General features: G+C 37.1%; 50 protein-coding genes and 1 long non-coding RNA gene across 99 annotated transcripts; 26 read left to right on the top strand and 25 right to left on the bottom strand.

Annotated features, from left to right (window-relative positions):
* Positions 1 to 3,536: 3,536 nt before the first annotated feature.
* Positions 3,537 to 5,726, top strand: LOC127254907 (protein TIFY 10A). Of its 2 annotated transcripts, none has more exons than XM_051280255.1 (5): positions 3,537 to 3,818; positions 4,298 to 4,490; positions 4,620 to 5,080; positions 5,155 to 5,212; positions 5,443 to 5,726. In XM_051280255.1, exons 1-5 carry the CDS (start codon positions 3,638 to 3,640, stop codon positions 5,531 to 5,533), a joined length of 984 nt encoding a protein of 327 aa, XP_051136212.1. In that variant the 5' UTR covers positions 3,537 to 3,637; the 3' UTR covers positions 5,534 to 5,726. The 2 variants fall into 2 exon arrangements, with proteins under 2 accessions (XP_051136212.1, XP_051136213.1); XM_051280256.1 differs by having other exon boundaries at positions 3,542 to 3,818; positions 4,298 to 4,487.
* A 2,614-nt stretch (positions 5,727 to 8,340) lies between these two features.
* Positions 8,341 to 13,964, top strand: LOC127254524 (oligouridylate-binding protein 1B-like). Of its 2 annotated transcripts, XM_051279663.1 has the most exons (13): positions 8,341 to 8,584; positions 9,970 to 10,031; positions 10,385 to 10,487; positions 10,607 to 10,683; positions 10,858 to 10,919; positions 11,021 to 11,108; positions 11,349 to 11,424; positions 11,512 to 11,542; positions 11,616 to 11,738; positions 12,008 to 12,093; positions 12,406 to 12,582; positions 12,688 to 13,001; positions 13,841 to 13,964. In XM_051279663.1, exons 1-13 carry the CDS (start codon positions 8,480 to 8,482, stop codon positions 13,845 to 13,847), a joined length of 1,311 nt encoding a protein of 436 aa, XP_051135620.1. In that variant the 5' UTR covers positions 8,341 to 8,479; the 3' UTR covers positions 13,848 to 13,964. The 2 variants fall into 2 exon arrangements, with proteins under 2 accessions (XP_051135620.1, XP_051135621.1); XM_051279664.1 differs by lacking the exon at positions 13,841 to 13,964 and having other exon boundaries at positions 12,688 to 13,383.
* A 40-nt stretch (positions 13,965 to 14,004) lies between these two features.
* Positions 14,005 to 20,702, top strand: LOC127254522 (protein PHYTOCHROME-DEPENDENT LATE-FLOWERING). Its single transcript, XM_051279662.1, has 12 exons — positions 14,005 to 14,185; positions 14,573 to 14,612; positions 14,753 to 14,817; positions 14,935 to 15,015; positions 15,747 to 15,827; positions 16,193 to 16,351; positions 16,431 to 16,529; positions 16,610 to 17,970; positions 18,161 to 18,390; positions 18,473 to 18,621; positions 18,839 to 18,877; positions 18,966 to 20,702. Exons 1-12 carry the CDS (start codon positions 14,033 to 14,035, stop codon positions 20,448 to 20,450), a joined length of 3,942 nt encoding a protein of 1,313 aa, XP_051135619.1. The 5' UTR covers positions 14,005 to 14,032; the 3' UTR covers positions 20,451 to 20,702.
* On the bottom strand, positions 20,580 to 24,463 carry LOC127254525 (zinc finger CCCH domain-containing protein 62). Of its 2 annotated transcripts, none has more exons than XM_051279667.1 (9): positions 23,809 to 24,463; positions 23,413 to 23,540; positions 23,177 to 23,291; positions 23,031 to 23,092; positions 22,394 to 22,445; positions 22,068 to 22,155; positions 21,640 to 21,738; positions 21,434 to 21,561; positions 20,580 to 21,335 (listed from the first exon to the last, which is right to left on the bottom strand). In XM_051279667.1, the coding sequence occupies exons 1-9, from the start codon at positions 23,904 to 23,906 to the stop codon at positions 20,897 to 20,899; spliced, it is 1,209 nt and encodes a 402-aa protein (XP_051135624.1). In that variant the 5' UTR covers positions 23,907 to 24,463; the 3' UTR covers positions 20,580 to 20,896. The 2 variants fall into 2 exon arrangements, with proteins under 2 accessions (XP_051135624.1, XP_051135622.1); XM_051279665.1 differs by having other exon boundaries at positions 20,580 to 21,350.
* A 124-nt stretch (positions 24,464 to 24,587) lies between these two features.
* On the bottom strand, positions 24,588 to 28,391 carry LOC127254526 (25.3 kDa vesicle transport protein-like). 3 transcript variants are annotated; one of them, XM_051279669.1, is made up of 7 exons: positions 28,360 to 28,391; positions 28,177 to 28,270; positions 26,516 to 26,724; positions 25,897 to 26,057; positions 25,646 to 25,792; positions 25,316 to 25,392; positions 24,588 to 24,892 (listed from the first exon to the last, which is right to left on the bottom strand). In XM_051279669.1, the coding sequence occupies exons 3-7, from the start codon at positions 26,701 to 26,703 to the stop codon at positions 24,809 to 24,811; spliced, it is 657 nt and encodes a 218-aa protein (XP_051135626.1). In that variant the 5' UTR covers positions 26,704 to 26,724; positions 28,177 to 28,270; positions 28,360 to 28,391; the 3' UTR covers positions 24,588 to 24,808. The 3 variants fall into 3 exon arrangements, with proteins under 3 accessions (XP_051135626.1, XP_051135625.1, XP_051135627.1); XM_051279668.1 differs by lacking the exon at positions 28,360 to 28,391 and having other exon boundaries at positions 28,177 to 28,352; XM_051279670.1 differs by lacking the exon at positions 28,360 to 28,391 and having other exon boundaries at positions 26,516 to 26,737; positions 28,177 to 28,352.
* A 131-nt stretch (positions 28,392 to 28,522) lies between these two features.
* On the bottom strand, positions 28,523 to 33,942 carry LOC127254735 (ABC transporter B family member 19-like). Its single transcript, XM_051279991.1, has 8 exons — positions 32,679 to 33,942; positions 32,544 to 32,598; positions 32,129 to 32,469; positions 31,758 to 32,053; positions 31,362 to 31,678; positions 31,042 to 31,265; positions 29,057 to 30,967; positions 28,523 to 28,973 (listed from the first exon to the last, which is right to left on the bottom strand). The coding sequence occupies exons 1-8, from the start codon at positions 33,627 to 33,629 to the stop codon at positions 28,626 to 28,628; spliced, it is 4,443 nt and encodes a 1,480-aa protein (XP_051135948.1). The 5' UTR covers positions 33,630 to 33,942; the 3' UTR covers positions 28,523 to 28,625.
* A 3,278-nt stretch (positions 33,943 to 37,220) lies between these two features.
* On the top strand, positions 37,221 to 44,876 carry LOC127254686 (uncharacterized). Of its 6 annotated transcripts, none has more exons than XM_051279926.1 (13): positions 37,221 to 37,325; positions 37,507 to 37,653; positions 37,763 to 37,813; positions 38,093 to 38,291; positions 38,379 to 38,561; positions 38,645 to 38,744; positions 38,833 to 38,854; positions 39,434 to 39,476; positions 39,927 to 40,079; positions 40,504 to 42,586; positions 42,717 to 44,091; positions 44,259 to 44,342; positions 44,549 to 44,876. In XM_051279926.1, the coding sequence occupies exons 4-13, from the start codon at positions 38,224 to 38,226 to the stop codon at positions 44,611 to 44,613; spliced, it is 4,176 nt and encodes a 1,391-aa protein (XP_051135883.1). In that variant the 5' UTR covers positions 37,221 to 37,325; positions 37,507 to 37,653; positions 37,763 to 37,813; positions 38,093 to 38,223; the 3' UTR covers positions 44,614 to 44,876. The 6 variants fall into 6 exon arrangements, with proteins under 6 accessions (XP_051135883.1, XP_051135885.1, XP_051135881.1 ...); XM_051279928.1 differs by having other exon boundaries at positions 37,238 to 37,325; positions 37,494 to 37,653; XM_051279924.1 differs by lacking the exon at positions 37,221 to 37,325 and having other exon boundaries at positions 37,333 to 37,653.
* A 170-nt stretch (positions 44,877 to 45,046) lies between these two features.
* On the bottom strand, positions 45,047 to 45,710 carry LOC127254691 (dormancy-associated protein homolog 4-like). Its single transcript, XM_051279934.1, has 2 exons — positions 45,391 to 45,710; positions 45,047 to 45,300 (listed from the first exon to the last, which is right to left on the bottom strand). The coding sequence occupies exons 1-2, from the start codon at positions 45,614 to 45,616 to the stop codon at positions 45,191 to 45,193; spliced, it is 336 nt and encodes a 111-aa protein (XP_051135891.1). The 5' UTR covers positions 45,617 to 45,710; the 3' UTR covers positions 45,047 to 45,190.
* A 132-nt stretch (positions 45,711 to 45,842) lies between these two features.
* LOC127254690 (uncharacterized) lies at positions 45,843 to 47,889 on the bottom strand. Its single transcript, XM_051279933.1, has 5 exons — positions 47,292 to 47,889; positions 47,063 to 47,156; positions 46,809 to 46,882; positions 46,558 to 46,614; positions 45,843 to 46,358 (listed from the first exon to the last, which is right to left on the bottom strand). Exons 1-5 carry the CDS (start codon positions 47,385 to 47,387, stop codon positions 46,071 to 46,073), a joined length of 609 nt encoding a protein of 202 aa, XP_051135890.1. The 5' UTR covers positions 47,388 to 47,889; the 3' UTR covers positions 45,843 to 46,070.
* Positions 47,890 to 50,187: 2,298 nt separating this feature from the next.
* Positions 50,188 to 53,430, bottom strand: LOC127254689 (probable complex I intermediate-associated protein 30). The gene is made up of 8 exons (XM_051279932.1): positions 53,311 to 53,430; positions 53,154 to 53,230; positions 52,314 to 52,427; positions 51,969 to 52,025; positions 51,525 to 51,616; positions 51,290 to 51,370; positions 51,027 to 51,125; positions 50,188 to 50,646 (listed from the first exon to the last, which is right to left on the bottom strand). Exons 2-8 carry the CDS (start codon positions 53,203 to 53,205, stop codon positions 50,455 to 50,457), a joined length of 687 nt encoding a protein of 228 aa, XP_051135889.1. The 5' UTR covers positions 53,206 to 53,230; positions 53,311 to 53,430; the 3' UTR covers positions 50,188 to 50,454.
* A 392-nt stretch (positions 53,431 to 53,822) lies between these two features.
* LOC127254688 (protein SLOW WALKER 2) lies at positions 53,823 to 61,319 on the bottom strand. The gene is made up of 16 exons (XM_051279931.1): positions 60,490 to 61,319; positions 60,284 to 60,356; positions 59,946 to 60,065; positions 59,695 to 59,770; positions 59,361 to 59,429; positions 59,197 to 59,277; positions 58,907 to 58,978; positions 58,358 to 58,450; positions 58,036 to 58,179; positions 57,572 to 57,655; positions 57,330 to 57,473; positions 56,274 to 56,363; positions 55,793 to 55,875; positions 55,362 to 55,709; positions 54,958 to 55,180; positions 53,823 to 54,677 (listed from the first exon to the last, which is right to left on the bottom strand). Exons 1-16 carry the CDS (start codon positions 61,130 to 61,132, stop codon positions 54,000 to 54,002), a joined length of 3,021 nt encoding a protein of 1,006 aa, XP_051135888.1. The 5' UTR covers positions 61,133 to 61,319; the 3' UTR covers positions 53,823 to 53,999.
* Positions 61,320 to 61,981: 662 nt separating this feature from the next.
* Positions 61,982 to 70,145, bottom strand: LOC127254476 (phosphoinositide phosphatase SAC2-like). 4 transcript variants are annotated; one of them, XM_051279582.1, is made up of 17 exons: positions 70,058 to 70,145; positions 69,718 to 69,908; positions 67,758 to 67,980; positions 67,488 to 67,653; positions 66,658 to 66,880; positions 66,202 to 66,278; positions 65,793 to 65,980; positions 65,616 to 65,713; positions 65,393 to 65,526; positions 65,207 to 65,302; positions 64,421 to 64,778; positions 64,006 to 64,127; positions 63,767 to 63,874; positions 63,030 to 63,221; positions 62,740 to 62,916; positions 62,549 to 62,642; positions 61,982 to 62,462 (listed from the first exon to the last, which is right to left on the bottom strand). In XM_051279582.1, exons 2-17 carry the CDS (start codon positions 69,832 to 69,834, stop codon positions 62,361 to 62,363), a joined length of 2,475 nt encoding a protein of 824 aa, XP_051135539.1. In that variant the 5' UTR covers positions 69,835 to 69,908; positions 70,058 to 70,145; the 3' UTR covers positions 61,982 to 62,360. The 4 variants fall into 4 exon arrangements, with proteins under 4 accessions (XP_051135539.1, XP_051135540.1, XP_051135538.1 ...); XM_051279583.1 differs by having other exon boundaries at positions 61,982 to 62,459; positions 69,718 to 70,126; XM_051279581.1 differs by having other exon boundaries at positions 69,718 to 70,126.
* Positions 70,146 to 77,207: 7,062 nt separating this feature from the next.
* On the top strand, positions 77,208 to 79,463 carry LOC127254917 (pentatricopeptide repeat-containing protein At4g32450, mitochondrial-like). Its single transcript, XM_051280265.1, has one exon. It carries the CDS (start codon positions 77,597 to 77,599, stop codon positions 79,295 to 79,297), a length of 1,701 nt encoding a protein of 566 aa, XP_051136222.1. The 5' UTR covers positions 77,208 to 77,596; the 3' UTR covers positions 79,298 to 79,463.
* A 3,042-nt stretch (positions 79,464 to 82,505) lies between these two features.
* LOC127254824 (protein SCARECROW) lies at positions 82,506 to 85,583 on the top strand. The gene is made up of 2 exons (XM_051280126.1): positions 82,506 to 84,666; positions 84,744 to 85,583. Exons 1-2 carry the CDS (start codon positions 82,670 to 82,672, stop codon positions 85,195 to 85,197), a joined length of 2,451 nt encoding a protein of 816 aa, XP_051136083.1. The 5' UTR covers positions 82,506 to 82,669; the 3' UTR covers positions 85,198 to 85,583.
* Positions 85,584 to 86,101: 518 nt separating this feature from the next.
* Positions 86,102 to 88,744, bottom strand: LOC127254488 (ethylene-responsive transcription factor RAP2-12-like). Its single transcript, XM_051279604.1, has 3 exons — positions 88,237 to 88,744; positions 86,494 to 87,386; positions 86,102 to 86,379 (listed from the first exon to the last, which is right to left on the bottom strand). Exons 1-2 carry the CDS (start codon positions 88,499 to 88,501, stop codon positions 86,494 to 86,496), a joined length of 1,158 nt encoding a protein of 385 aa, XP_051135561.1. The 5' UTR covers positions 88,502 to 88,744; the 3' UTR covers positions 86,102 to 86,379.
* Positions 88,745 to 91,425: 2,681 nt separating this feature from the next.
* LOC127254474 (subtilisin-like protease SBT1.5) lies at positions 91,426 to 94,612 on the bottom strand. Its single transcript, XM_051279580.1, has one exon. It carries the CDS (start codon positions 94,395 to 94,397, stop codon positions 92,025 to 92,027), a length of 2,373 nt encoding a protein of 790 aa, XP_051135537.1. The 5' UTR covers positions 94,398 to 94,612; the 3' UTR covers positions 91,426 to 92,024.
* A 1,074-nt stretch (positions 94,613 to 95,686) lies between these two features.
* On the bottom strand, positions 95,687 to 102,058 carry LOC127254598 (AT-rich interactive domain-containing protein 4). Its single transcript, XM_051279793.1, has 15 exons — positions 101,117 to 102,058; positions 100,819 to 101,001; positions 100,268 to 100,321; positions 100,048 to 100,136; positions 99,325 to 99,601; positions 99,174 to 99,230; positions 98,979 to 99,010; positions 98,460 to 98,595; positions 98,204 to 98,377; positions 97,111 to 97,743; positions 96,729 to 96,866; positions 96,543 to 96,641; positions 96,353 to 96,453; positions 96,166 to 96,256; positions 95,687 to 96,046 (listed from the first exon to the last, which is right to left on the bottom strand). The coding sequence occupies exons 1-15, from the start codon at positions 101,264 to 101,266 to the stop codon at positions 95,900 to 95,902; spliced, it is 2,361 nt and encodes a 786-aa protein (XP_051135750.1). The 5' UTR covers positions 101,267 to 102,058; the 3' UTR covers positions 95,687 to 95,899.
* Positions 102,059 to 105,173: 3,115 nt separating this feature from the next.
* On the top strand, positions 105,174 to 105,651 carry LOC127254149 (uncharacterized). Its single transcript, XM_051279063.1, has 2 exons — positions 105,174 to 105,316; positions 105,393 to 105,651. Exons 1-2 carry the CDS (start codon positions 105,246 to 105,248, stop codon positions 105,649 to 105,651), a joined length of 330 nt encoding a protein of 109 aa, XP_051135020.1. The 5' UTR covers positions 105,174 to 105,245.
* A 181-nt stretch (positions 105,652 to 105,832) lies between these two features.
* Positions 105,833 to 108,822, bottom strand: LOC127254145 (uncharacterized). The gene is made up of 5 exons (XM_051279060.1): positions 108,076 to 108,822; positions 107,291 to 107,443; positions 107,046 to 107,187; positions 106,328 to 106,569; positions 105,833 to 106,195 (listed from the first exon to the last, which is right to left on the bottom strand). Exons 1-5 carry the CDS (start codon positions 108,496 to 108,498, stop codon positions 105,989 to 105,991), a joined length of 1,167 nt encoding a protein of 388 aa, XP_051135017.1. The 5' UTR covers positions 108,499 to 108,822; the 3' UTR covers positions 105,833 to 105,988.
* A 140-nt stretch (positions 108,823 to 108,962) lies between these two features.
* Positions 108,963 to 120,308, top strand: LOC127254142 (1-phosphatidylinositol-3-phosphate 5-kinase FAB1B-like). Of its 5 annotated transcripts, none has more exons than XM_051279052.1 (13): positions 108,963 to 109,459; positions 109,612 to 110,506; positions 111,098 to 111,838; positions 112,392 to 112,545; positions 112,651 to 112,995; positions 113,323 to 114,138; positions 114,246 to 114,577; positions 114,954 to 115,077; positions 115,157 to 115,327; positions 115,739 to 117,247; positions 117,478 to 117,744; positions 117,833 to 118,154; positions 119,996 to 120,308. In XM_051279052.1, exons 2-13 carry the CDS (start codon positions 109,908 to 109,910, stop codon positions 120,178 to 120,180), a joined length of 5,565 nt encoding a protein of 1,854 aa, XP_051135009.1. In that variant the 5' UTR covers positions 108,963 to 109,459; positions 109,612 to 109,907; the 3' UTR covers positions 120,181 to 120,308. The 5 variants fall into 5 exon arrangements, 4 of the variants coding, with proteins under 4 accessions (XP_051135009.1, XP_051135010.1, XP_051135011.1 ...); XR_007839418.1 differs by adding an exon at positions 118,852 to 118,937 and having other exon boundaries at positions 109,101 to 110,506; positions 119,996 to 120,105; XM_051279056.1 differs by lacking the exon at positions 119,996 to 120,308 and adding exons at positions 118,566 to 118,619; positions 118,855 to 119,235 and having other exon boundaries at positions 109,102 to 110,506.
* On the top strand, positions 120,183 to 121,446 carry LOC127254421 (uncharacterized). Its single transcript, XM_051279512.1, has 5 exons — positions 120,183 to 120,316; positions 120,400 to 120,584; positions 120,718 to 121,231; positions 121,307 to 121,388; positions 121,432 to 121,446. Exons 1-5 carry the CDS (start codon positions 120,183 to 120,185, stop codon positions 121,444 to 121,446), a joined length of 930 nt encoding a protein of 309 aa, XP_051135469.1.
* A 2,188-nt stretch (positions 121,447 to 123,634) lies between these two features.
* LOC127254143 (pentatricopeptide repeat-containing protein At4g20090) lies at positions 123,635 to 126,160 on the top strand. Its single transcript, XM_051279057.1, has one exon. The coding sequence runs from the start codon at positions 124,039 to 124,041 to the stop codon at positions 126,007 to 126,009; it is 1,971 nt and encodes a 656-aa protein (XP_051135014.1). The 5' UTR covers positions 123,635 to 124,038; the 3' UTR covers positions 126,010 to 126,160.
* An 804-nt stretch (positions 126,161 to 126,964) lies between these two features.
* Positions 126,965 to 128,491, bottom strand: LOC127254146 (RING-H2 finger protein ATL3-like). The gene has a single exon (XM_051279061.1). The coding sequence runs from the start codon at positions 128,089 to 128,091 to the stop codon at positions 127,222 to 127,224; it is 870 nt and encodes a 289-aa protein (XP_051135018.1). The 5' UTR covers positions 128,092 to 128,491; the 3' UTR covers positions 126,965 to 127,221.
* Positions 128,492 to 128,839: 348 nt separating this feature from the next.
* Positions 128,840 to 129,680, bottom strand: LOC127254147 (uncharacterized). The gene is made up of 2 exons (XM_051279062.1): positions 129,539 to 129,680; positions 128,840 to 129,456 (listed from the first exon to the last, which is right to left on the bottom strand). Exons 1-2 carry the CDS (start codon positions 129,671 to 129,673, stop codon positions 129,253 to 129,255), a joined length of 339 nt encoding a protein of 112 aa, XP_051135019.1. The 5' UTR covers positions 129,674 to 129,680; the 3' UTR covers positions 128,840 to 129,252.
* A 95-nt stretch (positions 129,681 to 129,775) lies between these two features.
* Positions 129,776 to 132,355, top strand: LOC127254144 (O-fucosyltransferase 36-like). 2 transcript variants are annotated; one of them, XM_051279059.1, is made up of 4 exons: positions 129,776 to 130,094; positions 130,234 to 131,545; positions 131,643 to 131,892; positions 131,980 to 132,355. In XM_051279059.1, exons 2-4 carry the CDS (start codon positions 130,269 to 130,271, stop codon positions 132,154 to 132,156), a joined length of 1,704 nt encoding a protein of 567 aa, XP_051135016.1. In that variant the 5' UTR covers positions 129,776 to 130,094; positions 130,234 to 130,268; the 3' UTR covers positions 132,157 to 132,355. The 2 variants fall into 2 exon arrangements, with proteins under 2 accessions (XP_051135016.1, XP_051135015.1); XM_051279058.1 differs by having other exon boundaries at positions 129,776 to 131,545.
* Positions 132,356 to 132,680: 325 nt separating this feature from the next.
* Positions 132,681 to 136,285, top strand: LOC127254051 (uncharacterized). The gene is made up of 8 exons (XM_051278921.1): positions 132,681 to 133,051; positions 133,606 to 133,670; positions 133,835 to 133,933; positions 134,734 to 134,781; positions 135,197 to 135,266; positions 135,403 to 135,474; positions 135,640 to 135,768; positions 135,876 to 136,285. The coding sequence occupies exons 1-8, from the start codon at positions 132,848 to 132,850 to the stop codon at positions 136,020 to 136,022; spliced, it is 834 nt and encodes a 277-aa protein (XP_051134878.1). The 5' UTR covers positions 132,681 to 132,847; the 3' UTR covers positions 136,023 to 136,285.
* Positions 136,223 to 141,624, bottom strand: LOC127254049 (protein STRUBBELIG-RECEPTOR FAMILY 6-like). 4 transcript variants are annotated; one of them, XM_051278918.1, is made up of 17 exons: positions 141,452 to 141,624; positions 140,742 to 140,847; positions 139,864 to 139,996; positions 139,705 to 139,776; positions 139,540 to 139,605; positions 139,384 to 139,455; positions 139,192 to 139,263; positions 138,984 to 139,055; positions 138,844 to 138,909; positions 138,694 to 138,756; positions 138,290 to 138,591; positions 137,900 to 138,192; positions 137,460 to 137,725; positions 137,166 to 137,298; positions 136,897 to 137,015; positions 136,660 to 136,816; positions 136,223 to 136,576 (listed from the first exon to the last, which is right to left on the bottom strand). In XM_051278918.1, the coding sequence occupies exons 2-17, from the start codon at positions 140,830 to 140,832 to the stop codon at positions 136,427 to 136,429; spliced, it is 2,127 nt and encodes a 708-aa protein (XP_051134875.1). In that variant the 5' UTR covers positions 140,833 to 140,847; positions 141,452 to 141,624; the 3' UTR covers positions 136,223 to 136,426. The 4 variants fall into 4 exon arrangements, with proteins under 4 accessions (XP_051134875.1, XP_051134874.1, XP_051134873.1 ...); XM_051278917.1 differs by lacking the exon at positions 141,452 to 141,624 and adding an exon at positions 140,988 to 141,357; XM_051278916.1 differs by lacking the exon at positions 141,452 to 141,624 and adding an exon at positions 140,988 to 141,357 and having other exon boundaries at positions 140,742 to 140,861.
* A 1,866-nt stretch (positions 141,625 to 143,490) lies between these two features.
* Positions 143,491 to 146,084, bottom strand: LOC127254052 (uncharacterized). 7 transcript variants are annotated; one of them, XR_007839402.1, is made up of 4 exons: positions 145,665 to 146,084; positions 145,406 to 145,538; positions 145,251 to 145,278; positions 143,491 to 144,028 (listed from the first exon to the last, which is right to left on the bottom strand). XR_007839402.1 is itself a non-coding variant. In XM_051278922.1 (3 exons), exons 1-3 carry the CDS (start codon positions 145,603 to 145,605, stop codon positions 143,977 to 143,979), a joined length of 318 nt encoding a protein of 105 aa, XP_051134879.1. In that variant the 5' UTR covers positions 145,606 to 145,658; the 3' UTR covers positions 143,491 to 143,976. The 7 variants fall into 7 exon arrangements, 1 of the variants encoding a protein (XP_051134879.1); XR_007839398.1 differs by having other exon boundaries at positions 144,194 to 145,278; positions 145,665 to 146,075; XR_007839399.1 differs by having other exon boundaries at positions 144,531 to 145,278; positions 145,665 to 146,074.
* A 311-nt stretch (positions 146,085 to 146,395) lies between these two features.
* On the top strand, positions 146,396 to 149,300 carry LOC127254050 (D-3-phosphoglycerate dehydrogenase 2, chloroplastic-like). Its single transcript, XM_051278920.1, has 5 exons — positions 146,396 to 147,103; positions 147,426 to 147,802; positions 147,904 to 148,014; positions 148,289 to 148,384; positions 148,467 to 149,300. Exons 1-5 carry the CDS (start codon positions 146,458 to 146,460, stop codon positions 149,136 to 149,138), a joined length of 1,902 nt encoding a protein of 633 aa, XP_051134877.1. The 5' UTR covers positions 146,396 to 146,457; the 3' UTR covers positions 149,139 to 149,300.
* On the bottom strand, positions 149,216 to 151,249 carry LOC127254053 (uncharacterized). Its single transcript, XR_007839403.1, has 2 exons — positions 151,127 to 151,249; positions 149,216 to 150,982 (listed from the first exon to the last, which is right to left on the bottom strand). It is a non-coding gene; the product is annotated as an uncharacterized LOC127254053 (long non-coding RNA).
* On the top strand, positions 149,866 to 153,608 carry LOC127254048 (receptor-like protein kinase). The gene is made up of 2 exons (XM_051278915.1): positions 149,866 to 152,848; positions 152,937 to 153,608. The coding sequence occupies exons 1-2, from the start codon at positions 149,866 to 149,868 to the stop codon at positions 153,296 to 153,298; spliced, it is 3,345 nt and encodes a 1,114-aa protein (XP_051134872.1). The 3' UTR covers positions 153,299 to 153,608.
* A 524-nt stretch (positions 153,609 to 154,132) lies between these two features.
* On the top strand, positions 154,133 to 158,383 carry LOC127254055 (uncharacterized). 3 transcript variants are annotated; one of them, XM_051278925.1, is made up of 9 exons: positions 154,133 to 154,745; positions 155,430 to 155,696; positions 155,815 to 155,917; positions 156,068 to 156,147; positions 156,243 to 156,320; positions 156,892 to 156,983; positions 157,291 to 157,402; positions 157,496 to 157,621; positions 157,697 to 158,383. In XM_051278925.1, exons 1-9 carry the CDS (start codon positions 154,479 to 154,481, stop codon positions 157,814 to 157,816), a joined length of 1,245 nt encoding a protein of 414 aa, XP_051134882.1. In that variant the 5' UTR covers positions 154,133 to 154,478; the 3' UTR covers positions 157,817 to 158,383. The 3 variants fall into 3 exon arrangements, with proteins under 3 accessions (XP_051134882.1, XP_051134883.1, XP_051134884.1); XM_051278926.1 differs by having other exon boundaries at positions 154,134 to 154,745; positions 155,463 to 155,696; XM_051278927.1 differs by having other exon boundaries at positions 154,141 to 154,745; positions 155,496 to 155,696; positions 157,697 to 158,023.
* Positions 158,205 to 161,907, bottom strand: LOC127254054 (kelch repeat-containing protein At3g27220-like). The gene is made up of 7 exons (XM_051278924.1): positions 161,636 to 161,907; positions 161,275 to 161,451; positions 160,639 to 160,868; positions 160,296 to 160,466; positions 159,465 to 159,570; positions 158,985 to 159,191; positions 158,205 to 158,449 (listed from the first exon to the last, which is right to left on the bottom strand). Exons 1-7 carry the CDS (start codon positions 161,837 to 161,839, stop codon positions 158,282 to 158,284), a joined length of 1,263 nt encoding a protein of 420 aa, XP_051134881.1. The 5' UTR covers positions 161,840 to 161,907; the 3' UTR covers positions 158,205 to 158,281.
* On the top strand, positions 161,902 to 163,127 carry LOC127254056 (uncharacterized). Its single transcript, XM_051278928.1, has one exon. The coding sequence runs from the start codon at positions 162,185 to 162,187 to the stop codon at positions 163,049 to 163,051; it is 867 nt and encodes a 288-aa protein (XP_051134885.1). The 5' UTR covers positions 161,902 to 162,184; the 3' UTR covers positions 163,052 to 163,127.
* Positions 163,128 to 163,907: 780 nt separating this feature from the next.
* LOC127254312 (uncharacterized) lies at positions 163,908 to 167,364 on the top strand. 3 transcript variants are annotated; one of them, XM_051279360.1, is made up of 5 exons: positions 163,908 to 164,175; positions 164,679 to 164,965; positions 165,361 to 165,512; positions 166,022 to 166,158; positions 166,453 to 167,364. In XM_051279360.1, the coding sequence occupies exons 2-5, from the start codon at positions 164,709 to 164,711 to the stop codon at positions 166,795 to 166,797; spliced, it is 891 nt and encodes a 296-aa protein (XP_051135317.1). In that variant the 5' UTR covers positions 163,908 to 164,175; positions 164,679 to 164,708; the 3' UTR covers positions 166,798 to 167,364. The 3 variants fall into 3 exon arrangements, with proteins under 3 accessions (XP_051135317.1, XP_051135319.1, XP_051135318.1); XM_051279362.1 differs by having other exon boundaries at positions 163,915 to 164,175; positions 166,464 to 166,783; XM_051279361.1 differs by lacking the exon at positions 163,908 to 164,175 and adding an exon at positions 164,227 to 164,388.
* On the bottom strand, positions 166,991 to 174,483 carry LOC127254311 (uncharacterized). The gene is made up of 14 exons (XM_051279359.1): positions 174,226 to 174,483; positions 174,094 to 174,140; positions 173,904 to 173,997; positions 173,564 to 173,666; positions 173,414 to 173,484; positions 172,163 to 172,232; positions 171,885 to 171,947; positions 171,305 to 171,376; positions 171,096 to 171,197; positions 170,258 to 170,332; positions 169,978 to 170,070; positions 169,304 to 169,420; positions 168,079 to 168,135; positions 166,991 to 167,360 (listed from the first exon to the last, which is right to left on the bottom strand). The coding sequence occupies exons 1-14, from the start codon at positions 174,399 to 174,401 to the stop codon at positions 167,304 to 167,306; spliced, it is 1,197 nt and encodes a 398-aa protein (XP_051135316.1). The 5' UTR covers positions 174,402 to 174,483; the 3' UTR covers positions 166,991 to 167,303.
* Positions 174,484 to 175,080: 597 nt separating this feature from the next.
* Positions 175,081 to 182,791, top strand: LOC127254714 (uncharacterized). 3 transcript variants are annotated; one of them, XM_051279965.1, is made up of 4 exons: positions 175,081 to 175,574; positions 176,626 to 177,046; positions 179,982 to 181,835; positions 182,134 to 182,791. In XM_051279965.1, the coding sequence occupies exons 2-4, from the start codon at positions 176,697 to 176,699 to the stop codon at positions 182,210 to 182,212; spliced, it is 2,283 nt and encodes a 760-aa protein (XP_051135922.1). In that variant the 5' UTR covers positions 175,081 to 175,574; positions 176,626 to 176,696; the 3' UTR covers positions 182,213 to 182,791. The 3 variants fall into 3 exon arrangements, with proteins under 3 accessions (XP_051135922.1, XP_051135920.1, XP_051135923.1); XM_051279963.1 differs by having other exon boundaries at positions 176,664 to 177,046; XM_051279966.1 differs by lacking the exon at positions 182,134 to 182,791 and having other exon boundaries at positions 176,664 to 177,046; positions 179,982 to 181,839.
* A 1,285-nt stretch (positions 182,792 to 184,076) lies between these two features.
* Positions 184,077 to 186,488, top strand: LOC127254716 (uncharacterized). Its single transcript, XM_051279968.1, has 8 exons — positions 184,077 to 184,269; positions 184,429 to 184,578; positions 184,911 to 185,087; positions 185,319 to 185,407; positions 185,496 to 185,560; positions 185,743 to 185,845; positions 185,924 to 186,037; positions 186,156 to 186,488. The coding sequence occupies exons 1-8, from the start codon at positions 184,158 to 184,160 to the stop codon at positions 186,279 to 186,281; spliced, it is 936 nt and encodes a 311-aa protein (XP_051135925.1). The 5' UTR covers positions 184,077 to 184,157; the 3' UTR covers positions 186,282 to 186,488.
* Positions 186,489 to 186,988: 500 nt separating this feature from the next.
* On the top strand, positions 186,989 to 188,360 carry LOC127254715 (peroxidase 7). Its single transcript, XM_051279967.1, has 2 exons — positions 186,989 to 187,239; positions 187,338 to 188,360. The coding sequence occupies exons 1-2, from the start codon at positions 187,015 to 187,017 to the stop codon at positions 188,088 to 188,090; spliced, it is 978 nt and encodes a 325-aa protein (XP_051135924.1). The 5' UTR covers positions 186,989 to 187,014; the 3' UTR covers positions 188,091 to 188,360.
* Positions 188,361 to 188,695: 335 nt separating this feature from the next.
* Positions 188,696 to 190,311, bottom strand: LOC127254717 (plasma membrane-associated cation-binding protein 1-like). Its single transcript, XM_051279969.1, has 4 exons — positions 189,937 to 190,311; positions 189,712 to 189,801; positions 189,457 to 189,541; positions 188,696 to 189,345 (listed from the first exon to the last, which is right to left on the bottom strand). Exons 1-4 carry the CDS (start codon positions 190,042 to 190,044, stop codon positions 188,987 to 188,989), a joined length of 642 nt encoding a protein of 213 aa, XP_051135926.1. The 5' UTR covers positions 190,045 to 190,311; the 3' UTR covers positions 188,696 to 188,986.
* On the bottom strand, positions 189,936 to 193,306 carry LOC127254718 (14 kDa zinc-binding protein-like). Its single transcript, XM_051279970.1, has 7 exons — positions 193,183 to 193,306; positions 192,955 to 193,068; positions 192,575 to 192,661; positions 191,925 to 192,072; positions 191,468 to 191,585; positions 190,426 to 191,240; positions 189,936 to 190,310 (listed from the first exon to the last, which is right to left on the bottom strand). Exons 1-6 carry the CDS (start codon positions 193,203 to 193,205, stop codon positions 191,173 to 191,175), a joined length of 558 nt encoding a protein of 185 aa, XP_051135927.1. The 5' UTR covers positions 193,206 to 193,306; the 3' UTR covers positions 189,936 to 190,310; positions 190,426 to 191,172.
* A 761-nt stretch (positions 193,307 to 194,067) lies between these two features.
* Positions 194,068 to 199,318, bottom strand: LOC127254022 (CBBY-like protein). 2 transcript variants are annotated; one of them, XR_007839387.1, is made up of 11 exons: positions 198,908 to 199,318; positions 198,616 to 198,665; positions 198,435 to 198,498; positions 197,902 to 197,950; positions 197,732 to 197,800; positions 197,167 to 197,228; positions 196,432 to 196,512; positions 195,276 to 195,430; positions 195,104 to 195,181; positions 194,750 to 194,893; positions 194,068 to 194,360 (listed from the first exon to the last, which is right to left on the bottom strand). XR_007839387.1 is itself a non-coding variant. In XM_051278874.1 (11 exons), exons 1-11 carry the CDS (start codon positions 199,183 to 199,185, stop codon positions 194,252 to 194,254), a joined length of 1,146 nt encoding a protein of 381 aa, XP_051134831.1. In that variant the 5' UTR covers positions 199,186 to 199,314; the 3' UTR covers positions 194,068 to 194,251. The 2 variants fall into 2 exon arrangements, 1 of the variants encoding a protein (XP_051134831.1); XM_051278874.1 differs by having other exon boundaries at positions 195,097 to 195,181; positions 198,908 to 199,314.
* Positions 199,319 to 199,663: 345 nt separating this feature from the next.
* Positions 199,664 to 215,044, bottom strand: LOC127254021 (vacuolar protein sorting-associated protein 54, chloroplastic). 2 transcript variants are annotated; one of them, XM_051278873.1, is made up of 18 exons: positions 213,915 to 215,043; positions 213,530 to 213,592; positions 212,932 to 213,011; positions 210,689 to 210,788; positions 209,072 to 209,146; positions 208,117 to 208,252; positions 207,800 to 207,888; positions 206,837 to 207,087; positions 206,014 to 206,185; positions 205,833 to 205,916; positions 205,332 to 205,747; positions 204,839 to 204,992; positions 204,398 to 204,479; positions 203,509 to 203,588; positions 203,079 to 203,240; positions 201,376 to 201,443; positions 200,457 to 200,537; positions 199,664 to 200,299 (listed from the first exon to the last, which is right to left on the bottom strand). In XM_051278873.1, the coding sequence occupies exons 1-18, from the start codon at positions 214,713 to 214,715 to the stop codon at positions 200,164 to 200,166; spliced, it is 3,030 nt and encodes a 1,009-aa protein (XP_051134830.1). In that variant the 5' UTR covers positions 214,716 to 215,043; the 3' UTR covers positions 199,664 to 200,163. The 2 variants fall into 2 exon arrangements, 1 of the variants encoding a protein (XP_051134830.1); XR_007839386.1 differs by lacking the exons at positions 199,664 to 200,299; positions 200,457 to 200,537 and having other exon boundaries at positions 203,509 to 203,581; positions 213,915 to 215,044.
* Positions 215,045 to 217,365: 2,321 nt separating this feature from the next.
* On the top strand, positions 217,366 to 220,659 carry LOC127254835 (protein LSD1-like). Of its 4 annotated transcripts, none has more exons than XM_051280140.1 (7): positions 217,366 to 217,523; positions 217,962 to 218,075; positions 218,694 to 218,804; positions 219,001 to 219,122; positions 219,809 to 219,892; positions 219,985 to 220,056; positions 220,208 to 220,659. In XM_051280140.1, the coding sequence occupies exons 2-7, from the start codon at positions 217,964 to 217,966 to the stop codon at positions 220,238 to 220,240; spliced, it is 534 nt and encodes a 177-aa protein (XP_051136097.1). In that variant the 5' UTR covers positions 217,366 to 217,523; positions 217,962 to 217,963; the 3' UTR covers positions 220,241 to 220,659. The 4 variants fall into 4 exon arrangements, with proteins under 4 accessions (XP_051136097.1, XP_051136100.1, XP_051136099.1 ...); XM_051280143.1 differs by having other exon boundaries at positions 219,004 to 219,122; XM_051280142.1 differs by having other exon boundaries at positions 217,414 to 217,523; positions 217,932 to 218,075.
* Positions 220,660 to 222,338: 1,679 nt separating this feature from the next.
* Positions 222,339 to 230,036, top strand: LOC127253974 (lysine-specific demethylase JMJ18-like). Of its 5 annotated transcripts, XM_051278806.1 has the most exons (12): positions 222,339 to 222,538; positions 223,645 to 223,822; positions 224,985 to 225,062; positions 225,141 to 225,641; positions 225,727 to 225,951; positions 226,352 to 226,513; positions 227,040 to 227,408; positions 227,682 to 228,162; positions 228,256 to 228,372; positions 228,475 to 228,578; positions 228,862 to 229,053; positions 229,388 to 230,036. In XM_051278806.1, exons 2-12 carry the CDS (start codon positions 223,817 to 223,819, stop codon positions 229,799 to 229,801), a joined length of 2,649 nt encoding a protein of 882 aa, XP_051134763.1. In that variant the 5' UTR covers positions 222,339 to 222,538; positions 223,645 to 223,816; the 3' UTR covers positions 229,802 to 230,036. The 5 variants fall into 5 exon arrangements, with proteins under 5 accessions (XP_051134763.1, XP_051134759.1, XP_051134762.1 ...); XM_051278802.1 differs by having other exon boundaries at positions 222,340 to 222,538; positions 227,682 to 228,372; XM_051278805.1 differs by having other exon boundaries at positions 222,340 to 222,538; positions 223,682 to 223,822; positions 227,682 to 228,372.
* A 1,311-nt stretch (positions 230,037 to 231,347) lies between these two features.
* Positions 231,348 to 232,979, top strand: LOC127254422 (berberine bridge enzyme-like 21). Its single transcript, XM_051279513.1, has one exon. The coding sequence runs from the start codon at positions 231,348 to 231,350 to the stop codon at positions 232,977 to 232,979; it is 1,632 nt and encodes a 543-aa protein (XP_051135470.1).
* Positions 232,980 to 235,446: 2,467 nt separating this feature from the next.
* Positions 235,447 to 237,660, top strand: LOC127254873 (berberine bridge enzyme-like 15). The gene is made up of 2 exons (XM_051280200.1): positions 235,447 to 237,133; positions 237,578 to 237,660. Exons 1-2 carry the CDS (start codon positions 235,511 to 235,513, stop codon positions 237,584 to 237,586), a joined length of 1,632 nt encoding a protein of 543 aa, XP_051136157.1. The 5' UTR covers positions 235,447 to 235,510; the 3' UTR covers positions 237,587 to 237,660.
* LOC127254875 (dihydroceramide fatty acyl 2-hydroxylase FAH2-like) lies at positions 237,498 to 239,376 on the bottom strand. Of its 5 annotated transcripts, none has more exons than XM_051280205.1 (8): positions 239,264 to 239,376; positions 238,963 to 239,177; positions 238,815 to 238,879; positions 238,624 to 238,716; positions 238,334 to 238,536; positions 238,157 to 238,262; positions 237,914 to 238,060; positions 237,498 to 237,843 (listed from the first exon to the last, which is right to left on the bottom strand). In XM_051280205.1, exons 3-8 carry the CDS (start codon positions 238,863 to 238,865, stop codon positions 237,724 to 237,726), a joined length of 720 nt encoding a protein of 239 aa, XP_051136162.1. In that variant the 5' UTR covers positions 238,866 to 238,879; positions 238,963 to 239,177; positions 239,264 to 239,376; the 3' UTR covers positions 237,498 to 237,723. The 5 variants fall into 5 exon arrangements, with proteins under 5 accessions (XP_051136162.1, XP_051136159.1, XP_051136161.1 ...); XM_051280202.1 differs by having other exon boundaries at positions 238,963 to 239,187; positions 239,260 to 239,376; XM_051280204.1 differs by having other exon boundaries at positions 238,963 to 239,187; positions 239,264 to 239,375.
* Positions 239,377 to 239,383: 7 nt separating this feature from the next.
* LOC127254874 (tubulin beta chain) lies at positions 239,384 to 241,528 on the top strand. The gene is made up of 3 exons (XM_051280201.1): positions 239,384 to 239,905; positions 240,223 to 240,492; positions 240,570 to 241,528. Exons 1-3 carry the CDS (start codon positions 239,512 to 239,514, stop codon positions 241,250 to 241,252), a joined length of 1,347 nt encoding a protein of 448 aa, XP_051136158.1. The 5' UTR covers positions 239,384 to 239,511; the 3' UTR covers positions 241,253 to 241,528.
* Positions 241,529 to 241,620: 92 nt separating this feature from the next.
* Positions 241,621 to 246,639, top strand: LOC127254872 (beta-glucosidase 13-like). Its single transcript, XM_051280198.1, has 14 exons — positions 241,621 to 241,957; positions 243,281 to 243,370; positions 244,018 to 244,103; positions 244,207 to 244,276; positions 244,356 to 244,414; positions 244,512 to 244,587; positions 244,697 to 244,774; positions 244,879 to 244,966; positions 245,069 to 245,324; positions 245,402 to 245,517; positions 245,603 to 245,817; positions 245,887 to 246,027; positions 246,124 to 246,232; positions 246,315 to 246,639. The coding sequence occupies exons 1-14, from the start codon at positions 241,630 to 241,632 to the stop codon at positions 246,505 to 246,507; spliced, it is 1,905 nt and encodes a 634-aa protein (XP_051136155.1). The 5' UTR covers positions 241,621 to 241,629; the 3' UTR covers positions 246,508 to 246,639.
* Positions 246,614 to 252,623, bottom strand: LOC127254871 (small RNA 2'-O-methyltransferase). Of its 3 annotated transcripts, none has more exons than XM_051280196.1 (10): positions 252,481 to 252,623; positions 251,546 to 251,920; positions 251,081 to 251,170; positions 250,189 to 250,643; positions 249,470 to 249,712; positions 248,419 to 249,329; positions 248,092 to 248,243; positions 247,891 to 248,007; positions 247,300 to 247,437; positions 246,614 to 247,190 (listed from the first exon to the last, which is right to left on the bottom strand). In XM_051280196.1, exons 2-10 carry the CDS (start codon positions 251,819 to 251,821, stop codon positions 246,714 to 246,716), a joined length of 2,859 nt encoding a protein of 952 aa, XP_051136153.1. In that variant the 5' UTR covers positions 251,822 to 251,920; positions 252,481 to 252,623; the 3' UTR covers positions 246,614 to 246,713. The 3 variants fall into 3 exon arrangements, with proteins under 3 accessions (XP_051136153.1, XP_051136152.1, XP_051136154.1); XM_051280195.1 differs by having other exon boundaries at positions 252,459 to 252,623; XM_051280197.1 differs by lacking the exon at positions 252,481 to 252,623 and having other exon boundaries at positions 251,081 to 251,166; positions 251,546 to 251,652.
* Positions 252,624 to 253,698: the final 1,075 nt, after the last annotated feature.

Here is a 253,698-nt window from a genome sequence, read left to right on the forward strand (position 1 = left end):
TGATTAAAAAGAAAATTGAAAATAAATTTAACATAATTAAAAAAAAAAAAAAAAAAAACTTCTCAATATTTACAATCATTTTCAATTTTTCGAATCAACAATAAAAATCCGATTATTTCTGCTCCCAATCTTTATTATACTTATTACTCCCTCCGTCTTAAACACCCTACAACATTTTCTTTTTGTTATGTCTCAAATGTATTATAACATTTTCAAAATAAGAAATAATTAATTATACTTTATCTCTGACCTACAATCCCCTTACATCGTTCAAATAAAAAAATAAAAAATATATTTCTCTCTCCATCACATCACCTAATTTCTAAATTATCATACTTAATACTACTCACTTAAAAACTTGTGCCAAAAGTAAATATTGCACCTTGTTGTTTGGGACGGAGAGAGTACTTTTTTAAGATATTTATATATATAATACTATTTAACATTTATTTTTATCTAAAATATTGTATTTAGAAGTAAAATTTTATTCATAATATAAATTAAAATACTTTCTGAAATTCTTCACAATCTATTTAAAAAATGTAAATAATTTTTCTAAGTAGTTTAAATTAAATGTGAACTCGGAATTATTGATTGATATTATTGTTGAAAACACACAATGAACTTAATGCAACCGTACTTAAATTGGGACCAATAATAATGTCGTAAAGACTAACGCACAAACCTTAAGTATTATTATTATTATTAGTTTGATTTTAATAACATAATAGATACATTTTCTAGATGAAATTTTAGTCGAACATAATAGCTTGTATTATTATACAAGTAGTTGTTTAATAATAATAAAAAACAAACATATTTCTTGATTAAAATTATAAAAAAATAAATATTTTATCTGTTCCTTAACAAATTATCAAAGTCAAGTCACAGTAGAAGAAAGTGACAATAATAGTATTTTATTATTAGAAATGTTTAGAATGATATTGATATTTTTTCTTGCAAATACAAAAAAAAAGAAAAAATAGTAAAATATTTTTATAGAAGTTAATAAGAATATTTTAATGTTTATACTATAATAAAAAATTGATATTTTAAATAATAAAATAGATATATTAAATTGATACAAAAATATATATATATTATTTGTTTATATTACAGTTATATCTAACCTAAAAAACTCCAAACTATAAACATTAAAATAAAAAATAAAAATAAAATAAAATAAAATAAAAAAAACGACAACAAAAAATGAATGAAGAATCAAGGAAGGTGATATTCACGTAAGAATAATAAAAATACACACTTCTATTTTAATAATTTCAAATTAAGAAAAGGTTTGCTCACTTTGTCTTATTTGGTGTATATATTTTGTACCGTTAAATATGAAAAATTAAAAAATACTCCATCCGTCTCAATACAATAGTCTTGTTTACCATTTTTGTTCGTTCTAAAACAATCTCATTTTCATAAAAACTCATATCACCATAAAATTATTCTTACTTTTTAATTATTATTACACAAATGTCACTATTTTTTATACTAATACACCTACGAGGCCAAAAAAATCTTTTATTTAGACTTTTTATTAACTATCAATATAATATCAATATTCCTTAAATCTCGCATCCAACTCAAATAAGACAATAGTTTTGGAACGGGAGTAGTATTTTATATTAAATTGTTAACTTTTTATTAATGAATAAAAAATGTACATTATATATATTAAAATTAATATGTATATATTCATTTCGTTTCCATAATATTTTTATATATAAATTGATTTTTTACGTATAGTAGGGAGAATTGTGTTAAAAATATAAAATATAGTATTATTTTAAATTAATATTTATTTATTAACTTTTACAATGAGTATTTGATTTTTTTTTTTTACTTTATGACTTTTATAAGTATGTTATATTGTTTATTGTTATTTTCGAAAAATCATAGTTAAAAAATAATATTAATAGAACAGAGACTATATATATTTAAAAATAATATTTATAAGAATCATACCATTTAAAAATACTAAAAGTGTGTTTGTTTGGGGGATTGGATTGGATTTACACTATTTATCCAATTTTTTTTCCCCAAAAGCATTAAATCAAACACCTATTTTTTATTTTTTATATTATACTAAAAATCAATTTTACATTCAAAACTTCACATCAACACTTATTTATATCACATCATACAACTATTCAAATTCAAAATTTTTACTATTCAAATCCCAACTCAAAATCCAAACTTCCAAGCAAACACACCCTAAGCTAACAAAATTCAAATCCACCCCCAAACATTGATAGCCAATGTATATCTATTGTAACCATTAAAATTGGATTGAGATAAATTAACATAGTATGAATTTGCCTTAATAAACACATGTAAAATATGCAAACAATATAGTATATATATATATATATATATTTAATTTAATGCAATATATATTGTATAAAATTATATCATATCATATGAGGTTAATATAAGCGTTTATTTATATTATATTAATATAAAAAAATATATTATCTATAAATATATCATATGTTGTCATGCTGAATTTTAGAGTTTGTCGTTTGAGAATAAAGATTGTATTTCAAATCAAATATCGTTTCTAAAAAAATTGAAGTAAAACTACTATGATTTTATTCCGACTATAGCTTTAAGCTTCCTCTTTTGTGTTGTAATGTTATTATCTTTAAAAGACATATTTTAATATAAACATAAAAAATGAGATAAATATTATTCTCAACTCCTCAATTTTCTACCATTATTTATTATAAAAATATTTCATTTATTTATATATTTAATCATTTCTTTTTTAAAATTTTAAAAATCATTACGATAAAAAAATAAAATAAATAAAAATATATACTCCCTCCGTCCCATAAAAAGTATCAATTTTTTCATTTTAGTCCGTCTCATAACAAAGTATTCATTTCATTTTTTAATAACCGTATTATCTACCTAACATTACAAATACCTTTACAACTTACAATATATTACACAAATGTCATTACCTTTATATCACACATACTAAGGTTATTTTAGTCATTTCTATTTTATTCATACTATATCCCAATATAATATTAATATTTTTAAGTGCAAAAAGCAAATGAATATTTATTTTTAAGACAAAGGGAGTATAAAGTTTTTTTATGACATAGATATCCGCACTCCCAACTTATGAAACCCACGAAGTTTTGGATCAAATTTATTGAATTCATAAACTCACTGTCACCTGTTTACTTTGTACTAATAGGCCATCCTTAGGGAATAAAAAATATAGTTATTATTTAAGAATTAAATGGATAAAGAAAGGCCACAATTTGAGCCTCGTGTTTCTTCCATCACACTTTTCTTCCTTCCCCACCATTTCCTGGTGTTGTCTTTAGATTCATCTAACCAAGTCTTGGGATTTTTACTCCTGAACTGATTCACGGCTCAACTTCAGTGGCAGGTGCAGAAGTCCTGGATCTCTTACAAATGGACTATCCCTATCTTCGCAGGCAATTAACACGTGCCCAATACACCCTCGTTGAAAATCTGATAAAGCCTCTCCCCTAATTTGCTTCTCAATCTATTAATAATATATTTTTTTTATTATTATTGTTCGTACTATTTTTCAGTGCATCAACTATTTTCTGCATAGGGAGGATCTTGCGCGGATTCTTCCGCGAAGATGTCGAATTCTAGGCTTGTTTCCGATGCCCTGAGACCGGCGGCGGCGGCGGGGAAGGCGCCGGAGAAATCGAATTTCCTGCAGACTTGTAACCTATTGAGTCGGTATATTAAGGAGAAAGGTAGTCTTAGGGATTTGAATCTTGAAATTGGGGGAAAAGTGGAGAGCCTCGATGCTATTGGTATGATTTCCGCTCGCTTCTTTTGCTTTAATTTGCTTCTCTGTGGATATATTCTTCTTCTGGATTGATTTTCAATGCTTAGGAGAGCTAGCTTTTGTGCAATTCTTCTCTGTTGAATCCGCTGTTGCCTTAGCTTAGCTGCTATGTCGTTGTCAAAATTGCTTGAGGTTGAGAATTTTTGCTGATAGGTTTCCATATTTTCCTGTTAATTCATAGATCTGAAGGACTTTAGAAACAGATTGATGAAACATTTGGAAGCTAGTGATTCTATGGCGGTGTATATGAATGAATTTGCTCGCGAACATGATATTTGATTCTTCACCACTTCTTCACTGATGAATTAGTTACTGATTTTTCTGGTTAATTAATTTCACTGAAGCAGCGTATATGAATGAATATGCTCACAAGATGATATTTGATTCTTCACCACATCTTCGCTGATGAATTAGTTACTGATCTTTCTGGTTAATTAATTTCAGTGAAGCCTGGATCATCTCTTTCTGCAACTATAAACTCCAACACCTCACCAAGGAATCCTGGAAAATTAGCTAAACAAACCTCTCCTGACGAACAGCCTCCATCCTTGGATCCATCTCAGCCAGTCTCCAGACCTAATTCAACTCCTATTATTCTAGTAGATGATGATTCCTCAACAGAAACCAGCACAAGGTTGTTCCATTTTGCCCCTTAATTTTGCAAAAAATCATTACAGCAGCAAATCTGCAGCTATTTTAGGCATCTTTCATTTCTATCTTCGAATATAGTTTGAGATTACTTTGTGTGTTTGATGACTAATTTCAGCAAGGAGGCGACAACAATTGAGCTCAAACATCCACAACTGACAATATTCTACTCGGGAAGCGTTTTGGTTTTTGATGATTATCCTGCGGACAAGGCCAGAGAACTCGTCTCCATCGCCAAAAAGAACAGCTCACAAATGTCCTATGGCATTCTCGCCAATACCCCTCATTTAGAAAAGCCCAATCCACCCAAACCCGCCCCCCGGGAAGGGCTGCCGCCGCGTCCCCATTCTGGCAGCTCCAAGCTACCTCATGTAGCCATTTTGTCTCACCCTTGTAAGGAGAAATTAAATCCTACCAGCGCAAGGGAAGGGCTTCCACCACGGCCTCAACCTCCTGGTGGTAAGCAGCCTACAGAGAAAGCCAAGACCACCGCCGTTTGGGCTCCGGCGGCGGCGGCGTCGAGCTCCAAAGCAGTGGAGGAACAGGCTTCATCTGCACAGTCTGAGGCTAGTGGATCAGGTAACTGGTTCATAATTTTTTGTTCGACAGATTTTATTTTCATTTGTGATTATAATAACTTGGGGATTTTCCAGATTTACCTATTGCACGAAGGTCATCTCTGCACAGGTTTCTTGAGAAGAGGAAGGATAGGTACGCTGCTTCTCAACCATTTTTTTTTTCTTCAAACGTAAACATGATGAATTCTGGTACATAAAGGTTGAATCTTTTTATCCAATTCTTGAAATATCTTCGTTAAAATAATTGCTCACATGTTTGGAACGTGCAATTATAGAAATTCCACTAGGAATTAACTACATATCACCACCACCACCACATTTTTTTTTTCTTATTCTTCTTCTTTAATTATATATATAATATAGGGCTGCTGCAAGGGGGCCTTACCATAATCCAGAACAGGGTGTTGCTGGTTCTTCATCGAAAGGGGATGAACACCTTGACCTCACTTTATAGCCATTATTATGCTTAAATGAAATTAGGGTTTCAGTAATTCCTATCTCTTACTAATGTGATACTATTTTCTTGTATTATATTGTAACCTTCATTTTATAATACTATGATTTAGTAGTCTATATTTGGACTTGTATTTTGCGCGAGTGTGTAATCAATTTGGTTAGTTCAATTCAAGTTGAATTTCAAAATTAAATATTTCTGCAGTCGTTCTTCTTTCTTCTTATTATTTTTTTGGGCTAAATGTTGATGGTATTTTGATTTCATATATATATATATTTTTTTCTATATGCATTTTCAAAAAAGGGTTCAACACAAGAGAGCACTGTTTTGAAAAGTGGAGTGTAATGGACATATACTAATTAACGGTGGAAAATTCGGGTCTATTTGTTTCGGTCCAAACTGGTCTTTCCCTGTTTATTATTCTTTCTCCAAAATAGTTAAAATTTTATAAAAAAAATTATCACATGGACATCACTTAAAATAGGAAAATAAAATCTTTACTATTCTCAATTTAAAAACTTATATATATATATATATATAACAAGCCCACTAGGGCACCCACTTGTATTTATTTTTATTTGAAAAAATAAAAACAAAATTAGAAGTGGAGAGGCCTTTCAAGTCATGTGGAAAATGAGCTTGATACTTTGTGTGATTACCGACACACTGCACATTTAAATATCCGTTTACATTCCACTCCCTCCTTTAAATTTAATTCTACTTTTTTATTTTAAATACAAAAAGAATGAGCTAAATTTTCCAGACAGAGAAAGTACTATTTATTTAGATATGTTTGTATTTCAAACACGACCACATAAATTATTACTATTATTATTATTATATATTTTGTATATTTCTAAAAAAAAATTATTAATTTTTTAATAAAATATTAGATCAAAATTTATTTAAAAATTTAATATTATTTGAATTATTAATTAAGAACTCATTTTTATTTATTTTTTACTATTTAAAAAAAAAAAGTTATCTAAGACTCCAAAAATTAATTGCAGCCTAAATATATGACAAGAGTAAATCCAACATTTTTTTAAGAATAATGCAATGAAATAGTGAAGTAAATAAACATCAAAATCATGTAAGAATATTAAAACTAACAAAATCTATGAGGTAGAAAAGAGATAACTTCAAATCACAAACAGAAAAAAATAGTGCATAATGACAAATATCATCATTAAAATAGTACTCTTTCCGAACACCCACCATGTTCATATTGTCATTTATGTCCGTCTCATATTTCATATTATTTTTATTTTTTTAAAAAATCATTACACACTTTAATCTCATTTTAAATTTTCTAAATTATTATTTTTAATTAAACTAATTAGTTATTTTAATCTTAATCTATAATAATTTATATTATAAAAAAATTATTTTTACAAATACATTTTTATTATCTACTAATTATACTTCTCATAAATTCTCATGTTTAACATACAATATGGAATGAAGGGAGTATTAAAATATGAAAAATTTGGACTGTGTTTATATTTGAATATTAATTAAATATAATATTATGTTGACGTACTTTTATAAAAATTATAAATAGTACATAAAAACTAGTAATAGCAAATGAATTACTACTCCCTTCCTTCGATCATATAGTGCATATAAATTTAATGTACGAAAAAAGTAATATCTTATAATAAAATGAACAATAAATACATCTATTTATCTCATTTTTTCTCTCCAAAAATATCAAATCAAACACTTATTTTTTATTTTTTATATTATACTAAAAATTAATTTTACATTCAAAGCACCACATCAACACCTATTTATGTTACATCATACAACTATTCAAATTCAAAACTTTTACTATTCAAATCACAACTCAAAATACAATTCCAAAACAAACACACCCTAAAAGTTAAATTTATTTTAAAAAGGAAATCAATTAAAAACTTTAAATAAACAATTTAAGTGACCAAAGACTGTCTACCTTTATTTTTTAAAAATTTTGATACTATTTATAAGCAATATTTTTTTTAAAAGATACTATTAAATGAAGTACTCCATCCGTCCCATAAATATAGTCTTAATTGAGTTGGACACGATATTTAGTTGGTAAAAAATATGAGTAAAAGACTTTTTTGTCCTTATGAGTGTATTAGTGTAAAAAGTAGTGACAATTGTGTAATAAAAATGAAAAAATAAGGGTAGTTTTATAGTGATATGATTATTTATGAAAATAAGACCATTGTTTTAAGACAAACAAAAATAGTAAACAAGACTATTGTATTGAGACGAATAGAATATTTTTTATTGTAAAAAATCACATTAAATATTTACATTTTTTATTATTTTAAAAATTGTTCAAAACTCTTATTTATTATGATTAAATCTAATATACTTACACAATGAGCGAGCCACTCCAACAATACCTTCGACTCGTTTATTAAGACAGAAAGAATAAAAAAAGTTTTAAGTATGGAAAGTCCGACTCTTCTAATTAACTTTAACATAGAAAATTGGTGACTGTGCTTGCTTTTATCATTTTATTGGGCCAGGCCCAAAAATGGGCCTTACAAAAAAGCCCAATATACATAATGAAAAACTATTAATATGAAAAGTTAATACTCTTCGAATTAAATTTACATACAAAATTAGGTGGCTGTGCTGCTTATATGACAGTAGTATATCATTATTATTGGGCCAGGCCCACAATTTTAGGCCATACAACTTAGCCCATTACATTATACCGGGGAATGGTGCGTACGACCGGTAAAGTTCGACTATAAATAGTCCTTAGTCTCTTGTAATATGTCTCATCTTCTTTCTTTTTTTTTTTCTTTTCTTTTTTTTCTTTTTTTTTTCTTCGTTTTTTTAGTCCTTTGTAGATTTTCCCCATTTCTTCTTCGAAACCCTAAGACTCGAGAATCTTCTCCGATCGTTCGTACGTTCCGATTGTCGGTTTAGATTCATTTGAATATGCAGAACCAGAGGATGAAGCAGCAGCAGCATCAGGCGTTGTTGCAGCAAGCTCTCCTTCAGCAGCAGTCGATTTATCACCCTGGTCTTCTCGCTGCTCCGCAGGTTCGTTCTATAGGTTTGATTGAATTATTTTTATTTTCCTGTTTCGAGTAGACTGATGGCTAGTTATATGCTTTTTGCTAGTGATTTTTTTTTTCCTCTCTCGCTGTATGATCTTTAGATGTTACGGTGCATGTTGGTTGTGACTGAGAGCTTTGTTTCCTTGTCTGCTTATTTATGTAGCGATTTCATGTTTCCGAGCACCCCTCTTTGGTGCAATTCCTTAATGGCTTTGGGTGTAAGGGCTTGGTTGGCTCATTGGAGATGTTTGTTCAGAGACTAGATAATCACCGTTAGTAAATTGGAAACCATCCAGGGTGTGCGCCTGATTTTGTGTAAAACTTTTTTGCACATCCTTATGCTCTATGTTTATAATTGTTTGCTTAAGCAATGAGGGCCATTGATTAAAAGATCTCATGTTTTAAAGTCATTTTTTTTGTTTGTTCACATGGAATTTTTCAAGAAGGCCAGTTTTTTTACTTTAGATTCCAGGAAATTTAGTGCATTCTAGTGTTCGCTAAGATGTTGTCTTTAGATACAATGGTAAAATAGAAGTTGGTGACCTGAGTGGTGTATGCCAGGTTACTTTTTGAATCTTATGTGAGGGAGTGCTCATTGCAGTGATAATACTTTTGTAGAACATGATTGTTTGCATTATTTTTATGCTTGTTGAAATGAGAAAATTGGATGTTTGCTTCAACTTTTCTTCTATGTTTGGTTGATCTGGCTGTACATCATGTACGCATAATAAGAACAGTAGCTGGATGAGTATATTGATGTCTGCCCGTTGGTTATCAGTATCCAGTTTTTCAAAGAAAGAAGCATACCTTGTAAACTGGAAAGAAATAGGCCTGTGATTATAGGGTACAAGTTGAACTACATAGTTGTGCTGTAACCGCTACGATAGATTCAGGATTTACTCTAGCTTTATGTAGATGAACATACTTAAACCATGCAAGGTTTCCTGTACATAGAACCCATTATATCAGTTATCTTGAAAATTTTTAGTTACTATGTAAAATTGTTATTTTGAAAAATTCAAGTTTAGCATGGAGTTTGACAGGCTTAAATTTAATTAATGCTTTGGTGTTTGCTATGTTTTAAAAGGCAAAACCTTCTTGGGTCTTTAACTGTCATTATTCAAATGACATACTAGTTTTCCCATAAGTTCTATTCTATAAATGCACTTTGCTTTTTAGTTTTTACATGCATTATTTTGGGGTTGTCTGGTTAGATTGATTGTATACCAACTCCTGTAGCTTGTGGGTTAGATCTCCCCCTTCTTTCATCCAGTATTTTAGGTTTTTTAGCATTGATCTAGGAAAACATGAAGTAGGATTTTTTATTTTATTTTTCTTTATTTTTATTTTTAGCCTTCCATTTTGCAGATTGAACCATTTCCAAGTGGAAATCTACCTCCTGGGTTTGATGCAAGTACATGCCGCAGTGTGTGAGTTTTATTTGGACAATTTTGTGTTTCTTTTTTCTCTCTTCATACTCTTTGGTCTTTTTCTAGAATAAAAGGATCATTATTCCTTGTGTTGCCTAGTCATGTCTTTAAAATCTTCAGTAGACACCTGTTGTCTGGGTAGTTGTCAATGCACTATATTATCTGTGTAAATCAATTCTACTTAACATTTTCTATAAGTTACATACTTTAAAACCTATCTATATGTGATGTGCTGGTGTTTGGTCCTCATCAATTCTCTTCCATTTGCTCTTATATGAAACTGGTTATGTCCTAAATCCATCCATTGCTTATCTTTTTAACCTTCTGGTCCTTCTATGTTTTTGAAAATGAAGGTACGTCGGGAACGTTCATACACAGGTCACTGAGCCACTCATTCAGGAAGTTTTTTCTAGTACTGGTCCTGTGGAGTCCTGCAAACTTATTAGGAAAGAAAAGGTCTGGTTCTTCTAAAATTTCTTTGTACACAAATATTTATCCACAATTGTATCTTTCTTTGAATATAGCTCTTGATGGTAGTTTATCTGTGTTCATGTTTCTGCTTTTGTTCTGTGCAGTCATCATATGGATTTGTCCATTACTTTGACCGTAGATCAGCTACGGTTGCAATGATGACCCTCAATGGAAGACATCTGTGAGTAGGAACAACTTAATTTTGATTATACACTATTCACTAATTCTTTTTTAAGTGATTATCATGCCTAAAAACTTGAACTTGCCATCATCAATAGATCATATATATTTATCAATGCCTCCAACAGTTCAGTCTGAACTTATAATATATATGTAAATATGTTTTTGTATTCAGGTTTGGCCAGCCTATTAAAGTTAATTGGGCATATACAACTGGTCAGAGGGAGGATACATCTGGTAAGTTGTTCTCATACTTGCATTCATGTAAGATACGTTGCTATACTTATAGCATCCTATACTGGTGTTCTGTCTCATGGTTTCTTCATTCTCTTTATTAGGTCACTATAACATTTTTGTTGGTGATCTCAGCCCAGAGGTTACTGATGCCATGCTGTATGCATGCTTTTCTGTTTACCCTAGTTGCTCGTAAGTTCCTCACTCTCTCCCTCCTGTCCCAACCCAGCTTCCCCTTCCCCCCTCCCCGTCTTCTATGTGTGTGTGTGTGCACATTTACCTGGATTACCAATTTCTTGGATCTTGGCTCAAGGAACAAAAGAAATTAGTGACCTTGATGTTCATGCTGAGTAATTAATTGTTTCTGTTGTTGCGTCTCAGAAATGTTGGGTTTTTGTAGATTTTAGTTAAATTATTCTCCATGGATTGCAGTGATGCAAGGGTTATGTGGGATCAAAAGACTGGCCGTTCCAGGGGTTTTGGGTTTGTTGCCTTCCGGAACCAGCAGGTATATCCTTGTGAATGTTGACTTGAATTGAATTCAGAGCTTTCATTTTTCTTTACTTAAATTGGATTCACTTGATTGATTTTTCAGGATGCTCAAAGTGCAATAAATGATTTAACTGGTGGGTGCAGTTTTCTTAATTCTGTTTGAAATATGTTTTATTGTGTCGTGACTTTATTATGACTATTTCCCAGGTAAATGGCTGGGCAGTAGGCAGATTCGTTGCAACTGGGCAACAAAAGGTGCGGGAACCGGTGATGAAAAGCCAAATTCGGAGACCAGAAGTGTTGTTGAGCTTACAAATGGTTCCTCATCAGGTTAGTATTTTATTACTCTTCAAAATATTGCTGAAGTCTTGAATCTTGTCCTTAGACTGTTGAATTATATATATTTGATCGATCTTTAAGAGTACTGATGATCTTAGCCCAGAGAAAGATTTAAGCTGCATAGATAAATATAGTTTTGATTCTTATGAGAAGAGGATTTCAATTTCTATACCTTAGCACCAAGTTGATGTCTTATAGAAAAAAGACATTTATTATCTGTAGGATGTGCCTATTGTGATAACTGAAAATCATTTTTACAGAAGAAGTTAAAGAGGCTGCAAGTAGTGATGCTCCTGAGAACAACCCTCAATACACCACTGTTTATGTCGGCAATCTTGCCCCAGAGGTAAGTTCAATTTCTATTCTGCATTGCATTCTTTTGCTTCCTGAAGTTATGTTCTCTGGAGTACTCTATTACAGTTTTGTATTAATTTGTTTTTTGTTTTTGACCTTTTTTTTTATTACCGAACAGTGTAAATTGCACTAGTGTATTAATGTTTGACTGATTTCTGTACGGTGCCTCCCAGCACATGGTTTTCCCCAATCTATAAATGAGCAGAAATTGAAGCCCCCTTCTACTGGTTTTGTCCATATATGTTGTTTGAATAATGCGCAGATCCTGATCTAAATCGTTTGTCTTGGGTTGGTGTCCGTCCAGGTAACCCAGGTTCACCTCCACCGCCACTTCCATTCATTTGGCATTGGATCAATCGAAGAAGTGAGAGTTCAGCGCGACAAAGGGTTTGGTTTCGTTAGATACAGCACCCATGCTGACGCCGCCATGGCTATTTCAATGGGAAATGCACAGCCATTCCTGTGTGGCAAACCAATTAAGGTTTGTGTTGATGGATAATAATTATTACTATCTACATACAACATATCATTCATTCTGTCTCAACTCAAATCAACTTTACTTGCTCTGCTCACCACCTGCCCACAGTGCTCATGGGGAAGCAAGCCAACACCACCCGGAACAGCCTCAAACCCTCTCCCGCCCCCGGCACCAGCACCAGCACCAGCACCTGTACCTGCCTCCCTGACAGGTTTTTCTTCAGCAGAATTTTTGGCATACGAGCGACAACTTGCAATGAGCAAAATGGCCGGCATGCATTCCCTGATGCACCACCCACCAGGGCAGCATAGTGCCGCCGCTCTCAAGGCATCTATGGGGATGGGCGGTGCTGGCGCTGCCCCGGCCATGTACGATGGTAGCTTCCAGAATATGGCTGCTGCACAGCAGCTCATGTACTATCCGTAAGACCTCCGTCGATCTCCCTCCCTCCGTCCCTACTTATATTTGTTCTTTTTGCTACTTATTAGTAATAGAAATAGTATTATGATTATTATTGTAACATTATGGTTTTTCCGGGAAGGCTCGCCCTTCACTGCTGAATATATATATATCTATCTATCTATCTATCTATCTATTTGTGCTGGAGAGTGAGAGAGATGGAGAGAGAGAGAGAGAGGTGTATTGTGTTGGTCTAGTAGTAGTATTATGATGATGTATGTGAGTGTTGTTTTCTTGTTGGAATGAAGAAGTGAGTGGCTTCCTTCTAGTTTATTGTTACCTTTTGGTATTCACGATCAGATTTATGTATCAATATCATGAATGGATTGGATTGGTTTGGTTTTACACTCTTTTGGGGTGTTCTTAAATTTCAATTTTGTCCTTGTGTATGCATTAAAAAATGTGACTGCCTATGGTTTTTTCTATTTAACACAATTGCACAATCCATATGCTATTGTCATACTTTTAGAATATTTAAATATCACCAATTAATAATTATATGCATTTATACAAACATATGATTATTAACACTTGTTTATTTTTATCGTCACATGTAAATTTTTTGTTATGATGCTAAGCACAAATGTAAAACTTTCTGGACACAAAATGTAACTATTTACACATATTGTTCATAGTCATCATACATCAAAATTAATTATTAAAAAACAACTAATATTCTTTATTAACTTTTATTAATATTGCACAGTAATATTTGTAACAATTATATTAATTTATAAAAAATATTATTGTTCCATGAAAATTTTATTAATTTACAGATATTTGACCGCAATATTACTTGCAGTATTTAACTAAAGAAAACAGAGAAAATAGAGAGAGAATAATGAAACGAACAACTTGACCCAAGTCACTCTCCCTCTCCTCCATCCCCTCCCCGACGGGTTTTACCCTATCGGCATGTACTCTCTGCATTGCTTCTGATTTTGGGAATCGATTCAAGAATCAGAATTGGTGATCGCTAGAGATCCTCCAAGCTATGGGGGTTTCCTTTAGGGTTTCCAAGATTGGTAGGAAATTTCATCCCAAACCGCCACCACCCGCCGTAGAGGAACAGCCCGCCGGCGATGTAATTGCGGCTTCCAGCAAGTCCAGTGATGCGAATCGGGATCGCCGCATTAAGGATACACTGGTAATTTTTTATTTTGGAAATTTGCAGTACATGAATTATAAAGCTTGATTCTTTATTAACATTATTTTACTTTGTTTTCATGTGAATCGAAAGATTGTGACGCATGGTTTGATAAAAAAATTTATCTTCAATGATTTGGATGTGGTGTTTTTACGTGCTTTGGATGAACGGCTTTTCTTTGCACTCAATTTTTTTTCTTTGAGCGCTTGAGTGTTCATTCGATTACGCAAATACCTAATATTGAAAAATTGCGTTGTAGGAATGCAGTTGAGTTGTTTTTATTGCTCTTTGATTTTAGTGATTATTGCTTTATCTTGTTAAATCGAAGTCATTTTTTTTTCCCTTCAATTTTAATTTTTCTTATACGGGTAATCGCTCATTGTTCAGGACAAGCTTCTTCAAGATAAAGGAGTTGAAAAGATCCCTGGTAAATAGACTTTCCATTGACTATGTGGACAAGAATTAATTTGCACATAATTCTCTTTAAGTATTTTGATGGGTAAGGAAGGTACTGTTAGCACTTCCTTTTTGTTTGAAGTAATTTGTGCCTCCTCTTTATCTTTGCAGCTAATGAAGTTTCGTTCACTCTAAGCCTTTATCCGGATGGATATTCAATTGCAAAGCCTGCGGAGGTTTGTTTCGCATCAACTTTCAAGTCGATGGAAAGATAGTAAAAATCTGTTACTGTTTCTTGGGAAGGTTTTAAATTTAGGAGTTTCCTCTAACTTTGTGTTATATGGATTTTCCAGAATGAACCAGGCCACCAGGCTTCCATTGACGTTCCAAAACTTTTGCATCCATATGACAGAGCATCTGAGCCTCTATTCTCTGTAGGTGTTACAGTTTGTATAATTTCAGTGTGAATTTTGTGCACTTCATACTTTATGCTTTATTTTCCCCTTCTTGTGGTCGAACTTGTGTTGAAACAATGATGTTTGTATTTGTGTCACAATACCATGTTTAAAAATTTAACTCGCAAGTTGATTGGTCTCCATTCTGATTTTTTGTCTTAACCCGTTTGCTAACCTGTTCTTTTATCCTCATTACTGGATTCGGTAATTTATGTTAGAGGACTTTCTATTTACTCCTCAATACTTTTGCGCAGTTATTTGTATGTTCGTCTCTATTGTATAATTAACCTCTTCTTTTTTTTTTTCTTTTTTTTTTTTAATTACAGTTAATTAGTTTTTTCTTTATGTTGCTCTCTATAGTTAATTGCATGTCATAGTTTTTCTTGGTAAATAATCTGCAACAATGAATCGAGTGTGTCACATAGCAAGCTGCTCTTAGACTATTGGCGGTGAATGATGAGAATTATATTTTGGTAAAAAGGGACTTTACAGAGTAGTGTAGCTGTAGTTGGAATGATGGCTGATGTTTGTATTTAGTAGCAATTTTTTTTTTTTTGTGCGCAACCAACAGCCTTTTATTCATCTTCTAGGTTCATGTTGGTGCTTGTGATATCCTTTGACTTTCCATATAAATTTCAGTGTTGATTAGATTATCTTATAAATTTCAGTGTTGATTAGATTATCTTATAAATTTCTTTATTCATTGGAAGGCAATTGAGTTGCGAAGACTGCCCGGAGATATTTTGAATGATTTGCCCTGCAAATTTGCTGATGGAACAGTTCTTTGTGAGGTGAGATTCTGATGTTTAGCCTGGAATACTTGAGTTTATGTCTTGTCAAAATTTCTTGGAAAACCACTGAGCAAAGCGTAAAAAAGCACGAGCAATTGACCTATAAATTTAATGACGAATCGACACTCTGCCGGCATTCATTGAATCTGTATCTTAATTGAATCTTGAAGTTTCTTCTTTTCTTTATTATTAATACATTTCCATATATATCTGCTCGAGGTTTTGGAAATCAGTATCCTGATGTCAAGAGTTATATTGACAATTTCTGATTATACAATGCCTTCTCTTCTTTATTGTACATCTTGGCAGTTGAAATGAAAAGATAAACCTTATGATGTCTGGTTTTTACAAAATTCACATTACAGGTTCGGGATTATCGGAAGTGCTTTTCTGAGGGACCTAATGCTGTTTCTGGGGACACTTCACCCATTATTAACAAAGTAACTCTTAGAATGTCCTTGGAAAACATAGTGAAAGATATTCCAGCTATTTCAGAAAGTGGTTGGACATATGGTGATTTAATGGTAAGTGGTCCTCTTGCATGAATCTAGCCGTTAAAAAAAATATTCTTTCTTACCCGAGATTATATATCTCTGTATGAAGGAAGTGGAGTCCAGCATTTTGAAGGCCTTAAAACCAGATCTTTCCCTTGATCCAACCCCACATCTGGACAAACTCTGCGACACTCCTAGCTCCACTAAGGTTTGTTTAAGAAACTTCGTTGTTTTCGCTATTGGTATGGTATTTCTTCATGTGACGTTTATTTTGTTTCTATTGCCTAGCTAAATTTATCTCTGAGTACCATGCGGAGAAAAAGGTTGAGGGCAATTCCAGATGTTGCTGCTTCTTCACATAATATCAACGGGAAAAAGGTTTTTCTTGATAGGGTTCCAGAAACCTCAAGGTTGGGAGATTCGGTATCATTGGGGCAACAACCGGCCTTCGAGAATTTTAACCTTCAAAATAATGTTTCAAACAATATGCATCAAATGAGGAGCAACAGCATTGGATCGGATGGCTCTCTTTTGCAGCCATCTCTGGTTTCTCACCAATCTAGATATCAACTTGGGGTTGGAAGCCCAAAGATGATGAAGGAACAGCGATCGGGAGCTCTTGCAAATGCATCTGTTGCATCTCCTGGTGGACAGGATATGATGATTCCATTTACTGATAATGGTGCTTCTTCTATTCATGGCAAGAGAGAGAGTCAAGACGGGCAGTCGTCTCCTCTTACCAACAAGAAGGCTAGGCTCACACATGCTAGTACAGATGGGAATCTTCAACATTTCGGACAACAAATGGACAACTTACATGGATCTGATATGAACTGGAAGAACACATTAATGCAGCAGCAGCAGCAGCAGCAGCAATCAATGGGAAGAGGGATTCCATACGGTAATAACACCGTACAAAAATTTTCACAGCAGATGTTTGAAGGAGGTTTAAACCAGGACGGGGCACAGATGCCATTCTCTGTTGGACAACAAGGGATAAGATACAACTTAAAGGAAGAACCAGTCGAGACAGAGAGATTGGACAAACCAGAGTTTAATCGTATGACAATGGGAGAAGCGGAACTAGCCAATATGGATCCTCAGTCCCGATTGCAGCAAAGAATGCAGCAACAATTGATGAGATCGAGTTTCCCCCAATCACCTTGGAATAATCTTGGCCAACCTCTTGATAATAATGCTAGAAAGGAGGATTCATTCCAGAAGAGAAAACTAGCTCAAAGCCCTCGAATATCTGCCGGAGGTTTGCCTCAGTCTCCCCTGTCATCAAAATCTGGAGAGTTTTCTAGTGGTTCTGTGGGACCTCAGTTTGGAGCTGTTAGTGGACTTGTATCGTCTCAAAAGGAGAAATCTACAACTGTAACATCTGTTGCTTCTGCTGGCATTGGCGGCAATCCCTCTTTCCCTTCAAATGCGAATGATTCCATGCAGCGTCAAAATCAGGCACAGGCGGCTGCAAAGCGCAGAATGAGCTCTCTTCCTAAAACACCATCGATTAGTGGAGTTGGTTCCCCAAGTGGTAGCAATATAAGCCTACCAATAAATGCAAGCAGCCCTCCTGTCGGTACTCAATCATCGGGTGACCAATCCATTCTTGAGCGATTCTCAAAAATTGAAATTGTGGCTATGAGGTATTTCCATCAATCCATGCAACTTCAGTATTTTAATTTTCAAATTCCATCCTCAAAAACATTTAATCACTCCCATTCATTAGTATTAAGTGATGAAAAAGATTCTTTCATCGAGTTACCCGAAACGGCTTCTTGTTTGAACATACATAATTCACCTCTTTATTCATCAGTTTTACATTATCTGTTTCAGGTGTCAACTCAACAACCGAAAGAATAAAGTAGAGGAGTATCCCATCAGGAAGCAGCCAAACTCATTTTCTACTCAAGCTGTAGCTGCTCTTCTCTCTGTTGATTCAAACAATGACGAGTTGAAAGAGGAACCATGTAAGATGCCTCTGTCGAAATCCCTGATAGGTGGCAATGTGAATGCAAACCGGACGAGAATCATGAACTTCGTTCAGTCTGAGCATATTATTCAAGGTGTGTTGACATCATATGCTTTGGATGACATCACCTGATGTAAATTTTGTCTATCCTCATTACTTGTAATCTTATCTGCCAGGTAATAGCCTTCAGTATGTAACCAAGGCAAGAACAAGGATGATCATGTCGGAGAAGCCAAACGACGGTTCTGTTGCATTTCATATTGGAGAAATAGAGAATGCTGAATATTTGGCCGTAGAGGATTACCTTCCGACATTGCCAAATACTGTGAGTTTTCTTGCTCGCTTGCTTCTCTTTACTGATCTATGAAATAATTGAGGTAGATTCTTCTTGTTCTCGTCCTTCAATAATTAAGAAACAATTCTTTTTGCTTAATTTCACCATCATCATTATATGCACGACCTCTTTTCCCTTCTATTATATATACATCTATGTTGTCTGCTCTTGTCAACGTTGCTTACTTTGTGACTCTCGACTCCTGCAGCACACAGCCGACCTACTTGCAGCACAGTTCCGCACACTGGTATGTTCTCATTTTCATGTTAAATCATTGAAAACACTTAATTCTGTTGGCGACGACATTTATTTAATAGTAAGATACACCACTTCAGATGGAACGTGAAGGATACAGCGTGGAAGATCATGTCCAACCAAAACCAGTTCGGATGAATACTACCACTGTTGGCCAAGTTAATGTTCAAGGAATCCCCTCAGGTCCTGAAATGCATCAATATTCTGAAGGATCTTCTAATCAACAGTCCAGCGAAATGGCTAAGCCGGGTGTCAATGGCAATGCGCCTATGAACACGGCACAGAACATTCAAGGCCAACGGATGCTACCTCCGGGAAGTATTCAGGCAATGCAGATGTCTCAAGGGCACTTGCCCGGGATTTCAATGCAGGCTAGACCTCAGCAGCCCGAAGCACTCTCGTCTCTACATCATCAGCAGCAGCAGTTTCAGAGATCTTCTATGGGGCTACCGGCGAATTCAATGCAACACCTGAGCAGTATGACACAGAGTGCAAATATGCCGTTGGGACCTCACATGGCAAACAAACTTAGTCCTCTCCAGATCCAGATGATGCAACAACAGCAGCAGTCGCAATCATTCCAGCAACAACAGCAGACGCAGCAGCAGCAACCAGCGGCGATTCAGAGAAAAATGATGACCGGGCTCGGATCTGTCGGCATGGGCAATATGAGCAATAATATGGTAGGGCTCGATGGCTTGGGAAGTGTCATGGGAATGGGGGGTGCTAGAGGTGTTGCTGGAGCCGGTATTTCTGCGCCGATGGGGCCTATCACAAGCATGGGGAACCTGAATCAAAATCCCATGTTGAACACGGCTTCAAATCTCGGCAATTCCATTCGGCCCCCGGGACTCACACCAGCACAAGCTGCTTTCATGAAGATGAAGATGGCAAGCAGATCAAATATCCTGGGGAACTCTCAATCTGGGATTGGAGGCATGCCGGGAGCTCGACAGATGCACCCGGGATCTCCTAATCTTTCGATGCTCAACCCTGCTCTTAACCGAGCCAATCTCAACCAGATGCAGCGAACGGCAATGGGCCAGATGGGTCCTCCCAAAATGATGCCTGGAATGAATCTTTACATGAACCAGCAGCAGCAGCAACAACTTCAGACACAGCAGCAGCAACAACTTCAGCCGCAGCAGCAGCAACAACAGCAACAAATGCAGCTGCAACAGCAGCAGCAGCAGCAACTACAGCAACAGCAGCTACAACAGCAGCAAGAAACGACATCACCATTACAAGCTGTAGTTTCACCTCAACAAGTCAGTTCTCCGGCAAGCATGGGAATGCCCCATCAAATGAATCAACCTCAGCAGCAGCAGCAGTCTCAGCAACTGTCACAACAACAGCAAGCAAGTCCACAGCAGATGAGCCAGAGAACTCCGATGAGCCCCCAACTAAGTTCCGGTGCTATTCATCCAATGGCTGCTGCTAATCCAGAAGCCTGTCCGGCAAGCCCCCAGCTCAGTTCGCAGACAATGGGATCAGTCAGTAGCATCACTAATTCTCCTATGGAGCTGCAAGGAGCAAATAAAAGTAACTCTGTTAATAATGCTTAGTATCTGAACTTTCTTTCCGATAGTCATTTGATTTGATCATCATCCTTGGAGTTGTTCTTCTTTAAACATTTTCTACACGAGGAAAGAAAGCCCTGCTTGCTCGGGAGCGAACATTTAATCTGTTGTCGACTACTACTAGTTTGCTTGCATAGGTCTGTCCTTAGTATTTACCTGAAGAGTGTTCCTTATATGTATACAACTGTTGAAGCCAGTGCTATTTATTCAGGAAGACAATATGAGAAATGAGAAACACTTCTGAGTTTACAAACTCCATTTCCGTTATACGAATTTCATTCAAAATGATCCGTTTCATAACACTGCCATGGATTAAAATATGTAAGCTATTATAGTGTCTATGCATGACACTATTGCTCCAGTAAATGGAGGACTTAGACTAGACAACACAGTTTAATTCTTCTCGTCGTTCCTTTACATGAATGAGAGGGTTATTTATGCACATACTTACACCGGTCTCCGTAGTAGCATCTCCCTTGCTTGTAGTACCGGCATATTGCTGGGTCAGGATAAGCAGCATGATTTGGCGGTGGCAGCGACTGTACGTAGATTGGATGACTAATTTCTTGCATTGCTGTCCTCATTGAATAACTCGTGTTTTCTTTGCAAGTACTCGGCTGGTATGCAATAGTGCTTGATGAAGAATGGTAGTTCAGATGTGGCTGTCCTTCGTGATTTCTTCCATGATGATCCCTTCGGAAGTTGCAATCTGTGTCGGCTAGAGGTTGCCGCCTGTGGTAAGGTGGTGGTACTGTGGGCGGCGGTACAATTCTTGGCTCATTTGCTTCACGCGTTCTCGGTTGTTGATTTGTTCTCTGCATGTAGTCTTGCTCTGGCCGAGTATTTGTTGGGTGTTCGTTCCTTGATTCCCTGATATGCATATTTCTACGTAGAATAATAAGTTTAAGGTTGAACCAACTCATGTCATTTTTGGAGGTAGGAAATGTTAATTTTGTAGATTTTATTACCTAGTTTGCCGGCAGATGTTTCTCATTTCTTTCTGTCTTATGCGGATGTCTCTTTTCATTCGAGCAGCATTACCTCGAGCATGCTTTTCGGACAAGATCTTCAGTCTTTCTCCTTCGTCATCCCATTTCTGAATCACAGGCACAGGAAGAGGATCATTATGTGATAAATAGAGATTTAGGTGACAAAAACATGTGTGGATGCACACCTGTCTCATTGTTTTCAATTTGTACAGATTTCGACCTTTGATAAGTAATGGGTGAAGCGGAGGCAATGGTTTCTTCCCCTTGCTCCACAGTACTTCAATCTGCTCCGATCATGTAAAAAATGTTAATGTCATTCCAAACTCAATCTAAGTTCATAATAACTCAGATCTGAAAAAACGGAGACTAGTGGATAAAGTGGAGGAAGAATGATGTGAAATTGCTTTAATTGACCCTGAATATCTAGTTTTTCGGATTCTCCTAATGTAGAGATAACCTGTTGTGATCATTTTATCTTGAGCCATAAAAGAACAAGTCATTTGGTGCTCCATATATATTATCTTGATTAATTAACCGAGCCTACTTGAAACATGAGAAACATATAAGAATAATAATCCATCTCGTGCAACCAAACTAAGTGTTTTTTGCTCACCGTAAACGTATGCTGCTGCTTCGCAGCTCCATAGCTCTCCTTCACAATCCGCCCTACAATAAGCCTCACTTCACCAGGGCATTTGCCACTACATGATGCAACAATAAACCAGGTGAGATGTCAAAAGTTTAGAAATGCCAATTTGTTTTCATCAGTTTGTAGTTTCATTTACCAGTCAGAATCAACACCAAACTGAGACTTAAAGCAGTACTGAATATTTTCATTTACTAGGGATCCAGGGTCAAATCCCCTCCAATAGTGTTTAATCATAAAACATTTATATTCAAGTTCATTAGCTAATGTTATTCCAAGGAGCTTAGACTTACACTTCATTAACTTTCTGGACGAACATGACCGTATCTCCTACGCAAGCATCACCTGCATTATTTAATAGTTCAAATGAAACATGGACGATGGAAAAGTAATAAGAACAAATTATTATCAAATCAAGATCAGGCACCCTTTTGACATATTCTGTATAGGATCAAACCTAAACGAGAGAGATTTTGAGATCTACTGCAATTAGTGGCATGTTAAGTGTTCATAAACTTGAGATAGATTTTTACATTACTTAGAAATTCTCACGGTCCAGTCAGTACATTGAAATAATTCCAGGTCATTTCAGACTCATTCCTATCCTCGACATCTCTAGATTTTATGTTTGCAGATCAATTACAACTTTTGTCAACTTTCCCAATTTTAGTTTGGTAATTTTTTCCTGTGGTCTAGATCATAAGAAGAGTACTTCCCAATTACTCACAGTCCCTGAGTAAATCAACACTAGAGACTCATTAGATATACTAGGAATAAAAAATTGCACTTTCCTAGAGGATTGCAGGAGTAGAGAATTGAGATCGCAGTCACAAAACATAAATCAAGTTTACCGACGACCAACAATACCTCTTGAAGTATTTAGAGATGGAACCATCACTTCAAAAATGCATAAAAGTATACAGAAACTACCTTTACAGTTCAGCACAAAACTAGAAAGAGGGTAGCGTTGTTGCCCGCCTTCATCCATTATGCTGTAATACAAAGTGTCGTGAAGAAATTAATTCAAATAGACTATGTGCATTGTAACCAGAACAAACAAGTGAATGGAGTATTACCTTATGTGTTCCTTTATCCTCTGAATCAGTACATCTTTCTTACCGGTCAATCTCAATCCATGTTTCCTTAGATATATCTTGCATTCGTCTAGTTTTAAGTTCTCCACCTTACCAGCTACCCGCAAAAAATTTAAATAAATAACATAACATAGTAAGTACATGAAAAATTGCAAACATAACCACCACAAACACACAAACCAAAAGAAAGTCATTGCACAATAAAATAGTAAATTAACCATCAATGATGCTCTTGATAGATTCATATTTTTTTTTGCCCTCCTCGTCAAGCTCTGGTATAGCAGGCACTTCAACCACGTCAGAAATGTCGTCTTCATCTTCAGAAGTGGAATCGACATTGATGATGCTGAAAAGGAAAAAAAGTTAGAGACAGCAATTAAATTCCGCATAAGAATGATAATTAAACCTTCCTGTTTACGAATGTCTCATAATTAAATAGAACTGAAGAAATCGATTCTTTTATGCGTATTAAACATCGTCGAACTTAGAGGCGCTGTCTGCCGCATACTCTTTATACCTCACAAATCAAATCAAAAGAAACACACTAATCTTGGAGATACAGAAAATCGGCACACAAACAGGTCGTATAGATTGAAAAGTAAATTACCACTCACCTTGACATTATTTTCGGGTTTGAAGGAAGGCGGAAGGTAGGATCTTCTTGTGAATCATCGGAGTCTACATCCACGATTTCTGATTCGGATGAACTCATCGTTGCATTCGAGAGAGAGAAAGATCTCGACTGATATCTTTGTTTGAAGCGTTTTTTTACAACTTACCGTTGAATTCGATTCATGTATTATATATACAGGTAGTGTTTTGAGCCAATACAAAATTTGAAAATAATGTGGATATTTTTTTATTAGGGTTTAGGCAAGTGACCGTTGCACAGTCTACTTCCAAATTTAACACTTAAATAATATATGTACTCAAAGAACTCTCTAGGACAAAGAAAATAATGATATTATTATAATAATACAATTGTAAATAGATAGTATTTTATTATAAATAGAATGTAAATAAATTCAAGGACGAAAAAAATATATAATTCAAAATATATAATCACTATTAATATAGCAAGTCTTAAGATTGGTTTTCACCCCAAATTGATTGGCCCCTCTAAAATCCAACTGCTGGTAATTTGTTATCAAATTGGCAAAAGAGGGATGGATAAATCACTTACAACATTTCATCACAAGTTTGCAAACAAAATAATTAGATGATTTTACAAGTAGTAGCTTCGAAATTGCATTTTCTACATTTTAGTTTGCTTATATTCAGCATTGGCAAGCAGAGTTGAATTTTCAGGCTATATATACAGTCCCCAAAATAATAATAGATAAACAATTCAAGGGTAGATCGATCATTGTTCTTAAACACGTTCAACACAATGTGTTTTTATAGTATCAACTATATTAAAGAGTATATAAGAAAGTAAACATGTGTATAATAAGATCATGGAGATACCAATAGTCTCTTAAATCCAATAACCTCCTCACTTTCCAACATCTTTGCATTGTCAAAAATACACTAGTCATTGTGATAGTTATACTCATAAATCGAAGGTGAATGCAATTGAGAACCGGGAAACTGCTGAGTCGAGCTGAAGCAGCATCACCAAAACTTCCTTCTAAGCCAGAAAACAAGAAATACAACTCCCAGAACCACAGCTACAGGGGCCCATTTGCGAATCAAAGCCTACAATGGACCAGTTACCTTTGTCAGAGTATTTGTGTTTGTCAATCTTCTTCAGAAAATACATCAAACTGAAGTAGTGGAAGGAGCTATTGTAGAAATAATTAGTTTGCAGCAGATAGAATCAGCTATCTATCGTCTAGGTTTTTTCAAAAACAGATACTCAAAGACGTGAAGTTCGAAAACACAATAGAATCTCAAATGGGTAATATGAGGTTTTGAGTACCAGAGAGGAAAGAATCAAAATAGAATTTTGTTGTTCCATTTGAAGAATATTATTAGTGTAGGTTTGAAACAGAACTATGGTAAAAGAACTTCTATGTGCCAGCTAAATGCAAGGATGTTCTGCCAAGTTCTCGCCTTAAAAGAGCCCTTACAAAGTCAATCAGTAAACTGAATACTGGAAACAAAAACAATTTTACTAACCTGGCGGTTCAAATCTTTTGCCTTCTCTGCATATATGCGAGATTCTGACGTCAGTCGACTGGACATCTGGCTGACCTCTGCAAATGGTTGATTTAGAATTATGTAGTGATCACATAAGCAAAAAGACCAAGAAATTATTTTTTTTTAATAAAAAATATAATAATAACAGTCGCCAAATGCAAAAATGACACAGAATATTCAGCATTGAATTGGGACTCCAAGGAGAATGAACTTCATCAAGTAAAAGCAACTGGAAACGACAGGTGTAATTTACCTATAAATATCATGTTGCATAAAGCTGCAAGAAAAATTTGAAGATAAACAACTTACGGTCCAATTTTTCACCAACACCAAGAACTTCTTGCACGTTGCGAGTCATTATTTGATGAACTTCATACAACTCATCATTTAACTTGTTAATATTCCGTTGAGTTCTTGTATCCTGGTACAACTTCTTTGTCTTTTGTATGAACGTATCTGAACAATGCAAATAAAACAGGTAGTCAGATAAACGGGTAGCACAAACATTTAAGAAGACAAAACAAAAATTCTGTTAAGGTCATAAAAGTAAATGAACTTGCCAAATTTGATGAAAGCGTAAGGTCTTGCAGCAGTTTCGATCTGATTTCCATATGCACGCTCGAATTCATTTTTCAGGTCTTCTAGATATTGATATGCAAGCTTCTTCGGATAAGCCCGATCACACATTGTCAAGTAGCAAACACTCCCTTCAATAATATAACTACACAGCCAAGTTAAGGTTGCAGCCAACAGTGAGGAGTAAGGAAAATAACAGTAGTACAAAGTTCAGTTGAATTTTGAAGGCATGCAGATTGCTGATGACCGAAGGCTTGCTCAGTGTCTCTCAAACCTTACTATGAAGCAAAAGAGCTTTGAGATGTGATTAATAACCACAATATGGGACAGAAGAGTGCTTTAAATGATAGAATATCATGCGAAAATTAGCCAGAAGCCAAAAAGTGCATTATCTTTCCAACCATTGAAAGAAGCGACAAAATTCATGGAGCTCTGGAAACTACAGAATTATTTTCTTATTTCTATTTACAAAGAAGAATATAAAGACATCTAGGAGTCACTTGTACAAAATTCATTGCAGGTAATCAGTGCCTTGGTGTAAATTTCCATTTTCCATACATGTAGAAAATCAAGAAAAAAACTTAGAAACACGAAAAAGGATACTGGAATACATAGGGCCCTGTTTCTACAGACATTCTTGAAGGTGCATTCTGGCCCCTTGAAAGGTTTTTGAATAACGACTTTACTTGCTGTTTGTAAAAGTCAGAATCTTGGACATCACGACCATCATCCAATCCCTCTGCTAGAGGAAGGCCATCAATGACCCTAGCTAACATGGTCAATTTTACCATCTTTATTTCACGAGCTCACACCTGCATATATTCACTAAGAATTATTAGTCATAAAGAAACATCTGAACTTTTTATCTAATGCAAATTTATAGCCTCCATTTACACATTTAATAATATTGCAGAGAGAACTAAAACTGATCCTTATATCAAGGCAACATCCTCATATACACCCCAAAAAAGCTAACATTGATCTGAAAGTTAACAAGCCCTAAAACAAATAGTGTAATCATAATGAGGAAAAATGGAAATGATTACTTTAGGGTTGACTCAGTATTCAGTATCCTAGCTTATTATTAGTATAACTCAGCTTTTAATTTGCCTAGTTGTAATCATATATACATTCTACGTTGTTGCCAATCTTTAGCATCAATGTAAACCTTCTAGGGGTTTATGAGAACATATAAATAATACAGGTTAGAAGAGAACAGAAAAACTTGAAGCTCAAGATGTAAGTGTAAATATGTAATCACTTCTAATTAGAAGATAACAAATAGTTCGTTGCTGTCAGATGTCAAGCTGCATGGAACAGATAATCTCTTCTAATTACATTTATTAACCTAGCACGAGGAGAGAACATATACAGAATTAGTAATAACCAGAAGAGATGATTTGTTTCCTGTTTGATGATCAAGAGCACAAACATCTTGCAATGATGGAATGGAAAAGAAACATGTAGTATACCTATTTAACAGCACAGAATTATTAAGCATGCATAATTCAATCGCCAATGAAACAATTAATCAATAGTTTCACCACATCATCTGAAAACATTATCCCTATTGACAAAGTAAGAGTTGTGTGTTTAGGAAAATCTCCCTTGATTTATCTCAGAAAACATGTGAATCAAGACAGAAGGGCAACACATCCGGCTTGAATACGAGCAACACCAAAAGGCCCCTAAGATTCAAAATAGATCAGGTACTACAATGGCAATAACTGAGTAGAAGTTAGAAGATCAAGCAATCATTTTCTGATTCTGTTGTTCATCTTTGAGTGGAAGCAAATGGCTCAGCGTTAATTAGAATCCTGTGTACAAACTTGAATCTTCATGAGAGTACGCAATTCAGAGTCCCAGAAATGGCAAAATGCCAGAACATGATTACTTGTCGTCAAAATAAGAGTTCCAAGGGAAATGCTCGTGCAGGTGCATCGATGTTCATTTAATTATCCTTTCTCTCCTAGTTCCATAACCTAGATTCTGGGAGGAGATCGATAATAACAGGAAATACCCAATCACAGAGACTAGTTAGCTATTTAAAAAAAATGAAAATGAAAATGAAAATGAAAACTACTCTCGTATAGGATACATCAATTCAGCTCGAATCCACCAAAAAATCACACAAACCAAACTGACAACCAGTTTCAACCATCTAGGAAGCTGATCCCGCACAAAAGCAAAACAAAGCACCAAAATTTCCCCTCGAATCAGAAATGGAGAAACACAAACGAACAAACACGCCGTAAACCAGATACCTAGGGCATTCGTATGTGAGCCCCGCTTCTCGTACTGCCTGAATTTCCCGATCCTCGATTAGGCGGCGAATTCCAAGCCTGAAACTCAAACGATCTGAACAAGAATCAAGATAAGAATCGGAAATCACGACGCTTTAGATTTGGGGCAAACGAAAATGGAGAGAGTTTTGACTGAAACCATACATAGATAGGCAGCTGCCGAACGCATTTATTGGCTGTATTGCGTCACTCCTATTTATTTATTTATTTCTATTCCTTCTCAAAAAAACGTAAATATTAAATTAATTAAATAAATATCAGAATAACAACTCTGTTCTCATTTCCAACCTTTGTGCCATACAAAATGAACTCTTATATCTTTCCTCCTCTGTAAATCAATGTTCAAATTTGCAGATTACAAACAACACAGAACTGCACCATGAATGTTATACTACAATAACATTTGATCATCAAGCAAAGGCCATTGCTTCTGTCTCTGCACGAACCAAGTTGGAGTAAATGCCACCAAGGTGTGCATCCATGAGCGTGTCGTGGTCGCCGTACTCCGCCAAGCCGCCGTCCTTCATGACGGCGATGAAGTCGGCCTCTCTAATGGTGGACAGGCGGTGAGCCACAACTATGGAGGTGGCCTGTCTCGAGGCCTTTCTGAGTGCATTCTGGATATGCTTTTCCGACTCCAAGTCCAACGCACTGCTAGCTTCGTCAAGGAGAAGCACTTTCGACTTCTTCAGAATCGCTCGAGCTATGGCGATCCTCTGCTTCTGACCTCCTGAAAGCTGCACACCACTCTCCCCAACCTACATTTAAGCTTTTAGATTAGATGATTATTTAACAGTTTGATATATATATATATATAGAAGTAAGATTACAGAGTTGTTACCTCAGTTTCATATCCTTGAGGGAGGCTGCAGATGAACTTATGAATATATGCATCTTTTGCAGCTGCCTCGACCTCGGCCCATGTGGCGCGAGGATCGCCAAATGCAATGTTTTCTCTGATGCTGCCGGCGAAGAGGGACGGCTCTTGGCCGACTAAAGCTATCTGTCGTCGCAACCATTTCAAGTCGAGGTCTCTCAAATCAACCCCTTCCATTAGTACATTTCCTCTTGTAGGATCATAGAACCTTTGGATTAGCCATATGACTGTCGATTTTCCTGATCCACTGCCTCCTACTAAGGCCAACATCGTCCCGGATTCAATCCTGAGGCTGAAGTTATTCAAAACAAACACATTTGACCTGGATGGATATGCGAATGTTACATTCTTGAACTCAACATCTGCTGGATTCGCAGTGTCGAGCTTCCTGCCTTGCTCATCATCACTCCCTATTAATGGCTGCCGGTGTAGAATGTCGAACACTGCAGGTATAGCAGAAACTGCCATTGAAGTGTCCGGAGCAAGGCCAGCCAACTGTCCAACAGAGAATGAGCTGAGGACAAGTATCAAGAAAATCTTGTACACGGTTCCAAAGTCTGTGTGCTGTTCTTTGACAAGAACAGCGCCGAAATAGAGAGTTAAAGTGTAAGCTCCATACATGGCTCCTTGAGAAAAGCCTAATACCAATCCAAGAAGTTGCGACTTCTGCATCGATGTTCTTTGAGGCTCCGCTAGAGCTTGATCAAAGGATTGGACAATGCTCTCCTGCGTACCGAATGTGGCAACAGTTCTTACACTGGATACCGCCCCTGCAGCTATGCTGCTGGCCCTGGCGAACGAGCTGTTATCCAACTTTGGCCCGATGTTGATGATGAGGTTGAGATAACTAGCCCCGACTGTGAATGGTGTAACAGCAGCAGCCACCAAAGTTAGCCTCCATTGCAGGTAAAATGAAACGGCTAATCCAACTGCTGCTGCGCTCACTCCCATGAGCAGGACGGATAGACGATCGCCAAGAACTGATCGGAAGGTTACACAGTCAACCGACAGCCTTGACACGAGGATACCGGTGGAATTCTCACTTGAATCAAACCAGCCAGGCTCTTGTCTCAGTATAGCTCCGAATAACAAATGTCGAACACGTTTAGTGAGTTTTGTCCCCGCCAAACCACAGAAGCCTTGCTGGCCTGTCATCGATATTATGCAGCCGACTCCGAGTCCTATAAGTACCAAGCAGAGGTATCCAACATCCTGCTTCAATTTATGCAAGTTTTTGAAAAAATAGACTTTAAGACCTTCGCCGAGGACTAAGGGAAAGACTGAGAAAATTGCGCCGGCAGCTATGCCTAAGAGAAGGCCAAGCATCAGTAAACCGAGTTCTGGTCTCTGCAGTCTCAAAACATCCATAAGTTTGTATTCTCCCGACTTTGTTTGATCCTTTGGTTTCTCCTCCATCTCAATGCTTTCTTCTTTGGATCTTGATATGTCATACATTTGTTGCAGCCTCGACATTTCCCATGAAGATTCATCGGTTGAGTAGAAGTTCCTATGGCTATTATCGACGCGATGGAGCTGAGGCTGTGAGATCCCTTCAGAGGCCAGCTTGACAAGATCAAAGTAGGCACCAGCTTCCTCCATGAGCTGCTCATGGCTACCAGTTTCTACAACCGAGCCACGATCAAGCACGACGATCATGTGAGCATTTCTGACTGTTGCTAGCCTGTGAGCAATGATCACAGTGGTTCTGCCCACAGAGATTTTATCAATGGCCTTTTGAACCACAACTTCAGACTCCGGATCTAAGGCGCTTGTCGCCTCGTCCAAAAGGAGGATCTTGGGATCTTTGATCATAGCACGAGCTAGCGCTATACGCTGTTTTTGGCCTCCGGAAAGCTGAGTCCCGCGATCCCCAACCTGCAAGTAATCTCCAATATTATTACATGGTTTTAAGTTTTTCGAAGTATGACATGGGAAAAGCCGAGCTTAACCTCAGTATCGTATCCTAGTGGGAGATCGGCGATGAAGCTGTGAGCGTTGGCTGCGACGCAGGCTGCAACTGCCTCTTTCTCGGATGCATTCTCCTTTCCCATCATCACATTTTCGAGTATACTTGTTCCAAACAGAACTGGTTCTTGACCAACCATTCCAATCTGATTTCTAAGCCATTTCACTTGCAGTGTTCTCAGATCATTACCATCAACAGTGATGAAGCCTGAGGATGATGACACAAAGATACAACAGGATTTGTATAAATCATTAGTCCCTCCAAGCAGGAATTTCTTCTAGTAAAAAAACTTGGTAAACTTACCCTGATTTGGATCATAGAACCTTTCTATAAGCGCAAAAACTGTCGACTTTCCCCCTCCGCTAGCACCGACTAAAGCCAGAGTCTTGGCAGCTGGGATCACTAGATTCAAGGATTGGAAGATGGGGACAGTTGGACGTGACGGGTATGCGAAAGAAACACCTCTAAACTCGATCTCCCCACTCATAGTCGCAGGCTTTCTTCCCTCGAGATTGTAGGGATCAATGACTGGGATCCTGTCAATTACTTCGAACACTCGGCCTGCTGCCACAGTTCCCTGTGAGAACTGTGCAAAATATGACAGTGCCAATGCCAATCCCCTGTAGAGAAAACCATGTAATCGAAACAATGAGGACTAATCTTGGCTAATACTTCATGGGAAAGACAGAAGATGTATACCTGCCCCCGACATTGACACCGAAGAAACAGGCAATAGCAGCGCCACCGGTGAGCTCTTTCTTGGCAATTAAAATTGATCCATACCAGAAAGCCAGCGCCCACGTCGCGTATGTAACAAGATATATAACACCTATTCCTATTCCCTTGGCAAAGCCAAGCTTTGCTCCTAAAGGCACTGATTGTCCAAGAAAATCATCATACTTCTCCACTAAAGTGTCTTCTGCTACAAAAGATATCACAGTTCTTATCGAACTTATGGCTTGTTCCGCGAGGCTCCCAGCTTTCCGATAAGAGCCCTTTATAAAACAAAGAGACCAGTTACCAACAGGGACACATATTTGCTTAAAGAACTATTGAGTGATTTCTTTTACCTCTTCTTTTGCAGTTAACCCGCCGTATATGGCCTTATAGGCGAAGCCACAGAGCATCGTTAATGGAGTCACTGCAAACACGGCTAGTGACACTCTCCATGACTTGAGGAAACCAACGGCATACCCACAGATAAATGTAAATATATGATGAACAAAATGTGCCATCTTCTCTGCCATGACTTCTTGAATTTGAGCAATGTCACTGGAGATCCCGTGCATGATATCGCTTGTGCTTATTTGTGTGTCGAAGAATCCTATGTCCTGCCGTAGAACAGCTCTTAGATACTCTGTTCTTATCCTGTGTGCCGATCGTTCGCCAACCATTCTCCAGCAAGTGATCTCTGTCATCAGTTGAAGAACACTGCAATTCAGTAAACTCAATGGTAGGGAAACTTAGGTGTAATAAGTTTCTTACCTAAGTAAGCCCCCACCATAACAATTCCTGCCAATCCAGCCATAAGCAGACATATCTGAAAGCCATTATCAAACTTAGAACTTAGAAGACAGGTTAAGAAGATATATCCAAATTGTTTGAAATTCGATTGAGTACCTGGTTTACATCTTTCATCATCTGATGCTTTTCAAGATCTTGTACTCTGGCAAGGCGATTGACGAATTCACCGAAAAGTAAGGAATACCATGGGAGGGAACCTCCATTGATGAAAGCTCCAAAACACCCAAACATGATCAGTACTATATCCAACGGTGACGAATATCTGAACAAGCCGAATAGCCCGACCGACCTTGGTGCGGCAGCTTCATCTTCATCTTCTTCTTCCAATACTTCCACAAGTGTCGGGTGAGAATCAACACCAGAGTAGCTATGGTGGCTGTTGTAGCAACGGCTATCATCGGCAAGATGACCATTGTACGCCTCGTGCCCTCTGCTAACCCTATGATGATGATGGTGATGATTACCATGGTTTGTATCTGTAATGCTTCCGGAATCGACACTACCATTGTCTTCCATATAAGCGTGCGACACCGACAGCCACCGTGGATCCTGATTTTGTTGTCGGAATCGGACTGAACTCTGGTCGGCGGCGACATGGCCATTGTAACCAGAACTTCCTGCAGTTTTAGCTGCAGGAGCAACAAAACTCTGGAGCTCCAGGCGCCGCCGTGACGGCAAAATTCCCGATTGAGAATCCTCATAGTGAGAATCGCCGAAGCTTTGGGAAGCAGCAGCGGCGGTGGCGGCGGAGGCGGAAGCGGAAGCGGAAGCGCGTGTGAGGTAGTAATCGTTGGCGGATCGCCGGAAAATTCTGCTGTGAACGCCGGATTGAGAGGTTGCTGAACTTGCCGACCAGGGACTGAGAGCTGCACCGAGATTGTGATTGTCGAGCCAGCCTTGTGGCTCGAACTGCCATGACAATTGGGCCTGCCATGAGGTGTCGTCGTCGACGGCGAAGGGGCCGGCGGGAGGGGGTAATAGGTAGGAGGTTGAGGTGGAGAAATGGTGGTGGGACTGAGACAGAGAGTGAGACGAGGACGACGACATAGGTGAAGGTGGAGGTGAGGGAATATGTAAGTGTAAGGGTAATTAAGGATGGAATGGAGAATGATTTAATTTATGGAGTTTGCAGATAGAGGTGGAGGAGGGGAGTTGAAGTAATCGCCATTATCATCGATCGTCGTCAAAGCTCATAGTCATAGTAGATAGATGTGCAGTGTATATACACGTACAGACATACATACATACATACGACAATGAAATGATCCGAATATATATAGATATATGTATGTATATATTTCGGCAGGCCGGCTGGCTGGCTGGCTGGCTGGCTGTGATGTATATGATAGATGAGATGAGATGGGGCGGAATTTCTTGTCTTATGGACAAGGTTAAGGTTGGATTTCATTACTTCACATATTTAAGGATTGGATATTAATTAATCTATCTTGGTACGTGCATGGGTTTGTTTTGCATGGCATGGTTTGGGAGTAATTAAAAATTTTAGGCCAGTTGTTACTGTTTCCAATTTTATAATCTAAAACAGTATTGATAACGTATTATGTCTATAACCAATACACAATATAATTACATATAACATATTATGTATATTAATATAATATAAATATTATTCTTTTTGTCCATTTGGGAAATATATGTTTTTTTTTAGGGAATTTAATATATATTGTATTTTAATGATTGTTATGATAATTTATTAGACAAAAACTATTTTATGATGTGTAAAGTTGATGTGAATGTTTGTAAATAAGTAAGTATAAATACATGAGTATTTGTAATGTTTATAGAGTTCATGCATACTAAAATTAATATTTTGTGTTTCGATTAATGTAATTTTTTTTTTATGTTAGTATATAAAATTGCGTTGGTAATATAAAAAAATAATATTCACATTGAATTGTTAACAGAATAATAAAATATATATTATATTAATATGTGTATATTGTATTTTTTAAATACTAATATTTATGAAAACTCATTCCGTTAAAAACGTTATGTGAATAAGAAGGTTTTTTTCAAGATTTTTTTATGTGTTCTTTTTGTAAAAATATCAAACATATATATTTTTCTAAAACAAATTAATATAATATGTTAATTATACAATTATCTATACCTCATGTAAAAAAAAAAACATATTTTCAAGCGGTTTTACAAAACAAATCCACTAAATATTTATATATATATATTATATTAAAGTCAAATTTATATTCAAATATTAAATTAAAAATTTTACTGTTTAAAACTCCAAACTATAAAGCAAACACGCCCAAGTGTGATATATCTTGGATTTTGTTCGAGATTGAGAATTTATTTAAAGAATAGTAGTATTTTGTATAATAGTTTGTGAAAAAATAAAAATAGAATAAAATACTCTCTCATGTACTCCCTGCAATTATCCGTTGTTTTTTTTTTAAAAAAAAAAAACTAAACTAATGTATTGTATGATATAAAATTAATTATATTTGTGTAATATATTATAAATTGAAAGAATATTTGTAATGTTAGATAAATAGTATACAATTACTACAAAAGAAAATGAATATTACATACCAAAACAAAAAAAAATTGATAAATTATTAAATAATACAGAGAGTATTTTGCAATATTTTCTTTAGATTGACACACATATAATAAAATATTTTTAAAATAGAAAATAATTAACTATTTACATTATATTTATCACTCAAATAAAAAATAAATATATAATTTTGTCTCTTATTACATCATTTTATTTTGAAATTATATTATAATACTACACACCTAAACTTTAGTGTTGAAATACAAAATTACATGGTATAGTCCTATAAAGGAGAAAGGAAGATGTGTTCTTCCAACAGTTCTAAAAATTATATTTTTAAAAAAAAAATTAAAATTCAAGCATTATTACTTAAGCAATTTTCTATATATATCTTATATTAAAAAATAAAATAAAATCGTTTTAAACAATTTCACTAAAAAAATACATCTGAAGTACAAAATAAGCGCACACAAAATTTTGTACACTTATAATTGTGTTGCCAGATTTTTGTAACTCCAAAGTCCAAACCTTTCAAATTTTTATTATTTGTATTATACGTTTTTCGAAAAAAATTATTTTTTATTTTACAAAATATCGTATCATATATTATTTTAATATCAAATTTAAATTTCTTTTTTTTTTTTTTCAAATCTATCAAAGAAACTTCGAAGCCATCTACTTTTCTACTACAATTATGTAAATTTGAATTTCATCCAATTATATATATATATATGCATATAATAATAATAATAATAATAATAATAATATGACTTTCCTTTTTTTTCCCCTTTTTGTGATGATGATATGGCTGTCTCTTTCAATTTTGTTATTAATCAAAATAGTCCTTGAATAATTGTTATAGGGATCCAAGAAATTGATTTAAGTGGTCCAATATTTCAATCTTGATAAACAAATAAAATAATACACATATACATAAAGCTATAGAACTTGTTATAATAATAATAAACCAAATGAAACCATACAAATAAAAATTCTTACAAAACAAAAAAATCTCTTTTAATTTACACATATAACATATTTACCTTACACGATTTGGTTAGTATAAAATGAACCATACACCAATTATTGTACTATGTACTAAAGTAATGATTAAGACGAGTATATACTTACATTGTTCAATAAATCTATTACCATTTATATTATTCTCTGCGTCTTACATAATTTTTGTCCCTTTTTTTTTTTTTAATTTTCGTCCGCCCACGTAATTTATTTTTTAATATTTTGGAAATATGATTATCCACTTTAATCGCATTTTAAATTTTAAATTTTATAATTTTTTAATCTTAATCAAACTATTTATTTATTTTAATCTCAATCTATAATTACTTTTACTAAATAATAATTATTTTTACTGATATATAAGACATCCAAAATATATGGGACGGAGAGAGTAGTATTCAACAAGAATCAGTATGGCAAGTGAAATTAATACATCTATTTTAGTTATTTTTAAATTTAAAATTTCAAATAAAAATGGCTTAACTAAGCAAAAAGAAAAGAAAGAAAAAGGAAAAGAAAATATCATTCCTATTTGGTCCATGCCCACTATATTTACATAGATCATAATAAATAATCAAAAATAAAAATACTATATGTATATCTTTGTATTTCTTCCATTTATAGTACTATTTGAAAAATCATCAAAAACTCAAATTTCCTTTTTGTTAGAAAATAATTTGGCTAATAAAAAGGGAAAATAACTAAAAAGGTGGACTATAATCACCACGTGCTTTAAAACAACACCTAATAACTACCATTTAATCTTATATAATTAGTAATCTTTTAATAATTAATTGTAATTAGAGGTCGTAATTCGTTAGCGTAAGAGGAGACGACTCAGGGACATATCAGTAATTTCATACTACATCAACCTGCAGTTCTACGAAAAGAATTATATTGCTACTCCTGGGAGCAGAACACCTGAAATGATCCACACCGTAGCGTGTACAATTGATCATAGCAGGAGTTGAGAACCTGGGAGTGGACAAGAATCATTGCTTCCACCATGGATGAGTTCTGCCTCTTACTATTAAGTTTTTGTCTTTTAATCCACCAAAGTTGAGTGATTTCAAACGTTACAGCGAACAACAAAAGTGAAAAAAAAAAAAAAAAGGTTAAATAGGATGCACAGCAAACATCACAGCGTTCCTTCAAATTTTGTTTGAAATCAGAATCGAAGAAAACAGGTAAAAGCCCATATCATTCTTCGTCTCCCCGACTCCTCTACTCTCCCACTTTCTCTCTCTATACGTACAATCTTGTATTTTACGAAGAGAAGCACAATAGGCGTATTTACGCTAGCTACATTTTTACTGAAGAAATGGGTTATGAGTATACTGAGAAGTGAGAACCAGTCTATTTTTGTAGGGTTTTCCTTTTTCCTCTAAATTTTGGGGAGAGGCCGCAAACCCTTGCGGCTATAAGTTACTTGTACTTGGAGATTCGGTGGTGAATTGGGCTTGAATCATACGATCGGGTTCAAGAATTTAAGATCTCCGCATTGGCATTGTTGAGGTCAGTTTAATCTTGCTCGATCTTTGTAGAAATGTGAATTCACTTGAGTTTTTCGGCCTTTTAAACTAGTTCTTGGGGAACCTGTTCTGATACTTAGACATTGCTTTAGATTGAGCTGATTCTGGGATGTGATGATGCTGGAACGAGGATGAGGCAAATTGTATGAATTTTGATTGTATACTGTCAGATCTAGATGAATACCCACCCTGTGTTTATTTTCTGATTGATCTTGTTGTGTTTTATATTTGGTTTACACCAAGTGCATTTTAATTTTCCGTTTTAAGTATGGGTTAATCGTGTTATTGGTTTTACTTTAATTTGAATAAATGCCTGCTTTTGATGTGCATATCTGGTTTCGTGCGGATTTAAATTAGAATGTAAGAATAATCATGATGCAGATTGTAATTCGGATATGTTTAATATCTAACTTCTTGATCAGCAATACAGGTTCCTACCGATAATCCATTGTGTGTTTGATGCAAAGAATGGTTGCATTCTGATAGTTATTGAGGCCATGGGCGTTGGGACTGTATACATAAAAAGAACAAAGAAATAGTGCCCTTGCTGAATATGGAAAAGATGAAGTCTGATGTGCCTCTTGATTATGCTGTTTTTCAGCTTTCACCAAAGCGCACACGGTCAATATTTACTTCATTTTGCGTAATGCACTTTTTGTTAGAGTTCCCAGGTTAACTTATTATTTACTAAAAGCTTCTTTGCACCAGATGCGAACTGTTTGTTTCTAGCGGTGGTAGCACAGAGAAACTTGCTTCTGGATTCGTTAAACCATTTGTTGCACATTTAAAGGTTGTGGAGGAGCAAGTTGCCTCTGCTGCACAATCAGTTAAGCTTGAAGCTGGACGGAGAAAAAATGCCGAGGTGTGGTTCACCAAGGGAACACTTGAGAGGTAGTGACTCATGATGACCTCTCAGGGAATTTGGCCATTCTTACTAGTTCCATTTTCTAATATGTGTAAAATTTTGTTGATAGATTTGTCCGATTTGTAAGCACCCCTGAAGTGTTGGAACTGGTGAATTCTTCTGATGCTGAGATGTCTCAGTTGGAAGCAGCCCGCAGAATTTATTCCCTGGTATTATTTTAATGGGTTATGATGATACTTTTCGAGTGGCTGTTCTGCAATTGAACAAAAGACTAAATGTCTTCACCTATTATTTCAGGGAGGAGGAGATCAACATTCTGGTGGGTTTCGATTACTTCTTTGAAACTATTGTCACTTTCTATCTAGTTTGGTTGCATGTGATAACTATCACAGAAAAACATGCTCTACCAGAAAATGCATAACTTCATTCCATCTTTACACTTTCTTGTTATTAGAATTGACATTGTACCCGAAACCAATCTTATATTGCTGGTCGTTCTCCTATACGGATGGGTAAACTCAATAGCTTAAGTTATGCTTTAATGCAGGGTGACTGTAATTGTGGAAGTTCTTTCTGTAACATTAAATGAATAGATAAGATGAGATTAAACACTGTGATTATAATTGGGTGTGTCAGTATTGTTTGATCATATGCTCAATTTTGCATGATAACAGGGGATTAACCCAAATTTTTGCTCACTTCATATGATAAAGATCATTTACAAGCCATGAACTGAGTCTTTTTATCAAGTTCTGTAACTTCAAATGATTTCTCGCTTGTTTGCCGCTAATCCCTTAATGGCTATTGAGATCTTGGTGAAGATTTTACTTAATAACAGTGATGCTTCTTGATGGATTCTCTACACCAGTAAGCTTATTTGATGTATTAATTGTTGCAGGTGGAGGTGGATCTGGGGCTACAGCTACGGATGATGCCACAAAGTATATATATCTTATTTTAATTTATATTTGAAACTTTCATGATTGCTGATGTTGGTTTATATATTAGCATGTGCTACATTTGGTTCGCCATGAATCATTGGCTGGTTTTGAGCTTTGATATTTTCAAAATGCAAACAAAGAATGAATTAATATGTATAGAGATTTATTGATGAGATGAGTGCTTTTCTGTAAAATTGTTGGTGCATAAAACTCCCTCTGCAGGTATATTTGGAACATAATCGATGCAGAATGTAGATGGCCAAAAGTCCATATAAGTTGTAAATAATGGTTGTATAATGCAAGATATTTTACTTGTTTTCCCTGATATAAACTGAGGCAATTTTCTTCCTTGTTAATAGGATAAAGCTGGCATCCATTTGTGCTAGCTTCAATTGAAAATGGCCCATTTCTGTTCGACTCTGTGGCACTTAATTATTTCTTAAAATACAGGATGGAGCTTTTGAGAGCTATTGATGTACGGCTGATGGCAGTGCAGCAGGACCTATCTACAGCCTGTACTCGTGCTGCTGCTGCTGGTTTCAATGTTGACACTGTTTCAGAACTTCAAACTTTTGCTGATAGATTTGGCGCGCACCGATTGAAGTAAGAATTTTGCAACCTGATTTTACTCATGTAACAACCTTATCACCATAATATGTGTGATTGTTGTCACCACAAAACTTCATTCCCACCACCCCCCCCCCCCTTAACTTTTGAAATAACCGGGCATAGAAGATTTTGATTAGGTGTCACTTGTGAAATATTTGACTGACCAGGATTCTGCTTCCCATACATCATTCTTCCATTGAGGATGCATCCCAATTTGCTTTTTGATAATGTCAAAATCTTTAACATCACTAAGCCAGACTGCGAGAAACTAAATGCAAAGTACAAGTGCTGCTGATACGTTTACTGTTTCCTCACTGTCTTGAAGTTTTTTACTGCTCCTTTGCTTCAGTTTAAATAAACATGAACAGATAAATATTGGTCAGATATTTGTATGCTGATAGTTTTGACACATTTGCAGTGAAGCATGCAGCCAGTTCATATCAGTATGTGAGAGGCGACCCAATATCATCAGTCAGTGGAAACCAGGACCTGGGGATCGGACAGTCAGGTCATCATGCGAGTCTGACATGTCCATTGACAATGACCCATCTTCACCCCCACCTCGCCAAGAACCCACCACATGTCAGCAGCCCAATCCTCCGCCTGTTACCTTCTCAAATTGTACTTTCAGCAGAGAATCCAGTGTTGAGAGGGACAATGAGAGCAAGTCGAATGGTGCTTCTGGAGAGAAACTTGAGGCCTCTACACCTGAGCAAACGGACACAATTCAAGCAAGTCAGCCAGCCAGGAGACTCAGTGTTCAGGACAGGATAAACTTGTTTGAGAACAAGCAGAAAGAGAGTTCTGGTTCGAAGTCTGTTGTGGTAAAATCTGTTGAGTTGCGGAGGATGTCATCAGATGTCTCCACAGCAGCAGCTGCAGACAAGTCAGTCTTGAGGCGGTGGAGTGGAGCAAGTGATATGAGCATTGACTTGAGTGCTGAAAAGAAGGATGGTGAAAGCACCTTGTGCACCCCATCCTCTGCATCCATATCCCAGGAGAACAAGGTTCTTAATGCAAATGATGACACTGCGAAGAATTCCCCTGTTATCAAGCCAGGGATTAAGCCTATTCATGATATCAATTTCAGAGAGGGTTCTAACAAGCCTGACCTATATTTCGAATCTGGTAAGTTGAACTCTAATTTGGCACTTGGTGAAAGTGATGGTTTGAAAGGTAAAATACTTGGGAAGCCCCAGTTAACACCTTTGACTAGCACTGCTGACAACCTAGAGAACTCTGAAGAGAAGTTCAAGAATTTGCTTAGTGGTAAGACGGAGAGTGCTTTTGTGTTTGGGGATCAGGGGAAGCTGAAGGGTTCTCAAAGTTCTGGATCTCGTAAGGGGGCCCAGTCACAAATTTCTGGAATCAAGGAACAAGATTCTCCAGTGCCACAAATTAAGCCTGTTGAAACCCCAGGTGGTGGCCAGGTTTATTCTTCGAGTCAAAGAGAATATTCTGAAGCATTGGATGTATCTTCTGTGCCAAGAAATTTGAAGAGCACTCTGAAGACAAGGCGAGGGTCAGGGGTGTCTGAAGATATTCCTGGTTCAAGAATTCGGGATGCTTTTGTTGCTCGTTATAAAGGGGCTGAATCTGATTTTTCCTCTGCTCAACAAGACATAAAATCCGGAGAAACTGAAGCAATTGAAAAAAAGGAGTCTCCTGCCTCAGAAAAGGTATCAAGTGGTTCTATTTCAGAAGTAGAGGGTTCTGGACCTCAGAAGATAAAATCCATTAGACGAGGTTTGGTAACTGACCAGAGCAAAAAGGGCAAAGTCCAGCAAGATGAAAGCCATATAAGTGGAAAGAACAGCAGGGCGCCATATTTAGGTAAAGCTACAACTGAGGCTGTTGAAAGTTTTGATTCTTTTTCAACACCACCACCAGAGAAGTTTCAAAGAGTAAGGCAGTCAAAGGGAAATCAAGAACTTAATGATGAGTTAAAGATGAAAGCAAATGAACTTGAAAAGCTCTTTGCTGAGCATAAACTGCGAGTCCCTAGTGATCAATCAAATGCTACCTATAAAGGTAAATCTGAAGACACACAATATGAGCAGCCCAGTAGTGTTCTACACTCCAAACCAGCGGCAGATGTCTCTCCTTTATTATCTTATAATTCGATTGAACCCGCTGGGAGTTCAAAGAACAAGGCCAAGTCTCATTCTTCCTCTCTCAATAAAACAACTGACGGCCAGAATTATGGTGATACTTTGAATAAGAAGTTCTCCGACCTTTCTGTATCTGACAGTTCCCGGGGGAAATTATATGACAGATATATTCAGAAAAGAGATGCAAAGCTTAGAGAAGATTGGAGTTCCAACAGAGCAGATAAAGAAGCCAGATTGAAGTCTATGCAGGATAGCCTAGAGAGGAGTAGATCTGAGATGAAGGCAAAATTTTCTCTTTCTACAGACAGGCAGAATTCTGCATCAAGCGCATCCCGGCGTGCTGAGAGACTGAGATCATATAATAGTAGGTCAAGTGTGAAAAGGGAGCAGGTAGATTTCTTAGGTTATGGCAATATCTAAATGTTACATAGAAGATATAATATGCTTTCTTCTTATGTTTTATTAGAGTTGATTTTATATGAATTTTTAACCAACACCATAAAGGTTTCCTTGTTGACAGCCAAGTTTGGATTTTGAAGACAGTGAAGATGATGCAGATGCATTAGATTTGTTAGAGAAGGATCATCGTCAAGATAGGGCTCTTGATGACATCTCTTCTGGGGAGGGTGTTTCTAGAAGCTCTCAGGTGAAGAAGCATTTACCCAACAACAGAAATGTGTCATCATCCACTCCTCGTGCCTCAGCAGAACCTGCTCCAAGGTCTGCTAACAAAGTTTCCACCTATTCTGGTAAGCGAAGAATGCAACCTGAAAATCCACTTGCACAATCTGTTCCAAACTTTTCTGACTTAAGAAAAGAAAATACTAAACCTTACTCTGGAGGCAGCAAAGGAACTCGATCGCAGGTAAGAAACTATGCGCGTAGCAAAAGCACCAATGAAGATACTCCTAATGTTAAGGATGACAAATCACGCCGATTGCATGCTACAAGAAAAAGCTCTGCAAATCCAAGAGAGTTCAGGGAAATGTCTTCTCTGGATCCTGATGTTGTTGACTTGACACCGATAAAACTTGACGAAGAGGTTCCAAAAAGTGGTGGGCCCAGGCCTTTTCTGAAAAAAGGTAGTCGTGCGGGCTTTGTTTCTCAAGCAAGTATTCAGAGGCAGAGGGCCTCTATGGGATCTAAACTTGCAAATACTGTGGATGAGAATGATGATGTGACATCTGAACAAGATGAACCTGGGCATATAGTTAAAGAAGAAGTAGAGGAGGAATTCAAGATCCCAAGCCCCGAGGAAAATCCAATTTTAGAAGAGGAGGATCCAACACCCAGGCTGGAGTCAGATAAGTTTTTGAATTCTGGATCTGAAAATGGTGATGGCACTCTCACATTTTCCCGAGTAGGCCAGGTCTTGGGTTCTCAGTTATCTAGTGAAATATCGTCAAGCTATCTTCCTGTTGATGTACAAGATTGGACAACGGAAAGTCCAATGTCGTGGAATTCTCATAGCCAGCATACCTTTTCATATCCCCATGAGATGTTTGATGTCGATGCCTCTGCTGATTCTCCAGTGGCAAGTCCTGCTTCATGGAATTCACATTCTCTGAATCAGATGGATACTGATGCTGCTCGAATGAGGAAGAAGTGGGGAATGGCCCAGAAGCCAATGCTGGTGGCCCATTCAACCAATAATTCCCGCAAGGATATGACTAGGGGATTTAAAAGGTTGCTGAAATTTGGAAGGAAAAATCGTGGCTCAGAGAGTTTGGTAGACTGGATCTCTGCTACCACATCTGAAGGAGATGATGATATGGAAGATGGGCGTGATCTTGCAAATCGGTCTTCAGAAGACCTCAGGAAATCAAGAATGGGATTTTCTCAAGCTCAACCTTCTGATGATAGCTTCAATGAACATGAGGTTTTCGGTGAATCAGGTTCTTTGTGATACTTTGGTAGATTTGGATGATTTGTTGCATTATCTAATATAATTCCCTCCAACTTGATTTCTTTTATGGTTTGCAATTCCTGGTTTATATTTAGATTAAAGGCTGAGTTTTCCTAGCCTGCATGCTGATGTGTTGAATTCCTTTTCTTCCGACAGTCCAATCTTCAGAGAGTTCCATCCCAGCACCTCCAGCCAATTTTAAACTAAGAGAGGATCATCTTTCTGGAAGCTCAATTAAAGGTGAACCTAAATCCTTTTATGTTTCTATAGATCGATTATGTATTTTATTGAGTGTATGAGCGCAGCCCTCTCGCAGACTTCAACTTTTGAGTTGATACTTCTTTAGTCTCTTACTGATTTGTGACTTGACAGCTTTGTTGTTCTTACAAATTGTATCTGGCAATATATTGTTTTTCGGTTACTTACATGTTGCTCTCTTATTACAGCGCCAAGATCATTTTTCTCACTACCAACATTTAGAAGCAAGGGAAGCGAATCGAAACCTAGATAAGTGTTTCCTACAGCATGTGTCCCGGCTCATTATCAGTGCAGACAACTGATGCTGTACTAGGAACAAAACTGGTGTCATAATCCACCCGGTGGCGAATATGAGATTGGTATGATGCTGTACACATATAGCTGGTGGATATATTATATATTATGCATATATGCCATTGATTGAGATTTAGTTATTTCTTGTAGTCTTGTTGTATATTGTCATGAGACGATTACTCAACTGGCGGAACATTCAATTTGATTTTGCAGTTGAAAGCTTTCTCCTTTGCACTTTGGTGTGTTTTTGTTTGTACTGGTAGAAGTACCTGTGTCAAATTGTTGGCTATTTCTTCCTACCTAGCAGATTGTGATGACATTATGCAATAATTTGTTGGGATTTTTGCTTAAAGCATGGGGGTTCTATTAACAAGATGTATATATATACATGTATCTGTGGAGTCTAGTGGTTGAAAAGAACTACTTCAACCTCACTTCCCATATGAGGGAGGAAGAAAAGAATTACTATGTAACAGACACTACACTGTGTCTTCTTCTCCAGGGATTGTTGACTGTATGCAAAGATGCTGCTTGAATTAAGATCTCTCTGAATCCCAACTATGGGGTGTAGATGGTGATGGTGATGTTGGTTCCCATTTGGGTTTTCTCCTCGTGAATTTCTTGAAATTCCCTCCAGGAGTGGTTGCTGTCAACAATCAATCAAAATTAGATGGGGTTGTTGATGGCAACGATTTTTTTCATGAGAATCAAAACCATAAATTTTTTGAACTCGTACGTGAATATGGGGAGCTGGGAGAGGAGGGAGGGGTGGGGGAAGCCATGGAAGAGGGGCGGATGACGGTGATGGCTCGGCTGATGTGAATCTCATTGGGGGCCTCCGGGATCTCCAAGGACGGCGGCGGCGGCCTGGCGGTGGCGCTGTACTTGCGGAGCCTGCCGAGGCCGGAATCGGGGGCGGGGCCGGCCAGTGTGTCATCCCAAAGCTTGTGAAGAAATCCCATGGTTGAATGATGAATATTAATGGAGATAGATTGATTGAATACTAGTTAGTAATTTTGTAACAACCGAAAAGAGGTGATGGAACTCTTATTGTATCTATCTACAGTACAACCTACGTACGTACGAGGAGGAGAAGAATGGATAGAACCACCAACCAGATATACGACTGTTACAGAGTGAATCACAAAAGGATACAAGAAAGAAGAAGAAGAAGAAGAAGAAAAGCTATGGCTTTTCACGTATGGATGCTTTTATAGATTTTTCCACAAAATCAGACAGCTGAAAAATAGGAACTTTTTTGTGAGGCACAGGTTGTTCTATTCTGTTCGATCATCCCATAAAATCCTCTCTTCCTTCAATGGAAATGAAGGAACACAACAATTGATATAAAAGGATCACAAACATAACAAAATCTCGAAATTATTTCCATTGATCATCATCATCACTTTCACTTAATTATCTCCGGGAATGCGAGTGGCTTCTTCGACTATTCTTTCTCCGGCTACTACTGCTACTGCTACTGCTCTCCCCTGTCCCCATACAGAATCCTTCGAAATGGGATCCGGCGGCATCGCCTGCAAAAGTCATCTCCGAGGAGTTTCTTTTGTTGTTGTTGTTGTTGTCGTCTCCGTTGTTGTAAGAAGTCGACGTTGAGCACATAGACGACTCAAAGGCCTCAACGTCGCCCCTGAACATCTCATCGAAAAGCTCCTGCAATTCTTCAAATGTCTCATTTCTGTTTTCCTGCAACCATAAGACCACACTCTTGATGAATGGATATATATTAAATTTCTGGTGGAGGACCACATTACATTGACAAGAATAAAAGGGTCCCTCCTAAAAAAAAACATAAAAGAAATACTACTATTTATGCATTCAAGAAACAGTGTTTTTATGTCTCTAGAAAATGACAAACAAGAAGAGGAACATCAAAGAAACTCACATTGGATTTAGCTTGGCTCATCATTGTTGCCATCTCATTCAAGAATTCACCCATCCCCTGCATATATACATACACATTTCTCAACAAAATAAAACAGGGAATATCCATATTTTCTGTTGGGACCACATTCCTTTGAAATGTCTACTACTTATATATCTTCCACCATTAAAATCAAGCTCCAAATCTAGTAGATATCAATGAAATGTGGCAATTAATCAAGAAACACAGAGCTGGCTGTAAAGGGACCTTACATTTTCATCGGCATCGTCGTTGCTGTCGTAGACTCCTACATCGTACAAAAATCTTTTGTTGGCATCCGAAAGCACTAGGAGCAACCAAATCCCATTAGTAACTTCAACTCCCCCCCCAAATACATATATGTATCATCATCATCATTGATCATCCATTCATTTCAATCTAATAGTAATAAATTGCATTCTCAATCATCATCAACACTGTATGATTCACCACACATGAATTATATATCTATATATATGCAGATCACCAGAATAGGCTTGCTGAATAGCTTGGAATTTCCGGGTTGCCTCTTGGACGTAGTTTGGATTCCCAGAAGCAGAGAAACGATCAGGGTGCCATTCCTACACACAGAACAAATTTATAGAAGAAGAAGAAGATCATTTCTAAAATAAATGATCAACTATCAATAGACTAACATACTAACATTTAATTTTAACAACATAAAGAGAAAAGGAACTATATTTTGAAGTGCTGACCATTACAAGCCTCTTGTAGGCATTCTTGAGCTCTGCAGCTGTGCAATCTTTCTTCAACCCCAAAACGGCGTAAAAATCATTGCTTCTATCTGCCATTCCTCACTCTCGATATATAGATATATATGTATAAGCTCAAAGATTCAATCTTGTCGGCTTTTTTTGTTTGTAACTGACTGTGTGATTGTAGTGACACCAAACCCTTCTCAAGAAACGCAAGGCCAATTCTTTTTCTTTGGGAAATGAATAAATGCTAAAAGATTGCTGCAAGACGAAACCTTATCATTCCTTTTTTTTTTGGGGGGGTTGGGTTGAGATAGAGATCAGCTCACTCTCTGGTCAGAAGTCTCCAGAAACAGGTTTAAATTAAGCTACACGTTGGGCTTGCCTTCTTATAGTGAAAGGATGGAAATTGATTTTAAAATAATTGAGAAAAGAATATGTATATTTTGTTGCTGTTGTTGTTGTTATTGCAATAAAGAAATTAAATCAGAAAAGGGAGGGAGGGGGGTTGAGTATGAACGGTTGGGATTGGAGGTTGAGGTGGGATATTTGTGATGGGGTCTGTCTCCAGAAGGTTCTCTTAAATATTCAGTGTGTATCAAAGTTTCAAGTTTCAACCCAACCTCTCATGTGTATATATATTATATTGTGATTGTGATTGTGATTCATTTGTATATATATGTTTGTATTGAGTGTGTTGAGATTAGATGCTGCCTTGTGATTTGTGATGGAGGAAGGACTGGCTGAGGGCAGGGGACAGACAGCCTAGGATATCATATCATATCATATAATAATAATAATAATAATAATAATAATTTATATTAAAGCTAATACATACAACATACAAAAACAATAATAATAGTCTTAACATTTTATGTCTGAAGAGTAGAGAAGCGCGCACACACACAGTGAATCTAGTAACACTACTTAATTAAATTATGAAAAGGGGAGCTTATTTTAAATTAAATGAGCTTTGATTTGAAACATGGGAGAAATGTTTCTTTATTCAAACCATCCAATTTTTCTTGTCTGATTATATATAAAATAAAATAAAATTAAAAAAAAAATCTAAATCTGGTTCTGGTTCTGGGAAAGGAGAAGGAGAGGAGCTTTCATATAATATATCTCTACTTTTGCTGGAATTTCTTCAATCTTTGTTTGATTTTATTTTATTTCAAAGAATATCACATCGCCATCACCATCTTCGTCGCCGTCGCCATCACCATCACCATCACCATCACCATCGCCCCTGTTATTATTAATAAAAATATTAGTATTATTACAAAAATTTACAAAATTACAATCAAGGAAAAGGCGACTTAATTGGCCAAAAAAAATAAAATATCGTCAGACCAGAGAGAGAGAGAGAGTGTTTTTGTGTCTCAAAATCAACATCAAAATCAAAATCAGATCGTGCAACAGCAACAGGAGGAGGAGGAGCTGTAGGTAACATTTGGGATCAACAAAAATCTCACCTAAAGACTGGATGACTGATTTTGATTTGATTGGGCAGGGTAGGGTAGGGTAGGGTAGGGTAGTGGTCCCTCCGCTTCAAGCTCATCTCAGTGGTCCACCGAGAAAGCCCACGTGATATTCAGGTACTTAGTGCTTGCAATCACGTGCCCCCCGACGCCACATGGGGGTGCCCATGTCTCCTACTACACTCTACACAATCATAATCATTAGTTTGAAATTGAAATTGTTGTTGGATCATCTATCTATCTATCTATCTATCTATCTTCTCCTTTCCACATCATTTCTACTATTGATATATAATTAATTAATTTGTCGATACATGTCTCTTGATGTCAAATATTTCCATGTAAATTATCGTTCACGTATATATGGATATGATGATGGCATCCTTATTTCTATAATTGGAACTCAAAATATCACTAAATCCGATCCCACCAGGAGAAAGGGAGGGAGATGACATTTATTCATTTATTTTTTAAAATAATATCAAAATCAATAAATCAATTTTGCACTAAACCCTGAACCTTCTACAAATTAGGCCAGTAGAATAAGGGTGTGTTTGTTTGAAGGATTTCCACTATTCATCCAATTTTTTCCCCCCAAAAACATCAAATCAAACACCTATTTTTTATTTTTTATATTATACTAAAAATCAATTTTACATTCAAAACATCACATCAAATCCTATTTATATCACATCATACAACTATTCAAATTCAAAATTTTTACTATTCAAATCCCAATCCAAAATCCAAACCCCCAAACAAACACACCCTAAATAAATATAAACAGTATGTTTAGGGTTTAGGACATTTTTTAATAGAACCATTCTTTATAAATATTATTAAAAAATACAAATATATATACACCCATATTAATATAATATATATCATCAACTACAAATACTCCGCAGGGATAAAATCCCGGCGAAACTTAATATCATGCGAGAGAGCATTTATTCTTAATTTTTAAAATTGGTGGTTGTGGTTGTGAATGGGCCTTCTTCCCTGATCTTTGATTTGTGGTGTTGCTGAGGAGAAGTTCGCAAGGATGGAAAAAATATTATATATATATGATTGTCTATTATTTGTAGACCCTACCTAGCTAGCTACTAGATCAATTCACATTCAACTAGGATGATGATTATGATTATGACAATTATATATATATATAGTATATTTTTGTATATCTGGTGGCATATGTCTATATTATAATTATTGTGATATATTCTAGTGTTAGGTTATATACTATATTTATATCAGTTGAGGGAGGGAGTATATTTAATAGGACATTTGTCCCTATACCATAGGCATTCAGTTTTATAATTAGGCTAAGCACAATAACATTCCATCAATTGTATATAGAACATAAAACCTTTCTTTCTTGTTTTTTATTTTAAAATTGCACTTTCAACAAAATGACATTTCATATATAAATGATTCACATTTAATGCTTGCTAATAATGAAACTCCCAAAGTATCAAAGATCAAATAGTGTTATCAAACAACAATTTATTTAGTAATTGAAGCAAACCATCCCAACAATATAATCTTCAGCAGCTCAAAAAAGTCACTAACTGATTTCGATATCACAAATCATTATACCTCCGATTGCCACTGTGCATTCAGTTATCAGTTAGAACAAGTGTGTTCAATGTTTGATTCTTTCTTGTTTCACTCTGACCTATTTAGCTTTGTGCTCTCAGAGCTTTTATCCAGTCAACCTCCACTCGAAAATCTCCGGGACCTGACCAAGAACCAGGAACTCCGCCTTGTGCATTGACTGCTAGAGACATACCAACGATCCGAGATGGATTCATCTCGAGTTGAGCATCTATTACATTGCCTCTCCATGTTGGCAGATATCGAGCAAGAGGAATCTGATGAATACAGAAAGATGGTTGCTGCAATTAAATGCTAATCAAATTGAAATTCGAAACCATCATTACTAGTTGGCTCAGTCTTACTGCAATTTAGTGCAGCAAAAGTTAATCAGTAGCTATAAACCCATAAAATTCACCGGCAATATCATTTTTTTTTCCAGCAATAAGCTAAGGTTCCACGGAAACATTATGCAGTCAATAAACATCAACACAGCTGTTCCCCATCAGAAACATGGTTCGGCATAAGCTCCAGACGAAGTTGATCAATTTGTTTAAATTGTTTAATGGCATTAAATTATCTAAATTATATGTAATAAAAGGTTTTCTGTCTCTGTGTGTGTGTGTGAGAGAGAGAGAGAGAGAGAGAAAGAGCTTGCCTTTGCAATATACCAGTTGTCCTTCGGCACAAACACAAATGCCTGCCATGAGTTATCTTCCTGTTGTCCAGGAGAGTTCACCCAATTCTCTGTGTAGATCTGCATCAAAGAGATTGAAAATGGCATTGTCATCTACTGCCTTTATGCAAGTATGATATTCTGCCATAAATTGAAAGCGCAGGATCACTAGGAACTTCAAAACACTTGAGCACCATAGCACACTTTTTAATGATCATGGACAGGAACAAGGTTCAATTACTCACAGTAGATATGTAACATCTCCCATCTCCTTTCAGTTTTAGGGCTAATGTGTCGTATGATTCCAAATCAATGAACCCATCAAACTGCAATATCAGTGAACAGTTAAATGAATAGGAATTGAACCAAATGCACTCAATATATCATACATATTCAAAAGAATGAAAATGTGTTTATTGACCTACTTTCAATTCCCCTTGATCTCTACACATTTGCCTATATTAGGAGAAGATGCTTTACCCTTTTAGTTCTCATTCCACAGAAGCCACTTCTACTCATATTCCATTTTGAACCTTCATCGACATCCAAAGAAAGGTTGCCAGAGAATATACCTATGACGTATACAAAACTTTTAGCAAATTTAACTTTTCAAAGTACATGAAACAAACTACTACTTGATGCAGGCAGGCAATTACAAGAGTGATTTGATGGGTAAATTACGAGGTGAATTGAGTTATGATACCTTATCATAGAATAAACGATACATTAAAACAATAGCAAGGCCGGGTTATCATTTTACATATCAATTACAAAACAAAGTTCCCTGCTATTCAGATTAAATGATCTTGAATGATGTAATTACAAATTCTTCAGATATTTCCCAGCATTCTCTTCTGAACCATATTACTATAAATTGAAATAGTGAATCAATGTGTAGCTTGAGAAAGAGGAGATTCTACCGACCGGTACTATTTGATCCATCAGAGGACTCTTTTATCTCCAGAGATGCTGATGACAAACCTGAGACAAGATCCGAAATTTTAATTACTCATTTAAATTACAAGAAAACAAAATTACTTCTGGGCATAAATAATGCTCACATATAAATAGCCATTCAGCTGTAATTACTTCAATAACAGGTTAAAGAAACAGAAACATAATGTTTCTTTAAAGATATCAATATCAACAAACAATCATACCACAGAAGTTCGAAGTAATGTAATGTATTCATATATTCTGAAAAGCCACAGAGAACATGAAGAACCAAAGGATTTTATTAGTTGGTGGAACAAACATGAAGAATGATACCTCCATATTCAGAATCGGAGTATAGATGCCACCGATTCAGCTCCTCTTTTGAATCAAATTTGAAGATGTATCTTTCGCTGGGAGGAACCAAGTCCTCAAGATTCCAAGTCAGCGCTGCAAAAGAAACCAATTAAACAACATATTCCATTGGCATTTGAGCTTCAAAATAATATACAGTGTCCGATTTCCTCATTTTGTTTTCATTGCTCATTGGCATATGCATTCCTACAAAGAAAACTATCCTACAAAACTCATCGTAGTCAATTTTCTCTACTGGGAGAAATGACGAAGAGAGCATTGCACTTTTCTAGTGGGAGTTTTCATATTGTTTGGAAGATTTTATTCTTTAGACTACATGGGGGTCACAAAGGCAATTAGCATTTATATCTATATCAACACATATATATATATATAATATGCATATGAATGTACAACAGGCGAACAGCAGGTGGGGTTGGACAACATATGGAACTGAAGACTGAATGACCTTAAACCCTAGGTTATCGCGTCGCCTGGCCACATTAAATTTCTTTTAACATCAATATACCAAACCTAAGAAAGGCCGAGGTCAATCTCGATCATAAACACGAACTACACAAGTTTTGAAATCTTGCGCTTGCAGAGAAGTAAATCAGTAATTTGAAAACCCACCAAGAAGAAGAAAAGCAGACAATTTTACAAATTAAAGATCATATAGAAACTTTAGAAAATAAATAATTAAACAATTTAACACGCACAAAGAAGCAACAGTCGATCGAAACAGACGACGAAAAGAGGGCAAGATTTGATGGATGATGAAGTGGAGATAGATTTAGATAGAAAAGGGAAAACTTAAAAGACCTTTTTTGGTGGCATTGAGAGAAGCTTGCAACAAGGAGCGGAACCTGGACATCCTGAACAGTGTTTAGGGAGAAGAGCTGAAAGCAACAATAGGTAGATAAATTCATCCATTGTGGAATTCGATGTAACATCATTAAGGTAAAGGAAGGAAAAAAACCTGCAATGGGTAGAGAAGAGAAGGGATGAAGATGAATCCAGGCTAACCGATATTTGTTCACCGCGCACTGTGGACTCCGATGTCCTAAACGACGACGTATGAACCAGAAAAGTATTACGTTAGCATTTCTTATGCCTGCCTTGATTATTTCCCAAAAATTTTGTAATATATTGAAAGTTAAAAAGGTATTTATTATGTTAAGTAAATAGTATAATTAATGGGATTGACGAAAATAAAAAATATATTGTAAGTTAAAAGAGTATTTATTATATTAAGTAAATAGTATAATTAATGGAATTGACGAAAATAAAAATGACAACGGACAGACGAAGTATATATCTTTTTCTAATTTCAAAACATTACATCAAAACGTTACATCAAATATAACCTTTTACTTGAAACCTTATCGCCAAATGATCGGGAGTTCCTCTATTCAATCCTTCTCGTTGAAAGGTTCTATACATCCGCCCTTTCTCAACGCATTTAAACATTTTCATACTGGTACAGAAAAATGTATCGTAATGAAGAATTTGTTACATTCCAGAGGTGAGCAACAAGATGTATTGATTTCTTCAAAACTGTGATATGATGGATCATATTCTATTGTGGGTTTCTATCATAATGCCACAGGCTATAACAATAACAAATTTGATTTTAGAGGCACAATTGATATCTTCTTCTTATTCTTACTAAGATGATGCTTTCCTCTTCTTGTTTGATTTTTGCTTCTGCTTCTTAGCTTTCGTCGTTTTCTTCCATGGGTTTGACTCGGGACCTTCATCTTCATCTTCCATCAAGTGTTGGTAATCTTCAAGGCTTGCGAATGGAGATGCTCCAGCTCCAGATTTCCCACGTTTACGTTTTCGCTTTGTATTCTTTCTTCCTTGATCAAATGTTTCATCCAACTCACCATCATCGTCTGCTTCTCCCACTGCAACATCACCATCCTCACTTGCTTCACCTTCAACATCTGATAGGGTGTCACCTAGTTCATCTTCACTAGCATCACGGATCAAATCTTCATCATCCTCTTCGTCCATTTCATCCAGGTCATCATAATCATGGTCCTCTGCCTCTGAGGAAGGATTGGCAGCAAAATCAAGCATGTTATCAATCTCTTCATTGTCACTTTCATCATCACCATCAACGTCGATATCATCACCATCAACGTCGATATCATCACCGTCAACATCATACAACTCTTCTGCAGCCTCATCCTCAGCCGTCTTCTTCTTCTTCTTTTTGGGCTTCTTAGAGGAATTCATTCTATTCATGTAGAACTTATGGAAAACAACATCCTCGGGGGCCACATCCGATTCAGCCAGTTTTAAGATTTCAGCTCCTATCATCTGGCGGTTCATGTCAATCTGCAACAAATGGCCAAAGTTGAAGGTTACTACTACCAAATCAACTTCAAATTTATCATTCCAATTGAAGAATCAGTAACTGACATTTTCTTCTTCAATTTGAGCTCAACAAATATAAGACAGGGTTCAGAACTTGAAGATATTGCGCATTCTTACCCAAATCACCCAGATTATGACATTTTTTAAAAAAAATTGTATGTATACATATATATATATATATACATTAAGATACTGCAAATTGGAAATAAAACAGTAAAATAAATTAGGAAAACTGTCTAACCTTCTTGGCTGGCTCAATTTGGGAAGCGCCATGCCATATGTTTTGTTTTGGTTTCTTTTCCATAAACTTGTCCAGGAATGCACCAAGTGAAAGATCGGCAAGTGGATTTCCATTATATACGATGTTGACTCCAGATAGAAGAGTTCTAGCCATTGCAGCAACTGATGGATGCACATGTTGTGCTAGTACTGTAAGCTCCCACCAGCCAACTCGTTCAGCATTGCTGTTATTCACAAAAGTTAACTCAGTGAGAAGTGAGAACAATCTGTTTCTGTATCTCAAGGAGGTTTACAACGAACTTTCCAAAAAATTGCATCAACGAAAAATCGATATTGTATGTCTAACTTGATGCACCAATTATTTTAGACCAATAATGCTTAAAAATGTAGAACCAAAGTTTATACCAGTATCTAGGCTCCCTGTGTCGAGGGTCATAACCTCCTGGTCGTGTTCGCGCTTGAGTATTGTGCTTTTCCTGGTCAGAAGTAGGCTTAGATCCCTCAAGTTTATCAAGACCATCTACCCCGAGTAAATCATCTGATTCACTAAAACCATTCTCTTCAGAATCGGAATTCGAAAAGTTACTTCTATCAATTGAATCATCAGCATCATTGTCAGATTCACTGCTGGTGTCAGTCGCTTTATCTTTATTGAAATCATTTCCTGCTTGATTGTCATCATTGTCTGGTATATCTTCAAAATGCTCTAGATCTTCATTGGCATCACCGGCCTCATTTTGTAGCATCATGTTCCTAAAAGACACAAGAATTCGAGTTCAGCATATTATGAGATATTCATATCTACACAACTGAATGTCAATGAGAAACCAGGGTACCAAAGTGGAGGGCGTGCTTTAAGGACTTCAGAAAGTAGGAAAAGGCATCCACAAGTATGTTGAGGGGGAAGTTGTAGGGCAACCTGCTTGGTTATTAATGGAAAATAAACACAGTGCATAAGACTAGTATGGTGCCAAAATATTAAACTGCCTCATATTTTAATAATGATGACAGTGCAGTAATAGGCCAGATCACAATCATCAAGGGAGGCGTCCATCATATACACGAAGATGAAAGATCTAAGAGATTAGCTGCTCAAAGAATTCTTATGCTTGTTTCAAGCCTGAACTACTACTTAGGGGAGTGCTCGTAGTTATCATCATCCCATCTACACCTTAAAAAGTGAACTTCGATATTTTTCAGCCCAATAACTTAATGTGCAAAAAATTAATAGACATAATTGAGTGTTTTCAAGTCATCAAACCTGCTAAGTATCACTGTCACCTCAAATCATATTCTTAAAATGCTTACAATGCATACCTGTAATAAACGCTTGGCAAATGCAGCAACTCGCATTATATTTATATCATTCTTCATCACCCTCAATATTAGAGCAATAAACATTTCCTCCTGTAAAGGGTAAGATAACATGGTAATTTTATCAGAATGGAAATAGGAAATGAGTAGGCATGTTCAATGAAAGCGAGAAGAAAAAAAAAATTATAAACCAAGTTAAGAAAATAAACTGACATACTTTTCACATCATAGCTCTAACACCAACACGGAAAAAGGAGTATTAGGCTGCGTATTGTGAAAACTTAAGTATCAAGTCTTACATGTGTGCGCATTTGTGTTTTCAACGCATTTGTGTTTTTAATTTTGTTTTTGCAACGTACAATATATATTAAAATAATTTTCCCCTATAAATTTCATCACATCCAACACCTATTTTCCATTTCAAGTTTTAAATCTAATAACACATTAAAACATCCTATAACAAACACACCCTAAGTTATTGGGTGCCTTTTGCAACTAACTAACTAGTAATTATTTATACTTGTTTGTGAGCTTGATGTTGCACACAGCACATAGCAAACCCATCAATTAAATTGGTCCAGTTTTTATTAAAAAAACAGCTTAAATGTCTGAAGCCATTGAGTTTTATGTGTAGAATGAGTTTGCATAGAAGGGCCTTGAGATTCTACTTATAAGGTCAAAAAAGCATAATACATACATACATACATATATATATATATAGTTATCCAGAGCAATCCAACTTGAGTACACAATCATCAAGAAAAAATCGTAACTCAAGCAGTTCAATTTTCTAATTCTCAAGTCCTTGAACATGCACTGGCAGTCATGGAAACAATGCCTATTTAAGTTAATCAATCAGTGGGGTAAGTAGAAAGCATATAACAAGAATCTGCACTAAACACAGAAAGCATCAGTGTATGAACTTGAATCGTTTGACATACAATGTGAAATGTTTGCTTTTGCCAGGAAATGTGTATAAAAAATAATAAAATAAAAAAGGAAGAGCAAAAAATCCAAGTGCACAATTTCAAAACATATAAAGTAAGATTTATGACCGACCTTGGAAGAATTTATCATGGCAGGAAGCAGAAGTTTTGAGTACAGAGCACAGTAAAAGCGATCACTGACAATCTGATTTTTAGATGAGATCTTGTCAAGAAGCATCAGGGCTTGAACCCCAACATTGAAGTTCTTAGAATGAACCTGAATATAGCACAATTCTCAAATATAAGATATGTAAAGTGACCATCCAACTCATATCCATATAATAGCCAATGAAAGTTTGGGCAAAAAAGATTTACCAGCTTAAACAACAAAGGAGTCTGAACCTGCAGTACATCATCTGCTTCATCACTGGACACAAATGGAAAAGCTCTATTAACACCCTGCATCAGAATAAAGAGAACAGTTAAAAACAGCATCTTAAGAAGCATGTCCAACACAGCAGTAGACATAGATATCCTAGTAGTGTCAGTAGCAACGACTCCCGAGTTTAAAGCAACAAAGAAATTTTGCATGCAGCTACAAAAATGTTCAGAAGAGATATTTAGCTGGGAAACATGATGAAAAATGCCAATGCTCCATAAAATCCAGATTTTCACAGTTTCAACAACAGACCCACTTCATACAGGTAATCTTGATTAGATTTTAAAATATAAAGAAATAGTTAAAAATTACAATTAGAAGAAAAAAAAAAAAAAAAGTGCATTCAAGACAAACATGGATAGCATTATCTTGGGAAGAAAAAGGGATTGAATTGACTGACAGTTAAAAGAGCTGATAATAACCGAGAATCCATTTCAACGTGTGATTCTGATGTGTCTTTTGTTTTATCCTTTTTTGAAGAACTAGAAGCCTTTTTGCCATGCTTTGCAACAGATGGTTCTGCTCCAGCCTCAGATATCAAAACCTGATGAAAAGAACATTAATGCTTTCAGAGGTTGGAAATAAACCTATTAGAGTAGACACACTATTCTACAGAAGGCAATCAATATAAAGCGATAAACATGGTACAGAAACAGTCTAAACTAAGCAACAAGAAACAAACAATAGATAAGCAAAAGAAGGATTAATTCTTCATAAATTACCTTGAATAGAGCAAAATAAATATCAACCAATCGTTTCGCTGCTTTAGGCCCATCACCTTTTGGACTCAAGCGAACTTGACTCAAAAAGTTTACCTACACATCAGTATGCATTAAATGAAATAAGACTACAAAGTATGAAAATCAAAACATGAGCAGCCAACCAACAATAGAACCAATAGCCAGTCATTAATTGGCTCATTCCAAACAAAGATTTACAACTTTTTAAACCTAACAGAGATCAGATGTCATTTGTGATTCCCAGCACACCCAAATCCCAATAAGTTTCAAAGAGAACGTTTGGTCCAAAGCTATCTCAGAAATATTTTAAATGTTCAAAAGATGAATCTAAAAGCTGAACTATGGTAGAAGCCAATGAAAGATAAATGTCTGTTTCCTATTAGTCACAACAAAGTTAACATATTAAAAGGAAAATCCAAAAATACCAAAGTGACCGCTAACTTAATAGAATCAAGAAGTACATGCTTGATCAACAAGTAGAAAAGATAATTACACAAACATAGAAGCATGAGAAAAATTATTCAAACATACAGCATGATACTTGGCTCGCAATCCAAGATGAGGGCGAAAAAGGAAATTATCCACCTCATCAATCACCACTGCCTGTAAAGAGAGAGAAAAGCTTCTCAGTTTACATTTTTTATTATAATCTGAAACATACTCAGAACAATTAGAAAATTCTAGAGAAATCAAATTTTATATGAATAACCACAAATAAAAATTTCAGTTTACAAAAAGTCCTGACCTTTCTTAAAGCACATATGACCAAGAAAATTTAGGATATAGCATAAGGCATAATGTGAGATAATATAAGCAATAACCTTCATATTTGGATGCTCAGCTAAAAGATTTGCCAAGTGATAATCAGCATTTGATGCAACCTTGTTTTCAGGATCTCCAAGCTGTACATGACTCAGTAATAAGAATATGATCCAGATTTTAACCAAATTATTTGTATCCGTTGCACAGTTGAATGCAAATATACCTTATTCACCAAAAAAGAGAGAAGCCGGCGTTCTTGCTCCGATTTACTTTTCAGCAGCACAAACATAATCTGAGTCATCAGGATACAAAATCATATTACAACCCACACTTTTCCATTGGATTCAGTTCATTTCATTCTTTTGTAAGGTATAAATGCCAACTCATGAATTACATTACATTTAACTCATACATGGGTAAATGCACATCGCATAACATGCTGCACCCAATGAGTCGTAAAACTTAAAAATAAATTAAACTTGACATGAGCAATCAACCTATGTGAATCTTCCAAGTATGAAAGAACCACAAATAGCAGATATCAGTGAATCACTAACCTTCAATGCCATACTCTTAAGTTTAACTATTACATCAAGAGAAGCTTCATGAAGTGCAGAGACAAAGCGCTCATACCTGCAAAACAGGTATGGTTTACAAGTCCAGCATTCAGTAACAACAAGATATACTCAATTACTGATAAAAACAGCTCTCCCATATATTTAACTTACTATTATACCTCACTGCCTACAAAAAAAAAAGAAAGAGCTGGCAGTGCCAACAAAAAAGAAAGCAGATAAATAGAATATACCTCTCCTTCAAAGATTCCTCCCAATGCCAAAACAGTAATAGCGAATGACCATCTTTTGTATCAGATAGGTGATTTAACGGCCGTTGGAAAAGGGTCTTCAGCTTACGATTAGGGAGCAGACTGGCAGAAGAGTCTAAGCAATATCAAGTACAATACAAACAGTGATGCTGATAATATATGTTGCAGATGCATGGGTGACTACAAAAATGAACTTCCCACAGAATAAGAAACATAGCTAACTAAAAGCCAAGACCTTCCATAATCAAACAATGGCTTTTAGGGTTTCAATTTTTTAACATGTAGCATGAAATTATGAGGATGTGAAGGAGGTATCTCACATCAAAAACATTTCTTTCAAAGCCTCAAAGGCTGTAAATGCATGTCGCTTCCCAACTTTCGATGTTACCATCCCTGCAAGAACCATTATCATTACATCATCTTCCAGCAGACTGAGTATTCCCAACAAACAGCTACAACTTGCTCATACATAGCATCACGACAAATTTAACTCGACTTGAGAAAATTTTTCAAAAAGTTAAATTACCCAGAAGTGAGTCAATTGCTCTCAAATTTCCAACAGCATTATCCCCGATCAACACGGACAGCGCTGAGACCTTATCGGCAGCTGTGCCTGACCTCTGCGTGGCAAGAAGCATCTTAATATCGCCGTGCTGCCCTCTTGACGATAAATAATCCTGCGCATACTGCACCAACAACCGCTCTCCCAGCTCTTTCTTTTCCTCCACAAAATGCTTCCACTCATCGACGCTACTGAACTCGATTTTCTTATCTTTACCAATCAGTTTTTCCTCCAGCTCAGCCGCATCGTTGTACCAAACGCCCAATGCACTGGCTCTTACAAGCGGCAGCTTCGGGAGGTTCTTGAATCTGTTGCTGTTTTCAACCACTGGATCACTTTCTCCGGGATGATTGTTTCGATTTTGTGGTGGTTTAGATTTTCTAACGGGTATGTCCTTACGTTTTTCAAATTTAGAATCCTTAAAATCCCTTGGAGGTTTAGAGGGTGGGCGTGCGCTGGTTCTAATGGGGCCGGTCTTCCGGAAATCGGAGTCGTTGAAGCCAGAGGAAGGAGCGGAGGAAAAGCCGAGGGAAGAGGCAAAAGATGCAACATCGGATTGCAGAGCAGCAGGGTCAAGTTGAGACTTGGCGTTTTTAGTAGCAACCATTATCCTGCACTTGACACTGCTTCTTCTGGTTGTGTTGATAGACTAGAAAATGTGCGGAAGTGAGAGATGAAACGAGACGTCAGCCACCGCCGGAAAACGGGAGGGACGGCCTGGCCAAGGTTTCAAGAAACAAGAAGACGAAGAAAAGGGTTTTAGCTGTTTGCTTCGATGGTAGAAAACGAAACAAACAATAATGGGCCGTAGTGAAAACGATTGTTCGATTGGGCCCAAATTTTATAGTTTCGAAATTTAATATTAGGCCAATCCTTAACTACTACACTAATTAAGAAATTTTGTAAGTGTTTGGTTGGATTTTTTGAAAAAATTCAATTATAAATGCAAAAATATTAAATCACATATTTTTTTTATATTATATTAGAAAAATAATTACATTAAAAATAAATAGATAGTATGAAAAGTCATTTAAGAAAAAAATAATGTGAAAAGTTCAATTTTATGAAATTTGATATAAAAATCATTAAATTTATATATATGAATATACAAAACATAATAGTATTTGTTGTGTTTTGATATGGAGGGATATTTTTTTTTTATGTAAAATAATTATATAGATAATATAAAATAATATCTGTATAATATATTAATTTTTTTATAAAAAAATGTTAGAAAAATTGTGTGTAAAAGAACACACCCTAAAGTTGAACGAGTCCCCTTTTTTTAATAAAAAAGAGAGAGAAGTTCAGAACAATTTTTGAAAAAACAAGTTCTATCCCTATATGTACATGTGCATCTGAGAACTAGTGTGTTGAAAGAGTCAATCAGGATCATCTCACTGTCTGAGAAAGAATATTTACAAAGGAAGGAAGAATAGCATTAGATGTAATCACATAGATAAAATCAACTTAAATTAAATTAAATTAGTTGTTTGTTCTCTTCTCTTCTGTACAAATTCGAAAGTAATGGATCAGAATCTGAATCTGGAATCAGAATCAGAATCTGAATCTATGAAGTCTGTATGACAGACAGTGACTGTCGGTCAGTATCCACAAGAAATTCTTCCATAACTTTTTTCTGCTGCCTTATTCACTTGTTTCTTTCTTCCTTTTGGTTAAAGATAATAGTAATAGTAATAGCAATAGCAATAGCAGTCTCACCATAGCATCCTTGGGATGTGATGGAGGAATGAGTGAGTGAGTGAGTCAAGTTATGGCAGCAAGAAAGAATATCTTCTAACAATGTCTTGAGCCTAGGAATCTGGGGTTGGTCTTCAAGGCATAAGCACATCTCCATAGGCAACCCAGTGCGCGAATTGATCCGAGTAACCCGACACATTGCTGGAGCTGCTACCCTGCCGCTCCCTCGCGAGCTGCTGCATATCAGTCCTAACGTGGTGATTCGGTTTCGTATGGTTGCAAATTTATTTCCTAACATAATTCACAAAGTACACAAACTCACCGTCAGGCTTGATCCAGATCGGTACGATGAAGAGCTGCATTCCATTCTCAATTCGCCTGATGACATCCCAGTGGATGGAGATCCATTGAGAGATCTGCATCCACCAAACAAACATATATATATATATATATAGTCGCACCAGTTCTTATCTTGATAAATGATCATGCATTGTGCTGCAGAGTTAGATTTACCTCTCATACGTCTCTTCCTCACATGAATTTCCCGATGAAAGCCAATCCAAATCAAAGAAATTCGAACAGTCAAATGAATCTCCACGTTCAACAGAGTAAACACTGTCGGTCTCTGGGTTCTGCTCAGGCGGAGTAGCGTCAGGGAAAAGTTTTTTACCAGACGTGGATGGAGTGTGCCTACAAATGGCAAAAGGCAGGTCGTATTTATGAATTAGTAAATAGTAGAGCGATCAATGGATCACCGACAAGTGGAAGCGGCATTGTTCAGTAAGCGGGTATATCCAAAGTACATGTAATAAGATGCATTGCTTTCACAAGGTGGGATTTCTGGGGTTGATTCCAGAGGATTGATATTATTGTCTTGGATCTTCACAGGCAACGGCCTCCTGGAGTTATCCATGGGTAGAACCCCTGCACCTTCGATAGTTGAGATGCTCTCGCAAAGAATGCTCCCATCAGAAAGAGATCTTTTGATTATTGACCTGCAAATTCCGATTTTCATCAAATCAGCAATACAACAGAGAAGACATGCAGTAGTAAGAAGTTAGTATTAGAAAACAAATATTTGATTTGATATTTTTGAAAAAAAAATTGAAATAGTGCCAAACACCTCAAATTATTGTCTAACCAAAGCTGAAAATTTCCAGCACAAGTACACGAATCAGCAATTTATCATGATTCATGGAACAGATCCTTCCACTCAACTTGGATTCTAAGAAGATTTCTCATGTCTATTTCACTTGCAGCACAAAGAAGGGATGATATGGCATTCTACAAATGAGAATTACTGGGAATAAATATACAAAAGAATGTGAAATTCTCGGATAGTAAGTATGCTGCGGAGAGAAGAGTACAGCAAATAAAGAGATGAGCATCAATGAAATGCGGCTCCATGAACTTGGAATTTAGAGCAAGGCAGAACATCAGTAACAAAACAACAAGAAGTTACTAATGATTAACCTTTCAATAGAAGGTACTATATTTGAGAATGCAATGGAAATGATTCACAAAATACACCTTCAGTTACCTTGAATGTTCCTTGGTAGATACACCTGTCCCAACATTACAATGTTGATCAGAATCCAGTTCCCAAAGAGCTGGTTTACCCAGTTGAGGCTGGAAATGCCCCAAGAACCTACACATGAACAACTAGAGTTAACGACATGGAATCAAAACTACAAATCAGTTTAAGCCATAATGACTTCTTTTGGCAAAGAAATCTTAAAGGAATTAGAATAATAAAATCCCTTGGCAGGAATGTCATACACGTTTATTGCATCCTGTTTCTCGGGATCCATGTAAGCATTACTGTAGTATCGTTGAAGAGTTCTAAAAAACTCCTGGGACTGTGTTGTTGCTTTCCACTGACCTCTTCTCTCTGAAAAGATCTGAATGCAAACCCAATTATCAATCAGTAATTGTGAAATGCAACAACCAAAAATGTAAACATAGATTTAAGATATAAGCTCAAGTGGATTGCATGAACAAAAACATATTAGTCACACTATAAGAAACATCATGTTGAGCACACAGTTATAAAATCATATGTTCAGATTCCAAACTTAGGCTACCAATATAATTTCAAAACCTACACTTTCTAGAACGAAAATTAGCCAAAACTAGCTTTATATAAGCATGGAAGGACAACCAAAGATGCATTAAACATCTAACAAATGCTTACCTTATTGTGTGCAGCAGATCCACCATATTGTAAAGCAAGCGTGTCACCCATAGCTTCATAAATCTTCATTAACTCATCAGCCAAAGGGGAGTCCAAACTAATGTACGGAACATCAAGGTATCGTAAAACATGGAGCTGGTGACCAAGAGCAACAAGGCCATAGACAAATTGCGCAACATTAGTGCGATCTAGACAGTCTATGCAATTTGTCCTTAAAACGCCTTTCTGAAACACTGGAGGCTGGACAAATTGAATTCCACTGACATCACAATCACTAACACTATCCTTGCTATTAACATCATTTGCTGCATTGAAGAGTTCATCATCACTGTTGCAGTTCTGGTGGCATGGAAGTCGACTGTAAAAGAGTTATAAGAAAATTAGATAAGAAATAAACATAAGGGCAGCAATATTATTCGAAACAAAGATTCAAACATAAATTTGATGGCCAAATGAACTATTACAGAACTTAGTGAAATTTCCACATCAAAAGACCCTAAACCAATGTCTACTAGTCATTGGCATGAATAAAAGCACCATCATAAAACAATATACAAGCATGTACACACATAAAACAAATTTGCAGACTTCAGTTAAATGAGGATAAAACACCGCTAAAAAAGCGGGGTATCTAGCCTACATCAATTTTATGAAAATGAGGGCCAACATTAATTTTATGAAAATGAGAAGACGTAATGGAAACACCAACTTGATTTACATAGGCCAATGATTTGACAAAAGCAGATCAGTAAACGATGGGGCCGGAACATTTTCATGTTTCAGTACCTTGAAGATGGGAGAACGTGACAGTAAAAGAAACCGGTCAAATCCAAAGCATTAGAAGCCACTTTCACTAAACATTCCAACACACTCGTCGCCTTGCTGTTAACCAGAAGCATTTCTTGAGACAACCATGTCATAACAAAATAAGCAAAAATAAAGAAAAGAAAAGAAAATTGTGGCAGTTTATACTTTCGAGAGTGTCTACTGAGATCCCAGTGAAGGAACTTCAAGTGCATCTCAGGTGGAAGATCTTTATTGATAACTTCAATAGCATTAGCAAACTCTGATCGGAGAATAGCTTCTCTTGGTTTCTTTTCACGAGTCTGGGAATCAGGAGGAAAATGTCAGCTTAAATAGGAATCAGATCCTGTATCTATTAAATTTTTATTGTTAAGAAAAAATATAACATTACCTTAATCAAATTTAATATGATAATAGGATTCCCATATCTCTTGACAAGATTATCAAAGTGAAGTCTGGTAGCTTCATACTTATCATCCTTCTTTGATACTGGACAAAAGAAATAGTCAATGAAAAACTGAGTATTTACTATTTAGCATCTAAAATAGGCATGAGTCGCAAGTTATACATATTATATCGGGTTTAATATTCAAACGCGACGTCTCCTGGGACCAAAAGAGGGGTATTGAACCCCGGTTCTGCACAGCAGAAGATATTTGTATAGGACTTCCTTCAAGTACATCCTCAAGCACAATTTGTTCAGTCTCAACATCATTCGCCACACGGCCCTTTTCATTCACTCCCCGTTTCAAATACCTGCAGTGCAAAATGACAAGATTGGCTTAGGTCCTTCAATACTGGAAGCTTTGTACTGCAGAAGACAGACCCTTCCAATCCATGAAATCTATGACCCCATCAAGAAATCGCCCATGTCCAGTACAAAAAGGGTTCTTTCAATGTAACTTAAGCATTGCATGATGAAAACAGAGCATATCAATAAATAACAAAGACACATTAGTCTTGGATATCGGAACAACCTTGTTCCAGCATAATGACGGGATCGCCTAGCAATGAGAATTATATTAACATCACGCCCTGCTACAGAAACTTTAACCTGTTAACAATCCAAAAATAACCTCATATGAGTCATCAAAATAGACAGATTACACAATGCAGGGGTATTCACTAAAACAAGTTAAATAATAAGGATATGAATTTCGAAACACGACAAGCATGGGATATTAAACCATCTTCCTATATAGATTGATAGATAAATGATAAGATGTGGCAAAACATCTACATATAATGCCAATGAAAACATAAATTCACAAAACAAAAAGAATGTGCCCATTCTTAGCACTCAGAAAATAAAAGGAGAAGAAAGAAAAAACTAACAAACAAAAAACATCTGAAAAGAATATAGGAGCAAAAGTAACATGGAAACACAGCTGTATGAGAACAATTCTTGGAGGGAAAATGCTATTAGTAATCACCTGCTTAAAAAACCCATACACCAATGCCACCGTCCATAAAGAATTTTTAACCTGCTTGCGAATTCCACGAGTTAAGAACTCATTCCAGACAAACATTGTTTCATAGAGGACTAGTCCTGCTTCATGATTGCTGAGATTCTTCTGAAGGCTATGCATGACATGGTAGGAGTAGCTAAAATAGAAGTCCTTGGTAAGATCCACAGCACGTAAGAGCTTCTTGTATCTACTTGTCACAAAAAGAGAAAAGACAAAGGAAAAAAAACAAGTGAATACAACTCCCTAGTAAAATATTATGAACATTTGGGTTCAAAAACTTGAGTAAAAATAAAATAAATAAAGGCAATAAATGACCCCCTGAAAATTCTGATGATTCCTTGTCTCATAAAATGTGCTAAACTAACATCAGAACACCAATATCAGCTGTCCCTGCATGTATGCTGGGAAACACTGCCAGTGACCACTAAGAACAATACAGCTACTAATCATGCATGAAGAAAGTTACACATCATATCTAAAAGATATATATGACTAATGCATTCTCTCCTTTACCCAAAGCAATAAGGAGACACTAATGTGAGCACAAATTTCTCATTAACCTCATATAACTGGCATCGACAAAAGAGTGCCTCGCAAAGTTTTAGAGGGTCTCCGCACAATATAGATTGGAGAAAGAGGCTGTAACAAAATGAAAATGAAATAGCTGAAAGAACAAATATATTTATCACAAATAATCAAGATACAAAAAGAACAAGCATATTCAATATTATGCTCAGTCCACTTGCAACACCCCCCCTACAACTTTACATACACATGCAGAATAGTCAATAGACCTGTTCTCGTTCTTAGAATAAGTCATGTTTGAGTGCACGGTAGAATTGGATATTTGGATCATCTCGCTCTTGGCAATGGAATATATGGCATGACCACATATTGTTCCAATCTTCCTTCTTTTAGTGATAAGCAGCATGTAGTAAGGTCCTAAAAATTTTATGATCCCTATAATCACAGAAGGAAACCATAATTAATAAGTAAAAAAGAGAAATTCTTCTCAGCCTTACATGCCATTAATATGCAAAGAAAGAAATTGCTGATGTACATACCAACAATTCCATAGCATGTAGTAACGAATTTCAGTCCTCCTGTAGACAGGTTTCCTTCATGAATTCGTTTCAGGAGGTCATAGCATTCAATTTCTGAGTAAATTGTTGAATCTTCAATGATGCTTAGCTCTGATTGTTCTGACTGTTCTGGGTGCTCTGATCGGCTGATCTTCAAGACCTTCCAAAAAGTTCTATTTTTGTCCCGCCCAATCATATAAAAGTTCTACAAAAGTAATAAACAAGTTGATGAACGACTCGTAACCTAGGAAAAAGAAACAGCATCACATGAATATTCTTTAAGCCACCAAGAAGAGAGCCAAGAGTAAACCAAGAAATAACCCACCAATCCATTAGTGTGAGTTTTTTTATCTATTCCACTTAAATCATCAGTAATCTAGAATCCCGCATTCTTTAGTCCTACCAACACATCCAATAATTTCTTCCCAAGATGTAAAACTGCTTCCTGCGAAGGAAAGGATTTGAAAAGTCTCAAATGCACAATGTGGGGCCATATATGGATCGCGGCCATTGTGTTTTGTTGAATGCTTCTAGGTTTGAATATAACATTTCTTTTACAATAGCTTATATTCATTATTTTCGAGGATTCCCTTTCTTCTTTTAGTATGACATGATACAGCATTATCCAGGGGTATCCTGTACACGTCATCAAATCATTTTACGTATTTTCACATTCTTATTAGTTCCACTTACTTTTCTTATTCCTCTTCTGATGTATCAAATAGTTAGATCTAAACTATCTCAACAGCGTCATATAATCTATCATATTTCTTCTCATATCACATTTAATCACCCATAATTTCAATCTAAACCTTATGATTAGCTCTATAGCTCCCAAAGAACAGAAATTGTTGCACGATAAAAGGAGCAAGTTCAGTTAATGGTACACCATTTTTCTTTTTTGCCAACTGGCAAATCTCGCTTACGCAAGCAGCACATAAAGACATAGTAGCACATGCAATATTTTTAATTCCATAATTCCAATATAAGAAAATTCTCCGCCTTAGTTGGATGTAAAATGCGGACCTTTAATATCTATCAACTTCCCATAAAATTAGATTAGTAGATGTAAAGTGCCAGGTGTAAAATCATGGCAGCTAAACAAGCACGTGTCGCTAAAGACAAAGACGATTATTCCACAGAGGAGAATCAAATTGTAACCGCAGACACATTTCCTAGTTAGTGCCGGCGTGCTAAATTTAAGAAGCAATCAAAGTGAAGTATACATGGATAAACATACAAGAATGATTGTTTAAAAACATTCAATAAACCTTGCACAAATGCACGAAACAGGACCTTGCTTGCACTTACATTATGTTACAGCCACTGGCCAATTTATCATATGTTCTCAATTCTAACACCATCATTTCGGTTCAACTTAAGCCATAAAAATGCTTTGAGCAACAAATCAGTGTAGCGTGGTTTTTGGCAAGAACCATGAGTCACCTAGAGCCTTTCCATAATCCTTTTACAATGTTATAGATAACAAATTTCAAACACAATCTCACAACGAGGATCAAGTAGTCTACCAGAAAATTACATGGATATATCAAGTGAAAGAAATGTAAATAACCAGGTCACCGTCTTCCTTATCTCCATTAATGTCATGAAATTTAAATATATATACATATAAGAGATTTCTCAAAAGAGTCGAGGAGAAATATATGCCCCATGAATTAGAAGGAAGCAAAAGGTTTTGAATTACGGAAATTGCTCCTTTTGACGAGAAGATGTACAGCGATTAAACTCTGGTTAAAATATGTGATCGACTTTTCTTAGCACAAACCAGATTGAAAGCGTCTCCTTGATCATCGAAATTAGTCCCCCAACAAATCAAAATCAGCGATTTTTCTGTATCCCAACCCATAGATAAAACGTAACACAAACAACACTCGCGTTCAAACCAAAAGCACGAAAAAGATAGATTGAAACAAGAATATACCGAATGAGTTTCATAAAGCCTGAACTTCTGCAGAAAACTGCCCACGCCGTCGCCGGCAGAACTCAAGGCCACCTTCATAGCAACCACGTTGCGGTTCTCAAAATCCATGCTTACCATTCCCGAGCGTCGCAGCCCGGTCTCCTCAAACCTTATTAGCGCATACAATTCTCTACCCAACGACTGCTAGTCAACTGCATCAAAATTCGAATTAGAAACTCGAGGTGGACAACTACCTCTACAATGAGACCTGGTTCTGAACTGAAAAGCACAAACTTCCCGAACAATAGCGCCTGTGATAAACCTAAATCTACAATGGCGAGAACCACAGGAGACGAAATACCGCTAAGATCCGAAGAGGAGATTTAGGGACAGAGCTCCGCCGTCTGCATCCACAAAAAATTGTATGAAGAGAGAGAATAATAATTCAGCTTCCTTATATATATATATATATATATATTAATTAATTAATTGCGTGTTTCAATATTAACACTATTTTTTATTTTTTTTTCATTTTAAAAAAATGTAGCGTATTTGAGGAGAAGAGGGGCAAGTACGGAAACCTGATCGATATAGAAATGTGTAATATATATTAATTAATTAATTAATTAATTAACTAATGGAGTATAAGGACATTGTATAAAATAATAATTGTAATTAATAATAATAATAATAATAATAATAATAATAATAATAATATAAATAGAATAAAATAACATTTCTTATGATTAGTGGTTAATGTAATTTATTGTGCAGTAAGTAACAGTAGTGTTTTCTGAGGATAACGTTTTACTAATACTTATCTCACGGAATCTTTAACTAATTGCCTACACCTACCACTTTATACCAATTGCAAAATTTATACATGTATATGTTATCTATACAGAATAGATTTATAATTATTATTAATCTATCTATCCACGTAAAATAAAAAATAAAATAAATCAATTTTTTTGGAGGAATGTGCTATTTGATGATTTTTTTTTTATTATTTTATTAGTTTTTTCGAATAATAATTTTAACAAATAAAATGGTATATTTTTATAAAACATTTTTTTAAAAAAATATAACCTAAAAGATGTAGAGTATTATATTAAGCACATCATGTAATTATATAACGCAAAATGGTTACATTAAATAATAAAATTATAGGAACATGGTTAACAGACATGCATGGAGTAAATGCTATCATTGTAGTTGATCATATTTGTTAAATAATTATATAAGAGTATTTGTTATACTTATTTTTCCATTACTTCTATAATTACCTTATTAGTTTTTATAAAATTTATTATTTCAATTACCAAACACAGTTGACACACTTTATTAATATATATTTTAATTATTTTTTTATTATACTATTGCATAAATTTTCATATCTATAAAAAAGTTAGACAAATAAAGTGGGGTCGTGGAAGTAATATTTGTGCGTGTATGTTTTTATTGGTTTATATATAATATGGTGTTTGAAAATTATATATTTATAACAAACTTAAAATGCGGTTACTTTATATTTTCTTATAATTTTTTCTTTGCAATATGTTCTTTATAATTTTTTTGTAAATTAAATGTGATTATTCTATAGGGAAAAAAATTCAAAGAAAAAAAAAAACATAAATAATAACTTGAGTTTGTGGGACATTTTAGCAAAATGTATATATATTTTTTCTATTTTTAAACTAAGAAAATATATATAATTTGAGGCTTGGGCTACAGTTTACTCCAACCCCCTAATTAAATTTGTTTGTTTTATATTTTGATTTGAATTTTTTTTTTTTCTTAATGTAAAATATATGAAATTATATCGTTTATATAAAAATAGTGAATATATATATAATATTATTGTTTTGGAGAAAATATATTGAAGATATTTTAGAAAAGATTTGTGAAAGTATGTTATAGAATAACAATGTGTATATATTTTATGTTATACTTTTTCATTCCCAAAGATGAACAATTTTGTTTGGGCACTTGAATATGAGTAGTATAGATTAGTTATTTAGATAGTAAGGATTAGTTATTTAAAGATTAAAAAAATTAAAATATATATTTAAATATTTTTAACAGTATATTTAAATAAAATATATATACTATGGATCTTATTTGGTAGAAAATAAAATTTTATATAATACAAATATATAAAAAATGTATTTATTTATTTATTTATCATTACCATAAAGTAGTTATTATTTTAAATGTAAATAAAGAGTTTGTTCACACAATTTTTTTTACAACACTATTTTCAATATATATATATATATTATCATCTCACAAAAGTCAATATTCAATATAAAATATTATTTTTTATATCATCCACACAAATCCTTATACCTCGCGTCAAAATAAAAATTTCAAATCAAAATACTAAACAAACAAACCCAAAAAATATTTGTTAATTGAAGAAAAATATCAAAATAAAAAAATTATGAATGTGTAGTACGGATAAGAGATTATAAATTTAATTAAATTAATTTAGTATATCTTTTTTATGTTCGTTTAAAATTGATAAATTTACTAAAAATAAAATAAGTTATTTTTTGTGGGACAGACAAAAAAAAAAGTAAAGAGTTATATGTGGCTAGGCGGAGCGAGTAACAAATACATTTGTACCTTGACAAACTATTTATTTTTTTATTTTGATTTGTCTCGTAACGAAGTATTTATTCATTTTTTTTAATAATTGTACTATGTATTTAATATTATAAATAATTTTACTACTTATAATAATATTATACAAATATCATTACATTTATATAATATAATACTAATAAAGTTATTTTTTTCATTCATATTAAATATTAATATAATACTAATATATCTTAAATTTTGTGCAAAAATGATAGATAGATTACTCCTTTCGTCCACACCTATTTATCCGTTTACTTTTTGCACATAGATTTTAGTATATTAGTAGTATATACATAAAGACTATTATACCCCTTAATATTTATAGTATTAAGTGATGTTATTTGATGACATTTGTGTAATATTATATATATAGTGGGATAATTTTATATTTTAGCGGAATAAATATTTACTAAAAAAGAAAATAAATACATTTGCGATGGACCAACTAAAATGACAAAATAAATAGATTGACGTGGACAGAGAGGTATTATATTAAAAAAAAAACAGGTAAGCCAATTACGCGGCAGCACGTGGTGCCACTACAGCTTGCCAGCTGTTACAGCCGTATCCTTGCAAGTTGTAGTAGTATGACATACCACAAGTCAAAATATTTTGTACCACAATTCATTTAATTATTATTTTTGGTAATTGCAGACAAATATTTAAAATTCATATCTAATTTAATTTGATATATTTAAAATTTCTATTTTTATGTATTTATGAGATGTAATATCAACACTAATCGATAATGGGGCCAAATTCATTGAATCAAATGTGATGTGACCATCAAATTAACAAATTTGACGAAAGTACATACACATATACAAATTATACATGGGTTTGGTTTTTTAAATTATTTTAAAAAGTTATACGGTTTAAATTTTATTATTTATTATAAAAATATATTATTTCATTTAATAAAAAAAATACAACAAAATTAATAAATTTTTTTTAAAAAAAGACACATCCCATAATTGGCTTTAAAATTTCTAGCCAACAAAAATTACAAGTGATAAACGGGAAATAAAGGAATAAAAAACTATTAATAATAAATAGTGAGAATCAGCACAATAGAAAAGAGAATTAAACAATAAGGTTAATATTTAATTAATAATATAGATATTATTTTACTATAAATTAAATATGAATAATCCATTGCTAATGTATAATCCTTAGTATATAAAGAAAATGATTAATATTTATTCAACGCATTTTGCTAAAATAATTTATAAAATGTAAACAAATATATATATAAATAAATAACAAATTATTAATATTTAATCAGCATTGTATATACATGCAAATATGATATGATTAACATATATTCACCAAATTTTGATTAAATAACTTTGCAATTTAAAAATAAAATAAAATAAAAAATTAAAGTGAAATTTCACGTCTGGTTTAGGAGTATGACAATTAAATAAAAATAATATAATAATTAAATTTAAATATAATAATTCCGTGCTATGCACAATATTATAGCACGGGTTTACACTCTAATTGGATACTATGATGATGGAGACAACATTTTCTCTAATCATTGGCTAAAGCAATTTTTATTAACCACACCACGGGATTTTGTTTACTTTTTCGTTTATTCACACAATAATAATAATAAAAAAACACGGATACATTATTTAATTAATACTATCTCTGTTTTAATTTTTATTTTTATTTTTACTATTTTTACATATCTCATCCAAAAATATTTTTTATTATAATAAAAAAATATATATCTTATTAACAAAATGCTTTTAATTTTTACTTAAATTACAAGTATATATTATTGTATATATATGCATAAAGTACCATTATTATTTTAATTATTTTATATAAATTAAATAATAAAATATTATTATTTTTAATCTATTATAAAATCCTAATAAAACATACACTGAATGAATATTATAAAATAAAAATATATTATTTTATTTAATTAAACAAGTCAATTATTCAATATAAAATATTATATACTCCTTATATATTATCAATATATTTTTATAATTAAAATTAAAGAGAAAAACACTCTACATTTTTTAAAATATATTATGTATATATATATAATATAATTTTACTTTGAATAAATGAAATCAAAAAATAAATACAAATGGGTATATTTATAATATCTAATTTGACTGTAATTTTATTATTAATTTTAATATAAATATATAAATATTGATCATATAATCTATGTTGGTCAAAATCCTATATAAAATCGTAGTAATAGAAAAAAATTCAGTATATAATTATATTAATACAAAGATTTGGGACAATTGTTTGTTCCAAGGATTTTAGTGAATTATTTCTTAATGTTTTTTCGAAATATCAGAATAAATATATTTTTTTTCTTTTTTACATTATACTAAAATTTAATTTCGCATATGATCACAAGTTTAACCCCTACACCATCGAGTTATCTCTTACGGGACTATTTGGACATCTTCACTTTTGTGAGATTTTTGGAAAAAAAATAAAAAATTACATAATAAATTGTGTATGAAATATAAAAATATTGAATATATGTAGTGTATTAATCTTTTTTTTTTTTAAAAAAAATATAGAAAAAAATAGAAAGCATAAATCCGATATATTTTTTTTCTTTTAAAATATTTAAATATATAATTTATTATTATTAATGTGAAATTCCAAAAGTACCTACTTGAATTATAAGGAGATAGACTATTATTTGTAAGAGAAAATAATGATGATTTTTTGTGCGCAGATATATACTCCCTCCATCCAATTTTTTTTGTTTTAAAATATATTTGTACGATTTGTTAGGTAATTATCTTTTTATTATGAATTGACAAATTTGCCCTTAAAGATTAAAAGTAATAAATGAATGAAGGATAAAAATATAAAATTTGTGTTTAAAAAAAAATATGACAATAGTCGTTGGACGTCCCAAATAGAAAAGTAGCACATTAGTTTGTGCACGGAGAGAGAGTATGATCTTCCTTCTTATCACCAACTTTGTCGTCTTATCGACAAGTTACATCAAATTTACATTATTAAATAAATAAATAAATAAACATGTTGAGATTATCAAGAAGGAGACATAAGTCCACTAACGTGCACCTGTCATTAATAATTAAATGTATCTACGATACTTAAAAGGTATATATAAACAGTTTATTTTAATATATAAATTTGAAATAATACATTAAGATTGAAATTGATTAAATAATGTAAAATACTCTTTTTACTATTTTCATGTTTTTAAATGGTTATATATATTTTGTATTTTCTTAATGTATGAAATTAAAATATCAAATTTTATTTATTTTATATTAAAATGTATATTTAAAAACAAAAAAAAAAAATACTTACATATAGTGGAGTACTATTTATTAGCCACGTGCCTTATTCAATAATTGCCCCAATCATTGGAGCAGGGGATGAGTGGATGCATTTCATTTACTGTTCTTGTTGAGATGGACCTGTAAAATAATATTCCCCTGCATATATTTTGTTATACTTTGCCTGTTTTACGAGAAAATATATCTTTTATTTTTTAAAAATATATTGGACCATGCTTTCATATTATAAGTATTTTTATATTTATATTTATCTATATTAATATTATTATATCAAATTAAAATATATTATAAAAAATTATACAAAAAAAAAATACTATCAACTATCATAATATAATTAGTATTTAACTATGTAGAATTCAAAATTTTTACTATTCAAATTTCAATTCAAAATCCAAACCACCGGACAAACACACATATGAAAAATCAAGAATTGGGTTGTTATTTAAATTAATATTTGTTACTATGTGTTTGTCTGAAAATCATATAACTCCTCCATTGAATCCATTTTTGCAACCAATTCATTTCTTCTTGCATTTCTCTTTCCCACATTGTCTCAATAAATCTCATTCATTGCAATATCATGATCAATTGACTCTACCCAATTAAGTCTCTTTAAATCAATTAACAATCCCACATTGTATTTTTTTTTTTTTTTGGGTTGCTTTTAGCTTAATCTATTATCAAGTGATTTTGGGCCGAGGAATATTCATCATTTTATTAGTGAGGTTGGATTAATATGGATGATTAGGCTCGATGCTAACCAAATCATGTTGGATTCGTCTAAATTAATTTTATCCGGTTGGTTAAAATTCTTTGGAATCCACCCAATTTTGTTGATGAAATTGAATATGACAATTTAATTATATCCATACATTGATCAACAAAACGAAAGACTTATTGAATGAATTTATTTGAAAGACAATGATCTGCTATGATGATTTTCGACTACATTGAATTGGCATGTTGATTCAAAAATTCTATTTACCAAAAACACCTTGCTACGATTGATGACAATATTAGATGCCCCTTTCAAATAGCGAATAGCGCGACAAGATCAAGTTTTATCAATTTTTCAATTTCCGACTTGATTGATGAGAGCAATTCAAGATTATGCCTCCTCATTGACTTTTTGTGTGGTTGATAGACTGTTTCAATCAACAATTGATATTTGAATAGCTCTCTATCTAGCTTAGTTTGTGTATCTCAAAAAATTATAGTTCAAAAGTTTGAACACTTCTTGACATATTGTGAAGTAAGAAAAAAAAAATTAACGAAAATAAAAAATATAGATAAATTATATCGAAAGAAAAAAGTAAAATTATTATTTAAAAAAAAACATTAGGCCATGACTTGTATATTGTTCTGTTGGAGCTGACATCTATTTGGAATGGAGGAGACTATTACGACATAAGAGTTATAGTATGATGAGATTGGTTGGGCCGGGATGGGCCTTAAACATTTTTTACACACAGATATGACTACAGACGTCATATTAAAAAAAAAAAAGAGTACTATAAATTTACTCGAGAGTATATTTTAAAAACAAATTACTTACCTAAACCTAACTACGGCCGTCGCCGTCGCCGCCGCCGCATCTTCCTCTTCTTCCCAATCCTTGCACCCGCTTCTTTTTGCTTCTTCTTCCCCTTTTTCTTCTCCTTCACCCCATCGCTGCTGTTGGCCCAGAGTTGCTATTGTTTCCCAATCACAGCCGATCAGCCACATTTCGCCGCCGTTCACGACTTCAGCCAAGGCTCGGGAAAAAGAAAAAAAAAGCCGCCGGTTCGAACTGCAAACCGGCGGTTGGACCGCCGGTCGAACCCGCCTGGGCAAGTCTATGTTACTGAAGGAACATCGTTTGCTTGTACGGCGGCTTCGTCTCCAGTCGACCTATTCCCTCGAAACCCTAGTTAAATACGCTCCTCTCTGCCATGATCGCTGCAAGAGCTGCTCCGCAATACTTCAAATTTTTGCACAGGCTACGTGCATCTGCAACCCCTCAATTTTCGTCTCCTCTTATTGCAAGATATCTCGGAACCACCCTCGCTCAAACATCCGATCCTTCTTACGAATATCGTCGTGTTGACGAGGACAGCACAAGTTACAATCACAATGACCGGGATGGGAATACTCAATTGGGTGATAGTCCTGCTCATCGGAGTAGTGCGTTACATAGCGGCAATATGCATCGAAATCAAAACGTGAAGGATCGATTTCAGGGGTCCAATGGGGGAAATGGCCAGCACAATGTGAATTCAATCTTCAGTGGCCGTGGCGATGGGGGGACTTTTGGGATGCCGCCTCGGAATCACGGTGCAGTAGAGCTGCAGAATTCAGTTGGACAATTTGCTCCGCAAACTTATGTCCCTTATTCTTCAGTGCCGAGTGACGTGAAATTAACTGTGGAGCAAGCTGAAACTCCGGTTCAAACCACCACCAGCAGCCTACAGCATTTAGATGAATTTATCAGGCAAGGAAAATTGAAGGAAGCCGTGGAACAATTAGGACGGCTACACGGCGAGGGTGTCGAGGTTGATCTGCCTAGGTACATGATGTTGATCAAAGCTTGTGGTGACAAAGAAGATTTGGATGCGGCCAAAGCTGTCCACGAGCACCTCTTGAAGTCCACTTTGCACCTTGAAGTCAGGTCGTTCAATAGAATTTTAAAGATGTATTCTGATTGTGGTTCCATGGAAGATGCTTTCAAAGTGTTCGATGAAATGCCTAAACGTAATCTGACATCGTGGGACAACATGATAACTGGACTTGCCAAGAATGACCTTGGTGAAGAAGCAATCGAGTTATTTACAGAATTTAAAACATCAGGATTAAAACCCGATGGACAAATGTTTATTGGAGTGTTCTCTGCTTGCGGTGTTGTATGTGATATTGTTGAGGGAATGCTGCATTTCGAGTCTATGACGAAGGGTTATGGCATCATCCCTACTATGGAACACTATGTTAGCATAGTTGATATGATGGGAAATGCAGGGTGGTTGGATGAAGCATTGGAATTCATTGAAAAGATGCCATTGGAGCCGACAGTAGGTATATGGGAAACCTTGATGAAGTTCTCAAGAATCCATGGAAACAAAGAGCTTGGGGATCGATGTTTGGAACTTATCGACCTTCTTGATGCCTCACATTGCAATGAGCAGTCAAGGGCAGGCCTGGTAACCTTAAAGCCCTGTGACATTGTGGGAGAGAGAGAAAACAAGAAAGGAAATAGCGTAAATCTCTTAGATACAACCAGGGGAGCCCATGAGTACAGAGCAGGTGACAGATCTCACCCAAACCATGAAAGGCTATATGAATTGCTATGGGTGTTGAAGCAGCACATGAAAGAGGCTGGTTATGTACCAGACATCAGATTTATTCTCCACGATGTTGACCCAGAAATGAAAGAAGAGGCACTTATGGGGCACAGTGAGAGATTAGCGGCTGCCCAAGGTCTCCTGACCAGTCCAGCTCGGTCGTCCATGCGTATAATCAAGAATCTTCGTGTTTGTTGTGATTGCCATAATGTATTTAAGATCATGTCGAAGATTGTTGGCAGGGCAATTATCATGCGCGATAGCAAGAGGTTTCATCATTTTGAAGATGGGAGGTGCAACTGCAACGATTATTGGTAAAAGTATACCAGATTTTGTTGAGATAGTGGCTCATTTTTTCGGCTTTGATTAAGACACATGAAGGGTAGGAGTAAAGATACTATCTTTACACACTGTATTATGTGGGGAGAAATAGCTTCTTCTTTTTTTTGATAATTTATTGGGCATCAATATTTGGAGTTGTTGACACAGTGATAGTTATTTTGTAATGCTTTAATTCTTCTCAAGTGTTGCTCATGGAATTGGCATTATGCACTTAGTTAAGAATCCCCCTTGGGTATTCAAGAGAGGATCAAGTGTAGAGTATGTTGATGATGCCTTTATATTATGTGTAGTTGGATGATTGTTAGCATTCAATCTACTTGGTGAATGTGGGGTAGTTTTTTGATAAAAAAGTGAACCCTCTTTTGAACTTTTTTCAGCTAGTAGAATGAACATGTGGATGGTTAATCAGGATTGGTGGTAGAAATATGGATTTACTTGGTCTGAGAAAGGTGCCAGCCAAACAAACAATCAAACATTGGTAAGATGGGGAATCTGCAGGACAAACGGGTGGCCCCAAATACATGGGATTAGATGCATATCTGATGTAGATATAAAACAAACGCCTGAAACAAGTGCATCTGTATTGAGAGGAAACATTTATTAGGAAAATGATGATATTAATTAATTTTTGTTGCTGTTGACTCGTAGCAGTTGCGGTCAACCTTTCCTCTCTCTCATTGCTGGCAGATTATATATATATATATATGTGTGTGTGTGTGTGTAAAAAGTGCAGTGCAGTAAAGAGGAGAGGAGAGGAGAGGAGAGGAGAGGAGGGGAGGGGAAGGTATACAGAAAAGTAGTGTAGAGCAGAGTAGAGTATAGTCTAAAATGGATCCAATGTGAAAAAGCGTTTCGACTTTTGCAGCCAACATTATTTATTATATGTAGCCTTTTTCTTGGAAAACGGCCATGCACGGTCTCCTCTAATAAGTAGCATATTTATATAATATTGTTGTTGCTGTTGTTCTTGTACTAGCATTATTATACATGGATTTATGTAAATTTGGGCAGCCCTTTGAATTAATTGTGGTCTAATTTCTGATGAATATTTATTTATGTATATGATAAGTAGGCTTAGGGTGCATTTGTATTTGTATTAATATTTACAAGTGGTGTGGTGTTGTAGATGTAGGCCTGCCTTCCAGTCCATCTCCCTTGAAATGCGTGGGAGTGGAGTGGGACACTGCACACGAATACATACATACATACATACATACAGCACCACACGAGCACAAATCCAAATCAAAAGTAAAAAGGAATTGAATTGTGGAGATAGATGTATATGGTGCATCGCGATTCGTGAAATAGTGGTGGTGGTGGTGGAGGATGCTAAAAAGGCTTGCTTCCTTTCTCCTTGAGAAGGAAGTTTCCAACACAAAGTTAGTCAGTCAGACTCACTAAATTTGATCTGAAGAAGCTAAGTATATTATATTATTATTATTATTATTACTACTATTATAGCTGTAGGTGTGGGAAAAGCAAGCAACATATACATATAGGATATGCACAGCCTAAGTACGTAGATGCATGAGATTGAGATTTGTCTGTTAAATTGATTTTTTGATACGATCAAATTCATTCACCCACAGCTACTTTATTAGTTACTACATTTCTTTCATATCACTTTTTATTACTAATTCAGTTGGTGGGAATTTGACGAAGAAGAGACAAAAAAACTAGCAGTAGAATTTTATATACTATTACTATAATAGAGAAGGCATATCATTTAATTTTTGAGCGCACAAAATGCACATGCATGCATGCAATGTCTGTCTTTGGGAATAATATTAATTGATCGATCAATCCCACACCTGACCTGCTGCTGCTTATCTGTATTTATTATCTATCTATCTATCTATTCTAAGCATATATAAATATATCCAATCCGATCCGATCCGATCCATCTGCAAAACATATATAAATGACATTTCATGTTACTACTAGCTAGCTCCTACTTAAATTGAAAAAAGACCAGGACCACAATACTCGTCATATGCATACATAAAATACAAAAATTCACAACTAACATCTATATATCTATATCGATCATGAGAGAGGAGGGGAGGGGAGGGTGCGCGCTTCCCAAGTGTATTCTTGTCCTTAATTTCTGCTGCTGCTGCTGCTGGTGTACTGGTATTATACCATGCATGCATATTTATTAATCAGATACTATTATTTATTAATCCAGTATGTATGTATGTATATATGTGAGATTTTTGCTTAATTTAGCTAGGTTAGATCCATCCATGGATCGGTAAACCAAGCCAACTCAGTCTCGAATCCTCTCCTTTAACTTGGCAGCTGGCTGTGGCACCTGAGATGACATGATATGAGATGAGAAACATAATAGTATGTATATCACATTCACACCCACCCAATAATATATATATCAAAGAACAAGTTCAACTAATCAACCTGGTTTTGCTCTCATCACTTTGCTTTAATATTCGATTCTTCTTCCCCCCGCTGCTGCTTGTTCAATCATCCAACTCTGTGTGATCTGATCTGATCTGAGAGGTACCAGCTATGGAGATACCATTACCAATATTAATTCTCTTCTCTTCCTTCAAGGAGAGTGAGCGGAGCTGCCAAGTGTTCCTCTTGTTTTCTACACCCATATCAGAACGAATCCGCTTCCTTTGCACATACCAATTAATACTACCATGCAGAGAAAAAATAAAGTCAAAAAAATAGGAAGAACATGCTAGGCTGCTGTATGTATGTATGTATGTATGCATGGTTGTAGATGATTATTATTATTGTTTGAGTTGAGAAGACGTTGTGTCTGCAGAGAGAGAGAGAGAGAGAGAGAGAGAGAGAGAGAGAGAGAGAGAGATGTGAGTGGAAGGAGACAAAGAAAGTAAAGCAGATAAAACGAGATAAATAGGAACGACAAAAATGGTAAAAAGCTGTGGGCGATGATGCCGTTGAAAGCAAAATGTCAAACACTACGTTGCGTTTTCTAGGTTTTCGAGGCGAAGAAGGAGCATTCCTATTCTATTCAATTCAATTCAATGGAATTCAATCACGATGCAAAATGTCAAACGCTACGCTGTGCTTCCCTTCCCGTGTCTTGAAGCGTTTGTACTTGTCTGTCTTCTCTCTCTCTCTCTCCCTCTCTCTCCCTGCCCTGCAACTGCAACCAAGAGAGAGAAAGAAAACAAAGGTGAAGGGAGTAGTTAGGCTTGGCTTAAACGAAGACCGCAGAATCCCAATGCTGTCTGTCTAAGCGAGTCCCTCCTCCTCCTCCTCCTCCTAATCCTCCTCGACCCTTTGCGCTTCGCCTTCATCCCCTTGGATCCTTCCACCTTTTCCAGTTTCTTTGATTTATCCAACAATGGAGGTTCGATGCTCCTGCAACTAATTATAACCATTAATTACAACCCTTCCTTCATCTTCACTTCCTCACATCGATCTTCTAATTCTTCTCCTCTATCATCTATGGCGGCTAAAGCTTTTCCTCCGCTCGGTATCGCCGGGGACTCAAACTCCAACAACTACACCGCCGGCATTGAGATTAATCTCGATAACCACCACCTTCATCATCCAAACCCTTCCAACGCCACCGCCATAATCACTTCTCATCCTCCCCAAGCTGCGGCTGCTGCTGCCGCCGCCGCCAGTAGAAAGAGGGCTGCCGCCGATACGGAGCTCCACGGCGTCTCCAGATTTCTCCGACGGCCGGTGAACGGTAAAAATGGCGATTGGGCCAGAGGAGGAGGGGTGGTTGACAGTCCTAATCAAATCTCAGTTTCTCCCAACTACTCCACTACTCCCGCCATGACGATGACGATGATGCTTCCTCCTTCCCCCAATTTCAATATAATAATGACGTCTGCACCAGATGCTACTCTCCCTCCCCTCTTTTCCAATTCCACAGCCACCGCCGCCGCCGCCGCTGCAAACTACATGGATTCCACCACCACCACCACCACCTCTTACCCCACCCAACTCCATCACCAATCTTCCTCCGCCGTCTGCGATTTCTCCGGCATGCCGTTATTCCCTCCGGATAGAAACCGAGGAGCCTTGCAGCTCCCCCCTCCCCCTCCTCCTCTCCTCGCCGGCGGCAGCTCCAGTTCTTCCGGCATGGACGACACCACGGCGTGGATTGACGGCATCATAAAAGACCTAATCTACAGCTCCAACCATGTCTCCGTACCGCAGCTTATCCTCAACGTACGAGAGATCATCTACCCTTGCAACCCTAATCTCGCCGCCCTCCTCGAATACCGCCTCCGCTCTCTCGGCGCCCCCGCCGACGACGACGACACCACCCGCCGCAGAAAGGAGCTGCTTCCGCCGCCGCCGCCGCTCCGACTGCACGCCGAAAACAACAACTCCTTATTGCACGTACTCTCCCATGGTGGCCCCAACATTGAGCCCTTGAACCAGTGGTCCTCTCCACCCACCTACCTCCAAACCAATACCCTAACCCCCGCAAAGTCCCCCACCACCGCCGCCGCTCTTTCCTTCTCCACGGCGCCGCATTCCGACGAGTCCGTCACCCGATCGGAAGCCACCCGCCCCCAAGAGTTGCAGCAGAAGAGTCCATCCGCAGAGCCAACCACAACGACGGGAGCCTCTCCACCAGTCATCAATGTAAACATCAATGCCAACGCCATCTGCAGAGAAAGGAGACAAGAATTGCAGCAGCAGCAGCAGAAGGACGAAGAAGGCCTGCATCTCCTAACCCTACTCCTACAATGCGCAGAGGCAGTCTCCGCCGACAACTTGGAAGAGGCCAACACGATCCTCTTAGAAATCTCCCAACTCGCCACACCCTTCGGAACATCCGCCCAGCGCGTCGCCGCCTACTTCTCGGAGGCCATGTCTGCAAGAATAGTGAGCTCCTGTTTGGGCATCTACGCAGCGCTGCCGCCTCTGCCAAGCAGCCAGAAGTCGAAAATGGCGACCGCCTTCCAAGTCTTCAACGGGATCAGCCCCTTCGTCAAGTTCTCCCACTTCACAGCGAACCAGGCGATTCAGGAGGCATTCGAGAGGGAGGATCGAGTGCACATAATCGATCTGGACATAATGCAGGGCCTACAGTGGCCGGGCCTCTTCCATATTCTGGCGTCGAGGCCGGGAGGCCCGCCGTTCGTCCGGCTGACCGGTTTGGGGAATTCCGCGGAGGCTCTGGAAGCGACGGGGAAGAGGCTGTCGGATTTTGCAGAGAAATTAGGTTTGCCGTTTGAGTTCATGGCTCTGGCTGATAAAGTTGGGAATCTGAATCCGGAGAAGCTGAATGTGAGCAAGAGGGAGGCTGTTGCTGTTCACTGGTTGCAGCACTCTCTGTATGACGTCACTGGGTCTGACACCAACACTTTGTGGCTGCTGCAGAGGTACGTATGTACGCCCTCATATATATATATGCATGTAAGTATGTATTAATCGAGCATTGTTGTTGTGGGGTGGGCAGGCTGTGTCCGAAAGTGGTGACGGTTGTGGAGCAAGATTTGAGCAGGCAGGCGGCGGGGTCGTTCTTGGGGAGGTTTGTGGAGGCGATCCATTATTACTCGGCTCTGTTCGACTCGCTGGGAGCGTGCTACGGGGAGGAGAGCGAGGAGAGGCATGTGGTGGAGCAGCAGCTGCTGTCGAGGGAGATCAGGAACGTGTTGGGGGTGGGGGGTAATGGTGGGGGTGGAGGTGAGGTGAAGTTTGGGAACTGGAGGGAGAAGCTTGAGGAGTGTGGGTTCAAGGGGGTGTCGCTGGCGGGGAACGCCGCAGCTCAGGCGAGCCTCCTGCTCGGAATGTTCCCCTCCGATGGGTACACTCTGGTGGAAGAGAATGGAGCTCTCAAGCTTGGCTGGAAGGATCTCTGTTTGCTCACTGCCTCCGCCTGGCGCCCCGCTTCTGCATTTCGCCATAGCTAGGCTTGCTTGCTTGTTCCAGTCGTCGTCTTCTTCTTTTTTAGCTTGGCCTGCCTCAGACCAGTCCATATTGTTTCAGGCAGGCAGGCAGGCAGGCATTTTGATAGCAGATTTGACAAAGATAGCATCATGCTTATCAAATTAATTAATTAATTAAATAGTTGTGTTTAGTTACATTGCAATAGATAGGGAGAGTGAGTTGAGAGTTGTGATGCTGATGCATGCACGCACGCACTTAGTATTACTTATGATCAGATGAAGATTGTTTGAGATTGTAAAAGCATACATATAGTACAATCATTTCACTTGAGACTAGATTATGGACTGTAATGGCAATGGTGTAAGGACTACAAGGCCCGGCTTTGCTTTCTTCTGCTCATCAAATCTCTCAATTTTCTCTTCATTATATCCTACTAACTCCCTCCACGTGCGTGTAATCAGTAGATAATTAAAAATAATTATTTTATAATATAAATAATTATAAATTAAAATAAATTAAAATAATTAATTAATTTAATTAAAATTAAAAAATTTAAAATAAAATTAAAGTATATATAATTATTTTCTAAAGAAATAAAAATAACATAGTACGTGTAGGACAGACAAATACGTGGACACGGAGGGAGTATTATATTTTCTGATTTTCATTGTTTCTTTCCTTTTTCTATGTTACTGTTGGTGCTGCTGACAAGTCACAAGCAGCAGCAGCCACTTCGATGTAAGAATCGGCTGACATGATGATGATGATGATGATGATGATTGTGACCCAACTCCTCTTTAGATATATGAATAACAATAATATCCCATCATCCATCGCCTTGTCTTTTCTTGCCCTTCCCCATGCCGACTTCCTTCTTCGATTATAATCATAGACAGCAGCAACAAAGAAACACACACACCAGACGAGTAAAGTCTAATTTAAAACTATAATAATAATAATAATAGGATTTCACAGAAGCGTACTATAATAATGTTCTCATACAACAACATTACACACACACACATCATCATCGTCTCCATTATCCTCCCAAAGTTAAAAAGAGTCTACATCACAAATCAAACACAATCACCAAACGGATTCTGCTCAATAACCTGAGATATAGTATGGAAACCCATCCATGGCTCAAACTTGAGCATTCTTTATTATCTTATTGTTTGTCACAATGATCGCTGCAGCAAACACACCTGAAAATAGAATTAACTGTCAGCATTCAAGAACACGCCATAAATTCATAAAACAGAAAACATGGCTTGCCTAAAAGCAATCGACAGTGAAAGAGAAGTAACATGTACACGTACTCAGTAGACACCGCCAAGCATAGCCTGGACATCATCGAAACACCAAAGATTCACTGGATTGGAGACATCTTGAGTTGCATCTCCATTAAGAAAGGCCTCAATTGAAGCATCCCAGGTGTTCTCAAGATACGGCATCTGAAAGAACTTCATCTGGGAGTCTAATGCAGAGGGATTGTCAGACATCTCATTCATGGCAATCTCGTTGTTGACAGGAACTCCCTCTTCAGAGCTTAGCTTTGCTTTCTTCGCAGGGACAACATCCTCCATGAAATGGGATTGATCATCCTCGACAATTGCTGAGAAAACGGATGATATTTCAGGAGTCTTGGCACAATTCTCGCCCCAAGCAAAGTCTGAGCAGTCAAAAGAATTGCTTCCCTGATCAGAGCTAAAGTAAACATTTGTCCCTTCGTTGGGGGCGAATGGTTTCATCGTGATATTTCCAGCTTTGTTGTATGCATCACTCGACCCATACTGCAGCAGTTGGGGTTTCTCTTCCAGGAAATCGAAGGAATCATAATGCTCGCCATTCAGTACATTAGTGAAATCCATATTTTCATTCATGTTGGGGCGAACTGAATCTTGATTCTCCATATGAGGCACTTTATGTGAACTCACCTTAACTGTTCGCCTTGAGGCCGGTGGGGGAGTATCTTCAGGAAAGTTAACCTTAGCTTTGTTCCCCCTAATTCTTCGAGCCTCAGCATCGTAAGCTCGTGCCGCTTCCTCAGCAGTGTTGTAGGTGCCAAGCCATACACGAACTCCCTTTGTTGGATCACGAATCTCAGCAGCCCATTTCCCCCAGGGGCGCTGACGGATTCCTCTGTATTGATTCTTCCTCTTTCTCTTTGAGGAGTTTTCAGCATCTTCATCAGAATCTATTGAGCTCAAACCTTCAAAGGAAAGAAACAAATTATTCAGCTGAGTATGGATCTGAGACCTGATTTGAATAGATTGAGATTTAATCAAGATAGCGAGTTAGAACCCCCACAAAGCAAAATACATATGCAAAAATATTGAGCCTTGTAGTCTTCTTCTGGCATCAAGAACATCAATTAAGGAATGAAAACGTAAAACTGACAAGTATATATCGAAGTCGTTTGATTCATTGCTTTTCTAATTCCAGACCGACAAGTATTACATCGACGAATCAAGTCAAGACAGCAAAAAAACAACCGAACAAATAACTAGATTGATCTTGGAGAAGTTGAATCTTGACAGTAGAAGTTCAAAGTCTGATGCCAATGAATGAAACTTGATCCAGCAAATAAATTGAAAACCCCAATAATTCCAAACACAGGCATATACTTCCAAATTCCAATAGGCAATATGCTTATAGGTGAAAGAAAAACCTTGACTGCACACATATCATCTAAAAACTGGATCAACCAAGATAAACCAAATCTTCACAATTTACATAAAAAATTTACCAAGCAATCAAGCTGTCAAAATATACAAAATTTCATACCAATGATTTATAATTGATTTACTATCATCTCCTTTAATTTAAATCAATCTGAAGCATCAAAAACACCGTCAGTAAAATTCAATAATTTGCCAAGTAAACATGGACTGAATAAAGAAGGGTGCTATCTTGCAGATGAATCTAATGGTTAAATACATAAACTCGGATAAAAAACATGAGATCCAACAAAGCCTCACAAAATCAAATAGAAAACGAAGCTGCTGTAGGAAACAAACTGATCATAATTTTTAATATAATTTTTGTCCCCTTCTTATTACCTTTCAAACAAGTATTCTTGGAAGCATAGAGAAAGGGCATTTTATCACCGAAGTCGTCTTCTTCCTCATGGTCGGAGTAATTCTTGAACTCCTGGAAATCAGCCTCGAAATCATGGTCGAGATGAAGGATGGGCTTGGAATGATAATAACCAGGGATATTCTTTTTCTTGGAGGTGGGGGTGCCCCAGAGCAAATCGGCCGTGAGGCGGCGCGAAGTGCGGCTGACGGGCGGAATGAGATCGGAAATTATAGCTCCACCGCACATGGCAGCAGATTACATATAAAGCTGTAGTTTTTGCTTTTTTTTGCAGCAAGCAATTTGGAGAGAGGTAGTTAGAGGGAAATGGAAGAAGGGTTGTTGAGTCCAAAGACAGTTCAGAAACAGGCGGATGGTGGAAGATGAAGAGGAAGAGGAAAATGGTTGGAAGGCAGTAACAAGTAATCAGCGACACAGAAGAAGAGTCAATAGCAAATTGATCCCAACAAAAGTTTTCCTTTTTTTTTTTGTTAAATATTACCTTGGGCCAGTTTATTTATTTAATTTTAAAATACATGGAATGGATGACTGATGAGAAGATGAGAATGAAAAATAATGATGCTAAAAATAATAAAATAAACCATGAGTGAAACAAGAAAGGAAATAGTTTACACTGATTTAATATAAAAATTGGGGACAGCTCCAAACAACAAGTTGGGGAATAGTTTATTGATAGTTTTGTTACACTCAAATCAAGAAATGCAATAATGGATGCATACATTGTATATTTCCTCTTTCAAATGATAATTCATATGCTCTTGTTGAATTTACTTACTTATTATTTTTATTTGTAACAGAATTTGCATGTAGAAGTCGGCACGTGGATGGCACACGCACACTTTTCTCCCGATTCTCGGCCATCTATAATTGTACCGTGTTTTTTATTTATTTATTTATTTATGAAATTATTAAATCAAATTTGTAGCTGTAGGAAGGCGTGACTCACTAATTAAATTAATAAATAAATAATTGATTAAATGCATTGGATTGGATTGGATGGGAGCAAACTTTCAATGTGGTAGGGAAAAGGGGCTAGGAATAATATACAAATGCATCACAAACTTGTTACATGACTTCAATTTTAATTTTAATTTAATGAATATTTCTGAGTAAATTCAGATTATCTATCGATATATCAATGTACAAACAATTGAGCTGTGATTGGATGTGAAAACTCATAATCCAAACCCATTACAATATAGTAGTATATTATGAAAATCTTTAATATGTAAAATGAAATTTTAAAACATTAATTTATATTTTATTATAAAATTGTTATTATTACTTTAATTCTTTCTATATAGGTAGTCAATATAAAATAATAATAATAAAAATCTACATGTTTAAATTAAAAGATATATAACTTAATTAAACATTAATTCGTAAAAAAATATATCAACACAATGTATATATACAAGTGTTGGAGAAATTGCTTAAGGACACCTCTGATTTATTCAGAGCATATTTGAAAAATAAAAAATATAAATTTCAGGATATTAATTAAAACATTTGAGAAATTTATGCGTGTGTGTATATATATATAGCAAAAATTTATTAATTTTTACTATTTAGACTTTGTATTTTTCGAATATATATTTTATCTCATAATGTATTTATTATATGAAATATTATTTAAATGTATTGTCAAAAACAAATTATTTATATATAAAATCCACCCAAATTTTATCAATCAAAATCCGGGAAAACACACTCACTCTTGTAAACTTTTTAGGAGAGTTACAAATTCAAGAAAGTATAGACACTGTTGCACAATACTTGTGGGATCATGATATTATTCAATTATTTTAAGAAAAAAAACATTACGACATTAATACTAGTAGTTTAATTATTACGAAAATTTCAAAACTGTGTAACTATTTTGAGAAATCTCTTCTTATCTAAAGGAAGAGGAGGAGTCTACGTGTTTGAGGCTTAGACTTATCCGTTAGAGGGAGGGTCGGGTCGGGTCTAACCCGCAGCAATAGAATAGAAGAAGTTGGATGGGTAACTAACCATAGACATAGTGATAGTGGCGTAGGGTAGGGTGATGAATTTTAGGGTACGGCTGATGATGATCTCAACTCTTGTGTATTTAGTCGACTCCTACTTGTAATACTACTAATTAGGAAGTAAGTAGTAGTAGTACTAAGCAGCAAAATGGCACTGGATGAGGAATGATTTATTTTGGAAATTCAAATTTCTTCTTAGTATAGTAGCAGAGCCACTTGAGTATTAGGAATTTTCGAGATTATTATCGGGAGATATAATGTGAGAGAATTTTCTTGACTTATAAGGATGAAGTCGTCAACAACATTAATAGTAATAATAATAGGAAATTACTAACAATAGGCACTGCACTCCATTCTATGGCAACAAAATGTAATGTATTTATGTAGTGGATGGGAGGGAGGAGGGATAGATATTTTAGGAGTGGAGTTTTGGACCACAGCAGGAGAATAGACAAGGCTGGACTGTATGTACATGTGTGTGGTGTGGTGTGGTGTGCAGTACTAAAGGTATGGTATGGTATGGTATGGTTGAGCTGATCACTCTGTCCACTCTATTCTCCAGTTAAAATAAATAAATATATATATATATATATATCTAAGATAGCAAATATAGACGCCAGCCAGCCAGCCAGCCAGCAATCAATCAATCAATATGTTTCTTCTTATCATCTTACTACATACAAGTGGCCGCTGCTGAGTTAAGACCTCCAATGCTTCGTCTTCCTTGATTTGTATTGTATTTGCACACCTACCTACATACAACACAATTATCAATTATAGGTAGAGAAGTGGGATGATGCCCTACTCTTCTAGTACGTGTTATTTATTAATGATCAGGCTAGGCTAGGCTCCAAACAACATTAAACTAAGCTGGGGTTACCTGTTTTGTTTGTGGTCGGTTATGTTATTGTGCAGGGAATGGGAATGGGAATGGAATAGGGATCAATCAATTTCATTTCAATGTTGAATGATCGATCACATCACCAATAAACCTATGCCATGCCATGCCTGCCTATGTTTAGACAAAGTTAAGTTTTCAAAACTACTAGTAGTAAAATCTCAAGTATCCTTCATCCATCGGCTGCTATGCTATATTCTAGTGCAGTGATGATGGTAAAGTATTGATCACGGGACTCATCATCATCGTCAAACTGTATTCTTTTCGCTGGTCAAAAGCAGACGAGATGAAATTATGAAGATGACCCCACCCGCGAAAAAACGTTAAAACAGTAGTAACAAGGATTGGCGGATGGAGTTTTATCAAGGTTCACAAGACCTAGTACTAGTCTACTACACTCACTCAGTCGCTCACATGTCATGACAATGTGGATGTCTGTCCTCCCTGCCATTTCATTATTCATTTCACCCCTTCACTTAAATTCGATTCAATTAAAAACCACCACAACACACCATACCCTACTTCTGTGCCTCTCTCTGCTCTTAATACCTGTCACGTCACAATACACCATTACTCTTCTTCTTCTTCAAACAAAATCCACCATCATCCCATCCCATGTTTTTACATTATGTGACCACATTTCAGATCTCTCTCTCTCTCTCTCTCTCTCTCTCTCTCTCACTAATTTATTTTTCACCTCACGCCCTACATACAACTTGGGTGTTCCCACTCCCACCTCAAAACTCTCCCTCCTCCCAATCCAAATGCAGCAAGCAAACATCGAGATTTATATTTTACTTGCCCATCAAAACTACTTCCATTCATTTTGATTTCATCAACACCATCAGAGGGGCTGCTGCAACGACACTATTATCGGACTCCTCACCAAATGCAACCCATCAGACCACACGATCGATCCACTCTTCACCACCGAGCTTCCCGGCGATAGCTGCTGCTCCTGCTGCTGCTGCTTCGCCTCCACCTGCACCCGAACCAGATAATTCAGCTTCTGCCCCACCCGCCGGAACACCAGCCTCTCAGGCTTCACCGTCACTACCACTCCTTCCGGCGCATTGATCTTCACCGTATACACCGAATCCGCACTCCCTACATTCGTCGCTCTCCTAATGAAGTGCGTCGACAGCTTGTGCTTCCCGTTCTGTTGGACTTGAAACACTGCCGTCATCGAAGGGTAGTTCAGATTCCCCACATGCCCTGCTCTTCTTGCCCCGCTGCAATCAGCTGCCTTTCTCGTGATCGTTTCGATGTTCTTCCTCGTGTAATTCAAATTACACAACAAGTCGACGTAGTCGTACGAATCCATGTCGTAGACGAGCCCCGGATCCATGGCCTTCTGGGGATGGACGTGCCCTGCTCCATAATCCATCACCGTAGATGAATTTCTTGTCGATTCGTCCAGCATTGTTTTCCCTCGATTGTCGATGATGTAGGCCGTCGTCATTAATGCGGATCGTATGGCTGCGGGGCTCCACTCGGGATGAGCTGCCTTCAGCAAAGCAGCCAGCCCGGAAACGTGAGGGCAGGCCATGGATGTCCCCGACAAGATGTTGAACTCTGTTCGTCTCTTGTCCGATGGAATGCCGCTTGGTCCGACGTTATCCGGCCACGCGGCGAGGATGTTTAAACCTGGAGCAATCAAATCGGGCTTCATAATCTCCGGAGTTTCTGGGTTCGGGCCACGGGCTGAAAATGCAGCCACCACCGGCGCCGGGACGACGTGAAGCTGAGTTCCCCGGAAAATAATGGTGGCTGTTGGCGGAGATTTTGAATTCTCCGCCGACTGGATGTATTTCCTGATTTCATCTCCGGCGGCCGCGCCAACAGCCGTCGCCGGCAGCACGTGACAATCCGCCACCAAGCCTTCCCCGTCGAAAACTCCGTTGGCCAAAATCATCCCAATTCCGCCGGCCTTCTTCACCACGTCGCCTTTTGCAGCTCGCGAATTGATTCCCCTGTCGCATAAAACAATTTTACCTTTCACCACATCAGGATCTAATGAACCTTCGAGGCACAAAGAAGAAGAGTAACCATCGCTCCCTACGCTCCCGGCGTAGATTAGAGGGTATAATTTATTATGCGCCAGCGCCGGTCCTCCGTACACGCTGACGCCGGGAATTGTTCTTCCGTTTCCAAGCTTGATGTCGGCGGGAAAATCCCGGTCGATTGTACCGGCACCGACTGTGGTAACCCACGGCGCGACATTCGTGACGGTTAATTCGCCGGGACCGCCGTTGCCGGCGGAGGCCGAGACGAATATTCCGGCGTCAGACGCAGCGAAAGCACTGATAGCTATGGCGTCTAAATAGTACGGCACCACCACTCCTCCGACGCTCATTGAGATAACGTCCACACCGTCAGCTATGGCAGCGTCGAACGCGGCCAGGATGTCTGAATCGTAGCAACCAGCGCTCCAGCAGACTTTGTAAGCGGCGAGGCGAGCCTTGGGCGCCATCCCAGCCGCTACGCCGCGAGCGTAGCCGAGAGTTGAAGCTGGAAACACGTACCTCCCGGCGGCAATGGAAGCTGTGTGGGTGCCATGCCCATCCGAATCTCTCGGCGAGCGAAACTCCGTCGTTTCGTTCATCTTCCCGTTAGTCGCTTCGTATCCGTCGGAAAAGTACCTAGCTCCGATTAATTTCCGGTTACATAAACTAGCGGGGAAGTTCTCTCCGGCGACGCATTCGCCTTTCCAATCGGCGGGAGGAGGACCTAAATCCCGGTCATTAAAGCTCTCTCTCTCCGGCCAGATCCCGGTGTCCATAACACCAATGACGAGATCCGACCCGAAATCTGACTCCTTCAACAAGCCAGCATTGTCGGCAGTTTTCAGGCCGAGGAACTCAGGCGAGCGCGTGGTATGCAATTGCCTGACTTGCTCGGGAATCACCCCTATTATTCCGGAGAAGGCTTCGAGCTTCCGAGCCTCGGAAGCAGAGAGCCTAGCGGAGAAACCGTGGAAGAAATTGGTGTAGGAGTAGAGCAATGGGGAAAGAGCAGCGTCGGTGGGAACAGGAGAGAGGGCTCGAAGCGATGATTGGTACCAGTGGCGGTGGGTGGGGTAAACCGAGGGTTTGGCATCGTGCTGGACACGGATTATGTAGGTGCTCCTCCGGCTGTCATCGGCGGCGACTCCTGAGAAAAGAAGGAGGAGGAGCAAGAGAGGCGGTATCGCCATTGGAGATGTGATTGACGCCATTGCCAGCAGCTGCAGGCTGTGGACTATATGAAATGTATGGTGACTGACTGGTGAATGGGTAAAGCAAGTTGAGCTAGCTAGCTAGCTAGCTAGCTAATTAGGGTTACTAAAGTGGAAAAGGGAGGAGGAGAGTGAGCTGTAAGGTGTGCCTGTGTGTGGTGGGACTCCATCATTGAGATGATGAAGAAGACGACGAAGCCAAGGCAGGCTGTGCATCAGCATCCAAAATTAATTAGTTACTGCTATTTATTTATTTGTATTTGTTGGTGAGTGTGGGGAAAAAGCGTGTTGCGACTTTGGGATAAATTTAGCGAAATTGCGATTTATCTGTAAATGGTTGTTCAATGGCGTAGGGTAACTAAAAGTCACGTGGGTGCAGAGTAGTGTCAAGTGTGACGTGAAAGTGAGGGTCCTGCCACTACGACTACACGAGGACGAGGGCCACTCGCTCGTTTGCTTTGCTGTGCCATATGATTTCTTAACAAAGAATCTCAGTTTTTAATTTATTTATTTTTTAAATAAATATTTCATATAATTTTGTATTAACTATTGACAAGAAATCTACTACATATGTTAACAAACCGATATAATAAATGATGTATTAGGTGAGTGTAACTGTATAATGAAATTAAATAGGCGATTGCAGTTTGGGGACTGCGGACTGTTGTCTGAATCTGTGTCTGTCTTTCTCTCTGTGACTCTGATTCTGATTCGGATTCTCATCCATCCATCATATATGTATGTATAATCATAACCTCCTTAAAAATCTTTTTGATCCTACTACTACTACTACTGCTGCTGCTGCTGCTACAACATTCTTATTATTATTATTATTATTATTGTGATAGTGGTTGTGTTATTTATTTGGAACTCAACTTTCATCATAACACAACACGGGGAGGAGACACAGGCAAAGGCAATAACTACTAAATAATAATAATAATCATAATAATTGATGCTTTGTCTGCTTTAAGTCTGCTTTTGCGGGAGTGAGGGTAGAAGCTGTCATCATCATCTCCATCCCCATCTCCCAAAATAATAATAATCCTTACAATACCAATCAAGACTTTAAAGAAAACATCTTTCATGTAATTTTAATCGGTGCTTTTCAGTGTATGTTGTGGACTAATGCGCCCTTTGTTTTTGTATTCTAATGTATTTATATACTGTCAATGCTTTCTGAACTCTTAATACTCTTTCTGACAAAATAAGCACTATACATGCATGCAAGGTTGTGCTGTGCTTGTAGAAAAACCACGTTACAAAACTAGTAATAGTTACTAGTGTAGTTGTAACTAACTAGTAACTAGTAGTATTATATATATTTTTATAAATCAGATTGCTCAACGGCATTCAATGCTCCCTCCCTCCCCCTACTTCCTTACCTTGCTTGCTACATATATTTATGTTAAATCAAAGCCCTCTTCCTCTCTCTTTCTCTCTAACAACATTACAAATGTATTTCCTTTCCTTGTTGTACATACATTGTTTTACCCAAACCCTCATGAGAATCCATTCCCTGTCCCTGCTGCCGCCGCCGTTGTAGGCACTGCCGCCGATGACGAGGATGTTTTCTGCACCTTCTTCTTGTAATTTGAAACACTGCACTGAGGGCATATGTACTCTAGTCCATCTGTTTTCGCGTAATCCTGCAATTCATTCATTCCAACATAGACATATATAATCAATCTCTCTCTTTCTATATATATATATATATATATATCGATATACAGAAATAAGAACCAAGTACGGTTTTGGGCTTCTTTACTTTGAAGGCGCCCAAGCCAGGTCTCCGGTCGCAACCAAAATGCGCCCACTCCCCACATAACCCGCAGTTCACCCAATCTCCCGGTGCGCTACTGGTGCACGTAAAAAACATACAAACACCCTGAATTAGTTAGTGATCAACATTCAAGTATTTGAATACATGCATTCGTTTCAATTTTGGATGCAACCTGTGGCACAATAGACAGCACTCCCCATCCACGTCGTCGTGAGCCAATTCATACTCCAACAAGTAAGTCTCATAGTGCCTTTTCAATGTATTTCCAACACCCTGTGTTCCAAAATACAAAGTAACAATGGTGTGTGATGTTCAAGGGACGTATGTAGCAGATCAGCCAGGGTCTGAGTTTCAGTGCTTACCGTCATTCTATTGGTCGCAGTGTGATTGCGCATCTTCGAGAAAACTTGTCCTTTCCAATTGATGCCATTGCCCACATGAAAACCTCCTCTTGTGACCACCTGTAGGATATTTCATCAAGATTGGTTATAACTACTATTGTTTCACTATTTTACTTTACAAATGGTAACTACAAGAAGCAGCCTCACCTCCCGGTAGAGGTTGAAAAGATCAAGCCGCTTAGCATTGAGTATGGCATCGGGAAACTCAGGAAGTCCACCTTGAGGAATTAGACGGTTATGTCCTCGAAGGATGAGAAATTTCATCACATCATTTAGAAACTCCTCCTTCACGCACACAAGTGAAAATTGTAATAAAGTCAGCTAAAAAAAAGCATACAAAAATCTCTAGGAGGTGCACACGACTCTTAAATGTATATAGCATGATTCTGTAGGACTTTGATTTTCTTGACTGGAAGTAAATGCAAAATATATACACAACTGGAAGCATTATATCTATCACATCCATGCTTACTGAAAAAGAAAGAGAAGTAAACAGCTACATGAAAAATGGTTAATTCGGAAAACATACCTCAGAGCACACATGCAGTGGGCTTCTCCCACAACCATGCTTCTTTAGAGGAAGGGGATTTAAAGATATGACCTGCTTAGCTTGGTACGAACTAGAAGTTGCTTTGCGATGTGTTACTGGAGCTGATCCTCCAGCACCACTATGTTTTGCAGGATTTGGTGGAGTAGCCTTAACCTGGCTTCCGTCATGCTTTTCAACATCTGAGATTCTTGAAAATGGAAGCATCTTCTGGTGACGGATATGAGGAATGGGCCTCAGGGCTGCTATTCGAATCCTTTGTCGAGGAGTTGAATGTGGCATGCTAATCCCATTTGATGATGAGGGTTCTGCATTCTCGTTATCTTCCTTCTTCAGAAAAACTTGATTTGGAGCAAAACCATTAAGTGAGCTTGAGTTTGTTTCTTGGAAAATAGATGGCCTTTTTCGACTTGGAGGGGGAGGCCTTAACCAGGGAGGAGGAGAACTGATTTTTAGATTCTTGAAATCATCTTTCTTTCCTTGGTTTCCACAGAAAAAAAGAAGCCGTTCAGCATCTTCCTTCTCGAATGAAGCAACAGCTAATCCCTGGATACCGGCAATTCCAAGGGCAACAAAACTACGATATGAAACATCAGGTGCTAGTTGTCTCAAGACCTGCAGTTCAATATAAGAAGCAGAATTAAGTATAATGAATTCTCATGAAATCTCCACACAATCATCTACAAGTAAAACGGTTCAAGACATCATGCGCAAGAGTAGTGTCTCAGAAGTACATGCCGAGAACAATTCACCGTTACGAGAAGGCATGGAATAACCCTGAAACCCCATAAACTAATTCCTAATTCCAATCCAATACTGTCATACAAACCCACACTCAAAAGTGCTATCTCAGCAATTCGAAGGGGGTATATATACCATATATGTAGCACACATATTAAGGTTTCTGTCAAATCTCCGTCAAAACATCCAGTATGATTTTTTCAAAGGCATAACTCACACTGAAAGAGCAAATTACAGTATCATTGCAAGAACAGTATATCTTAGAAAGTATGCCATGATTATAATTGAAAGATCTAAAAGTATGACAGATAAAGAGAGGGCATCATATTAACACCTGTGAGGCCCATTGGGGAACCTTCACGTGGACTTCAAATACTGCTGCTCCACAAGCTACAGAGACAGATCGCCGAGGTTCAGTTATGGGTGGTTTGTTCTCGTCAGAATTTTGCGGTGCTTGAACTAATGGAGTATTGTCAATTATTTCACTCTTTATATGATTTTCCAATAGCTGTGAAAATTGAATCAAGTGTTATCCATTTGGCAAAACACTAGAGACCAACAATGACACATGAAAACAATTGTAGCATTACCAGATCATCAAAACATGTTTGAGCACTCCCTGAGACCAACAGAGAAATGTGGGCTGAGCTGCTTGTGGACAAATCACACCGCATTGTCACAACACCACGAGAAAACGTGGCAGCTTGAAGTGGTGGGGGAAGAGCGCTGCTCATAAAAAACAAAAATAACTAAATAAGAAAAAGAAATTAGGTCCTATGAATTGGCATGGCATCATTGATCAAAATTTTCACACCCACAGAGATGTGTTCCTTAGATCAAGTTATATGTATTGCTGAAGTAGAAGCATTCTTTATGAAGACCCAACCTATGATTTTTTATGATTCTGTTGGATGAAAAAACATAGCATCTATTTAACAATACACCATCAACATCAAGCTAATATTTTAAGATGATCAAGTTGTATGTATCAATGAAGAAACAGAAACATTCTTTATGGAGATCCACTTATGATTTGCAACGATTCTGGTAGATGAAGAAATATTATTATCTATTTACAGATATAACATCAGCATCAAGCTAACACATACCTCACTCGGTTATGAAGTTTGCTCCCCCGCATCTGAATCATCACAAAGGGAAACAAATATGTTAAAAACAATAATGAAGCAGGTTGCAGAGAAACAAACAAATAACAACTAGCATTGAGTGACTGTGAGTGAACGATATTGTCCACAGAATGTAAGGATTTAGAGGGAAAGGAGAAAGATGTGTGTGTTGCTTACTTCAATACAGAGGAGTGCATTCAAGCCGTCCTCCAAAGATTTTAGCAAACACGAATCCTGAAACACAAGGAATTCATTTGCAGATTATGACAGGCTCTGCAAAGAAAAAACTAAAGAGATAATAAATTTAAAATGAGATCAATGCTATTACCAATGAGCTTGCAACTCCGCAAATAAGAAACCTCATAGTCACATCATCATCATATATCTTTATTGCAGGAAGAAAACCAGAGGAGCTTTCTTCATCATCCGCAGGCTCCACCTCAGGAATGTCTACACTGATCTTTGGAGGCTCCCCAAGAAGACTAGGGCCAAATTCATCACCAACATTTTGGCTGCATTCAGCGAGGGCGTGACCATTCCGTAGACAATGTAGCTGAAAGGATGCACTCGCAACTTGAAAAGCATCCCAAGTATGGCACGATGAGCTGCAAATTATGTTTGGTTATTTATAAGTATGTGAGTGTTAATAAATAAAAATTGAGTATGCCCCGATCCAAATTTCAGGGACTCCATACTCTTTAAGACAGTTAAAAGTATAGCTATAATCACAATTCACAGCAGGTCAGTCATCAGAGATATCTTTAAACTGGCTCGGCTCATACCAAAAATCTTCATAAAATGAGAAAGAAAAAGTGGCTTCTTTTAGGTGATTAAGGGAAGGCAGACATATCTTCATAATTGCACAATACACACTGTTCATTTACAGTCCATAATAGCTATGACTTTGTAGATCTATTTTCTTGATTGTCTGACAGACCCTATTCCATACCAAAGATAATTATTGAAATCAACTCTAGAGGTCAATATTTTAACTTTGCAATCAAATCATCCTCAAATAAAGTAAGAATCAGAGAAGGGTCAAATTTATAACCTCTGAACCACAGAGAACAATGCATGACGAAAATGGCTTGCCGCATAGCATGGAAATGAATGTCTCCAATATATCACGTAAGGAATTCCCTGCAAAGGTGAAGGTGAAGACCAACTAAAAATTATCCAAATACTCAAGTCCACACATACATTGCATTCTTTGTTGATCCAAAAATGGAAATGTTCTCATAAGTAATTATGAAGTTATCCTCACCACTCACCTTAGCATGAAGAGACTCAGCCAGCGCTCTTCCATTTGGCACCTCCAAATAAACCTTCAATAAAGTTACATTCCAAATTCAATCAGATAAAAGCCATGAAGAAGAGAGGTACATATATTAATAAATGGCCACGCAAAGCAACTAGAGGACACAAACTAATGTGATTAGCAAACAGGGTGCTACAAGTTTAGAGTGTTATCCTACATACTATTGCCCACAGTTCTTAGGTAGTAACAGAATCGAATTCTACGAGATATGGTATTAGAATACTAACTGCATGTTGAGTGCCATCACAGGGTAAAAGACACTTAAAACAAAAACATTCATCCTCAAAGGCCTTCTAATCTTGGTTGACGAGGTGATGATCATAAGAAACAACCGCCTTATCGAAACTGAGGGAACACACATTGCAGAGCTAAAAGTCCATAAGCATGCAGATGAAAGATAAACTGGCAAAAAGTATACTCAAGCATAGACAACAATGTGCAGTGGTGATTGTTCCCGATGGTGCTGGTTGACACATTAAAAACTTATTGTTAGAAACAACATACTGTAGTTGGCATTGTCGAGAAAAGTCCGGACAAGACTTCAGCAGAAGATAAATCCAGCCCTCCCCAAACAAGGGATCCAACTTCATCATTGAGCAGCTCTCCTTGTAAGTACACAAGATTCGGCTGCCATGAATCCAAAACTTTACAAAATTCATCCCCAGTTGGATTCTTCAGTGTTTGGACCTAAACAATTCACAAAAAACAAAAGCATAAAATCAGAATGTGGGACTGAAGCCTTTACAACTTCAGGAAAGACAGATTTCAAATACAATGAACAAAAATCAGCATCAGATTGCACCTCCAATCGCCCCGAAGAAACAAGCTCAGGGAATGGGAACCTTCCCTTCTCTGTAACATCCTGCAACTTCTGCTTATGTTCTGCCGTTCCAGCACTTAATACGGCAAGGAGATTGCAAGTATTTTTCAAAGCTCCTTGGGTGTGGAACATATCCAAAAAATACTACTTCCTCTTGCTCTTGGAGAGAAGAACCTTATAGTTAGAATAATTTTGAACAATTTATCTTCTCCTCTTCACTTCAAAAACAAATTGAAGCGTCATGATACGCACATGATGAATGCAGTTCACTTCAATTATTCCACCAAAGTTGGAGCTTTTCCCTAAAATACCCGCAAAATTCAAGGCCTGATCCGCCGAAAACGAACTTCACATTACAAAATCAGAAATACCCAAACAACTTCCGGATATCAGAAGTACGTCGAAACAAAAAGAGGGGGAAAAACTTCGTATTCTCTAACAGAAAAACCTCGGCACACCCGCGAATAAGCAGAAATTAACAGCGAGACGAAACCCAGATCAGAAATCAAGAAAAAACTCACCACGAAGACGAAGAAATTGAGCAAATCCCAACAACCCCTAAATCAACAAAGACCGCGGCTTTGAAACGAAACGAAATCTATTATTGTTGAACAATAAAAACAAATAAAGAAGAGAGGCTAGAAAAGAAACCCTAATGCAGCCAACTTTAAAATTCCACCCCGACCCAATAAAAATCAAAACCCAAAAATAAGAAAAAGAAATCGAAAAAAAAATAAGAAAAAAGAAAAGAAAGAAAACCGTGTGTTTCAAGAATCCCTCTTGTCAGCTGCTGATCTTGAGATTTTGGAACAAGCGATGGACTATTCCCATCTAAATCAACACCATCCAAATTAAATCTCACTACAATAATGCGGGTAATAAACAATAATTTTTGTTAATGAATTTCGTTAGTTTGAAGTATTAGGAGATTGTGTCAGCTTCAAAGTGGTAACAATTCAATTCCAACGTTTCCCAATTATCCAAGTCAAAGGGCACCCCACCCCACCCCACCCCACAACCCAGCATTAATCTCCTTTTTCTTGGCCAACCAATAAATCGCATGCCTGTTCATGTTCCAAATGGAGAAGTTTGATTCGTCCCCGATGATAAAATCGTTTCTTTTTATTGTTTTGTACTTAATTTTAGTAATTCAAGAGTTTTCTGGGATCTCGTGGCGGAATATTGTGGTGAATTCTACTTTCATGTTATCCAGTTTCACCTCTTTGTTTCGGAAATTTATATGAAAACTGCAGTAAAACCATTTTCTTGAAAATTTGCAGTTAGCAATGAAGAATGAGCTCTGTTATATGGTTAAGGATTAAAGAACAAGAACTTGCAATGAAAGTATATCAAGGTTGATCATTTTAAAGCGTAATGTCCTCTCTAAATCACATGATTTTATAACCATGTTTGATTATTTTTCTTTTTATCAAAACTGGTCATCCCCAAAGCCCTACAACAGATATTAACGACACAATTGGATTGGCTGGATGTCCAAATAACTGGGCCAAGATCTCATAAAATGCCAATAAGTTTATTGCATCGGGAGAATAATAAAAGAACATATGTCTAATTTGAAACACTGAGATCGTAATGAGAATGTTGAACAGCTGTGATGACGATGATATATGTATATGTATGTTAGGATGTATATATAGATGCAATTGTGGAACTTGCTGATGCAGAGCATATGTTGTAATAACATGAAATCATTCAAATCTGGTAGAGAATAATATTTAATCATGGAACCATATTCAGATCCATAGCCCACCACAATATTATCCATGGCATATACATGTATATATATATATATATATATGTAAAACTTTGCAATCGTTAATCCTAAGAGTGAAAATAGACCGGATAGACTTTGGGTAAATAAGGGTGACTTGTTTTTAAAATAAGTCTATTTATAAACTTTGAAAAAATATTTTAAAAGCTTGAGTTATTTATTTATTTATAAATTTAGTACTAGAAATAAAAAATAAAAAAAAAATAAAAATAGGAAAAAATTAATTTTGGCAAATATAAAAAATTCATCAATTTTGGTCCAAATATAAAAAATTCATCAATTTTAATCTCAATATAAACAATTTCAATCAATTTTGGTCTCAATATAAACAATTTCAATTAATTTTGGTCCCATTATAAATAATTTTAATCAATTTTGGTCCAACCGTTAAAAAATTAACGGAAATTATCGACGTGGACGTGACGGAGGTGACGTGGCAATTGACCTGGAAAGTACACGACCATGTACAATTATAGACGGTTATGTTGTTACATGGTCATATATATTTCAGTGTATAATTATACACGACCATGTTGTTACCCGGCCATGTACAATTATACACGACCATGTTGTTACAGGGCCATATATATTTCAGTGTATAATTATACACGGTCATGTTGTTACACGACCATATACAATTATACACGGCCATGTTGTTACATGACCATGTATATTTTACATGACTATGTATATTTCAGTGTATAATTATACATAACTATGTTGTTACACGACCATGTATAATTCTACACGGCCGTGTACCTTTCTGTTTCGGTCTAAAATTTTAATTTGTTGTTATATTTTTTAATTTAGAATAGTTGATATAGTTAAAATGGAAAAAAATATAATTAAAATATATCAATTTTAGTTCAAATATAAATATTTATCGAGTATATTCTTTTGAAAGATTTGGTCTAAAATTCTACTATTTAGAAAAAAAAAACCTTTCTTACAAACATACAAAATTAAAAAAATAGTTGTCTAATTGGATGTTTGTAAGATATTTTTTTTTTTTTTATGAATAATAAAATTTTAGACAAAACATTTCAAAAGAATATATCTTATAAATTTTTATATTTGAATTAAAATTGATAAATTTTAATTATATTATAATTAGTATTGATTTTGTCCATTTTAACTATATCAACTATTTTAAATTCAAAATAAATTTTTTTTAAAAAAAATATAACAAGAAAATAAAATTTTAAACTAAAACAAAAATGTACATGACCGTGTATAATTGTATATGGCCGTGTAACAACATGGCAATGTATAATTATACACTGAAATATACATGGCCGTGTATAATTGTACATGGCCGTATATTTTCCAAGTCAACTGCCACATCACATCCGTCGTGTCCACGTCAGCAATTTCCGTTAGTTTTTTAACGGTGGAACCAAAATTAATTAAAATTGTTTATAATGAGACCAAAATTGATTGAAATTGTTTATATTGGGACTAAAATTGATGAGTTTTTTTTTATATTGAGACCAAAATTGATAAATTTTGGTTATATTTGAACCAAAATTGATGAGTTTTTTATATGGGACCAAAATTGATTTTTTGCCATAAAAATAATTATTTAATATATATAAGTTAAAAAATATATTTTTTATAATAATTTTATGATTTGAAATTATTTAATAATATTATTATTAGATATAAAGTTATTCTTAATATATAATAATAGAAAAAATATTTTTATAAAAATAATAAATAGTTCGGTCTATTCAAACATGCTCTATTTAAATAAAAATAATTATTTATTTTTTTTACCTGATTTTTAATAAATAGATTATGCCATGCAGCAATTTTATTAGTATTATAAAAAACTAATAAAAATATTTTTGTTTACATGAGTAGGAAATAGTATATATTTAAACGAAATTCTTATAGATGAAGATGCATCAACTTGGAGGCTATGACTTGGGTTTTCATGTGGTTGAAATGGAAAATGTGCATGCTAATATTACATGATTGTTGTCAGTGAGCGACAGGAGAGTATTAGTGGTGTCCAGTCCAATCCAATCTCACACATAGATAGAAATATTCCCCCATTTCATATATATTCCCAATTGCTGACCATGTTCATGTAGTAGTAGCAGTAGGATGACAATAATAATAATCATAAGGGTGAATCAATTAGGAAGAATATTATACTGATTACAGTAGTCCAGTTAGATTCTGTGAGCAACCTCTACTTGCTCAAACTTAATCATCCATACCTACATCTACATGTAATCAATCATACACTCACCCACCCTATAAATTAGAAATCTCTCTCACTTCATCTCATCTCATCCACGATTATCGACAAGCATGGCCATGCCCATTTGCAGGAGGAGCACACTCCAAATCAGCAGCAGCCTCAAATGCCTTTACTTTATCAGGTTCATTCATGATTCAATGAATTCCCAATTTGCACATATATCTGCAACTGCTGCTGATGGTCTTGGCTACAAACAGGAGGGCATATGCTGTACACACAGCAACTTCAACTTCAGCTTCAGCTTCAGCTTCTGCTGCCACCTCAGCAGTCGAGACAGCAAAAATAGTCCCGTTGATGGGAAAAGTAGGTGATGAATCTGCAGCGATCGGGAAGCAAGTGTTTTGGATGAAAGATCCCAAGAGTGGGAATTGGATCCCAGAGAGCCAATTTGGGCATCAGGAGCTTGATGTTGCAGACCTCAGGGCTAAGTTTCTCTCAAAGAACAGACAACCATAATGCTGCTAGTTAAATTAACTTAAAAATAGTACTGGCTTGGCCATGATCCTGTCTATGTCTACTAAATAATCAATCAATCAATAAATCTCAAATGTTGCTATGAAACCATTATAATTGCATAATGCTGATATCAGGTTAAGGCGTAAAGTGCATCAAAATTCAAACCTCATATGTCCATGGATAAGAATGAAGTATAATAATAACTAGCTGGCATTTAGAACACATTACATAATTAAGCATTTTTCTTGCAAGTCAGAAAGCAAAGAGCAAAACAAAGATTTGTAACTATACTAAATTGAGCATGACTAGAGAATTTTGATCTGTTAGACATGCCATGCTACAGGTATAGCTGGATAAGCTCGTCGCTTACCACAGATGGTGTTAGAACTCCTAGATCTGTAAAGAGCAAGGTCAGGTATTGTGGAGGTGTGTAATCCCGAGCAGATGTTTCAACCTCAACCTTGGATGGAATTGGTACCCCAAAATCAATTGGGCGCAGCGCAGGCTCCATGTCCTTCTGATCCAACGGATAGAGTCGAGCAAACTGAAGGAAAGCCAGCACATTAAAATGTAAATTCTTGTCACTTGACGAACCAAATTCAAGGAAATGGGTTATTCCTCAATTCTGTAATTCATGGTGATTCAATTTTCTACTTAGAATAATCATTGGACATACCTTGTAACTTTCAGCAGCAACATAAACCGGTTTACTCATGCTTTTAGCAACCAAAGCAATTTGGTAGGTGCCCATCATATTAATAATGCCTCCACTTTCAACAACTCCATCTGCTCCGACAAATACCATGTCTACTTCATCCATGCTATATGCTACAGCAGAGTCAATTAGGAGCTTAACAGGAACATCAAGTTTCGCCAGCTCATTGGATAACCGGAGTCCTGATCTGTCAGGTCTCCCCTCTGGATTTCAGAGTCAAAAGATAGTATTAAAATCATGCTTTGAGGCTCTGATAGTAGCATAATCTTGCTCACCCTATCAACTATGTTAAAATTGAATAAATATCACGTGAAATAGATTGTCTATTAGGGTAGTGTTCACACTTCACACATAATGCAAGCCGTTCCCAACTTTGCATCCTTATTACATATATCACGTGCTACCATCACAGGAAGTATCTACATTTTTGCAAAGTATCATTTAAATGAATAATCAAGTATCTTAACTAACGCTTTCAGATGCCTTAGCTATGAAGTAATTTTTTTCCTTCTGAAAACATGATATGGATTCCTCAATTGTTTCTGAGCAGTGTAATTTCCAATAAAGTTAGAGAAAAGGGAGTAATGAATAAATATGAAGCCTTTCATTCATTAAGTAAAGGTGATGCAAACTTAATCAGGCTAATGAATAAAGATGAAGCCTTTCCTAACTTACGGACCTGTACAGAAAACTCGAAAGAGCTTCTTATTCTGTGCAGCAGTTCGCAAAACTTCAAGCACAACTCTAGAGAAGCCATGCACCAAAATGGTACAGCCGTCAAAAATAAAATCTTGACTGAGCATGGCGATTATTCTCCGAGCCTAGCACACAGAAAAAATACTTAAAACATTCAAGGATTCTATAACAAAAGCAAATAGAAACATGAAGGATAAGAACAATTCATAATCCATAATTACAGCATACCTTGTATGATATCTCACCAAACTTCTCGGCACGCTCAAGAAGTCGAGACTTAGCCGAATTGAAGTCTTCATATTCCAATGCTGAAGTTCTTGTCACATAGCGCATGAAAAGATCACAGCCGGCTGTTAAAGAGATGGAGGTAGTGTCCCATGACTGCACAGATCATTGAAGGTCTTAAAAATTTTCATAGAAGTAGTTTTATGGCCATCCAAATCTTAAGCAAAGTTATGAATACATCTTAATCATTATTTTATCATCCATCTTATTGATTCAACATTACAGAAATTCGAATATTGCAGAACAAAAGTGCAGGCAATCCAATCATAATCACATTACCTAGACCTATATCTCCATTTGTGTAATTCTAGATGCTCAAGTCATTAATTATTATCCCCACCTTAAAACTTTAGAAGGGCATAATCACTTGCAAAATGAAGGAGGCCGTAAACTTAGAGCTACCTACTCCATAAAATCCAAAACTTGTCATCAAAATGGATAAATAATCATCATAATGCAGTTGATTCTCAAAAGCTATCAAAATTCAGAAACCACAAAATTTCTAGAAACAGAAATGGATTTAATGTTGATTCACTTTTAGCTTTGATAATTTCTCATAATGTGATCAAGCATAAAACTTTTTGAGTTAAAGAGGCGAAATAGATGAACATGATATAAAAAAAAAAAAAAATTGATTTTCTTCAAATTTCAATGGTGCCCTAACCTGTTCCAAAATCACGAATGAAAATAGAAAGCAGATGGGCAAGAGATTGGAAAGAGTTGGTTACTTTCAGGGAATCAGAGGCTTTCTTGAGCTCAATTTCGAGTTCCATCATGGTGGTAGCTTGACTCGAACGGATGACGGAGGCCAAAGCCCTAATAGCCGCAACAGCCTCGGCCAAGTCCGGCTGTTTGCGCCAATTATTGAACTCATCAATCACGCTAAAACCCCTGTTCTCTTCTTCCCCACTGGATACATAATTGTCGGAGACAGAGTCTTCGGGTAACCCGCCGACGGCGGCCTGCGCCTGAGCGAGCCAATCACTGGTGATGACGCCGTGGTGGGCAGCGCGTGTCTGGTAGTACATTGAGATCTTAGGGTTAGGGTTTTCGGGTTGCGCGGCAGCCATGGCAGATTGAGGAGGGTTTGATAAGGGGTCGTCGTTTTGGTGCTGTTTGTCGAGAATGAAGGAGGCCGACCTATGCCACATCTCTTCAATCTTAATAGCAAGAGGAGGAGGAGGAGGAACAATAGTATATCGGAATCAGCAATTATTCGATTCCGCTTCGTGATTATGCTGCGGCGATCATCGGGACGGTCGATTGCGAGTCTCCGGCGACGAATGATCAAGAATGGACTCTAGGCATCGATGCCCACACAAGTATCCTTCGGCCCAATATAGCCCGCCCATTAGTTAAATTGGGCCAGCCCATATGACGAAAGACCCGCAGGTTGTCGGAATTCAGCATTACTAACCGGCACCGGCGCCGGCGATTGGACAGCTACTGTACAGCTGTCTGAGTCAAGTCCTAGTTTGGGTCCGAGTTGCTAACCGGAACCGCTGACCTAACCAGACCCGTGGAAAAATCAAGAAGGAATAATTAATTATGCTATAAATTTACCTGACAGCTTCATTAATTAATTTAGTATTTTAGGATTTCATTCAAACTTCAAACTGCTCCACGTCCACGCGCACCGAGATGATTGGCACAGCTATTCACCCTTTGATTCAGCTCAACATTATATTAGTATTATATACTATGCTTTCTCTGTCAAACCCACTAATCTTTCGATTAATACTTGCTTGTAATAAATTACAATGGATAATCGAATCGGATGGATCTCTGATGATGCTCATCATCACATCAGCTGTATGTGGGTTGTCTTATTTTAGACGGAGAAAATGAAAATGATAATGAAAACGGAAAAGAAAATGATCATGCGGTGAGTCAAATTCATTCGATTAAAACTTAAAAGAGAGTGGGAATAGGAGTAATAATAGTAGTAGACTTCACCTCAATTTCCGCGTTCTTAGTGAACTGTCTGACAGTTGGATTTGAGTTGGATTTTGATCGATTGCCCAGTGATCGCGTCTTTCTATCTCCCCTACTTTTTTTTTTTTTGTGGGGGGTTTCGCTTCTTCAGCTGTTCAGTGTTGTATGTATTAAAAGGTGCATATTTTGCTTCTTACCTTGCTTCTTTAGATTGCTTTCTGTCTTATTTGTCCATGGCTGAATGTGGGTTGCTCCCAGAATTTAACTGAGCTCGACCTTTTTATATCTGCTACTTTCGGCAAATTTTTTTAATTGACCACCGGCTGCAGAATATTTCCGGTGCGTGTTTGATTTGGTAGCGGTGGAGAAATTGGGGATTTACGTTAATTGGGTGGAGGAGCAAGCTTCCTGCAACTCTTGCCCCCGTTGACGCTGAGTGTCGGCGGAAGGAGAACGGGATTAGTGATTTGGTCGTTTGGTTGTACCTTGTAAATAGGCTTATTTGGAAATCTGGCTTGCACCATTGTTCTGTTATGGTAATCTGTATTTGGTGTTAGAAATGAATGCTAGAGTTGTAAGGAAATGAGAATATCACAATGAAAGGGGAAGCAGGGCTGTCGATTCGATGGATGAAACAAACCAGCAGTATTCTGATGTGCTAGGCCTACTTAAATCTTGGGTGCCATGGCGGTCGGAACCGGCCAATGTGTCCAGGGATTTCTGGATGCCCGATCAGAGCTGCAGGGTGTGCTATGAGTGTGATTCGCAGTTCACCTTGTTTAACCGCAGACACCATTGTCGACTCTGTGGTCGAATATTCTGTGGCAAGTGTACTTCAAATTGGATCCCTGCACAGCCTAGTGAACCAAAGAATATAGCAGAAGAGTGGGATAGGATTAGAGTCTGTAATTACTGTTTCAAGCAGCAGGAACAAGGTCAGGCAGGTGTTGTTGATAATGGTCACCAGGTTGCTGGTTCGGAGATCAGCAGTGCTTCGCCGTCAGCAACCAGTTTCGTTAGCAGCAAGTCTAGTGGAACCTGTGGCAGCAGTAGCATTACATTTGCATCCCTGCCACAGTCTGCTGGATTCAGTCCACATCAATCTGCAATAATGGAAACAACCGTCGAAAGACAGAATGTCATGCCAGCAACAACTAATGATCATGCTGTGGACCGAGAAGAACAAAATCAGTCTCAAAAGGAGTTTGAATTTTTCCAAAGTCGGTTAGTTCTGAATCTCCCTTTTATATTTTATCAACTTGGTGGCAAGTTATGGAATCAATTACTTAAGCATGTGTACCTGGTTTGGCAACCTCAGTGCTCCCAAAATTTTGTCTTTAACTGTGTCCTCAAGTCTTGTGTTTTGTATGATATACACACTGAGCTGACCAAACTTAAAGCACAATTTGCCATGTAAGAAACAGTTTTGGACACCCAACTAGTTTGCTAATTGGACTATTTCATAGTTTACTTCCCTTGTAATGGACTCTTTGCCCGGTGATTGGTTAGGACTGTTGCTATGTAGCTCATGTTACACCTTAGGCTGCTTAAATAATGATGAATCATTTTTTTTTCTGAATTTGTATTGCAAAGGCTAAGTTTTATTAGGTGAGTTCTAATGAAGCTTTGTAGTACATAAATTATTAGTTTTCCTCAAAGCAGGGAATCTTATTCAATCTCCAACTTGCGAGCTTCTGCAATGTAGAACATAATTTGGCTATGCTACGGTTTGAAACTGCTCTGTTAATTTAGTTTATTAAACTAGTCATATAGGCTATTTTATTAACCAAGTATTACTTGCACCTTGGTGAACAGGAGTGACGAAGATGATGATCTTGAATCACCACATTTAAATCCTGGAACAAGACATTTTCCCGAGTTGAGTGGCTATTATGAGCACAAGCAGTTTGAGGATGTCAGCAGTACCTATAAATCACACAAAGTTCATCCTGATGGATATGCTGGTGATTCAAAAAGTTTGAGCAGCTCTCCATTTCGAAACAGCTTTGATTCCTTTATTTCAGAAGAAGTCCAGCGCATTGTCAGGAAAGGTGTTGAAAGTGATGTCGTTGATGAATATGAGGCATCTGCTTCTTTGTATGGAGCTGAAGATGCTGATACCCAACCAGTGGACTTCGAAAATGATGGACTTCTTTGGCTGCCCCCTGAACCAGAAGAAGAGGACGATGAAAAGGAGGCACTTCTATTTGAGGGAGATGATGATACATATGCTGCTGGACACTGGGGATATTTACGAAATTCAAGCAGTTTTGGGAGTGGGGAGTCCAGAAATAGGGACAGATCCAATGAAGAGCACAAGAGAGTTATGAAGACTGTGGTTGATGGTCATTTTCGGGGTCTAGTTGCTCAGCTTTTGCAGGTGGAGAATCTTCTGGGTGAAGATGAGAACGACCAAGAAAGTTGGTTAGAAATAATTACAGCTCTGTCATGGGAGGCTGCGACATTATTAAAGCCTGATACAAGCAAGAGTGGGCAAATGGACCCTGGTGGATATGTGAAGGTAAAATGTTTAGCCTCGGGTCTTCGAAGTGAAAGGTAATTGCTTACTTAACTGTTCATACTGTGTATTCCTCTCATTAATTTCTGATAAAATTATTTCTCGAGTGTGACTCGTCCATCATAGATATTCTGTTTCTGATTATATATCAGCTGGAATGGATGAGACAATGGTTGAATTTGATGGAGTGATAGATTTAGTGATCATGTTTTCCTAACTCACCATTTATCTTAATCTTGGTGGATTTTTGGTGCTTATGGAAGTGTGTTGGCTTGAGATGTTATTGAATCATTACAGTTGGATCATTGAAGTCTGCATTGGGGGAAAAAAAATTGTAATCTAATAAATAAGTTGATGGATAAAGGTGTGAGCTGATTCTTGTCCTGATAACTTCACATAAACCTAAAATTAATTCCTTCAATGTGTTCCATTACATTAATATTCAGACTCTTACTTGTTATTAAGCTTCATATACATTTTTAGTATCATTTAATTCTTCACTTTTCTTATCTACCCTTTATGATCTTGCTTCTCATTAATACTTGAAAGTTTCCTGTTCATGTTTTTGATGATATCTTTGATCCTTGTCAGTTTGGTGGTCAAAGGAATAGTGTGCAAAAAAAATGTTGCTCACCGAAGGATGGCATCAAAAATAGAGAAACCTCGCTTAATGATCCTTGGCGGAGCTCTTGAATACCAACGGGTTTCAAATGCTCTCTCAAGCCTTGATACTTTGTTGCAACAGGTTGAGATTTTTAATGCCCCACTATGATACATATATATTTTTATATATAAATCCATATGCGTATATTTCTGTGGTTTTCTTCTAACATCAATTGCTTGTTCTCAGGAAATGGACCATCTTAAGATGGCTGTTGCAAAGATAGGTGCACAAAAGCCTGATATTCTTCTTGTGGAGAAATCTGTTTCTCGACACGCGCAGGAGTACCTTCTTGCTAAAGATATATCTCTTGTTCTAAATATTAAAAGGCCTCTGTTGGAGCGGATTTCACGTTGCACTGGTGCCCAAATTGTCCCTTCAATTGACCATATGTCATCACATAAATTAGGATATTGTGATGCAATCCATGTAGAAAGATATTTGGAAGAGCATGGCAGTGCTGGTCAGGCTGGAAAGAAGCTTGTGAAAACATTGATGTATTTTGAAGGCTGTCCAAAACCACTGGGCTGCACGGTAAGTTTGTCCAAAGATTATTCTATCTTTTCAAGTGCCATGTTGAGATGACAAATGCTGTTCTAACCATTAATTAAGAAAGGTCCTTGTATACTCATTAAAGAAAACTTTCTAACCATGATCCAACTCGTGAAAAATTAGTGGGGATTCAGAGGCTGGCCAGAGAACCAAATTCTCATGTTTCCGTGTTTTTTTTTTTTCTTTTGTCCTTCTGTAAATAAGTTTCATTGTATTTTCTTCATGTGCAATTTTATGTATCCTGTAAAGAAAAAGGTGTGCTCTGAGGCTTCTTGCACTAATTTCTAAGCGGGACTCTTATCTGTTCAGATATTACTTCGAGGTGCCAACGGAGATGAGCTGAAGAAAGTCAAGCATGTTGTACAATATGGTGTTTTTGCAGCGTATCATTTGGCTCTGGAGACATCTTTTCTAGCAGATGAAGGTGCCTCACTGCCAGAATTTCCATTGAATTCTCCAATTACAGTAGCACTTCCAGATAAGACATCAACCATTGGCAGGTCCATCTCAACTGTACCTGATGTAGTGGTTCCTGCCAGTGAAATATTTCCTGGGCCTCAATCTGTTGGTGAACCACATAGATCTAATAGTGTACCCACTTCAGAATTGCTGAAGGAAGCAGTTGCTTCTAGTTGCCAGACAGAACGTTTGCAGACATATAATCCTCCATCTCCAATGAGCTCAGAGTATGTGGACCCTCTTGTCCCTTTTTCTGCAGAGGATTTCCAGCATTCTGCTTTAAACATGTCTTCAGAAGATCGAGGCATTGTTAATCTGGCTTGGGCTTTAGAGGGAAATTTTTTAGAAGGTAACAGAGTTGGTGTCAAAGGAGATTCAGACCTTCAAATCTTGCCAAGTTATTCCCTTGATAGTGATACGAATAGAAATGTATTAGACCCATTATCTTTGCAACTTGGTGCAAAACCAGCTCTTGAGGAACAACCTGCCTTAAAGGAAGAGGTTCTGCCTTCTCCATCAGACCATCAAAGCATTTTGGTTTCTTTATCATCAAGATGTGTGTGGAAGGGCACTGTCTGTGAAAGATCTCATCTGTTTCGAATAAAATATTATGGCAGTTTTGATAAGCCATTGGGTAGGTTTCTGCATGATCAGTTGTTTGATCAGGTACTCTTCTTTCTGCTTTTGTAGTGAAATCACATAAAAACTTCAATGTTGTTATAGTTGCAAGGTGTCTTTTCCACCAAGCTGACAACATCTAACTTTCATGACAGAGTTATGTATGCCGCTCATGTGAGATGCCTGCTGAAGCTCATGTTCAGTGTTATACTCATCGACAAGGTACCCTAACAATCTCTGTGAAAAAATTGTCTAAGCCTATATTGCGTGGTGAAAAGGATGGAAAGATCTGGATGTGGCACCGCTGCTTGAGATGTCCAAAAATTAACGGTTTCCCACCTGCAATAAGAAGGGTAGTGATGTCTGACGCAGCATGGGGATTGTCCTTTGGGAAGTTTCTGGAGCTAAGCTTTTCGAACCATGCTGCTGCAAGCAGAGTGGCAAGCTGTGGCCATTCTTTGCATAGAGACTGTCTTCGGTTTTACGGGTATGTTTGCATGTTTTCAGATGTTATCATGGACTATTACTCATCTAGGCAGGTATAATTTCCAGAAAGCCTAACAATTGAAAAAAAAAAAAATAATAATTATGGTAGTTCTTTTTTTTTTCCTTTTTTTTTTAACCTTGTACAGTTACTTGGGCCACACATACTTGCTATGTTTGTATCTGGTGATGTGATGGATAATAATTGGGGTTTGTGGTAACAATTAGCTGAGTGGGCTGAGCCATTCCATTTCCTACTTGCTGAGTGGGTTTTGGTAGTAATTTTCTACTTTGTTTTTTCGCTTGAAAATTCATGTGAGTTATTCCAGTAGGTGTCCATTTTGCAATTTGCATCTGTTGTGATAAAGAGTTGCTTGCAGGTATGGGAACATGGTTGCTTGCTTTCGGTACGCACCAATTAGTGTTCATTCTGTGTACCTTCCTCCGTCAAAACTGGGTTTCAGCTATGAAAGACAGGAATGGCTAGAAAGAGAGTTGAACGAGGTATATGATATATAATATCCTAGTTTCAGTTACAGTATATGTGTAATGTTTCAGCATTTTCATTTTTGTCTATCAACAGGTTATTGGAAGAGCTGAGCTTTTGTTCTCTGAAGTCCTTAATGCTATTTGTCTTCTGGTAGAAAGACATTCTGGTCTAAATCTGCAGAGCAGCGGAATCAGCATTCCAGAATCTAGGCGCAAAATAGCAGAGGCAGAAGATATGCTGCAGAAAGAGAAGATAGAATTTGAGGTTTGGAATCGTTGTCTTATTTACCTATCCATACTAAGTGTGATTGGAATGTTTACATTTCATTATCAAAATGACCGAAGCAAAAGACTGTAGTATTGGTCCATGAACTCCATACTGAACTTCCTCGTAACAAACTCATTTTGTGGATATCGGTCTAGAGAGTCCCTTGGAATATTTAGAGTGGCATAATCTTGTGAGTTTCTGGGAGTTTCTTATTGATTATTAGGCATTAGCAATGTAGAATATTGTCCTGTCTGGCATAGAGTAATGTTTTTGGATTCTAGGAAGGTAATAATTAGTCAGTCTGTTGAAAATAGTACCTTTCTGGAAGTAAAATTTTAGGAGTCATTATTGTTAAGCTCATCTTCATTTTCCAACATGACTGATAAAAAAGTGCATGCAATTTTTCAGGAATTGATCCAGAAAATTTTGAACAAGGAGGCAGGAAAAGGTCAACCTGTCATTGATATTCTTGAGCTCAATCAACTTCGTAGACAATTGGTCTTCCAGTCTTATTTGTGGGATCAGCGCCTGAAGCATGCATCTAGCCTAGATGTTAAGAACCGACCAGAAGACACAGGGCTTGCCTCTCCAGAGCTCACTAAGAAACTGGTTTATGATACTGAAAATATTCTAGGCCAACAGAAAATTCTTGACATAAATGTTTCCACCATTGAAACGGATGCAATGCCAAGTCCTGATCACGGAACAAGTGATGAAATCATGAATCACCTTGCTGTGGTTCTTCAAAGAAACGATGAATGTATAGAATCTGATCAGGAAAATAAAAATTTGGTTGCACTTCATCCTGGGACAAAGGTTGATGATGGATCTGATCCTGTAGCATCTGGTGTTACTGTTCATAGAGCACTCTCTGAAGGGCAAGAACCTATTTGTTTATCAGATACACTTGATGCAGCATGGACTGGTGAAAATTATCCAGTTAGAGGAATCCCCAAGAACAAGAGTTTTCCTGGAACAGTTGAGTTCGATTCTCCCTGCGTTAGTGTACCCGACAAGTCTGATTCAGAAAACCCCAGAGAAAATCTTAATGTCTCTAAGATGTCTGAATTACCTTCCATAATTTCTACCAAAGGTTTGGATGATGACAAAGACAATTTGAACTGGCTGGGCATACCATTTCTAAGTTTCTACCAATCATTAGACACATATTTTGTACGGAATGCTCCGAAATTCTTGAGTGAATATAATCCAGTGTACATCTCATCCTTGAGGGAGTCGGAAGTCCAAGGTGGAGCCAGACTGCTTCTAAATGTGGGAGTTGATGACACAGTTGTTCCTGTGTATGATGATGAACCTACAAGTATTATATCTTTTGCACTTGTTTCTCCTGATTATATTGCGCAAATGGGTAGCGAGTCTGACAGAACAAAGGACGGTACAGACTCAGTTCTTTCTATCCAGTTATCTAATGGGAGCACTTATCAATCATTTTTCTCTTTGGACGAAACTTTGGACTCCTTCAGAAGCTTTGGATCTGTAGATGAAAACATGTTGTCGTCAACAAGTTCTCGTACTTCATTGTCCTTGGATCCAGTGTCTTATGATAAAGCATTGCATGCAAGAGTGTCATTTTCAGATGATGGACCCCTTGGGAAAGTCAAATACTCAGTTACTTGCTATTATGCAAAGCGCTTTGAAGCCTTGAGGAAGATATGTTGTCCTTCAGAGGTGGATTTTATTAGATCCCTTAGCCGATGTAAGAAGTGGGGAGCTCAAGGTGGCAAGAGCAATGTCTTTTTTGCAAAAACTTTGGATGATCGGTTTATTATCAAGCAAGTGACAAAGACTGAGCTGGAATCATTTATCAAATTTGCTCCGGATTATTTTAAATATCTTTCTGAATCAATTAGCACAGGAAGCCCCACATGCCTGGCAAAGATTCTTGGAATTTATCAGGTAAAAATGCTTGGAATTGAATGTGAACTAATTGAATCGAATATGGTTGTCATATTGATGCAAACAAGAATTAGGCTTCTAATAGATGTTCCTTAGTATAAACATTCTGATAGCTACCCTGTTCATCACTTTGCCATCTGAAGTAGATCTTATAGTGGGTTAAAAAGTTATTCCTGCCATGGCATTACATGATATTTATTGATAATTTTTCTGGCATTGTGTTGAAAAAGGTGACATCCAAGCATCTTAAAGGAGGGAAGGAAACAAAGATGGATGTCCTGGTTATGGAGAATCTTCTGTTTGGAAGAAATTTGACACGGCTTTATGATCTCAAAGGCTCTTCCAGGTCCCGGTACAATGCTGATGCTTCAGGAAGCAATAAAGTTTTGTTGGACCAGAACTTGATCGAAGCCATGCCAACTTCTCCAATATTTGTTGGAAACAAAGCCAAAAGACTATTAGAAAGAGCTGTCTGGAATGACACTGCCTTTCTGGCTGTAAGTTTACTGACATTTTATCTTCCAATGAATGATCGCAGGAGGTTCCACAAAGCTGATCACATTTCTTTCCTTCAATTTTTTGCAGTCAAAGGATGTGATGGATTACTCTCTATTAGTAGGGATTGATGAAGAAAGGCAAGAACTAGTCCTTGGAATCATTGACTTTATGAGACAATATACATGGGATAAGCACCTTGAAACATGGGTGAAAGCATCTATTCTTGGCGGACCCAAAAATGCCTCACCAACGGTCATATCCCCAAAGCAATACAAGAAGAGGTTCCGTAAGGCCATGACTACCTATTTTTTGATGGTTCCAGATCAATGGTCACCTCCTAAATTCATTCCTAGCAGCAAGTCACAGTCTGACTTATGTGAGGAGAGCACACAGCAGCACATGGAAACTGGTGAGTAGAGCACTTTGGGAATCAAGTTCTGGGATTCACTTTTACCTCATCTTGTTTATAGAATACATATACATTTGTATGTATGTATGTATGTATGTATGCATTGTTATTCCTCCTAATTCTCTATTCTTTAGGATTAGGAAGCCGGTAAGTACTCCCTGAATCGGAAGGTTATATCTGCAACCCCCTTGATCCAAAAATGACTGGGGGACAAAATGGAAGAAAACCTTTTTTCTTGTACTCACTCAATGTTTGTAGTTATCATGCTGCTGCTGTTATCTCCTCCTTGAGGGAATTGGAACACATGGAGAAAATTCTGTATAGATGAAGTTTCAAAATGAACACTTGCCTTGGCTTTACTTCTTTCCATCTCCATCTTCCTTTGAATCACATGTGTACCTCAAGTCACAGGTGGTGGCAGATCTTGATACTTGGCAGGCATGAAAATGAGGACCTTCATCCCAGGTCCTCTCTCCAGTACTCTTCATTCCTGTAGCATCACACACTATATCTATATATGTTCCCTCTACATGCATTTCATCATCCATCAAAGAAGTCATATAATTAGTCAAGCAAAATTCTTGGAGGGTTTGACTAATTATTAGTTATTAGATGCTCAAGTACCTTGTTCTTGATAAGATTTGATAGTTCGCTGGCACAATCACTGTTCATCTGTTTCTTTGTCCTTCAACTGCAGCAGCAATCACAGTTGCACTCACAGTACAGTAGAAGCTGAATTGAGAGACAGCTTTAAAGGCCAAGGGCGATGGTGATGGTGATGAGGTTTGTTGTTTTCCAAACTAAACTGAATCTTGTTGGAGAATGATGTATCTAAGCTACATCAAAATTATTGGAGTTTGTATTGTGGTAATAATCCCCACCAAGAAGGAAAAAAAAAAAAAAAAAGGGAAAACAAACACATGATGTATGGTGGGTTCCAATTGGAACCAACAACATAATTCAAGACTATTAATTATGGCGCTGTTCTTCTTAGAATAGCATCATTAAACACTACTAATAAGTGTGTAGTAGTCATTTACTATCCAATGAGATGAACATAAGAAATACAACTGTTGGTATATGTATATGTATATGTATATGCATATGTATGCTTACAAAACTTTTTATTCAAAGTGTAATGTATAATGGCCTGATTCCACCCTGTGGGGAGTAAGGCTAAGTCTTAGGCTTGCAGACTTGCACGCATAGCGTCTGTCTGTCACTACTCTGTAGAGGTGGAGGTAGAGAGCTGTTGCAAGTTTTTGTCCTCAACTGCATTTGCATGCTATATGTTAATATAAGTAATTTAGAATTTAGACTAAAGCTGGAAGCTGGCAGTGGCCATAGCACCCCACCCTACCCCCCACTGCCCCTTTTTCTTCTCTGCTCCGGGGAAAACAGTGCTTCCTATTTTAACTAAACTTCTCAATCACTTTCCTGTATCCACAAGTGTTGCATCAAAGATTATTCTCTCATTTGGAAAATAGAATTCAACCACTCCATATCATATCATGTCATGTATGTGCCACGCCAAATGAAATCCCACAAGTAACTAACCCACCTCTACCCATCCTAGGCTTGTCCTACACCAGAGTTACAGATTTTGAAATTCTTTCTTTTTTTTTTTTTTTCTTCTTCTTCTTCTTCTTCCCTGCTTCTGCCATGGATCTCTCCAGCAGCTGCAAGTACTTGGAACCTCCGTCCTTGTTTTCCTCTCAAATGGTATTTTATATTATTTTATTCCTCAGTAATATACTAGGCTCTGCCATTTTTCTGGTGTTCCTTCTCTGTATTTTTTTCTTTCATAAATGTGGGTTTTGATGTTTCTGCTGCTGATGAAGGGAGCAACTGTGGACATCAACGGTGGACTATCCAAGACAAGCTTAAAGAACCCATTTTTGGATTCCTTCTCCGACCCCATTTGCAAGGTGACTCTCAGAGAAACCTCAGAGTTAGTAAACTCATTTCCAGTGCCAAACCATGGCACCATGGAAAGCCGGGGCTTTCTGCAACCGAGGAGTTGTGAATATGAGGAAAACTCAGCCACAAGAAGATGCCCGGAAGCTCCTCCCACTCCAGGGAGGCCTATTTTCAGCTTTACCAATGGGAGCTTTTCAAGGAAGAGTTTCCCTTCCAAGTGGGACGATGCAGAGAAATGGCTTGTTAGCGGAAGTTCTTGCCATGAATCTCCAGCAAATAATCATGGCCTCTTGAAGCCATCAGAGCCTTCTAAAATGTTTTCCAGGCAATGCAGTGCTGGGTACAGGCCTCAGATTGGCGACATCTTTGCTGAAAAATCCAGGTTCACTGAAGAGAGAGTTTCAAAAATGATCTCAACTTTTCAGGAGCCTTCAGTGCTCGAGCATCATACTTCAGCTGGAGCTATCAATGGGATTTCTCTCTCACCTGCTGCAGAAGTAATTCTAAAAGGTTTGAGGCTTTTCAAAATAAGTATCTTACTCCTAAGTCCTACCTGGTCTCTCTTTTGCCTTCACTTTCATGGTAACATTAATTTACCTATGGCCCATTAGATCATACTCACTTGGTTTGAGTAAATGCACAGATAAATTCCCAAATGAGGTGAATCAAGCAACCAGTCCCAAATTTGGGTGCTTGGAGCCTATGCAAGAAGGTTTCTTATTCGGAAACACAGTCAAAAGATCCATGAATGATGCAACCATTCAGAGTATGCACGAGGTGAAACTCAGGGATGTTGGCACAGATATGACTCCTCTTGGCAGCTCCACCACTTCAAGGTGTCCAACTCCGTTCAAGAGCACTTCTCCAGCACGCCATAACACACCAAATGATCGGTCTGGTCCCTTAGCCCAAAGTAGTATTGATAGCTCAAACTACACCATTGACATAACACAACTGCAAGAGTGCCATATGGCCAAGCTGCAAATTGGAACACAATTTGACTCTCTAACAGCCAATTGGAGTTCCAGGGAGGAGGAAGAGGAGGAGATATCCAAGAGTCTTAGACACTATGAGGTGAGCAATGAGTGCCGGAGAAGTGTCTCTGAGACAAAAGCTTGTGCTTGGGAAGAAGAAACCAAAACAAAGAGCTGCCTAAGGTGATGAACTAGAACAGCATTAGTTAAATTTGATCTTCGATTAATTGTGACATTAGGAGAATTTGTTAATTTCAGGTATCAAAGGGAGGAAGCAAAAATTCAAGCTTGGGTGAATCTCCAAAGTGCAAAAGCAGAAGCCGAGTCAAGAAAACTTGAGGTACTAATTCATTCACTCCTAATACTGGTAATGAATTCATTAGCTGCAGAATTACTGATTCTTGCTTGTGATAATCCTTGCCACTGCCAACTGTTAGTTTTTAGACTCTTTTTACTGACTGACCCTATTCGGTGTTTGCGGTAAAAGATGTACTAAAAACACCAGTGTCTCTAGTCTTTTGGCATGAAGACAAAATAAGTAAGCATTTGGATGTGACCATAGAATGGCATGGCATGGCATAGATATAAGAAATCTGAGAAACACAGGAAGCAATACACACCCCCCCACTTGAGTCTATATATCATTATTAAAGATTTGGTGGGATTCTGTTGGCCGTATGTGTAGACTTATTCAAACTCAGGTTTGGCTTCATCCACATTGAGCCACCCGCCAGACAAGAATACCCTTTGCTGTGCTGTGTTGTTCCTAATCCCTTTTAAATAGTTGGTAGTAACAAATGTGGTCCTAATTGCTCTAGAAGAAGTAAGAGAGAAGCATGAGATGTCAGATGGTTTGCAGATCATTATCTTTTACTTAAGATAGTTATTAGGCATGGAATTTCCAAAGTCATGTCCCCCCATGTGCAGTAGCACTGCATTCTGTACAGTGTTTATTTTAATTGGCCTTTTGTCTTGTTCGTCTCCCTGCCGGAATACCACCAAAATTCAAGGCCTTGTAAAGAGCAAATAAGTTTAGTACACAGCCCATGTGATCCAATAGAAAATTCTCACTGGACTGACTCCAGGAGTTTACAAGATAACCAACATATATGTTTGGCTCTTTATTATTTCAGGTGAAGATACAGAAAATGAGATCAAATTTGGAAGAAAAGCTGATGAAGAGGATGGCCGATGTGCACCGGAAAGCTGAAGAATGGAGAGCAGCAGCACAGTTTCAGCACTCGGAACAAATTCGGAAAGTTGGGATTGGGCAGCCGGCGCGCAAGGCAGCCATTAACAAGAACAACTCTCACCTCTCGGGGCACAAGTCATGCGGCTGCTTCCCTTGCAGTAACTATGCTATTTAAGATACTGAAACAGATGGTTATGGTTAGACAACGTTTTTAAATAGCAATGAGGATATATGTCCTGTGGTTGAAGAGCAACAATGTCCATGGCTTGCCTTAGCCTTGATTTTTCTCATAAATGAAAACTAGGATAGGATATACTCACTGAATGATCTGGAAATAGTGGCCAATTAGGTGATTTTCATGGGTGCTTGGACAGAACATACACACGCATATATATCAAGATGCATGCAATGGTGATTGGTGAATCTTAAAAAAAAAAAAAAAGAAGTTTTATCAGGCCAGGGTTACTGGATGATATACAGACAGACAAATGCATTAATGAACACTGTTTCCATGCTTATCTAATCAATTCAGAGTTTCATGTTACCTCTGGGCTTCTTTAATGTCGAACGAAGTCAGCAGCATTAACTCCCTATTTATGATTATATTGTCCACAATGATTGCGCAGCAGAGTTTTTTACCTGCACTATAAATATGCTTGAAAAGCATGCCAATCGTAATATTGTATGCCTAGTGTACAAGCTGGCTACCAAATTAAATGCTGCTCTAAGAACCGGTAGATGAAGAACAATTTATATACCATGAAATGAGCTCCATCAATCAATGGAAAGGGGGACAAGAAATACTCAATTGAAAATTCAATTTGGTGTCACACATCAATCAAGAAAGAGAGTATTGATCCAAGGTGATGCAAATGAACTAGGACCGCAGTTGATTCTGCAAATTTTCTAATATTGATTGGGAAGGGGGACCTAATTTCACAGCAAGTAGGAGAGAGAGTGTCAGGTGAGGTGACATATATCGATTCCAACAAACAAGGCCTCCTGCCAAACTCCTGAAACGGATTCTTTTCTTGAAACTTTTTCGAAAGCTTTTCCACTGGACTGGACTGGACTGTCTTCAGTGTATTAATCGGTTTTTATGTTTACTGTTTCCCTACACTGTTGCATATCGTAAAGACGCTTCTTCTTGAAGAAAAACACAGTTTTCTATAGGCCTTTGTTGATGAAAAAGGAAAATAAAATAGGCAACGGACAGCGAGGGTTATCTTCAAGATCAAGATTTTCAGGAAATAATTCCTGCACCCTAAAAAAGATTGGTTCTTGACCGCTCCCATGCCTGCGGAACCGTGCTACCATCAGATGGAAGAAAAACGCATAAAAGAAATTGCAAGTCAAAGCCGGAATGAGAAAAGAACCTACGAAATGGAGAAAGTGCAGCAGTCTGCCATGTCCATTGAAAGCTGCATCTCTGTATTTCTTGATCACCCAAATTTTACAACTTTTCGCTTCTTCTTCGTGGGCTAACTTTACTTTCCTGCCCTCTTGCTTAATGGACCTGTACAGTCGAGCCTTAGTCCATTTTACTTGAGTTTTCTAGTCGGGCCTTGAATCTTAGATCCTTCTGGAAGGGTCTGTAAAGGCCCGTGGGCCAATTTCCCGTCCGTCGGAATGATTTCCTTGCAACCGCCGCGCAGGTGGCGCAGATCACATCATCGACGCTTCACAGTTCAGACTCGCCCCTTTCCAACGTTGATTAACCCAAATCCATCAGAAGCTCATAGTTGGAAATAAATGGATTCTTTGCAAGGGTTCGGGTTTTTGTTCCGTAAATAGAAGAATGCCCTTCTCCACATTCCAGGGGAAGCAGTCAAATGTCAAGCTCTTCTCTATACCTGGTAAGTATCTCGCTCGCCTCTTCTTTTCCAGGACGCTCGCCGCTGCCCATGGAAATTCTCAACCCCAAATTTCCCCTCCCCACGACGCTACTCCTGATGTTTCTGCTCCTCCAATTTCTGATTCAATATTCAGAGGTGCACGGACGCTGGGTTCTTATAGGCAGGGAGACTCCACATTCTACTCCCTTATCGATTTTCATGCCGGCTCCGGGGATTTCAGGTCCTTGGAGATGGTTTTCGAACGGATGAAACGGGAAAATAGAGTTCTTATTGAGAAGAATTTCATAGTAGTTTTCAGAGCTTATGGGAAAGCCCATTTGCCGCATAAAGCTATTGATTTATTTCATAGAATGGTGCCTGAGTTTCAATGTAAGCAAACAGTGAGGTCTTTCAACTCAGTTCTTAGCGTGTTGATTCGAGGAGGCTTATACCAAAGGGCTTTGGAGTTCTATGATTATGTCAAGTACAATAGAAGAAATATTTCTGCAAATGGTTTGACATTTAATTTAGTGATCAAAGCGCTGTGTAAGTTGCATTTAATCGGCCGGGCAGTAGATTTGTTCCGGGAAATGCCCGGCTTTGGATGTAAGCCGGATGCATACACTTACTGCACATTGATGGATGGATTGTGTAAAGAGGATAGGATGGAGGATGCTTTGTGCTTGTTGGATGAGATGCAAATTGAGGGCTGTGACCCGAGTGTGGCGACGTTTAATGTGTTGATTAGTGGGCTTTGCAAGAAGGGTTACTTGTCCCGGGCATCCAAGCTAGTTGACAATATGTTTCTGAAAGGCTGTGCTCCGAATGAAGTGACTTACAACACACTCATACATGGGCTGTGCCTCAAAGGAAAGCTTGACAAGGCAGTTAGTCTTTTGAGCCGAATGTTGTCTGATAAACTCATTCCGAATGAAGTTACATACGGGACCATGATGTACGGGCTTGCTAAGAATTGTAAGTCTATTGATGGTGTGCATATATTGGAATCATTGGAGGAAAGGGGGTACAAAGCAAATGAGTATGTATACTCAGCACTTATAGGTGGATTGTTTAGGGAGGGAAAATCTGAAGAGGCGATAAAATTGTGGGATAGGATGATCCAAAAGGGGTGCAAGCCCAATACTGTTGTTTATAGTACTCTCATAGATGGTTTGTGTCGAGAAGGGAAGCCTTATGTAGCTGAAGAATTTTTTATGAAAATGATTGCTTCAGGTTGCATGCCAAATGCTTTCACTTACAGCTCTCTAATGAAGGGTTTCTTTCAGGCTGGAAGCGCAGCTAAGGCAATTCTTTTATGGAAAGAGAGGGCTCAGAAGGATTGCCCAGATGACGAGGTTTGTTACAGTGTGGTTATTCATGGCCTATGTGAGGAAGGGAATGTGAAAGATGCCCTTGCAATATGGAAGCGCATCCTGGCGAAAGGTTTGGCACCTGATGCTGTGGCTTATACATCCATGATCCAAGGTCTGTGTAATGCTCGACTTACAAAACAGGGGTTAAGCTTATATACTGAGATGCGATATAAATACTGTAATGCCAAACCTGATGTATTCACCTACAACATACTTATTAAAGCTTTGTGCAAAGAGGGCAATATAAGCCATGCTATTGATATGTTAAATGACATGTTAAACGAAGGGTGTGATCCTGATTCTGTTACATGTCAAATATTCTTGAGAACATTGAAGGAGAAGCTTGATCCTCCACAAGATGGTAGAGATTTTTTAGATGAGCTTGTGCTAAGGCTGTACAGGCGACAAATGATAGCTGGGGCATGCAAAATTATAGGAGTGATGCTTGAAAGTTATCTTTGCCCAAAGCCCTCCACTTGGGAAAAAGTGGTACGGGAGCTCTGTAGGCCAAAGAAAGTTCGAGCAGTCATTGACAAATGTTGGGGTGAATTATTCTTATGACATAACAAGGGCTGAGATTTCTTTACATAGTGTGAATTAATTTTTTGACTAGTTATTTATATTATTAATAAATTTATTTTCTTGCTTTATATGAATTTCTTGTTTATGATTACTAAAAAGACTCTTATGAAAACTTATATTACTTTTGCTTCTGATTTCAGAAGGCCTGTTGCATATTGCATAGGAACTTTGAGGTTATTTGAACCACACAGTATTATGAACTTAGTACCCTGCAATGGACTGATATGGCTGCTTAGTGGTGCTTTTAGGACTTTGTTTATAAGAGATACAAAGGTGGTGGCTTAACTGATGTTTATGGAAAGTAAGGTTGCTCGACTTCTGATGACATGGATTGACAATGTTCATAATAACTGCGATCTTCTCCTATTCATGCTTAAACTTCTTTTTACTCCAATTGCTATTCTTTTACAGTTCACAAAGGTTATTTCTGTTGTTTATCTAGAGACAGATAATATTTGCAAGTGAATTAACTGTAGTAAAGCATTTGAAAATGCTTGAAACTAAGAAAGTTATTTTCCATCTCATGGTTGTTCTCCTTTCTACACAAGATTGTTATTTTGCAGAATGAAGGGTATCTAAACAAAACCCGAGTTTTCTGGTTATTTGATAGGAGAAGCATTGCTTACTTCTGCCATTTACTTATATCCATCTCCCGACTCTTTGCTTGCTTGTTAATTTTATTCCATTCATGTTGTTGACTGAATTTTCATTGTTGTTTTTTTTTTTTTTTTTTTTTTTTTTTTTTTTTTCTTTCTTTCCGGTAGTGATGCTATGATCACACAATTCGTGGATTGAGTGTGGGACAGGCAAGAAGTGTCTTACTGTCTTTATGAGTGATGAGGGAGGTCCTTATGATGTTTTCATGGACAATCTGAATCTGAAAACCAAGATCTTGTCGTGATTATTAGGGAAATAAATTAGGCAGAAGCATTCATCCAGAAATTCCAAACTGGGGAATTCGGATTGCATTAATTATACATAACCAAACATCAAGAGTCGGGTCCACTGACTCATCAACCAAAACAAGGGAAAGAAAACTACTTCATAGGAACAATCCAAATTTGCCAAGGATTTTAATACATTTGATGGCATAATCTGATCATCATGCTGTGGGAAACAATCGAAGATGCAAACTTGTGATCCATACCATTCATATCATCACGTTAAAATGGATCAAAATGAATGAATGAATCAAGAACTTCCTTGCTCAAGCTGATCCATTTTCCTTCCACTGGAAGGATTAACTCTTCGATTGCCGCTTAACAGCCTCTTCAGCGATCTAAGCCGTGTCGGCACAGAGGAATTCTGTTCTTCATCTTCATTTGTTTGTCTTTGAATATCGATGATCACTGATGGCACACCATCAGTTGATGATGAACTGGATGGTTCGGCTGCAGCATTTTCCTGATGGCTTTCCTCTGCAGAGGGGCCAAAGGTGCTCACTTCAGTCTCCCTGCCCCAAACCAGCACGTTGGTTGGGAAATTGGGGACCTCTTGTGCTAAGAAATCAGTACCTGAATTATCCCCTGCTGTTGGAAGGGAAGCTTGAAGAGTTGTCTGCAATGGCGGTGCTGATTCAGCTCCAATATTTGGCAGGCTGTGATTGGCTGTCACAGGACTTCTACAGAGAGGGCATGACGAATGTGACTGAAACCACATGTCGATGCAGTCGACATGGAATCCATGATTGCATTTGGGCAAAACCCTAGCCTTCTCCCCATGTGAAACCTCGCAAAGGCACACAGCACATTCCAATCCATCCTTGAATTCCTCAGGGTCAAAAACCAGTATCGGTAGGGTTTTGAGGACTGAAGGATCCAGTCCACGGCGCAGGGCCGACAAAATCGTGATTTCTTGGTGTCCGCCAGCGAAATCGAAGCGGCGGCGCCGCCGCCGAGCGGTGGCGGTGGAGATGGAGGAGCGGTGGTAGCAGCACCACGTGGCGTAGAAGTGTAAGCAGAAGAAGAAGACGACGAGAAATAAAAGAATAACAATGGCCGCCACCACTGCCTTCCCGGTGACCTCAATCATTCCGGCGTCCCCCCCAACCTTTCCACTCATATTCAATTTCCTCTTCAAAAATCACTTGCGAGCTTCAGCTTATGCAGTGAAATTAGGGTTTGAGAAAAGTAGCATTGAATGCTCTCTGCTTTATATAGACAACAATGGAAGCTTATGAAAGTAGCAAGTAGGAACAGAAGATCCGAGGGAAAAATGAGGAAGGAGAGGAGAAAATGAACATGAATGCTTGAAAAACGAGTGGCACACTCATGATCATCATCAACAACCCATCGCAATCCCAGTTGCCAAAATGATCAATAAATTACTGTAAGTAAGAGAAGAAGAAGAAGAAGAAGAAGAAGGTGGTATAAATGAAGTTGAAGGGAAATAATGTATTGGAGAGTTGGTGTTCGTGTTCATCGTCAAGTCAATACACGTATTTTAGGGTTGTGTTTATCCTGCGATTTCGAACATATTTCCTCCTATTTATAGAGAAAGTATCATTTTAGAATTGTAATGTTGTAATAAAAAAAAGAAAAAAAAAAAAAAAAGGACCTAAAGTTGTATTTGGTTTTGGCATGGGAAATTCGAATTTAGGGTCGGGTCAGGTCAGGTCATCCTTATCAACATCAATTCAAGTAGTGTATTGAACATGAGCATCCTCCACCACCACGCCACGTCTCTTCAACATTTTATTGACTTGAAATTTGACAACTTATTAAATAATTAGCAGCACTAAATAACTATATTTATATAACAAAGTTACTAACACCATTTTGACTCGACTTTTAACGCCATATGCATAAAACAATCGGACTCTAGTTTTAATCTATTATTAGCGGACTATTTATTATCTACACAGCTCAGAACAGGTCAAAATAGCAACGAGGGAGGGAGGGAGGTGTGTACAAGGGACAATATCCACAAATAACTTTAATACATATCCATTTCTGCAATATTATAATATAATATAATATAATAAAATATGTACATGACCATAGCTTCTGATATGAAACTAGAGCCACGCCCATCAAACAAACAAGTTTGTACCTCAATTCAATTTTACTTGTTTAAGTCGGCTATTGATTTATAATTTTATTATTTTTATTTTACTTGTTAATAATCAATTTATTAGGACTATTATTTTACGGACAAAGATTTAATTAATATATTGAAATAACGAATTTAATTATATAGATAAGTATTCCATTGTGTTATTGTCTATACGGAGATCTTTTTTATCATCTTCTCCGATTGGAGCATGATTCTGCAAGTTCCTGGCACAACACAGAGAAATTCCTCGACGTAGAGCAGCTGCGATCGCCAGTTGTTGAGATGGGAATCAACACTATCTTCAATCTCCTTCCTCTTTCTCCCTTTCTCCTCCATCGCACTCTGAATCTCCACCCTCTCCACTTTCTCCCTCTACAATAAGCAGTAATTCAGATCAGCGCATCAGGCCTGTCAATATTATGTAAATTATGAAACCAAGCTTTTTTATCTGTACCGGGACGATGTCTGGGGCTGGAAGCTTCAAGCCATGGACTGCCGCACGGTTGGGAGCTTTGGCAGCCATCCATCGCAGGAATACTGCACGACCTACCAATTCTTTCCCAAAACCCCCAAATACTTTAATCCCCATTCTCAAATCTCCTTTCCCAGATTAATTGGATCATAATATATAATCGATTGATCAGCACCCAGATGAATCCAGAATGCTTCTGCTGCTGCTACGTGGCCGCTGCAATCTTGTGCCAGATGTTTGTCTTCGAGGATAATAAGGAAGACGGACAGACAGACGTGTTAGATATCAAAGAACCACAAGACTCGAACCCAGCCCCACCCCGACTGAGTCAAGTTAGGTCAAGTCATCCATTGTTAAGTAATCAATCTATGGGTCCGATCCATTTGAGTTGGCTTGGCTGCTTCGGTGCAGCGTCGCTGTCCACTGACTGACTGTCTTCGTCTCCGATGATCATAATCCAATGGAATTAGAATTAGGAAGAAGGATCGAAGATGGAGCATTTGTTCTTCTAGTGTTCCTTTCTTTTATTATTGGTTTGGTGTGGAATCTCTTTCCTTTGCTCTTACACTTTTTATTCTCCTCTTTCACTCACCCCCACAAAACCCTAATCGCCATTTCTGAAACCAACCCCACTCAGCAAGCTTCTTTTTTTTTTTTCTCCATGCCCACTTCTTCAGTTCTATGCTAATGTGAGCGGAAGGGAAGGCTGCCGATGATGACGGACAGAGAGTCATCTGACGAAGAGGGGGATCACGAGAATCTGATTCCCCAAAATGCCAGACCCAACGACGCCGTCAAGTCCCCCAACCACCGCAGCCCCTTTGCCTTCCAAATTGCCGATGACTTCAGGAGCCGCGTCCGCAGATTCAACAAGGTGTATCTGTTAACGATTTTTCTGCCTATGGTAATTTTACTGCTCTATTTCACCACCGACGCGAAGAATTTGTTCCAGATTCGTTTGCCAGTGCCCAGAGATGTCGAAGATAGCAACAATCCATCAATTAATCGAATGCGCGAAGCAGAGCTGCGGGCGCTGTATTTGCTCAAGCAGCAGGAGCTTGAGCTTTTGAAGATGCTGAAAAATTCTACTCTGATAAATGATAGTGCTAATTTGACCAATACTTCTTCTTCTTCCAATGGCGATGGGCTTCATTCACTTTCTTCTTCAACATTGGCAGATTTGCAAGCACGAGTTGCTAGGCAAATTTCATTGAATGAGCAGATCCAAGGCTCTCTACTCTCCTCCCACGAGAGTGGTGATGTGTCTCTCGATTCAAATGTGAGTTTTTCAGGTTGGAACAGCAGATGTAGGAAGGCTGATCCCAAGTTTTCACAGAGAAGAACAATGGAGTGGAAGCCCAAATCAAACAAGTATCTATTCACAATTTGTTTATCAGGACAAATGTCGAACCACCTGATCTGTTTGGAGAAGCATATGTTCTTTGCTGCATTGTTTGATCGAATCTTGGTGATACCTAGTCCGAAAGTAGATTACGAGTTTCATCGAGTTTTAGATATTGATCACATTAACAAGTGTGTAGGGAGGAAAGTTGTGGTGACATTCGACGAGTTTGCTGAGAATAGGAAGCATCATTTGCACATCGACAAGTTTATGTGCTATTTCTCGTTACCACAGCCGTGCTTTATAGATGACAGCCATGTCAAGAAATTGAAGAGTTTGGGGCTCTCTGTGGGCAAGATTACTGCTGTCTGGAAAGAAGATGTCAAACATCCGAAGGTGAGGACAGCCAAGGATGTGTTGGCGAAGTTTTCGACAGATGATGATGTAATAGCGATTGGCGATGTGTTCTTCGCTAATGTGGAGAGGGAGTGGGTTATGCAGCCAGGAGGGCCTATTGCTCACAAATGTAGGACTTTGATTGAGCCGAGCCGACTCATTTTGGTAACGGCTCAACGTTTTATTCAGACATTCCTTGGGAGGGACTATGTAGCCCTTCATTTCCGGCGTCATGGTTTCTTGAAATTCTGGTATTATTACATCATTCTTTTCAGGTCTTGTAACTCCTTATTCTGTTATATCATGCGCGATGTTTAACCTTAACCGAATTATCTCGATGGTTTTCAGCAATGCCAAACGGCCGAGCTGTTTTTACCCTGTTCCTCAGGCTGCGGGTTGTATCAATCAAGTGGTTGAAAAGGCAAATACTCCGATAGTTTATCTTTCGACGGATGCTGCAGAAAGTGAAACAGGTTTATTGCAGTCGCTTGTTTCGTGGAATGGGAAGTCTGTATCGATTGTTAGAAGACCATCTCGCAATTCTGCTGAAAAGTGGGATGCTTTATTGTACAGACATAGACTGGATGAAGATCCTCAGGTGTTTGTTTTTACTTTGTTGTTTGAATCGAATCTCTGATTGTGAACTTGCTGACATTTGAATATACATTTGGATCTGATCATGAAGGTTGAAGCAATGCTGGATAAGACGATATGTGCTTTGTCGTCGGTATTTATTGGATCTTCTGGATCGACATTTACTGAGGATATTCTACGGCTGCGGAAAGATTGGAGATCGGCATCGTCGTGCGACGAGTACTTGTGCCAGGGAAGAGTTCCCAATATTATTGCTGAAGATGAGTGACTGATGCATTCAAAGTGCCAAATCTTTCAATGTTGATGCAAACATTATAATTGCATTTGTTGTTGTTGTTCTATGCCATTAGAATGTGGTGAATGTAAATATTGTTGTTAAGGTGTTCAAATAATTTTAGGGATGAAATCACACGGTGACAGCTCTGTATTTGAGAATAGTAATAATAATAATGATAATAATAATAAGAGCTGCTCTTTGCAAATAGAAAGTGGCTCAACTTTACATTTCATTCTACTTGGCCCAGAGTAAAAAAGAAGAAATGGTGGATGAAATATGCATGAGCTTTGGATTATTCCAAAACAAGAATATATTGAAAATCGTAAATAGTGATAATTTAAAACTCAATTCACAAGAGTTATTTCGATTTCAGTTTAAATATTTTAAAGTTAAAAAGATTTAACACTATAATTTTAACGCAACCCAAAACAATGTAATAAATTTATTTACAAAGATTTTTACCGTTTCAAAGAAAATTATTTTATTCATGGTGTCAGTCAAAATTGGAAATGGGCTGGCGAGTGAGTGCCACCACACCCGCCGCTGCCGCTCTGCTTCCTTTTTTGTCATTCTCAGGATCGGAAGGAGCTGTGAATGCATACCCTCGACTCGACTGTTCTCATTTCGTCTTTGTGCCGCGGAGGTTTTGAGTATCGAATTCGAATCCCACTTTTGAAAGAAAATGAGGGCTAAAGTTGTGGTCTTTCCGATCAGAGGAAGAAACTGGTGCTTCAGCCGATCAATTGACCCTTCAAAACCCGACGCCCAATCTTCCTACGCTCCCTCCACCCTCAACGAACTCTCCACTAAAATATTTTCTTCTTCTTCTTCTGACCTCAGCCGCTACTCCAAACTGGAGCTTGTGATCGATTTTGTCTCGAACAAGGTCCCAACTTCCATCTTTGACTATTACTGGAAAAATGCTCTCTAAGGATCACGCTCTACGATATACTCTGTTACGATATTATGCAATTTGGGTTTCGTTTACTTTAATGCTTGGTGATTGAATTTTAATTGATTGCATATTCTGTTGCTTGTTGTTTGAGAACCGTATTGAGCACCGGTGTTTTCTAGTGTTTCTGAATGATGGGCTTCTTGTTGATTGATCCTTTACTAGATTGTGCATACTCTAAGCAGACGTTATGTGCATGCTTATAGTGGCTCATCAAGGTTCATGACATTTTTCCATTGTCCTCTTTCATGCAGTGATATATGTATATATATAGATAATTATATTTATACATTTTATGCCTATATTATTATGTACAGTACTTCACTTGTTTCGGAGCAATGTATAAAAGCTTGTTTTGGGATGGCATGAATGGATCAATAAAAAGGCTATATTTTTTCAAGCTAATAGTGATATACTTTACAATGCACTTTTTAATTTTATTTTTGCGTGTGTATGTCCATATATTTAATAGCATGTTGCATGTTTAGATGAACAAAGCGTGGAGTAATCTAGAGAAGGCACCGCAAGGAACAGTGAAGAATAAAATTCATGGGTATGGTTTTGTGAAAAATGATATATTATGTTTGCCTTGTTATATGCATTTTGGTTGTCTTTGTGATTTAATTTTGTTGTCATCTTACATGCTTTGGGAAAACAATAGTAAAAAGTTTGTGTTATAATGAAGCTTGAAACTTTGAGTGATGATTTCTTGTGTAGAGTCGGATTGAAGCTGCTGTCACGTGTTAAACCTTCAGAAATTTTCTTCAAATCCATACCCAAGGAGATTAATGGAGTGGAGATCATATACCCTCCTAGGTAATATAATATAATCTTTTGTTTGACCTTATGCATTTCTGGTTATTCCTGCCCAAAAGAAAAGCGGATAATCCATAAACTAATGTTTTGCATGCGGCCTCTATAGGTATGCCAATTTGTTGAATGATTAAACATTTATGTTAATCACAATGTTCACGAGATTTCTGTTTTCAAGAAGGTCTAGTATTCTGGTTGAAATATGAATGAATGTATTGGAACTAGATATTAGCTTGAGTATGCAAGTTTGTTGTGGGGTCTGTGTGGAATATTCAGCTTAATTTCGAGGATGAGAATATCAAACTATCAACTTGCTTGACTCTTCCATTTCTTCAAGACAAGACCTGGAAACACTTTCCATCTTCAACTAGAATGGAACTAATTTTCCTCAAGACTTCTCTTCAAATTTATAATTTTGGTAGTCAAGTCTTAAATATTTTGATATATAATACTCTGTTACAAAGTGATATTAATGTCCAAGTAATTTGTGGACATTCTAATAATTATTCATGTTGAAGTTGTCCATCTATAAATATGTTTTTTATAACCAAATATAACGAAAGCACTGCCTTCAAGTTGTGTGAAGGAATTTTGTTGCACTCCATTACTCCTTAATGTTGCTCTATACTTCTATTCTTCTTAACATGCAATTAAGGTACCTAGAGGAAATACTATGGCAAAAAAAAAAAAAATGATTTCCCTGATTATTAGATGGATAGGTTATAAACCCTTTTTGTTTGGAGATTAATTCTTTTCTTTTTTCTTTTGGTGAACTTTTTTGTTTTTTCAACAATACATCATAGTTTAAATCCGCGGCTTGTTCGGAGAAGACTACGGCATATAGCATTCAGGTAATTAATAACTTAGTTGGGATATGTTATCATCATGATAATTCGTATTTTTGTTTATGTATTGTACTACATTACCTTTTATGCATGAAGTATTTGGATCCAAGGCAAGAATATGATGAATGCATGTTCCAGTTATACTTCTAACTATATAGATATATTAAAGTAACCAAAAAAGCTGAGCTGTGCCTAGTGATGGCGCTCAAGATCCAACTTTTATATCAATGAGCAAAATCCTGAACTGTCTCTGGATATCAAGTGATACTCAACCCATGGTCTATGATGTGTTTTAAAAGAAGGCAATTTTCATAATCATGCTTTGATAAGTGGTTTGTGATAAACATATTTGTGATGTTTAAATTTCAAAACATAAAATAAAATTTGTATTTATGATGTTGGAATAACATTTGTTAACCAGGGGCTCAGTTATCCACAAGAAATACTTCTATGGTTCAGCCATATTGCTGCCTTTGACATCTTTTTTCATGGTATGTATCTGTATTCAAAAAGGCTTTTGAAATTCTCTTGAAGATGATGTACTTTCCTTATCCGATGCACATATATGTGAAGCTTCACAGCTTTTCAATTTAATTTGATGTGAAACATTCGATCGTTTATATACAGGTACTTCCATTGCCTAACGTCCCGTTCTTTTGGATCTTGTTTCGCACGTACTCGCACTGGAGAGCCTCACAGGCGAGAATTTCTGAACATTATTATTGAACTGAAGAAGTGCATTAATAAATTAGCATCTGTCATGTATTATTTTCAGCAGACAACTGTTGGAACGGATAATTCCCTTTTATGTTAATGTTATAAAAACTCATGCGTTGTGCATCTTAATCTCATTTGAAACTGCAGGGAAGTGAAAAGCTTCTTCATTTAGTTAGTGATGCCTCCCACAAGTCTTTTGAAAATGCCGATACCAGAGAGAGTTTGTGTCATAATTCTGATGAAGGCTGTGATGATAGTTCTGCTTCTTCTCCATGGGTAAGGATCTTCAACTTTGCTGACAGCTTTTGCTCACTAAAGTTTCAAGGAATGAGGTTCCAATTGTCCTATTGGTCGTGACACAATGAAATCTACATATGAAACAGGTATTCCGACCCTCTGAAGAACTGCAGAAGCTTCTGCACTATGTGGATGGAGAGGAGCATGGTCTTAGCCAGTGTGCCATATCCAAGATTTGCAACAAGTTCCATTTGAACTCTGCTGATGTTGTCAAATACAGAAATTCACTATAGAGAGAAAGAGAAAATAGATTGAGTGCCTTTCCAGGCTGCTGCATCAAACTATGCTTTTCAGTTCCGGGGATTTTTTATTCTTTCAAACAGTTAGAATATGACAAACAAAATAACTTGCAGACGATCACAATTTTGTACTCACTAGTTGGGCTGAAAGATGTCATCATATAAGTATCAACAATTTGGAAGAACAGCAAGACTCAAAGCAATCTCTCTCCATATCAAGAATAAAAAAATACTAAAGTTGCAATAATAATATGATACATACAGGCAGGCAGGCAGGGAGTTGGAAGAGGTTGGTGTTGGCCGGAAAAGGGTAAAAAATAGTAGCAACAGCAACAATAGCAGCTGAGTCAATTATACAGAAAAACAGACTCATGAGCCAAGCTCATATTATCATTCATTTAGGGAGTGTATTCATCAGCATCCCCACTTCCAGCCCTCCCAGCGCTTCCTTCGTTTCCGAATGTTCTCTTGCTCATATTTGCTCGCTGCACCAACCGAACCAGTGCTTGCACCACCTCTGACATTGGCGGCCTGAACTCTGGCTCCGGCTGTAATTCACCAGAGAATCGAATCAAATTAGTATTTATGACCGGTCAGTCCTAAGTATGACTTGATGGAGTAGAGTGCATACCTGGACACACAGGGCAATTACATCCGCGAAACGAGAAAGAGACTTGACAGGGTAGAGTCCTTTCAGAGCTGGATCAACCATCTTAGAAAGGGCGTCGATGTCATGGAGCTGAGGAGTCGCCCATCGAACCAAAGACTGTTCAGATCTTGCCCTTGAACTGTTAACGGAAAACACAATCGCAATCAATGGTGATTCTATTCATGTCTCGTGCAAGTGAAAGGGGATTGGTTCTCATACTTATCGAATGGTTTGCGTCCTGTGAGAAGCTCTAACATCACAACCCCAAAGCTGTAAACATCACTCTTGATGGTGTATTGACCAGACATTGCAACCTCAGGTGCACTATAACCAGATGCCTGCAAATGATGAATATACATATATATACATATATATATATCAATCCTCCAATCCTTGCTTCCATGAAATGATCAGACCATACGAGAAGCTAAATATAATGTCCATCTTTCATGGTTGGTAGGTTAAAATCATGATACTCATCAGCCTACCTGGTCAGGGTCAGAGGAAAGGCTAGCTAGCCCACAGTCGGAGAGGTGCGGATTGAGCTCCATGTCAAGTAAAATGTTGGCTGACTTAAAATTTTTGTGAACGACAGAGGGCTCACAAACTTCGTGCAGGTACCTGCAAAAGATGGCCATAAAAACCAGTCGCTAACTTCAAACAGAAAATTGATAAGAAGACCATACAGAAGCAGATGGAATTCTCAACAAGGAATTATTTCAGAAATGGCAAGCAACCCCGTCAAGTAAAATTAATTCCTAGGGAACTTGCATTTAACTTACTCTAGTGCTCTTGCACTTCCCAATGCAATCTTGACACGGCTGTTCCATGTTAAAGGCTTACTGAATTCATCAGACAGATGCAGGAATTCGTGCAGAGATCCATTTTTGTAGAATTCGTAAACAAGGAGATGCTGTCCGTGCTCACAACAATAGCCTACAAGCTCGGTTACATTTGGATGATTCAACCTGGATATCTCTGCCACTATGTCCAGAAAATCTTCAGAATTGGACAGTACAGATGAATTTATTTTCTTCACAGCAAGAACCTATGTTCCACAAGCCAGGTGATTAGGTGGTTGAAATCGCACATACGACAAATTTCCATAGCTAAATTTATTAACTAGTTAGACTGTTGGTGTAAAGGTACAAGTAATTTCTGATAAACTTCACAGCTTGCACACATGAATGAATGCATAGACAGTTAGTCAGAACGAGCGCACCTTTCCATCATCTAATTGAGCCCTGTAAACGCGTCCAACAGCTCCCTCACCAATGAGATTTTCAACATTAAAACTATCTGTAGCTATTTGCAGGTCTGCCACAGTAAAAGCCTTTGCATTTATTGGAGCTCTATTGATCTTCTTAGGTGGAACGACAGGAATCATAGACACATCATCTTCATCAAATGATTTACTACGATCAACTGGAGGAGGTCTCAGACTTATCACAGCAGGAGCTTCAAAAGGTTTTGTCATGGTTGTGGATGATGATTGGACGGGTTTAACCTCTACAGCTGCGAAACAAGACATGGTAAAGCACATCAGTATTTTATCAATTACCTCAAAAAATTAAAAATTAAATGAAATCACAAGTGAGGATAATACAAGTACCGTGGCTTTCTTGTGCAGCCAGAGGTGCAAAAGGCTGATTTTCATGCTTCTCAATGTCTGTTGACTTCCTGGATCGTTTCTTTATAACAAAGAAAGCTACGATAGCTCCAACAACCAAGATGGATATAATGATTCCCGCTATAGCACCACCCCCTATGCCAGATTTTCCTCCTCCACTTCCATTGTCACCACTTGATGAGCTACCACCTCCTGATCTATGATCTCGGTTTGGCTTGGTTGCTGGAGGAGTGCCCGGCGGAGGTGGAGGTGCAGGTCCAGAGTTCCAATTATTACCAGCTGAACTGTCAGTGTTAAGCAAAGCAAAAAGGGACAATGATTATGAATTTGCTTTAAAGGAAATATTATTTCTTTGAAGAAATTTAGATTGTGTTGTGAGATCTCACTGGAGGTTTATGCCTTTCAGTTGCTCGGGGATCCATCCAGTAAATTGATTGTTTTCAACATTCCTGAAAAGTGCAAACAGAGTGCCTAAATTTTGAGAGTACAGTATAATTAGTATGTCCTGTGCATAGCAAATTTCTAGTAGAACTCACAAATTGTCAAGTGGGAGATTCGCAAGAACATCAAGGGTTCCTGTGAAATGATTGTTTTGTAAGTACCTGCAAGAAGAATGCCATTACCAAACATTCAAATAGGATGTTGAGTCACATGGGAAAGTGTACTTCCCACTTACACGTCACGTATATTCGTCAGGGACTGGAAGCTCTGAGGGAGATTACCCTCCATGGTGTTGAAAGAGAAATCCCTAATGTGAATATGAAAATTATAGCAAATATTAAACCAAGAATGAAAATTCCATGGCCGGAGAAATATAAATGAACTTGATAACCTTAATGAAGAATCTGAAATAAGAACTATGTAAAGGAAGAGATCAGCCTTACAATGTGGAGAGAGAGGTAAGTGAATTGAATTGCACAGTCACTTGGCCATGTAATTGATTGTGGCTTACATTACTGCCATTGCAAAGTGTGTCTTTTTGTCAGGACAAGAATTTTTCAAGATATTTTATATATTATAGTATTTGGGGTTTGGGACAGAGTATAATCAAGTAACAAGTTCAAAGGATGACTAACAGGTATGTTAACGAATTCATGAGTGATAAGGAGTATGGAAGAGAACCAGTGAAGCCATTGCCAGCAAGGTTTCTGCTTTGTGAGAGAATAGTGAGATCAGGAAGAAAGAAGGAAACTAAAAAATGAATGGATCCCGCTCGAAGGAAGGAAGCTTACAGTCTCTGCAGATGTGGAGGAAGTTGATAAGGAAGATCATTTCCAAGATTGTTGTTGCTTATGTCACTGAAAACAGACAACAAGATATCATCAAGATAAGGTGAAATGCTGATAGTTATCAGAATTAACATTGGCACTTGAAGAGCTTGAGAACGTATTTCTTACAAAGTAGTGACGGATGCCAATTTATCTAGCTCGTATCCCATGTTCCCACTGAGTCCTAGTCCAGAAATCCTTCTGAGAAAAACAAACATAAAACTGGAAATCAGATTCCACGAAATGCTCAAATAGAGAGAATACCATGAAGAGTCCATATCATATTACATCTCTGTCACTTTTGAACCTGAGCAGGAAATTCCCTTCCAAGACTCCTTACATGGATCACCACCATTTGCCTTCCAATTGGTAAGTTGCTGAGGAGAATTCAAAGTTGTATACAACTTGTTGAGTGTAGAGGCTGTATATCCATCAAGTAAAATCTCTTAGAAATTGAATTACTCAGTTCGGCAATCATATGTTTTATCCATATCGATATGATACCATTGTGTGTTTATTGAAGGATCTAATGCAATAACAAATCAAGTTTCAGTACTTGCAATGATGATCAATGGCAACAGGCAAGGTTGCTACAGTAAAAGGACATTCCAATGAAGAATAAGGCAAATGACAAACAAGAGATACGGATGATAATAAGCATGAGAAAATACAGTAGCTAACAATGGCAGTAAACATCATTCCTAAGGGGAGAATAATTCCAGAACATAAAAAATTCATATATCAAAGTTTGACTGCCCCGAAGATCTCCCCAATGAAATTCAACTGTCTTAAATAAATAACTCTGAAGACAAAGCAGAACAAACAAAACATTCCAACAACAAAACGCATGTCGATTGATCTAAATCAAAACAAGAATTCGCATTTATACATTCATCAAACGATCCAAACACAACACAGCTCATCTACAAATTTCTTGTTTCCAACATAAATCAATGCAAGAAGAAACTCTAACCCCCCCCCCCCCCCCTCCCCCAACTTACTGCACACATACTCAAAACCAACCAAAGTGTCATTCCTAGTAGTCGAAAGAGAAATATCTATCAATCCATTTACATAAAGAATCACTCCCCAAACACAATAGAAGAAAGTGATTAAGGAAAAATGAATAGGGTGGGAGCATGAGGATAACAAGTGAGAGGGCTGACCATCAGTTGGATCTGTTTCTGCAAAGGTGAAGCTCAGAATGGCCAGAAGCAGCAGCACCGCCGCCGCCGACGCCGTCTCCACCGCCCTCATCTCGTTTTCCCCTAACTGTTCAACCCCAACTATTGAAGCAGGAAAAACAAAGGAAAAAAGTGGAAGAAAAACCAAGCAGAGGGAAACAACACAAAACAAACAAAAGGCCTTATCTTTTTGAATGCTCAGGCAGACAGCCCTGCCCTTTTTCTCACCTTTCTGGCCTAATTTTCTATTTTTCCGATCGGAATGATAAATAGTTAAAATGAAATCTCAAGAATTTTTATATATCTATATTCAACACTTCCTGCGTATCCATATTCTCTCACAAAAGCTGGCAGGCACGATCTGCTAGAAGAATCCAACGCCACAGAATTCCTCTCTCCTCTCTCCCTCTCTCTCTCTCTCTTGCTTTCTCTCTCTCTCTCTCACTCCTCTCCTCTGTTTTAACACGCCTTAATAAAATTCTCTTACACACTGGTAACAAGTAATAGTGGCATTTATGATTTATTATTTTAATTTATGTATGCAGTGTAGACAGCAAGAGCGGTGAGTGGTGAGCCCTCTTTCTCTCTCTATATACTCTCCTTTCAACATTTCGATTTCATTAGATCTTTTATTATTAACTTTATCAGAATAACACCGTGATAATAGAGGAGATCACATCACCCCACCTCACCTGTGAATTGATGAACGCGCTTTTGACGCAAGGAAAATCCTTATCCCTTTCTTTCTTTCTTATTTCTGGATTTATGAAAAAGATACCTGGATCGAAGAAACTAAAAATTAAATCAAATGGTTGGGTTTTTGAGAGGGAGGGAAGTGAGGTAGCTGTAGCTTTCACACCATGATTGCTGCTTTCGACATTTCATTCTCGTAAAGAGTTGAATTTTGTTTTGTTCACTGTACCTGGCTGGCCCCATCCATTTTTGAGCCGTTGTAGGAGTGAGAAGAAGAACCCACCCAAGAACTCACTCAGTCACGGGAGTCGCAGCCAAAGCTCTCTTTTTTGACTGTTTATGTATCTGTTCTGTATGTGTGTGAGCTTTTTGTAGCCTCCAAAAATTCACCACCACACATCTCATCTCAACCCATCTCTTTTTGGCATGGCTTATGGAGTTATGGTCTTAATTTTACCACATCTCACACTATTTGAGATTAGCAATAATACCATTTCAATACAATAAATACATTGAACTTTATAAAATTTTTGGTGCAATCATGTAAAGATATGTTTTTTAACATCAAATTGGTGCAAAATTTGGTCAACATCGAACTCATTTTTTTAAGGGCTATTTCTACTTCTGTGAATTTGTCATATAGAATTCATTCAAAACTTATTCAAATTAGACTTCTTTCACTTTTATCTAAAGTTTGAAGAGTTAAAAGTTGGAGTCAAGATTCACCTACATTCATACATTGGCTGTTTGCAGTTGGCATCCAAATATAGAATAGAATGGCTATAGAAAGAGATCGTTGAATGAATAATCAATAATTTCATTACATCATTACATAAATTGTAATGCATTATCACTTCCATTTGTATTTGCACCGCTTTCAAATATATACAAACCTATTACATAATTAAATCAATTTCCTGTCTCTTCTTCCTCTCAACTGTATCATCCCTTCGGTGGTTGAATAATTGCCATTAGGACAAAACAACTATCAAGGTTGTTGCTCGGTGGCACTTTGATTAAAAATAAAATAAAAAAAAAAATGGAATAGAAAATGACACCAACCCACCTCTGCATCTATTTCATCACTCGTAATAATATATATATAAGTTGGACCAGAAATGGACATGGCATGGTAGGTGTTTGTGATTTCTTTAAGAAATAGCTTCTCTATTTTATGTTCTTTTATTATATATTTTTTCCTTTATACACAAGACAAAATGCAATCATTCAGCTGAGTGTTTCTTCTTCCCCCAGCCCCCCCCCCCCCCCCCCCCCCCCCCCCCCTTTTTTTTATGGGGTTACAGGCTTAATCAAAATCTTGTTTCTAGATTATTATTCAATGTGGAAAATTTCCATGTCTTAGTTGCTTAATGAGAAGTTGCTCTATCATTTAGGGAATTGAATGATGGTATTCACAAGACAAGAAATTGCTTGACAAGCAGACACACTTACCAAATTATATATATATGAAAGAAGCAAAGTTGAGGAATGGAGATGGAGATAGTTGTTTGGTGAGGATGAAAGTGACAACTAAACAATAACGACTAAGAAATCAAAATCTAAAAGAAGGGTTTGTGTTTGTGTGTCACATATATTTATGTATGTGTATATATTCATCAATCCATCCATCTCTGTGGTGAAATGGTCAGTATGAGATATCCAGCACAGAATAAAATGAATAAATAATTTTTTGAGGTAGATGGAATTAGCTGCAGCCGCGTGGGAATTGGGAATTGACGATTAAAATAAATAAAACCATAATAATAATTATTTGCATGTCGGTATGTAACGTCCAAATCACAGTCATAATCATGGCTATGCTGACTTAGCTTTAAGGGAAAAGGTTTGGAGACAATAAATAATAATACAATTGAACATTGATTTGGTTTAATGAAGAAAAGTTCTTTCCTTCAAGTTGGATCTTGCCCAACACCCTCAACTTCTCATTTCAAGTAGCCTAAAATAAATGTTTAGGGACTTATTACACTATCATTTCCCTATCAAGAAATGTAAAAAATTACCACAATCAATCCACATATCTAAAAACAGAACATTCCAGTTTGAAAAGCCATTTTGCAGCACTGGTGCAATTACAAGGCCACCAACACATACACACAGACTACAAGCACTGATAGACAGCAAGCAACTGTAGATAAACAAACAAATAAATGAATAGTGTGAAAAGGCACAAACAAGGCAAGAAAACACATTTGCTCATCAGTCATTGATCACTTGTCTCTGCATAGCTGCAGCAGCTTATAGCTTGCTTTCAATATTGGAATGTCCTTCAACTCCTATTCTACAGAGCAACAAAGTGAAGTAACAAAGATTGAATGGTCCTCCAAACTAGCTGACATGATAGCTTCCATTTCCAAACAAAACCAATCCTCTATACAAGATGGATCTATGTCAGAGCTCATCGTCGGCTTCATTATATTATGTTACGAGGCCAAAGCTGAACCAGTCACCAAACTCTCATCTTTCGTGTGTGTGTGTGTTCATTTTGATTTCTAGTACTTCCATTTTACATTCTAGTTGTATCGCCTACAAGTGAACAGCTGCAACGTAATATCCATCTGTGTAGGATGAAGAATGAAACTTAAGTTATGAGCAAAAGCATCCATAAAAGGTCAAGTATAAAAAAGAGATATGAGTTCCTCATAAGGGAGAAGAGAATTCCATTCTCTTTTCTTTCAATAACATTATTATAGTATGTGCAAATATATTGACACCCAACTGACCTCATTGCTATGTTGTTGGGAGCAACCAGTGGAACAATTCAACCGTTGATAGACAAAAAGGAAAATTTATGGCATAAATAATTTTTGTAACAACAATAATACGAACAGAGAATGAAAATACAAAATGAGAAACTTATTTTTCCAGCTCAATCTATGACCCATATTTAGAGAATCTCAATTCAACCATATTCATTGTAACTTCACCAAGTATACAAAAACACTACAAACATCTGCCCAAAACCTTAGCTAATACCTAATGCACTGAAACTGATATTGTTTCGGAAGAACCACAACAACAATGCAAAGCTATTGTCTAATTAAAAATAGGCATACTAACCTATGATTGTCCCAGGGCTGGATGGATCGTTTCACCAACACTCATTTAAACTTGAAAAGCACAGAAAAACTTCTCAGAGATATATAAATATCCTAAGAAAAAACCTTCTCTCAATTCTCTCACCATAGAGAGGTCTTCACGGCCAAAATTTGGAGAACCCTACTCAATGCAAACGAGAAAAGGCAAGACACAAATCTCTTAATTTTTTTAACTTACCCAGAAGGCCTCATACTGTGGGAATATAGGTGCCAACTTATAACCAAAGATTTTTTTCTTTATTTTTACTATGTAGGACCTGAGTTTGTTCTTACTAACAATATTAAAAGATTCATAATTACACTATTATTATATTCATACACACATGTATAATATATGTACATGAGCCCTTTATTTGCAGCAGGCCTTAAGCGAATGCCTCTTCCGCCCTTGCCCATGCAAGCCCCAGAAAGAAACAGTTGCTGTTTTCACAATATGGGCAAATGCTGACAGTCATATTGAACATTTTCATGCCACTAACTGACAACATTAAGGTTTAAAAATAAAGATGCAGTTTGAATCCCGCTTTGATGCTTGAAACCATGATTGATTATCTATCACATCGTAATTCATCAATATGTTAAGGTTGTAAAAATCAGTACTTTGAAGATCAAATTCGTTGTGACGAAGCTCATGAAGCATGGTGTCAAAAATCTGTTCATAAGGGCAAAAACCTCGACTCACCGCGTGGGCCTGCACTCAGCCCCTCCTCCTACATTCAGCAGTAATAGAGATGATGAATTGGTTGGACTGTATATGAAGATTCCAGTTATTAAGAAAGCAGGAAAGGCATGGAAAATTATGAAAACATATATAGAATCAAAAAGATTTCACCGTACCAATAGAAATCCCATTTTCGTTTCCGCATGACAGATAGGTTTAACTTCTTTGTCACTTTTTCAAAGAATTTCCCTTCTTCTTCTTCGCGAATTTTCTTCAGATTGGCCAGCAGAAACTCGAATTTACGGAAGCCTATCAATAAGGAGCCAATAAAAATGAAAATGGGCACATAAGCCCAATGATACAGTTGCATTATCATTTATCATCATAGAGCGTGAATAAAGGTCTATTGTGGAAATGGGGAAATGGGTTTCTTACGGAACAAGAAGGGTTCTCAATCCACTCTCAGGCAGGCATTAATCAATAATCATTCTTGGAAATGGACTGGCAAACAAGACGAAGCCCAGAAGTCAGCCATAACATCACCTTTTATAAGGCCCACGATGTGCCGATGACAGTGCCAGCCTCACAAAAAAACAACCGACAATCATTCTCATTCTTCGGGCGACGACAAATGCTTGACAATCCAAGAAGATGAATTGTTGGGCAACATCAATAATAGAATTAATTCGCACCAAATTAGCATCCGAATCGGAACCGTTGGCAACAAGCAATAAAGAACGCAGATATTTTCCCTTTCGGACAGAGGCAGAGAATGCCACGACCCGACTACGAGCGGAGCGCCGACCTCGCAGCATCTTTCCTTTTTTATACGCTTCGTTGTATTTGATTTCATAATTGAAATCGAACCAGATCCCACCCATCAAATACAATCAACACCCCACGTTCGTTCAACACATTGATTGGTTGGCAATTAAAAAATAAAAATGGAATCTTGAAAAAAAATGTGGTCGAATCCGTCGACAACATTTGTAAAACATGTGTGATTGAATGAAAGAATGCACTGAACTGTGACTGTGACTGTGACTAGGACTGTTGGGGTTTGGTGTGGAAAATTGGTAAAATATCTCTGGGCGCTGTCTGCCTCTCACCTTCCTTCCTTCTTGGGGTTCTTTCTATTTAGATTCGATCCAATCTCTCCACTCCCAATATAACTGAGTCCAGAAAAAAAAAAAAAAAAAAAAAAACAGTAAGGAAAACCCGATCTCCCATGGCTGCCGCCGCCGCCGCGTCCTCCTCCATTTCTGCCACCAACAACAATCATCCCCACCATCACCAATCGCTTCAAAGCGCCCATCTTTCCTTCTCACAGTCCTCACTTTCCCTCCACAATCACAAGTACAAACTCCCCTTTCTCTCCTCTCAGTTCCGGATTTCCAATCCCCGCACGCCTTCTACCGTTTCCAATGCGGTCGAGACTCTCCATCAATCCCATTCCCTCTCCAATTCCCCAGATCCATCTTCCCTCCACAGATCCTCCGGCCCCACCATTCTCGTCTCCGAGAAACTCGGAGAAGCTGGCCTTGACTTGCTCCGGAGCTTCGGAACTGTCGAGTGCTTGTATAATTTGTCGCAGGAGGAACTCTGCGATAAGGTTTCCCAGTGCGACGCGCTGATCGTGCGGAGCGGCACCAAGGTCACTCGCCAGGTGTTCGAGTCGGCCAAGGGGAGGCTCAAGGTGGTCGGACGCGCCGGAGTTGGGATTGATAACGTGGATCTGCAGGCGGCCACCGAGTTCGGCTGTTTAGTGGTGAACGCTCCCACGGCGAACACCATTGCCGCCGCAGAGCATGGGATTGCCCTCCTTGCTTCTATGGCCAGGAATGTTGCTCAGGCTGATGCTTCTGTAAAAGCTGGTATGTAATCAACTACATAAAATTTCATATCATATATATATATATGTATATATGCACCTTTGTGCTTTGTGCTCAGATCAAAACATTGCTCGAGTTGAGCAGAATTTGGGTTATGTTTTTTTCTGCTGTCAAACCTTTTCATGAAAAAGTCAGGATCTTTCTCAAGTCTTAGTTAATGTAATATGATAGGTAAATCTTTTTTGTTCTGTTTCCATGATTTGCATCAGAAAGCTTTCCAGATTTAAATTCCAGCAAATCTGCATAGCTGTAGAACAACCCGACCACATATTATTAAGGTATTTACTCCAAATGCTTTCTGCAGGAAAATGGCAACGCAATAAATATGTTGGTGTCTCTCTTGTTGGGAAGACATTGGCTGTCATGGGATTTGGTAAAGTTGGTTCTGAGGTTGCAAGACGTGCCAAAGGGCTTGGAATGAAAGTCATTGCCCATGATCCCTATGCTCCTGCTGACAGAGCACGAGCTATTGGTGTTGACTTGGTATCTTTCGATCAGGCCATCTCTACAGCGGAGTTTGTTTCGCTACACATGCCTCTTACTTCTACGACGAACAAGGTATTCAATGATGCAACATTTGCAAAGATGAAGAAGGGAGTTCGCCTAATCAATGTTGCTCGTGGTGGCGTTATAGATGAAGATGCTTTAGTAAGGGCGCTAGACAATGGAACAGTTGCCCAGGTATGATCTAAAATAATATATGTATGTGTTGCCAGATACATAAATATGTCTTGCAATCAGAACTGAGTCACTTGTTTATTTTCCCCTCGACGTGTTTGTAGGCTGCCCTTGATGTGTTCACAGAGGAGCCCCCAGCCAAAGATAGCAAACTAGTTCAACATGAGAATGTTACAGTTACGCCGCATCTTGGGGCCAGCACAAGGGAAGCACAGGTATGAAATAATCTTGCACACTGTTGTTAATGTTATGTTTGAGATTTACAATTCTGAGGATTGGCGTATTACTATTTCATCAAGAATAAACAAGGCACATAATTTAGTGTAATGCAGTGGAACGGCGCAAAGCAACCTATAGAAAATAATGATAGCTTAATCAGTACTGCTTTTATTATAATTCGAACATTTGCATCTTGATAATTGCATTTTAACCTTGAAATTTCGAATCTTTTCTCGAGTCCTATTAATCTATGCATGCCTGCCATTTCAGGAAGGAGTTGCAGTTGAAATAGCAGAGGCTGTTGTTGGTGCACTGAGGGGGGAGCTCTCTGCAACTGCGGTCAATGCTCCAATGGTTCCTCCGGAGGTGAAACTCAATTTAGGCTTACCAATCCCTTTGATACATTTTACTTGCGCTATACTATACTAACGAATGGAGCTGTGACCAGGTTTTATCTGAATTAGCACCTTACGTATCCCTAGCTGAGAAGCTCGGTAGGCTGGCTGTACAACTGGTAGCCGGAGGAAGTGGAATCCAATCCGTTAAGGTTGTCTACAATTCATCTCGGGATCCAGAAAACTTGGATACCAGGCTTCTGAGGGCCATGGTAACAAAGGGCATCATCGAGCCGATCTCAGATGCCCACATTAACCTTGTCAATGCAGACTTCACCGCCAAGCAGAAAGGGATTCGCATCAGTGAGGAAAGGATCACAATGGTCTCATCCAAGGACGCCCCTATTGACTCAATCCAGGTTCAGATAAGCAATGTCGAATCAAAATTCGCCAGTGCCCTGTTGGACAACGGAAACATCAGCATTGCCGGGAAAGTGAAGTTTGGAGTACCTCACCTGACACTCGTCGGAGGCTTTAGCGTTGACGTGAGCCTGGAGGGAAACCTCATACTCTGCCGGCAGGTGGATCAGCCAGGAATGATTGGCCAGGTTGGGAACATCCTCGGCGAGAATAACGTCAACGTAAGCTTTATGAGCGTGGGGAGGAGTGTGAAGCGTACCAAGGCTATCATGGCAATTGGGGTCGATGAAGAGCCCGACAAGGAGACTCTTGCCAAGATTGGAGGGGTGTCTGCAGTTGAAGAGTTTGTGTTCCTTAAGCTTTAGCAGAACTATGGAGTTTGGTGTTTTTGTGACCTGATGAAATAAGCTAGGCAGCGGCTGTTTGTGCTGTTCTCAGTTGATTATTATTTTCCTATCATTTGGGGATGATCTGTAGAACAAGGTAATGCTTCCTATAATTGTATGTGGTGATGTGTTCGTGCTTGATTTCTTTAGATCCCACCAGGTTTATGTCTGCAATGTGAATGCTCTAAAGTAGCAGAGGCCATGGTAGGCAGGAATGATTAAAGAAGCACTTCACAGCAGCCACAGGTAAAAAGGAGGTCAAAGAATTATATATTATTTCAATGGAGGAAGATTGCCTAAAGGCTAAAATCACCACAAGCCCACCCAACCTCCACTTCAACTAACTTCCACTTCTTCCATGGCATCTCTAAAATCAGTAGGAGCGAAGTCGCCGTCACAGTTAGCTAGAATTGACGTGTGACCGCGTTGAAATTTGTCTATCAGCCATTGCCATGCCAGCAATGTATATGAACACCTGCTGCAAATCATTATAAAAATGCAGTTGTGCCTGGTTCATTAAAGCTGATTGTCGTCAGTTTTCACACTATGACTCATAAATTCCTGTCACTTTTGCTCAGTACTGTTTTGTGCTGGCATGTAGTCCGAGGCGGCAAAACCCTTTTCAGCTAATCATCTTCTTCCTCATGAGAATTGAGGTTTTTTCTCAAGAAAATTAGGCTAGCGCTCGGTTAGTTGCATTATCGACATGAAAATTGCTCTGAGCTGTTTCTTGCTGCTTCTCTTGCTTCCTAATTCGACATTGCTCGTATCTGCTCTGAGCTTGGATGGCGCAGCGCTCTTGTCGCTCCTTAGGCACTGGGATAAGGTTCCTTCATCCATCAATTTAAGTTGGAACGCTTCTGATTCCACTCCTTGTTCGTGGATTGGAGTGCACTGTAACAACCATGACGTCGTGGTTGCTTTCAACTTGTCGGGGTTCGGAATTTCAGGTCAATTGGGGCCAGAAATTGCATACATAAAGCACCTGAAATCTGTTGATTTGAGCTACAACAGTTTCTCTGGTTCAATTCCGAAGGAGCTCGGCGACTGTAGTCTTCTTCAGTCGGTGGAGCTATCATACAACAGCTTTGCTGGAAGGATTCCAGAAAGTTTTGGGGATTTACCAAAGCTCGAGTACTTGAGTCTCTGGGGAAATTCTCTTGGGGGTGAAATTCCTGAATCATTGTTTCGAGCTCCAATATTGAGCACAATTTATCTCAACAACAACAATCTCAATGGCTCAATTCCATCCAGCATTGGGAACGCGACTCGCCTGGAATTTTTGTTTCTGTACAACAATCAGCTATCGGGAACTGTTCCGTCCACCATCGGAAACTGCAGTTCGTTGCAAGAACTTTACCTGAACAACAATTTCTTACAAGGTACATTACCAGACAGCCTGAACAATCTCGAGGAGCTTGTTTATTTGTACGTCAATGATAACAATCTGACTGGGAGGATTCCTTCGGGTTTGGGTAATTGCCGAGAGTTGCTCTATCTCATCTTATCCGACAATCAATTCACCGGCGGTATTCCACCGGAATTGGGAAACTGCAGTAGCTTAACTAACCTCGCTGCTGTTAATTGTGGATTGAGTGGTGAAATCCCTGCTTCTCTAGGGAAGCTCGCTAACCTAAACCTTCTATACCTTTCTGAGAATCATCTGTCTGGAACAATCCCACCGGAGTTGGGAAATTGCAGGGCTTTGATTGATCTGGAGATTTATGATAACCAGCTGGAGGGTGAGATTCCAAGTGAATTAGGGTTCCTCACGCAGCTGCAGATCCTCATGCTTTTTACCAACCATTTGAGTGGAGAAATCCCTGTAAGCATATGGAAGATTCAGAGTCTTCAACATGTTATTGTTTATCAGAACAATCTTGTTGGTGAGCTACCCAATGAAATTACAGAGCTAAAGCAATTAAGAAACATTTCCTTGTTTGAAAATGGATTTACAGGGGTGATACCTCAAGGATTGGGCATAAACAGTAGCCTAATGTTGTTGGATTTGACGAGAAACAAGTTTAGTGGCCCCCTACCTTCAACCCTTTGCTTCAGAAAACAAATGTGCAGGTTGCTCTTGGGCTACAATCAATTTCAAGGAAGCATTCCTTCTGATATAGGGAGTTGCTCTTCTTTGACAAGATTGATTCTTAGACAGAATAATTTATCAGGTAACCTTCCAGAATTTACAGAAAATCCAAACCTTTTGTTCATGGACCTTAGCAGCAACAGCATTAGTGGATCGATTCCGCCAAGCTTAGGAAAGCTCTCTAACATTACCTTTGTAGACTTGTCCCTCAATAAGTTCACTGGTCATATACCTTATGAGATGGGAAATCTAGCATATCTTGAGTCCTTGAATCTGTCAAGCAATGGTCTGGAAGGCGTGCTGCCGGCAAATTTATCACGGTGTTACAGATTGTTGAAGCTTGATGTGAGTCACAATTTATTAAATGGCGAAATCCCATCCAGCTTGAGAAGCTTGATGGAGTTGTCGGATTTGGATCTTAGCGGAAACCACTTTGGAGGAGGTGTCCCTAGACATTTGTTTCAGCTTGGAAAGCTCTCATCTTTGAATCTTGGTGGAAATCAGTTTGGAGGATCTATACCTCCTTCAATAGGGCTTGAAGCCGAAGCGCAGAGTCTGAGATCGTTGAACCTCAGCAATAATAGGCTGACTGGTCATGTTCCATCTGAAGTCAAGAATCTAAAATTGCTGGAGCAGATTGACATATGCTGCAACAATCTATCAGGGAATTTGGAAGCCTTTGGCGAGCTCCGAGCATTAACTAAGGTCAATGTTTCTTTCAATGCTTTTGCTGGTCCTGTGCCAGCAGCCCTAATGAAATTTGTAAGGTTGAATCCTTCATCCTTCGTTGGAAACGGAGACCTGTGCATCAATTGTCGTTCATCAGGCGAGGCAATGTGTCAGGGCAACAACACCTTCAAGCTCTGTAATCAGACACCCGGAAAAAGAGGCCTCAAACACATAATCGTTGCAGTAGTTGTCTGTGGATCTTTCCTTGCAGTTGTTATTCTGGGGTTGGGAATTTGTTACTTCTTTTCAAGGTGGAAAAGCCACGAGCAGAAGAACATGTTAGTCTCCGTGGAGGAAGGCACATCTTCGCTGCTCAACCAAGTTATTGAAGCGACTGAGAACTTAAATGATCGGTACATCATTGGGAGGGGAGCTCATGGGGTAGTATACAAAGTGACATTGGAGCCAAGTAAAGTTTATGCTCTGAAGAAGCTTGACTTTTTCGGGTACGATGGAGGAAGGACGAGTTTGGTCCGAGAAATACAGACCATTGGCAAGGTTAGGCATCGGAATTTGATTAAACTGGAGGACTTTTGGTTGAGAAAGGAGCATGGTCTAATTCTGTACAACTACATGCCGAATGGAAGCCTTCATGATGTTCTACACAAGACACGTCCTCCACCTCTCCTCGAATGGGACGTGAGGTTCAAAATTGTGCTGGGGACTGCAGAGGGACTATCATATCTCCATTTCGACTGCGACCCTGTGATCATCCACCGCGACATCAAGCCAATGAACATATTACTGGATTCAGAAATGGAGCCTCACATTTCAGATTTCGGAATCGCCAAGCTCCTGGATGAGTCCGCCGTTTCTTCAGTAACACAATCCAGTAGGGTTCATGGCACCATTGGGTACATGGCTCCAGGTATATATATACATACGATCTGATTGTGTTCAATCAATCAATAAGTTTAGCTACTAACCTGAGAACGAACATGACCTGATTGTTGCAGAGAAGGCATTTTCTACGAGAAGCAGCAAGGAGAGCGATGTGTATGCTTATGGAGTAGTTGTGTTGGAAGTGATGACGAGAAAATCATTGTGTGATCCATTGTTTGGGGGTTCAGTGGATATGGTGGAGTGGGTTAGATCTGTGTGGCAGGAAACTGAGGACATTGAGGCGATTGTGGATTCAAAGCTTGTGGATGAATTTATAGATTCGAGCTGCAGCAGCAGCATCAAGGAGCAAGCCAAGGACGTTGTAGTGTTGGCATTGTGGTGCACTGAAAAGGACCCCACCAGAAGGCCATCCATGAGAGATGTTGTGAATCGACTTAGACAGACACAGGCCAGAGCTCGAACCAGAGGCAAATAATTAAGCATGCACCACCAAACTCACTAATTTTGGTCATCATCATCGTCGGGTAAAATTACATTAGATAAGTTGACAGGTTAGATCAAGAAAATGTCAGCAGGTTGTAAACAGTAAAAGCTGTACCAGGTAAGCTGAAGCTGTAGTGATTTTTTTTTTTTTGAATGACGGAAGGAAGTAATTATTTTTATAGTATGAAGTTAATATGATTAATTTTAAAAATAAAAATAAAATCAAATGCCAGGCCGGCAAATGAATCAGGTCATTGCCTTTAGTACAGGTTCGAGCCAGTTATAAACCGATTAAAAAGTATTTGATCTGGATTTAATCCATTTAATTAAAAATGGGTTGATATTCGTGACTTTATCTGGATTTTTAATTAATCGGGTCAATCTAATCTAACATGTATAATCAGTCTAAAATTTTTAAATTTTAATTTTAAAATTACAAATTTTATTAACAAAATTTTCAAATACATAATATATATACATAGTAAAAAATATTTATTCATATCATTAAAACTAAGAGTCTAAATTAGCAAATATTACATAATAGTACACAACACAATCATTTGTTTAATCCTAATTTTTTTTTAAAACTTTAGCTTAAATCTTATTTTATTTTTATAAAATTGATCATGATAATTTGAATTGAATTGATAAAATTAAAAAAATATATTTAAATTAAAAATAATATTAATTAAACAGTTTCACTCAATTATTAATTGAGTCAAAAAAATTTTAAACTAAATCTAATTATTTCTGGTAAGATTCAGATCGAGTATCCGATGAGATAAATTTTTGCCAACTATAGAGATATTTTTGCTTATATGTACCGGTCTGATTAGGATGTAAGATAATAGCAAAATAGTAACTATATTAGGGTTGGCATCGGGCCCAGTGTCCAAGGCCCAAATGTCCAGTGCTCCCCTACCCCGCTCTCTCTCTCTCTCTCTCTCTCTCTCTCTCTCTCTCTCTGTTTCTCTTTCTCACTCATTAATTTGTGTCGCATCAGGTTCAGATTCGCATTCAGGCATCAGCTTCATTACACCTCGGCACACGTTCTTCATTATTCAGTCCTGTGAAAGACAATTCAATCAGTAGAATACAAATACATTTACAATCTTGACATCGTTCATTCCTGCCTTCGCTCTCGAATTTCAGAAATCCGTCCATCCTCATCCATGGATGCTTTTTCACCCTTGCCCGCCTTCTCCCCGGCTTCCTTTGGAGCTCACTCCGCCAAGACCGCTCCTTTCCATTCAGATTCTCTCCGAATCCTTCCGAACTTGGCTAAAGCACCCTCATTGCGATCTGCCTATCCAATTACCGCCGTCGCCAGAGATATCTCCGATGACGGAAGTGGCGAACCGTTTCGTGGTGGTCTATCTCATGATGAGAATGGTGTGCTGCGTTTGGTGCCCGAAGAAACACTCTCTTCGCCTCCTCAGGTATTATACGATAGGAGAAAAAGCAAACCAGTTGGTCCTTTACTCCTTGCATTCTTTCCCCACTCCTTGCCTTTCTATCTTTCGCAGACACATATGTGTGTGTTTGCGTGTATATGCAGCTATATATATATATATATGTATATATATCCAGTTACCTTACGCTACTACTCTATATTTAATTCAAGATATTTTCCTTCCGGACTATAATTTGGGCTCCATCCCCTTATTCTGATTTTGAAGCTTGATCACAGCCTCAGAAAGTTTCCCTTCTTTTCTCAATTAACACACCTTCAACCACATGATAGGAAATATGAAACATGCTATTGGGTATATGTTGATGAACAATTACTATGATTGAGTCTAAAAAATAAAATATTAGATTGTGTGCTTTTGCTCAGGCCCTATGCTTGGGAATAGAGTAAAAGAATAGTCTTTGAACGCATGAATTTGGATTGGGATGGCAGCATGAACTATTAATTAAAAATTGAATTCAATGTTAAAACCATTACTGTTGCCAAAAATACCATTACAGGAGTTTCTATTGCCATCATTTTAGCTGTTTTTCTGTTTGTTGCTCATGTTGGGAGGTCCTTCATTCTTGTCACTCCCTGCAAAAAGCTACTGTTTGGTTATAGATTGTGCTCCATAGAATGATTGAGTTTTATATTCTTTTTTATGATATAGTCCATCAATGGATATTTCAAATCGCTTCTTCAGCTTTGTTGTGATGGCCTTTCTCATATCCTGAAGGATAATTCAGATCTCAAACAGACTAGTGAAAAGGATGCATATTCAGCTAGACATCCTCTTGTTGTCCCACATGGAAGCACAGCTGGTGGAGGTACAAGAGCTGGCCTTTTCAGAACGCCTATATCAGGAGGAGTTCAAAATGCAACTTCTGCACATGGCTTACCTAAACCTTCTTTAGCAGTTAGGAATTTAATAGAACAAGTAAGATTTCTATGTTTCTTTGAATATTTTTACGTTTTCCATAACTATCACCTGTACAGAGACTTAAAAAATCACTTTTTGACATCTTTTGCAATTTTTTGTTGGACCCGTAATGAAGGCTAGATTTGCTCACTTGTGTACTGTGATGTCTCGCATGCATCACCGACGTGAAGGTTATCCATTTGGATCACTTGTAGATTTTGCACCAGATCCTATGGGACGTAAGTTGTACTACTCTGGGTTAGGGATGTTTTTATTGACTTCCTTTTTCTATTGCCGTTTTATTTACTGTTCCTGTTCTTTGTATGTTTCATATACAGTTAGAGATATCTTCTGTTTTGAGGAGTAACCTCTGGTGTCTCCCTTTGCAGATCCTATATTTTCGCTGTCACCATTGGCCATACACACTAGGAACTTATTAACTGATCCAAGATGCACATTAGTTGTACAGGTAAGGAATTTTTTACAAGCATTTTCATTTTGTCTGTCATTGTTTATATCTACCTACATATCTGTGAGTTGTAAAAACCTAAAAAAAATTATTAGATTCCTGGATGGAGTAGCTTGTCAAATGCACGGGTGACAATTTTTGGTGATGTATACCCCCTCCCAGAAGACCAACAGGTGACTGCCTTCTACTGATTTAATATCTGTGAACTAATCTGCAGAAGGAATCCATTTGTTGATAAAGAGTCCTTTTGTGGTTAATGGGCTCCCAACTTTATTAAATCCATTTGCATAAATTCCATTTCACTTTTATAAAAATGAAATAAATGGAATGGTTGGAATTTCCTTATGTCATTATGACTTTTGGCATATATATTTTGATGAACCATCCTATGAAAGTTTGTTTGCGCTTTGCAATTGCTTTATTGTGATTTGCTTCATTTACTTAAGAGTGAAAAGAATCATCCCGGCTATTTATTTCCTCCCTTTAGTGGATGCTCCTTTTTTCACTTGCAGCGACATAATATTGTGAAAGGATGATAGTTAGCATTCTTCCTCTCAAACCCTTTGCTGCCACTAGTTAGTTTCCCTAAAGCCAGCACCTAGATAACAGTTACAATATTGAATCCTGATGTGCTTGTGTGGTGCAGAAGTATTGAGAGTTTAGCATTTGGGTACTCTTTATACTTTGCATGGTCAGGTTTTGCATACTTCTAATAATGTTTTATATGTCACATTGCATCACCAGGAATGGGCCCATAAACAGTACTTAGCTAAACACCATCAGGGACCTTCTCAGCAGTGGGGAAATTTGCACTACTTCCGAATGCAGAACATAAGGTTTGCCCTTTCCTGCGAGAGTTCTGTTGAAATATTCCCCCAGTTTTTGGCATTCAAATGTGACACAAACTATTAGTTCAAGAGCAATGAATCGATGTGGATATATATCATTTCTTGCTCAACAATGCCAGAACATTACAGTGACCTTGGCACATTATTTCTCGTAGTTCATTAAGACTATAATTGTGCTTGTGCATATATAATCATGATAAATATTATACACTACGTAGTCTTGATTTTGCACACTGTTGAATGAGCAGCACCATTATTTTCAAGAACTTAGTGATGGTTTGGTCTTTTATGGCAGTGATATATATTTTGTTGGAGGGTTTGGAACTGTTGCATGGATCGATGTTAAGGAATATGAAGCCCTACAACCTGATAAGATTGCTGCTGATGGGGGTGAACAGAATCTGAAGGTATGTTATGCTCCACAGCCTTAGTTCTTTGTAAAAAATACTAAAAAAAAGTTCATTTGCTTTCTTATAACATGTTTTATTCCATTTCTACAGGAACTAAATGCAATATTTTCAAAGCCTCTGAAGGAACTATTGTCAAAAGAAACTGAGGTAGACGACGTTGCTTTTATATCAGTTGACAGCAAGGGGGTTGATATCCGTGTTCGGCAAGGAGCCCAGGTCTGCATGCTTGCCTCAATGATTTACAATGTCTTGGCTTTTGGCTATTTTGTGACATAGTTTTCTTGTGTGCAGTATAATGTCCAGAGAATCTCATTTAGAGAACGACACAATGTTGAAACACTAGAAGAAGCCAAAAATGCACTTTGGGAACTTCTAGATAGAGGTCAAGTAGACCAAAAATCACATAAGTGAGCGGTTCTATTTGTCGGTCTTTTGATTTTGTTGCCTTTTCAGACGAAGGAGACTAACATGAAGTCAAGCTGTAACATCCTATTCTTAGAGGAAAACGATTGTCTTATGCTCCATGTGAAACTACTTTTTCTTGCAAGTTTGATGATCTTGGAGAGCTTGTACTAAAGAAACAAAACGGATTACTATTAGATTACTATTATGCCTTGATTTAGTACTCTCAAACATTGTTTCACAGGGTTCATGCTTACACGCATTATCTAGCCACCAATACACAGCAATGAAGAGATCTTCATGTCTTGGTAAACAACACACAATTTTACTTAAACTCTACTCTCTGAAAATTACACTGCAGGATCTAACAAAACATAAGAATTTTAGAAAACAAAAATCAAATGAAAAAGAATTAAGCCATTGAATTGATTACAACATATTGTATAGGTTAGGTTGGTAGTTTTGCCAACATTTTCATTGCAGAATGAGCTTTGTTCTCCACATCTCTCCAATGACTTTTCTGGGTGCCGGATTATCGGGGCCCCTGTCTCGTTGCCCTGATGTGAAATACAACATTCCGTCCCAAAAACCGACTAGTGTGGTCTTCACACGATAGGGGAGCTTTCCAATCACCGACCACTTCTGAAATAGTGTGAACCAAAGAATAGAGGAAAGCCATGAATACAATTTGTTGATGCAATTTGAGCTCCTCACAGAAAACTAAGAAAGCATAAGCTTGAAGAATCAACTTAGCCACACAAAATGGAATCTTTCTTTCATGACTGAACATATTGGTTCAAGGATTTCTAGAAATGAAAAACAATCAAACCACACCAAAACAGGAGATTTGAAAACAAAAGTTCACATTGATGAGAAATCATTGGATAAGAACAGAGCGATTGACACAAGGGAAAAGGACCAAATACTTTGTGAGAATGGAATAAATTAATCAGGTTTCTCTTAAATGGTAGACAAATCATGCGATGTACCATCTAATTTTTGATCTAACAAGACAAATCCAGTTCCAGTACTTAAGAAAGATAAGGTATCAAAGGACCCTCGGCTGGTCAAAGAATTTGAAACTGTAAAATGTATTTGAGCAATAATAAATTTGTCTTAAGTCATTCATAAACCACAAATCATGGTACCGAAAGCAGATAATTATTGAGAAGGATACCTGTTTGTCAAACTGAAACTGGAATATTTCTCCAACTAATGTCATCTTTTTGGTTGTAGGATGCTTCTCCGTGGTACCTCCAACAATGATAACAGAGTTGTTGACAATTGTCCAAGCGAACTCAATATGAGAATCAGGTTTTGGCATAGGAGGTAACATTTTCCACTTCATATCATCATCTAGCATGTATACATCACTATATACAACCTGGAGAGAACATAATTTTGTGGTCAAATACCTCATCCTCGAAGTAAATTTTTTTTGTGATAGTAAATCTTCACTTTTTATTTTTGTATCAACTTAAGGAATTGCTTTTTATCGCATTCAACAACTATTTTACTTGAAATACATCAAAACCCAACACACATCCAAAAAAAAAAACACCCATAGTCTGCATGGATCTAATAGTTGGAGTTGCCATCACAATAAGTTTAGTACTACAGTCAACGCTAACTTTCTTTTAAAGGCAAAGAGTGATACCTCATTCCGACGGGAGCATTTAAATATTGGAGATCCAGGTTTAGCCATGAAATCACCTTCTTGTCCACCAAAAACATACAGCTGGTCATTGAACACAACACAAGCCCTACATGGAACAATACATGTATGAAAAGACCATTTCTGATAAGCACAACCATCCAAGTTAAATCATAAAGGTGTAACTCACATGAAGATTTGAAATGAATTCAAATATTTACCATATAGTTTTCACGGACTAGAAAAATAAAATAAGAATATTATAATTTTAATGGAACAAAGATATACATTAAATGACATTTGAAATTAATTGACAATATGAACTGCTTATTACTTTTGGAATGGTAGTTCTTCATAAACAGATATACTAAAGAAGCAAAACTTTCCACGGAGAATCCAGTAATCCCTAGAAATGTTTCAGATGATAGTTTAGCCTAGAAAAACTCCAAAGGAGATGCTGAAAGCAAGTTCAGCTTCAAAGCATGTGTTTGTGCAAACAGGTTGGTTGTTGCAGGGGATAGGATTGAGCATGATTAGGGATTACGGTGCACCTGACCCTGATGAAGACACGATACAAAGGGAATAATTTTTACCCAAACATGTCAGGTAACACTACATTTTCAAACAAAACATCAATAAGACTAGATTAATAAATCAGATTCCTAAAACACAATGATTTGGGAATCAACAAAGTTATCTAGAGTTAGGATTCTATAAACAGGTGCTAGGTTATTAATTTTTGAGCTTTGATAAGAGAGCCAAGTGCATCATAGCAATAACTGATGTGAATATCGACAAGATTTTGTCAAACAGTACTGATAAAAGCAGAAAAACCTGTGAGGTCCACCACGGGGAATGGGAATTTCAGATCGCCATTCCTTTTCTAAAGCTTTTCCATTCTTTACAGCAATGCTCCAATGCTCAAGTGCAGGTGTATGCCTGTTCTCCTTACTCCCGCCCATCACATGGAGCCTGCCTCTCCAAAGTTGGGTGGCAGGTGCATACCTGAAAATACAACGCCTATCTATGGTTAATAGAACAGTCAAAAAATGAAGAGGGGAAAAAAAAAACTACAAAATTTGAAGAACCAAAAGTTTATTTTGAAGAACAAACAGATGAATTTCACTAAATAGAACTACCAGATACCAGAACACAGAGTCAGGTAATCAGTTCATGCCTTGGGACAGGCAAAGGTGGCATGCTCTGCCACTTTTTTGTCTCCGTGTCTAGTATGAACGTATGTGCTGTAGGCCCTCTACATTGAGGACCATACTGTCCAGTTACAATATAAATGTATCGTCCGTCAGTCACCATGCCTAAATGTGAGTGTGCCATTTCTTTTGGCATGTCAAACCTTCCTCCCCAAGTGTTGTCCGAGAAATTGTACACATCAACATGAGAATGAACCTTACAACAAATAACAATCAACCTCCATTAGCTTTTGCACACATTGGCAGGACAACATGAAATTTATGTATATGTAGAATGCCCTAGCAAGATAATACACTGTTTCAGGTGTTCTAACTAATCAAAAGCTCTAGCACACATGTACAGCACATTGTTCTGTCATCTCATTTAATAAACATACATGTATTATGAGATATTGTCATAAATATCTTGAAGAAACTAGCTAAGTACCTCCTAGGGTAATCAAGTAATACTTTTCGCCCACACCAGCAACAGGCAGTTTACATAATCAGTAAACCAGAAATTTCTATACAACATGAATGAAAAATATAAAAGTTTTCCGTATCAGATGAAATGCAAGACTACCTAAGCAGTATCAATCAAATAATAGGTTTAAGATACCTACAGAATCTATGTTTCCATAGCCGGCGAATACAAAAAGATGATTTTTTATTTGTATTGCTGCCCCATCAAGACGAGGCACTGGTGCTGGTGCCATCTTTTCCCATTTCAAATCAGGAGCTGGCAAGTCAGCAAAGGTTGCCGACAAAACCCTCCCAGGTTTATCTTGCTCAGATTTCTCCTGTGAGAGAGGAAGCCAAGACATTCATTTCATTTTCAGGACTGCTAGTACAATGAAAGAAAGAAAGATAAATAAATAAAGAACGAACAAACGAACGAAAAGCATACATTGATAATCACGAATATAAGACAAGAACGAGTAGGCCTTGAGCGGATCAAAGCAATGATAAAATAAGATCACCGACCTCAGTTGAAGCGCGTTTGGTGGCATCATTATTACGTTTAGGATTTGAAACGACGAAACTTTGGGAATTTTGCAGAGTCCAAGTAGAGGAGGAGGAGGAGGAAGAAGCCCAGAGCAGATCGGCGATGAGAAAAGTACCCAAAAGACCAAAAACTGTCAACACATACTTGGTGGTCCGATGCTTGCCCACAGGTGTCCTACCCATATCTCTATCTCATGTTCTCCTCACCTTCGGTTCATTTGCCTCCAGATGGACTATTAGAGGGTTGGCTGGCTTGCGGCCGCCGCCTCTGCAATTGGTGTTTTCTTCGGAATCCTTAGGTGGGTGGTGAAGAGAACCGCGTTCTTGGATCCAGAGATCAATGGAGGAGGTGAACAGGAATGGCACAAGGTTGATCTAAGAGTTAACCTTAACAGACGAGGACCGGACCGGACCGGCCGAACCAAGCGACCCGAACCGAACCGGCTCTCGTTGAGCTTATCTGCTGTACTATTGACGACGCTCACACATTGTCATTGGCTATTTCTTCTTCAAAAGATCATCGGATTTATGAGAATGACGTTTCCGGCGAGAACAGCAAATCCACCACTGATTTCCAGTTCGTTGTTCCAACGGAATCTCGTCGTAATCCCGTGCAGATTCTCAATGTCAAGTGTTCCTCGGAAGAAGATCCCGTTCCAAATCCCGGCACGCGACAGAGTTATACAGATAGGGAGGTACAGAGGGAAGATGCTGGGAAGCCTGCCGTCGAGGTACCTCAAGTGGATGTCGAAGAATCTGAGAGCCGGGGACATGGAGGAGTGGGCGAGACTGGCGGATGAAGTGCTGGATGACCCTGTGTACAGAGACCGGATCGAGTGGGAGATGGTGGAGAAGATATTGAATGGGGACAACACAAGCCCTAGCCCTAACCCGAGTAGTAGGAGCAGGAGCAACGCGGCGGCGGAATTGGTGGAAATCAGCGGGAGGTTTGGTTGGGACAACGAAGATAAACAGGGGTGGAGTGAAATTGATTTCGGGCTGCTGGGTACCTCCAAGGGTGGGAGAATTCCTCGATTGGATTTGGGGAAGAAGAAGAACAGAAAGGAGAATGGAGTTGGTAGTTTGAAAAAGGGGGAACAGAAGGTCGTAGAAATTAGTGGAGGGAGGAGGAGAGAGAGGGTATTGAGGCGGCGGAGATTAGTGGCGGAGATGGATGGAGGCGGGGATTATCTTCCTCATCGGAAAGAGAGGGAGAGAGGGGGAGAAGAAGGATTCAGAGATTCTTCTTCGATGATCCGAGTCTCAGACTCAGACTCAGACTCAGATAGTAATGGCGGCGGTGTTCGGCAGAATCCATTCCCCGGCAGGCAAGCACTATTGGACAACGTACTGCTCCGTCGTGGTCGTCGTCCCGACTTTACCAGTTCCAGTTAGTTACCAGTTGTTCAATCCGTTTAGATTTGTGAACAGTATTTGATACAATATTCTTAATAAAAAATATTGATGAACAGTAATAAAAATATATTATAATAATAATAAAACATTCTTAGTAATGGCGGTGGGATAGCTTTTTTAGCGTGGGCCAAAGCCAAAAATTGGCGTTGTTACATTGTTTTGTTTTTCTTTAAAATTTTAAAATTATAAATTTGATTTTTAAATTTAATTTTTATTTTTTAAAATTTTTTAAAATTTTATTTTAAATTATAAAAATAAAAAGTTGTTTAAAATAATAAAAAAAATTGAATATTTGAAGAATAATAGTAAAAAATAAATTATGATTGAAATAAAATTACTGCAACGGCATATTTGGAGATGGTCTTAGCTACGCATGGTTCGTTAACTTGTTTGTCAAGCTTGATTTTCAAGAGTAAGAGTAAAAAATTCGTTGGAAGGTTTACCCAATGTGTATTTTTAGATAGTCACATTATAAAAATAAATAAACATTAGAGATTGTTTCTTTAGACTTCAAATATGAGGTTTCGAATTTTAGAACTTTGTTTATATTAACATATTTTCACTTATTTGATATTATTTATTTTTTAAAAAATACAATATCAAATATATTTTTTACTTTTTTTTGTTGTCACCATTGGATTTTTTATTTAGTGCATGATTATTTTAGATACTTTGAGATGTGACGAAGGAATATTATTTTAATATTAAATTTAAATTATTTTTTTTTTAAATTTATAAAAAAGACATAGTCTAAATAAAAATATTTTTTTTAAAAAAAAAAAATAAATAAATAAATCCACCCAAAACGCCTAAATGGTAGTTTGCTAAAAACTAAAACAAAATTATTATACGTGACGACACACCATGGGCACCGCGTACAAGTTACAACTCGCAACAGAACCCACCGCGCACGTTAGTTACTAATAATGGGCCATAACTAAACGGCACGGCACTGGTACCGGTCCGGTCCCTCGGCTCGTCTTCCTCCGACAGTCCTTCACAGTCGTCTTCTTCCAGGCTACTGAGGGAAGCAGGGCCAGAACTTGCAGGTGTTGCTTCTTCGGACCATTTCTTACTTCATCCAATTAACAACACAACACAAGGCAAGGCGTTTCGTTTTTTTTTTTTTTTTTTAGTTTTAACATCGCCATATCTTTGCCTTGTTGATGATGCATTAAATTTATTGATTAATTATAAGAGGCTGGGTAGTCGCCGAATTGGTAGTATTAGCAATCGCCTCCATCCAATATAACTCCTCCATCTCTTTCTTTTGTTTCCGTTGTTCCGAGTTCGATTGGTCTCTCCCTGCTGCCACAGTTTGTACTCTAATTGCACTCCAAGTTTCTTAACAACTTGTGTGATTCCGTTTGTTTGTTTCTCTATCATATGGAAGCTTTGCAGCATCATGATTAATTCAGTAATGATTAAGAATCTGTAGTTTTACCTTTCTCTTCATTAAAATTGTGTGCTTTGGCCTATTTGACAACCCCTAGAAGCTAAGGCTGACTACCTTGATATTAAGCACATATTGATGTTCATCTGCTGATTCAGTTGATCTAATTCAGTTGTTGATCTTAATTTTTGTTTAATTCCGTTCATGCTACAGACAGGATTCCCACCAGACACGGTGTTGTTAATGGCAGATACAGAGGGCAACAAGATCTTACTCCTTTCCATTGACTGCCCTTTTGCCAAGCTTCCTGATCATCTATTGATAGAAATTTTCATTCGCGTGCCTGTTTTGGAGTGGACACAGCTCTCCACTGTTAGCAAGTATTGGTCTAATTTGTTCCGGGAAGAATGCTTATGGCATGCCGCCATTGTCAGGTGTTTTCCGCTGGCCGGTGAAGGTAAAAGGTGGCCAGGCCCTATACCTCGTGGGATGAGCAAAAGGTAAGATCACTACATACATGTGTATCATTGGGACATGGTTGGTGTTGATAGTTTGGAGCTAAAAATTAGTGGTGAGGAAGAACCTAAGTTGAGAGTTTCAACAGGACAGTGTGATCATTGGGCTCTATTCTTAAATCCACTTAGATTTTTAATTATAGAAGAATTTCGGTTCATAAGTTTTGGAACTTCAACATAAGATCACTATGTCATGCATTGGCAGGGATTCAGACCCCATCATATTGGCCAACAAATAAACACTAGTGAATCTTAGCTCGTGTGTTTCATATACAGTTATCTGCTCATGAATTTGAATATGTACGCATGTCTTGTTATTCTTTTAACACTAGACACTGTTCTCAGACATTGGACTTTTTATATTCCTACTTATATTTCAGGAGGTTCTTTGCTCTATATACGGGTAAATGTATCTATTCACTCGACGATGAGCTCTGTGAGATAGTAGGCCATACATACTTGTTTCTAAAGGAAGAGCTTGAAATTTCTACTATGCCTGCCCCATCTGGGATACTTCATGGGACTATTATAGGTGCCTTCCTAAACTATATCAGTGTGCCTCATATTCTACAGTTAAAATATAACCAAATGAGAAGGCTAAGATGCTTCAAGAGCTAGACGTTAGTAAGCTCCTGTAACTCACTTAAGTCCTGGTCATTAGTAAGGTCATCCAATTTGTTTTACCTGATATTGTTTACATATGATTAGATGAGACAAAGTAGGTGGACTAACATGTTTTCAAGAGCTAGACGTTAGTAAAAAAGTGTTTCATCTACTCGCCATTTCTCATATTAACTCATACAAGCACGCACACCCACATATATATTGAAGTTTTAGTAGAATAACATTTGGTTTGCAAGTGATTGGATATTGGAAATTTTGTGGATAATGGCTCCTTCCCTATGTTGACTAAGATAATGAGAGCTATCTTCAAGCTGATATAGCTCCTTTCCTATGTTAAATATGCCTGCTTGGTTTAAGGTTCTCATAAATCTGTTTCATATTGTTCCAATCAATGTTACTAATATAAATATTTAGCAGATCAGTTTATTGCCTGTGGTAAATCGAGGGACAGGGCCCATGAGCTAGCTTCTCTGATTTGGTTGGCGGTTATTGAGAATTTGGATGACAATTATCAAACATTTCTCTTGCTCAAACGGCTTGCATTTGAAGCAGAAGTAAGCTAATTTCTGGATATGGATGCTTTTATCAATGCATTTCATTTTGATTATGTAAAAATTTTAAACAAACTACTATTCAATTATCAGGACTTTTGGTTTGTGTGATGCATTAATTAGCAAATGGAGTCATTGTCTATCTATGTATGATATTTATAAATAACTGTGAGAATCTATTCAGATGATAAATAACTAAAACCATGTATTGCGCAGTCAATCAGATTGTCTATTGTCTTAATCATTTGTGTTTTACCAAATGAAATTCTTGCACCAATTTTTTGATGACAGAAAAAGAACTCTTGCAGGTGTTTCTACCTTACCCATATGCCAGGTCTGACAAAGTTGAGTGGAAAATCTTCGAGAGACTTTTTTCAGATTTTCGTGACTGCTTGTGTGGAGCAGATTATTATGATTTATTGGCTTGTGCCAAACAGAAGTTTCAGCCAATTCCACCTACTTGGCTGGGTTACTGAAAGTCTTGTGCTCGTGCTGCTGGTGTACACTCAACCCAAGCTAAGTGAACATAAGAAATTACAATACATGAACTTGTTTGTTTGTATTTTCTATTCAAATTTGAATTATTTTCAAATAATCAATTACTTCTGGATGCAATTTTTGGAAACTATATATTATGTCTAATATCTTGAATAGAAAATGTCTTTGATGAGAGATTACTTATAGATGAAAAGCATTATATTGAATTGCATATTAAGAAATATATAGTAGTTAAATTATCTATATGTTATTTTCTACAATTTCCATGGAAGCCTGGGGAGATTGATATATATGTGCAAAGAAAATGAATGAATCAGCAATGCAATAGAGCTTCAAGTGTGGTGCCAAATAACATTCAATCCATCTCTATGCATTTAAAAATGGCAACCAATAATATATACTATTATTGAATACAAGTTAAACAAACAATTATGCTGTTCACAACTTTAAGAAGTTCAGAGAACAAAGAACACACACTATGACAGATCCTCTAACTACTTAGTAATCTGCAACCTCACAATAACCCTCTGCAACCTCACAATAACCCTGACGATGCATCTGTGACTTCGCTTGGATTCCAAAATATAGGACAATTATTCCACATCAATCAAACTTCCGAATTCTTGGCACCCTATGTACACATGATCATATCATCCCGAATATTTGTCAACAAGCACCTTAGCGTTATCAGGTGCAAAGAAACGTGCCTGTCCACAAATTATTCATGAACGGCAGATTTAGTCTATACATAATACAAACATATTGAATTGCATGAAAGCTTAACAAGGAAACTGTGTAGGGTAAATCCAAGAAGAATGATGATAACTTTCAGTTGAAAACATCCCAAGATTATATCCCACCAAATGACCGAAATAAAACCTTCCTGAGTGCTCTCAGAACACTGGAGATTTCAACCTTACAGCTATTCTTGAAATAGTTCTCCACTCGGGACAACCATTAAAAAGGCTGCATGGTTAACAAAAGTGTTGAGGTAAAGAGGCTTCAAACCACATTAGGTTTATTCTGTTACCTAAAAAGTGACATTTTTTTTTGTGCAACATGAAGACTTCTCAAGAAATCACCCATCCTAGTACTACTATCGCCTAAACATGCTTAACTTTGGAGTTTTGATGGGATCCGGTGCGATACACTGCTATGGGCTGTGCTACCTAAAAAGTGACATTGATGCCTCAAAGTTTGGGAGTTTCTCCCTAAAAAATCATCAAATCAAACATCTATTTTTCATTATTTATATTAAACTAAAAATTTATTTTACAATCAAAATATCACATCAATACCTATTTATATCATATCAAACTACTATTTTAATTTAATATTATTTTACTAGTCAAAACTCAAACCCAACTCCCAAACCTACAACTAATCACATCAACATGTTGAATAGAAAAGCATTGATACACTTGCCTGTATAAACATTCTCTCAGCATCACCTTTACTTCCAATCTCCTTTAAGATGATTCCCTGTGAATTGACAATGCAGCTGTTCAGCACACTGACACATTTATAACACCTAGATGTAAAGGGCTCTGTAATGAATGAAACTGCAGAATTTGTTCCAAAAAAAGTGGTTTAAAGAGTGGAAGAGAAGTGAATATTATTCATGTAGAATAGTTGTTCAAGTACAAAGATGAGTAAATGGAACTTGGGAAAAATAAGGAGGCAACTAAGCAACAAAAGAACATAATTAGGAAACACCATTTAAAAATAACTTGTTAAAAAATGGAAACTGCACTAATTGGTCATCTAGGCTGAATGATTTTGACCAATTCAGCAGCTTCCATGGCTATGAACCTACAAACTAACATTGTAACGTTCAATCCTTCAAATCTTATTCTAGGCATGGATTTGGTAAATGTATAGCACTCGATCTTCAGATCTGCAGTAGATCAATGATGTTTCCTCTTCTTTCTATGTTTTCCTAAGAAAATGAATTTGATCTTAAAATGTTGTCTTGCCATGAAATGTTGGGTTTGAGAAATTGATGTGGCAGCCTGATTATCAACATAGTTGTTGATTCTTGATGCTTCAAACATCTCAGAAACCTTTTTTTGTCCAATAGTTCATTTATCGTTTATCACGTCACCAAATCTCAGCATGATATAATAATCATATTATTTACCACACAAGTTCCACACATATATTACGTACTCATTGGGTAGATATTCTTCAATACATATATGCTTCTCACTAATACAAACATACATGCATATCAATATATATATAAACAAAAATACATATATACAAATATGCACAGGTACATGCCTCTATATGTATAGATATATCAACTCAAAGCATGCAACCTTATAATTGGGTTATAGTTTTCAAGTATGATGCTATAGAATTAGGTGTTTTTCTCTACAGGATAGATTTCTCTCTTTGGATTAACTTGGTATCTGTGATCCCATCTCAAGCAAAGCAATCTAAGAACTATTGCAAATAAATTCAGAATAGGATGTATACAATTTGTCAACCAGGAAGACGGTGAATTAGGATATCAAGGTAACAATGCCACCAAGCCTATCGTCAATTCAGAAAATGGATAATAATGTGTTTTATGTGTCATTAATCACATACAGACAAAAATGAACTAGGCCTGTGAATGAGTGAATAGAAGCTAAAATATACAAACCTTTGCTAAGTAACCCCTGAAATCAACAGGGTGGCTGGAGATAATTTGGTCATAAATAGCTAGTGCATCAGTGATACGGCCACAATCCGAATAGGTCTTTCCAAGAAGTAAGTCAATCTGAGAATTAAACCATATCATAAATTGATGATTGTCCGGATCACAATTTAATGCGGAAAAGTTATGAATTTCATAGAACTAGGTTAAAAGAAAATTCATTTTATTACACATTCAAGATAATTAAACCATATCATAAATTGATGATTATCTGGATTACAATTTAACGTGGAAAAGTTATGAATTTTATAGAACTAGGTTAAAAGAAAATTCATTTTGTTAAACATTTACAAAAATTGTTCTCATTTAAATTTTAACAATAAATATAATAAAGCATTATCCTAATCATTACAACCCTGCCCAATGGCAATGACAACTGATGCAATCATGCAACCATCAGTGTTCTCCATGCTATGCATATATGTATATAATATGTATGCATTAGGTCTATACATAATCTATGTATATCAAGATGCTCTCTACATTAATCGCTAACTTATCTGCATGATTCTACTGTTACAGATTACAAAATCGATCAACCCTGGTGCAGAATCTATAATTACAAAACAATTAGTTGATGTTTGAAATTGTAAATTAGGTTGATAAGGGGAAGAACTCACTTGAAGTGGATCTACACCAGACCTCATTTGTGATGTACTGCTAGATTTTTCGTTATTCAACCGTTCACGAGATGCCATGAGTACCTGAATGGCCTACAAATGCAAATATATTCCAGCATTACCATCATCATCCATGCCAATATCACAATATGAGGGATCATTTATATGAATCGCATATTGTCATTGTTTAACATATTTTCATCTACATTTAAATGTAGTATGTATAAAGTACACTAGAGAGCAATCATTCAACCATGTTTAATGTTTGCATTCAAACAACCTCATCAGGTTTTTTTGCCGCCAGCAATGAATTTGTGAGACCTTGAAGGACTTCAAAATTAACACTTTCTGATGCCTGCACAAAAATGAAAGAGAAGAATAAGGGGTGGTTGTCCTTTCAACTAGAAACTACCTAGAACAGTAAGGAACCATACACTTAACAAAAGTGCTTCTATACATGCAAAGCCCCCATACTTGAGGCAATTTATTATCAGTATCGTAGAGAAGGACATAGCCTATGATTGGCTAAGTTTATTACTATGTCATTTTGTATCTCATTAGAAGGTAAGATTATCTTACCTCCTCACTAAGGTTGGGATTGTTGCATAATATGTCATGTGCCTTCATAAGCTTTTTTATATGCTATATTGGCTTGCTACCCAGCATTTTTTGTATATTATGATTGGCTTGGCTACTGTAAAAGGATGTATTAGCAGAAAAATTGGTCAAATACTTACAATAAGATTTCATTTGAAAATGGGGTTCCAGATACAAGCTGGATTGATATTCAACAATGCTAAAATGAATCTTGTTCTCTCTATTTTTTATGAACATTACTCACGGTCAGACAATCTTCAGTGAATTCATCAATGCTTTCACAGCAGCTAGAATAACATTATCAATTAGCTAAGGCAATCATAACTTATATAAGAAATCGAATGACATTTACTAATAAGATTAGCCAATCACATATTCTGCCAAACTATTTAAAGATAGAAGTATATTTATAGCATTGCAAAGAATTCCGAAAAAAAAAAAAAAAAAAAAAACCCCAGCCTCATGAGTTTTTATCTCCAGCCACAAACATGTCATGTCCAATAAGTCTTCGGCTTACTGACCTTTTCAGCACTTCTGTAAGCTACAACACTCCCTTCATAATCTTTGTTCTCATATCTGACTTCACCAAGCAAGCGAAAAACATCAGGATCTTGTTGTTTCTTCTGCAATCCATAGTAGTAGGTGTATTCAGGTGTGTTGCGCAAGCTCAATATAATTCCCAGTCTATGATGTTCATGCTGATGTGTAACAAGAAAAAATAATTACAAACCTCAGTTAGCTTTTCAAGCAACTGAGCAGCTTTCTTATATTCTCCCATCTCTGCTAAGGTCACAGCAGTTCCCTACAACATTATTCTGTTAGATTAAACTTGAAATGGCAAAGTTTCTGGAATGCTTCATGTGCATGATGCCCTAACACTTACTAAATTATTCCTAATTAAATGAATATAATATGATTGTGAGAGCTCACTACTTTGGTATCATTTTTTTAGCACAGTAAGATTAAAGTTGTTTAATGCACTGGGAATAATACCATCACTAAGAATTGCTGCTGTGGTAGTCTAGATATAAAATGAAAATAAACTACCTAAATGCAGTAAAACGAATGCGTTATGTTGAATCTTGATAAGGGATACATTAGTAATTAACTCTTGCTAAAGATAACAAGCAAGCATGCAATGTAAACCTCAGGAAGGAGTGACTTATCAGATTTATAATTATTTCAATATCCATACCAGATAATTAATTAGTGAATTATGAAGATAATAATTTAATTAATTTCCTACAATGAGCAGCTTTACAGCACTATGAATCACGACCCCTCACATGCAATCGCAACTATGAACTCACTTCAAGAGCAGCTGTATCTTCAGGTGCTGTGCTAAGTGTGCCTTCAAACTCCTTAAGCCTCTCCTACAAAAGCAAAATAACATTTAAGGTAATCACTTTTGCTTTAAGCATGTCAAACTAAGTGTAAGTGCAATAATATGCTTAAGTGAACATTCAGTTCTGAAATCTCAGGAGCTAATGGATTTTACACCAAGGACTACGAAAAGAATGGCAATAGCCATCATCTGCGGTACAATCTGATGGGATATCATTGCTTAAAATGAAGAATATTATCTCACCTCAAGGTTAGTTCTCTCTTCCCTTGAAATGTTATTACCCAATTTAGCATCTTCCTCTGTAGGGTTAACACTGAAGGATTCCAAAGGCCATGTCAACTTTTAAATACATATGTAGAGTGTAGACGATTCTCCAAATCAGTCCAGCAAAATAAAATGCAGACGGTTTAGGAGATTAACAAATTTTGGTAATATGTGAACTTAGTTTCCCCTATTTGCGTGGGCACTAAATTTCATGCAGAGCCATATATGCACATCAATGTAAGACCTACATACAATGGAGTGCATAAACACTGACAAATATTCAAAAAAGGGGAACATACACGATTGGATTCAATATCATTGTTTAAAATCCTATGGGTGCGGGTTAGCACTTGCCATATAATTGAAACTGCTATTCTTAGAAGATCCCTACACATATGACACAACAGACATAAGATTAGCGAATGTGATTAAATATAAATTGCTAATGGAGAATGGAGAGGTAACCAAATTTGTGATTGAACAGGAAATGGTCAATGAAATGGTCACATAGAAATTCCTATTATGTGGCCCTATTTGACCCCTAGGCAGACGCTTTTTAAGGAGATTTCGGGATGACTTGTGTTTAACTGTACTTCTAGAATTATTCATATTTAGAAAATATAATTAACTAAATGCATGAAGCCAATCTGAGGTAAGGCAGGTACTTCCCAATATTGTGGAATGGTAATAGATTGTAGAGGCTTAATATATATAAAGAAATTGCAGCTGTTAGGATGCCCTACTGACAGTACATAGCATATACACTGTGACACATAACGAATAGACAAATAGCACACAATTTATACTAATATAATCCAAATGCCACAGATAAACGGATAGCACATGACAATAGACAGATAGCACACAGTTTATACTAATATAATCCAAATGCCACACATAAACGGATAACACATGACAATAGTCCATACAACTCATGTCACCATTGAACTCATCTCATATCACAAACAACACACAATTTATGCTAATATAATATAATGCAGCATATAAACTGACGAAAAATGTCCGCACAGTACATGTTACCATTGATCTCAGCCCATTTCACATGTTAGCACAACACAATATACAATATATAACTAACAGCATATGCTAATGATATACACCTCACATGTTGTTTCAACAACAATTATGTGTTGTGTATATTATTACAATTTGCTAATTCGGTCAATCCAGTAAGAAAAGCAACGAAAATGGTCTGGGGAATTTGGCTACCTTTCAGAAGGGACAAGATCTCCAAAAGCAAATACCAAACCAAATGCAAGAGCCGCAACTCCAACTCCAACCTACTATATTAAATTGCAACGCAAAATCAGCAATTAAATGATAAGTAAGAAAATTCCACAGAAAAATTAGGGGCATTACCTTAACCCCCAGTCCGCTTGAACTGTCTTTTGTTTCGGTCGGAGCATCATAATCAATTGCTCCATTTTCTTCAACTACTGTCTTTTTCTGCTCAAGAACCGACCTGTGAAGCAGGTAGAAATTTATAGTCAGTATAATTACCATTGGAAGAACGAATTGAAGATTGAGGTGAGGTAATCAATTCATTCGCATGTTATCACAACAGAAAGGTCTTACTGTTCAGTCACCCAGCGATGAAAAAGTGCTATGTTGTAAGGCTTTGTGAAGCAGTAACCCGCTTGAAGCGAGTGGTGTGTTGAAACACAAATAACCAAGAGAAAACTTGATAAAGTAACACTACCTTCTAATTGTTTGGAGACGCTGCTCAAACTCAAGATCGTCAGAAGACGCGAACTTCCTGTCTCCGCTAGTAGCCAAATCCAAGCCAAGCGCCTCTGCAATGAATTAAAAGAAGGTACTTTTTAACACGAATATAGCCACACGAGGAAGTTAATAGACAGCACAACAGAAGAATAATGAATTGGAATTACGGTTGGATACAGTGGAAGATGGCGAAGGGGAAGATTTCTTTATCTTCCTGCTACAAACTCAACATTAAAATCATCAGAAGATTGCTTATTAAGGTGGTTGTGAAGGTGATATAAACGAAGTAGCCGGCATACCTCTTGACAGGCTTTCTTGGTTTTGGATCAAAACCGCGGTTGGGTGGAGGAGAAGCAGAAGCCGAGCATTGGATGAAATTTCCAATCCCCCGGTTGAGATAGCTGCAGCTACAGCGATTACAGGAAGGATTAGGCGATATGACGCAATGGGCGTGGAGATAACGCAGTGCGGCCATTCTCAACCTCTCTGCCTCTGTGCTGTGCCTTGCGGGAACTTCCACGGTGCCACCAGCAAGGAAGAGGATTATTCTGAGCGTTTTTTTTTTTTTTTTCAAATCAATTTTGATTATTAATCAAATTAATAAATTTTAATTATATTGTAATCAAAATTAAATTTTTTATTTATTTATTTTTATATTATATTATATGTTTTAGATTATTTTATGATCCTAAATATGAAGGTTTTTTGAAAAAGAAAAAAAAATTAAATATTAATATATTATATATATTTATTATTTTTATATATTTTTTGCAGTATTTTACATTAAAAAAAATATTACTTCTATACATTCCAAATTTCATAAATTTTTTTACGAAACTATCATCTACTTAAAAGTTAAACCATATATTTGTATTCACTCCATTTTTTTTTTATTTATTTAAAATAATATATTAAGATTTTTTATTTTCTATTTTATAAACTATTACGTTCAGTATATATTTATTTACATATGAAATATATATCTTTATTATTTTTAAAATTATTATTATTTTAATTTAGTAGTTAATGGGCTGAAACGAGACAAGTTTGAGCCCATTTAGCCCGCAGGCCCAAAAGTGTTTCTTCATTCATCGTTCTTTGGTAGGCTGCAGCAGCGGACAAAAAGGGGTAAAATTATCCATTAAATCAGTTGTAATTTTAAGTGATATTCTGTGTCTCTGCTTGGGTACCTTCGACTACGACTAAGAAAGGCTTCCTCTGAAATTGGTGCACCATTCTGTGTATCTTTCATCTGTGGTTTGTCTGTGGTAATTCTCCGCGTGGCTGCCTGTAATGAATACGCATGGTTCTTGGCGCGGAATAGATTTTGTTCGAAGATGTTTTGTGCAGTGCTTTTGCATATAGGGATTATGATGTCCTGAGGGATGGTATTTTAAATGTGCTGCGTGTTTATGCTGAATTTAGGCGTTCGAGGAATGAATCGCATTCTGTTAAATTGGCTGAATTTGTCATGAAGGACTAGCCCTACGCATCTTGATCTCCCTTCTATTTGTGAAAGCATTTCAAGTCGTGCAGTTTGTAGAACACGTTTTCTATTTTGCTCTCTCTCAATCCGTGTGGTCTTGCCTTTGCTGTTGTTATTGCTCCGCCTATCATCTTCTTCTCTGGGGTCGCGGACAGGAAAGAGGTAAATTATCCAGAAAATCTGTAGTTTAAAGTGATGTTCTGTATTTACTGGCATATCTATGAAGTTTATTCTGAAATTGGCGCACCATTTTGTAGGTTCTTTTAGTTCATCTGTTGTATTCCTTCTGCTTGGGTGATCAATACATGTATCTTGCTGTCACTGTAAAGGTTCTGGTTCCTTCTGCGGTGAAGCATAGATTTTTACTTTTTTGTTTCCAAAGATGTGTTTTTCATATAGGATATACGCTGTCCTGAAGGAAATTCTGAATGTACTTCTGGAGTATGCTGAATTTTGGCATTTGAGGTTATTTCCAGGAATTAATTAAATGCGTTTGAATTGGCTAAATTGCTTTTGGGGGAAAGAACTAACCCTTAGTATCGTGATCTCCCTTCCATATTGCAATTAAAAAACTCATTCTGCCCATTGGTTTGATTATGAATTACTTGCACAAAGAAGAAAGGAAGTGAGCATTAATCAAACCAGCTGCTGTTGAGTTAATGGACCTTTATTCCCTGAACTGTAACCCTGCCTCCATTTATGTCTTTCTCTGTCTTTGTTGAACCCCATGTTCCTTTTATCCTATCAACAACGATAATTGATGATCCTTAAATTGCAAATTTGTGTGCCAATTGAAGATAAAAAAATTTTATTTGTCAATTTTCCTTTGTGGTATTTTTGTCTTGTGGAATTGTGGGTTCAGTGGGTGATTCTTGGGCAATTTTACCTCTTTTGTGTTTCTTCAATTTTGGTTTGAAATTGGGTTTGAATTATAAGATGGGTTATCTGTTCATTCTTTGTTATTCATGGAATTTCATATCTGCCTTTTCCTTTATTATAACAATCTTGAACCTGGATCTGAAAGTCTATTGTGCTCTAGCTTCTTGTTGCTGTCACTTCTTTCACCTTATCTTTTGATAAGTTTCAAATATTTTTCCTACAGATTTATTTTTGTTTTGTTTTTTTTTTTTTGTATCTTTAAGTTCACTTGTTTGTTTTTGTTTCAATAAATTTGATGAGTAGCAGCACTTCACTCAGTTGTTTTGGATGTAAGTTACTAACCCAGGATAGAGTGCTGCTTGATCTTTGCAGTGGATTCATTTAGTATCCCTTGTCCTTTTGGTGATGGCCACTAAGAAAATCATAGCCATATGCCAATCTGGAGGGGAGTTTGTGACCCACAAAGATGATGGATCTTTATTCTATAATGGTGGAGAAGCTTATGCTCTGGACCTTGATCAGCAGACCCAATTGAAAGATTTCAAGCAGGAACTTGCTGAAACTTTTCAATGCAATATTGATGCTATGGCAATCAAATATTTTCTTCCGGGAAACAGAAAGACCTTGATTACCATATCTAAGGATAAAGATCTCAAGCGCATGGTTAATTTCTTCAAGGACTCTGATCAAGTTGAGGTCTTTGTAATTGCTGAAGACGCTGCTGCCCGGAATGTTTCCTACATGCCCACCAGTAGGTAATTCACATCCCCTACTCTGCCAAAACGGTTTCATATGCATTTATAAGTATGAAAAATAACCTGGACAAAATAGAAAAGTTCTACACATGCATATATATTATTTTGATTGTTTATATTTTGTCAGTCTCCTAACACTCCATGAAGTTGGAGTGTGTTAATCAATTATACTCAACTTATCACATTGGAGCTTCTTAGCATGTTTCACTTTCAATGGCGTAACCGACACTTCTATGCTTCGAAATTGGGCTGAATGATGTATTGATTTTTTTGTGCATGGAATATTGTAATACTTGCTACTAAATGGTTGTCGTTTTATCATGATGAAAAAAAGGAAAATATTGGTCTCAGTGTAAGTATCTAACACCAGTTGTTAAGTCTTGTGGTATTGCCTTCCGCAGTGCATATTCTACCATAGATCCTTTAGGAAAGCGTTTCCAAGAAAACATTTTTGTTTTGCGATTTTTTTAGAGTAGCATCACAGTTAATGCTCTGAGGTTTTTCCACTTAATTTCTAATCACTGCCAGCAGTCCTCTAGTAGTTAAGAACCCATCTAACCACAAGACATCCGGATATTTTTTTTTTGTTTAGATGATTATGACTACTACTATGAATATCTAACTTAACATCTATTGCAATGTTTCCCTAGGTCTAGTTCCATGTTGGTTTACAATGATGTTATATGTGTAGCTGGGGGTGATGTGGTGTATGGTTTTCTACCTTAGCAATGAAATACAGTAAAAAGACTCTCTGGGTGTCCCTCCACCTCTTTTATTTTTTACAGCAGGTGAAAATTTATGAAGGATGCATATTCTATTACCATAATAAGAAAAAACTGTTGCTATTTTATATGATTAAACTATGGCATAACAATTTATATTGGACGAGTACAGATGAGAAGACAAATACGCATATAACCTATTATCCTTTCTAGATGGAGAGGAGAGAATTGTGTTCTTCGCATTGTAGTCACAGCGTCGCCATGGCGCCTTTTGGAGGCGCCGCAACTCTTCGCCTTGCCTTACTAAAGAAGGCTGGTTAGCGATGCTTTAGGGAATGCCGTGGCAACACCTCACGATGCTAGGGCAATGCCATGGCACTGGGCAGGCTAGCCCAGAGCCTTGTAAAGCCCAGCCCAAGCCCCAAAACAGCATCGACATCAACCTCTAAACCTGGAAAACCTATCAAAACCTTAACTTGTCATCCTCTCTCTCCCCTGCTCTCTCCTGGTGTAATCCCTTTGTGCAGCCCCTTTGTATAACAGAGTCATCCCATCTTGATGTTTTTATCCACTATTTCTTATATTTTCTAATTTTTTATCTAATTCACTGCTCTATTATTTATTTATTTATTGATACTATTAGTATTAGTATTTGATGTATTACATTATTATTTATTGTATATTTATTTATTTTAAAATTTTAAATTAATTAATTATTTTTATTTATTAGTTACTTTGTATTTTTTTAACATGTTACTATAAAATTAATAAATAAATATAGGCATTAATTTCTTATAAGATACTACCTCCGTCCCATAATGGGTGTCTTGGTCACTGTAGGCATGAGAATTTAGGATAAGTATAATTAGTAGATAATTAAGAATGTATCAATGAAAATAATTAACCTATAATATAAATCATTATAGTTTAAGATTAAAATAACTAATTAGTTTAATTAAAATTAAAAAAAATTAAATTAAAAAATTTAAAATAAGATTAAGATGGGTAATCATTTTCCAAAAAAGAAAAGTGACATGAGATGTGGGACGGACAGAAACGGCAATATAGACCCGGTAAGTGGGACGGAGGGAGTATAATATATATAAATTTTTATACATGTGCGCCGTATTCACCATTTTATTGCTATGGCGGTATGACGGCCGTAAAAGGGCGTCGGGACAACCTTGGTTCTTCGAACTCATCATTTACATTCTAAGTTAGACACAAAGGTTGATTTCTACATGAGAGAGAAGTGTGACAAAGACGAGAATGCCATTAAGTGAAACATTCGTAGCTAGAGAAGCACTGTGTCTCTAACGTCAGATGTTGCCGCAGTGGGCTGTGCATTTTATGCGACTGAGAGAGGATGTTGGTGGAACCTGTTAATAACTGGAGCTATTTATCAAGCTTTATTATTGCTGGTCTGGCTTGGGTTTTAGATTCCTTTAACTGGACTAATGCAGCCTGTGGAAAACATTTCCTAGCTTGGACTGATTTGCTGAAGTTATTACCTTCATAACTATGGGTGAAGTTTCCACTTCTTGTGTTAGCTATTATAAGGAAGTTTTCTGGTAATTTATGGAGTCTGCCAACTTCCCCATGAATCGATATTGGATGCAAGGAACGGGAGTTAAAGGATTACTTTCCCGTTAGGTGATTCCACTGTGAATTTTTTGCCTTCTCTCTAGTTGTCACTAGGCTTAGTTCCTAGTTTGATTTCAGTATGAAGGAGAAAACCGATCACTGCTGCCCACCAGAGCCTTCAAGCATATGCTAGCTCTTTGCCCTCACTTTCATTAAGCTTAGTATCTACTACCTAGTATGGGGCCTCTCTTTAGGGAGGCCATCACAAAGTGGAAGTTTCTGGTCCATGTTAGTTGGACATTGATGTATGTGTGTAGCTGGTGGTAATGGTCAAAATAAGCAATGCCCTATAGACAAGAGTTTGAGTTTCTGATTATTTTCCTCTCATTAGGAGAAATAGATGAAGGAATCTACACTGAAAGTCCATTTTAAGAGAATTTAGATGTTCTGTTGTATTTTAATGATCCATGGCAATATTTATAATGGGAGAAGTACAAATCAGACAATTAATAGGTATAAATGTTTTAAAAGAATTAATGAAATAATAAAATAATTTAATGTATATATATCTAATCAGAGCATTTTGTTGTTATTGATTATCTGAACAGTGAACCTTATGATTTGTACAGGTCCAGCAGGACAACTGTGTCTGAGACAGCAGTTCCTTCTGATGCCCCCATGGTTGATGCAATTGTTTTTGACGAGCCCATTGAAACTACTTCACTTGGTATTTGTCATTTTGGCAATGAAGAGAAGCATCGAAAAGCAGCAACTCAATGGGAGAATATCATAACTGGTGTGGACCAGAGATTCAATACCTTTGCTGAATTCCGTGAAGCGCTTCATAAGTACTCTATTGCCCATGGTTTCACATACAAATATAAAAAGAATGATAGCCACCGTGTTACTGCCAAGTGCAAAACAGAAGGCTGTCCATGGCGAATCTACGCATCTAGGTTGGCAACTACACAGTTAATTTGTATCAAAAAAATGAATCCTGAGCATACTTGTGAAGGGGCCACTGTGAAAGCTGGTTACAGGGCCACTAGGGGATGGATAGGGAATATAATAAAGGAAAAATTGAAAGTTTCCCCAAATTACAAACCAAAGGATATTGCCAGTGATATTAAGCGTGATTATGGAATTCAGTTGAACTATACGCAGGCATGGCGTGCCAAGGAGATTGCAAGAGAACAGCTTCAGGGGTCTTATAAAGAAGCATACTCTCAATTGCCATATTTTTGTGAGAGTATAGTGGAGACAAATCCAGGTAGTCGGGCTACTTTCAGCACAAAGGCAGATTCAAGCTTCCATCGATTTTTCGTATCCTTTCATGCTTCAATAGCTGGTTTTCACCAATGCCGTCCGCTTCTATTTCTTGATAGCACTCTTCTTTACTCGAAATATCAAGGAACATTATTAGCTGCAACAGCTGCAGATGGGAATGATGACTTTTTTCCTGTTGCTTTTGCTGTGGTTGATGAAGAAACTGAGGATAACTGGCATTGGTTTCTTTCTCAACTGAAATCTGCTCTGTCAACATCGGAACAAATTACTTTTGTTTCTGATTTTCAGAAAGGCATAAAAGAGTCCTTGCTTGATATATTTGGCAAGGAATGCCATCATGGTTACTGTTTACGTTGTCTTGCAGAGAAGCTTATTAAAGACCTCAAAGGACAATTTTCGCATGATGCAAGACGCCTCATGGTTCAGGATTTGTATGCTGCTGCCTATGCACCAAAGCTTCAGGTGTTTGAAAGGTGTATTGATAATATAAAGGCTATCTCTGTTGACGCCTATAATTGGGTGGTTAACAGCGAACCAGATCACTGGGCGAATGCATTTTTTGGTGGGGCTAGATATAACCATATGACATCTAACTTCGGCCAACAGTTTTACAGTTGGGTGTCTGAGGTTGACGAGTTGCCTATAACTCAGATGGTCGATGTGTTGCGCGGAAAGATTATGGAACTCATATATAGACGACGACTTGAATCCAGCCAATGGGTTACAAGATTAACACCTGTTATGGAAGATAAACTTCAGCATGAGATGTCAAAAGCAAGATCACTTCAAGTGCTACTCTCACATGGTAGTATATTTGAGGTCCGTGGTGAATCAGTTAACCTAGTTGACATAGATCACTGGGACTGTTGTTGCAAGGGATGGCAGCTTACTGGATTACCTTGCTGTCATGCTATTGCTGTTCTCGAATGCCATGGCAGGAGTCTTTATGATTATTGCTCTAGATTTTTCATGACTGAAAGTTATCAACTAACTTACACCGAGTCAATCAACCCTATGCCAAATGTGGAGAAACCAGAGCAAAGTGAGTTGCAAGAAGCAACTATTGTGAATCCACCTCCTACTAAACGCCCGCCAGGCAGGCCCAAGTTGAAGCTGGTCGAATCTGTGGATATCATCAAACGACAGCTCCAGTGTAGTAAATGCAAGGGACTGGGGCATAATAAGAAAACATGCAAGTAAGTTGCTCTCTTTATATCCCATCACAAGGTTTCCATTTAGCGTGAGATGGTGTTGTTTGATCCCTCAAATTTCATATGTGTGCTGTTTCCCAGTGCTTTTTTCTTTGTTATAAAGCGTGGTTAATTTTAGAGGAACTTCTTGACAACACATCTTGGCTGCTCCTTATTTTTATCCATAGAAATGAATCTACTAGTTAAAGATGAAGCATTCTTTGCCATGGATCAATATTATGTTATTGTTTGCTATCCCGGATCATTATTCACCCATGTTTCCCCAATTTGGGTTTCTGAACAGCAAAGGGAACGGGCTTGGTGAACCACATCATCCACTTTTGACATGTCTGGGCTCGGAAGAACCTGAAGGAAGTACTTGAGTTTCACTTCTCTTTTTATTTTTTTTTGGCTACTTGATAATGGCCTTCATGACTGAAGGACATTAATGAGTGATTTTAGATAGTTTGTGGAATGAGCAAACTCATTGTTGTTGATTCGTAATGACTCTTCTTTGTTCCAACCACCATTGTAACCTTTTCGCCCCTCTAGCAAAAGTGAACCAGTTTTTGTTTCTAGTCTATAAAATAGAGTCGAGGCTTTTTGGGATTGGTAACTTGTTCTATATGTGCTTTCGATTTAACCAAGTTCAGATCAGAGCTTCCATATTTGCTGAACTTAAATTACATTGCAAGATGAAGATATGGACACCCCTTGCAGTATCATTTAGTTTGGAGTGCACTGAGTAGATACACCACAGTTTGGTCGGCATCCGCACGAAGAAATGCAGTTGTCGAAGACGACAGGTTCTGTTATGAGTGCTACGATTAATACATTAGAACTAGAAGTATACTAGTTTTGTGTTCTTGTGAGATATTGAAACCTGAAGACTGAAATATCTTCCTTTATGTGTTTTGGATCACTACTATATTAATTTGAATTTGATTGTGTTGACATCTTAACGGTTTGTTTCCTTTGAGAGTATTATTCTCTAATTTTTTTAAAAAAATTGAAACTTAATGTAAAGACAATGAAGAGGATACAGATACATAGAGAAAGCTGTAAAGTAGATATACTTTATACGGAGTTTTGGCATGAAGTTGAAATTCATATCTGATGCTGATAGTTAAGAATCTGAAAAGTTGAAAGGTAAAAGAATAAAGAAAATGAGAATTTTGAAATTGTCCTCATTCGGCGTCCATAAGTTTGTGCTAGGAATTAGGGTGTTGATCAGTATTTCCATTGATTTAAGATTGTACTTCCTCAATCCATATTAATTGTTTTTTTTTTTTTTTTCATTTTTATTTGTTTGACATATATTTATTTTAGATAAAATTTATTAAATCGAAATATATTTAATAAATATAAATTAATGAATGAATTAACTAATATTATATTTTGTTTCTCTCCTAAAAACAAATCTACATTATGTTAATCAATAAATGAATAAACATTTTTTTTTAACTAAATATTAATTTTATAAAATAATTCTTATTGAATATGTTTTTAAAATTTATATTATTACTATATAAGTTTTAAAATATTTAAGTATTTTTTAAATTTTTTAATTATATAGTATTAAATTTATTTTGAAATTATAGTATTATTGATTACATAAAAATTAATAAAATAATATTATAATTTATTATTAATTAATTAATTAAATATTATTATTTTATGTTACTAATAAAAAATGTCATGGTAGATATTAAATTAGAATGGAAGGAATAATAAATGAAATATATTGCAATGTTGTTTTAATACTCCAATAGACATGCATTAGTATTATATTTAAGCCAGTGTAGTAAAATTGATAATTTTAAATGACAATCTATTGATTTTAAAGCGATAAGGATGCTTTACTTTGGTTATAGAATTAAATAATATTGGATCCTATTTATTGGTTGGAATAAATCAGTCAAATATAGGCTAATAAATCAGAATTTTACAAAAATTGACTAACAATCTTATACTGTCTCGTCAATTTTTACTATGGGTTGATTTTATATTTGTTTTATGATAAATATAAATATAAATAATATAATATAAAAACAATATTTTGTATTTTACAATTAACCTTTTATAAACGAATATAATAATATATTATATGTATAATGCATTTCATTAATATGGATATGATATTTTTTTCATAATATTTAGATAATTTAGCCAACAACAACAAAAAATCAACGTCACTTTCCAAAGCGTACAAATTTACTACGTCATTTAATATATATATATATATAGGAAGCTGTAATTCCTATATTCTTCGTTCGTCGCTGGCAAAGACAGAAGCGAGGAGACCCAGACACACACACCACACTAGACATGGCGGAGGCGTACAGTGGTCTTGTAGCTGCTACGGTCAGGTCACTGATTGTCTACCCGATCAAATCATGCCAAGGAATTTCCCTTCGTCGAGTTCCCATCTCTTCCACTGGTACCTCTCTCATTCTATTTTACTTTGTGCTATCATTTATTCGAAACTAGCATGCTCTATTCCAATTTTGATATAACAAGTGAACCTAACCTCCAATCTGGATGATCCTTGTTCTTTTCGCTGTTCAACTTCTCGTTCTCCGTCTCTCTGTATATATAGGTTTCCGTTGGGATCGGCAATGGTTAGTGGTGAATTCCAAAGGCAGGGCATACACGCAAAGAGTTGAACCGAGGCTTGCTCTAGTTGGAGTGGAGCTTCCAAGTGAAGCATTCTCTGAGAATTGGAAGCCAGACAAGTCCTCATATTTAGGTATGATCACCGTCAAATTTACAGATCATTGCAGTTTTCGAATTCCGTACAACCTTTTCCAACTCTTCTTCAATGGATTCTCATTTCATCTTCAATGATGTTCTTATGGAATTTCCCATACTATCAAGCCTATAATCTCAAAATTCTACTGTGTTCTAGAAGTAATGTATTAGTCTAAGAACTTACACAGCAGGGGATCTTTACGTGTATTCTACCCTATTCAATCAAAAAATGAAAATCTGGAGGGGGAAATAGAAGTGCACAAGCTTTTGGTAATTAGGATGATCTCTTACTGTGAGTGATGATTAAATTTAAACTGCATCGTCTTTCAGTGATAAAGGCTCCTGGCATGAGTGACCTTAAGGTTCCACTAATCAGACCAACCAAAACAGTGGATGGTGTCTCGGTGTGGGAATGGTCCGGATCTGCAGTGGATGAAGGAGCTGCCGCAGCAGAATGGTTCACTTCTTATCTCGGGAAGCCTAGCAGGCTAGTGCGATTTAATGACGGTAAGAGGCTGAATCCTAAATTCTTAATTATGTCCATTTGATATAAGATATTTTTCTTAATTGTTCGATGCTACGGGTAGTGTAGATGCTTTTGATAAACTTAGCTAGCTCTCCTCTTTAAACTCTTACTAATGTAACAATGGGGTTTTTGGAGTTGTAGGAGTATTACTATAAATTGTACCGGACAAACAAGTTTAACTAGATGGTATTGGATTTGTGTTTGTTAACCAGCATCGGAGGTGAGGAATGTGGATTCCAATTATGCACAAGGATATAAAGTTATGTTTGCAGATGGGTATCCATTCCTATTGGTGTCACAGGTCTGTGAGTCTAACATTTGAAGTTCGATAATTTTCTTTTTTCAAGATAAGATCATCAAAATAATATTTGTTGAACTCCTATTTCCAGGGATCTATGGATGCCTTAAATTCTCTTCTCAAGGAGCCTGTACCTGTCAACCGGTTCAGACCCAAGTAATAATTCGCAGATATTCATGTGCAAGCTTAGACGCTATTTTCTAACCATACCTTATATTTGAATGGATTTTAATTAATTTTTGTTTGTTAAATATTTTATCTATCTAATGCAAGTCTAACCATGTTTGCTTCGAATTGATTATCAACTATAAGTATGTGAGAGCGTACCTTGCCTGCAGTATTCTGGTGGATGGATGTGAGCCATTTATGGAGGATGTGTGGGCCGAGATTCGAATCAATGAGTCAACATTCCGAGGTGTGAAATTATGCTCTCGATGTAAGGTAAACGCTTGTTACCTTAACATTTCACATATTGTCCAAATGATCACTCTTATGAACATCCCTTAATGTGAGCAACAGGTACCGACAATTAATCAAGAAACTGCAGTAGCAGGCCCCGAGCCTATGGAGACTCTTTTGACCTTCCGGTCTGATAAGGATCTGCGTCAAAAAAATAAATCACAGAAAGGAAAGGTAAATCCTGTAGTGAGAAACAAGCTACGGTTGCCTTGCATTACTACTGTCCATTTTTAAGTATCATAATTAATTATCTTGCGAACATAAGAAAATCTCGAAACGATTGATGTTGCAGATGTATTTTGGGCAGAACATGGTATGTAGTGACTCACTTAATAAAGGGACAGGAAAGATGATCAAAGTTGGAGATCCTGTGTTTGTCCTAAGAACTGTGGCCTCGGCAAACGATGCTCCTGCGTAATGGATGATATCTGCATCTGCTACTACCTCACCAACACAATAAAACACAATAGTTAAGTTCATATGATAATAAGTAAGTTTGGTTAATGATACTCCATTTTCGTGTATAATAAGTTTCTCAGCAATCATTTGCTAGAACTCAAAACCTATCCACCCCGTGATATATATGTATATGTCTATGTTATATATATGCTGTGCCTTTCATATCTGCTATGTAATGTCTTGTTTGTAAGGAATAAAACTAGCAAAGGGTTAGTAAATAGAAAATACTGTGGTGAATTATTCATTAGATAAATCCATATAACCATTTACGAATAAGTCAAACTGTATTCAAATAATGATTTCAAATAAAGCATACAAAAAAGTCCATACTATGGTTAGAATAAGGATCATTGACACACTGAGTGATTAATTAATTAATTAATTAATCAATTCAGGTAATACATGTATGAGGTAAAAGAGCACGTATTAAATGGCCTGCACGTCGTAATTTGAAGTATTGTATCATTGCAATAGGGTTGTGCGTGTCACGTATATATCTATTATCTATATCTATATATATAAACATGTTCTTGGTGGTGAAAAATATGATCAAATCAGAGCATTGGAGTTGAAGCAAATTGCATCAAACAATCAATTTTGGTAGACAAAATTAACAGGGAAGGAGAGGAAGACATACCTTTACTTACTTACATCCATAAATCTCGATGTCGGGCCACGTCTTCGTCGTCTACATGTTGGCGTTGCTGATGATGGCTGCGGTTGCTGTGCCTGCGGACAACAGATATTACAGCAAGAATGACGACGACAACGATGATTCTCTCAGCTTTTCCTACTACCATAGCAGCTGCCCCAAGCTCGAAAAAATCATCCACAATAAGCTCCATCAATGGTTCAAAAACGACTCCACTCTCGCCCCTGCACTCATCCGTCTCCATTTCCACGACTGCTCTCTCCGAGTCCGTACACTCCTCTCTTCTCTCCTCCTCAACATCATATATAAACATATATATATATATTGGAATTTTGATCACCTGTAAAATGTGTGCCATGACAGGGTTGCGATGCCTCGGTCCTCCTCGATCACGCCGGCAGCGAGCGAACAGCCGTCGCCAGCAAATCCTTGAGGGGATTCGAAGTAATCGACGACATCAAGGCAGAACTGGAGAAGCACTGTCCTCGCACAGTCTCCTGCGCCGACATCCTCACCGCTGCAGCCAGAGACGCCACGGTGGCAGCCGGAGGACCATTCTGGCAGGTTCCCTACGGCAGGAAGGACGGCAGAGTCTCCCGCGCCGACGAGGCGAATGCCGTTCCTATGAGCGGCCACGAGAGAGTCACGGATATGATTGAGCTGTTCCAGTCGAAGGGCCTTAGCATACTCGACTTGGTGGCGCTTCTCGGGGCGCACACCATCGGAAGAAGCACCTGCGGTGCTCTGCAGCACAGGTTGTTCAACTGCAATGGCACCGGCAAGCCTGACCCCACCGTTAACCCCAAGTATCTCAACTTTTTGAGGAGGAAGTGCCGGTGGGCGTCGGAGTATGTGGAGCTCGACGCCAGGACGCCGGAGGACTTCGACAATCAGTACTACAAAAATTTGGAGAAAAAGATGGGGCTACTGTCCAGTGATCAAATGCTCTACTCCGATTCGAGGACAGGTCCCCTTGTGAATGCCTTTGCGAACCAGCCGGAGCTCTTCAGGCATCAGTTTACCGCGTCTATGATTAAACTTGGTAACATTCTGGAATATTCTGATGAGGACGACGGTGAAGTTCGACTCAACTGCAACCGCGTCAATGCGAATTAAGTTTTCAGATCCTGATCCTGTTATATGCACAGGCAGCCATTTTTCAGCCAAGCTATAATATATTACACGATGCATCACTTGTTTTTCCTATTTTTGTCTTCGTTCAATTGAATTCCAATTGCAAAAACCTTATTTTCTGTTCCCATGGTTGAAGGAGATATAGATCACGATTCATGAACCACTCGTTTGATGTATAATCGCTCCTCTTCCCTTCGGTTATCTATCATCTAATAGATAAATAAATTCGACTTGGAGAACTGTAGTGTTATAAAAAATGGAATAATCATTCACCTTGAAGATGACGACGACGTACTTAATTTGTTGATCGCGCTCGTTTCCAGTTCTTACCGGAAAAACGAGTTGTGGAGGCAGGCTAGTTCGATCGATTACTCCTCTGCAGATGCGATGCTTGGCAGCGCAGATCTGCAATTCTCATGAAATAGAAAATCAATGATCCGCAATAAGGAAGATTCATCCAAGCTTTTATTAAAAAATATTTGAAAAAAATGAATGTCAGAATAGAAAGATCATACGCTGAGCTGCTGCTGCTGGCAATGTCCTGGAGAGAATTCTAGTAAGGTAACAACGAAGCTTCAAACCAAGTATACTTTGAAACAAAGATGTTTTTCATTATAATCTGTTTATACACACAATAAATAAATAACAAACTGTACCGTACCGTACTGTACGCCAATTACATACAATTCGACTACAACAATGCACAAAATAATAAAAAGTGGTGGGGTGTAAATAAGAAACGACGACACAGAGAGCCAAATAAACAAATGAGAAACACACACACAAGCAGCAACCATATGCATCAGTTTTGCCCAATCGATGCAGGAAGAAGAAAGTTGAAGATTTTATACATATCAAGGCAGAAATCCAATCAGCAATCAAGGCTTGGGGGGTTCGGCAGGTGCACCTTCTTCAACCTTCGATGGTTCTTCGGTTTTGCCCGTGGTTGCAGGCTCAGTTTCCACCTTAGGCTCAGGTTCAGGCGCTGCTTCCACCTTCACCTCCTCCTTGGGTTCGACATCGCCAATCTCTTTATCTTTAACTTCTGGGGGAGCGCTACTACTCGTCACTTCTTCTGCATCTCCTTCCTTCTTCTCGACATCGACAGCCTCTTCCTTCTTCTCCTCTGTAACTATAAACGTGGACACCTTCTCAAACACAAAGAACACTGGACCAGGTAAGTATCCTGCTCCAACCTTGGTAGCTGCTTCGCAGACTTGCTTCGATCCGGGGAATCCTTAATTTTCAACCATGATCAACCAAATCAATCATTTGCACACACACAGCATGCTGCTTGTCTGGTTAGATATATGATGATATTTAGATATGGATCTGTAAGGATACCTACCAATCTTAGATAGCTCGTCAAGGAATTTCTCAACTGCGGCGGAGTGCTTCTTTAAGCCTGAGTCCTTGGGTTCCTTTACCAGAGTCTGGTTTTTCAAGTTCATAAGAGATATCAAGCTAAGCTCCAATAAATTACTACAACTCTACTCCGTAATTAGCAAATTTCAATTATATATAAATGTATGTATAGAAACACAAACAAACAAAGGACCGATGGATTGTAGCATGAAGAATAAAAGTTAAAATAGTTACTCACCTTGACCTCAGCAGAGGAAGCTTCATAGATTTCGATGACTTTAGGCTCAAGTTCTGTCTTTTTGTCTTGGAACTCTTTTGAGTATTCTTCCTGCAGGTCGTCAATTCGATTATCATATTGAGAACACCAAACAATAGATAGAAGCTAACTTAAAGTTTAATCATCCAGATGTAGGAGATTTAGAAAACATGAAGATATAAGCCAACAGACAAAATTGTAATTTACCTTAGCTTCATCAAAGCTCTTGCAGGCTTCGGCAGCTGCAACCTTCTTCGGGTTTTCAAAAACCTTCTTGATCTTTGGAAGGACCTTGGATTTCCAGTAGTTCACCATCGTGTTGCAAACAGAAAACAAGATAGAGAGAGAGAGAGAGAGAGAGAGAGAGAGAACAGAGGATTTAGGTGGTTAGGGAGGACAAGCGATGAATCTTGCCAGCCACTCAATATGAAGAAGAAGAAGAAGAATCAAAGAATAGCTATGATGATGATGATTTTATTTAATTATTAATGGCAAAGCCAATGGTTGTGTGCTTCACAGCACTGTACAGCAATCAGGCACTGAGTCAATCAAGGCGAGGCAGCAATGCAAGGCAAGGCTGGCTGAAGAAACACCACACATGAATCAGGAGGAAGCTAGAATTATTAATTAAAAAGGAATATAATAGCATATTAAGAGAGAGAGAGAGAGAGAGAGAGGGAGTCGCCACCCTCCAACCTCCATTATTGCAGCAGCTGCAGCAGCTATTATGGGGAGACAGAGACAGACAGGGACAGTGACGACTCCAATCCTATCTCCTAATAAAAATAATAACAATTAAATAAGGAAAAAACTATTATATGTCAATCATGGAAGGAAGGGAGAATAAAAATCCAATGACAGCTGGCGATGAGATCATTACAAGGTGGCAAAATGACAGATGGGACCCATCAAGGAGAGCCTAACATTATGCACAACACGAAAGTATGTCATTTGTGTGTGTGTGACCTGCTGGCATTTTATTATCCTGCAATACCTCCAACCCCTACATATAATAAATATATAAACTAACAAACAAACTAACTTCACAAACAGTAGTCTGTCCACCTGTTATCATTATTATTATTATTATTATTATTATTTTAATTTGGGTCCCCTGAGATATTACCTGATATGGTATTCCATGTTCTTCCAAGTACTCGTTCACAACAGTTCTTAATTCTTCCTATAACTCAATTCTCTTTCTTGATAACAATTCTTTGAGTTAACAAGCATTCTATGTAGAGAAAGAGGTCCTATTCTGCACTGCTAAGCAGGGTAGCAATAACAAAGGCCATATTATTTTCAATTCAAGTTCCATTCATCAATTGCATTGAACCATGTAGAAGAGAAGAGAGTACAGACACAGAATACTTCTCAGGATAATAAACAAACCCTGGTCAAGTGAATTGAAGTGCCAAAACCCAAAACCTTTCTTGCATATTATTAACCTGGTGGCCACTTCATCTGTCTCCCTCCAAGTACATGTAAGTGAAGATGGTAAACAGATTGGCCTGTGCAATGAGAGCACCAAAGGGTGGTCAGAAGTTTAGCTATATCCCTTATCTTTTATTTGTAAAGAGTATGAATGATTGTTAAGAGATTATATATATATAATATCTCTGGAATCACTTACTAACCACGAACCAATTTAATCATCTTACTTGATTTAGTATTCATTCCCGGCTAGTATAGCCATGCACATGCACAAAAAAACAAGAGGTAGGGAGAAGAGACATACAAGCAGATTGACCATTGTTGATGACAACACGAAAACCATCAGCGATTCCTTCTTTCTCTGCTACTATTTTAGCAGCATGAAGAAGGCGCCCCAATATCTCTTCATGCCTTTGTTCAGCCTATCAAACATGAGCCGGTACATATTACAAAATTTAACAATGCGGAACCATAGCTAAACCATTTACTAATCAAGTACATGGCACATGGCTCAATGTCTATCATCGCAAAAATTTGGTTTACTGAAAGCAAAACAAAACAAAACAAAAGAAACAACAAGCTGGCAAATTGGTTGTATACTATTAACACGCCAAATATTGTACAATAGAAGTTCACGAGCATTTTATGTTCTAATTGAGTAACCACTGCCTGCATGTGCAAAGAACTTCATCCCCGGCATAAGCAACAATTATTCATACTGCATTTGAATACACATTTTTACAAACATAATTGAAAATCACCTTGCTAAGCTTGGTCAAACCATCTCGTATTTTTGGGATGACAAGGACATGAACAGGAGCCTGTGGATTAATATCTCGAAAAGCAAGGACATTTTCATCCTCATAAACAATGGCTGAAGGGATCTCCCTAGAAATAATCTTGTCAAATCTAGTAAAGAAAATAAATAAAATTGTAATTAGGATTAAAATGAACTATAAGAATCAAAAGCAAACATGCCAGAATGGTACTTTTTATCTGAAACTTCAATTTATGCCAAGTTATGTTGAGCAGTTCCTTCTTTTTCTCTCATTTTCCTTATGTTTTGGGGAGAGGTGAGGTAGCAAAACAATGCTTGGTTTCAAATAATCATTAAAAAAAATCTGAAACAGATACTCATAAAGCAATATAAAGTCAATAATGTAAGATGAAAAATGATTTGGCGCATAGATTGTTGTTGACAGTTCATGTGATGTATTAACCACTGACATGCTGGAAAAATTTATTGGTGAAGATATTTGGCCTGCAGGGCATAAATTTTAACTGAAGAAATGAACCGAAACGGCCATAAAAACATATCTGAGTTGTTAACATTGAAGTGTTTGATGGCTTGAAAAGAAGGTTTATTTGTAAAAAAAAAAAAGAAAAAAAGGTCACAGAAAAAGATTCAAACATTGTTGGCGCTTCAGTATCAGCATTGACAGCAGCAGCTCTTGCAGCATTCTCTTCATCATTTGTAGCTCTTACGTTTGATAAATTTCTGAAAGAAAATAACTATAAACGTTTTACACTTCCAGTTCATCCTCAGTATACTCAAAAGTGGGAAAGAAGTTAATAGGAACATTGGTATGTGAAACAAGAAGCCATGCCAATAAGATAATGCAATAAACTTTATAACCTAAGCATTTCATGCATTGACAATTTGAGTTAATCCTTCACAAATCAAATAATATCTTCACCTAAAATATACTTCAAATTAACATACCCGGGAACAAAAATCCAACGGCAAAGGACTCAGAGAAGAAAGAAGAGAAAGCGTCACGAATTATGTACCTGTGGAACCGAAGTGGACGATGTAGGAGAGGGAAAAGTACATTCCGGGAAGTCGGATGAGCTGGTTTGAAAAAGCTGAGTGCGAGTGGCCGCACGGGCACTGAGATCGAACTCCTGCCTCAACAACGACATCGTAAATCAAGATGATCGAATTTGTAGTAGAGTTGAGAGATTGGAAAATTTGACAAATAAATAAATAAGCGAAGGACATGAGAAGAGAAGGCGCACCGCAAGAGACAGAGAGAGTTCATTGTCTCCGGCAGCCTCCAAAATCAGAATCAGTGGTCTGCAGCCTTCCGCCCCTGCTTTTACAGCCGAGCGCAGGATGAAGCTCAACGAATTTACCCTACAAAACAATAGTCAGTTGTAGTTGCAGACGACTCCCTTCAAACCCTGAATGAAGTGAAATTTCACCGTCTGTAAGTATTATTACTATTACCTACGTTGTCGTTTATTCCCTTTTATTTTCTAAGTTACTAAATCTCACTCTGCATTTACATCAATTTTGGAAGTTTGATAAAAACAACTATTTAATACTACCATATTACATAATTATTAATATTAATATATATTACTTTATTTTTTAAATTCAAAAATTATAATATTATATTTTTAATAAAATTTTATATTTAGTATATAATTAGAGATGTTAAACGATCCAAGCCATTCGTAAACTCGATTCGATTCGGTTGAATTAAAGCTCATTTGCGAACGTTAACGAGCTGAATCGAACAACATGAACAGGCTCATTTCGTTAACGAACGAACTCGAGCTTTGTTCGCGAACGTTCGTTTAAATAATATATTTATTATAAATATTATATATACATATAAAATTATAATTTATAAATAAATAAAATATTAATTTAAAATATATAAATAAAATAATTTTAAATTTTTTTTATAAGACAAACGAGCTTGAACGAGGTTAATCTAGCCGAACATGAGCTCAAACAACAAAAATTCTTAACGAGCCTAACTCGAATACTACGAACGAGCTCGAAAGCTTAACGAACGAGCCCGAGCCTTGTTCGCGAACATTAACGAACATTTAAAATTTGACTCGGCTCGGATCGTTAACAGCTCTGTATGTCCACCACCAAACAAAGAAGAGTAAGTTCCGAAAACAAACAACTTTATGCAGAAAATTAGTCAGTTCAGCTAGTAGAACATTGTACATGAACCATCAAGTTTTCTTACACCAGTAAAGATATGCAGGCAGCAGCAAGAACAACATGTTTCAGGAAATAATTAATTCCACATATGCAAATACACGCCAAACTTATAACTGGGGACAACTAATCTTCAGGTAAAAATTTTCTGCGAAGTCTAGAAATGCTCAAATCTGCACCACCAAATCCATCCATTGTAGATACTGCAGAACCAAACTCAGCTCTTGATGTTGAACTTCATGATCGCAGCCGTAACCAATATATTATTGAAAAAGTTAGAACAAAATCAATAATCAGTATACTCGAACAAGACAAACATTATTCACAGCTCAAGATTCAAAGGGAAAAGCTCAAGAAGGCAATCTACATCTACAAACACATTCAAACAAGTTACTCATTAAGTGTTTCAATTGACCATCATTTCATGGACTCGACAGCTTGTTTAGATGGTGAACACTTTCCTATCAGATTCTAATAGAAAGGTTTGAAAACTAAGAATACCTTTTTTGGAAATTAAAGGAGTTACATTATAGAAAACTACAAATACTTGAGTCATAACTAATTTTCATCAGATTCAGCACCCGTAACAAATACAACAATATAGCGACCGTAAATTAGTTGTACCTGCTCCGCAAAACTACACAAGGCATGCTAATTCGTGCAGCTGCCGCAACTCCAACCTGGCTTCCAGCAACCAGAATGCAGTTGCTGACAGGTAAACCAGCATATTCTGCTCCTGCTCTTAGTGCAGCAACAATTTTTTTGAGACTGCACAGAGCAACATAGAATCAAAGCATCAAAAAAACACCTACATACAAATGACATTAAACCTTCAACATAGAAAAAAAAACTGTATATGTAAGATTTTTAATGTTCAATTGGTACACTAATATAATATGCCATAGTATACAGAACGTAACAACACTAAGGTCCAAAACTTTCAAGAGTGGAGAAAAAAACAAAAGAAAAACCTCTCACTGGAACTAGTGTTAAGGTCAACTTTCAGTTTCAGCATGGAGGCAACCTCCTCGGCAATTTTTTGCTTCTCAGCAGAAGCTGACACAATAGACATTAAAGATCTTCTTGAGCTTTCCTAAATACATGTAAGCAGTAGAAAGTATGGACGTAAGGTTGAAAACAGGTTTCTTACCTGATTTTCTCACTTCCTCAGCTAACAGCTCATCCAAACTGGAAGACACCCCCTTGCCAAATACAAGCTGGCCATAGAAACTTTGTTTTACTTCATCATCTCCAACAATCTTTATCTTAGACATTCTATCACTTCCAAGCTTTTCAACAATAGATCTAATGATAAACAATGCTACATATTAGGAGCATAGGTGTGGCAGAAAGATTCGAGTCAAGGAACTGGAAAAGTTATCACAGTACTGCAAACATGTGTAACATTCACCCTTGTACAAGACTTCCTCATCCTAATTGATTTTTCCTGACCCACCTATTCTTCAGTGCAAGGATGAAGCAGTTAAATTATAGATATTGAGACTACATACACCTGCAAATCTTCAGCTGATGTGAAAATGCACCCACCCCATGCCAAGCTATAAGACACTTGTTTAGATCTTTTTGTAACTAATACATAAATAGTGTGTGTAGACTGTAGATTAGGGAATTAAAGAAAATCAATATCTACTTTTATTAGGAAGCTGATAAGTTTATTATTTCCTATCAATCTGTATAGTCTCTCTCTGTGTGTGATAGATAATGTGAAGATGAAGATACATACGAAGAAGAAAAATTTTATACTTCTCCAAGGAAACATATGACAATAACAATTCAGTTTAGGGAAATAACAAAAATCACAACACCCAATAGGAGATCTTGCACATCGCTTTCGGTTACATAATTTTTTATATCAGAAGCCACAATATCTTCAATCACATGGACTTCAACTCCAAGCATTGTAAACAGTTTCTGTTAACATGACATTTCAATGGAAAACATCGTGTAGATCCACCATCAAATTATATGCAATTCCATTGTGTTATATGCTTTATTAACAATGAATTTTGAAGATCGATATCTGCTGCATAATTCACATATCAACAAATTGTAAAAATCATGTCTGTCTTGCTACTTTCTATGCATTCTGAAGAAGGGCATATGTTTTGGTTCAAACAAATTTTTGCTCCTTCAATGATTTTGGTTTTTTACAAGCTACAGTGTCCTTCATGTTACATATGTAAATCTCTTTTAATTCTATTCCAAAAAGATTATTATTTCTGCCTTAAGACCATCTGAATAGCGCCAAACATGCTATGATCAGATCCAATGATTAAGAAACAAACCTTGCAACCTTTTCTCCACCACCACTGTATGCTGTGAAGATAACCACAGGTACTTCTTCTTTAAAAGCATCATCAATGAACCTAAGGCGAAGCAGGAGAAATCAATAAGACAAAGATCAATTATCAATTACAAGTAAGAAAATGCATTTCAATATATAGTAATATAATACTATACAAGATATTATATTCATCTTGTTCTGATTGTAATCTATAATGAGAGTCAACTTACACATTACAATAGAAAATTAAACACGAATGAAACTCAATGAGCTAATACTCTGTCGTAAATTAAAGAGGCAGGTAGCATAGTCATCGATTCTACGACTCATAGGCAATATCATCATCCTTGTTAGCATATCTTAGTATCTTACCCCACCAGCATATATGTTTAGTATTTTATTATGCTACTAAAGGCATCCAATCTTCAAGCAACTATAAGGCATAGGTAATATCATGTCGCCTTGTCGTCAGTAAGGGAAGACTTCAACAATTTATGTTGACTCCCAAGGATTTCTGTCTCTGTACTCACAAGCAAACCAAAACAAACTAAACATTATATAATCCTTACATGAGCATTTACATCTCCTGTATTCCATGTGCTGTTAGCAGGATGAGAATGCCAATACACAACAAGGAAGAAATGAAATTGGACGAAAAAAAAGATTTGAATCAAGAATTCACGATAAATGCTTGGTAGGATCATATTCCATGTTAATTCACATTAAACAAACTTACTCTTCAGCACCTGGTCTCAAGGAAAAAGCTTTTGACATGACAAGATCTTCCAAGGCATTCTTCTGCAAAATAAGTATCCAAATGTCATGTCTCATACTACAATAAAATAAGAGTGCATGCTTCCAAACAAAGAAAATGATTCTAATGGTTTCATGAGCAAAACAAAGTGAATAAAACTATAGCTGCGATCGGAAGAGAAGCATAAAATTTATAAGTCAGCATAACATATGCTCCAGATAGAATCATTGGAGAGGCACTGAGAGATCTTTCAAATGTTACAGAAGATCAAATCCTCTAGACCTAAAAATATCAAGTATTCAGGGTACATAATGCCTCCATAGACTAAATTTACATAAAAATTATTGCAAAGAACTATAGAGCATCAAAGCAAGACATAAGTGAGAGAAAGACAGCAATGGAATTATATAAATCCAAAACATGAGCAATTTATTGAGTAGCCATGGGCATCAAGCATAAGATGCATGAAACGAGAGTAAAGTATACGACCTCAACTACAACCAAAATAAACAACCTCAGTTGCATCTACAGCATCTCTTATCAATACCTTCTCCCGAAGAACAGTTTTCAGAAAAGCTCCCTTTTCACTAGTGGGAACTGAGGTAGGCCAACCAATCTGCCATGAGAGCAAATAATTATAATAAAGCAATGAAAAGCCAGTGTATTGAAAGAGTATAATCAATCACACTGGGATGATCTTAAGAGAGGTGAACGCACCCTGTTAAAAAACAAAATTAGCATCCTTTCTTCATCTCCAGCACTCTTCCTGAGCATCAAGGAGCAAGTCATTATAAGTTTAGAATGCAGGAATCCCTGTAGTGCCATTGAGTCCCATGTTGAGTTGCGTTGTCAGTCACCATTTACATTTGTCATTTGTTTAAAAACTCATAATACAGGAATGCAGCAAGAGTCCATGGAAAATGAGATAAGGTAATGATTCGAGAGAAATATCAGTCTCTAGTTTCTACTACCTCCATATAAATCAGTCTGAGAGTTATCCTTACATAATTAACGAAATTAGGTGCTGATGTCTTTTAAGTTGAAATTGTCATTGTAAATGTAAATGTATATGTAACAAAATGAGTTGTCATTAATACTAATTCAAGCCGGATCCGGGTTTTTCTATTATGCTACCAATGAACAGAAAAGAACAAGGACAAAATAATTAAATAAAAGAGTAGAGAACGTAGTTGCATTCCATCCATCATTCTATCTGTGACTATACAAAACTCTTGGAAATATTAACATACCTTACAAGGTCTGAATAAACTGGTTGAGACCAATTTGCACAGTCCAACCCCAGCTTTCTAAATGCTAAATCCATCCGATCAAGCATTGTGAGACCCCAATGAAAGCATGTCAATCAAGATCAACAAGATAAAGGGAATAAGCCCAAGTTCGATTAATATAAACTTAAGGTGTATGATGCACCTGCATTGAATGCTTGGCGGTTGCCCACGCGAGAAACATCAATCAAAACCCTGAAATGAAAAACTTATTAAGAACAGAAACACCAACTGTTATGCTTTCTAGGATCCCCTAAATCCATCTCCAGCGCCAAAAAAAAAAAAAGAAAAACTTCTAGTCAAGAATATTTCAAAGCAACCGTGAACAAGTTTTCACAACAAAATGCCGGAAGCAAGCCAAGGCGCTCGTAATGAAAATTGTCAATGACTGCATGAGCAAAGCGAGAATAATAGGAATATTTAAGATAAATACAGACCCTTCAACTTCAAGGAGAAGGGCGAATTTCTGAGGCGGACTGGTTTCAGTGTCGTTTCTAGAGGAAGCAGCAGAAATGAAAGGATGGAAATGCGAGCGGTGGTTGAGTGTCGTAGAACAAGTATTATTTCTGGGCGAAGTGAGACTGAGAAGAGGGTCTCTGCATAAGAGAGTGTGGTACATGCGAGGGCAGGGGCACAATAATATCGCAGGGGAAGTGGAGTGTGCACCAGCACAGAACCGGAAGGCGGACAAAATGGAAGATGAAGCGGTAAGCATGATTTGATATTGTAAATGGTTGGGCAGAGCAGATTTTGATCTAGGAAGGGAAGGGAGACGATCGATGATGAAGCAAGGACGAAGAAGACAGATGAATGAATGAAGATGATGAGGTGGACGGGAGGGGACACGGAGGAGCCTCTTCAATTTTACGCTATGTTTACCGTAAGAAGGTAATTTTTTTATATTAAAATAAATAAAAATTGAATGTTATTTGATATTTTTGAAAAAAAAAAAAAAAAAATTGTAAAATCAGCGTAAAGTCTAAAGTCTGACAAGTAAGGGCTGGGAGAGTATCTAGGATTTTTATTTATTTTCAAGCATTTTTAATTATTTTATTGATTTTCTAAGACATTATCATATGTTTAAAATTTTTTGATAAAAGAAGGGTCTCAATCTCCCAACTAGCATATTATACATAAACATACAACACGTTATTTCAATTAACACATAGAAGGAACTCCCAAGGCAAGAGACATATTAAAAATAATAACAATAATAATAATAATAATAATAATAATACAGCAGAGCAGGAATCGTTTGTTTACGTTACAAAAAGAATTATAACTCCATCTTCTTCTACAACTACCCTAGTCCAAAACATCACTCTCCCTCTCCCTCTCCCTCCCCAGTGACTGCTCAGATTCAACTTATACCCTGGGAATTTAAAACAAAAAAAAAAAAAAAAAAAAAAAAAAAAAAAAAAATCAATTACAAACACAATGAGAGATCAAAGGTGGTTACTTGGTTCAGATTACAAGGCCAAATTCACAATGAGCTCTCCCTCCCTTTTGGCTCTTCTTGTTCCAAAACCACGGCACCTCATCATCGCTTACCTCCTTGCGCAAAACAGCTTCGGTTCATCCGCAGTGTCTGCATACAATCCCATCGAGTACACCCAATCTCCTCTCCACCCCATTATATGTATGAAAAAAGATAGATCAAATTGTGTGTATTGCATATAAACTTCAGCCAATTTTACTCCACAGGCTCGGGGCCAAAATTCTGTGCGAATTCATCAAGCAGCCCCCAGTTTTGTGGACTGGATTTACTTGAATTTTGAGACGGCAGCGTTCTTATGCATCCAAGTAAATGCTGGACGTCACACAGAAGGCTGGGAGGAAGACAACAAGATGTAGAGTTAGTTATCGGAGGATGGTGAGACACCCAATAGAGATTGATTTATCTACATGCGTTCTACTTTTAGTTTTTGTAGAGTGGGGTGAGGAATCTCATAACCCATAAACTATGGAGGTAAGGTATATCAGTACCTGCTTTTTGCTTGTGGCGTTTTTATCTCTAGACGCGAAAATGCATCGGAAATTTGAGAATGTAAAATTACAACCACTTGCCTGCAAAATCATGGTAAGCAAGATCATATGTAATAGGAAATATCAATTTGCATGGCATCCTTCTTAATCATGCAAGAAAAAACAGCATCAACAAATAACCAACCAAATTACTCAATTCTTTCTACATTATTATGAACACCGAATCCTAGTTGATGTGCAGACATCTACTAAAGAGGCGCCACTGACAACAATCTAAAATAAAAGAGTTTGATATAAACCTGAGAATAGAGTGACATACCACACACAAATTACTGACATGGATTAGAAGTAGACAAAAGATTTAAGACAAAATCATGATTGTAACCAATCCAGCCCATGTCTTTAATAATAAGAAACAAATGAAAAACGAAGGTATCCTGAGTAAATGAATCAATTGAACTGATCTATCTATGTTACAGGCGTCCTTGCCACACTAAGTAAGAGGTGGAACGTCAAATTGTGGTGAACTAAGGCTCCGTTTAGATATATTAGAAAAATTTTGGGAATAGTAAAAAGTTATATTTGATGTGATGTTTTATGAGAAAATATATTTGACGTGATATTTTTTAAAATTTTATTGTAGACGAATAGTGCCAAAAGTTCTAAATATATCTTTGTAAACGGTGTCTAAAGCTTTGATCATTTTAGGGGAAACATTTGAGCTAATAGATACATAAACAATTATATCATATGCAAAATAATATGCAGATAATTTGATGAAAATCTTTTTGAAAGGGATAATCGAGTTTGAGAAAATATTTGCACATGCAAGTTGCTTGCATGAGACCATGCATAAGGCCAACCACAGTAAAGGCAATAAACAAAGCACCAAAAGTTCACTCCTGACAACATATATTACCCAAAGATAGCCTGAACATCCTCTTCGAGAAGGTGCTTAGATAAAGTCCGTAGAAGATATCCAACCTCCTGTTGTAATAAGTGGAACAAAACAATCAATGAAAAGAAGAGTGATTGCTAAGATCAGAAGGCCCATAACAGTAAAATCACAAAAAACAAGTCCATCAAGGAGGAAATGCACCATTCTGCATTACAAATTTACAAGTAACCAAAAAGATGGAGCATAAGCATTTCAAAGATGGAAGTAATCAAAAGCTTCAGGAAGTTAAATTTTGAAACAATAAGCTTATTGGATGTCTCCACCCCGCAGTTCGATTTCGTAACTTTCTTGCCACCAAACAAACAGTAATTATCAGCAGTGATAGACTCTGAATCCAACATTACCATCATGAGCATTTAATGATGGATTCAAGCTCATGTTTCTAGCTCCATACCACATGACATTAGAACCTTAATTTATATATTTATTTGTCAATATATAGCATTATCAGAATACACAGTCTACCCAGAGATGGGTTGTCCTTCTCCTGAATGTTGTCAAGCAAATAAAGCTCATGATACTACAGGTCTAGAAATGTCTACGCACCATCAATATTTTTGTATATTGAAATTTTATTCTTTGCACAATGGTGATTCCAGAATGATCCAGATGTGAAAAGGTTACAATCACATATAGCATATAAAAGGCTGAAGAAGTAAAGATCGTAACTCATTACAAAATTTTAGTATTTCCATAATCATACTGAATTAGAGATTGGCTGAAAAGGTATATACTTTCATATTTCATGAGGAATTTTAATCAAGAATGCATATGGCCTATTATAGTAATAAGGCAGTTAAATATATGATTAAGTAAATCAAATCATAACATATCACATTATATATAAATTAAATAAGGAAACAAAATATGATGTAGATGCTAACTCTCCCCCTAAAATTGGTACATAGATATCACGCATCCCCAACTTGGACAATGCCATATAGAATAGACCACTAGAAACTCCTCGTGTCATTGCATCAGTTTGTTTGATATGAACTTGAATTTTTCGTCTTGCTAAAGTCAAGATTATCATTGATGTAGTTTATATCGAGGGCTACGGCTAGGTTTTTCCTATCAAGAATACACCTCTGCATTCTCGGACAAGATCAAACAAGGATGAGGGGAAGTAGGGGAAAAAGAGGGCTACGGCAAGGGTTTTTAACTAAAGAAAGATAACAGTGGAGAAAATGTTTCCTTCAGCTCTGAATTCTGATACTAAATTAGAGAGTGTCTCAAATAGTATATATTTTCATATATCATGAGAAATGATTATAGAGTATACATAAAGTATTCTAGAGATTAGGAAAGTTTAACTATATTGTAAGCATATCAAATCAAATCATATCTAAATAAAACAAGGAAACAGAATAAGGTGTAGATGCTAACTTTTTCTTTTTCTTTCTTTTGATGCTAACTTATTGCATCAAGAACTACTAATTAAAGCATTATCACAAGAATATAGCGAATCGTCTAAGCCTAGAGCATGGTAATATATCGATTATATATATATATATATCCTTTCTCTTATAAACCCACTATATTTGGTTCTCTTTTTAATAATGTCAAAACAAAAACAATGTACAGTGTCAGGGAATTCAAAAATCTTTTTCTTTTTCAAACTGGTAATGAACATTCATCATCAAAATAATGGTTATGTAGTGTACCTTGGTGAGAGACCGAGCAAACTGACTAGGCTGTAAATCTGCTTCCTCTGATCTATTCCAGGCCTCTACAATTTGAGGCAAGCTACGTAGATGAACCAACAACCTCTCTCTCATTATCTGAACCAGCTTGGAGTGAATTTCATCACAATGATTTTTATAATCCTATCAGAACAAACAATAGTATTGAATCATAAAAATAAATAGCAAGTGACATGTCAATATAGTGTCATGTTTTCTAATTAATTGAAGAAAAAATAAATCAATCAATCAAAGCAAAAATTATCCCATATAAATCTGAAAAGAAACACTTCAAATTATCTTAACTTTATAGATGCAGAATCACAGACTGTGACTTCCCTAGAAATTATATCCTCACTTGGGTAATAATTGAATAGGTAATACATAAAAATGGTAAGAAAAATTATTTTACCATTGCCACTCGATCAAGCTCTGATTGCAACAAAGCTTTGTACGTATCAGGCACTTTGAGCAAGAGAAGTCTCCTAATTTCTTGACAGAAAAAATAAAAGAAGTAAATGGATTGCATTAGTTGGTTCGCAATGTGAAATAAAAAATGCCAACTTCAGGTTAAGAAACATCCAGAGCGCAAAGTTTAATCAATGCTATATGTGCACTTCATAACCAAAACCATGTAAAAACATATGAATGGAATAAATGAAGAATGAATAAATTGCAATAGAATTCACCCATGCAACATGTTTTTGTGATATTTTGGGTTTTTTTTTTATGTGTGTATTTTGGTTTTTAGATGAAATAGTTGTTAGATGTCATGTTTTGTATAGAAAAATAGTATATTTTTACTGAAAATTATGAAAGTTGTATAGTAAAAAACAAAAACAAAAACAGAATCTTTATTTCACTATGAACTAAATCAACTAATATACTCCAAGTAAAATCTTGGAGTGGCCAGGAGTTCTCTCTCTGGCTATCTTTGCTTGTATTGTTTTCCTAGTTTTTATATAGCGCTTGCAGGCTTTTCCTTCTACCACTTGTTCCCTATTGCTTATCATAATTGAGAATTTCAGTTACAGTTTATTAGCATATATGATCTGACTTCAGAAATCCAACATCATATAAGAATACCCATCAAACCAACCATGGTATTACAACATCGTAGAACATGAAAAATAGTAAGTTGCAAATCTGGAGCCAGAGATTAATAGAAAAACCGATTGCATCAGCTACCCCATTATACGTAAACAAAGAGATGATTAGATGAAAGTATTCTTTTCGCTACGGTGAAACTGATTGTGATGAGATATTAAAGGAGACAATTAGGTACTTCTATAACCACTTACCAGGTATGATGGCATGCATGAAACTTATAACTTGACTGGCCATAGCCAAATGTCTAGCAGTAATTGACCTCAAGCCAGATACCTGCAGTCAATTAGGTTAGAGAATGGCATATTACAATAACCAGCAGGAAAACTATTAAATAATTGAATAGTGCAGATAGTCCAGCCCATTTTTTGACCTAATGTACAATTTAAAGAATAGATACCAGTTATTCCAGGGACAATTCAACCAGAAAGTCATGTAAAACGGATCTTCTTCAGTCAAAAATATCCAAGCATAAGTTCTTATGTTCCCAAGATTTCAAATATATACAACTAATTAAATATCAAAATGACAAGAAGATGTTTGAGTAAAAGCCCACCGGATTAAAGCAAGAAGTTGAAGAATAGAGATTAGATCCTTAAAAAATAACTTAATAACTTTCCTTTTTGAATTAGTACCTGTAAGGCATTCGCTCCAAGAACAAGATGAGCAGTCCTTGAATTGAAAGTTTTCAAAATCTCGGCAACACGATGAACAACTTCCGCAGAGAGTGTGGGTAAACAATTATTCATATCCACATATTCTGACATCATCTTCACCAAATATAAGCCACTGAAGCAGGAAGAAAGAGTTACTAAATCTAGTCTTCATAGTAATATTCAGGATGGTAAGAAAAAGAAAGATATTCCAAATAAAAAACAAAGATAACCAGGCAAGAAAACTAAAGCATGAATCCAAGGAATAACTACAATCCAACTTCCTCCCCCGAACACATCCAGGGAAACTCCATCACTAGCCATAAACCAGACCTAATATCAAATCTAACAAAATCTAAATTACGAAATAAGTAAATCTAATCATCAGTGCTTAAAAAAATATTTCCACCAAATGTGATGAAAATATGAAAACAAACAGCAATGCACACACCAAGTTGTAAGCAAAAGTGCTAACCAGTTCACCATGTGATAGCCAACACCTTTAAAATAAAGCATTTTATGAGTAGATTTTCCTCGTTCTTTCATGCTGCCACTTGCATGAGAAGAAGTGCTAACACCAGAATTGCTGTTTTCTGCCGCTGCATTAGAGCGTAATGAATCAGCATTTGGCATATGATCAGCATATGTCCCATTAGAATCAGATTGCTCATTAGGCTGGGATGAGTTTGATGAACCAGGTTCCACCAAGGAACCATCACCATGTGGTGCTACTTGACTAGAACCTGATGCAGTATCATCAGAAGATGTATCAGTCTCTCCAGCAACCAAAAGCTCTGAAGAAAAAAGTGAGTTGACAATGCTCTGAAACTCATCAGGTACATCTATCTCCGCCCAATTTTCTTGGTCAAGTAAGGCTCTCATCTTAACCATCTGCAACAACCGTAGGGAAAATTAGTTGGTTACTTGAGAACAGAAACATAGTACATGCCAAACGCTGTCTTGTATAGAAACTAACTCGAGATTCATGCTGGAATTCAATGAAGGATTTAGCTTGTGATTGGATCGTTCCACGAATGCTGTATCCCAACCTCCCACCAATCTGATTGCATAGGCATTATACCATATCACAATAAGAATAATAAAAGGTTGCTTCAATATAATTAGATAACATCATACAACAATAATTGTCACAATACCTTCTCTGTGGAACTTATAAATTCTTGGCTTATGTTATAAACACTAAGGAAGTCCTGCAACTTCAGTTTTGGATGAATTTGAGAACGAATTCCAACAATTTTTGCCCATCTTCCATGAGCAGCATCACAAGCTGCAAATAGAGCCTCTGCATTTTCTCTTAAAATATCAGCTCTGTTCACATAGAAGGAAAATTTTAATGTCAGTAGATTTCAAATGGCCCTGCCACAGATCCTTGTAGCAAAAAGCTTATTATGAATAACTTTTGTTACCATAGGCAATTAAGTAATGAAAGCACTAATTGTGTATCTGACAATAAACTTCAAGAAAGTACAAGGTCATCATGGAACATGAATTTGATCAAAATTCCAATGCTTTAGTTTTGTAGAGAGGAGATCAAGTATGGGTACAGATTACAGAACATTGGCAGAAACAGTAAAATAGACCAATTTAAGCAGATGGCAGAAGGAATCAAGCTTAGTCATCATTCAGCCAAGTTTCAATAACATCTCACGATGGATTAAGCACAACCAAATATAAGTACACAGAAATGTCAGCCTTCTTCCTTGAACCAACTTTAATCAGATCCATTCTCCCCTCTTAAAGCTTAGCTTTCTCCCTTCCACTGCGACAATTACTAACAAAGCCTCCAGTAAACTAAGCTAAATAAAATATCCAAATTAATTTGATGGTAACATCATGAGATAATGATGAAAAACGTGCATACTGTGGACAAAGTATCAAGAAGACATTCTCATTGGCCAACCACCAAATAGATAATCAAGAAACACAATTTCCAATAATACCGGAGAAAGAGAATTTCACCTGAAATTTTTGGAAAGATTTGGACTCGCAGTATCATATCCTCCTCCATGGATGGGTACCACCATGCTAGCATTTTGGGAAGATTGTGGTGAAAACAAACTGGCATGACTATCTTTATCATTGGTCACTTCTGTAGCTGTTGCTCCATGAGCAATGGCAGCAGCAACAGAAGCAGCAGCATAGTGCCCATGGGGATTGGCCATAATCCCTTCAATAGCTCTTTTAACTTCAGAAGCTCGCACTAAGCGAGTCTGCATTCACTAAAAGAAAAAATCAAGTTACATCGTTCCAGCTTTACGATCAATGAATGTAAGCCAAGGCAGCATATAGGATCATCATTGGATCCGGGGATATATTTACAGGTACTAATCATATTAGTTATCACTAATAATAGAATTTGCAACAAAGCATCATCTGAAAGAATTCACTGTCTGACGTGCTATTTAAATGATCTCAAACGGATTATATCCTAATTTTATGTGCAAAACAGCAATAGTAACTTCAAACTGTGGAGTGTGAATAAACAGATCAACAAACATTATACACATTGCATAAGAGGACACAATCAGGTTGCAGATAAAACTGAAATACAGGGCAGTGAGGCAAACCACAAAGCATCCATCAAGTCTTACTTAAACCAAGAAAGCAAGAGGGAAAAAAAAAAACAAAAAAAACAAAAAAAAAAAAGAAAGGTAGTTTTTTTAATTGAGTACGAAATGGAAACACAAGTATATACCAGGTTATAGTTTAGGTTAAGAATTTAACATTATATCAGAAAAGGATACTCCCGATCAAGACCCATGGTTCAGGAAGCATAATAGATTGCATGCAGCCCTTACTAAAGGTAAACAATGGTGCAGATGTAACACAAATCAATGATAAATTACCATTTCACATGCTAATTGTTGGCTTATAAAATTTGGAAGTACACCAGGGCAATCAAAATTTGTACATGCACATTACCTGTACAATCTTGAAAATTTCCTCCAAAAGTCTCAGGAAGCCATCAGGTGACAGGCTTTTCAACTTACTTCCAAGTGACGAGCCTCCACCTGAGTGAGTAATGCAGAATGAAAAAGATTTAACAGATGAGGAGTTTATACAAGTTAGATAGGATTTTCTTACAAGAGTCTCTTAAATTTCCATTAAGAATTTCACTCTTACAGAAGAGTAAGTAAAGGAGAAAATTTGCATGTTGTATGCAGATCATCAAGTAAGAAAGAACTTAGCTTTCAACAGAAATTCAAAATACATAAGAAATGAACTGCAGGTGAACCCACCATCATTATCCACTATACCCTCTCCAGAGAAAGAACCTGACTCTAGTGGCATATTCAAAACTGTCACCTTGACAGAAGTCTTTATATCAGAAGCCAGTGTATCACGATACATTCTCAATACAGCTGGTAATTTTCCCTGTAAGCAAAACATTAATTTACAAGATAATATTGGTGCAAAATATTAATAGAAGATTGATAAATCTCCCTCCCTTCATTTTAAATATATATATATATATATATATTAGATATAATCAATACAACCAAATCAAGCACAAATAAGCATAAAGACTAGGTTGCAAATTATAGTCTGCCTAGTACTAAAGGCAGTGATTATGATTCAACAAGCATATTTTCATGTTTTTCTTCAATAATGATTACAAAATTCAACTAGAGAAAGGAAATTTTCAGTTTTCAAGACTAAGGTTAAGTTTAGACCAAAGCACAGGTTAAGTTCAAATTCTAACCAGCTAACAGATCCAAAAAGTTATCATCAAAAGGTAATCCACACCATATGGGAACCATCAGCAATTAAGATCCCACTGGTACCAATAAATGGATGCAAATCTTCCATGATGTTAACTGTACAAGTAGCAGGTCAAAAAAAAAGTGAAAATATGTACCAGTTATATTCTAACTGCCTCAAGCCCTCAACCCCATTCAATTTCTGAACGCATGATTATCATTCACAATTGTAAAATGCTACAATTTTCCCTATAATAATTCAATCTATTATGGTGTGTACTATTTGGAGTTACGTTTTGTCTTTTATAGAGAATAGCGATGGTTGCATGGTAAAAAGCTGAAATCAAACTCCAAACAACAAACCCTTTAAACTTCTAAATTCATCCACCACACCACAATTAGTTTCCAGTAATGCACACAAGACCACAGTTCAAAATTCCAAAACAGAAGAATAATCATTGCTGAAAGATGAGAACATAACACAAAGACTCACTGTTCTCAGCAATCCAATGACAAGGGGAAGAAGCTGATCTTGAAAATTAGACCTTCGTTCTTCCTCCAATTTATCCTGCAACGAACCCGAAAGATGTTTGTAAAGATACAGCACAGTAAGAAAATCAAATGATGATAACTAAGCAAGCATACTACACATGAGCACTTAAAGGGGAAAGACATAAAATGCAAGATGCATTTTAGTGGGAAGATGCAATACATAATAATCTACCTGCAACAGCAAGGATTTGAATGAACGAAGCCTAGAAGGTTTCAAAAAGGAAATTTATAATATGTAGCTAAGTCATATAAAATGCTATCAAGAAAAGGATGAATATGGCATGCATAAGGCTTTTCACAGTAGGTTTCAGTCATTAAAAGCAAGAGAACAAGAAATAATTGCTAGAAGTTCCCAGAAAGATGAAACATGACAATGCAAGTTGATCATAAAAAAGGTTACTATCACAGAAGATAAGATGAAACTATGGATTATTAAAACACTTCTAATATAAGGTCTGCATCAACAACATGAACCAATTATGAAAAGAAAATTACATTTGAGTGTTCCAACTAAGTTCAGGACATCTGGTTGCATACATTTGGTTTGAGAATGGATTTTAGAGGAATGGGATTGAATTCCCTCATACTTGAAATGCAAAAAAAATTAAAATCCATGGTTTGAATATTATTTGATTTAAGATAGTATTAAAAATAATTTTGAATAATAGATGTAGTGGAAATTCATAAAAATATATATATAATAAGTATGTCTATATATTTATGTCATTACAATAATGTATAAAAATTCTTTAATTAACAATAAAATAGCTATATTAGTCAAACTTTATAATTAAATATAAGATCTATCTATTGATAAGGCATCCAAGCACATCACACATAACTAATAAGTAATAAGTGAAAATGTTAAATAACTAATGAGCAACATTAAGCAAAAGATAATGAGTGGATTTAGAGATGACTAGGTTTAAACATGGATTTCAAACACTAAACTTCTAAAGTCAATGAATTTAAAATCCTTCAAAAACACAAAGAGGATTGGATTTGGACTATGTTTTTGAATTCCATTAGGGCCAAATTTGTTCAACAGATGTGGCCTCAATTTCTGCTTCCACCCAAGCACAGGAAGGGAAAGACTTATAAAGACACATAACATGTACTGAAAACTAGAATAATTGCGGTGTTTGGATGTTGACCAGGGAGACAAAACTTTCCCCAAAACACAACTCACCAATTATATCTTTCAGAAAACTATCATCTCTTTCTCTCTCTCTCTCTCTCTCTCTCTCTCTCTCTCTATATATATATATATATATATATATATAATGAAAAAACAACAGTTATAATTAATTACTCAATCATTAGCAATTACTAAAATTAAAATTCGCTCATACTCACAAAACCCTATGCTCTAAAACATTCAGTTAGTGTTATACAATCAGATCATCCATTTAGTTTACTTTATACAAAATCCAGCGTATATTAAAAAACATATTACTTTCAAGGAAACAAAAAACAAAAAACAAAAAATGCAACCATAGACAGGTTCCATGAATGCGTGGAAGCATCAGTAAAAATGGAAAGAGAGCATGAAGCATACTTCATCATATAGCCCATCAGAAGTGAATGCAGATGGTATTGATGCATCTGTATTTTCAGACCCACGCAGAGATGAGCGGATAAATTCTGCTGCAAGAATGCTACAAGAATAAATTCCATAAGTCAAAACATCAGGCAAATACAGTGTGATTCCACAGCCAAAAAAGCATGTTGGAATAACTGAAAATTATAGATTAGCAATCCAGATAAAATTAAGAAATTGAAGCCACATCATGCAGACCAAGAAAGTAAAACGTCACTAGAAGCTCAAAAAGTCGTATCGGGTAGATTCAAATTTCACAGTACCAGGGAGATATTGAAAAGTTCATAGCAGATCCTAACAAAGAGGAAAGAGAAGAAACTTTTACTATGCATACAAGCCTCTAGAAAAGCTCTTATTTATTTCAGGTACACCAAACCCATCATTCTTTTAACATCACTATTATTTGCAATCAGGAAACAAGGAGTGATGTTGATAGTGCATGAAATAGCAAGTTAAAATAACACATTCAAGCCACATTACTTGCCATACATTCTTTTTGGATTAATTTATTCAACCATGTCTATTTCAAAGTCATAAATAATCATCTCCATATATCAACTCATCAAATTGTACCAAACACCATGTGCAGTCCTCCCATTGCCAACTTAAGGGGCACGGGTGCTTACTAAAGCAACTTATGTATTTCATAACCAACAGAGACACAAACACTAGAAAAGGGAAAAAAAAAAAATGCAATTAAAAGTCAATTAAGTAGTGACTGTAGTTTTCGTGGGAGTTGATGATGACTGATTTATCAGATATTATTTTAATATATCCTAACTTTATGTCTTATCCAGTTTCAGTTGCATGTTGGCATGGCATTAATGACTTCTTTCTTTCACTGTAGGTGCTCACAAATTAGTAACAACAATGCACATACAAGCAATGTCCAAGACTTCAAAAATTTACGCAGACAACTATATGTTGGTGGGTTAAAGAGTGTCGAGTTGGCCAAGAAACTCTCATGATATCGCTGGAAAGAATAACATGGCAATGCTTGTGTCGGAAGAATCTAGAGAATATGGGAAACTGCAGGTCTGTGTTTTGTGCCTCCTTCATAAAAGACACGATACTTGTGGGGTTTAAGGGTGTCTTTCTTATACAGGACACATACAAAACCCTAGGAGGCAATTTGAAGAGGAAAAATGCTGAGGAAGCAAGATATTGCAATTCGAACAATCAACAGGTGAGATTTTTCATATCAAACAGAAGATCTTGTTTTCTTTTTGCAATTTCTTTCTAATCTGTAGTATGTCAAAATAAATAAATAAATAAATAAAATTGCTGCAATGCAGAATCTCAGTAACAAGTGATCTTGTGCCAAGCAAAGGCGCATAATCCCCTTTCCTTCCAAGTTCCTCAATGACTTTCTAAAACCTTGGGCACTCTATTAAGCATACCTAAGCACACCAGACATTCCAAAGGAGAACAGCAGATGTTATCATAAAGCAAGGTCTACATTCACCATAGGACTCCTGATATATTCCCATTGAGTGTAGCATAGCATAAAAATAAACCAATGAATGAGATAAGATCCCTATCTCTTCTCCAGATTTTTTATTGTTTAGTTTCCATTGTGACCTTTAGAAAGAAGTTTCCATTGTAATTATCCTTTGTTATTTTTTTCCCTTCGTTTGTTTCCTAACTTTATTGCTTTAAATTTGATCATTCTAAGATATTGTATTTTTCTAGCAAGAAACGAAAAAGAAAAGAAACCATTACTCCATTAGTACTTATTATACCTAACAGATCCACCATCCAAATAGTCATACTACTACATTTCAATTAATGTATTACCTAAACAATTAAGGTAGGAAATTGGGATCACCCTATTTATGAATTACACATACGGTAGGTCTCATAGTCAAGTATATACTTAATAAGTAGGTTTCCAATCAAGAAAAAAAGGTAGATACGACAGGAAGCTTTATTTATTTCTAGTATCAGTGATAGCCTTCACAGGCATACAAGGTTTGTGCCATCTAAATGCATATTTCCACCCCACAGTACAAAAACAATAAAGTCAGTAAGAAATAGAACAAGACAAGAGTGAGAAAAGATGATCGCTTGACTTTACATGGAAAACAATCTCACTGTTTTACAGAGAACTTCACATTTCATTGAAGCTAAATATCTTCTCATATGGCAAAGGTAACAAGAATATAAATACAGCTTCCATTGAAAACCACAAGTAGACCAACCTGTTAATTGAATCTACTGAAGCAATTACATGGTCACGAAGGTGACGAAAACAATGCAGGCCAATAAGCTCATCTCGTTCCTGTCAAAACAATACAGCTTACAGATAGATGGACAAAGAATTTCACAGTATAATTCAAACATCTCTAGCAAAAAATAAATAAGATTAAAGGAGCACAATGCTCTTTCTACATCTAAACCAAAGAGACCTCCACGTCCATCACATGATTATATTATTACTGTGGGAAGCACAAGATGAAGAAAAAACCGAAGTTAGAAAGTGATATCATCTGACATACAAAATAATAGATTTGGCTTCGAACACTAGCGAAACAACTTCAAGTTTGATCTAGTTCTTGGTAAGAATAATGGCAGTATTTTGTAAGAACCGCAATAAAGTACTCATCTTTAGTTTTAGTTTTGCACTTGACAAATGAAGATAACATACAGAGAAATCTGAAAGCCAAAAACACCCAAAAAGAGAAAAGAAAAAAGAGATCAAGAACTTCAATGATGAATTAGCTATCGTGGGCAGTACTGCATGCATGAAAATAGTTCCTCATAAATGAAATAAAGAATCATAATATGTAATGAGCATACCAACAGACACTGTAGGTCATCAATAATCTTTAAAGCTCCAATACAATCTGCAGATGCAACAAGCTGAAAAAAAGGCAATAAAGGGTAAATCAATATGGACTCGTGCACTCGCCTAGCTACTGACTATAAGCCAAAACCTCATATATCATACTCATGTATAAGTAAATTAATATGAAAATAGCCATCCAATATAGGATAAGTTAAAATGTATGAACATATTCCTCTTCACGAAAGGGAACTCAACCATAGTCCAATAAAAGTTCGAAATATAAATTGCAGACCTCGATATCAAAAACTCTGTCTTAGATACAACTAGAGAGTGTGCAAGTAAAATGCTACTGCCCATCAAATTAACAATACGAAAATACGAAAAACAGCAACTTACTAACTGAAGAGTGGAGACTGCCTGGTTAACAGATAACACGAGCCTTAGTTTATTCTGCAACTTGAGCAAATCATCACGCTTCATGCTCAGCTCCTGCACTCTCCTTGCCGAACCAACCAAATTAGAGTCAAGAAGCCTGATCGTCTCCTTCAACTCCTTAACCCTCCGGCACCCTTGGACAATCTTGCCATTCAAATCTTCCAACTGCACCTGCGCCTCAAAAAACGAGCTCGATCGCATGGAAATCTCCCTCACCAAATGCAACTCCACGACATCTAGATATTGCGACAATCTCTCCTGCAATGCGACATTCTCCGACATCGTTTGGAAAGGGCAAGCCGCTCTGAACGTGGCACCATCCTCCAACTGAAAATCTTCTTTAAAATACAAAGCGGGAACCTCCCTCAGGCAGGCCACCAATGCCTCCCCCGCGGCGCCACCAGTAAAAGGGCCATCGTGCCCCTGGTTATCCCTGTCATGCTGTCTGAGAATGTCAACGAATCGAGAGTGGGATTCAGAAACGGCGGAGAGGTAAGTCTGGAAATCGGATCGGGCAATTTCAGATCCAGCTTTGGGGGCGGCGGGAAGAGGAGCGAATTCGGGTGCGGGAACGGCAGCGGAGGAGGACCACCAGCCGACGACGGAGGAGGAAGGGTTAGGGTTGTTGAGGATTGAGGAGAAGCTCTGGCTGCTGACATCGGAAATCGATTTGGAAAATGAGGATGCAGATGTATAATTGGATTGCTTCTTGGAGTAAACTTCAGGCGATCTTCCCGGTGATTGGGCAGGCGTTGAATCCATTGCTGATCCAAGAAATCGAAATCGAAATCGAGGAAAAGAGCATGCAAAGAGAGACAGAGAAAGAAGATGATGTATCGGAAAACCCCAAATGGGTTTCTTGAGAAGACAAGAAGGCGGAGGCGGGACTCGATGTGATGTGATTTGATGCGATCCCAACGGCAAGGGGCTTGGAGGAGAAGGAAAGAAGAGATATTGAATCAGAATAGCAGACGAAGGAGGAAGACATGAAATGAAGAAGCTGGGTGGTGGGGTGGAGAGTGGAGTGGCTTGCTTGCCCCGGGCAGATCTCTCCTCTCAGACCATGCGACGCGAGATCAGATGCCAAATGAAGAAGCACCCTGTTGGTGCGCTCCGGCTGGAGGAGACCCAAACCCAGACCCAACGTTGAATCCGACCCAAATCCTTTTAGCGGGCCGGGCTCAGCCAATTGCCGGATATCTTGAATTTGATTAATTGTCTTTACGAGTATTGATTATAGGGTGCTGTGTTTGTTCATATTCTCCCCCAAATACATTATTCATTCTATTTTTTCTTCTTAAAAATATTAAATTAGATACTTATTTTTATTTTTTATTTTCTATGTTATATTAAAAATTAATTTTATATTTAAAATATCACATCAACACATATTTATATCACATCATACCGCTATTCAAATTCAAAATTTTTACTATTCAAATCTTAACTCAAAATTCAACCCCCCAAACAAACACACCCTAGTGTATTTTTGAGTTTGGATTTGAAATTTTTTGGTTTTAGTTTTATATTAAAATAATATTTAATTTTTTATAAAAAAAATATATACTTTTGTTTCAATAAAAATTATTCATATCATCGTAGATACATAATAAAAAAATATAATTAATAAATAATTAAAAAATATTCAATAAAAATAATTATTATATAATATAAATTTAGATTAAATTAAGATAAATAAATAATTTAATTAATATTGAAAAATTATAAATTTTAAAATATAATTAAAATTTATAATTAGTTAAAAAAATAAACGAAAAACAAAAATAATAGATATTTTATATAGGACGAGGACAATATATATGTTCCAAAAAATATTAAAGAATCAGATAGTAAAATTTAAAAGATAGAATTATAAAAATTCAAAACTTAAAATAGAGTTTTATTATTCCATTATTCTACAAAAATATTATAAAAAGTATAATATATATATAAATTAAATAACAATAAAATTATATGAGTTAATCATAATTAATTTTAGAGGCAACTAGAAATGACTTTATAATTTATTATTATACTGTTGAAAAAATAATGACAAACACTAAGATAATGGAATTTGATGTGGTATCTAATTATAATTGAACATGATGGTAATTTTAAAAAATAGCCATGTATAAATATATGAGTGTGTTTAAGAAAATACAGTTGTATATTTCGATCGAAAAACTCAATGCGTACATGAACAGTTGAAAAATCATCCAAGATGCAAAATTTCCGGTGGCTTCTCGTATAGCCATTGTCTAGCTGATCAATAACAAGAATGACCACGCAAAAACGTAGAGCGGCATGAAGAGCACAGTCATCGCAAGAAAGATGATCTACAATCACCGTAAATACACATAACGTGTTCAGTTGTCTAAGGTAAATAGTATCTCAATGACACTACACATTTTAGGTTCGACCAAGAATTTACACAGTGCGCACTTTCGGGTAGCGACTGCGGATTTTCAAGTTACAAAAAATAAATAAATAAATAATTGATATTAAGTCGATAATTAATTGATATTTATTAAGTGAAATATCAATACTATGTTAAAAATGATTTTGAATTATAACTTAAAATTCATTGTATCTAGTGAAACAGTCTTTCCCTCTTATATTAAAAAAGAAATTCCTAAATTTTTTTTGCATGGAACAATAATGTTCAATACATTTTCTACTCTATTATATTATTATTTTTTTTTATAAATTTGCAGGTAGAAAACAATTAGATAAACAACCGTGTTATTATTATATATATATTTTTAAATACAATCACATTGGACTTCATTACACCACGTTAGTATTTGTAGTTACTTTTTAAAGGTGGGAAAAAATAATTAAAATTACTTATAATAAGGCGTTTATAGATATGATATCAAAGTCATTATGCTGATCTTACTTAAAAATAATTAAGAACAGAAAAACACAACCCCGAAAAACATGAGTTGAAAGCAGCATTGCGGAAGCAGTAGGAGCTGAGCTTGGATGCATAGTAACAGCAGATCAGGCATGGCGTGCGGTGGATTTTACTACAGACAGCCGCAGCAACCAGGAGAGCAATTTTCGACCTCTACTTTGATATATGTAATTATATAGTATTCAATTTCAATTATTTTGGAATCGCTCGAGTTGAGTTGAGTGGGCGTGAGGCTGTTGTTGAGGGTGACTGCAGAGAAGGATGATGATGAGGAATATGCTTTTCGCAGGCCACCGTAGTCCGTAGCAGCAGCAACACCAGCGGGAGACTGAAGACAGTCTCTACCTCTGTCAACCTCAACCTCCACTTTTATCGTAATATAAAATTTCAACCGAGAACAAAACAACAAAATTCAATCCCATCTAATCCAATTGCAATCCCCAATTTCCCCAGCGCCCCGATTACTCTCTCTCTCTCTCTCTCTCTCTCTCTCTCTCTCTCTCTCTCTCTCTATATATATATATATATATATTATATGTGTGTGTAGTGTGTACATATATAATCAGAGAGGCACACGCTGGCATAGACTGCCCATCCCATTTTTCGCATTTACAGGAAATCCAATTTTGGCTCTTTGGTTTCTCCTCCCTGTGGTGAGTAACTCTCCTCCTCTGCTTTTTGTCGGTTACAGTACGAAGGGTTCACTTTAGTTCATGATTTGGTTCCACAACCTTGCCCCAGAATCTTAAGATTTGTGAATTCCTTTTGAAGATCTACCGCTTTGATTGCTTTCCCCTTTTATTCTTGCGTTCGAGGAGCGTGTGATACCGTGATTGTGAACTTACTGATTATTGGCCAACATTTAGCTGGAGGAAGTTTTTCTTTCTTGTTGCTAGAAAATTTGCCGGTGAAAAGGTTTTGCTTTTGAGTTCGTTTTTTCCTTTATTTTTTCTAAAAGCATATGGTGTTCCTGCATCGCCGTTGTGAAGGATTGTCTCTTTACATTTCATGAATTCACATGACCTTTTGATTCTGAAATAGAGAATTTTCTGGGTGGGTAGGGTTATCAATAAATCAAGTTTCCCTCGCAGATATGCAGAGCCAAGTCGTGTGCGGTGGGTGTAGAACTGTTCTCCTGTATCCCAGCGGAGCAACAAATGTTTGCTGTGCCATATGCAATATGGTGACTCCTGTCCCACCTGCAGGTTTGCTTGTGGCACTTATGTTGTATGTTTATTAGGAATTGATGTGTTTATTTTGATGAGACAACTGTTAAGTAGGGTTCGGGGTTCCAATATTAAGTGGAATAGCCTTATCCGGGAGTTTCCCGATATTTTCCAATGTGGTACAATATTCAACGACAACCATCAGCCCAATAAAGGAGTATCCTCAAGTTTTTATGTTATTATTTTGTATTTCTACAGGCATAAGCATTTGCTACTGCATTTTTTCACCTTCCCATCATCTCTATATATTAGCTAATAATTGTTCTTGGATAAACTAGATGGGTATTTGCATTAGTACCTACCACTGTCACCGACAATTTCTCGTTTTTTCCGTTACGTAGAAATGATATTAGGCTCATGGTGCTGATTAAGTTGTGTTTGGCATGCTGAATACCATACATAATACCCATTCGGACATGAGATAGAATTAGCTTAAAGCTCAATATAGTAATGAAAATTGTTTAGGAATGACCTTGATTACGAGTGTAATGATCAAATGTTGCTGATATGATATCTAACCATTTACTTCAGATAAGCTTCCTGATAATGTGTTTCTGTTAAGTGGCAGCGTCATCCTTTGTCCTTTCCTATATGCAGGGATGGATATGGCGCAGCTGATCTGTGGTGGGTGCCGCACCTTGCTTATGCATGCTCGTGGGGCAACCAGTGTGAGATGTTCCTGCTGTCACACCGTAAACCTTGTTCCAGGTGATGATGACTACCCTTGCATGGTTGATGCTTTATCTGACTGTCAGCTTCTTTAACTTCTTCCTATATTCACCTGATGTAAAGATGTTCATCCTTTCATCCTGATAAAATATTGTGGATACTTGTTGCTGGGTATGCTAAATTTTCTGTTATATTGCATTAAATTTTTTATTAATGCTTGACGTTGATTATGCAGCAGCACCGCCCCCAAGTAGTGTTGCCCACATCAACTGTGGAAACTGCCATACTATGCTGATGTATCCAGCTGGAGCCCCGTCTGTGAAATGTGCCATCTGTCACTTCATCACAAACGTTAATGTCAGTAACATCGTTTCTCACTTTCTGTGCTTATTCTTTTGGGATTTTGCTGTCCCCTATGCACGTACAGGCCAAAAGAGAAATCTTCGTCTGACACATTCGCATGTTAGACCAATATCTAAACAACTCAGGTGCCGCCTAGGAATCTTAATGTGGTATCAATATGATCTTCAATCATTCCTAGTTATTTAGAAGAACATTACCGAGATATTTTAATTTATATGATATCTACACAAATCGATCTTTGACCAAATATCATGTACATAGTTGCAGATACGTAGGTATTTTTGTCGTGCTCAATTTTTTAACGTGGACACTTGGATACACCAAATGAAACATATGCATATGATTTTGTTTTCATTGAGGATGGTTGATTGATGGCGTCACCGCTTTCTTGTTTCTTTCCTGAATCAAGCTGATGATACTTTCCTAACTGAGATTCCAGATTAACGTCTTGTGTGTTATGATGACGCATTCATAGGCTATGAAGTAGATAGATAGAGTAAATGATGAATTACTAGGCTTTTAGAATGATGGTTGCCGATGAGCAGATTCCTATCAACAAGACAACACGTAAATCAAATATCTGATTCCATTGGGAAAGCATTTGCAGTAAGCAAACAGATCCGGGTTTAGTATTTTTTTTGGAATCTTCTGATGTCTTGATCTACTACTTTCTTCTGCAGATGGCTGACGCAAGGGTTCCCATTCCTGTACATAGACCTGGAGGGAATCCTACTTCGGCAACATCGACAGCTTCAACATCCACTGTAAGCCTGTTTCCTTATGTTCCTCTGTGCTATTGCCACCCTAGAGTTGTGGTTTTTTGCAGCCATTAATCTGAAGGAGTTATTTGCTACAGGTACCAACCAGCTCCCATAACCAAACAGTTGTGGTGCAGAATCCTATGACTGTTGATGAAAGTGGCAAACTGGTGAGCTCCCATATAACTTTTTAAAATTATATATATATATATATATATATATTGAAAGAGCAAGAGAGGGTGAGAGTTGGGTTAATTTGCTGTGACTGTAGTCTTTTTGTGTGCAAATGGCAAAGTCTGAGATGGTTTATTGTTTATGCAGGTGAGCAATGTGGTGGTTGGTGTCACAACATAGAATGTTTATAAAAAAAAAATTGACGGTCCGACTTATCAGTCTTGGTGGTTCAAGGCTGACTATAGAGAGAAACCTTGTGCATATTGTGGCAATGTTTAATATGGAAGAGCAATAATTTGTAAATTACAAGAAGACAATTGTACTACTAGTGTTGTGCAGCTTTGGGTGAAGAGAAGGAGAGGGATTATAAGCTCTACCTAAAGAACAGAAATATGTTGTGTATGGTGATCTGATTGAAAAGGTAATGGGACTACCTGCCTACTGTCTTGGTGAATAACTCAAACTTGTGATGCTGCATGGCAACAATTGTGGGTATTTTGTGTCTTTTTTCTGTGCCTGCTTCTGTGAAATGTGCTACCAAATTTTACAGATGGACATAGATATGGCCTGAATTAATTAATAACAAATTATTTGGATCAGGTTGTTTATAATTAGTCTGTTCACTCAGCGTTTTTAGATGAATTGATTTTTTTATGTGTAGTATGAAAAATTGTGTTGGTAATATAAAAAATAATATTTTGTGACTTTTTATAAGTGGATAATGTATATATTATATTAATGTGCTTATGTTTGTATTTTTTGAATAATATGTATGATGAATTGTTTCATTGAGAATGCGGCGGAGTGAACAGACTGATTATTATTTGCTAGACGGAGTAGACATAATATTTGTTTAACTAAATTTGTCATGCATATATATATATAATTACGCAAGTTAATTGTATTTTGTGATTGAATATGTTGTATGATATTGATATGTTGATTTTGGATGTGGATTTGGTATTGGTATTGGTAAAAAAATATTTAAACTATTTTGAAGTTTAAAGTATTCTCATTTTTATTATAACATATTGAATTTATATACTCTTTTTTCATTTTTCATTCTCATTAGCATCATCTTCCAATCTAAAATAGATTATTAAAATATTTTCTTATTTATAATATTCTTTAATCAAAATTATTGTGTTATACTTCTGACATGAGTGTCTAGCTTCTTAATGACAAAAGATGCCTTTCTTGTGAATGGGAACATATACTAGAGGATGAATATGGATAATGTCAATGTAGTTAAGAATAACATTTTGACTAAACTATATTATTTTATATTAGTGACTATTGATTGATAAGTTTATTTTTATACAATCAATACAAAATAAATCAAATTTGTTCAAATTATTGATACTATGTATTTGGTTTGTATTTGTGTTTACATTTATGTGTATTTTATATTTATTGATTGAATTAAATTATTGATGCTAATTTGATCGAAAAATGTGTAATAAATAGATGATGTTGCATATCATTATGTAATTTATTATTTTTTTATTATATATGTTGATTTCTTTTTCAATAGAAATAATAATAGCATATTTTTGTATAGTAAATAAGAGAAAAAATTCAAATAATACAAAGCTTAAAAAGATGTTCTTTTATATTTTAGTTTTTTTTTTTAATTTTATATAATCATCAGAATTTTTTTTATATTATCAATAAAAAAAAATAATAACTTCAATAATGCTGAATAATATTGCCACTAAAACGCACTATTATAATTTTTTAATATTAACAATAAGAAATCGCTTCAATAATTATATATATTGGTTGATAATAATAATAATAATAATAATAATAATAATAATAATAATAATAATAATAATTTCTAAAAATTATAAAAATTGAAAAAATAAATTTATTTTATTTTAAAAATTACTGAAAGAACAAACCCCAACCTACTAATTAATTTAAAACATTCACAAGTTGCCGAATTTAACGAGTGATTAAACCGGGTCGGCTCAGTAATAAATTGCAGGGTGAGGTCAATTATTCCGTTCATTCAATAATTACCGTTGTGGTAAATTGCTGGTCTTGCGTTGCGTTGCGCCGTCTCCCCTCTGCTCCATCATATTCATACAACAACACAATATACTCGCGCGCGCATGTATATATATATATATATACAGTTATAATTATATATTATATTATATATATATTATATTATAATAATAATAATAATAATAATAATAATAAATATATAGAGATATAGATATAGATATAGATATAGATATATATTTGTGATATGCAGTGTAGGATTGGAAATTGATATGTACGTGTGAATCTCACATACAAAGCAAAGCAAAGCAAAGCGTAAGTATAAATCACTTTGATATCTATATCAATTAAATACCGTCATAATAAAGAAATAGTAGCTGTTCTCTCCATTTTGTATCCATCTTCGCCTAGCCTACATCGTCAGCATCACCACCAGCCGATTTTCTTTCTGCTGCCTCCCTTCCCAAGGTTTTCTCTTTTTCGCCCCTTGTTTTACTCTTTTTTTCATTCATGGCATTACATTGCTGCTACACTGCTGCTTCCGTTTCTCACCGCTGAACTAATGTTAATCTATCTATCTATATGTGTGAGATGATGAGATGTGATACATACACCACAATTGGCGTCTGTGAGTTTCCCCTTGATTAGCTACGGAGGGTTTTTGATGATGATTGTGTTGTTCATTAGCCTTTTTTCTTCGATATGAATCACTTGATGGGTGTTTTCTGTGCCCCTTGACGGGGGCGACGAAAAAAGGCGTCGGTTTTTTTTTTTTTTAATTCTTCTTCTAGAAATTTGAGATAGACACAACGCTTCACGGGATGGAATTCAGTTATGGATTCATTCTCTTTTGAAATTTGTGTTCATGATTGAAAAACTTCTACGATGAAGGTTCTACATTGACGTGCCAATATAGATTATTTGTTGCATTCTAGGCTCTCGATCCGCTTCATACTAGAATTTCACTTACAAAACATGTTGCAAGATCGAGGTTAAATATATCTCTAGGGGTTTAATTTTCAAGATTTCATTGTGAAGGAAACTGATCCTGTAGAATCTGATGTTCATGCCCGTCACCATGTGTTTGATTAGGCCTCAGACAATTTGATTACTACTATTTCATTATTTTTCTCCAATATTTAATTGCATTATATGGAATCAACTACTCTAGACTGTATAGAAAACATTGTGCTTTTTAGTGTAAACCTGACAAGTTTCTTGAAGAAGTAGATTAGTTTATTATATACTACAATTTTGGACTTTTGAAGAAGCTTGATTGTAGGTGCTTTGTTGTTAATTCATTGTATCAGAAAACATTAGCAAAAAAGACACTCTCACCATCAACCATCGTCCTTTTTTGCTTACATAGACATGTAGTTATTTTGCTTGGATGTTTAGTGCCTACTTCCATTCTCTTGGAAGACCTAAGCCCTTTTAACATGTGAATTTTTATTTTATGTCAGTTTTGTGGCTTTTGACATTCCTTTCACCAACTTGTGTCAGTGCCGTACTTTGTTTCGAGTAGTTTTTGTTGTACATAATAGAGAATTTATCTATAACCTTTATTTCTTCAGGCTTTAGTTTCTCATTGAGAGTAATGCTGTTTGGTAGCTTCTGACAAGATGTGCTGCAATTGAATTCTTCCAACAACAAAGATCGAACTATCCATTGGTGCAATAAAACCAATCTGCTATCCATTGGTGCAATAAAACCAATCTGCGCATTTCAAGTCTCATCGTCCTAAAAATGAAGGTTCGCATCTTTAGCACATAATTTTCTCTAATGCATTAATTTGGCCATATTGTCTGCAATTGTGATTGTGTCACTGTAACTAAGTGGGTTCAGTTCCTTATATCATGCACCTTGAGTGAGACATAGTTTACTTGCTCCAACTTTCGACATGCATTGATGAAAACACCATCTTCTACTTTTAACGTTTACATTCTAATCTTCTCCTTCTAAGGTTCATGGATTAGCATGCTTCTCTATGCATTTGCTTAAACTATGTTCTGAACTTACAATTGAATTTAGTCTTAGGATTGGAAGTTTTTTAGCAGGCATACCATTCTTATATTCCCTAAGGCTCATGGAATGGTATGGTTGTCTATGTATCTTTAAGCTATGTTATGAACTTGCAAATGGACTACTATGGCTTGAAATTGTGTTAGCAGGTAAATTACCAATACTGACTCAAATATCAAAACATATATAGTATTGTTGCTCATTTGTGGTATGGTAATTATTTGTTGACTAAGCAATACCACATGACATTTCCTCACAAATTCCAATCTAGATGACTGAAAATTTTTTTTTAATGGAAAATAGTAATATTTTCTTACCAAATAACTAGGTTAACAAATTGCTTCAAAATTTATGCATTTGAAATCTTGATATTTCCTTTAAGAACAGTCATTCCTATTTTGAATAACACAAAGCACAACAGTTACAAAAGGTTTCAGTGTGTTGATCTTTCTTCAATTATATCTTGTGGCTAAGTTTCTTGGCTGTGCAATCAAAGTATTGGTTGACTCCCGTAAATAAATAAATGATGCGTATCCCTACAAGTTTAAACTTTTAGGTGAGACGGTCATTTACATCATCTAACACAATAATTTTTGTCACTCAAGAATGACAAACAAAAGTGTTAGGCTGTATACAGATTCAAAAGGTTCAAGATAGTTTTTCTATTTGCACAATACCTTCTCGAGTTGAAATACCAAAACCTCACAACTGCAGTGATATTTCTTGGCGGACTAGTACTTTGCATGTAATATCCCGCCTTTTCAATTGATTTAGTTTCTTACTTGGTAGCTTTTTACATTTCCCCTCTTTTTGACATGTATAAATTTGCTTTTTATGGTCTCTGCCGCTTATCCTTTTTACATGTCTTTTTGGTTGAATGTGAATTGGTTAGGCACCACCAAGATGGCTTCCTTCTGAAGCATGCAGGCCCTTTGTTGGCGAGGCTCCAGTCTTCTATCCAACATCTGAGGTGCGCATCCCCAAAGAAAATATTTTTCTGCCCTTGTAGTTGTAACACTTATAGTCTAATGTGGCTTTCTTCCTTTAGGAGTTTGAAGACACCCTTGCTTATATCAATAGCATACGGAGCATAGTTGAGGCATATGGTATCTGTAAAATTGTTCCTCCTCCATCTTGGGCTCCACCTTGTCCCCTAAAAGATAAGAAAGTATGGGAACAAACTGAATTTTCTACAAGGATTCAGTATGTTGATCTCCTTCAAAATAGGGAGCCACTAAGGAAAAAGCAACGTAAAAGAAAACGTCGGAGACATTTCAATTCAAAATCAAGGAGACGTGCTCATCCTGAACATTCACAATCAAATAATGCATCTGATAGTGAAGAGAAGTTTGGTTTTAAGTCAGGACCAAACTTTACACTTGAGACTTTTAAGCAATTTGCTGATGAATTTAAAAACTCCTACTTCAGATTGGAAGGGCCTCAAGACCATTGTACTGAGACAAGGCAAGATAAGTGGTGTTTGCCCTCAGTGGATGACATTGAAGGAGAGTATTGGAGAATAGTTGAGCAACCAACTGATGAAGTTGAGGTGTTACCTGAGAACCTGACCATTTTTCAAGTATGTTATTTTTCTTGTGTATAATTTATTGAACCCTTCATTTATGGTGATACAGGTATACTATGGAGCTGATCTGGAAACTGGAACCTGGGGTAGTGGATTTCCTAAAGAATCGTCATCACCTACTGATTCAGAGATCAATCAATACTTGAAATCTGGATGGAATCTAAATAACCTCTCCCGTCTCCCTGGTTCTGTTTTGAGATTTGAAGAAGTTGACATCTCTGGCGTAGTTGTACCATGGCTTTATATAGGGATGTGCTTCTCATCCTTTTGTTGGGTAAGCTTAGTCTGTTCACATATGAAAATTATCTGGAGGCATATTCAGATCTCAGTTCCAGACTTCCAGTACAGATTTGTCATTGTAGGTCACTCTGACGGAAGACAGAAGACCTCAATTACTTAAGCTTATTCCTTATACTTCCTATGAATTGCTTAGCTACCCAAGATTTGAATCATTAGAGTCTTGAAACTGTGCATACTTCAAGTTTTCTTGAAACTCTTTGCTTCCAATTACAATTGTTTTCTCTTATATTGTGTAATTTTTCATGTCATTGATACTTATCTTTAGTCAACTGCTTACGCTGATTTTCATCTTATTCTATCATTGCTTAATTATTAACTTCTTAGGTTCCTGAATCTGATGCATGCTGTTAAATCTATTTCTCATGTTTATGTAGCATGTTGAAGACCATCATTTATACTCAATGAACTATATGCATTGGGGGGAGCCAAAAGTTTGGTATGGTGTCCCAGGTCGTCGTGCATCTGAATTTGAGAGCACAATGAGGAAACACTTGCCAGATCTGTTTGAAGAACAACCTGATTTATTAAATGAATTGGTAAGTTATTTGTTTAGTGATGCCTGATGTATTAATTTGTTTGTCCATAAAAAAATCCTGTTTATCATTTATAGTATACAAAAAATGCGTTGAGTTTTTTGTCAACTTCATGCAAGCGGCTGTGTCAGCTTCAATGGTTTCCTCTACTATCCGTCACTCACTCACATACATGCAATAAAACCTGATTTGGGGCATCGCATGGTTGATGCAATTTTTGACAGATAGTTACACCCTATAGTTTTGTTTTTGATCTTGCATATCAAATATCTCATTTCCCAAAGTGATGACACCCTTCCAAACCTTTTCCATTATAGTAATGACTAATGCATGATTAATTTCACTTCATAGGGTACTTATAAATGCAATTGTTTTGCAACTGTGCTAAAAAGTTTAGCATATATCCAAACTTAGCCCTCGGAGTTAGGATTATGCTACTAGTAATCCATTCTTCTTGAAGAGTAATTTCAACATTGCTCATTAATTACCTCTGTACTGTGCTGCCTCTTACAATCATCACTGCTGACAGGTCACTCAGCTGTCACCTACAGTTCTCAAGTCAGAAGGTGTGCCAGTGTATCGAGTTGTTCAGAATTCTGGGGAGTTTGTTCTTACTTCTCCAAGAGGCTATCACTCTGGATTTAATTGCGGCTTCAATTGTGCTGAGGCTGTTAATGTGGCCCCTGTTGATTGGCTACAAAATGGACTAGGTGCAGTTGAGCTCTACAGTACACAGCGTCGTAAGACATCCTTATCTCATGATAAGTTGCTCTTGGCTGCAGTAGGGAAGGCTGTTCTGTCACTATGGGAAATCTCTGCTCTAAAGAAAGAAAATTCAGAAAATCTGAGATGGAAAAATGTCTGTGGAAAGGATGGGATGCTCACCAACATAGTTAAGGTACAGTCACATATATATATATTTCAGTGAAATCTTGGCTTTGTCGACCAATAAAATCAAAGTAGACAATTTCCAGAAACAGAGATACAAATAAAAAATAATTAACAGACATCTATATTAATGTCTTGATGCATCTGCAGTCACATTTTCATATTATGCTCATTGTTATATAAGTGAATGGTCAAGAATATTTGTATTTTCTTGCATCTAAATCTAAGACTAAGATTAAGGCCCATAACATAGATCATTGTTTCTTTTTTCTTTGAATTTCAGGCTAGGGTTGGCTTAGAGGAGAAAAGATATGACAATCTTCCGCTACTCATGCGTTTTCAGAAGATGGATAATGATTTTGATCCGAAAATGGAGAGGGAGTGCTTTTATTGCTTTTATGATCTACACCTCTCTGCTGCTTGTTGCTGCTGTTCTGAGGGTAAATTTGCATGTCTTAAACATGCCAATCGCCTCTGTCGCTGTGATGTAGAGAACAGATTTGTTCTTGTGCGTTACACAATAGATGAATTGAACACATGGATCAAGGCATTAGAAGATTGCAAGGATGCTCTAGAAGCATGTGTATCATATGGTTTTGATATGCTGGAAAAAGGTGATAGATACGGAATTGACGACCCAAGTGAAAAAAGTGCTAAACCAAAAACAGATGCAAAACAAATAGGGAGTGACTGTGGCTCAAGCATGTCCGGAGTTGCATCAGATCATAGTCCCTCCCCACGTTTGATTGATTTGGTTGATTCTAGTAAGTCGTTCGGGGTTGAATTTCCTCCTAGCTCACCTTCAGGCTTTCCACTGAAAGCACCTTCGGAAAATGAAAATGTGGAGAATCTGGCAGGTAGTAATCCACATGCTGAACAGAGGCTGGATGTTGTAGTTGAGCCCATAAATCTTGGGTCTGTTGATTCTGTAGCAGGAAAACTAATGTGCCGCAAGGATGCCATATTCCCAAGAGGTATGGATAAAATCACTCATAGAAAACTGAGAATTCTCCAATGAATATAACTGCCCTCCTCTGGGTTTTTATCAAATTTTCCATTTTGACTAACTTTCACAGGATATAAAAGCCAAGTGAAGTTCTTTAACTGTTGCAATCCGCTTGTGAAGAGTAGTTATACATCAGAAATCATTGATGCCGGGCCCCTAGGTTACATATTCAAGGTAATTGCATGGCTTGGCCACATTCTTAATTGACAGTCCATTCATGTACACCTTTATTGTGGTTCATCTGATAAGGGTCTTAGCAGCGGTTTTGCCTTCGTGGGCACTTGATCATGTATTTGCTTCATCTCATTGTAGCAAGAACGAAGTGCATGATTATTATAATTCTCTATGTGATAGGAGCTCCAATGTAAACTCTTTATTAATTATTTGTTAGTTCTCTCTTTAATCTTTTTACCATTACACTCCGAAAGCTTGTTCTGACCTGAAAAGCTAATATCAGGTTAGTTTAGAGGAGCCTCCACATGAGACCTTTGTGAGTGCCTCAGCTGAGAAGTGCTGGGAGATGGTGCTGCACAGACTTAATCATGAAATAGCATTGCTGGGGCGCTCAGGGAATCAAGAGTTACCCCCTCTGCAGACTAGTATCAATGGGCTTGAAATGTTTGGATTTCTCTCTCCAGCCATTCTCGAGGTAAACGTCATATTTTTGTCCTTGAAAACTAATATCTATGTAAGGATCTCTGATCAAGATAAATTCTTGATATAGTGGATGCATGCTCTTATTTCTCCCGAATTTCGTCATGTTGATGTGGTTTATTATATATAAAACAGACAAATCCATACATCCATGTTCCTAATCTTGGTCATTTGTCTGGTGTCAGCTGAAATACAGTAGTTTTGAGTTTTGACTCGACCAATTGTCCAAGTCTTTGGAGAGTGCTTGATGCTATAGCTTGATTAGCTAGCTCCTTGTGAAGGGATTGATTTGAATCCTCGTATAACATATACATATATTTATATATCAGGCAATCGAAGCTCTGGACCCGCAACACCACTGCACAGAATACTGGAACAACAAGTTCCTCCACAAGGAATTGACTTCTGCAGCTGGAAATAAGTACAGTTTGGGAACAAGGGGTGGTGAAGGCCTGGAAATGGGGAATGGTGGTGTGCAAGGAGTGGGAAAAGAAGCAGAACCAGAACAAGAGGAGGCGAAAGCCGGGTTGGGGAAGGGTGAATCCTCCTCCTGTTTAATAGGCAGAGAAGAGGAGGAAGAGGTAAGGCGCGTAATGAGGAGGTTAATGAAAAAGGCTGATGGTGAAGAGATGGGCACGTTGCAGAAAATAATGAGGCAGGGATCAACAAGCACCGCATGGAGAGTGGCTATCGAAACCCTCACAGAAGAGGCCGAGGAGAGGAAAGCCACATGCTCAAAGTAAGTAGTTATTTACATCATACATACATATATATTTTCGGAAACCTGCTGTGGCAGCGCGGATTATTTTGTTTCGTCTTTGTCTGTTTTAACTAAGGAGAATTTCATGTGGTAGCTAGGATGATAAGTTTACATACTTCCATTGAAGTTGTCTTTCTTTTCAGGAATGATGGGATAATAATGACTTTGTTGTTGTTGTTGTTGTTTTTAATCTTGTGGTAATTAAAATGGTGATGGATCCATGCATGATAGAGTAGATATATATCTGTTAGGTGAAGTCAAGCATAAATAATTGGTGGAATATAATGTACATGGAAGTTGAAGCCAAGAAGATGATGATATCTTTGAATATATATATATATATATATATACGTATTCCATCGAGTTATACTGTTGATAGTGATCGATAATTGCATGTGTAGTAAATTCTGTTTTTATGAGAAATCAAGTGCTAGCAATATATAGCACTAGTGATAGCATCATTACTACCAACATGGAATAATTCATCCATATCAAGTTTAGGAATATTTGTTAAAAAGTATTTAGATGTTTGAATCACCCTGAAATAATAATATTATAACTATGTATTTATTTATTTATTATTATTATTTATGACTATAACTACGTATTTAGATATATATATATTTGCTTACTGTATAATATCTAGAATATAATAAAATGATGGAAATAGCACTCCATTTTTATGTATATTCAACTAATATTGTATACTTCTATTTATTCAAAATCAATTTATTTAGTTTGTCATTTTAATAAAATAAAAAATAAAAATATAGTAACAACTTAATTGCATCTAATCTCATCCCTAATCCCACCAATACCAATTACCATGTGTAAACATATAAAGACTTTATAATAGTAAGCATGCACAAGGAATAAGCACTAGAGTTATTAATATATAGAGAGTGTATAATATTTATTAAGTAACATGCCCAATTATAGTCATAGATAAGCAAATAATTAATCTTTACCAAAAAAGCGAAATCTCAAATGTGGTTATTACACATGCAATAATTAAGTAGGTAAAAATTATGGATCCGCAATAATTATATAATAATAAAAGATATTCTTTTTGTTTGACATGCATGCAATGCAATGCAATTCTTAAATCTGCATAAACCATTCTTTATATAATAATTACATTTCTTATTCTTTTTATCATTGTATTTTTACTTTGTTATTTCTATTCAATATATATAGGATTTATTTGTTCGTTTTTTAATCCTATACAATTTCCAATATATATAAATATTATATCATCTTAATAATACGATTTATATATTATCAAAAAATAAAAATATATAATAAAAAAATCAATAAATTCCATAGAATGAAAAAGATAATAATTGCAGATATTGATTTAAAAATATAAGTTGAATGTAGAAGTGGATAATAAGATTGACGTAATAATTACAAGAGATAATGTACATAATTAAAATACAATCAATCTTATTATCAATTCTATTCATTTCAAACGTTATATATATATATATATACATAAAATAATTATATAATTAATTAATTAATCAACAATGGAAAAGGATTATAGAGGTCCTCTAACCTTTCTCCCATGGCGGATCTTCTTCCTCATCTTCATCTTCTCCTTCGCTTCTGCATTTCCCTCCCCCTCTCTGTACAAGAGCTTCTCCGACTGCTTTGCCCGGAAAAAAATCCCGCCGGCCGAAATCTCCGGTATCCTCTACGGCATCAACGAAACTGCCGATTCCTTCTCAAAGATCCTTCAGTCCAACATCCGAAATCTCCGATTCAATCTCTCCACCACTAAGAAACCCGCTGCCATCATCGTCCCCACGGCGGAGTCCCACGTCAGCGCCGCCGTGCTGTGCGCCAAGGAACACGGCAACGTCCAGCTCAAAATCCGCAGCGGCGGCCATGACTACGAGGGCGTTTCTTACGTCTCCGATCAGCCCAACTTCGTCGTCCTGGACATGGCCAATTTCCGGTCAATCAACATCAGCCTGCAGGACCGGACCGCCTGGGTCGGCGCCGGCGCCTTCCTCGGCGAGCTCTATTACAGAATTTGGGAGAAAAGCAACGAGCTTGCATTTCCGGCCGGCGTCTGTCCGACCCTCGGCATCGGCGGCCACATCAGCGGCGCCGGCTACGGTAATCTGATGAGGAAATACGGCGTCAGCGTCGATCACGTGATCGACGCCAGAATTGTCGACGCCGGCGGCCGGATTTTGGACCGGAAAACCATGGGGGAGGATCTCTTCTGGGCCATCCGTGGCGGCGGCGCCGCCAGTTTCGCCGTCGTTCTGGCGTTCAGAATAAATCTCGTCCTGGTGCCGCCGTCCGTCACCGTTTTCCAAGTCCAGAAAGGATCGGAAAACAACGCCGCCATAGATACGTTCCTTAAATATCAAGAGCTCAACAACAAAATCGACGACGATCTCTACATTAGGGTTTACGTACAGCCGATTAAAACAAACAACACCAAACCAAGCGCCGTCGCGAAGTTCACCGGAATGTTCCTCGGCAATGCCACCAGGCTTCTCTCCGTCGCCGGTTCCCAATTCCCGGAGCTAGGGCTGAAAAAATCGGATTGCCTGGAGATGCGGTGGATCGATTCGATCCTCAATTGGGCGGGATTTGACAACAAAACTTCCCCTAGGGTTTTGCTCAACAGAATCCCCAAATCCGTAGATTACCTGAAACGTAAATCTGATTACGTGAAGACTCCAATCCCCAAATCGGCGATGGAGAAGCTGTTCGCGAAAGTGGCGGAGCTCGGGAAAGTAGGGCTTGCGTTCAACAGCTACGGCGGCGCAATGAACAGGATTCCGGAGAACGCGACGGCATTCCCCCACAGGGCGGGAAACATTTTCAAAATCCAATACGCGTCGAATTGGGGGGAGGATCAGGCGAAGGATACGGAGAAGAACATTGAACTGGTGAGGGAAGTTTACGATCTGATGGAGCCGTTCGTGGCGAAGAACCCTAGGGAGGCGTACCTGAACTACCGTGATTTGGATATCGGCGTCAACGACGGCGGGTACAGCTACGAGAAGGGGAAGGTGTTCGGATTGAAATACTTCAGGGGAAATTTCGAGCGGCTGGTGCGAATCAAAGCGAAGGTGGATCCCGAGAACGTGTTCAGGTACGAGCAGAGCATTCCTCTTCTGCGTCCGTCGGACCTCTAGTCTGAGCATCCATGGCTGCCGCCTGAGAACATTTATAATTAGGTCATGCATTTTAATTTTGGTATGCATGCTCTATCCAATTCAATAACCATATACATTACATATGTTGAGTTGAGTATTATCCATTATGCACAATAAAAGATTAATATGACATGATACAGACAACCCTAGCAAGAAATGGAGATGCATGAATTAGTGATGAGTTCTTGCAAGGCAAGGGTCTTAATTAAATTACCTTTATTCTATAGGAATTAGGAGTGTGCAGAATTGAACCACCTAGCAACTGAACCGAACCGAACCGAATCGAAATTAAGTTTTAATTTACTCAACAAATTCAGATCCTATACAACTATTGTATATTAATACTTGTTCGGTGCAGTTCCTTTTATTTTTTTGATATTTTTTCGGTTAATTGAACCGAGCCAAATCGAGTATATATTATTATTATTATTATTATATTATTTTAAAATTAATATTAATAATTATATTATATTCAGTTTGATTTGCAATATTTGTAAATATTTTTTACTTAAATTGGAAGTTAAGATAATTTTTAATGTACCTATTTTTAGATTCGATTTGGTTTGCAATATTTGCAAATATTTTTTAGTTAATTGGAATTTCAGTTAATTTTTAATGTATTTGTTTTTAGATTTGATTCGATTCAAATTATTTATAATTTCAGTTTGTCAAAATTTTCAATCCAAATATGATTTACAATTTCACATATTTGTTTGGTTCCAAATACTAAATACTTGCATATTTGCAAGTAATCGAATCATTAATAGAAATTAAATAATTATAATTCCTCTAACAAATTATACACAACCTCAGTGAGGTGATACCAATAATGATCGTCATCATCATCATCATCAAGCTACAACCTTGATCTTAATTAATTTGTTCTTATGATCATAGTATATATATATATATATATATATATATGTGCTCATTATTGAAATCCTAATATATATATATATATATATCATGTGCTTCTTGTACTCTTTGAAATTAATCATATATTGGTGACAAAACTTGCCTAATTATATATATCTTGCCAATAGCTATTGGGGAAAGTAAAATGTTTTGTAGGGCAACGGAAAAAAAATGATTGAATAGTTTTTTGAATTATATTGTAGATTCTTTTCAAATACAATAATTATACTTTATGTTTTGTCATGGTATCAAAAATTTTGTCACACACACACACAAAAAAAAAAAAAAAAAACAAAAAAAAAACACCTTTAAAATAAACCAAAACATGAACCATAATTTGTATATTTTCTATTATAAATTATTGTAGGTTACAACGGTGAAGTAGCATCACCTTATGCTCAATTCATGCGTTTCCATCTCGGTACTTGCTTAGGGTTAATGTCTTTCGATTTCGAATAAATTCAATTATGCTAAAATAATTAACACTATCCATGCTTAACCAACCAATATTAAGTAATTGTGAAAGTATATATATAGCTAGGCTAGGACCACAATTGATCAAGCCACATGATGATCGCATCTCTATATTACTTAATTGCTTCTCAGTTATGGTTTTACTTTGTGTATACTATAGTCGGTAAACCAAATTTTATACTCTTTTCATCATTTAAATCTATATTTATTTTATTTTTGGATTATCATCGAAAATTACTATATATTGATTGCCATTTTAATCATTGAGTCAAGGATGATGATTATGGTTGTATAATTTTGACCTGTAAAGGCACACAGATCATATCATATCATATCAGATGTTCCTGATTATGGTCGTGAGTGAAGTAAGTAATCAATCAGTCAATCAATCTCCTAAAAGCTCCTTTAGGTTGGTTCATCTTGACAAGACTTATATATATATGTATGTATAATGATCATCATCCCATCTCGTCTCATCTATTCATCGTAGGGTACGTGTAGTTTGAAATTTTTTTATTTAAATTTGATATTAAAATAATATAAGCATAGAATATTTTAGAAGAAAAAAAAATATTAATTGATTTTTTAGAAACATAAAATTCAAATAATAAAAATTTAAGATTTAGGATTAAAGAAACAAACTATTAGTTGATTTTTTAGTTATTAAGTTAGTTAGTGCGAATCTCAGTCGAATTGCATTTGCACTTGTTAGCTGCGCAATTTGCGTTAATATCTAATTATGTAAAATGTAATGTAATAAAAGCTCTCAAATTATACCAACCACCAGCTCCTCCTATCCTTTCTCTAATTACCTCATTCCGAGGTACCTACCCCAACCCTACCCTACCCTACCCTACTTACAATTAGTATATTTTAAAATTGTGCCATATTAATATATGATCATATTTCGTATATTGTCTATACTTATATTTGTATTTCTATTGAAGACAAAAACAGACTACTTCACTTAAACAGTAAAGACACAACCTCCCAACCTCTCTCTCTCTCCCTCTATATATATATGTCTACACAGCTTCTATTGCTAATCCTCCTCTCTCTCTCTCTCTCTCTCTCTCTCTCTATATATATATATATATGTATATATAACCAGCCAGCCTACCATGGGTAGCCATTTTGCTCCCCCTCTAAACCCCACATTTCTTCTTCTTCTTCTAATTGCTGCTTCTGCACAGCCACAGCCACTCCATGAAAGATTCCGCCGCTGCATCAATCTGAAATCGCCGGCCGATTTCAACACCACCTCCAATGGCGATCTCTTCTCCGCTCCCGCCATTAACGCCACCTCCTTCGCCTCCACCCTCCAATCCACCGCTCAAAACCTCAGGTTCCTCCTCCCCTCCCTCCCCAAACCCATCCTCATTTTCACCCCCTCCACCAAAACCCACGCCGCCGCCGCCGTAGCCTGCGCCCGCCGCCTCCAAATCCACCTCCGCCTCCGCAGCGGCGGCCACGACTACGAAGGCCTTTCCTACGTCTCCCACCTCCAACATCCCTTCATGCTCCTCGACCTCTCCAAACTCCGATCCATCACCGTCGATCTCCGCCGCAACACCGCCTGGGTTCACGCCGGCGCCACCGTCGGCGAGCTTTATTACAGAATCTCCCAGCAAAGTAAAACCCTAGGCTTTCCCGCCGGCCTCTGCTCCAGCTTAGGAATCGGCGGCCACATCACCGGAGGAGCGTACGGCACCTTGATGAGGAAGTACGGCCTCGCCGTCGACAACGTAATCGACGCCTGGATCGTCGACGCCGCCGGCAGAATCCTCGACAGAAAATCCATGGGAGAGGATCTCTTCTGGGCCATCAGAGGCGGCGGCGGCGCCAGCTTCGGAATTATCCTCGCCTGGAAAGTTAAGCTCGTCCCCGTCCCGGCGACCGTCACCGTCTTCACCGTCGCAAGAACTCTCGAGCAAGGCGCGACGAGAATTCTCCAGAAATGGCAACAGATCGCCGATAAACTTGCCGACGACATCTTCATTAGGGTAATTATAAAAGTTGCAGAACTCCGTCGCCGGAAAACTATCCAGACTTCATACAACGCCGTCTTCCTCGGCGGAGCCGACAGTCTGCTGGAATTAATGGAAACGAGCTTCCCTGAATTAGGGTTAACTCGTCACGACTGCATCGAGATGAGCTGGATCGAATCAGTTCTGTACATCGCCGGCTACCCGTCGAATACTCCGCCGGCGGCGCTGCTGGAGGGGAAGTCTTTGTTCAGAAACTACTTCAAGGCGAAATCAGATTTCGTGAGAAGGGCGATTCCATTGAAGGGGCTTGAAGGTCTGTGGAAGATGATGATGGAGGAGGATTCTCCGATGATGATATGGAATCCGTACGGCGGGATGATGGGCAGAATATCGGAATCGGAGAGTCCATTCCCCCACCGGAAAGGGGTGATATACAAAATACAGTACGTGACGATTTGGAACGACGGCGGAGCGGAGTCGGCGGCGAGGCACGTGGGGTGGATGAAGAGGGTGTACGATTTCATGGGTGCTTATGCTTCTGTAAACCCTAGAGAAGCTTACGTGAATTACAGAGATCTTGATTTAGGGATGAATGGGAATAATAATTATAATAATAATAATAATAATAATGGGTCGAATTTGGAGCAGGCGAGGTTGTGGGGAAGGAGATATTTTATGAACAACTTTGACAGGCTTGTTGAGGTGAAGACGATGGTGGATCCTGATAATTTCTTCAGGCACGAGCAGAGCATCCCTGTAAGATCCTGATATATATATATATATATATATTATTATGCATTACTATAATCAAGCATGTGCACCTTTCTGAATAATATATGTAAAAAATATTGATGATGTATAATAATCCTCATATTAGCAATGTCGTGTTAATTTGTAGAATTATTTTAATAAAATGTGTTAGTGCTGTTTGTATGCATATTTACTGTCATTCTCAGTTCAATGTGTAGAACACCTTTAATTTTCTGTGATGAGAATTATCTTGCTTACATTTCCTTTTTTTGCATAGCTTGAAATGTAAATAAACTGAACTAGTTAGTTGTACCTGATTTCATCTCATCAAGTATATATATCCATCAATAACAAATTGAAGAATGCAATGAATCATGAATATATATATATATCCATCTTGTATTAAGAAAACTATACCAATAATTCCTTGTGTGTTGATCTTTGTGTCAGTCATATTGATAAAAACAACAGCAAAACCTACAGCGACGACGACGACATATCTCATCAGTGAATGTTGACAAAACTGTCTTCCGTGCATCAAAGAAGCTGTGGCCTCCGATCCCTAATTAATCAATTAATATATAATCAATCATCAATCAGTTAGATTTCTTGGCAGGCTTGGTGGGAGGAAGTGTCCCGAACACCCTGTCCCAGAAAGTTGAAGTGATTCCAAATCCCATGTCCTGAAGCTTGAAGTGGTGGTTCATGTGGTATCTCTGCAAATTATAGCTTAGACTATCATCAATCTTCATCATATATCATCAATTTATTTATTAGTGTTATTACCTTGAGGTCGTGAGTTAGGCCCTGAATGGGCTTGCCATGGTGGAGATAGTAATGAGTGCAGTCGTACATGACATACCCCACCAAGATGCCGCCGGTGAAGGCAGGGGCATAGCAATCAGGCAAAATCAGCTTCATCAGATTCCACACCTGCCACATCGATGATCAATCCAAGTAATTAATCGAAATTAAATTAATCAAAGATGTTCATCTGTAATGTTTGTTAGACGATATATAGATACATACAGGCACAAGCACCAGTGTGGCGGCGGCCGGAGGGAAAACCAGGCGGAGGTTGTCCATTGGGTGCTTGTGGTGGCACCCATGGAAGAGGTAATGCACCGTGTTCCCCCTGCAGAATATATATATATATATATTCACCAACAAACACTTTTACAGATATAGATATAGATATAGATATACCAGTAGCCATTGGTCCTCATGTGGAAGACGAATCTGTGGAGAGAGTACTCGAGCAATGTCCAGCCAAGAACACCGGCGGCGGTGGCTGCTGCGACGTGGTAGGGAGAAATAATATCTGTGTAGTTCAAAGAAGATGAAACGAACCACCAAGCAACGGGCAGCCACACCAGAGGAATCATCCACCAAGGGGTGCGAGTCAGAAACTGCAATCAATCAATCAATCAACCCGAGACATTATTGATCATCTGATCAACCAATTTGAATTTGAATTTAAATTTGAGGATACATGCCTCAAGAGCACCATTGTGGAAGAAGCGTGGGGATTCTTTGGTGACGATAGGTTGGTGAACCCATTCATCATAAGCTTCACCAAGATGGCCCACCTGCAATATATATACTACAAATTAGAGATTTTAAAAGCATGACAGATTGATAATGGATATGATAGAATGAATAGAAACCAATTAATCAATGGTGTGACCTGCCAGACGAGTGGTTTGTTGAGATCCACGGCGAATGCCTGTTTGACCATCTTGGCGCCTGCGCCTGCAACAACAAGGATCAAATGATTTGAAAGAAATTTTATATATCAGAAATGGAAGGAAGGAAGGAGGTGAAAGAGAACGTACAGGACAATGGTGCTGAGATGGGATCACCTGGAGGATAGGATCGGAGAGCCTCGCTCGCTCGCTGCTAATTTCAACTTGTATTTATTTATTTATATAGTTTTATTGTTTTTCTGGGATACTTATTATGATGATCGATGTTAGAACAGGGACAAACATGTATATATATCCCTTTCAATGGCAAAACTTGCAGGCGACAAACATGGGCAGCCTAACACCTGTGAGTAACTGCATTACTTCAGGAAATTAATTAATGAAGAAGAAGAAGAAGATCGAGGAATAATCAATGGATATTATTACAGACAAACACTCCTCCTGGCCCTGGGCTGGGCAGCCCCACAATTTTCAAGGTCCCCACTCAACGCCAATGTCACTGTCAATGTCAGTGTCGTCGTCATCATCCAATCCAATCCATTCTCTCTCAGTGACGAAAACTCTGCAAAATATTAGATAGACAGATCAAAGATAGATAATATCCCAATTCCCATCCCCACACACGCTAAAGAACAATTATCTTTTGAACAGTAATTGAAGGAACAAAGGAGAGTGAGTATGAGAGAGATCCTGCACATCCAAGGCGGCCAATGCGGCAACCAGATCGGCGCCAAGTTCTGGGAAGTCATCTGCGACGAGCACGGCATCGACCACACCGGAAAGTACAGCGGCGACTCCGAACTCCAGCTAGAGCGCATCAACGTCTACTACAATGAAGCCAGCGGCGGCAGGTACGTCCCCCGGGCCGTTCTCATGGACCTCGAGCCCGGAACCATGGATTCCGTCAGATCCGGCCCCTACGGCCAGATCTTCCGCCCCGATAACTTTGTGTTCGGCCAGTCTGGCGCGGGTAACAATTGGGCGAAAGGACATTACACCGAGGGAGCAGAACTGATCGATTCTGTCCTCGATGTTGTTCGCAAGGAAGCCGAGAATTGTGACTGTTTGCAAGGTAAGTTTCGCCCTTATTCATATTCTCTTGTTACCTCCATAGATCTGTCATCTACCATACTCTGATTGCTTCACTAGGGTTTAGGCCAATCTGCGATATATTTCACTCGATTTTGAAACTAGATCTGCATAATCTCTGGCCCGATGTATGATTTGTGTGCGATTAATGTTCTGCAGTGACGTCTTCTTCGTAATTGCTTGCTTGTAATCTCTAACCATTAGGGATGCAAGATTATTGCTGCAGTTCTCTGTGATGTTAGGATTAGGGTTTTTCTGGAGTGGGATTGTGATAATTAACTTGGATATTTGGCAAAATAGGGTTCCAAGTGTGTCATTCTTTGGGTGGAGGCACTGGATCCGGCATGGGCACCCTTCTGATCTCCAAGATCAGGGAGGAATATCCAGACCGCATGATGCTGACATTTTCAGTTTTTCCATCTCCGAAGGTGTCAGACACTGTTGTCGAGCCATACAATGCAACCTTGTCCGTTCATCAACTGGTTGAGAATGCAGACGAGTGTATGGTTTTGGATAATGAGGCCCTCTATGATATTTGCTTTCGCACGCTGAAACTAGCCACTCCTACCTGTAAGCCCATCTTAATTTTGCTGTTTGTGGATCGGCGAAATTACTTGATTGATTTGTGTTTATTGTCTGTGTTTCAGTCGGTGATCTCAACCACCTGATCTCTGCCACAATGAGTGGTGTCACATGTTGTCTTCGGTTCCCCGGACAGCTGAATTCCGACCTCAGGAAACTGGCTGTGAATCTCATCCCATTTCCTCGACTTCATTTCTTCATGGTTGGCTTTGCACCCTTAACCTCCAGAGGCTCCCAGCAGTACCGGGCTCTTACAGTACCGGAACTGACTCAGCAGATGTGGGATGCCAAGAACATGATGTGTGCTGCAGACCCTCGCCATGGGCGCTACCTGACTGCATCAGCTATGTTCCGTGGCAAGATGAGCACCAAAGAAGTTGATGAACAAATGATTAATGTTCAGAATAAAAATTCGTCCTACTTTGTTGAGTGGATCCCAAACAACGTGAAGTCCAGTGTTTGTGACATCCCACCAAAGGGGCTGAAAATGGCATCTACTTTTATTGGAAACTCAACCTCAATTCAAGAGATGTTTAGGCGAGTCAGTGAGCAGTTCACGGCAATGTTCAGGCGCAAAGCTTTCTTGCATTGGTACACTGGGGAAGGCATGGATGAAATGGAGTTCACCGAGGCTGAGAGCAACATGAATGATCTTGTAGCAGAGTATCAGCAATACCAGGATGCCACTGCAGATGACGATTATGAAGACGAAAGGGATGAGGATGAAGAAGATGGAGTTGGCGCCTGAAAACTTGTATTATCTATATCTGTTTCTATCTATGTGGCTTGTCCAATTATCATGGTTTGCCTATTCTACTATTTTCTGTGCGATTTGTGCTAAAAGGGTTGTGAGATCAACTAGATTGATAATGCCGTAAATGGATGTGTATTGGGTATGACTAGTGCCTATTTGGGATGTATGTAACAATATGGTTTCCAATTCTGTTTGAACCATGATTGTCATTTGTTGTTTAGATATTAAGACATTGATGGTGGATGATTATCTTAGTATCATTTTGATGTCCATCTTGAGCATGAAGGACGTATGGGATTGTCATGATTCTCTCTGCCATTGTATTATGTTGTTCTCTGAAATGTCAATGATAGCTAAGTTGTGCAAAATCTATGAATCCAAGAAAGGAATTCTTACTCATTATACTGTGGGAAAATTTAACATGTGAATACAGCACATGTCGGCTCATTGAGCTTTTTTCTTTGCAGTCTTTTCTTGTGGCAGGGCTCATTGAGCTTTTTTCTTTGCAGTCTTTTCTTGTGGCAGGGCTCATTGTGCTTTTCTCTTTGCAGTCTTTTCTTGTGGCAGGGCAGGAGGCGCAAGTGCAAGGCAGGAATTTGTTCAGCGGACATGGATTAAAACAAACATGGAGTCTCTATCCCTTCATCATCTACACTTCTGTGCGTTTTCCATTGCTGGAGTTCTTCTTCCAGGGCACTGGTAAGCATGACCATACATTACCACATCTTCCTTCAATTCTATTGCATTTGCTTGATAGGTTATTTACATTTGAAACGATCTAATGCGTAGATATGGACATGCAGTGTAGAATCAGTGCGTTGTATGAGTGGGTAACTGATTTCTTATTCAGTAGCCTTCACTTCCAAATTCCAGAGGGCTCAGCACCCTGTGGATTCTGTCATTGGGATGACTCACCTTCAGACAGCCCTCGAAGGGCAGCCTGGAGGTGGGATTTTCTTGAAGAGTTGAAGATACTAGCGAAGGGCAACATTGTGCCTTTCCTTTATGGCATCAATCTTTTTCTTTATGGCTATATCCTTTGTCTTCTCCCATTGATCACCTTTGGTCCACAACTTAAAGAGAACTCATGAATTCTGCTTCAAATTGTTTTTGATAGATTCTTCTAGTATTTAAGTAGGAAACCTTTTTTTCATACCTTCTTGGAAGAGAAACATGAAGTAGTGCTTAAGTAGCTGGCTGGGAAGTTCATCTCCTCTCTCGATAGCTGTAAATCATTACAATGGCCTGGAGTTTACTTAAAGAATTCTTGACACATTGGGAGGTCTTCATTCTTAGCATTTTATATTTCAAATGCTCTTTTTGATTTACGAGTTGCATCATTTTATTTTGCTAATTGCCGTCGAAATCTTTATTGATCTTCTCCCATACATCATTAGAAGTTTAACAGTCCATTATGCTTGTAAAAGTTCCTTCTGAAATTTCCAAATACATACACATGGGAACTTTTAATTCCCTTGTCTTCTCTTGATCATATTTCTTGATTTGGTTAAGGCAAGTGGGAGTGGGGTGGGATCAACATCATTCTCAACAATGTCAAACAAATCCAAAGCCTCTATGCACAATTTTATTTCCATGGCCTCCAAAACTTTGTTATTTTGACCCTCAAAATTAGGAGTGGGTGAGGAGAGATTAATTTGTGGGTGCAGAGAGCAGTTGGGTATAAAAAGACACTAATATAACATTATCTGATGTGGACATACTTTAACATAACACTTCAAACATCGTGTGTAGGCTAAAAAATAACTTACTAATTAAGCACTCTCTGTCGAGCCTCAACAATCTAAGAATCGAAATCCAAGTGACACAGCTCTAGTTCTGGATGGATACCAGCACTGGTCCCTGCCTCCCCTCACCCTTCACCAAATAGTTTGGTTGAGATAGATCAATGCAGGAGTGTCTAGTTGAGTTTGAATTCTTTTTTCAATGTCCAATATTTATCAATAATGGCAGCTTTGTCTATCCATCTCATTCTTATGCTGGTGGGTGATATTCTGTTTGCAGAAGCTGTGGCTTCTTCTATGAATGCTGCTCACTCAACTGACCTTCTGGACAGGATAAATATGTGTAAAACTGACCCCAAAAGCTCTGTAGGTATGCATTACATACAAATAGCTATAAAACCTGCATGAAATTATAAAATGTTATTTGAACTTGATATCATACTGTTTACTGAATGTTCTGACTTCAAGTGATAGCACAGCTTTAGTCCATGTTGGGCAACATAGATTGATTTTTTGTCCTTGTGAACACACACATAGATTGATATTTTGTCCTTGTGGACATTAATTTCATGAATCTTTCTGTTGAAGATATGTGCCAGATTTGTCTGGTTGTCATTGCACAAGAAAGATTTTTGAATATATAAAGTCAGCTCTTTAAGCATCCATCACTATTAAAATACTTGCTATATATATACTCTGATGATTTGCCTGTATTAGGATGGTAAGCAAGAAAAATCACTACTTTAGCATCTGATTCAAAGTGCAACCGACTTTCCAATCATGTCAGACTTTTGTTGCTTAAGCATATATCGGTCAAATGAGTAGAATAATATGCTTTAGTATAGCCTTGTGTTTCACGCATATTTATGTACGAGAGAAAACAAGCTAGAGATCAAAATCCAAGAACACTAATTAATTAAAATTAACATCCATCAATGATGGCTACTTCAAATTACTTAACCTGTTCTGCACTTGTACTTTGTCTTTCTGTTGTTTCTGCTACTGAGTCTACAACAGCATCCAATTGCGTGTGTAGTACATTGATCAACAGGGGAAATTTCCCACCGGGATTCATTTTCGGAGCTGCTTCATCAGCTTATCAGGTGCTTTAAACTCAATTCGTATTCAGTTTGGATGAGTGCATGCATGCAAGCGCATTCGAATTCCCACCCAATGTTTTCTTAAATTCTGTCCACTTTTTTCCAGTTTGAAGGTGCATTTGATGAGAATGGCAAAGGTGCCAGCATGTGGGATAACTTCACCCACGAACATCCCGGTTGGTTTCAATATCCAATCCCAGATTAACTGAGCATGTACTTTGAGTCTTTCTTTTCCTTATATGTTGCTAATTTCAGATAAGATATTGGACCACTCCAACGGAGATGTAGCTGTTGATTCATATCATCGCTACAAGGTATGATCACTCACTGGTGGACTGACTAGCCAGCGATGTATTGTTTGTTGGATTTTGTTGCTGAATACCTTTCACTGATTTCATGTACATATGATAGGAAGATGTGAAGATAGCAAGAGATTTGGGTCTAAATGCATATAGAATTTCAATATCGTGGCCAAGGATATTGCCTGGTACAAATACATCCTGCTCAGTTCTGTTACATTGTCCTAATCGTATTTGTGTAGGAGGCTCTAGTTTTTGAATGGATATATGATTGGACTCATCCATCCCTTCATTCAGGTGGAAAGATAGATGAAGGTGTGAACCAGGATGGGATCAATTATTACAACTGTCTTATCAACGAGCTCCTAGCAAATGGTTTGTTAATAACTTTCAACTTGGTGAATAATGAATGAAAGTTGTATGAGGGAGGGAGGGGGCTAGCTACTTCACCACCACCTAACTTGGTGTGATTATTACAGGGATCGAGCCTTTCGTGACCCTTGTCCATCTTGATGTTCCACAAGCTTTACAAGATGCATACGGCGGATTCCTCAGCTCTCAAATCGTGTAAGCCGGCTGCCTCACCCTGTGTTTTCTATTCAAAATTCGCGAACCTGCAGTACCAGAGATGGATGGATCTGAGCTGATCGGATCTTGGTTGGAATCCAGGGCGGACTTTTTGGGCTATGCGGACCTCCTGTTTGATCTATATGGAGACCGTGTCAAGTATTGGATCACCACCAACGAACCATGGACCTTGAGTGCCTATGGTTATGCATACGGTATGTTTGCTCCAGGCCGGTGTTCGGACTGGCAGGGCCTCCATTGCACTGGCGGTGATTCTGCCACGGAACCCTACTTTGTGTCACACAACCAACTTCTTGCGCACTCGGCTGCTGTAAATCTGTACAGAAAGAAGTATCAGGTCAGGTCTTGCCTTCCCTCTTGGAGTTTCGATGTTATCACGAGCTAGTCGTGTGTGTGTGTGTGTCTTATGTGCAGGCATGGCAAGAAGGAAAGATTGGAATAACACTATCGTCTTACTGGTTTGAGCCGTATGATGAGACCGAGGAGAATCGTAAAGCTAAAGACCGAGCCTTGGATTTTATGTTAGGATGGTCAGTTATGGCTGTATCGTCATCCTGTTTCAAATCAACCTGAAGAAGGATGATGCTTTCAACTTAAAAATATCCTTTCCTGCAGGTTTATGGAGCCTCTAACACGAGGTGACTATCCAGAAAGCATGAGGTCCCGAGTTAGAGGAGGTCGATTGCCGGTGTTCACACCCAAGGAAAGGCAGATGGTGAAAGGATCGTTTGATTTTATCGGATTAAACTACTACGGCGGCATTTATGCATATAACAAACCTAACTCTTCTAGCTTTAGCTACGCGACGGATGCCGAGATTGACATAACTGGTAGGACTAGTTGCACCATTTTATGTTTGTAAGTATTCAGAATCAAGAAACCTGATTGATTCTGTGCAGCATCAAGGAGAAATGGAAAGCCGATAGGGCGGCAAGGAAGGAATGCAAGCCGGATCTACATTTATCCAAAGGGGCTTCGACAGCTTCTCGTGCACATGAAGAAAGAGTACGACAACCCGGTGATATACATAACAGAGAATGGTATCAAATAGCTCAGAAAGCCATGCCTTTTGTTTCTGTTTCAGTTTCTTTCTTCTTCTTCTTCTTCTTCTTCGGTCTGTAATGGTTGATTTGCAGGGCTGGACGAGGCTGCGGATGATAGCATGGAAGTATCCGAAGCGATAAAAGATGAGATGAGGAAAGACTACATCCGTGATCATCTTTGTTGTCTGCTTGAAGCCATTGAGTCTGTCTTATCCCAAAACTGTCTTTATCTCCAAATCAAAGCAAAACCAATCTGTTTAATTGATTTGACTATTGCATTGCAGGAATGTGAAGGGATATTTTGTGTGGTCTTTGATGGATAACTTCGAGTGGTCTGCTGGCTTCTCAGTCAGGTTTGGGCTCAACTATGTCGATTTCAAGGCTGATTTGAGCAGATATCCTAAACACTCTGCCCTCTGGTTTCACAATTTCCTAAACACAACCACAACCACAACCAAAGCACTCTCAGACCAGTAGTAGCTGTAGTTAATACTTACAACGAGTGCGTTTCCACTTCTTAGATATTCTTCGATCCATACTTTGTTCTTGATTTTGCTGTCTCCGTAAACCATCAAGAAATCAATAAAGTTGAAACCATTTTCCCATTAATTTCTCAAGCAATGTAAATGTTGTCATATTCCCAGATTGTGAGTCAGATAAGTTTGATCTAGATATCATCATCCTCATTGATGCTTTTCATTGCATTCTTGATCTTCCCTATTCCACTCCCAGATGGTTGAGAACGGGGACGAGGATTCGTTTGTGGCTTCGGCTACTGACTCTATGTTGCTCGGGATATCCTCCTCGTGCATTCTTCTAAAAATGGCGATTTGGGATGCAAAACCAGGTTCCACGTCGCCAGCGCCACCGACTCCACTGAATTCCACTCCATAGTTATGCCTGGCTGCAAGCTCAGATGCCCACTGATTGAATTCTGCCCTGTTCCACTCGAATTTGTGGTCATGGTTTCGGAACTTACAAGCAGCTTGCGCTGCTTCCTGGGTATCGCCATCTTCTTGCCCATGGCAGGTTGATGATCTCTGTAGGATTACATTATACTCATAGTTTGGCGTCGAGACAATAAGGATCTTAGGACAGAAAAGGCTCAGCGCAACATCACCAAATATGCACGCGTCCTTCTCTTCCATATGTTCAATCACCTGTATCATCATAACTTCCGCGATTCATTAATATGAACAGTGAGTAAACTACAAAGTGAGAACAACATTTCTGACAAGTTGGTTAGTTCATGGTGGGAGAAGAGATTACCTCCAAGCAAGTTGCAATGTCGTATCCACGCAACCGAGAATCAAATTTTGTGATGGAGCCATCATACAGCACTGCATATTTGATTTTGTTACTTGGATCCTTAGAATCCAATAACTTGTTCAACTTGGAGTGCAATGACTGCATAAGCACAAATGAAAATTCCCTTATTTCATTCATTTCTAATGTGGATACAATTTACAACACATAGTGCAAAACAAAAATCACCAATCAATTAACAAGCTAAGCTTATCGAGTAGTAAGGGAAGGCCAGATATTTTGTTCCACCAATGCCTTCGAAAATTTTGATGTCATGGTGGCATAAGTCATTAGCTTAAACTAGCAAGCACATGTTTGCCTCAAAAGATCACACACTGGATTCACAATGTTCACCTAAGTTGACTAATTCTTGTCCCCAAATTGAGAGAAAAGTGCAAATGTTATGGTCAGGCAATTGATAACAAAAATAAAAAATAAAAAATGATCATTCATGGCAACACAGATAGACATATCATGGTTAATCAATCAATCACTTGAAATTTATTAATCCTTAATTCACACTATCCTTGAGCACAATAGCTGAAAGCTGCTAACCTTAGCTGCTCTTGCAAGACTTTTCTGTGAAATATCCACACCAACTACTTTCTCCAAAGAAGTAGGATATGATAATAATGAGTCCAATAAACTTCCAGAACCACAACCAAAATCAACCTACAGATGAAAGTAATGTGCTAATGTTAGTCTCAGTTCCCAGATCTCAGCTATGAAAACATTATAAAGAAAGTAAGGTATTACCAAGGAGAGAGCAGAAGATTCTTTAATCTGCTTAACTGCAAATTCAACACGCTGCTTCGACAGAGGAGGGCTGAATAAAGCCTGCTCCATTCTCTCTTCTAATGGTTCTGTCACCCGCAACAGAGTTACACAATACTCCAATTTGCACCTTCCTGCATAAGAAAGCAAAATTGATGGAAAGAATATGAATACAGCAAGATAAAAAAATGTTGATCTGATCAAACTATGTTTGATTAGTTTAAATGAAGTTCCGAGTATCCATTAAAGGGAGAAAGGGCATTGAAATCATTAACTTAGTAATATATGAAATGCAAACTAATAGCTTACTTGTAGATAACAACGATAATGTTGCAGCAGTATCTCCAGCCGCAGCCAAAATAAAATCATCAGGAGGCAAATCAACTCGAAAATATGAAGACTGACCAACAGCCATTTGGGCAACAGCCGATTCAAGATGAGGCAAAACACCTTCATTGCCTAACTCAAACTCAAACTCTTCACAGCTTTCAAGACTTTCTTTCACACATGCATCTTCTCGGAACAATGAAACTGTGTAAGTTATGCATGCTAGAGAACCATTGGATGGAGTACCTCCAGTGTTTTTACCTCCAAGATCAATTAAGAACACCTCATCCCCCTCTGAATTAACACTGCAAGCTTTACTCCTGACGCCCCAGACATTGCGTATAGAACTGCACAATGTGTTAAAGAAGAACTGATGAAGAAAGCAAATTTCAAATGTTTCTGCCATTGTGGTCAACTTATCCATGGACTTGTCCGGTTCTTCAAAAACTATGGTCAGCCAAGATAGAACCTTCAATGAGGTACTGTTCATAGCATCTGTCTGTCTTCTATGCAAATCATGGGGTGAACACTGTAAGATTAGTTCCTGTTTTTTGGAGTGTAGCTTTACTTCACAATTAAAAACTTCAACAGATTCCTCTGTATTCCCTTGAGCTGTAGAAAGACCCGATTCTTGTTCTTCTTCCTTACTTAACTGAGTAACTTTCAATTTCTTACAGGATCCAGGTATATCTAGTGATGAAACCAGCAATTTACTTTGTGTAGAAAAGACAGGTTCAGACAAATGGTGTAAACGGCAGAACGCACAAAGTATGTCTTTGGGGAGGGAACCCCTCCAATTGCCTTTTGTTGTGAATGATGAAGGCAACTTGGCAGTGAGTAGTGCCTCTCTTGATATCTTGTATATTCCACTGGGTATCATGTTAATGAGCATCCTTCACAGAGAGGTTAAAAAGTATCAAATTAACTGAAAAGAAAACTCTCAAGATATCAAACTATAAATGCTCTGATATAGAATTCTCACTGGACAAGAGAAATATTTTCAGAATGAAATGAAGACGAATTGCATCAATACCTATAGTATGACCTCAGAGAAACAGCTTCATGCCAAAGTTCAGAAGACCTCCATGTGTACCCCACTGAAGCCAAAATTACATCACCATATACTTCCTGGCCAACAATGTAACTTGCCCGGACATTTGAAGGCCCTTCAAAATGGATAGTTTGCTCCACTTTCCACTTTGAAAATGTGTCCAAAAATTGTTTCTTGGGAGCAGGGGAATACATTCTCATTTCAGAGGAAGACTTCCCAATTGTTCTACAAAATTGACAAATCTTTAAGTTAAATGGAGGATGGCATGGTGCATCAATTTATGAGACGCGGAGAAAGTCATCCACTATGAGATATCACAATCCACAAATACAAAGAAAGAATTACACACAAAAGGGACCCCACACCCAACTCCTTGGATACAAAGGACTATATTCAATAAGTTGAGTTTCGGAAAAAAAAAATAATAATAATTAGGCATGAAGCAATTAAACATTAAACTGTTCAGGCTCTGACTTGCTGAAACCTTCCTGACAAAAATATGAAGAAACTTCCATTCTCAGGGCCCCACAGACTCAGATGTTTAATATGATGTGGAACAAACGTAAAGGACATAATAGTCCAATAATACCTCAATTTGCAGACTAGAAATGTTTATTGCCAACATGTTTAAATACAAATACAACAGAACATCAAAGACTATATTATGAAATCACATAAAATGCACAGAAGTTATATATTACCTAGATATCAAAAGATCGGAAGCCTCATTCAGGTCTAGTTCATGAGCAATAACATCTAGGTAATAATCAGTTGCAGCAATGTTAAGAGTCAACGGTACAACAGCATTACTGAATGAAGCAGGAATATATATCACTTCAATTGGAATGCTTTCCTGCAAGCCTGATTCATGGATTGCTTCCAATAGAATCTCTGATGGGTAAGGTATTCTCCTCTTCAGAGAGAGCTGCTCATCAGGTATCAACTCCAAATCTGTCACCTTAGTTGCTGCCCTGAGAATTAGGGGAATCATTACCTGTGAATTCACCTCAGTCTCATTTATGATGTATTTGCAAATATTAGCAATCTTCGCATCATAAGCACCAAAGACCACAGCTGGAACACATCCATTCATGAGGCGTTCTCTTCTCAATACTGCTCTGAAGTGACCACTGAGGGGGTGGAGAGATGACAGGAACTTCATTGTTGCCACAGAAACAAAAACATAAACAAAAAAAAAAAAAAAATCAGCTACGCATAATAGATAAGTATAACTTTATATTATAATAAAGGAACTAAGATTGTGCACAAGGCATTCTGACTACAATTGATTCTGATAGCCAGTAAATCACTATCTTGAATTTGCTAGAGGCAATAGTTTACAGTAACTTGAAAACTCCTAGGTTTGACAAACAGAAGAACTTGACATTTGAGTATAAGAAAGAAGCATTTGATTTTACAAACATAAACTATAAAACTATGATATATCTGAAAAGCTCTGTTATGGTCTTTTATGAAAATTAGAACATCACCTAAAACCAAAGAAACATAGAGGGAAAAGAATGCATCTCTTAAAGGGAAGAGGTAACAAGACTAGAGGCTATATTCTTACTCATGATCATAACCAGCGCATACCTCATTTGAAAATAGAAAACCAATGCGATCAGCCAAATCAACCCAAGCTTCCTCAACGGTGGGATTGTATTCCTTCTGAGTGAGACCTAACTGTAGGAAAAAATAATTATTTAAGTATTAAAAAAGCTGATTACACTTGCTAACCACTGGATTTGTGATACCATTTTGAAAGAGAAAGATCGAATCATATATTATTTTCATGCAAGCAAATATGCGCTACTATATTTTCATACTCCAGTGAAACAACAAACACCATGTGTAGGATAAACAGAATAAAGCTTCTGAATGTGAATCCGAGTGTCCAGAAGCTGATTCTTGTTGCTTCATATAATTAATCAAAAGGTATTTGCACTGACAAGGTAGTGAAAAACAAATTGGCAAACCCATGACATCATGTAGCGAAATCATTTGCATAGAGTAAAAGAAAACAGAACAATTATTAGAGGAGAAAATACAATTAGAAACCTTTTCTACAGCCATATTTGCAGCTGATTGTTCAGCATCCTTCTTCCTTCTGAAAGTACCAGATACAACAGAAATGTCTGGAAGATTCAAAGTGCACTGATAAAGACAAGGCCCCTTCTGTGAGATAGCCAGTCCAGGACATTCATTTTGAGCCGCATCATGCACTTCCTCAACCTTATAACAGGCCTTGTTACCATACCTCTGGTGTATCATTGCCTTGGGAGTCATTGATGGTTTCTTAGGAGTGTTAGCTAGGGATTCTCTAGTTTCAAGCATTTTTCAAGAACTAGGATATTTGATGAACACAACTTATACAGACAGGAAAAATCTCTATCTCCACACGTTATCAAGAATTTAAACCAGCTCCCAAGCTACCTGCATCATACCAAATCAAGATTATATCACTAACTCTGGGATGGAAAAGAAATACAACTCGCTGTGAGAGCAAACTCATCGTTCAGATAACATGCAGGGAAAGACCGGAAAATATCGACAAACTACATGCCTCAGGTAAACATGAATTTAAAAATGACGTTTAATGTATCTCAGTGGACTTCACATCTGCATAACCATTTCCAGGCAAAAACAAAACAATACAGTACGATCATCCAATAGACTAAAAAAACACAAACAAAAAGAAAAAGATTAATATTACAGTTTGATTCGAGTGCAGTGGGGGATGGGGTCCAAACAGAACAAAAGAAAAGGAATCTTTTTAGCGTGGTGAAAGCCGGCGGATTTCAAGATTAATCATTTACACAATAGCAGAATAAGTAACAAGTAAAGAGATTTCTAGCGAGCGAAGTGCAGAGAGATTAGATTGTGTGCAATGGTGGCACAGAAATCAATCGGCGGCAGTTCTAAGTTCTAACAAGCTAAGCAGCGTGATGAACAACAAAGAATGAGAACAAACCAACAACAGAGCAAAAACGAACGAGCGTCGTCGACGATAGTGAGTAGGATCTTCTGGTTGGTTGCGCCGCCGAAACGATCGGTGAGAGAGAGTGGAGGGAGGAGTGGAGCGGGAGAGAGCGCCGGTTGAGAGAGCTCGAAGCAGAGAGAAAGCGTGGGCGGGTGGGTTTGGGGTTTACCGTTTAGGACTAAATTATTTAAATACTCATTTAAATTCATAATTGCTAAAATATTTGTGTAAGAAAAACGTAAGCGTTATTTTTTTTTTTTAGTTGTTATTATTAATTATTGTAAATGGTAAGAATATTACTATGTCCCAAGTAGGCTTATTTTATCGAAAGAATTTAAAGAATATAATGTTGGTATTTATTTTATATTTGTAGTAAGTTGAAAATATAGAATAAGAAACTAGTTTTTGTGGATGTGTTTAATTTAAATGTAAAAAATAATGATATTTTTTAATAATAATTATAAAGTAAATATTGTTTTATAATGAATAATTATTTATGATAATAAAATTATTATTTAAAGAAATGTTAAAACACGCCTATTCTTTTGGAATAGAAGTACTATTAAAATATTTTTTTTAATTATTTTGTGAAAAAAATATTCTACATGTTGGATTAAATGGTAGAAAATTACTCGGAAAGTAATTTCAAATAAAAATTAAATAAATCCTAATACTAAATGGCCTATTTTTCAAAATTATTTCGTACAATTTGAATAATTTTTTATTGTTTTAATTTTATTTTTATTTAAAATTAATAATATATGTATAAATAAAATAATAAAAATTTTAAAATATTATAAATTAATAATAATAGTAATAATTTTTAAATTAAGTTAATACTCTAATCTAACCGTCAGATATATAACTTTTTAGAAACAATAAAAACACATCTTTTAATCAATATATTTGGACTGTTTAATTAATAGATATTTGAAGAAATGAATTTATTGTTGTATTATAAATAAAATATATTTAATACTAATTTGTTTGATTCATATATTCGGGTTGTGTTTCGAAATTTTGAAGAGAAAAAAATTAATCTATACCCTACAACATGATTTAAAATTTCCTTAATAGCTAACGGCATGTTTATAGAAAATCATTGCATAATAAATAAATCAAAATCAAAATCTTAAAGACATGTTTGATTGGTTTTTTTATAAAAAGGAATCTTTTATTTGTCTTCAAAAACATCAATTAAATAATATTTCTTTAGTATTAAAACTTTATT

This window comes from Andrographis paniculata, unplaced genomic scaffold (genome assembly GCF_009805555.1).
Source record: "Andrographis paniculata isolate CXL003 unplaced genomic scaffold, ASM980555v1 Contig52END, whole genome shotgun sequence".
NCBI lineage: Eukaryota > Viridiplantae > Streptophyta > Magnoliopsida > Lamiales > Acanthaceae > Andrographis > Andrographis paniculata.

Bases quoted from the DNA above. Each gene is read 5' to 3' on its own strand.
- LOC127254907 (XM_051280255.1), top strand. From the start codon at position 3,638: ATGTCGAATTCTAGGCTTGTTTCCGATGCCCTGAGACCGGCGGCGGCG. The intron at 3,819-4,297 runs GTATGATTTCCG...AATTAATTTCAG, and splicing joins GGAGAGCCTCGATGCTATTG to TGAAGCCTGGATCATCTCTT. The intron at 4,491-4,619 runs GTTCCATTTTGC...GACTAATTTCAG, and splicing joins ACAGAAACCAGCACAAGGTT to CAAGGAGGCGACAACAATTG.
- LOC127254524 (XM_051279663.1), top strand. From the start codon at position 8,480: ATGCAGAACCAGAGGATGAAGCAGCAGCAGCATCAGGCGTTGTTGCAG. The intron at 11,109-11,348 runs GTAAGTTCCTCA...CATGGATTGCAG, and splicing joins TCTGTTTACCCTAGTTGCTC to TGATGCAAGGGTTATGTGGG. The intron at 12,583-12,687 runs GTTTGTGTTGAT...ACCTGCCCACAG, and splicing joins TGTGTGGCAAACCAATTAAG to TGCTCATGGGGAAGCAAGCC.
- LOC127254522 (XM_051279662.1), top strand. From the start codon at position 14,033: ATGGGGGTTTCCTTTAGGGTTTCCAAGATTGGTAGGAAATTTCATCCC. The intron at 14,186-14,572 runs GTAATTTTTTAT...CTCATTGTTCAG, and splicing joins GCCGCATTAAGGATACACTG to GACAAGCTTCTTCAAGATAA. The intron at 15,828-16,192 runs GTGAGATTCTGA...TTCACATTACAG, and splicing joins ATGGAACAGTTCTTTGTGAG to GTTCGGGATTATCGGAAGTG.
- LOC127254525 (XM_051279665.1), bottom strand. From the start codon at position 23,906: ATGAGTTCATCCGAATCAGAAATCGTGGATGTAGACTCCGATGATTCA. The intron at 23,093-23,176 runs GTAATACTCCAT...TTTGTATTACAG, and splicing joins AGGATAAAGGAACACATAAG to CATAATGGATGAAGGCGGGC. The intron at 21,562-21,639 runs GTGTGCATCCAC...CCTGTGATTCAG, and splicing joins AATTGAAAACAATGAGACAG to AAATGGGATGACGAAGGAGA.
- LOC127254526 (XM_051279669.1), bottom strand. From the start codon at position 26,703: ATGGTAAAATTGACCATGTTAGCTAGGGTCATTGATGGCCTTCCTCTA. The intron at 26,058-26,515 runs GTATCCTTTTTC...TTGGCTGTGTAG, and splicing joins ACAGGGCCCTATGTATTCCA to TTATATTATTGAAGGGAGTG. The intron at 25,393-25,645 runs GTAAGTTGTTTA...AACCATTTGCAG, and splicing joins TGTTGGTGAAAAATTGGACC to AGGTCAGCCAGATGTCCAGT.
- LOC127254735 (XM_051279991.1), bottom strand. From the start codon at position 33,629: ATGTCGTCGTCCTCGTCTCACTCTCTGTCTCAGTCCCACCACCATTTC. The intron at 32,054-32,128 runs GTAAAAGAAATC...TGTTTTATAAAG, and splicing joins GGTTAACTGCAAAAGAAGAG to GGCTCTTATCGGAAAGCTGG. The intron at 30,968-31,041 runs GTTAAGCTCGGC...GATTACTTGCAG, and splicing joins CACTAGGATACGATACTGAG to GTTGGGGATCGCGGGACTCA.
- LOC127254686 (XM_051279926.1), top strand. From the start codon at position 38,224: ATGGAAAAGATGAAGTCTGATGTGCCTCTTGATTATGCTGTTTTTCAG. The intron at 38,562-38,644 runs GTAGTGACTCAT...TTTTGTTGATAG, and splicing joins ACCAAGGGAACACTTGAGAG to ATTTGTCCGATTTGTAAGCA. The intron at 42,587-42,716 runs GTAGATTTCTTA...CCTTGTTGACAG, and splicing joins CAAGTGTGAAAAGGGAGCAG to CCAAGTTTGGATTTTGAAGA.
- LOC127254691 (XM_051279934.1), bottom strand. From the start codon at position 45,616: ATGGGATTTCTTCACAAGCTTTGGGATGACACACTGGCCGGCCCCGCC. The intron at 45,301-45,390 runs GTACGAGTTCAA...GATTGTTGACAG, and splicing joins TCCCAGCTCCCCATATTCAC to CAACCACTCCTGGAGGGAAT.
- LOC127254690 (XM_051279933.1), bottom strand. From the start codon at position 47,387: ATGGCAGATAGAAGCAATGATTTTTACGCCGTTTTGGGGTTGAAGAAA. The intron at 46,883-47,062 runs GTGATCTGCATA...GGTTGCTCCTAG, and splicing joins TATTCAGCAAGCCTATTCTG to TGCTTTCGGATGCCAACAAA. The intron at 46,615-46,808 runs GTAAGGTCCCTT...GTATATATGCAG, and splicing joins ACGACGATGCCGATGAAAAT to GGGATGGGTGAATTCTTGAA.
- LOC127254689 (XM_051279932.1), bottom strand. From the start codon at position 53,205: ATGTCCAGGTTCCGCTCCTTGTTGCAAGCTTCTCTCAATGCCACCAAA. The intron at 52,026-52,313 runs GTATCATTCTTC...ATCTTGTCTCAG, and splicing joins CTCCGATTCTGAATATGGAG to GTTTGTCATCAGCATCTCTG. The intron at 51,371-51,524 runs GTAAAGCATCTT...CTGATATTGCAG, and splicing joins GTGGAATGAGAACTAAAAGG to TTTGATGGGTTCATTGATTT.
- LOC127254688 (XM_051279931.1), bottom strand. From the start codon at position 61,132: ATGGTTGCTACTAAAAACGCCAAGTCTCAACTTGACCCTGCTGCTCTG. The intron at 56,364-57,329 runs GTCGGTCATAAA...TACCCTTTACAG, and splicing joins CCATGATAAATTCTTCCAAG to GAGGAAATGTTTATTGCTCT. The intron at 55,876-56,273 runs GTATGCATTGTA...ATAACCAAGCAG, and splicing joins TTGCCAAGCGTTTATTACAG to GTTGCCCTACAACTTCCCCC.
- LOC127254476 (XM_051279582.1), bottom strand. From the start codon at position 69,834: ATGGTAAGCATGGATTTTGAGAACCGCAACGTGGTTGCTATGAAGGTG. The intron at 63,222-63,766 runs GTAACTGAAGGT...CGGAATTTGCAG, and splicing joins TCTACCAAGGAACATTCAAG to GTCAATAATCAAAAGATCTC. The intron at 62,917-63,029 runs GTACTTTGGATA...TGCCATTTGTAG, and splicing joins AGCAATGCATCTTATTACAT to GCACACTCCATCCACGTCTG.
- LOC127254917 (XM_051280265.1), top strand. From the start codon at position 77,597: ATGATCGCTGCAAGAGCTGCTCCGCAATACTTCAAATTTTTGCACAGG.
- LOC127254824 (XM_051280126.1), top strand. From the start codon at position 82,670: ATGCTCCTGCAACTAATTATAACCATTAATTACAACCCTTCCTTCATC. The intron at 84,667-84,743 runs GTACGTATGTAC...TGGGGTGGGCAG, and splicing joins ACTTTGTGGCTGCTGCAGAG to GCTGTGTCCGAAAGTGGTGA.
- LOC127254488 (XM_051279604.1), bottom strand. From the start codon at position 88,501: ATGTGCGGTGGAGCTATAATTTCCGATCTCATTCCGCCCGTCAGCCGC. The intron at 87,387-88,236 runs GTAATAAGAAGG...TTTCCTTTGAAG, and splicing joins CAAGAATACTTGTTTGAAAG to GTTTGAGCTCAATAGATTCT.
- LOC127254474 (XM_051279580.1), bottom strand. From the start codon at position 94,397: ATGGCGTCAATCACATCTCCAATGGCGATACCGCCTCTCTTGCTCCTC.
- LOC127254598 (XM_051279793.1), bottom strand. From the start codon at position 101,266: ATGTTCCACACCCAAGGAGCTTTGAAAAATACTTGCAATCTCCTTGCC. The intron at 98,378-98,459 runs GTAATGCTACAA...CAATTTTCACAG, and splicing joins AAACATGTTTTGATGATCTG to CTATTGGAAAATCATATAAA. The intron at 96,642-96,728 runs GTGAGGCTGCTT...AATATCCTACAG, and splicing joins TTTTCAACCTCTACCGGGAG to GTGGTCACAAGAGGAGGTTT.
- LOC127254149 (XM_051279063.1), top strand. From the start codon at position 105,246: ATGGCCATGCCCATTTGCAGGAGGAGCACACTCCAAATCAGCAGCAGC. The intron at 105,317-105,392 runs GTTCATTCATGA...GGCTACAAACAG, and splicing joins AAATGCCTTTACTTTATCAG to GAGGGCATATGCTGTACACA.
- LOC127254145 (XM_051279060.1), bottom strand. From the start codon at position 108,498: ATGTGGCATAGGTCGGCCTCCTTCATTCTCGACAAACAGCACCAAAAC. The intron at 107,188-107,290 runs GTATGCTGTAAT...TCTGTGTGCTAG, and splicing joins TTGGTGAGATATCATACAAG to GCTCGGAGAATAATCGCCAT. The intron at 106,570-107,045 runs GTCCGTAAGTTA...TCTGAAATCCAG, and splicing joins CTTTCGAGTTTTCTGTACAG to AGGGGAGACCTGACAGATCA.
- LOC127254142 (XM_051279052.1), top strand. From the start codon at position 109,908: ATGGATGAAACAAACCAGCAGTATTCTGATGTGCTAGGCCTACTTAAA. The intron at 112,996-113,322 runs GTAAGTTTGTCC...TTATCTGTTCAG, and splicing joins CAAAACCACTGGGCTGCACG to ATATTACTTCGAGGTGCCAA. The intron at 115,078-115,156 runs GTATATGATATA...GTCTATCAACAG, and splicing joins TAGAAAGAGAGTTGAACGAG to GTTATTGGAAGAGCTGAGCT.
- LOC127254421 (XM_051279512.1), top strand. From the start codon at position 120,183: ATGAGGAAAACTCAGCCACAAGAAGATGCCCGGAAGCTCCTCCCACTC. The intron at 120,317-120,399 runs GTTAGCGGAAGT...AATGTTTTCCAG, and splicing joins ACGATGCAGAGAAATGGCTT to GCAATGCAGTGCTGGGTACA. The intron at 120,585-120,717 runs GTTTGAGGCTTT...GTAAATGCACAG, and splicing joins TGCAGAAGTAATTCTAAAAG to ATAAATTCCCAAATGAGGTG.
- LOC127254143 (XM_051279057.1), top strand. From the start codon at position 124,039: ATGCCCTTCTCCACATTCCAGGGGAAGCAGTCAAATGTCAAGCTCTTC.
- LOC127254146 (XM_051279061.1), bottom strand. From the start codon at position 128,091: ATGAGTGGAAAGGTTGGGGGGGACGCCGGAATGATTGAGGTCACCGGG.
- LOC127254147 (XM_051279062.1), bottom strand. From the start codon at position 129,673: ATGGGGATTAAAGTATTTGGGGGTTTTGGGAAAGAATTGGTAGGTCGT. The intron at 129,457-129,538 runs GTACAGATAAAA...TGCTTATTGTAG, and splicing joins CAGCCCCAGACATCGTCCCG to AGGGAGAAAGTGGAGAGGGT.
- LOC127254144 (XM_051279058.1), top strand. From the start codon at position 130,269: ATGATGACGGACAGAGAGTCATCTGACGAAGAGGGGGATCACGAGAAT. The intron at 131,546-131,642 runs GTATTATTACAT...GATGGTTTTCAG, and splicing joins CATGGTTTCTTGAAATTCTG to CAATGCCAAACGGCCGAGCT. The intron at 131,893-131,979 runs GTGTTTGTTTTT...CTGATCATGAAG, and splicing joins GACTGGATGAAGATCCTCAG to GTTGAAGCAATGCTGGATAA.
- LOC127254051 (XM_051278921.1), top strand. From the start codon at position 132,848: ATGAGGGCTAAAGTTGTGGTCTTTCCGATCAGAGGAAGAAACTGGTGC. The intron at 133,934-134,733 runs GTAATATAATAT...AATACATCATAG, and splicing joins GAGATCATATACCCTCCTAG to TTTAAATCCGCGGCTTGTTC. The intron at 135,267-135,402 runs GTATGTATCTGT...GTTTATATACAG, and splicing joins CTTTGACATCTTTTTTCATG to GTACTTCCATTGCCTAACGT.
- LOC127254049 (XM_051278918.1), bottom strand. From the start codon at position 140,832: ATGAGGGCGGTGGAGACGGCGTCGGCGGCGGCGGTGCTGCTGCTTCTG. The intron at 138,592-138,693 runs GTGAGATCTCAC...TAACACTGACAG, and splicing joins CTGAAAGGCATAAACCTCCA to TTCAGCTGGTAATAATTGGA. The intron at 136,817-136,896 runs GTATGAGAACCA...TTCCGTTAACAG, and splicing joins GGACGCAAACCATTCGATAA to TTCAAGGGCAAGATCTGAAC.
- LOC127254052 (XM_051278922.1), bottom strand. From the start codon at position 145,605: ATGATAATGCAACTGTATCATTGGGCTTATGTGCCCATTTTCATTTTT. The intron at 145,317-145,405 runs GTACGGTGAAAT...CTTCATATACAG, and splicing joins CGAAAATGGGATTTCTATTG to TCCAACCAATTCATCATCTC. The intron at 144,029-145,250 runs GTGAGTCGAGGT...CATCCTACACAG, and splicing joins GCTGAGTGCAGGCCCACGCG to ATGGATATTACGTTGCAGCT.
- LOC127254050 (XM_051278920.1), top strand. From the start codon at position 146,458: ATGGCTGCCGCCGCCGCCGCGTCCTCCTCCATTTCTGCCACCAACAAC. The intron at 147,104-147,425 runs GTATGTAATCAA...TGCTTTCTGCAG, and splicing joins TGATGCTTCTGTAAAAGCTG to GAAAATGGCAACGCAATAAA. The intron at 148,385-148,466 runs GTGAAACTCAAT...AGCTGTGACCAG, and splicing joins CTCCAATGGTTCCTCCGGAG to GTTTTATCTGAATTAGCACC.
- LOC127254048 (XM_051278915.1), top strand. From the start codon at position 149,866: ATGAAAATTGCTCTGAGCTGTTTCTTGCTGCTTCTCTTGCTTCCTAAT. The intron at 152,849-152,936 runs GTATATATATAC...TGATTGTTGCAG, and splicing joins CATTGGGTACATGGCTCCAG to AGAAGGCATTTTCTACGAGA.
- LOC127254055 (XM_051278925.1), top strand. From the start codon at position 154,479: ATGGATGCTTTTTCACCCTTGCCCGCCTTCTCCCCGGCTTCCTTTGGA. The intron at 155,697-155,814 runs GTAAGATTTCTA...CCCGTAATGAAG, and splicing joins TTAGGAATTTAATAGAACAA to GCTAGATTTGCTCACTTGTG. The intron at 157,622-157,696 runs GTCTGCATGCTT...TCTTGTGTGCAG, and splicing joins GTGTTCGGCAAGGAGCCCAG to TATAATGTCCAGAGAATCTC.
- LOC127254054 (XM_051278924.1), bottom strand. From the start codon at position 161,839: ATGGGTAGGACACCTGTGGGCAAGCATCGGACCACCAAGTATGTGTTG. The intron at 160,467-160,638 runs GCATGAACTGAT...TTGTATTTTCAG, and splicing joins CCACCTTTGCCTGTCCCAAG to GTATGCACCTGCCACCCAAC. The intron at 159,571-160,295 runs GTTTTTCTGCTT...TGTTCCATGTAG, and splicing joins CCCCGTGGTGGACCTCACAG to GGCTTGTGTTGTGTTCAATG.
- LOC127254056 (XM_051278928.1), top strand. From the start codon at position 162,185: ATGAGAATGACGTTTCCGGCGAGAACAGCAAATCCACCACTGATTTCC.
- LOC127254312 (XM_051279360.1), top strand. From the start codon at position 164,709: ATGGCAGATACAGAGGGCAACAAGATCTTACTCCTTTCCATTGACTGC. The intron at 164,966-165,360 runs GTAAGATCACTA...CTTATATTTCAG, and splicing joins CCTCGTGGGATGAGCAAAAG to GAGGTTCTTTGCTCTATATA. The intron at 166,159-166,452 runs GTAAGCTAATTT...TGACAGAAAAAG, and splicing joins GGCTTGCATTTGAAGCAGAA to AACTCTTGCAGGTGTTTCTA.
- LOC127254311 (XM_051279359.1), bottom strand. From the start codon at position 174,401: ATGGCCGCACTGCGTTATCTCCACGCCCATTGCGTCATATCGCCTAAT. The intron at 171,377-171,884 runs GTGAGTTCATAG...ATAATGTTGTAG, and splicing joins AAGATACAGCTGCTCTTGAA to GGAACTGCTGTGACCTTAGC. The intron at 169,421-169,977 runs GTGAGTTCTTCC...TTTAATTCTCAG, and splicing joins CTGGTGTAGATCCACTTCAA to ATTGACTTACTTCTTGGAAA.
- LOC127254714 (XM_051279965.1), top strand. From the start codon at position 176,697: ATGGCCACTAAGAAAATCATAGCCATATGCCAATCTGGAGGGGAGTTT. The intron at 177,047-179,981 runs GTAATTCACATC...TGATTTGTACAG, and splicing joins TCCTACATGCCCACCAGTAG to GTCCAGCAGGACAACTGTGT. The intron at 181,836-182,133 runs GTAAGTTGCTCT...GTTTCTGAACAG, and splicing joins CATAATAAGAAAACATGCAA to CAAAGGGAACGGGCTTGGTG.
- LOC127254716 (XM_051279968.1), top strand. From the start codon at position 184,158: ATGGCGGAGGCGTACAGTGGTCTTGTAGCTGCTACGGTCAGGTCACTG. The intron at 185,846-185,923 runs GTAAACGCTTGT...TGTGAGCAACAG, and splicing joins AATTATGCTCTCGATGTAAG to GTACCGACAATTAATCAAGA. The intron at 186,038-186,155 runs GTAAATCCTGTA...TTGATGTTGCAG, and splicing joins ATAAATCACAGAAAGGAAAG to ATGTATTTTGGGCAGAACAT.
- LOC127254715 (XM_051279967.1), top strand. From the start codon at position 187,015: ATGTTGGCGTTGCTGATGATGGCTGCGGTTGCTGTGCCTGCGGACAAC. The intron at 187,240-187,337 runs GTCCGTACACTC...GTGCCATGACAG, and splicing joins TCCACGACTGCTCTCTCCGA to GGTTGCGATGCCTCGGTCCT.
- LOC127254717 (XM_051279969.1), bottom strand. From the start codon at position 190,044: ATGGTGAACTACTGGAAATCCAAGGTCCTTCCAAAGATCAAGAAGGTT. The intron at 189,542-189,711 runs GTGAGTAACTAT...TTGAAAAACCAG, and splicing joins CTTCCTCTGCTGAGGTCAAG to ACTCTGGTAAAGGAACCCAA. The intron at 189,346-189,456 runs GTAGGTATCCTT...TTGAAAATTAAG, and splicing joins TGACGAGCTATCTAAGATTG to GATTCCCCGGATCGAAGCAA.
- LOC127254718 (XM_051279970.1), bottom strand. From the start codon at position 193,205: ATGAACTCTCTCTGTCTCTTGCG. The intron at 193,069-193,182 runs GTGCGCCTTCTC...TTGTTGAGGCAG, and splicing joins AACTCTCTCTGTCTCTTGCG to GAGTTCGATCTCAGTGCCCG. The intron at 191,241-191,467 runs GTATGTCTCTTC...CTCATTGCACAG, and splicing joins CAACAATGGTCAATCTGCTT to GCCAATCTGTTTACCATCTT.
- LOC127254022 (XM_051278874.1), bottom strand. From the start codon at position 199,185: ATGCTTACCGCTTCATCTTCCATTTTGTCCGCCTTCCGGTTCTGTGCT. The intron at 198,666-198,907 runs GTCTGTATTTAT...TTTTCATTTCAG, and splicing joins CTTCTCCTTGAAGTTGAAGG to GGTTTTGATTGATGTTTCTC. The intron at 197,801-197,901 runs GTGCGTTCACCT...CTCTCATGGCAG, and splicing joins TAATTTTGTTTTTTAACAGG to ATTGGTTGGCCTACCTCAGT.
- LOC127254021 (XM_051278873.1), bottom strand. From the start codon at position 214,715: ATGGATTCAACGCCTGCCCAATCACCGGGAAGATCGCCTGAAGTTTAC. The intron at 213,012-213,529 runs GTATGCTCATTA...TTGTTTTGACAG, and splicing joins ATGACCTACAGTGTCTGTTG to GAACGAGATGAGCTTATTGG. The intron at 207,889-208,116 runs GTGGGTTCACCT...TTACTCACTCAG, and splicing joins GGGTATAGTGGATAATGATG to GTGGAGGCTCGTCACTTGGA.
- LOC127254835 (XM_051280140.1), top strand. From the start codon at position 217,964: ATGCAGAGCCAAGTCGTGTGCGGTGGGTGTAGAACTGTTCTCCTGTAT. The intron at 218,805-219,000 runs GTGATGATGACT...TTGATTATGCAG, and splicing joins CACCGTAAACCTTGTTCCAG to CAGCACCGCCCCCAAGTAGT. The intron at 219,123-219,808 runs GTCAGTAACATC...TTTCTTCTGCAG, and splicing joins ACTTCATCACAAACGTTAAT to ATGGCTGACGCAAGGGTTCC.
- LOC127253974 (XM_051278802.1), top strand. The intron at 225,063-225,140 runs GTGCGCATCCCC...TTCTTCCTTTAG, and splicing joins TCTTCTATCCAACATCTGAG to GAGTTTGAAGACACCCTTGC. The intron at 227,409-227,681 runs GTACAGTCACAT...TTTGAATTTCAG, and splicing joins TGCTCACCAACATAGTTAAG to GCTAGGGTTGGCTTAGAGGA.
- LOC127254422 (XM_051279513.1), top strand. From the start codon at position 231,348: ATGGAAAAGGATTATAGAGGTCCTCTAACCTTTCTCCCATGGCGGATC.
- LOC127254873 (XM_051280200.1), top strand. From the start codon at position 235,511: ATGGGTAGCCATTTTGCTCCCCCTCTAAACCCCACATTTCTTCTTCTT.
- LOC127254875 (XM_051280205.1), bottom strand. From the start codon at position 238,865: ATGGTCAAACAGGCATTCGCCGTGGATCTCAACAAACCACTCGTCTGG. The intron at 238,537-238,623 runs GCATGTATCCTC...GATTGATTGCAG, and splicing joins TCCACAATGGTGCTCTTGAG to TTTCTGACTCGCACCCCTTG. The intron at 238,061-238,156 runs GTATGTATCTAT...TCGATGTGGCAG, and splicing joins CCACACTGGTGCTTGTGCCT to GTGTGGAATCTGATGAAGCT.
- LOC127254874 (XM_051280201.1), top strand. From the start codon at position 239,512: ATGAGAGAGATCCTGCACATCCAAGGCGGCCAATGCGGCAACCAGATC. The intron at 239,906-240,222 runs GTAAGTTTCGCC...TTGGCAAAATAG, and splicing joins GAATTGTGACTGTTTGCAAG to GGTTCCAAGTGTGTCATTCT. The intron at 240,493-240,569 runs GTAAGCCCATCT...TCTGTGTTTCAG, and splicing joins GAAACTAGCCACTCCTACCT to TCGGTGATCTCAACCACCTG.
- LOC127254872 (XM_051280198.1), top strand. From the start codon at position 241,630: ATGAATCCAAGAAAGGAATTCTTACTCATTATACTGTGGGAAAATTTA. The intron at 241,958-243,280 runs GTAAGCATGACC...TTCTGTTTGCAG, and splicing joins GTTCTTCTTCCAGGGCACTG to AAGCTGTGGCTTCTTCTATG. The intron at 244,415-244,511 runs GTATGATCACTC...TACATATGATAG, and splicing joins ATTCATATCATCGCTACAAG to GAAGATGTGAAGATAGCAAG.
- LOC127254871 (XM_051280196.1), bottom strand. From the start codon at position 251,821: ATGCTTGAAACTAGAGAATCCCTAGCTAACACTCCTAAGAAACCATCA. The intron at 251,171-251,545 runs GTTTCTAATTGT...TTTTTCCTACAG, and splicing joins CAAATATGGCTGTAGAAAAG to TTAGGTCTCACTCAGAAGGA. The intron at 248,008-248,091 runs GTAATACCTTAC...TTTCATCTGTAG, and splicing joins AATCTTCTGCTCTCTCCTTG to GTTGATTTTGGTTGTGGTTC.